The 281707-nt window shown below is 36.7% G+C and overlaps 31 protein-coding genes, 5 non-coding genes and 1 pseudogene across 53 annotated transcripts in view; 14 read left to right on the top strand and 23 right to left on the bottom strand.

Annotated features, from left to right (window-relative positions):
* The window catches only part of dlgap2a (discs, large (Drosophila) homolog-associated protein 2a), a 120927-nt gene extending 104485 nt beyond the window's left edge, over window positions 1-16442 (bottom strand). For all 4 annotated transcript variants that reach the window (XM_042742317.1, XM_042742310.1, XM_042742311.1 and 1 more), the window contains exons 1-2: window positions 16331-16442; window positions 7682-7736 (exon numbers count right to left, since the gene is read on the bottom strand). In XM_042742317.1, the coding sequence (XP_042598251.1) occupies window positions 7682-7736; window positions 16331-16348 (73 nt within the window). In that variant the 5' untranslated portion in view covers window positions 16349-16442. The remainder of the gene's footprint in view (window positions 1-7681; window positions 7737-16330) is intronic.
* Window positions 16443-16447: 5 nt separating this feature from the next.
* LOC109107972 (glutamate-rich protein 1) lies at window positions 16448-21008 on the top strand. 2 transcript variants are annotated; one of them, XM_042742308.1, is made up of 6 exons: window positions 16448-16509; window positions 16964-17104; window positions 17441-17580; window positions 19079-19444; window positions 19627-19818; window positions 20706-21008. In XM_042742308.1, exons 4-6 carry the CDS (start codon window positions 19279-19281, stop codon window positions 20783-20785), a joined length of 438 nt encoding a protein of 145 aa, XP_042598242.1. In that variant the 5' UTR covers window positions 16448-16509; window positions 16964-17104; window positions 17441-17580; window positions 19079-19278; the 3' UTR covers window positions 20786-21008. The 2 variants fall into 2 exon arrangements, with proteins under 2 accessions (XP_042598242.1, XP_018976702.2); XM_019121157.2 differs by lacking the exon at window positions 16448-16509 and adding an exon at window positions 16520-16816.
* Window positions 21009-22904: 1896 nt separating this feature from the next.
* On the top strand, window positions 22905-24727 carry zgc:193593 (uncharacterized protein LOC564090 homolog). The gene is made up of 2 exons (XM_042742307.1): window positions 22905-23081; window positions 23568-24727. The coding sequence occupies exons 1-2, from the start codon at window positions 23031-23033 to the stop codon at window positions 23883-23885; spliced, it is 369 nt and encodes a 122-aa protein (XP_042598241.1). The 5' UTR covers window positions 22905-23030; the 3' UTR covers window positions 23886-24727.
* A 320-nt stretch (window positions 24728-25047) lies between these two features.
* si:ch211-195o20.7 (cytospin-A) lies at window positions 25048-40567 on the top strand. Its single transcript, XM_042742306.1, has 12 exons — window positions 25048-25366; window positions 26553-26614; window positions 27947-28303; window positions 28994-29067; window positions 34412-34791; window positions 35696-35780; window positions 35906-35972; window positions 36103-36181; window positions 36286-36391; window positions 38812-38928; window positions 39011-39070; window positions 39549-40567. The coding sequence occupies exons 2-12, from the start codon at window positions 26575-26577 to the stop codon at window positions 39636-39638; spliced, it is 1455 nt and encodes a 484-aa protein (XP_042598240.1). The 5' UTR covers window positions 25048-25366; window positions 26553-26574; the 3' UTR covers window positions 39639-40567.
* A 738-nt stretch (window positions 40568-41305) lies between these two features.
* Window positions 41306-46171, top strand: LOC109107967 (UDP-glucose 4-epimerase-like). Of its 2 annotated transcripts, none has more exons than XM_042742305.1 (11): window positions 41306-41457; window positions 41865-41994; window positions 42395-42507; window positions 42674-42787; window positions 42986-43162; window positions 43232-43345; window positions 43482-43548; window positions 45122-45207; window positions 45299-45376; window positions 45567-45681; window positions 45789-46171. In XM_042742305.1, the coding sequence occupies exons 2-11, from the start codon at window positions 41874-41876 to the stop codon at window positions 45851-45853; spliced, it is 1050 nt and encodes a 349-aa protein (XP_042598239.1). In that variant the 5' UTR covers window positions 41306-41457; window positions 41865-41873; the 3' UTR covers window positions 45854-46171. The 2 variants fall into 2 exon arrangements, with proteins under 2 accessions (XP_042598239.1, XP_042598238.1); XM_042742304.1 differs by having other exon boundaries at window positions 42392-42507.
* A 335-nt stretch (window positions 46172-46506) lies between these two features.
* zbtb8a (zinc finger and BTB domain containing 8A) lies at window positions 46507-49772 on the top strand. Of its 2 annotated transcripts, none has more exons than XM_042742298.1 (3): window positions 46507-46742; window positions 47863-48698; window positions 49436-49770. In XM_042742298.1, exons 1-3 carry the CDS (start codon window positions 46678-46680, stop codon window positions 49711-49713), a joined length of 1179 nt encoding a protein of 392 aa, XP_042598232.1. In that variant the 5' UTR covers window positions 46507-46677; the 3' UTR covers window positions 49714-49770. The 2 variants fall into 2 exon arrangements, with proteins under 2 accessions (XP_042598232.1, XP_042598233.1); XM_042742299.1 differs by lacking the exon at window positions 46507-46742 and adding an exon at window positions 46749-47019 and having other exon boundaries at window positions 49436-49772.
* A 1229-nt stretch (window positions 49773-51001) lies between these two features.
* On the top strand, window positions 51002-55171 carry LOC122140161 (hydroxymethylglutaryl-CoA lyase, mitochondrial-like). The gene is made up of 8 exons (XM_042742300.1): window positions 51002-51178; window positions 51331-51420; window positions 51722-51829; window positions 51952-52047; window positions 52147-52295; window positions 52375-52627; window positions 52826-52951; window positions 53725-55171. Exons 1-8 carry the CDS (start codon window positions 51080-51082, stop codon window positions 53824-53826), a joined length of 1023 nt encoding a protein of 340 aa, XP_042598234.1. The 5' UTR covers window positions 51002-51079; the 3' UTR covers window positions 53827-55171.
* A 597-nt stretch (window positions 55172-55768) lies between these two features.
* gjb3 (gap junction protein beta 3) lies at window positions 55769-59602 on the bottom strand. 2 transcript variants are annotated; one of them, XM_042742303.1, is made up of 2 exons: window positions 59219-59602; window positions 55769-57951 (listed from the first exon to the last, which is right to left on the bottom strand). In XM_042742303.1, exon 2 carries the CDS (start codon window positions 57851-57853, stop codon window positions 56921-56923), a length of 933 nt encoding a protein of 310 aa, XP_042598237.1. In that variant the 5' UTR covers window positions 57854-57951; window positions 59219-59602; the 3' UTR covers window positions 55769-56920. The 2 variants fall into 2 exon arrangements, with proteins under 2 accessions (XP_042598237.1, XP_042598235.1); XM_042742301.1 differs by having other exon boundaries at window positions 55769-57934; window positions 59219-59599.
* Window positions 59603-62713: 3111 nt separating this feature from the next.
* On the bottom strand, window positions 62714-65106 carry gjb10 (gap junction protein beta 10). The gene is made up of 2 exons (XM_019114514.2): window positions 64960-65106; window positions 62714-64160 (listed from the first exon to the last, which is right to left on the bottom strand). Exon 2 carries the CDS (start codon window positions 64114-64116, stop codon window positions 63319-63321), a length of 798 nt encoding a protein of 265 aa, XP_018970059.1. The 5' UTR covers window positions 64117-64160; window positions 64960-65106; the 3' UTR covers window positions 62714-63318.
* Window positions 65107-65993: 887 nt separating this feature from the next.
* wdr43 (WD repeat domain 43) lies at window positions 65994-74088 on the bottom strand. The gene is made up of 18 exons (XM_042742297.1): window positions 73829-74088; window positions 72504-72638; window positions 72180-72301; window positions 71944-72064; window positions 71739-71857; window positions 70938-71040; window positions 70780-70844; window positions 70002-70164; window positions 69836-69922; window positions 68874-68999; window positions 68596-68739; window positions 68385-68471; window positions 67826-67857; window positions 67663-67726; window positions 67412-67525; window positions 67267-67336; window positions 66974-67032; window positions 65994-66898 (listed from the first exon to the last, which is right to left on the bottom strand). The coding sequence occupies exons 1-18, from the start codon at window positions 74042-74044 to the stop codon at window positions 66743-66745; spliced, it is 1983 nt and encodes a 660-aa protein (XP_042598231.1). The 5' UTR covers window positions 74045-74088; the 3' UTR covers window positions 65994-66742.
* A 1247-nt stretch (window positions 74089-75335) lies between these two features.
* On the top strand, window positions 75336-79105 carry trmt61b (tRNA methyltransferase 61B). The gene is made up of 7 exons (XM_019114510.2): window positions 75336-76424; window positions 77251-77353; window positions 77509-77699; window positions 77800-77891; window positions 78395-78594; window positions 78757-78840; window positions 78977-79105. Exons 1-7 carry the CDS (start codon window positions 75744-75746, stop codon window positions 79009-79011), a joined length of 1386 nt encoding a protein of 461 aa, XP_018970055.1. The 5' UTR covers window positions 75336-75743; the 3' UTR covers window positions 79012-79105.
* Window positions 79106-79401: 296 nt separating this feature from the next.
* On the bottom strand, window positions 79402-82177 carry spdya (speedy/RINGO cell cycle regulator family member A). Its single transcript, XM_042742296.1, has 7 exons — window positions 81926-82177; window positions 81411-81637; window positions 81166-81224; window positions 80958-81043; window positions 80168-80339; window positions 79769-80069; window positions 79402-79629 (listed from the first exon to the last, which is right to left on the bottom strand). Exons 2-7 carry the CDS (start codon window positions 81613-81615, stop codon window positions 79568-79570), a joined length of 885 nt encoding a protein of 294 aa, XP_042598230.1. The 5' UTR covers window positions 81616-81637; window positions 81926-82177; the 3' UTR covers window positions 79402-79567.
* A 14931-nt stretch (window positions 82178-97108) lies between these two features.
* Window positions 97109-99012, top strand: LOC109101087 (antimicrobial peptide NK-lysin). Its single transcript, XM_019114515.2, has 4 exons — window positions 97109-97215; window positions 98385-98488; window positions 98587-98658; window positions 98746-99012. Exons 1-4 carry the CDS (start codon window positions 97167-97169, stop codon window positions 98923-98925), a joined length of 405 nt encoding a protein of 134 aa, XP_018970060.2. The 5' UTR covers window positions 97109-97166; the 3' UTR covers window positions 98926-99012.
* A 3932-nt stretch (window positions 99013-102944) lies between these two features.
* On the bottom strand, window positions 102945-127732 carry LOC109094228 (SH3 and cysteine-rich domain-containing protein-like). Its single transcript, XM_042742294.1, has 9 exons — window positions 127360-127732; window positions 122703-123057; window positions 111808-111914; window positions 110746-110827; window positions 110037-110104; window positions 107757-107851; window positions 106394-106445; window positions 104669-104806; window positions 102945-104588 (listed from the first exon to the last, which is right to left on the bottom strand). Exons 1-9 carry the CDS (start codon window positions 127465-127467, stop codon window positions 104490-104492), a joined length of 1104 nt encoding a protein of 367 aa, XP_042598228.1. The 5' UTR covers window positions 127468-127732; the 3' UTR covers window positions 102945-104489.
* An 11301-nt stretch (window positions 127733-139033) lies between these two features.
* On the bottom strand, window positions 139034-145970 carry LOC109108484 (mitochondrial fission regulator 1-like). Of its 2 annotated transcripts, XM_042742292.1 has the most exons (8): window positions 145792-145969; window positions 142839-142961; window positions 142637-142744; window positions 142272-142381; window positions 141877-142088; window positions 141339-141699; window positions 140226-140371; window positions 139034-140089 (listed from the first exon to the last, which is right to left on the bottom strand). In XM_042742292.1, the coding sequence occupies exons 2-7, from the start codon at window positions 142851-142853 to the stop codon at window positions 140260-140262; spliced, it is 918 nt and encodes a 305-aa protein (XP_042598226.1). In that variant the 5' UTR covers window positions 142854-142961; window positions 145792-145969; the 3' UTR covers window positions 139034-140089; window positions 140226-140259. The 2 variants fall into 2 exon arrangements, with proteins under 2 accessions (XP_042598226.1, XP_042598227.1); XM_042742293.1 differs by having other exon boundaries at window positions 139034-140371; window positions 145792-145970.
* Window positions 145971-146218: 248 nt separating this feature from the next.
* si:ch211-15d5.11 (oxidation resistance protein 1) lies at window positions 146219-157494 on the top strand. Of its 5 annotated transcripts, XM_042742288.1 has the most exons (16): window positions 146668-146688; window positions 147091-147092; window positions 147244-147467; window positions 147566-147729; window positions 148234-148301; window positions 150125-150277; window positions 150446-150577; window positions 150680-150861; window positions 151111-151343; window positions 151426-151573; window positions 151668-151863; window positions 155433-155543; window positions 155655-155807; window positions 155994-156089; window positions 156195-156268; window positions 156380-157494. In XM_042742288.1, exons 3-16 carry the CDS (start codon window positions 147406-147408, stop codon window positions 156513-156515), a joined length of 1908 nt encoding a protein of 635 aa, XP_042598222.1. In that variant the 5' UTR covers window positions 146668-146688; window positions 147091-147092; window positions 147244-147405; the 3' UTR covers window positions 156516-157494. The 5 variants fall into 5 exon arrangements, with proteins under 5 accessions (XP_042598220.1, XP_042598223.1, XP_042598221.1 ...); XM_042742286.1 differs by lacking the exons at window positions 146668-146688; window positions 147091-147092 and adding an exon at window positions 146219-146518; XM_042742289.1 differs by lacking the exons at window positions 146668-146688; window positions 147091-147092 and adding an exon at window positions 146220-146518 and having other exon boundaries at window positions 151668-151845.
* On the top strand, window positions 151891-154626 carry LOC109108154. The gene is made up of 2 exons (XM_019121327.2): window positions 151891-153452; window positions 153947-154626. Exons 1-2 carry the CDS (start codon window positions 153057-153059, stop codon window positions 154463-154465), a joined length of 915 nt encoding a protein of 304 aa, XP_018976872.2. The 5' UTR covers window positions 151891-153056; the 3' UTR covers window positions 154466-154626.
* A 778-nt stretch (window positions 157495-158272) lies between the features above and the next one.
* On the bottom strand, window positions 158273-163894 carry selenon (selenoprotein N). Its single transcript, XM_019121324.2, has 12 exons — window positions 163503-163894; window positions 162599-162716; window positions 162288-162418; window positions 161972-162184; window positions 161626-161750; window positions 161309-161446; window positions 160795-160876; window positions 160432-160620; window positions 159918-160023; window positions 159604-159716; window positions 159387-159488; window positions 158273-159302 (listed from the first exon to the last, which is right to left on the bottom strand). Exons 1-12 carry the CDS (start codon window positions 163692-163694, stop codon window positions 159132-159134), a joined length of 1680 nt encoding a protein of 559 aa, XP_018976869.1. The 5' UTR covers window positions 163695-163894; the 3' UTR covers window positions 158273-159131.
* Window positions 163895-165411: 1517 nt separating this feature from the next.
* Window positions 165412-168048, bottom strand: znf593 (zinc finger protein 593). Of its 2 annotated transcripts, none has more exons than XM_019121341.2 (4): window positions 167962-168048; window positions 167296-167498; window positions 167119-167181; window positions 165412-165812 (listed from the first exon to the last, which is right to left on the bottom strand). In XM_019121341.2, exons 2-4 carry the CDS (start codon window positions 167493-167495, stop codon window positions 165686-165688), a joined length of 390 nt encoding a protein of 129 aa, XP_018976886.1. In that variant the 5' UTR covers window positions 167496-167498; window positions 167962-168048; the 3' UTR covers window positions 165412-165685. The 2 variants fall into 2 exon arrangements, with proteins under 2 accessions (XP_018976886.1, XP_018976887.1); XM_019121342.2 differs by having other exon boundaries at window positions 167967-168048.
* Window positions 168049-171373: 3325 nt separating this feature from the next.
* On the top strand, window positions 171374-173254 carry LOC109108165 (MORN repeat-containing protein 2-like). The gene is made up of 5 exons (XM_019121339.2): window positions 171374-171529; window positions 171695-171745; window positions 171832-171938; window positions 172213-172349; window positions 172449-173254. The coding sequence occupies exons 1-5, from the start codon at window positions 171523-171525 to the stop codon at window positions 172549-172551; spliced, it is 405 nt and encodes a 134-aa protein (XP_018976884.1). The 5' UTR covers window positions 171374-171522; the 3' UTR covers window positions 172552-173254.
* Window positions 173255-180059: 6805 nt separating this feature from the next.
* Window positions 180060-196473, bottom strand: map4k3b (mitogen-activated protein kinase kinase kinase kinase 3b). The gene is made up of 33 exons (XM_042742285.1): window positions 196216-196473; window positions 193719-193776; window positions 193359-193449; window positions 192645-192709; window positions 192492-192547; window positions 192349-192396; window positions 192038-192080; window positions 191893-191965; window positions 191656-191787; window positions 191393-191456; window positions 190343-190423; window positions 190128-190244; window positions 189672-189750; window positions 189495-189553; window positions 189370-189410; window positions 188766-188804; window positions 188510-188563; window positions 187246-187300; window positions 186985-187159; window positions 185886-185956; window positions 185723-185764; window positions 185458-185542; window positions 185263-185342; window positions 184909-184969; window positions 184683-184800; window positions 184480-184538; window positions 184201-184304; window positions 183942-184113; window positions 183777-183845; window positions 183130-183222; window positions 182976-183046; window positions 182686-182741; window positions 180060-182608 (listed from the first exon to the last, which is right to left on the bottom strand). The coding sequence occupies exons 1-33, from the start codon at window positions 196309-196311 to the stop codon at window positions 182521-182523; spliced, it is 2595 nt and encodes an 864-aa protein (XP_042598219.1). The 5' UTR covers window positions 196312-196473; the 3' UTR covers window positions 180060-182520.
* Window positions 196474-197418: 945 nt separating this feature from the next.
* thumpd2 (THUMP domain containing 2) lies at window positions 197419-201598 on the bottom strand. Its single transcript, XM_019121325.2, has 10 exons — window positions 201346-201598; window positions 200977-201109; window positions 200417-200634; window positions 200021-200098; window positions 199775-199827; window positions 199620-199707; window positions 199389-199463; window positions 199177-199291; window positions 197927-198047; window positions 197419-197832 (listed from the first exon to the last, which is right to left on the bottom strand). Exons 1-10 carry the CDS (start codon window positions 201520-201522, stop codon window positions 197511-197513), a joined length of 1380 nt encoding a protein of 459 aa, XP_018976870.2. The 5' UTR covers window positions 201523-201598; the 3' UTR covers window positions 197419-197510.
* A 486-nt stretch (window positions 201599-202084) lies between these two features.
* Window positions 202085-203913, bottom strand: commd9 (COMM domain containing 9). The gene is made up of 6 exons (XM_019121334.2): window positions 203755-203913; window positions 203523-203648; window positions 203065-203204; window positions 202947-202981; window positions 202706-202809; window positions 202085-202535 (listed from the first exon to the last, which is right to left on the bottom strand). The coding sequence occupies exons 1-6, from the start codon at window positions 203803-203805 to the stop codon at window positions 202398-202400; spliced, it is 594 nt and encodes a 197-aa protein (XP_018976879.1). The 5' UTR covers window positions 203806-203913; the 3' UTR covers window positions 202085-202397.
* A 525-nt stretch (window positions 203914-204438) lies between these two features.
* On the bottom strand, window positions 204439-206808 carry rpl13a (ribosomal protein L13a). The gene is made up of 7 exons (XM_042742284.1): window positions 206664-206808; window positions 205918-205990; window positions 205652-205717; window positions 205444-205545; window positions 205163-205248; window positions 204923-204982; window positions 204439-204690 (listed from the first exon to the last, which is right to left on the bottom strand). Exons 1-7 carry the CDS (start codon window positions 206682-206684, stop codon window positions 204481-204483), a joined length of 618 nt encoding a protein of 205 aa, XP_042598218.1. The 5' UTR covers window positions 206685-206808; the 3' UTR covers window positions 204439-204480.
* LOC122140296 lies at window positions 204800-204879 on the bottom strand. Its single transcript, XR_006156971.1, has one exon. It is a non-coding gene; the product is annotated as a small nucleolar RNA Z195/SNORD33/SNORD32 family (small nucleolar RNA).
* LOC122140298 lies at window positions 205321-205396 on the bottom strand. Its single transcript, XR_006156973.1, has one exon. It is a non-coding gene; the product is annotated as a small nucleolar RNA SNORD50 (small nucleolar RNA).
* LOC122140295 lies at window positions 206072-206159 on the bottom strand. The gene has a single exon (XR_006156970.1). It is a non-coding gene; the product is annotated as a small nucleolar RNA Z195/SNORD33/SNORD32 family (small nucleolar RNA).
* A 1384-nt stretch (window positions 206809-208192) lies between the features above and the next one.
* LOC109108172 (ATPase inhibitor B, mitochondrial-like) lies at window positions 208193-211427 on the bottom strand. The gene is made up of 3 exons (XM_042742282.1): window positions 211273-211427; window positions 210257-210369; window positions 208193-208568 (listed from the first exon to the last, which is right to left on the bottom strand). The coding sequence occupies exons 1-3, from the start codon at window positions 211339-211341 to the stop codon at window positions 208427-208429; spliced, it is 324 nt and encodes a 107-aa protein (XP_042598216.1). The 5' UTR covers window positions 211342-211427; the 3' UTR covers window positions 208193-208426.
* A 3867-nt stretch (window positions 211428-215294) lies between these two features.
* Window positions 215295-217299, bottom strand: LOC122140160 (annotated as a pseudogene).
* LOC122140297 lies at window positions 215840-215915 on the bottom strand. Its single transcript, XR_006156972.1, has one exon. It is a non-coding gene; the product is annotated as a small nucleolar RNA SNORD50 (small nucleolar RNA).
* Window positions 216622-216709, bottom strand: LOC122140294. The gene has a single exon (XR_006156969.1). It is a non-coding gene; the product is annotated as a small nucleolar RNA Z195/SNORD33/SNORD32 family (small nucleolar RNA).
* A 1421-nt stretch (window positions 217300-218720) lies between the features above and the next one.
* LOC109108170 (ATPase inhibitor B, mitochondrial-like) lies at window positions 218721-221432 on the bottom strand. Its single transcript, XM_042742281.1, has 3 exons — window positions 221278-221432; window positions 220253-220365; window positions 218721-219094 (listed from the first exon to the last, which is right to left on the bottom strand). The coding sequence occupies exons 1-3, from the start codon at window positions 221344-221346 to the stop codon at window positions 218953-218955; spliced, it is 324 nt and encodes a 107-aa protein (XP_042598215.1). The 5' UTR covers window positions 221347-221432; the 3' UTR covers window positions 218721-218952.
* A 1253-nt stretch (window positions 221433-222685) lies between these two features.
* On the bottom strand, window positions 222686-228284 carry LOC109108486 (CAAX prenyl protease 1 homolog). The gene is given in 11 exon segments (XM_042742280.1): window positions 222686-224165; window positions 224698-224811; window positions 224813-224842; window positions 225187-225291; window positions 225377-225555; window positions 225664-225805; window positions 225892-226044; window positions 226141-226261; window positions 227179-227261; window positions 227563-227709; window positions 227939-228284. Coding segments are annotated over 11 exon segments (1407 nt in total). The 5' UTR covers window positions 228047-228284; the 3' UTR covers window positions 222686-223940.
* Window positions 228285-228321: 37 nt separating this feature from the next.
* On the top strand, window positions 228322-230003 carry LOC109108168 (dynein light chain Tctex-type 1-like). 2 transcript variants are annotated; one of them, XM_019121344.2, is made up of 6 exons: window positions 228322-228393; window positions 228910-229065; window positions 229180-229221; window positions 229378-229501; window positions 229600-229677; window positions 229806-230003. In XM_019121344.2, the coding sequence occupies exons 2-6, from the start codon at window positions 229039-229041 to the stop codon at window positions 229874-229876; spliced, it is 342 nt and encodes a 113-aa protein (XP_018976889.2). In that variant the 5' UTR covers window positions 228322-228393; window positions 228910-229038; the 3' UTR covers window positions 229877-230003. The 2 variants fall into 2 exon arrangements, with proteins under 2 accessions (XP_018976889.2, XP_042598213.1); XM_042742279.1 differs by lacking the exon at window positions 228322-228393 and having other exon boundaries at window positions 228518-229065.
* A 129-nt stretch (window positions 230004-230132) lies between these two features.
* LOC109108173 (zinc finger protein Rlf-like) lies at window positions 230133-242199 on the bottom strand. The gene is made up of 8 exons (XM_042742278.1): window positions 241889-242199; window positions 237604-237758; window positions 237326-237407; window positions 236337-236472; window positions 235909-236111; window positions 235677-235813; window positions 235361-235502; window positions 230133-235269 (listed from the first exon to the last, which is right to left on the bottom strand). The coding sequence occupies exons 1-8, from the start codon at window positions 242102-242104 to the stop codon at window positions 230317-230319; spliced, it is 6024 nt and encodes a 2007-aa protein (XP_042598212.1). The 5' UTR covers window positions 242105-242199; the 3' UTR covers window positions 230133-230316.
* Window positions 242200-244702: 2503 nt separating this feature from the next.
* Window positions 244703-256595, top strand: LOC109108181 (aftiphilin-like). Of its 2 annotated transcripts, XM_019121352.2 has the most exons (10): window positions 244703-244870; window positions 245992-246026; window positions 249856-251284; window positions 251434-251594; window positions 251916-252036; window positions 252199-252255; window positions 252404-252502; window positions 252634-252664; window positions 255300-255423; window positions 255508-256595. In XM_019121352.2, the coding sequence occupies exons 3-10, from the start codon at window positions 249896-249898 to the stop codon at window positions 255638-255640; spliced, it is 2115 nt and encodes a 704-aa protein (XP_018976897.1). In that variant the 5' UTR covers window positions 244703-244870; window positions 245992-246026; window positions 249856-249895; the 3' UTR covers window positions 255641-256595. The 2 variants fall into 2 exon arrangements, with proteins under 2 accessions (XP_018976897.1, XP_018976896.1); XM_019121351.2 differs by lacking the exon at window positions 245992-246026 and having other exon boundaries at window positions 244704-244870.
* A 144-nt stretch (window positions 256596-256739) lies between these two features.
* Window positions 256740-279980, top strand: LOC109108488 (ABC transporter G family member 23-like). Of its 3 annotated transcripts, none has more exons than XM_042742274.1 (20): window positions 256740-257187; window positions 259975-260114; window positions 261319-261478; window positions 261600-261754; window positions 263474-263581; window positions 265315-265408; window positions 267145-267219; window positions 267317-267488; window positions 267680-267776; window positions 268063-268231; window positions 269062-269162; window positions 270162-270232; window positions 270566-270615; window positions 270703-270759; window positions 270971-271041; window positions 272468-272556; window positions 272990-273093; window positions 275599-275758; window positions 276315-276419; window positions 278213-279980. In XM_042742274.1, exons 1-20 carry the CDS (start codon window positions 257131-257133, stop codon window positions 278317-278319), a joined length of 2142 nt encoding a protein of 713 aa, XP_042598208.1. In that variant the 5' UTR covers window positions 256740-257130; the 3' UTR covers window positions 278320-279980. The 3 variants fall into 3 exon arrangements, with proteins under 3 accessions (XP_042598208.1, XP_042598210.1, XP_042598209.1); XM_042742275.1 differs by lacking the exon at window positions 256740-257187 and adding an exon at window positions 258387-258539; XM_042742276.1 differs by lacking the exons at window positions 272990-273093; window positions 276315-276419; window positions 278213-279980 and having other exon boundaries at window positions 275599-275742.
* The last annotated feature ends 1727 nt before the right edge of the window (window positions 279981-281707 follow it).

The following is a 281707-nucleotide window of genomic DNA, read 5'->3' as shown; positions in this document are numbered from 1 at the left end:
TAATCAATTGTGCAGCTCCGACCCAATTTACCTTCTGAATGTAAAGTGCATGTCATTGCACTACAACTACATAAAAGACAAATGAATAAATAATTGCACTTATAGTCTTAAATCTAAACATAATAACATTTAACTAAACTGAAACTACTTTTCTCTTTCATCTGATGTCATCCATTAAATGAAGTTTTTTATTTATTTATTTTTCTATTTTTTGGGTTGGATAGATTTTTAAATAAAATTTAAGGATCCTACAGTACTAACCCCTAACTTTTAACTGGTATTGAAACATCACATCATCAATGTTTTGTTTGTACGATTTTTAAATGTTTTTATTTTTTTTCTTTTTGAAGTCTCTATTTTTGGATGTTTTTATTTTTTCAAAATTAGTGTAAAAGAAGAAATACTGTGAAATGTTATTACAATTTAATACAACTATCTTCTATTTTAATCTATTTTAAAATGTAATGTTATGGCAATGCTAAATTTTCAGCAGCCATTACTCCAATCTCCAATGTCACATGATCCTTCAGAACTGATTCTCATATGCTAATTTAATGCTTTTTCTTGTTATTATCAATGTTGAAATTAATTAAGCTGCTTAATATTTTTAAACGGATAAAATATTTTTCAGGATTCTTTAATTAATAGAAATTTTAATTTTTTTTTTTCCAGAACAGCTCTGGTTTCTTTATAAAGAAAAAATATCTTAATTCTAAAAGAAAGAAGGCAAGTCATAATCAAACAGATGTTCATTGTATAGTAAGAATAAAAGCAGTTATATGTGTTTGTTTTTGTGCGTAGGTGTGTGTGTCTCTTTATGAAATCCTCCACAAACGTGTGTGCATCTGCTCGAATTTTGGCCACAGCTGAAGCAGGTGTGAGCAAAATCACACCATTCTATTTTCTAATGAGTTTGGGGTCTGTGGCCGGCAGTGACTGAAGTGAAATCCAGCACTCTCCAGGCCTTACACTCTCTAATAACAGCCATCTGTCTTCATGACTGTCTGCTCTACAGGCTCACGGGAAGAAGGAATACAGAAAATAAGAGATGGGTGGATACACTTTCAAAAATTATTTTCAACAAATAATTACAGCAATATTTTTTTCAATTCTTTTTTAGAATGATCAAAGTAGAGAAAGGGCAGAGATGCAGGATGTTTATAAATGATACAGACAGTTTTTATTAAACTCTCAACTGTGCAAGACTGAACAAAATGATTTCTTCTGCAGCTATTCAGATTTTGAGTTACTTTTACTTTCTCTATTCTAACTGGCTACAACACACACACACACACAACTATTTTATATCTATTTTACAACAATAAATAAATAATATTAAAACATTATTAATAGCATTTCCCTATATTATTCATATAAAATATAAAACACTGCAACAATTAAATTTTAAGCAATCATAGCTGCAAATAACTCGATGACTACAAATTCTTAGACAAATTTCAAGATTATGACGAATCATTCAAGGAATTTTGACATCCAAAGTTTTGGGTCAGTATACCTTTTTTTTATGAATACTCTTATTCAGCAAGGACACATTCAACTGATCAAAAATTATAGTAAAGACATGTCTGTCATGACAAATCTCGGAGGGATTGGTATGGAAATGTACATGACAATGTTAATGCGTTTGGTCTTTGCAAAATAGATCTGCTACACTGCTGTTGTTGCTGTGGCAGAGCAAATACAGAGACTTGCTACTGCCAATATATATGTAAGAAATACTGCTGCTGCACATATAACATATATGAAATAACCCACATATAGCATGAATCACCCTGTATCAGATCTATACAGGTGGAGCTGGGGAAGGTGGAGGGTTTCTGAAGCACGCTGCAACTGCTACAGCAAGCATTAGTAATATATTTGAATGTTGAGCAGCAAGCTTATTGGCTACGAATACTGGAGAGAACCAATCAGCTGTGCCATGTGATAATAATGTCATTATGTCAGATTGTGTTAGACCTACCAGACTGTGCCATCTAGAGTTTCATGCCAGAACTTTGTAATGTTACAAAAGATTTCTGTGATTTCAATTCAATTATTTTTATCTTTCTGTTCATCAAAGAAGGAATACAGAGACAATGTATCATGGTTTCCACAAAAATAATTAACAGCACAACCATTTTCAACAATATTATTTTTACTGTATTTATTTTTATGTTTTTTAAATGCAGCCTAGGTGAGCATAAGAAACTTTTTCAAAAACAGAAAATAAAAATGGCCCCTGGTTATCTTTACTATTGTGCCCTTTAAGTGCCATGAATAGATGCTGATTCATCTAACTTCTCACTGCAATCCCTAAACCTTCCAGACTGTCCCATTGTTCCTCTATTTACATGTCCAACCAACAAATAATCTGTGATCATTTTTGATATATTAGCAAACAAGCACAATGACGGTAGTTCCCGTCTCGTCAGTGAGCAGCTCTCAGGGGTCAGCAGTGTTGATGAGCTGTGTGATGGGGTCCTGTGCTCTCTCATCATGCTGTTCAAGGTCAGATAAGGTCAGAGCACTGACTCAGACAGGTCAAACACACAATCGAACCATGTCCGGCTCTCCGCTATCTAATTTCCTGTGCATCACAGTGAATTCATCCTCCTCTCACCTATCTTCACTGTGTAGGTGAGTGGTGCCACCCACATCCCCTCTTTGCATATGTATATTATGCATTGATTTCATTTACAAGAAGATGACACATGGACAGCAAGCTTAACATTTAAAGCAGTAGTTTCCCTGAAAATCAAAAATATGACTCGTTTTCCAATCACAAAAGGAATGAATAGGGAAAGTCGCCGACAAGTTTCAGAATGGAAAAAAAGCAGCTTAAAAAATCTTCTAAATATCTTCTTTTGTGCTTCGCAGGATAAAAAAAGAAGTCATTTTGAGTTGGGAAGGAATTATATGAGGGTCAGTAAGTGATGAAATTTCATTTTTGCACAAACTGTTCTAAAGACAAAAGACAAAATTCGGCAAGATTCTGCAATCTAGAGCCAAGCAAGTTAAATAGGCAATCACAAAGAGGAAAAGTGTGTGATGAAATAAAAAAAGAAGATAAGGGTGCAGAAAAGAGGTTACGTGCACAATCACTCAAACACACACACACACACAGTGTTGTTTGCTTTCATTTCCTGAGCACTGGCCACTCACTGCATATGGTGAGTGTCACTTCATGCACACCATTCTCTCTTCACCTCTTCACCTAAATATAATACTCTCATCCTCCCATCAAATCAGAGGAATCAACCACTCTGCAGGCAATGCACCTCTTCTTACCCTTCACTCTTTTCTTTCCCCCTCTCCTTTCATTTTATTTACTCTTTCTCAGAAGGCACTCAGACCAGCTTCTGTAAGTTGGCTGATCATTTCATACACTGAACAATACTCTGAATCAATTCTTGAGGCCATCTGCTACAACTGACAATTGACAAAACAAAATTTGATCACATATACATTTAAAATGTACAAGTTTACTTCCTGTAAATCAGTAAATCAGGCACTGCAGCTCACGTTTAGACAACTAAGACACAAACCTGTACAGAGAAGTACAAACACATTCATATTAAATGTAGAATTACATTTTACAATGTTAGGTTTAGATGTTGGGAATTTTTAAACTAAAATAGGCCTACTGTATTTAGCTGTAAATTTACAGCATTTTTTTTTTTTTTTTTTTTTTTTTTGCAAAAAAGATTTCAAAATATTTATTTATTAAACCATAGTACCAAAAAGAAACCTCCAACATATATTTTCACAAAATATGAAAAAGTTATTGAAATTTGTGTAATGGTGTGTAAAATTAATGTAAAAAATCATCAAACTTTACACAATGTTGCTTCATTTTTAAAGCTAGGAAGATCGCCATAAACACATTCAGTTTTATTGTTTAGCTGTACTTTGGATGCATTTCAAGAGTGCATTTTCTGGAAACCAAAAAAAATAAAAAATGACCTTGGTCATTATATACAGGACAGATTTTTCATTAGCCTACAGGACTCCCACTACATACTGATGAAACACTAACACTCCATACTGATGTCCTAAAATCTGAATAGCCACGACAGAGAGGGGACAGGGAGCAAGAGGAGGGTTTTCTCTGTCGACTGCAATCTTTATACCAGACAGAAAGAAAGAAAGAGAGAGAGTGCACACAATCCCTATAGGGGCTGAAAAATCGATTCAAACGCTCTTCTAAGAATGCAAAGCAGGGCCACATGAAAAGTTTTGTGGAACATCAGCAATTCCAAAAAACTTTGCACTTCTGCAGACTAATCAAAACATTAGCATTTATAAGAAAGTCATTCACAAGAACCAATAAAATAATTGTTATTGAAGAGCTTCTGTTGCTAAATAAAACATGAGACAGAGTAGTCTATAAATTATTTTTTAATTGCTCAATTGAGCTTAACTTTAAAGTTAAAGGTCATAAAGGGTTATTATAGTTAACTAAAACTAAAACAATAAAAAAGTCTTGTTGCTTATAAAATAAACTTTAACTGAAATAATATATATATATATATAAACTTACAATTTACTTACACTAGCAGCAATTATCATTTTGTATAGACATACAAAAAAAAATCAAACAGAAAAACTGAAAACATCAAAATATAAACTAATTCAAAATATTAATAAAACTTTAATAGCATTGCCATGATAGCAAAATAACCCTGATGTGTATAACCTTCATTTTACCTCTAGTGTTTATTGGGGATTATAAAAGAGCTACGATCCAAAGGGATAATGACTCTCAATAATTATAGGTGAACAAAAATTATTGGTAATAAATTAAATCTATGCTTGGAAATAGCGCGTCAAAATATTTTTGATTAAATACTATATGCATTTAATAATACTTATAAAAAATAAAAGCTATAATATTTAAAAGCTACATGTATTTAATTGTACATAATTTAAAAGAAATAGAATAAACTATATGAGAAGTTAATGTGAATTGATTTTAAATAATAGTACAGTATGTAAATGCAAACACACAAAAATATTCTGGTACTGGGTACTTGTTGAAAGTGTCAGGTAAATGGTGCGCCATAAGATTTTAACACAAAAATTATGTTAACATCAATGGAACTAAAATTTGAATTTACACTGAAAAAAAGAGGGCTTTGCCTCTTCAATTCAGAAGTCCATCACACACCACTGGTGTAAAGTGTTTATGTGTCACTCCTCATGACATGATACTGTAGCTGACTATCAAAACCATCCGCCGCTGTTGCAGAACCAGAAGAGCCGTGTGGGTGGTTGTTGTTAACTGTCACGCTCAGAGGAAAAAACCTTTCCGTGCTCCATTTTTTCTTCACTCTCAAAAGCTTTACATCACATTTATAACTCAATCTTACTCACTGAGTCTTGAATTAGTGTTATTTCTGAATTGTTAGCTCATTGCCAGAAGCAAGTGTTTTCTTGTCATCAAAAGCTGCTACATATAGCCAAACATCTGCCTCTCGCTTCATATCGCAGAGACGGAGAGCAGCCAGTGTCTTTGTACTCACAGATGCTGCTTTCTGCCTTACAACAGGTCTATACAAAGCTGAGAGAGAGGAAAATCAGTGACACCAATTTGCATAATGAGGGGAAGTTCTGTGGTGGCCACCTTCAATATCTGGAGTTTCAGCTCAGCTCCGAAGCAAAGGCCAATCCTGCAATTTAAAATGTAAATCGGCCGATGCCTGTGAATGCCTTAGATGCGTTAGGTGAAATGGCTTTCAGATGGATATAAAACGATGGTAGGCGTTCTTAGTGAACCTATACTGACATGATCTGCATTGTCTCCATAGAAACAGGATGAAACCATGGTCACAGCACTGGTGCAAATACTACCAATTCATTCAGACTCTGGGAATAAAAACTACCAGCTTCCAAACTTGGCACCACGGTTTAATACAAATGCCCAATGGATGGAGAACAGTCAGTAATTTCTGCATTTCAAAGACTCTTATAATGCAAAACTGATGTTCTACTGTCATGAAACATTTTTTTTAATCAATACAGCACCTGGCATCCTCTTCTTCAATTATCTAATTAAAACACGCACCTCTGGGTCAGTCTGTAAACTCATTCTGCCAATTTAGAGGTTGTGAAAGAGAAAGAGCAGAGAAATCCACTTGGCATATTATGTAAAAAATTATGCATGCTTGTTTATCAGGCTTTGTTTTGACAAATGCCCTTGCTGTCATAGTCATCTGCACACACAATACAGGAATGTGTAATGAGCAAAAGAACGTTTGTACAGTCTTTACGAGAATAACGATGGTAATGTGATCATCTGCAATGTGGATTATGATGAAGCTGTTTTAATGTATCTCGTGTCCTTGTCATGACTGTATTAGAGTAGGAGATTGTGATCCTCAGAGTTTAATCTAAGTGCTGGCCTGATGATTTTCTTCATTTTCTTCATTTCCATTGCATTTAAGAATGCTTGTGGAGCAACTGGGAATTCAGATTTTCATATACTTTACATACATACATTTATACAAACATACGTACTTATACAAATGTGTTTGTGTGTGTTTTAGCATATTTTCATCAATATGTTATAGACATACTATTATACTATTATTTTTGTTATATACATGTATTTTATATACAAATAAATATTAATAACATATATTTATTCATGCAACTTATAAACACTATAGATGTAAAACATACATAAACATTAAAAATTAACATAAAAAACATTCAACTTAAATATCACCCTTTTGGGAGAAAAAAGTCAAAAGCCTGAGTGTATATCTCACGTTTCTGACTTTTTTCTTAGAATTGTGGGTTTATGATTTGTAATTTTGAGTTTATATCTTGCAATTCTGAGATAAAAAGAATTGTGAGATATAAACCCAAAATTGTAAGATATAAACTCTGAAAAAAATCTGAATTGAGATAAAAAGTTGCAATAACATTTTATATAGATAGATAGATAGATAGATGAATTTATAATGTAAAATCTTAATTTATACTTTTATTTGGCGGAGGCAGGATTCCATAAAAAAGAAGAGAAAAAAAATAAAAATGTAAAAGAAAATTTATAGTTTTTTCTTTGTTCATTAAAAGAGTATGCAAATTGCATCACTGTTTTTGCTTCACTAAAAACACCAAGATAAAGAGATTGTAACAGTGTAAAGTAAGCAAATGCATTCCATTTTAGCTTTTAAAGTCCTCTAGTTCATCCGCTGTGCTGCCAAGTACATTCACAAATGCTGGGCTTAATTATCTAAAATGAGTGTAATTGGTTACCATTAAATGGAGGAAACTGTAAGTGCAAGAAGCTCAGGTACAATCCAAACACACTCAGTCATCAAATCCGTCCTTTCCCTACAGTAAACCTTTATTGAAAATCAATATTTGTTTTCCAGGATTTGCTCCAAATGTTGATTATTAATCCCAAAAGAAATATTTTGTTCTATTTTGAGCCCTAAGTGAAGCTGGATCTACATCAGAAGACCGATGATAGATGCACAGCAAGTACCTCAGTAAATCTACCTGCTCAATCAATCACGTTAGACCTAAAACAATGTATACAGGCCCGTCTAACACACACAAACTCAGATCAGCATCTGTTCCTGTAGACACACCATTTAAAAAAACGAAAAGGCTCGGGCTCCACACCTAAACACACTGTTGCATTTGAATGACAGGTGTGTGGTTTTACCTGTGTTCCTGTCTGGGAGGATACAGCAGCGTTGTTGCACTATGCTCAGCAGCACCTGTCAGGTAGGGAGAAAGATAGAGGCATCAGGGGAGGAGAAAGAAAAACATAGAAATAAAAAAGAAATGAGAACAAGCATGCATGAATGCACATGCAGTCTAAACAGCCATTAATTACAGGCAGGGGCTGTCAGGTTTAGAAAGCGTTAAGTGGCCCCCAGGTTTCCCTGCTGTGTGTATGAACGAGGCAGGAATGGCTGTGTGGGTGAATAATTTTATACTGAGAATCTCTTTACATGGGTGTTAGCAGAGAAAGAAGCCAAAACAGGAGATTAGAGCACAAATTTGTTCACTGAAAGAAAACAGAGACTTCTCTTCACACAAAATGCTCAAATCCGACACCATCGGCACGTACATGAGATCAGGAAAGTGTGCATTATAGTTGAGTACAGGGATAAATCTCTCATTCATGCTGAATCAGATATAACTCGACCATGCCTTTGTTCCATAATTCCTTCATAAATCCAGTCTTCTCTCCGACTTATATGTTTCTGGAAGTTCACATGGTAATTGCATGTCCTCAAGGCCACCTTAAAATAGTACTCAAGTAACAGTGTGCTATGTAATAATCATATGCAGATGAAGTATGAAAGTATCAATATAAAGCAAATAACATCATTTGATTTTGGTTGCTGATATACACTATATTGGCAAAAGTATTGGGACACCTCCTTCTAATGAACAGGTTTGACTACTTTAGTAATTTCCGTGAGTACAAATCTTAATGTTTAAGCATATAATGATATTCCAGGGAATTGTGTGCTTCTAGTTTTATAGCAACAGTTCGGACAGGACCCTTTGGCGATGGGTTTTTGGCTCAAGGTCTGCATTTAAAGTCAAAATTTTGCTCTCTAAACAGAAACAGTATACGACTTTGAAAAGTTCTGAAGATGAGATTTTATGTGCTATCCTTCACACTCTGAGCCTTTTGCATTGCTCATATTTTACAGTTATGCTGAATTGAACATATAAAGCCATTAATCAATCTCCATTTAACTGCATTTCACATCTGCAGTCAAGCAGAACAAATTTACCCTCCTAAAGCATATTAGAATGTCACTGCCATCTAGTGGCCGGGTGGTATCGGTACTACACTTCTCAGGAGAGAGGGTATCAGTGCAGCATTTTCACAATACAGCTTACAGCATGAAGTGGAAAACATTACTGATGAACTGATTATAATTTTCCACCCAGTCTTACTGATGTCTCCAAAACTATCACAAGTCATTCTCACAATTTTAACAAAACCAACAAAAGCATGTAGACAACTAGAGAATGTTAACATTAAATTATTTATTATTATCATTTAACACAGAATAGAATAGAATAGAATAGAATAGAATAGAATAGAATAGAATAGAATAGAATAGAATAGAATAGAATAGAATAGTCTTTGGTCATGCTGAGCATCTGATGATTCAAACTGGAGGATTCAGGTGCGCAGAGGCTCTACACAGCACACAAAAGCAGGAGTTATTAACCAATCAGCTGGAAAATTATCACTTGTGTGTTGGCAGAGATAAAATAAAGTAGACAGAGGACTATTGGGTTTAGTGTGAGAGAGATAGAGAGTGATGGAAAGAGAGAGAAAGAGAGTGAAATTAAGTGTGTGCAATGTAGATGAAAGAAAAGGGAAGAATGTGTCACAATCCCTCATTCCCAAAATAAATGGTTTCCCTCTTCCATGAATGTATTTAGCTCACTGGAGGAAGCTTACAAAAAAACAGATTAACATTTATGAAATAAGCTAAATGAGGAATCTGATTAGAACAGAGTCTAAACAATTCATATTAGCATTTGGCTGCATGAGTTGCAACAAACACAGTATTTACGCATCCTGAAGTCAGGAGTGAGGATGGCTGAATTTACTCCGTAAACTTACTGAGTAAATAAATGTACTAAGTTTACTAAATTTACTAAGTTGAATCTTAAACATAAACCACGGTTGAGACTTTCTTAGTTGAGATATTCTAAAAAAAAAAATGTAAAAAAAAAACTCTTCACATTGATTGTAAAGGACCATTCACACAAAGAACGATAACTATAAAGATAACTATGCTGATAAAGTTAATAATCATTCTAATTCTGTAAGAATGGCAAGTCCATACCACAGCTATACTGATAATGAACAATTTGTTTAAATGACTTTCAGATCAATATTCAAAAAATTTACAGCATATCAAGAAAGAGGTTAAGCATTTAAAGTGGCAGACAAAATGACTGCAGCATGCACTTACAATAAACTGAATGTTATTGTGCAAGGACGTTGGATAAAAATGTAGTTACTGTTGTAGTTATTATCTTTATAGTTATCTTTCTTGGTGTGAAGGACCAGGCCTTTAGTATCCATTTCAACAGACTATAATAAGCCCACGCTACGGTTTTGTCGCCTGTTCCTTTAAATGCTCAAGCACTTTAAAGTCATGTGGATTTTGGTTGGCTGTCAATGGTTTTATCATTCATCAGCTGGAAAAAAACGTTCTGAGAGTGATTCCATCAAGTTCCTCTGTGTCATTATTGTTGTGGTTGGGAGTTTTCCTTATTCTCACAGAATTAGAACAATTATTAAAACTTCATATGATCATTGTTTTTTGGTTTTTGTCTTTGGTGTGAATGGGCCTTAAGGGGCCATTACATATACAATGTGTGTTTGCATTTAAAAAATTGCAGGACACAGTGTAGAGGTATGAAAAAAAGGCAAGGTCTAAGTTTTTTTTAATCAGAACTTTTACCATGTTTTAAAAAGCAAAAGTACAGCTTTAGATTCAATAACATATTAAGTTAAATTAATAGTAAAAATAACAATGTGTTTAAAAAAAAAAAAGTTACAAGGAACAATGATCCTGATTTTAAAGGTCAGAATGCCCAATGTGTTTTAATCTGTTACGATCAATGCAAATCATTTTCACAAGGTCTACCAACTAACTAGCAACTAAATTAGGTTTATTAGATAAAATAATCCAGACATTTACTTAAGACTAAAAACATAAATGAAATAATCATTTTAGAGCTGCTTTAAAGCAGAACTGAATTATGTTTGTATCACTAATTCATAATTTTCCTGTTTAACACTGTAAATCTCCCTTGAAATGCTTTAAAATGCTTTATAAAAAAGGTGATTTGAATTATGTCATTAGTGTAGACTAATTATATAGTGCAATAAAACCATGTCACTCTTAAATGCATTGAAACAGAATCTCAGGTGCACTCGAATGAGTTCAGTATTTGCTCAAGACTTAATTTTAGAGCTGTACTGTAGCTCTCTGTCCAAAGTCTGCATCCTCAAGACTACATCCTCAGAATGCTAATCAAAGTGTGGAACCTGCGCTTACAATTCAGATGAGCCATCAGAGAGTGAGAGAGAGAGAGAACTGAAATTGAAATCAAGAGGTAAGGAAGGAGAGAGAGAGAAATTTCACGCAAGAGCAATTCCAAGGTTCCCCTGCACCGAACAGACATCATCACACACTGCATCCCGAACTAAAGCTCAAAAGTCAAATCAAACTCAAAACAGCCAATCAGAGAGAAACTGCTGACCAGTTTGTGCACAAGGACACACAGGAGTCCTGCTGATGTTGACCAACACGGCCTTGCACTGGTTCACATTTAAAGAGGAAAGACTCTAAAGCAGATCTGCTCAATTCTGCTGACTGAGTTACTCCTTCAAAAACATGTTTTACTGTTCTGTTTATTTATAACCATTCTAAATTTTTTATTTTCAATTATTCAAAAGTTTGGTATCAGATCTTTTATGTTTTTAAAAGAAGCCTCTCGTGCTCACCGAGGCTGAATTCATTTGATCAACAAATAGACAAATGAAGAGTTCAGATGCAAAAGCCTCTAAGTGCCATCTAAAATTTTCTTCTAAAATTAGTATTTTTCTCAGGCTCCTATGTTTATGTTTATGTAGGTTACTGAACCTACACATAGGAGCCTGATAAAATTGTTCATTTTAGAAGAAATTTTCAAACAGCACTTAAAGGCTTTTGCATCTGAGCCCTTTAAATTACAATTTAAAATGACTGTTTTGTATTTAAATATATTTTAGAAAGTTATTTATTCATGTGATGGCAAAGCTTAATTTACAGCAGCCATTACTGCAGTATTCAGTGTCACATGATCCTTTATAAATCATTCTAATATGCTGATGTTGTAAAATTACTTATTATTATCAATGTTAAAAACAGTGTTATATTATAATATTAATATCTGCTTAATATTTTTGTGAAAATGGTAATACTTTTTTCAGGATTCTTTGATGAATAGATTAACAGCAGCATAGAATATCATGCACTTTATAATGATTAACAGAACATTTTACAGTGTTAATTTTATGCATAACACTGAATCACAACGTGAGGTTTGAGAAAGAAATTGGTGTAAAAGAATATGAAAATTGAAAGGTTCAAGTTGGAGAACAAAACTATTAAATATATTGCAAATACACTGAAAATTCTCACCAGTCTGATGCATCAGTTCCTTAAATAAACCTGATTTCAACACCTCAGATAAAAACTGTGAGATTTGCTATTGCATTCCCACTGTACATCAGATCTGAAAATGTTTGAGATGGAGAATCTTTTTAAGTTTGAAAATCTTTAACTAACTTCATAAACACAGCAACCCAAGCTCTCACAGAAACAGCCAAGTAATAAAGAAATGAGCTTGGTGTCGTGCGGGTACCTGCACTGGCATCACACGGCACAAAATGAAATTGACTGTTTTCTTTAGAGTTAATGAACCTCCGCGCTCCCTAAGCTCCTGGTGCAGTAGAACTGACACAGAGGAGCTGGCAACCCAGAGCTCATTTTTCTGCCCAAACTAAAGTGCACTGTCACGTTCAATGTTCTGCTTAGTCGCTTGTGACGAGGATAAAGTGAGAAGAGTACAAAAAAAGAAAGAAAGCGGACTCATAAACCCAAGGGCTTCCCTCTCATCTCAGATAACGCATAGGAGCTCACCCAGCAAATACAAATAAAAAAGCCAATTAAAACTCATCTAACCACTTGAGACAGTCAACAGATTTCATTAGAAACATGCATGAGTGCAAGTCAGTCAGAAATTTTCTATTTTGGACTTTAAGAGTGAGTTTCACTAATATGGAGATAAAAGAACGCAAGTTCTTTTCTAATGATTTTTCAGTGATTCTTTTTATACTATATGAAATATATTGTGTGATGGAGAATCCGTCTGTACAATAATCATTGCCCTAGCTGACCCTCTTTCCACAGGACAGCAGCTGGCTCATGATAGAGTGTGTGTGAAATCTCTGTGTAATCAGTGTGTGTACACTCACGGTGTGCTTAATCAGTGTGTATATAATCAGTGTGTCTAATCGCAGCTCTCTAAATTACTAAATAGTTCCAACCGTCACAATCAAGGAAAAAGAAAAAACACTCGGGGGTTGCTCTGTGCGTGCATCTTAGGCTTCCAGAGCTCACGCTTTTTTAGGAACCTCTTAATTCCCAGTGTTAATTCCCAGTGTGGTTGTGGAAGGAGGAGGTACTAGTTAGAGTGTTTTATTGTGGTGTTTTTTGTGCTGTGGCAAAAAAAATACAGCAAGATTAACCTACAGTCAGAGATGATCAGGTCAGAAACCACAGAAAGGGTGAGAAGTTTTTACCTTGAATTTACTTTTTTTTTTTTTGTATCAGACTCCAATGATGTAAATGTAAAAATAATAATACTAATTTTGAAATTAACCTGTTTTCCCTTCATATTATTTTAAGAAGTCTATCTCTAACCTACTTAAAACCCAGCAGGCAGCAGTGTTATTTTTAGTATTATTTCTATACTTATTAATTAGCCTTTTCAATTTTCTTTTTAGTTTATTTTACTTATTCTGTGCTCTCGTCATTTTTATGAGATTCTATTTAGATTTAATGTCATTTTTAGTTAAAATTATTTTATTTCAGATAGTTACCAAGGCCAAGTTTTTTAAGTTTTATTTACAGATTCATTTAAAAATATTTTATTTAAATTAATGAAAAAGCACTGGTATTTCTATTCTAGGCCATATCAATAACCCAATTTTTTTATATTATGGTCGAAAAATGATAAATGGCCAGCAAAAATGTTTATACTATACTGTGCAAATAAATAAATAAAATGGATATTCATTCTGAGATATGCGAAAGATTACAATTTAACAATTACATTTTTAGGTTTTTAAATTATTAGAATATTTAAAGGTTAATTTTAAGTCAGTGTTAGTTGATGCACGAAATAATCTAAACATAAAAATAGAGGAAGTGAGCATGAACAATATTTGTTTTCTGTATCGACTGATGCAAATAAATACAAAAAATTCTCTAATATCAACCACTAACCAATATATTGCACATTCCATTCCAGTAATGTTAATCTGATATTTCAATGTTACTTTAAGCATTTTTTTCAAGATAACAATTTTGTGATCTCTGAGGCCCCAAAAATGAGGGTTATATACATTAAGTGAGGGTTTGTGGATGAAGACATTTAAGCAACCCACTGACATTGCCTCATTAATTAATTCATTTGTTCAGTTGTTCATTTTCATGTCATCCTTTCTATTTCCAACTTATCTTGCCGGGCAACAAAGCTTCCACAGAAGCACTAACACATGCCTGCATAATGAATGGGAGAAGCAACTACACAAAGCTTACAGACACACACACACACAGAAACACTAGCTGCCATTCAAACTGATGACACAAGCACACATGCGAAACACGAAAAGCATCTTGCGCCTCTATGTCCATGAGTTCTCCTGTCATAATGTGTTATGGTTCCAGATATGAGCTAAAAATAAAGGCAATCCCATAGAGTGTTTTATTCAAAAGGCTTCACTTCCAAGACAACTAGGGAAAGAACAATAGAGGAACCTGCATTATGAACCACATCATAGCCTGTAGTAGGAATGGACTATTAATGTTTGGTCAGATATGCAGTTTAGAGCTAATTAAAACAGAAAAAAAACTGACTGCAGAAATTGCAACTGACCAATTAAACCAACATTAAACTCTAATTACAATGCTGAAATTGCTAATACTAAATAATGGTGAAATGGTCAACAATAACTGAACAAATGCTAATATTGGCTCATCACTGATTGCATCCCAAGTAACTAGAACAGAATTTCACACCTGTGTTAAACCAATTTGAAGTCAAGTCACTGAACTGAATAAACAAATGTTTAAAGATATTTACAGGCAAGGCTGCTATAGTATAAGAAGCTTTAATAAACTCTCGGCATGGACCACAGAATTCTTCAGATGCCCAGGTGTACGTGCTGTCTATCAGCATAAGTGCAAGATACAGAGAAGGCTGAATCTGCCAGTCTGAGTTATTTCTGTAGAGCCAGTGTTTGAAACTGCAAATGAATGCTGCACCCTGCACTTACATTGACAGACAGCTGCATCTGGGAAGCTTTGTACTGCATCTGCTGCTGGCTTATGTAATATGTTTAAAATGGGCATCTTTAGAGTCATTTTAGAGAACAGCTTAGATAATGGATGCATATTTTGTCAAATTTGCTCTCTTGCAGTCACACACACACACACACACACACACACACACACATTTGCAGTATATGATAGGAAGCAATCTTGGAATCATTAAGCTTTTCCAGCAAAAGCTACACATACACACAGCCACAACCTTCCACTGTTAACCAAACAGCATCCATTACTTCTCAACTGGACTGAGGTTTGCATGGCATCTCAACAAATGTGAATGTTTCTTTACAACACTGATTGACTGTAATAGGTTAGTCCTGATACTGAATAATTATGTTATGGCCAATAACTCATAAATCATAAATTATAAAAAATGTACATACATTTTGGGATTTGCAAAAGATCACATTCAAAGTACTGTTTTCGAAGATTAACTTTGAGTTCAAACGTAATCTACATTAAATAATATTGGAAATCTGCATGCACAGTTAAATATCCAACATCATCTGATTCTGATAAATTAAGAATTGCATTTGAATTGTAATAATTATAGTTTTCCCAACACTGAGCAAGTCCAACATGAGGAATTTGTCACCCCTAAATTTTCAGATTTGTAGTTGATCAATTATTTTATATACAAATTATTGTTTCAATTATTAATTCTCAGAATATGACCTTTACCCCCGGATAGATATAACCTTATAGCCTACTGGATGACTATAAACTGTATCAGTACAGTTTGCATATGAGTCTACACTACAAAATGTTGTTTTAAATGTACATATTTAATCTTGTATGCATAATAAGAATGGATAATTAGCAGTCTTAAAAATTGCACTAGCCAGTTATAAACAAAGACGGTAAGAAGTCCTTTACAAGTCATGATCAATGTTCAAGAATGTTAAATACACTGTTAAATAAACTTAGATAAAAGTTGCATTTCTGTCAAACCTAGAAAAGCAAATGTTCGGAATTTTGGTTGAATCCATTTGAAATACGGCAGGTGAAAGTGTCACGCCTTCTCTCGGCAGGTGAGTGATGTAATGCCGAGCTCTGCATCCCGCGCGCCGCTGCACACAGGCTCAGTAGAGTAGAGTAGACTTTAGTTTTCTTCCGCACGTTTCAAGAAACAGGCATGCACAGTTTGCTGAACGTACCTTCTTCCACGCTGACATTCTAGGTTTTCCTTGAGCTCGCGGCTACATGGTGAGGATGGCAGCGAAGTTTTGAGAGTGCATGTGCTCAGCAGATGCGGTGTTCACTTCAGCTTTTATAGTGTCGGTCCTCGTTGATGTGTGGCGGAGTTCAGGACGCCGCGCGCTCAGCCGCCATCACGGTGAGGTCGGAAGTATGACAACGCTAAGCAGCAGCACGGAGGGATTTTCCTTGCAGTTTACGGCATATGTGTGCGATTTTCTTGCTCGTTTTCTTATATCCGCTACATTTTAAATCCTGGATCCATATTAGATGTTTAAAATAGTCATAAATTAAAGATGGAAACCTTGAGCTGCGTCGTACCATTCATTACTGTTTACGCCTGTTCGAAAAGTACATTGTAATTATAAGAATGGTGTGAAATTTTGTATACTCTTGAGGAAAAAGGTTATACATTTCTGCCGCTGATATGTCTGTCAGAAAAGAAGGTAAGCACTGAATAAAACTGTAAAATGTAATGTTTACAATGCTCACGTGTTACAGATCCTTGTAAGTTAACCCTGCACGTGCTTTTTGTTGACATCAGGGGCTTGACTATAAACTAAAGCTTATATATAAACGATGTTCGAAATTAGTATTCCAGTCCAAGGTCCTGCAAAGACTGTATCCTGCAGCCCAAGAGCAGAGTGTGCTGCAACCTGCTGCCCAGGACCGGAGCATACTCGCACCTGTGCCACCTGTAAAAAGACCTCAGTTCATCCCACCCAAGAAGTCAGGTCAGAGATCACCCAGAAAATTAAAATGAAAAAGATTTGGATACATAACATTACATCACGTTCTCACCAGTAGAGCCTCTGCAGTGATTACTTGATGTTTTGATGATTATTTGATGTTTTTGTCAGCTGTTTGAAATCTCATTCTGACGGCACCCATTCACTTCCATTGTTGAGCAAGTGATGCTAGATTAATCCAAATCTGTTCTAGAGAGGAAACAAACTCATCTACATCTTGGATGGCCTGAGGAGTGCAGCCAATTTTCTTTTTTAGGCAAAGTATTCCCCTGAAGTTTTGACAAAGGGATTTGACTGCTATTTCTTTCTCTCTCTCTTTAGGTAATGAGAAGAGTACAGCTGTACAAGGCAAAAAGATCTACACTGTTCTTCCTCCTCCTGAGGCTACCTCATTAATAGTGAGGAGGATTTGGTCACACCATCCAATCCAGATCCCACTGACTCAGAGGACAGCCCAGCCGGTGGGTTATTAACAACTCTCTTGTATCTGAATAAAACACTTTATCTCTTAGATGAGAAACATTCCCATCCCTCCTTTTATTTCTCTTTTAATCACACTCTCCAGCAGGAAATGGATATCAGTAATTGTGGTGAAGTGATCCAATGCCTGCAAATAATCCTGACATATTATTAGTCACTGCAGATAATATTAGACATTCTGCAGTTTTATATTGATATCCTGTTTTTTTATTTTACTTGTGAATTATTTTGATCAGTTGTGTTTTTAAAGTTTGGGCGAATATTTTTTTTTTTTTTTTTTTTTTTAATTGTGCATCTCTTGTTGTGGATCCAAATGATCAAATCATTTGATTCAGTGGAGCATATTATTAAGCCACTGTACCCAGAATAAAAACTCAGAATTAACAACCTTAGTCAAAAACAGTTTGGATTTCTCATTATGAAAAAGACTCAAAATTAGTCATTTGTAAATTTAAGTCACACAAACAAAAGGTAATCAGATTGAGATTATTTGAGATTTTTGATTTGTTTTGATCATTTGTGACATTTTATTTTGGGCAATTTGAGACTCTTTCCTGCTTCTCCTGTTGTATTGATATGGACAGGATGAGTTTACCAAAATGAGGGTCTGTTTAACATCCTTTGTAACATCCTTTGGAAATTTGCATTTGTCCTGTATGAAATTTAATTGTAATACCATTCAAAATATGACCGAATAAAGGACCTTCTTCATAGTAGGTGACATTTGTTATTACACATTACTCATCCCACAATTGCGAGTCTTTTAATTCAGATGCAGTGTTTGGCTTGGTGTCCATGTTTTAATATTTTCTTCTTTTACTGTCTTTTTGTTGCTATTGATGTGAATAGACCTCAGTAGACCTGCAGAGCGGCAATAACTTTGCTCACAACTGTCTCTCTCACACACACACACACACACATACTGTCCATATTATTGAGGCTTCACTAGTCCCTCCTTTATTACAAACCGGTCTCATTGTACGAGCTGTATGCTGATGAGCTGAATCTTTGCTTCCTGCGGTGTGTTGCTCAGATGTGCGGTCAGTTCCTCGTCTCTGAATACAGATGAAAAAAAAATCAATAGCTCAGCACATCTCAGTGTGTTTGTATAGTCCTGAGGAGCTTGAAAAGCCTGCAGAAAACTACTGAAAGGGCAAAGAGGTGTGTGTGTGTGTGTGTGTGTACTATCCACTCTGGTAATTGCTTCTTATAGTATGTGCACGTTTCTTGTAGGATGATTTTTATTTAAAAGAGTCTACAAGAGCATAAATGTAAATGTAATGAGGCTTTAACTGATGCCATTCAGTTGTTATACTGAATTTATTTAAAACTGTTCATGGCAAATCAGCCACTTTAAACCTCTTTCTCCAGAGAATGGAGCCTGATGCCTGTCGGATTTAAAAACCCTTTGTAATAATTCTAATGCTGTGAGAAAGTCCATAATCCTCCTCACCAATGAGCCATTTTTGGATTTTTCAGATGCTGATGACCATGAGTTACATAAGAAGAGGAAAAGGAGAAGAAAGAAAAAAGTGTTACCCAATACCACAGAGGAAGTGTCCACCCCTCCAGCAGAGGGCGCTATACTGGGCCAGACAGATGCTGCACATCCCAGTGATGAAGGGGACACTGGAAGCTCAGTCAGCACAGAGCAGCTCAGCAAGAACAGAAAGAGAAAGATGAAGAAAAGACGTCACAAAGAGAAGGTCCAAGCTCTTGGATTGATGCCTCGAGCAAGAGCTGTTGAATTCATGTACGCACAGAGAGGAGATGGGAATTCAGAGGAGGTGCTCGACTTCCTCCGTACCACACAGGAGATCTACCTCTCTGATCTCAAATACTCTGGTATATACACTTAATTTATTATATATATTTTTTCTGTATTAATTGCGGGTATAAATATACACTACCACTAATGCCACTATGTAATAGATATAATGCATCTTTGTTGGATAAATGTATTTATTCATATATATTTATATATAACAGAAATAAAATAAAGTATATAATGCTACTCTTCTCTTCAGGCTCCTGTGTAGAAAGCGGCCCCTCTCTTTCCCTCACTGCAGCCGAGGCTCTGTTCTCTCGTCTCTCAGGCAGGATGCTGCCCCCTGCTGAGATCTCTAGGCTGTGTGGACTTAGGGCTGTACTAGTGAAGAATGAAGGGCAGTTAAAATCACAGCTACAAGAATTCAGACACACAAGCACATTACCTGCAGGTGAGTGCGAGTGTTTGGACCTCCCACATCAAGCATATGTGTTTTTGATTCATAGTGATGGTTGCAAACAATAGAATACAACTCAAAGAAAAAAGAAATAGTAGCCACATTTTTTTGACATTTTTAAATGTCTGTACTCATTATTTGATCTTACTGCCAAAATATTTTTTTTATGCTAACTGTTCATTTTTACAACTAAAGTCCCCACAGATATACCATTGTTCAAAAGTTTGAGGTCAAACATTTTGAAAGAAGATAATAGCCTACTTTTATTCATGTATTGAAGTGAGGAATCCAAAAACAGATACCACTCAATTAAATTGGAGACTGGCTTTATAGACTTAACAGAATCTGCATTTACAAAGAATGTGTCCGTAGTGTTTTTGCATGACCTTTAATGTATGTATGCATGTATGTGTACGTGCGTTTGTGAAGTCAGATAAGACCTTAACAAGATGATCAGTGTTTTCCTGAGGAGCTACACGCACCCAGCAGATTCAGGACATTCCACACAGGTGTCCATGGTGACTCCTAAACATAGCCTCTGTCTCCACGACAACCACAGGAGGACATACCATTTATCATTTTTTTCACCCATACACCATTATTTCCACCAGCAGGTCATTGACCCTGTTACTCTGTTTCATGGTTTCCCTCAGACTTCCTAATAACAAAAATTTGTATGAAAATACAGGTGCCATGGTGCATTTCACTAAAGCAATTTTTATTATATAGCAGTTATTTGGTCCCATTGTGATTTTAATCTCTTTTACAAGTTATCAACCAAATTCCGGCATAAGAAACCATACGTAAATAAAACCTTAACAAAAACTTTAGAAAACACCCATTTGCTGCATGATCGTTTCTTACTCCTTCTTGTGTTACAGATGAGGTTTCAGTAGTCTGCACACTTATTGAGTATTGGCTGGCAGAGATTCTGCCCATGCAGAGACAGCAGAGGACATGACACCCCCAGATTCAGCGCCTGAGAGGAAAATGACTGAATAACCAGCAGGTCCCTGATTGTAATATCTCATTATGAAAGAGATCTTCAGTCATGCTGTTTTATAGTCAAGGATTTCAAGAAACTCGGGATCAATCAGCTTCAGCGACTATTTGGAATCATGTACTTTAGTTTATCTTGCCTTTACATTAATAACTACTTACGAAAAATATATTTTTTACACATTCTCTGCTACTCATTCTTTCTTCACACGGCACCAGTACACTCCCAGAGAAGTATATTACTGCAAGACAAACACTAAAGTATTGACCGTGACCGTGACTCTGGATCAACGGTCTTCCTCAGCTCATTATGAGGAGTCTGTGGTTTAGCCTCTTAGCGGCTAATTATCTTAACATCAGAACGTCAGCAGCTCCTTGCTGATCTCACAGCCTGTTTGGATCATGACATTTAAGCTTTTACACATTTGACTGCTCGTTAACATCATTTACCCAAACCAGTGCCTCATTTACATTTTCTTTTTCTGTTCAATGAGTTGCATTGGGCCATCAATGTGACAAGCCACTGTGACCATCAGTGTGACTAGAAAAATGTCTATAAAGATATTTATTAAAGTTTTAATCCAATTTGTGAAAGAAAAACAGATGTGTGCTTGTTTTCAGGGATTGTTTGATATACAGTACCTACCTGCAGTGCACTATTACTATGATCCATTTAAACTGATTCGATGGCTTATTTATGAGGTCAAGGAAGAATGACTTTATCTATACATTGTCTAGACTGTCTGCACCATATGTGTTTGTGCTAATCTGTGACACAAGGCAACTCACAACATAGACTTGGATGCCATTAGAGGATCACATGCATCTGGGTTGGCTCAGACAGAGAATCATTTTTTATTGCGTCCTATTATGTTACAGTGTTTGGAAATAATAACCCTGCCATTTCTCTCAGAATTATTTCCTTACACCAGCTGGAATATGGTGCGAAAGACACAGCAGGTGTGATGATGGTATTATACAGTAGCAGCTGAAAAGAACAAAAAAATAGCTAATCATCTTGTTTTAGCAGTAAACGCAGCATATCATCAGACTAAAGGCTCACTGCAGCTTTAATATCGCAGTTTATTGGTTTACGGTTTATGGATCAGGACTGAATATCCACTCAGAAGATGAGAAGCAATCCTGCAAAGAGGTGGAGCGAATATCTGCCAGTCAGAAGTGCTCGGAAAAGCAATTTAATTTAAACATACTAAATGATCTGCCACTGAGTGAGGCCTATTTATTTAACAGGTCCTCATAAAACACAAGATTTGTCAGTCCCCAGTGAGGCCCTGAACTCAGATAGATAAAACACTGCCGTTGAAGGGTCTACAGTACTGTGTTGGGAAAGACAATATTCTGCTGTCCCGTTTATTATGTTCTCTACCCTCAGGCAAAACTCCAGACAGGTTCATTTAGAAGTGTAGCAACAAACAGATATTTAACTAGGTGAGTAAGTGAGACAAAATTGTGGCAGAAACATCTGCAATAAACAGTTTTTGTTTCTAGAATCTTCACAAGCATCCATAAGCCTAGGGTCCGAAAAAAATATCCCTTTCCATTGCATTACATTAATGTTTGAGCTACAGTAAAGCCTCTTGTATAAATAAAAATATATTAACTGTTATCAACATTGATAATAATAAATGTTTCTTGAGTACCAAATCATTGTATTGGAATGATTTCTAAAGTATCATGTGACACTGAAGACTGAAGTAATGGCTGCAGAAAATTCAGCACTGTCATCACAGGAGTAAATTCAATTTTAAAACATATTCAAATAAATATATTCAAAATTATACTTTTTTTTAGTTTAGTTTGTAATTTTGTTTTTGTTCTGACAACTGGGTCACCTCTGACCTCTGTGACTAGACTTTATAGCCCTTTCCGGCTTTACAGTACACATGCCAGGCTATACAAGGATGTCATCCGTCACAACAACTTAACCCTGCGTCCCTCACAGTTGCCACTGTCGTCATAACTAGCATGTCCAAGTGCGTGCTAGCCTCATTTTGGTAATCTCATTGAGACCGAGACAGACAGACGGGGCCTCTCTCTCTATATAAGCTCTGATCTGAGCAAGACAGTGATAGACGTGCAGTCCTACCAGAGTGAGCACTATTCTCTGAGAAGCCTCCCTTCAGAAGGAGAGAAACAAGGAACCAGAGGAAGAGGTCCTGCTCACAAGGCCTAGGGACTAAATTGATATGTTTTTTGGTCTCTCGCGTCCTACTTTAGGACACATCCGCTGCTTGCAGGTGAGTAAAAGAATCTTATGAATAAAAAAAAAAATCAGAAACATACAGATAAACTGAAAGAATCATCTGCAGATGATTTAAAGTTTTGTATATGTATGTGTATTTACACCTACATTGGGGCAGAACTGCAGGGCTAAACTCATTAAGCTTCCTGGATGTTGATGTAATGGTGAATAATCTTTTTGTTCTATAATTCAAGAATTTTTACAACGTTCCACATGGTCTGATTTCAATCGCTATTATCTCAAATTAGGCCTTTAATTGACCATTATTGCATTAGAAAACTGTTGTAATTACAATCCATTTTAAGTTGTTGAATTATCATGATGATTTTCTTTAGTGAGATCTTTAATTATTTAACCATTTAATATTTCACAGCCAAACTAAATGAGTCATCAGTCAGACAGGTTAAGGTGTTTCTAATTGAACGTGACCTGAAGGTTAATGTTTTTCAGTTCATCATACAATATAACCACTCTCTTACAGACGTCCGCCGTACAGACTGTGACCCAAAGTGCTCACGATCTCGTAGTGCCGCGGGTGGCTGTTTTTCTGGGTGCATTGGGAATTGCGATGTCTGGATACAGCTCTCGCCAGCTCGCTGTTCACCACCGTCCTTCCACACGCATCCTGCACTGGATGTCCAAACCTGCCATTAATGTCGATAGCCCTGGTTCCCCAGGTCGAGCCCGTCTGGATTCAGCCAAGACTTCAATGGCATCCGTCAAAAAAGATGAACAGGATCAACCAATCAAAAGCACAGTTGACACCGAGCAACCTGTGAAGGCATCACCTGACATATGAAAACAAACAAAAAAAAAACCTTCAGCCATACAAGGGACTTGTGAGGTCTTACTGTGTAAGATGGAGCATAGTCAATAATTTAGTCTGTGGTTATTTGGAAGTGCCTTTGTACAAGAAAGCCAGTTTGCCCTGATTAGATTGTGTGTATTTATGAGGTTTTGCACAAATGATTCAGCAGATATGTGATAACGACCAACTGTCGGTTTGCTGATGAGTCATACATTAAGCTGACATCCTTGTAAAAAATCACCTGCATTTTTTAAAAATATGTCTAAATATACAGGCATATTGGTTTGATGATATCATGCTGGAGTGATATTCTGAAATCCACTGAATTTTAATATGCTGAATCAAGCCCACATACCAAGAATAATTTGCACGTTGGTCAATTGCGTCCTAATGACTGGCTCTTTACTTAGAAATGTATTTACAGTCACAATAACACCCACCGTGACAGGCATGTTTCCAAGCTAAACCACTTCCTGAAGATTAGTTTGCTGAATTTATTTACTAGGGCTTGTTAATGGGATATAAACATACAGGTAGGCTGTGAATGAGTCAGGAGCTGATTTATTGACTTGATTTTCAGGTCTTCCAGAGAGAATAGGGTGTGTTAAAAACAGTACTGTATACAGCACACAGAATGCAACTACATGCAGATATTTGGGATGCTTGTTCCGTTATGTTTTGTACTATGTATAATCTTTTTAAATGCTTATTTTAGCTGTTTTATATGGCTACAGTATTACAGCCCTAATATCGGTGTCTATCTTATAAAACAATACAAAAAAAAAATGCTGTGTATGAATTTACATGTTATGCAATAAAAATAAATATATATATATATGTATATATAAAAATCATTTCATAATCAAAAGTCATTTAGTTTCACGGTGTATGTTTTTGTTTATGTTTTTTTTTTTCACTTAAGTTTATTGCATTGTAGTCATTTAGGTCAGATAAGCTAAAAGCTAAATGACATTATCATAAACGTCTGTTGCTCCTCAAGGTAAGCCTTTAAATTAGGATTAGGGTCAGCATCAGGTCAGAAATGAAGGTTAGGGTGAACTGACAGTCTGCTTATAGAGTTCGTTAAGCTTTATAAATTATTCACCTGAACTAACATAACACATAATAATGATGATGTTTATGAGAAGACTGTACTCACACGTGACTCCTGATGGAAAGAGTGAATTAACGTTACACAGGCTGTTAAATGTGATTTGTCGCTCCTTCAAAAGCTGAGGACAATAAGATCATTTGAATGAAACTAGATCTAGTTCACGCCGTCTCCAGCAGTTGACTAACGTTACTCCTCAGTCCTCATGAGGGGGCAAAAGGACGGTTTTTAACCGGGCTTCATACCCACATCCTGCAGTCTGCTCATGCTCTGCTCTCGTCCCTTAAAGCGGTGCGACTCCACCAGCGACAACATGTAGAACTTGGAAGTCTGTCCCGGTGAATACAAGACCTTCGATTAGGTGTGTAAGCGACAAAACTATCCATTATTATTGTTTTCGCTATCGTATGGGTATATATATTAGTCATTTGTATAAGAATTATATGCGGTAAATTTTATCCTGTATTGTAATGCTGTCTGTTCGTGTAATCTTGTCAATTGCTTGTTTTTATTATCTTGCTTTAAAGTTGGTGTTGTTATTACGACTTCATTAACTTATTAAAAGTTCCTGGTTCACTGAAGTGGTATTATAAGTAATTTAGCTATAAAGTAGGCTAGTAGAGGCTGGAAATTAAGTGTTGTAACTGCTGTAAGTAAGTTTTAACTAATTAGAAATGGGGGGGGGGGTGTGAAGTGGTTAATTGTTGTTTTAATCCTGATCTGTTCTATTAGATTACAACAGTAGCCTATTAATTAATTAAACTGATTAGACTACAAAAATATTTTTACATACTAAGCAATAAAAACAATTAGCCTACGTTATTAAAACTGTTAGTAGTATTATCAGTATTAACAGTAATTCTTAAAATCGTCATGCTAGTTCTGTTGGGATCAAAATGATAGCAAATTTAATTCCTTGTTTGTTTTGTTTCTTTAAAAAAACAATCCTATACGTTGTACACTTTAGACTGAGTGTCTACTTATTATTATGCAAACAGTACAGTTTACTTTACCTGTTGAACATACAGTGATGTAAGTTAATGTCATTATTGTTGGGTTCTTTAGAAACCAATCAAATGGTGCCATTTATCAGTTGTCTTGATATTATGTTGACCAGCAAAAACTGTGAATATTAATAAGCCAAAGGGATTATTAGTATGTCTCTTCTGTAGCCTACAAGACCCAATTTTATATTCTATATGTTATTGATTTTGAATTGACATATAGAATATAATTTTACAACACTCCCTGGTCTCTCACAGCAATGTAAGTTTAGCACTGTCGATGGGCTTTTGCATTTTCATGCAAAGTTTACCTCAAACCTCATTCAAATTTCCCTGCCATTGGTGCAGAGCTTTCTGAATTTCTCAGAACTCAGTACGAGCAGAAATAGTAATACAAAATCTTATATATATATTACTTTACTGAGTTACTGATATGTAGATTTGGAAACACCACTCTGTTATTTGGATATTAGATCCAGAGTTGGACAAAGACCACGTGTGTGAATAAATTATGTGTATGATTTTTTTTGACTCATCCTCTAGAGTGAAACAAGCTGTTGGTAACATGGGGAATAACTCTGGAAGAGAGCGACATGGGTCTTCAGGTAACTTGCTCTTGACAACAAGTACACACACACACACACACACACACACACACATATTCTGTGTTTTATTGAGATACCCCCAAGGTGCAGGGACATACAAAATATTTTTTCAAAAGAGAAAAAATATCAACAGAGACAGAGAGATATATAAACATAAAAAATAAGGAAAGAAAAGAGTGCTGTGTGAAGCAGGTATGTGAATGTTGAATATTGAAAAAGAAAGAACTGCAGGAGAGTTATTAAATGTAAGAGAGAGAGAAAGAGTCATTATTGGAATACTGTATTGTACATTCTTCCCTGTTATTGGTGGTGTCCAGAGCCCTCAGACTCACTGACTCAGCAAACCTTTCCCACCAAGAGAGAAGACAAAGACTTCTTAATGAAGAACACCCACGCACACACTCACACGTGTTCAATCAAATCTGTTCCTGTTGGTTCTTATTCAAAAAAAGCAAATAGTGAAACCTGCCTTTTTTTAGAAATCTTTTTTCATAAATGATTAGTTTAACCAAAATTATTAATTTACTCATTCCAAACTCGTGTGATTTACTTTTGTACATGGTGCAAGTGTCATAAATTTAGTTTTTATGAAGCTATAAAATAGCTTTGTGCAAAGAACAGATAAAAATGTAAGTTGTTTTTTGCCAAAATTTACCAATGGAGTATGAAAAATAAATAGATTTTCTTTTTTATTGCAACATTACAATGGAAATTATATACAACATTGTTTGATGATGATGGATTTTACAGAGCTTAAGGGAATAGCAAAAAAAAAAAAAATTATAATACAAAATGCAAAGAGCTTCCATGGACTCTCAAAATAATGGAAAAATTCTGCTTAAAATCTAGTTATTATGTCCTTCATACAGAATTCTTACTAAGTTGACTGATCTGAGAAGGAAATGTAAGAAAAGAAATGCATGCAATTTATTTTTATTTATTTATTATTATTATTTAAAAATGCATTTTAAAATGCATTAAAAAAAATCTTGAGTCATTCTTTTAAAAGATGTTTAGATGTTTTGTATGTAAAAGGAAGAAAAGAAATGTGTTTGGTTAGGTAGTTTGTTTTATCTATATAAAGGGTAAAGAGACAAAAAAATCTGTATTAGATTTCATTTGGTAGTCACATAATTCTGTACCCAGACAGTGTCTTCTTGTCTCCTGAAACCATTTATATATTAACCACACTCTGAACATCCTATGAATAACAGAAATAAAATTTCATTTCTATGACAGACTAATCTACATACAGAAGTTATCATGTCAGGAAATGTTTTATTTTAATGGACATCTGTCAATTCTAAGAGCTCATCCTCTCTCTCACTATAGGCACTGCAGCGGAAACATATGAAACACCTCCCACCTCACCATATAGTGTTGTTACTACCTGCTCACCAACCACACAATTGGTGTCCATTTCCAACTGTACAAGCACAGCCACCCCTGAAACAGCTCAAGACGCTCTGAGCTCCACCAATCAGAATGACGAGCCATTGCTGGACTGCAGGACAGGGCCTGAAAAGGAGGCTGAGGAGGAACTTAAGATGACAGAATCACCTGGGCAGGTGTCTTATCCCTCAGATGCGTGTATGAATGGAGACACAGAAGTGGACCCAAACCTTCTACAGGAGTGTTTGAACACACTGCAGCTGAACAACATTGAAGAATCCACGCACATATTAAATGGTGAGATAGACAGTCACACTATTTCCATTCATTCATCAAATGAAGCATGTACATGTTTACATTAACTACATATACTCTTAAACATGTTGAATAAATGTTGTACACATAATAACATTCTCAGTGTATTACTGTACATACATTCAGGGGTCTCATCTGTTCTGATCATGGACAGCAGGAAGGAAAAAATGCTCAATGCAAATAATAAAATGCAGTTAACCAAATAAGCGTGCATATTTATATTTGGCTTGTCTTTTGTTGTTGAAATCGCTTTGCAGAAGATTTAGACATTTTCGAAAACCGTAAAAGGAAATACAACCCAGAGTACATCAAATATAACTTATTTATTTTATTTATTTTATTTTATTTTATTTATGCCACTTGATATCCAATATTAAATCTGGGTCCTGAAGAATAACCTTTTAAAAACCACTAATACCTTTATAGATTTTTATTCACAGCTGCTGTTTGCATAGTGTTTATTAAACAGTTGTATCACTTTTATCATATTCCTGTGGGTTTATAAAGGCAGTAAACCATTTGAGGTCATGCACTGCAATGGTTTTACTACTGTTGTAAACTTAAAGTAACACATTTCCTTTTGTGGTTTATTGCTTTATTATGTGCATAGCAAATACTAATATTATTTATAATGTGATTAATATTGAGAACCATTTTTTGTATGTTTTTCAGATTTGTTAAAATGTTTTCTGGTGGAGAGGGAGAAGATGAAGGAGGAACTGAGAAGTTGTAAGGAGAAGATTCAGGTGAATCACATTTGCTTCTTTTTGTAGCATCCATGTACTCTCAACTGACACATTGTGTCTCAGCTGCTCCAAATCCTGACATTCAGTTTGTGCTTGACACTTTGGTTTCTAAAATTCCCTCTTTTGAAGACATTGTTGACACATTGTTCACAGAAGTGCAGGTCAAGGATTGTCTGATAACAGCCTGTCAGCTTCAGCAAAGGCTTATAGGACATGCAATCCTACAAATGACTCCTTTCCTGTCTTAGCTGAGGAATGGACATTGTTTTTGTGAGCGTTTGTGTTTATGTTATGGTTCTCTAACATGGGCCTAATCTGATAGTCTCAAGGAATCAGATTTAAAAAAATCTATTTTTGACAGGAATGAGGAAGAGAGGGAGGATAAAGAAAGGGACAGCAAAGGAAATCATTATTCCTTGCATAGATTTCTGAATAGATAGATTTAGTATGAAAGAAAGAGAAAGTTTATTCAAATTAGTTAGAGCAACTTGTAAAACAACAAAACAGTTCTCTGGTCTTAAAGTACCTATACAGGCTGTCAGGCCTGCAGAAGTAGTAGGAGTAATTGAGACGCAGATGGAAACAGGGAGTGAACGGGAGATACTGAGGGGGATGTGGGAAATTCTGTTCAGCTCTTGCAAGAACAAAACTTTTTTGTTTGGCCACTGTGACAGCAGAAGTCAGCATGTAACGACTCACTGACCAAACAACAGAGTGAATGTGTGTTACTGCCCAGCCTTCTAACATATCTTTACAAATCAACTCAACCACTAATCACGCTTACATGAACTTAGTTGAACCAAATTAATAATAGGACAATCAAGTCTCCTTTATTTTATAGTGTTTTTTTACAATAGTGATTATTTCAAAGCAGCTTTACAGTATTAAACAGGAAATTAAAGACTCAATCATGCAAACTTCAAAAATTGGAAAAATTCTGAGGCAAGACAGTAGTGTTATTATTCAGCTCCAGTCAGTTCAGTGTTGGTTCAGTTCAGTTCAATAACTGTGTAAAGTTCAGACAGTAGTGCCATTATTCAGCTCAATTCAGTTCAAGTTTTGTTCTGATCCAATAGTGTCAGGGCAGTTATATTATTTTGCAACAGACATTGGGAGAAACCAGGCTCAGTTGGAGGACTAGTTATCCTCTGGCCAATTGATCTTTTCAATTTAAATTTAATTTTTTTATGAAATTGCAGTGTTTATTATAAATGATTTATCTGTGCATATAATAAAAAAAAACTCATGTGCCCTCATAATCTTTAATCAGAAAAAATTAACTTCCCCTCCCTCTCACAATCAATTTTTTGTGCACTGGTGCAAGAGCGGGACAATAATTAGCAAATGACAACAATCCAATAAATTCCCAAAACAGTCCTGCTGTACATACACCATTCAAGATGCCATTTAACTTGGATATATGTCAGAATACAAATGAAACTTCAGTCACTATTTCCACAAAATTTCATTAAAATGACCCTTTAATCTGTCTGAAATCAGAGTTTTGCAGAGTTTTCCCGATGTTTTTTTATTTTTTATTTTTTAAAGTCAGACTGACAAAGCCAAATAAATGCAATTGTAGCATGATTTCATCCAGCATGTGTCCAGCATGCGTACAACAGCAAGGCCAAAAGTAGACTACAATTGGCCTTGCTGTTGTGCGCTTTCTCCAGAAGACAGAGATGATGAACATGTATATGACAACTTTCATATTCACTCATAAGATTTAGAGTCACTCTCTGTGTAATATTCCCTGTTTCATTTTGACCTAAATCTCTCACGCAATGTCAACCATCTCTCTCGCTCTGCTGGACATTGCTAAAATGCTAAAACCCATGTGCTAACAATGACTATACTCACAAAGCACAAAATATGTTATGGGTGTGTGTGTGTGTTTGATGGGTGGTGGTGGGTCCCTTCATCTGCAGCTTTTGTTTCAATCTTACACACACACATTATGAACGTAAGAAGCTGACGGATCAGTTCCAGATGGACTGCGCTGAATGCAGGAGTCACACGCTGGCTTTGGGTTCGGCTGGAAAAAGCTTTCCAAAGTGTATTAGACCATTGTGTCAGACGCACTTGACTGTGGGTGCTTTTCTGTGTGTGTAGTCGAGTGTAGCAATTATGTAGTGTGTATGTGTGTGCGAGGGGTTGTCAAGTAGGGTGAGAGAGTCACACTCTATCCACCCCCACACACACTGTACGAAAACCCTAAAAAAAAAAAAAAAAAAGCTTCTTATCATCATGGGTGTGGTACTTCCTTAGAAATCCCACTGAGTCAATGAGCTGATGTCTAAAACATCACCACTGTCCAGAGAGAGAGAGCGAGAGTGAGAGGGAGGTGAGGTCATTTTCTGTCCTGTCTGGATGACTGGAAAGCTGTGAGTGTGAGCAGAGAAAGACAGAATTTAATGACTTAAAAAAGGTTGGATGATTGCCAACATGTGTTAATGTTGTTGCACTGCGTTCTTATTCATCAATAAAACTAAGTGTCTTTTCACAGCAAATGGTTCAGGAATTAAACCGGCTAATAGGAATAGAGTTATTTTGCATCATAAGGTAAAATGCTTGAAAATCCCTCCTGTGACAGACCGTTCTTATTATGAAGTCATTGAGGATGCGTTATATCACTAGTAATAATCACTGGTCTTTTCATTTCCTTAAAAAGCTGGAATACACTACAAAACTTTTGCCCTGAAGCTAGTTGCAGAAAGTCAAAGACAGCTTGCAGATTTTGGTCAGTCAGAGCAGAAAATGGCATAGTGTAAAATGGGCACAGACAGATTTTTTAGCTTCTGACTGATTGAGTCGCTCACTGATTCCAGTCGGAGGATATCAAATGTGTTTGATATTTTGAGCTGATTTTATAAAACATTGTTTTCATTTGGCATGCATCCCCTCGCAACGAGGCACATGTTTTTGCCTGAGTTTGTTGTTCCGATTTTGGAATAACTTGAAAGTCTGATTTTCAGTCATTTAGATTTTTTTTCTTGTTGTAGCCATTTACAAAGTCAGCAGATGTATGACGCCTAGTGTTTTAAAATCTGTTCAGATATGTGACCCTGGTCCACAAAACCAGTCATAAGGGTCGATTTTTTGAAATTGAGATTTGTGCACCATCTCAAAGATGAATACATAAGCTTTCCATTGATGTATTGTTTGTTATGATAGCACAATATTTGGCCGAGATACAACAATTTGAAAATCTGGAATCTGAGGGTGCAAAAAAAATCTAAATAGTGAGAAAATCACCTTTAAATTTGTCAAAATGAAGTTCTTAGCAATGCATATTACTAATCAAAAATTAAGTTTTGATATATTTACAGTAGGAAATTTTCAAAATATCTTTATGGAACTTGATCTTTACCTAATATCCTAATGATTTTTGGCATAAAAGAAAAATCTATAATTTTGACCCATACAGTGTATTTTTTGGCTATTGCTACAAATATACCACAGTGACTTAAGACTGGTTTTGTGGTCCAGGGTCACATATTATACAACATGTAGTGCATTCTTTAGTGTATTCCAGAAGCGAGATATTTAATACTGGTTTGAAATATTAATTGTAACATAAATAAGTTAAACTACAGATTATATAAAAAAAGAATAATTGTAGTGCATAAAATACTACAAAGTGTGTAGTCAACAATTTTACATTGTGCTTTGCCAAATATTTTAAAGGGTTTAAAATTTAAACACATTGCAGAAATACCTAAATACCCCCCAATGTCTGTGTTCCTATATTAGATAGACTCTTATGAGTGTGTCAGAGAAGGTGTAATGTTGTGTATTCTTGCTATAATCAGCTCCAGCTGGGTTCTGGAGGCCTCGGAGTGATGAAGAGGGTCCTGAGACTTTCCCTGCTCTCTCTCTCTCTCTCTCTCCTCCTACTCTGTTTCCATCCTCCTTCAGTGTTATTTGTTTAGACAAAGCTGGGGTCTTCAACCTTTTTCAGGCTAAGGTTCTAATGTCAAATTTATGAAAACAAGCATATAGTATCAATGTATACATACTTATGATGCTTTCGCTGTTATGATGCTTACATTGTAAATCCATTAAAATAAACATCACAGAAGTCAAGAACCATATAATTTTATAACTTTGGCTAAAGGTAACATACCAGTATTTTTGTTTAATGTAGATTTTTTCTTTGTTTCTCACAAAATAATAGCTCTATCTCATAGCAGTCTTCCAGTTGGTCTTATGTCTCAAAGTTTCTACATACAGTAGTTGTTCTCCACCCTTTCATCTTATTAACTTTTTCTTTTCTTTTTTTCTTATGAATTTCCCCTCGATTTTGGAATCTTTTGTCCTAAATGACTTTGCCTGCATATTGTCCTCACCTTTCTCTGTTTTATGTTATTGTAATTTGATTTTTCACAATAACGAGTCACTCACTTCGATAACTTTAGTAGTCAGTCATTTGTCTTTATATGAGTCAGTTTCTCTCTGGCTGAATCAGCACAGAGTTTCAGTCAGTTCTAATGAGAGAGAGACAAGAAATGAAATAGATGATGAAAGAGAGAGAAAGAAAGAATGATCAGTCATGATGTTTTTAAATTGTGATAAAATTAAATTTTGTGTTTACATGTGCTATTATTCTAGACAATCACTTGTATTTCTTGACATCTAACTACTGAGAAATCACTTTATTGTCAGGACATGCACAAGGCTGCAAGCAGAGAAGGATTCCTGAGTGTGTGTGTGTGTGTGTGTGTGTGTGAATATGAAATGGCCCTGGACCACTGCATGTAAATAGTACAGGATACGTTTCGTGTCTCTGAAAGAGCACTCATTACTGATCTTGCTGAGACGTGCAGAACAAGCTCAGATTTCTAAGAGTGAAGTTTAATGTAAGCATATTGTGTGTAAGTGTGTGTTTAGCAAACAGTAAGCGGTGGACATCAGCACAGTATGATCACCATAGCGGTGAGATTCACAACAAACCTTTTGACCTCATAGAATCACAGCTGAGTCACAACTCTATCCAAGAGGAAAACAATCATATCCTGGGTCTACTGCTCTGATCTCAAAGACCAGAGACCCACTTCCTCCTAGTAATACTGTCTGTTTTGGAATAGAGTAAAGACACCTTGAGAAACAGGTTTTTTTTTCTTTCTTTTTTTTCTTTTTTAGCATATGTGAACAGCAATGTTCCCATCAAATTGGTATATAGATTTGAATATATTGTATTTATTTTATTATAAAACATTTAATTAAAAGATTTATTTTTATTAGTTAGAATAATTTAATATTGTAGTTATTTAATTATATATACGTATAATATTTAAATTGATAACATACTAATTAATATGATTATTGTTATCTCATTCTGTAGGCAGAACGTGAGGAGTGGCAGCAATTCCAGGCTGACCTGAAGGTGGCGCTGGTGGTTTCAGACAGACTGAGGGCAGAAGCTGAGGAAGAGCTAAGTACTTTAAGAGCAGCAAGGCAGGACCTGGGCACACAGCTAGCCAATGCCTTGCAGAGTCGCCAGGAGGTCGAAAGTCAATTGGAGAGCCTCAGAATTGAGCTGGAGCAGAGCAAGCAGAAACTGAAGCAGGTCACAGGCAGCCACCAGGGGGCGCCGGCAATGAGGGGCCTAGAGAGACAAGTGGAGGGTTATGGGAAGAGAACCGGACCAGAAGATCAACTGTGGACTGATGAAATGAAGAGAAAAAGAGAAATGCGCATCTCTGGTACTTCAGAGAGGTCAAGGTGAGTGTTATCCAGTTATGTCAAACATTGCCAAAAAATAAATCCTATACATACAGTGGTGGCCAAAATTATTAGAACACTAGTATTTCACCAGCTAAAAACTAAATAAATAAATAAAGGTTTTAAGTCAGTTATTTCTATCTTTTGCTGTAGTGTGTCAATAGGAAATATCAGTTTACATTTCCAAACATTCAATTTGCCATTAATTGTATTTCTTTGTATTTTAAATTAGTGTTTGGATGGTGTTTCCGTTAATAACAGCTTTGATTTGGAATGAATCTGTTGAGTGAATGATAAAATAATTCAGTACTCTAAAGCCCCGTTCACAACCCCGGCGACACAGAGCGACATAATCCCATTCATTTTCAATGGAAAGCTGGCGACTTCCAGCGACACGAGCCACAGTGACCGTTGGCGATGGAATGTGGGCGTGTCAAGCGATGCGAGTCAATCGACAAAAGTTCCGAATTCTTCAACTTTATGCAAATTAGCAGCGAATTTCGCAAGCGCCAACCAATGGCAGAGAAGTCAGCGGAGAGCACGCGATTCATCTGCTGTAGTGGAGTGTTATGGGGTAACTAGGCGACCAGTAGTGAGAACGCCCACTAGTGACCTCAATTGCCAGCCACAAGCAACGAAAAAGTCGCTGATGGTGTGAACGGGGCTTAACAGATGCTCACTCATCACTACCTACTGATGTAATTATGAACACTCAAAGAATAAATAAGTTTCTTGTTGATCTGAATCAAAAGAGCACAGTTGATGCATGCCTTAGACATATCTGATTTGTCCGATAGACAACATTGTTTAGTGATTCTAAATGATTCATTGTGTACAGTCCACAGTCTGTCAAAGAGACAGTGTGGCCCATGTTACATTCATGGATCATTCCATCATTTTGCAGGAGCCTGTGCCGGATGCCCTCAGATTACCCTGATGTTGTTGTTAATGGTACTTCTCAACCTTCTGTTACTATGACAACAGTATGTGTGAGTAGAAAACCTAAAAAGATTTCCTTTTCTGCTATTTTCAGTCTTTCATTTTTGGATATTTATGATTATGTATCTAAAATATTTAACAGTAAATATTAGTAAACGGTGTCTAATAACTTCAGACTTCTCAGAGCAAGACTCAAGCAGTAAGTTCAGACAAACAGAACAACAAGACCAGCTCCAATAGAGGTGTGTAGGTTCCATTTACACAATATCCAGTTGACTGGATTTCACTGAATATTTGTTCCTTTGCTAGCATACCAAACTCATACGGACGCAAATGATTTATTTCGTGTGCATGTCTATGCATGTCCAACAGATAAGAAAGTGGAGAATTCACTCCTACAGACATGCAACTCTTCGGTTTTAGATGTGGCAAAACAGATCAACAGAACAAGGTGAATCAAACACTGTTATCTGTTTTTCCACCCTTTGTTCATGAGAAACATTATAGTAATTTGTCAGATAATAGAGAACTGACATGAATTGGCTTTCCCATCAGGACACAGGAGGATTTCCCATCAGGACTCAGGTCACTGAGGCTTCATGGCAGCTCCAGGCGGAACTCCCTGCTTTGCTGGTGTCAAGGCAGAACTCAGGGATACAAGGTACTCAATTCAACCAAACTAAACTAAATAGCTGACAGATCAAACTTGGCAGTCGGCCACACATCCCCTAGCCTCAGACAGTATAGACCACCCACAATCCTTTCACTGACTGTCTGATGCACATTGTACACACAACTGAAAAGCACTTTCTCAGTCTGGAAAGCTCTAGACTGACACACAGGGTATTTTTTTTTTACCAGTCTGCCTGCAAGAGGAAGCCTGGAAGTCATGTTTATAAGTTACTGGGTTGAAACAACAAACGCCTTTTTTAAAGATTGAAATAGTCACTGAATTTCCTAAAGGTCCGTTTTTTTTTTTTTTTTTTTTTTTTTTTTTTTTTGAGACATGTAATAGCAAGTAAGCTAGATTTACACTGCAATTTAAAACTTTAGGGTCAGTACAATTTTTTAAAAGTAATTTATTATGTAGCAGAATTAGTATATTTATATTGAAATGTATATATGCATTCAGCAAAAATGCATTAAATGAATGAAAATTGACAGTAAAGACACTTATAATGTTACAAAAAAAATCTATTTCAAATAAAAAGTTGTTCTATTAATAAAAGAATCGAGAGAAAAAAAAAAAAAAATATATATATATATATATATATATAATATATATATATATATATATATATATATTATATATCACTGTTTTTACTGTATTTTGATCAACATGCAGCCTTGGACATAAGAGACTGTATTGGTTATGTATATCCTGTTGTGTTTATCTGTAAAATAATAGGGACTTTTTTGCTTACCATGTAGAATATATATATATATATACAGGTCCTTCTCAAAAAATTAGCATATTGTGAAAAAGTTCATTATTTTCCATAATGTAATGATAAAAATTAAACTTTCATATATTTTAGATTCATTGCACACCAACTGAAATATTTCAGGTCTTTTATTGTTTTAATACTGATGAGTTTTGGCATACAGCTCATGAAAACCCAAAATTCCTATCTCAAAAAATTAGCATATTTCATCCGACCAATAAAAGAAAAGTGTTTTTAATACAAAAAAAGTCACCTTCAAATAATTATGTTCATTTATGCACTCAATACTTGGTCGGGAATCCTTTTGCAGAAATGACTGCTTCAATGCTGCGTGGCATGGAGGCAATCAGCCTGTGGCACTGCTGAGGTGTTATGGAGGCCCAGGATGCTTCGATAGCGGCCTTAAGCTCATCCAGAGTGTTGGGTCTTGCGTCTCTCAACTTTCTCTTCACAATATCCCACACAGATTTCTCTATGGGGTTCAGGTCAGGAGAGTTGGCAGGCCAATTGAGCACAGTAATACCACGGTCAGTAAACCATTTACCAGTGGTTTTGGCACTGTGGGCAGGTGCCAGGTCGTGCTGAAAAACGAAATCTTCATCTCCATAAAGCTTTTCAGCAGATGGAAGCATGAAGTGCTCCAAAATCTCCTGATAGCTAGCTGCATTGACCCTGCCCTTGATAAAACACAGTGGACCCACACCAGCAGCTGACATGGCACCCCAGACCATCACTGACTGTGGGTAATTGACACTGGACTTCAAGGCATTTTGGCATTTCCTTCTCCCCAGTCTTCCTCCAGACTCTGGCACCTTGATTTCCGAATGACATGCAAAATTTGCTTTCATCCGAAAAAAAGTACTTTGGACCACTGAGCAACAGTCCAGTGCTGCTTCTCTGTAGCCCAGGTCAGGCGCTTCTGCCGCTGTTTCTGGTTCAAAAGCACACGCCTGTGCACGGTGGCTCTGGATGTTTCTACTCCAGACTCAGTCCACTGCTTCCGCAGGTCCCCCAAGGTCTGGAATCGGTCCTTCTCCACAATCTTCCTCAGGGTCCGGTCACCTCTTCTCGTTGTGCAGCGTTTTTTGCCACACTTTTTCCTTCCCACAGACTTCCCACTAAGGTGCCTTGATACAGCACTCTGGGAACAGCCTATTCGTTCAGAAATTTCTTTCTGTGTCTTACCCTCTCGCTTGAGGGTGTCAATGATGGCCTTCTGGACAGCAGTCAGGTCGGCAGTCTTACCCATGATTGCGGTTTTGAGTAATGAACCAGGCTGGGAGTTTTTAAAAGCCTCAGGAATCTTTTGCAGGTGTTTAGAGTTAATTAGTTGATTCAGATGATTAGGTTAATAGCTCGTTTAGAGAACCTTTTCATGATATGCTAATTTTTTGAGATAGGAATTTTGGGTTTTCATGAGCTGTATGCCAAAATCATCAGTATTAAAACAATAAAAGACCTGAAATATTTCAGTTGGTGTGCAATGAATCTAAAATATATGAAAGTTTAATTTTTATCATTACATTATGGAAAATAATTAACTTTTTCACAATATGCTAATTTTTTGAGAGGGACCTGTATGTCTAGATATCTGCCTGTTTCTGTCTTATTTTGCTGCCCCCTGTCTTTCTTTCAGAATATTGAGATAACTAATTTCAGCAGTTGCTGGGTGGATGGTTTGGCCTTTTGTGCGATTTACCACAGTTACCTCCCCTCTCACATACCATATGACAAACTCAGTCCAGAGAATAAGGTAATACACACTTCATACACATGGCTTGCATGCAAACATATTAACATAAGGGTTATGATAATGGTGATGATTTTATCCACAGAAAGAGAATCTCGCTCTTGCATTCCAGACTGGAGAAGGTTTTGGAATCTCTGCATCACTGGTGGGTGAACTTGAGTTTTTTTCTGAACAGTTGTATTTAATTTCATAACTCAATCATGTGATTACTACACCCTGATTCCACTACCAAACGAATCAAGCAATGCACTATTAATTAGTTCCAGCTTGAATAAAAAAAAAAATCTTTCAGATATTGGTGCTGACTTCAGAAGAGAATAAGAAACTTGACAGGCAAGATGTGAATAGGACTCAATCGTGATTGAATAGTCATGTGAATAACTTAGATATGATTGGTTAGATATGTAATTGGCTCATAAATGATTGGCTAAACAGAGAATTACTCAGACATGACTGACCGGATATGTAAATGCCTGACATGATTGGCTGATATTATAATGACACAATCGTGATTCAAAAAATAACTCAAACATGATTCATGGAAATTATGCAAATATGACTATTAGTATGATTTCGTGTGGTTGTTCATTTCTGATATATTATCTTTCATTGTGGTTCCTCAGACGGTGGAGGAAATGCTAAAAGAAGAAGCACCGGACTGGCACAGAGTTCTGGAATATGTAGAGAGCATCTACCGCCACTTTGAGATGTGATACTGTGAATATATACACGTCCTGAGCCTTTATACCGTGATCACGAATGCTTTCAAAATTCCACCACAGTAACAGTATATTCTCATAGGGGACCACACGACTTCAAGCAACCTTAAAGTGGACCTGAAAGTTCATCTTTAGCTGTTGGTCCGCGATCAGATTTTTTAAAGTAACTAAGAGGTTTGTATTAGAGAAGGTTTTGCTGGTTAGCATGGCCTGCTAACACTGCCACATATTTTGACTTCTTGCAAGCAACAAATGAATTGCTTGTTTCATTATATTATACTGAAGAGCTGTCAAATGGACTTAATGGCTTTTTGTTTTTTCTTGTTGTGCCATTAACCAATCAGCATTTACAGCTGAGGTGATTAGCTCAAAAATGTTGTGCCAAGAACTGAAAGCCTGAATAGGAAGCAAGCAGGTTGCTTAATTCTGGGGACCCTGCACCAATTTTGCATTCACATCACTGAGATGAACTAGAATGCTATTGAATGGCTTGTCCTAGTATTATAGATCTCCTAAGAAAGGCTGGAGTGTCAGGGTAAAGAAGGGTTTTGAGTTGGATGAGTAGTCTCCATCAAAATGACTGTTTTGTTTGTTATTGCTGCTTTCTGCCCTCTGTTGGTTTTCATTTGGTATTGCAGTTTCAATTTGTCTGTTTGTCATTTTGCTCTTTTTTATTCAGATTCTTATACAGTAAGACCTGGATTACAGTATAAATCTCAAATCACACAAAGCATTACTCCTGTATGTGTGCCATGTTTTTTGCTGCGATCTGATTAAGGAACCGAGCTGTAATATCATCCTGTTTTGTTGTCTTTGAGCCCCCAAACCATCAGTGATACTCTGACACCAAAGTACCATTAGTGTGATGTAGATATTAAAGGAAAATAAGATTCCAAAGACAAGCATTAATAAATCAATGTTTTGTTTTTAATGTTTAGGTCTGTTTTTCTTAACGCGAATTCAGACATGCAGTTTTCCCCGACAAATTTGTGAGGCTTGGCAAGACTGTTTACGTGAGAATGTGTAGGAAAAATGTTGGACTAAAGAAAAATATTAGTGAATTAGATTCAACAACCTCGAATGTCACTGGTTGCGCAAAATTATTCTGGCACAAAAATGTACACACAAAATTGTTTCTCCATTCTCTCTGTCGCTGTTAGAAATGTATTCCTACTTATTTTTATATTCCTAATTTCAGTTTTAGACTAAAGACGTGGTCTTTGATATATGGAAGTTCCTGTTTTAAAATGACCGAATAAAGACCAGCTGACTGACATATGATTATTGGATTCAACCACTTAACCATGGGACAGACACGTCATAATGAAAGTTATGTGCGTAAGGGAAAATATTTCTCCTTTGTTGATGTAAAATTTCCATAATAAAAGTTTCTTGGAGAAGGCTTGATTAATCTAGGTCCTACTTAATGTTGGTACTGTACATAAATATATATTACTTAGTTAAATGTCTTCTAGTGCATTCTTTTTTCCCCCCTTGCTTATTTATATTGGCTTGCATTGGTCTTCATACCGGACACTGATCTCCTGCTAGTCGCTATTAAAAAAACATATTGTTGTAATAAATACATACATAATTGAACCGTATTTTACCAAAAGATGAGGGACTTTTTCTTTAAAAAGTGAATTACGCAGCACATGCGTTATTGGCTTCACACACTTCCACGTGTCCCTGAAACCAGGAAGAGAGAATGAATAAACCAACAGACTCAGTGAACTGTTCGCCTGTCACTGAACTGCCTGCTGTCACCCGCGGGTTTCCCAGTAACCCTCATTGATCCCCATTCATCAGCACGGTGAGTGTGAATACATCTGAATGTGAGCTGTTCTTGTGCTTATGTTGCATTGTTTGTTTTGTTCTGACAGCTAAGAGATCTTGCTTTTTTCCTCCAGTCAGGTGACTTTCAAAGTCTTACTGTGTTTTATATCAGTGTAGTCCATGTATACCAGTGTAGTCAGACTGAATTGAACTAAGCTCTTGAACGTTTGGGGATCTTGGTGACTTTTTAATGCTACGATGTGCTTTGCATTAATGAAAGAGCTCCATTCATATAAAGTGAAACAGGATGCTGCAGGTGAAGGTAAAGCCACGTAGTTCACATACAGCTTGAGTAAGAATAGAACACACCCACATACCTGTTAACAACGAGCCAGTAATTACAATAGCCTAATTCATGTGTCTATCTTTCAATCTGTGCTGAAGGCTCTCAACATGCGTCAGAAGATCTTGGTGACAGGAGGAGGTGGATACATTGGCAGCCACTGTGTTGTGGAGCTCATAGAGGCTGGTTATCACCCTGTGGTCATCGATAACTTCAGTAATGCTGTCAGAGGTAAACTGACTTCAGTAACTCACACATAGTGAAGAAGGGCTTTGGTGGTATTCTGAACACACAGGGACCCTTTTTAATAAAGAGCCTCAGAAATATCCTGCACACACAGTGAGCCCTTGTGGACTATATGTAGTATTTGCTAGGTGAAGCAATCCATAGTCTCAGTAACTAAACTTTTTTTAAATATGAAATTAAATATTTTATAAATAATATGCATTCATGTTGTAATATGAATATGCATTATTTTATATTTAATTTTATTTAAAAAAATGTTTTGCTTAAAATATATTGTAATATTGTTAACTTTGCTTTCAAATTTAGGATAAAACTTTTATATTTAAAATAATGTTTCCTGTTTTTTTATGTCTGTCAATCTGTGGATGTGTGTTTTGTTGAGGAGAGGGTAATGTTCCAGAGAGCTTGCTGAGAATAGAGAAGTTTCTGAATACTCAGATTGAGTTCCATGAGCTGGACCTTCTGGATAAACCTGGATTGGAGAAAATATTCAAAAAAGTAATAATAAATATACACTCTTTTTTTAATTTTTCTATATATTATATACAGTATAATCTTTTTTGTATCCATTACTTGCTTTGTATAATGAATCTAATTAATGTTCTACATTGAGCCACAACTTGTCTTCGGTTTTCTTCTCATTTGTTTCCTCTCTGTGTCCCAGCACTCCTTCTATGCAGTGATGCATTTTGCAGGACTGAAAGCTGTGGGTGAATCAGTAGAACAGCCTTTACGATACTACAGAGTCAATCTCACAGGAACCATCAATCTGCTGGAGGTAAGAAATGTGTCTAAATTGTTGGTATGTACAGTATTTGCATGAATGGCCTTATGCATCACTGTTATGCATGGAGTGTCCATACGAATCTTTGAACTGATTGTTACAGATTCAGTACAGTTTGGAGTCTGTGTGTTAGTGTGCATGTTAGTGCTTGAGGCATGCCTTACTGTCTGTGGCCCTGTGTGTCTGAATCAGGTGATGCAGTCTCATGGAGTGCGTAATCTGGTATTTAGCAGCTCCGCCACCGTCTATGGAGACCCCCAAAAACTCCCCATTGATGAGCAGCATCCAGTGGGTGGCTGCACAAACCCCTATGGCAAGACCAAGTACTTCATAGAGGAAATGATCAGGGACCAGTGCACAGCAGAGAAGGTAGCTGACCGCTCTCTCATGACACTTTTGACTGTGTTGTAGGTTTGTGACTGATAAAATGTCTTGCAGGACTGGAATGCTGTGTTGCTCAGGTACTTCAATCCCATTGGTGCTCACATCTCAGGACAGATTGGTGAAGATCCACAGGGAATCCCAAACAACCTTCTGCCTTATGTTGCCCAGGTAACCCGTTTGACCACCTAAGGTCTAGAAGAGCCGTGTGTGTGTGTGTGTGTGTGTGTGTGTGTGTGTGTGTGTGTGTGTGTGTGCGCCTATGTTTATTGTAACAGATGTTGTTCTTTCTCACTGTGTGCGGCAGGTGGCTATTGGCAGACGAAAACATCTGAATGTGTTTGGAAATGACTACAGCACACCTGATGGAACAGGTGATGAGAGATGGTTTTCAGCATGCTGTTTCTGCCATAACTCTCTGATTTACGTACTAGTTTTGGATTTGTACAGTAACACGTTTTTTAATTGTTTAAAATTTTTTTTTTTTTTTCTCAATCTGTTTTCATTTTTGTTCATTTTCTTTATTGTTAGTTTAAGTAGTTACTTTTAACTAAAACTATTAAACACTTTTTTTGGTTCAATTAAACAAAGTTGGAATAAATTATAAATATTACATGAAAAACTTAAAAAACAGAAACAAATGTAATGTTGCCTTGGCCACTAATTTAAATAAAATAAGTTGAAGTACTAAAATTACTAAGACTAAAACTGAAATAAAAACAAATTAAAGCTAAATAGAAATATTAGAGTATTATTATTGAATAACTAACAAAATTATATAGTTTTATATGCATTATACTAAAATAACACTGGTTTTTGTTGGTGGTGTGTTTTTGGTCAGAGTTTTCTAGTTTCAGTTTATTCCGTTTTTTATTTTAGTAGTTTATGTGCTATCATTAAAACAATTACCATTTCAAATATTAATGCTGTTAAATTTCTAAGCTACTGTATGTCTAATGTTTTTGCTATCCAGTGGCATTTTCATGATTAATGCAGGTGGGCTGTAAAGGTTTCAACTTTTATAATATACCTTTTAGTCTCTAAAACTAAAATTAATTTGTATTATTATAATTATTTTATTTTAGTTAATTTTGGAGTATTAAAATTTTTTTATTTTCAGTTTCTTCCTGTTTATGTTGCTTTTTATTTCAGTTAAAGGGATACTCCACCCCAAAATGAAAATTTTGTGATTAATCACTTACCCCCATGTCGTTCCAAACCTGTAAAAGCTCTGTTCATCTTCAGAACACGATTTAAGATATTTTGGATGAAAACTGGGAGGCCCATAGACTGCCAAGTAAATAGCACTGTCAAGGTCCATAAAAGGTATGAAAGTCATTGTCAGAATACTCCATCTGCCTTCAGACGTGCAATCTGGGTTATATGAAGCGACGGGAACACTTTTTGTAAGTGAAGAAAACAAAATAACTACTTTATTCAACAATTCCTTTTTCAACAGCCTCCTCTGTGTCGTTGTTTTCTTTCAAATCAAAGCTAAATACACTAGAAACAGCGCATCCTTGTGGTGCGGATGATACAGAAAAGCATACACAGCTTACGGTGATATGGAGAGACACAGAGGAGACTGTTGACATAGGAATTGTTGAATAAAGTGTTCCCCTCGCTTCATATAACCCAGATTGCACGTCTGATGGCAGATGGAGTATTGTGACGATGACTTTCATACCTTTTATGGACCTTGACACTGTTATTTACTTGGCAGTCTATGGGACAGTAACAGGCCTCCCGGTTTTCATCCAAAATATCTTAAATCGTGTTCCGAAGACGAACAGAGCTTTTACAGGTTTGGAACGACATGGGGGTAAGTGATTAATCACAAAATTTACATTTTGGGGTGGAGTATCCCTTTAATAGGAATGTTTCCATTTTCTTTTCATTTTAGTTTTCAGTAATGACAATTTCACTGATTCCTTTATTTCTGGGTAGGTGTGAGAGACTACATCCATGTTGTTGACTTGGCAAAGGGGCACATTGCTGCCGTCAAGAAACTGAAGGACAACTGTGGGTGTAAAGTATGACTTTTTTTTTTCTTCTTCTTTAATGTACTCCATTTTCACATCCTTTTTTTCTCAGTTTTACATTTCTGTGTTGGTCTCTGTGTAGGTCTATAATCTGGGCACAGGTACAGGCTACTCAGTGCTGCAGATGGTGAATGCCATGGAAAAAGCTTCAGGTCGAAAGGTGAGGCATAAACTTGCATTGGTCCAAAGCACATACATACATACATACATACATACACATATATACACACACACACACACACACACACACACACACATTTTGTTGAGCCTTAATGAAATCTCATTGTAATGTTTATACTGGCATACATCTGATATTCTCTTCAATGCTAGTATTTTTCTTCTGGTCCCAGATTGCCTATCAGACTGCACCTCGACGCAGCGGTGATGTGGCCTCATGCTATGCAGATCCAACTCTGGCAGAGAAAGAGCTGGGCTGGAAGGCAGAATACGGCCTGGAGAGGATGTGTAAGTGTGAATTGAAATCATTTTAATTCTGCAATGTGCGTAAGTAGATAAGAGTGTAATGAGGTGTGAAGTATGATTAATCAGACTTTTTTTTTCTAATCACACAGGTGAGGATTTGTGGCGCTGGCAATCCCAGAATCCCACAGGATTCAGTAATGGAACACAGTCTTAAAACTGGATGAATGCAGAATCTTTCTTATGGAAATAAGGGAATTGCACTCATGGCAAAAAACAAAACAAAGCCAAAGTGGGACCATGAAGTCTTTCATTTTGTAATAATTATATGTAAAATCATTATATTACAAGAAACTTGAAGCTAAACAAATGATTTTATCAAATTTAAAATCTGTCTCTTTTGTTTTCTAATGTCCTCCATTTTCGTGTAATCTCACTTTTATCAAAGTACACTGAATGGCTCATTTCTAATCTGGAATTATTTATACTTCCTTGTCAGTATGAAATAATAAAAATTATTTCACTTATTTAGAAATAACTTCTGTTCTCGTGGTTATAGTATATCCAACTGATTTTTTTCAGCGTTGTACCTATTGATCATTTAACAAATCTGTATAAATCATTGTTTTTTTTCTGTTTGTTTGTTTGTTTTTTACATGGTTTTTTGTCAACAGCTTCTTGTTCGACTCTGTTTCCTATTAGATGAAAAGGTCAACATAAGTGCTGAAAACGTTTAAAAAAAAAAAATATATATATATATATATATATATATATATATATATATATATATATATATATATACCTTTAGACCTTTTTTTTTTTTTTTTTGAATGCCAGAACCTGCTATATAAATGTATCGGGTTTGCTGTACGGAGCGCGTGTGCTTTAAGCGGTTCTCCAGTCCCGGGCGCACCGGACACCCACGTCAGCAAAACGTTTTTCCAGCACAAACGGGTTTCGGTCTTTCGGGCAAAGCAGGAAGTGAAAGCCGTTCGCCCTGAAAATAAAAACTGGAGAAATACATCCAAAGTAGGCTAGGAAATGGAGATGGTTTGTGAAAGTGGGACATGTCGACCGTACCGGAGTGCGGGTGACGCGGGGCATCTGTGAGTATTATGTTTAAGAGACTGGGGAAACGGTGCCCGGGTAAAGAGGGTGGGCGACGGGGACCAGCGCGAGGCTCAACGCCAACCCGCGGGTCGCCCGAGCTCAGGTGATCCGAAATATGAAAAGGCGACGAAGGTGTTTGTAAAGCCGGGCGTTTTGCGTTTTAAAATCCAGTCTGGAGCGTTTCCAGCTGAGTCGGTTCGGTGGGCGGCTCTCCGCGGACGACAGGGCTCCCGTCAGAAACCACCCCAGAGCTTCTTTCCCCTTGTCTGACAGGTTAAATTCCTAATGTTAGAAATGATATGCCTGGTTAATGTTTAAATGTCCTTTCAGTGAATCACAGGCGTGTTTGCGCGTTATCTCAGGTAGGCTATTACTTTCTTCGTCCGGCGGGCGTTTTTTTGCACATATTGGGTGCAGCGACTTTAATTTTATAACTGACTTTTCTAGCATTTTCTCTATTTCTGTGTTATTTATGTTTTTATGTTAATTGGGTTGGTTATTTATTTATTTATATACGTCTGGCACTGTAACCCAGTTTTTGTATTTGTGTGCGCTTGCTGTGAGGGGAACGAATAAGATATATAGCAGCAACAGCGTCGCCTACTTTTCTTTATTCTAATATTTTTCATGTTTTAAACGTGCGTTTCTCTTCTTCCCTCCATCTCTCTGTGTTTATTTCTCTTTTTCTCTCTCCCTGCTTCTCTCCCTCGTTACCCGATGCGCAAAGTCGGGTGTTGCCCCTTCCACAGCGAATGTACATGATTGACAGATGTGTCATCCAATCAGAGCGCAGTGGGCGGGGTTTAGCTGTCTCTTCGTGAAATAAAATCGCTGCCATTACATCACACAAAGCACAACACTGCACATACAAGCTAAGAATAATGTTAAACTGGATAATGAATAGAAGTTAATTACTCATTCTTTCATATATATATATATATATAAAATTATTATTATTATAATTATTATTGTTATCTATATATATATATATATATATATATATATATATATATATATATATATATATATATATTTAACTGGACTGAAGCATCTAATGTTTACTTGATTATATTAACTGGACTGATTTTTCTCAAGTTCTCCCACTTCTTTTTTCAGGCCTATTCACAAATGGACCAGTGCTGATATGTCAGCCATTCACCAGAGCTGTTTGCTAAAGCAGCTGGACCAGCAACGACAGCAGGAATTGTTCTGTGACTGCAACGTGCTGGTGGAGGGTCAGATTTTCAGTGCACACCGTAATGTCCTGTACGGCAGCAGTGGATATTTCAGGATGTTGCTGTCTCAAGGAGCTAAAGACACTCTAGAGTCTGTAAATGCTTCTTTTGATGTCTTCAGCCCTGAGATCTTTGCCATCATCCTGGACTTCATTTACTCTGGTCAGCTGGAGCTCAACAGCTCTAATGTAATAGAAGTGATGTCAGCCGCCAGCTACCTGCAGATGAATGACGTCATTTCCTACTGCAAGGCCTTCATTAAATCTTTCCTTGAGATCAGCACAAAAGAGGACGATGAGAGTCGGTATCTGTGTCTGTCAGACAGCAGTCCACTTCAGGACAGGCGTGAGAACGTCATCGAGCCGTCCAACATGTGTGACGTAAGCATGAGCTCTCAGACCAGACTCTGGGATCAGCCAGAGGAGGATCAGACGCAGGAGGACTTCAGAGGAACAAGCCCACAGCCGTCAGGCCTTCAGCAGAACTCTCCTCCACAGTCCAGTCTGGAGGCACACATGGATGAGGAGCAGTTCAGCTCGGTGCTCCCCGAACGCAGAAGAAGAGGAAGCAGGAAAAGAACTGCCACCAGTCGCTTGGTAACAGAAGACACTTCTCTCATTGACCTGCAGGGGGTGGTATCACACTGCTCTCAGATAGCAGACGAACTGTACGCCAATATTCCGTCTATTGTTGGGGTTGCTGGGGTGTTTAATAAAGGTGAGCACAAAACTGCAGATATTGTACATGTATAGTTTGGGGTCAGTAAGTTTTTATTTTTTAATGAATACTTATATTTAGTAAAATTATCAATAGTGACAGTAAAAACCTTTTCATTGTTACAAAAAATCAACTTCAAATAAATGCTGATTTTAACCTTTACATTAATTAATACATCATGAAAAAAGGCATCAAAAGTTTCCACAAAAAAAAAGTTAAGCAGCTCAAATCTTTTCAACAGTGATAATAAAAAAAATTCCAGACCTAATCAGTATATTAGAATGATTTATGAAGAATTTTGTGACACTGAAGACTGGAGTAATGATGCTGAAAAATTCACTTTTACAGGAATTTTTGAAATCACAGGAATATATATATATATTCAGTTATAATAATAATTTAAATTCAGTCCATATATATATATACTTGTATTTTTGATCATATAAATTCAGTAAAATCCTATATATATATTTTTCTATGTTCATATTGCACAAATCCAAATGCCATTTTGCAAATAAATAACCAATTCAAGGTCTTAAACAACAGTCAAGACTTGGACAGATGTTAATATTGCCTAACATTTCTCCTTTAAGCCTCCCCCCCCCCCCCAGACAGATTTTTTCTCTAACTCTGTGTTACTGTATGTCTCTAAGCTTTCAGAGTAAAGAAGATGTTTTGATTTTAAATGTGGTGATGCATGAAAGGAATCTAACAGTCAATGTCTGCCTCTGTCTCAGATTCCACTCCCTCTATGCGTTACAAATGTCCATTCTGCACGCACACAGTAAAGAGAAAGGCTGACTTGAAGCGTCATCTCCGCTGTCACACAGGGGAGCGTCCTTATCCCTGTCAGGCCTGCAGCAAACGTTTCACTCGCCTGGAACACCTGCGCAGCCATTTTGAGACGGTGAGAAACACACTCAGCTTCACACAGGTCTGGTCCATTAACACCCCCACAGGCTGTATATCCACATGCTACTGCTGTTCATTAATTCATACCTTGTACTGTGTGTGATCACATTAAGTCATGACTCATGACTGAATTAAGTTAAGTGTAATGGATGTAATTAAACATAATTACCTTTTTCTTCAGGCTGTCAAAAAAACAAACAATTATAGTGGTATCTTATAGATCCCCTGTGTTATGTAATTTGATGAAGTGATTATTTTTTTCAGTATGTTTGTGTGAAGGTTGTTGTGGTGTCTTGTTAATGATGTGTCTGGGCGAGTGGTAAGCGAGGGAACCCGCAAATACAGGCTGTGTGATGTTTGCATTCAAGAGAGCGGCTACAGTGAGTTGATCACTGATGGGACGGATGGAAATGAGGACAAGGAAGGCCTGTTGTTGGGTGTGGAAGAGGACATGAGTGAGAACAGGCAAATTGCATGGGTCATGGACGACGATGACCTCGCAGAAGATTCTGGAGCAGATCTCATAATCCAGGAAGTGGAGGACAGCGATGAGGAAGCCAGTGGAAAGTGATGATATGCTTTGGGTTGTGTGAAAGGGGGAATGGGCTAGAGCTGTCTTTCTGGTAGTTTATGGTCTGTTAAAAATTAATTAAGGAAATGATTGTGCATTTTTGTACAAATAAAAACACTTTGTCATTGAAAATCTAAAGTATTAAAATATAACTGCTTTTATAAAAGTACAAGTATATTTCTGTAATTTAAAATATATTTACTTTAATTCAAAAGGCATTTATGGGCAGAATGACAAAGTGGAAATGTAATTTAGATACAGGGCTGATACAATGGGACAGAATTTTCTGTAATTAAAAAACAGAAATCTGCAATAGTCAAGTTTTTCACAGCAGTTTTGTTTTCACATTAGCTAACTACAACTTTAGTTAATACCAAGGTTTACATATGTCATTTAATAAACTATGCTGCATGGAGTCCACGTGACCTACATCGTGTGATGTGTAACAGACTCATTTATTTATTTAAAACAAAACGAGTTATATTTGTTACCAGTCACAGACTCAACATAAACATTGTCTAAATAAAATATTGTATGTATGAATATATGTGTTTCTGTATCACTCTCGATATATCATCTTTGCCATTTGTCTTATTCTGACAGAAGATTATCTGTGTTTAAATTATTAGGTCTAAAGGACATAGATTGTTTACACATGCAGTTTATATCATTGGCATTTAACCAGAATTTTGAAAAGGGGGAATACATTAACTTATTCTACATGTATACCGACAGTGAACACAGCCTCTTGGATTTTTGTCACTTTTTGGGCAAACAAGAAAAGCAGCTGAGCCACGATGACAGATTGGTGCCGAGCCTCTCGAAATCTCCCGTGTTATCGCGAGATCTGAATCCAAATATGAGCTAATGACGTCAGCGCGAATGGGGCTGTGTGAAGATGGCGGCGCTCATTATGAGAATTGGTCCAGGTTCTTTCCCTTCTGCTCGGGTTCACAGACCCGCTCTGTGCTCCGCTGCCGCCGCAATACTCAGATCCGTAAGTTCACGCGCGCGCTGCTCTGAATGTGACGATGTTACGTGGTTTCTGTTTACCTAAATTAATTAAATTACGAATGACACAGACTTCGTGTTTATACTATGTTCTATCATTGTTTGTGTGTGTGTGTGTGTGTGTGTGTGATCTGACAGGTCAGTGTGTCTGCCACACAGTCAGTCTCATTCCCAGAGAGGGTTAAGATTGTAGAGGTTGGACCCCGAGATGGACTTCAGAATGAGAAGGTAAAGCGTTTTCTGTGTTTCTGAATTAACCTCATCAGCACCCAGCATGACAGCTCTGTGCTGTGTGATTAAACACTGTCAAACCCTGTTGACACATAGTGAATAGTAATTTGAGAAGGTTTGTCCTGGAAGTATCGTGAAATTTCAAAGGTGTGATTTCCAGGTCTGGATAATGGAAATGAGTAAAATAGTAAAAGTCATTGAAATGCGTCACAAATGATGATGGAAAAGTTCTGGAAACCATGTAAAGTGAAATACAAGAGCTGTATCATTTGTGTTAATCAAACTCTGCATCCATCAGACCGTCGTTCCCACAGAGGTGAAGATCCGTCTGATTGATATGCTCTCAGAGGCAGGACTTCCTGTCATTGAGGCCACAAGTTTTGTTTCCCCTAAATGGGTCCCTCAGGTGAGATGCAGCATACGCCACCAAAGCCTGCAAACATTTCATCAACAAACTCTCAAAACATAAAATAAAACACTATAAAGAGAGAGATTTATGAGAGATTGACTGCATTTGATGATTGGCAGATGGCCGATCAAGAGGAAGTGATGCGTGGCCTCCACAAGAAAGCTGGCGTGAACTACCCCGTTCTGACCCCTAATCTCAAGGGATTCCAGGCTGCTGTGAGTGAAATACAACGCAGACTGTTAAGTGCTATATGTTTATTTATATACTGCCATTCAAAAGTTTGGCATTAGTAAGAGATGTATTTATAATCTCAGATGAAGGCTGGTGCAAAAGAGGTGGCAATATTTGGTGCTGCATCAGAGCTCTTCAGTAAGAAGAACATAAACTGTTCAGTGGATGAAAGTCTTGTGCGCTTTGAGGAGGTGATGAGAGCAGCCAATCAAGAGGGGGTTCCTGTGAGAGGGTGAGACACCTACAGATTGCACATTTCAGTGTCTCAGTTATTTTTCCATAACCCAGTGTTCTTTCTCTGTTATTCCCAGCTATGTGTCATGTGTGCTGGGTTGTCCATATGAAGGGAAGGTATCGCCGAAAAAAGTGGCAGATGTTGCTAAGAGACTGTATTCCATGGGCTGCTATGAGATTTCACTTGGCGATACTATCGGAGTGGGCACTCCGGGTGGCATGACGGAGATGTTGAATGCCGTGAAGAAAGAGGTTCCTGTGGAGGCTTTAGCAGTTCACTGTCATGACACTTACGGACAAGCACTCGCTAACATACTCGTAGCATTACAGGTATGGAAGTGTGTGGAATGAATGCCTAGTACCTCACTGCCTGCCTGTCTTGATTTATATTTTTACTATATTCATATCGGTTTACTATCTGTCGAGACTTTAGTGACACAAATGCCTTGCGTGCATACTATCCATTCTCACCTTTACATTTTTCACATACAAATACAACACCGCTTTGTTTCATGTGTTCTTTTCTAGAATGGGGTAAGTGTCGTGGACTCCTCCGTTGCAGGGCTGGGCGGCTGCCCTTATGCACAAGGGGCTTCTGGAAATGTTGCAACTGAAGATGTGGTCTATATGCTGCACGGACTGGGAATCCATACTGTAAGTACAGGACTTCGTCCGTGTCACATTTAAATCTTAATCTCACAGTCAAATTTATCAGCAGTCTTTTAGAAAATTCTGATCTGTACGTGCATAATCTCACCAGCCTGACCTAAAACAACTTCCTTGAATAGGGAATGTCACACATAAATCATGACTGATTTTGCTGGATTATGGTGTAACTTCTCATAAGTTCACAGGGTTTCTATAAAGTATGCTACAGTGTACTATTCAAATTTTGGGATTGGTAAGAGTTTTTAAAAGAAAAAATGTTTTTAAAAGAAGTCTCTTTTTCTCACTAAGGCTGCACTGATCTGAATAAAAATGCTGCTCCACTAAGTAAGACACGTAATCCTTGCTGTTTTCAAGGCAGTAGTTTCTGAATCTACCCAAGACTGGAAGTCATATTAGTAATATTATTTAGTAATAGTGATATTATGAAATATTACTATATAAAATAACTGTTTTCTATTTTAATAAATTTGAAAATGTAATTGTAATAAAATGTAATTTCTGTGATGCCAAAGTTGAATTTTCAGCAGCCATTACTCCAGTCTTGAGTGTCATATGATTTGATTTGGTGCTCGAGAAACATGTGGGGTCAGAGAATGAATGGAAAGTGGTCATAAAATAATAATTATATTATACTTTAAAAATAAAAATAAAAATGTCACAGATACATTGCTGGGCCTCTGGGTATAAAACTAAATAATAATCATCATGTAAAAAAAACAGTTGTACCACACATTTAAGCTGTAGTTTCTTTGTTTCAGGGAGTGGACCTGCCCAAACTGTTGGACGCTGGATCATACATCTGTCATTCACTCAACAGAAGGACAAATTCAAAAGTAGCTCAGGCCTCCTGCAAGCTCTGAAGTCTTCTTTCTCTTTCTAGAGATTATAGTCTCTGGTATGATGACATTACTCTTTTGGAGCTCACACTACATTATCCCTTAGTACTCTCTTCATTTATAACATTTTTCAAATAAGTTTTTCTAAACACAGTGGAGCTGGACATTGGGGATCAGCGTATCCATTCTCTACTGTGAATGTGTGAATGAGTCTAGTGGTGAAAAGGGAGCTTGTGAGTTCATATCAACCAATATTCACAACCACAGACCCAAACTGTTCTCTTGTGCCTTGATTTCTGATGACAGGCAATCTTTATATATGTATATTTCTAATAAATTAATTAAATATTTTACATAGTGCTGAAGCAAGATCGTTTGATGCCTAACAGAATTAAATGCCAGAAGGGGACGTAATTTGACTTGACAAAATATTATGAATCTAGATGAAAATATTTTTCTGGTTACACTGCATCAGAATACTAATCGTGATTAGCGTCATTATCATTGTCTCTCAGAATGAGATGTCACAAATAGTTTTAAATATGACGTTCTCATACTTGTGTCTTGTGACTCATTTTGAAGATGGAAATATCTTTCATTCCAGACAAAAGCATTATGCTGGTAATCATGATAAAGCCATTATAATGAAAAGACTCACAGAACTTCAGATAACAGAGCAATGCACCATTATGACTACTGATTAATTTTGTTTCTCTCCAGGAAAAATTCATGTTTTTTTTCATGCTAAGGAAAATCTCTTACTCTGCAGGATTGTTGATGCCTGTAAATTACCTTTAATTTATTGTAGAGACATGTCTTGTGTGTGCAGCAACTTATCGTTTCTATTTGTATTGTTAACTGACATTATTGTATTTTTTTTTTTTTTTTTTTGCTTCAAACTTTATCTTTAGTGAGTATGATGTTTAATAGAGGATTATTAATTTTAATGATTAAAGACAAGATAAGGAGAAATGTGAATTTATGCATCCTTATGCAATATGCCAAACTTCTCTTTTAGGTATGCTTTTACCGGTTAGGCTGACAACTGAACTTTTTTATAATAGTAACAAACATACTGTACCTTTTTGCCAAAAGGAAAGTAACTATTTTAGTTACATAGAGTACTTCTGTTAGCGGTTGAAGGCTGATTAACTGGATAAACAAGTCTACACATTTACGCATTTTGACATCATACAACTATCCTCAAAAACATGTTTTACAAATGTATGCGTGACTGAGACAAAAATAGAGAGAGAGTTATTCAGAAGTGAATAATAGTTTTTGTACATTGATCAGGAAGTGACATCCTGTCTATGCATGTACATATTTGATTATTTAGAAAAAAAGTAGTATTTAGTAGTATTTTATATATTTTTTATATAAAAAAAGCAGTTCTCAGTATATTAATATCTTTTTATGAATAAAAAAAATTAAGTTTATATGTCCAAACTTTTTATGTAGCTGTACTGAGTAGGCATTATGATACATTCCAGAGATTTGTATCCATTCAGATGCTAAATGTAATAGCAGGTAAACTGTTTTAAATCAGTTAAAACAAACTAAATGGAAGCATTGATATTTCTATTCGATAAATGGAAAGCTTCTGAAATATTTTTGTATCAATATAAAAGTATTTACTGTCACTTTTGATCAATTTAATGCATTCTTGCTGAATAAAAGCATTAAAAATCTCAGTGACCCCAAACATTTGAATGGTTTTGCAAATCTGTGTAAATTGATCAGTATTACATACTTTGACAAAGGATAGTGAATAATGAATAAAAGTGAATAAAAATTTAAGGAAGTGGATAAACAAATTAATTTTGAGAACATGGAACATGAAAATCATGTTCCACATTCTCAAAGTTAATTTGTTTATCCACTTCCTTAAATCTGCTTCCTCTCTGATTTAAATCTGTTCATGATTTAATCTATTGCTTTTTCACATCAAAATAATCTTTAAAAATGTGACACAATGGCTAATTTGTACTTTATTTATACAGTATCAAAATGAGTAAACTTTTAAAACTTCTTAATTTACAAAATCGCAAAATAGTATATGTCATACAAAAGAAGAACTCCATTTGAGCAATTTTATGAAAAACATGAAAGAAATTCATCAGGTAATTTGTCAGTGTGTTGATGCACTTTTTATACAAAGGCAGGGTGTGCAGCGTAATGACAAATCTCAGCTAAAATATGTAACACAATCTTAACAGCAAGTCAGACTCTTGCAAATGCTTGCCAAGTGTAGATAGATGAGGTTAGTCTACAGTAAATTTACAACAAATAATGGAAGAAAAACTTTCCCTGATTGCCCATATTATGGACACTGTGTTATATTTTATATACCTCTCATTTTTCCAGCAAAAGAATTTAAGTTCAGAAAGAGTTCTGGTGTTTGCATATAAACATCCACTATGATCTCTGTGAAACTCAAAGGTGGAACAGCTTCAACTTTAAAACTTTGTTCTGAACTTTGTAACGAATACCAGGACATTGAGAAATGAGACACCGTAAACAATGACACCCATTAGGCATTTTCATTACGTCTTCTAACATACAATGAACTCCACTCTTCCTCCTATCTTTCAGTGTGCTTGTGAAGGTTGAAGTGGGTTTTGTATGCAAGGTGTGTTCTCCATGAATGCCTTCCTGGTTATTTGATAACTCTATAGCTTTTTCATGGCTTTTAACCTTTGTTCTTTTTAAGAAAAGAAGGAGAGGAATGAATCAGAGAGGAATGCATTCAGTCCCCATTAATTCTTAGGATCATGGCAGTTGTGCAGTACTTTGAGCTGGAGTTGAAGCCTGAAGGAACTAGGCTCTTAATCAAAAGACTCCAGGTTTGGACCCATGTTCCAGTCATATCACAATCCTGGCTGATCTCCACTGCTCCACTTAAAAAGACACAAATCCCTGCTGTTTCCAAGGCAAAAGTTTCTGAAAGCTGGCATATAGAATTTTACAAACCATCTGCCAAATAACAAACACCCAAGACTGGCAGTTTTATAGGTCTTGATGGACGACGAAAGACTTTGAAACTGTCCAGATATTCAAAGCTTGTTTTATGCCCCCCGATCACTCTGTGTATACTTGATGGAGAAGGAAACATTCTTTAAATTATATCAGACTGTATCTTGTACATAGGAGCTGAGAGGTTTGGAGCAGAAGCTCTCATGTCTACACTCAATCTGTAGGCTGGCATAAATGTTGGCTTGAGTTCAGATTTAAACTTTGGTTTAGACCCAGGTTTATAGTCAGGCTTAAAGTCTGGTTTAGACTCCGATTTAAACTCGGGTTTCCTGTCCAATTCATGCATAGGAATGGTGCAGTTGCTGTCCTCGTCTCGGTATCGTCCATTAAGTGGTGTGCTGCTTCTTTGGTGCCTGTTACACTTGTTGGCACATCGAATGACGCGTTTGGAGATCAGGTAGATGATCTCACAGACACTTAGCACTATGCAAAGAGCTGAAGCTCCCACCATGAAGTAGGTGAAGACTCTTTTCTCTGTGGGTCGTCCAATGTAACAGTCCACAACGTTGGGACATGGCTGGACCTCACACTTCACCAGCCGTGGCAGGTAGAAACTGTCATAAATGTGATGGAGGATGTACAGGAAGGTGATCTCGATGCCGGTCTTGACAAAAAGGCTGATCAGGTATGTCCACCACAGTCCACCGTGTTTCTTCCCCGTGTTGTCGTAGAGCTTGGCTTTTTCGCCGTGCTTCTCACGAAACTTGCGTTCGCGCTCATCACGGTACTTCACGTGCATGACCACCATCAGCGATGGACAGGTGACGAAGATGAGCTGCAGGGCCCACAGTCGGATGTGGGAAATGGGGAAGAAGTAGTCATAGCAGACATTTGCGCAGCCTGGCTGCTTGGTGTTGCAGTCAAAGTCTTTCTGCTCATCACCCCAAACTCTCTCAGCCGCTACAACGTAAACCATCACCCTGAACACAAAAACCACTGAGAGCCAGATCCGGCCAAATGCAGTGGAGTATTTATTCACCCCACTGAGCAGGGCTTGAAAAGTCTTCCAGTCCATGGCTCAGAGCGAGGCCAAGTCACACTTGGTGTCCTCTGATCCTCTTGAACACTGAATATGTATGATGAAGAATACAGCAACCTAAGGATGGAAAAAAACTGAAGAAGAAAAAACAAATCACAATGAGTGAACTCATTCAAAACTATTTCTTGTATTTAAAAGCAACATGGTGGGATAGTTCAACCATTTTCTCACCCTCATGTTATTCCAACATACTGAAAAGGGGATATTTTAAAGGCCAATATTATCCATATAAACGGATTATGGTGATTTTGGGAAAGAGGAATGGTTTTTTCATTAATTGAACTGATTCTTCTTGAATTCAAATCACATTCACAATTAGCAGATCATTTGAGGTGAGGATTAAAGTGAATAATTACTTAATTTTCAGTCTGTTAGTTACAGAATGCTATTGTATGACTTAAGAAGACTTCAAGTATATAGTCATATGGATCACTTTTATGATGCATTCGTGGTTTCTTTTATTTTATTTTGGAGCTTGATAAACAGGTTTAAATGGACATGAAGGTGTGTAAATGATGACAATTTTATTTAGTTAGTTGTGTGTGAACTATCCCTTTAAATGCTTTAGTATGTTGTATGCTCAAATCCTAAAATGCTACATGCAAGATAGGCCATCACGCCATTCACCATCATCATCATCATCACCATCATCATCAGAAAAGGCAACAAAAAAAATAATTGCTCTATATTGTATATATCAGTTTTAGTGCTTTACCTTTAATACATATCCTCCATATAATGTTTTCCTCGAATGGATGTGCCATCAGCTCTTTAACATTTGATTATATTTTAAGTACCTTTACATGTGTTTAATAAAGGGCTGAGTCCTGCTGTTTTGTGTTTACTATAATCGAAGTCAAACCCGCTCTCTTTCTCGCTACTTTGTGTCTTCAATTTCTTTGTCTATCAGCAGTTGTCGTTTTTAATTGCCAGTAGCAGTTAAGTTGTTCTCCAGCACTGTCAAAGGATCAAATATTTCAATGCTTTTCTTCTTTTGCAAACGCAGGCATATTTGTAATAATGTACCATATTAAACAGCACATAAAATCGCGATTAAATATAGATTTCACATTAAAAAAAAAATCGACCGACAACAATCTTACACGCAAGTTTAATTGCTACCTTAGGCTATACTTTTAAAAAAGTTCAACCACTTTGCCTTTAATTACTAATCAGAAAAATCGATTCGATCGAGTAGAAATGACAGGTTTAAAGTGAACGGAAACAACGATATTCTAATGTAAACATTTTTACATTTCTAACATTTTCCAGTTGACTTTTATTTGAACAATGTGAATCGCTTCTAAGATTAAAAAAAAAAAAAACCTGTTTATTACTTACTTTGGATGTGTCTTTTCTCTTGTAATTGAGCGGCTGTGAAACTCTTCTCTGAAGTTGGACTTCTCTGTGAATCTTGTTTGGTAACACGCCTCAGTGAGGGTGGAGTTCAGTCTCCAGACTAGAGGACAGCTTTGCCATAGTCTCTAACTTTAAGATAGCAAGCTAATTAAATACATACTTGTATGAAAAATGCTCTTTCAAAATCATCATGCCTTTCTGTGTATTGTATTAAATGTCCAGTGTAGGGAACAGAGGACTGTTCGGTTTATGAAGTTACAGTAAGTCTAAAATGACTGTAATATGACTCCATAAAAGGTTTTTTTAGTGTAATGTTAATATTATGGTACTGCATTGTCTTTTATGCAACGGCCTATGCAGCCTAATAACATTTTCCATCTTGTTGTACAATAAATAAGACTCCCTTTGTTTGGACAGCTCTGTCAAGTATACACTGCGTGTTAGTGGTTTGTGGTGTTGCCAACGTCTGCAGGCGGCTTCTCCATGTTCAAACTTGTCCATGAAATTCTGCTCTCCATAGTCACGTAAAGGACCACACCTCATCCTGACAGCTTTAGAAATGTTTTTGTTGCTTAGAAACTTGTTGTGGGTCTCTATACTGTAGCCTAAACATTCTGTAAGGCACCTTTTTAGTGTTGTGCCAAGAATCCAGTACTAATTATTTTGTGTAATTAAAGTTAATGTGTTCCAAGTAACTCATGGACTAGGTCTGTGATGCAGGAAATCCTTGTTGAAAGCTCTTTGGTGTGGTTATGAATCTTTCTGAGATTGATTCTCCTTATGTGCAACAGTTTTAGCTAGTTGTGGGAATCTAATGGTTAAGGATTTGTACTGGTAATACAAAAGAGTGTTGGTTTGATTTTAACCCAGAACTGGTTTTCCAAAAAAAAAAAAAAGTCTGTGGTTATTTTTCTTGAATCCGTGTGAAGCACTATGAACTCACTGCTAAAATCTCTGCAGGATGTTGATGATTCATTCTCTGAATCATGCAGGAAAAGAGCTGTAGTTTTATAATTTGCTCTCTATAATTTTGTCATGAGGATCGCCAGTCTTCCCCTCAGTGTGTTTTTAAAGTCAGGAACTCATGCCTGCTTTGAGTTATTCAGGCCATCTGTTCTGTCTGAACTTGTTTGTTCAGCCAGAAGAAACATTATGAAACATTGTAGAAGAAACACTGAACCAGATCAGGCAGGTCTGTTGCAAAGTTTTTTTTTTTTTTTTTAAAAACTGGTTTACACTTGTTTATGTGGGGGAATGGTTAACTTCAACTGGATCTGCATACTGAATTTGGACTTTTGTGATAGTTTTAACAACAAAAATATTAGTTAAACATGCACCATGTCTGCTAAGTACATATACAGTATGGTTACCAATTGAAGATGTTGATGTTTATGGATTAAAGCTATGTTGGCGATGATGAAAAGCGACACAGAGGAAGCCCAAGCACAATGAACAGGGTGTGGAATGTTGGTTGGTTTAAAAAGGAAAAGGACGCGTCAGATCAGTTTCCATGCCTTTTAGGAATGTAGATGTGACTCACAAAACCTGCTTCAACACGAATTAGCTACATCTACCCTGCCTTTATCTGCACAGAGGTTATGGACATATAACAAACAGAGAGAGACAGGCCAAACCATTGATCACGAAACAGGGAGGGACGGTTTTTGTTTTTGTTGTGCTTTGGGGCACTTTTGTTTACTGAAAAGAGTGAAGACTGAATGCTGTAGAAGGAATACAATCCAGACAAGAACCTGAAATACAATCCAGTTGCAAAACAGCCCAAGGGTTAACTTAAGAAAAGTGGTTAATTATTCCACAGTGCAACAGGAATCTGAAAATGTATAGACAGGATTAGCCTAATGCCCCAACATAACCATTGTTATGAATCATGAGTGTATTATATATATATATATATATATATATATATATATATATATATATATATATATATATATATATATATATATATATACACGTACACACATACATATGTGTATGTTAATTTTTTAACTGAAAGCATTCAAAAATTCATTAAGAACATTTGTTTTCTCATTTTATCTTGAAATTTTCAAACTTGGTGTGAATCCAAATGAAATGTCATGCCGACAAAGCACATCATGTTTATCTTTGCTGTTTTCATTCTTGACTTTTCTTGCTACACAATCACATGCAGATCAACTGGTTTCAAAAATACAAGTTTTCATCTGCATCCTGATTTTAACAGACATCACTGATTGAAACGAGCAGCAGATTGTACAAGAATAAAAAGCAGATTTTAATGTATCTCAAAATGTAAACAACTCTAAACACAGTAATTAGGAAAGAATGCTGAAAGGTTAACATACAAACAGAGGATTTCTATCCTTGGAGGATGTTTACTTTTCTGGATATGTTTATCAGTGAATGAAAAACTCTCTCATACACACACACAGGCAAAATGGCCTTATTTGAATTTGATCATCTGGCAGTGTTGAGCATTTATCAATAAATTCTTAATGTTTTAAATACAGCAAATTCTTGGAAGACATTAGATTGGAGCACCAAAGTTTAAGCACACATTAGCACACACACACACACACACACCAGCTAATATACAAAACATTAACTCACTAAAAAATGACAAAATATTGAATAGTAATAATAAAAATAAAATACAGTACAATCTGTTTTGTACAAATTTGTAAACAAACAAATTGAAATTTACATTCAAATTGAAGTATAAATTAGGGTTCACTATCTATGTGGATTTGGGGAGTCTGTTTGTAAAAATGTGTTGAGTTTAACAGCATGAACTTAAATATATGGAGAAGAAATGTAGACTCTATGTGATGTATCTATGCATGCTGTTCTCACATCCAAAGGAAAGATATCATTTTAAAAGCATAATTTATTTCCATCTATGGAAGCCTGTTTCCACCTCAGAGAGAAAAAAAAAAACATTTAACAGTTCACCAAGAAATAAAGCCAAATGAAATTTAGTCACATTGCAATGCTGTAGTTACAAAATATAAGTCACATTGCACCATATAAAGTCACATTGTGAGTGACAATTGTGAAAATTAAAGCGACAGTTTACCCAAAAATAAAAATTCTGTCATCATTTACTCACTCTAAGATCAGTGCAAACCTGTGAAAGTCCCCGCATACCATTAAACTCATCAGTGTTCAGTGGTGTTTTGCACCCCACTGACTTTCAATGTGTGGAAATTTTTTTTTAAACATTATTAAAAATAAGAAAATAAAGTTTTACAGGTTTGGAACGACATGAAGATGAGTAAATTATGACTATTTTTTAAGTCACATTGTGAGTTATGAAGTCACAATTACTCAGTGTTTTTACCCTGAATTAAAAACAGGCTTCTATAGATAATAGATTCTTCCGTCAATTAATTATTATTTTTGGTTTATTTTGTTAATTATGTGAAGTGATTTAGTGTTTTTTGATGTTTTGTTTTGATTTTTTGCTTTTTTATTATTTGTTTTTATTGTAATTACCTGGGCTTATACCATCTCTTTAGTATTTGCTTAGTTTAAAGAGTCCGTCAGTGTTGGTTTTCTGGATCTTGGCCTAACACAGTGGTTATCAAACCGGTTCTACAAGCACCCCTAGCACCTCACATTTTGTATGTCTCCCTATATCTGACACACCCATTTCAGGTCTTGCAGTCTCCACTAATGAGCTGATGAATTGAAACAGGTATGATAGATAAGGGAGACACAGAATATGTGCAATGTTGGGGGTGCTCGCAGTACCAGTTTGAAAAGCTCTGGCCTAACAGAAGCCACACCACACCCAAAACCCTGAAGAGACTTGCTTTAGTTAAACTAAAGACTGAATCATCCTGAATGTTGGCATTCTGACCCCCATGAACTTTTCAAATACACAATGTTGTTTATCAGGCCACAACTTTCCAGCAAAAAGATCCAGTGGATATAGGGTAAGCATACAAGCTGCTTCCTCTACTGTCAACCGTCCACCGAGTTAGTCATGTTTGAGTTCACATTGTGGTGAACATGAGGAACATTTTCCTCATTTTCAGAGTCCCACTCTGAGTAAAAGTATTTTCCAAGCCCATGTTTTTTTAGGATGAGATGACCACACTGTATGCTGGTGCTGGCTGGCTTGTGCTTGCCAGTTTCTTGCTGTTTGAATCTAAATGAGTATTTGAGCTCCTCATGTTAGCGATGGACCTTGCCTTGTTTATCTGCCATGAGCCCTGCATCCTGTGGATACATTCAAAGCAGCGTTTGCCCACCAGGTAGAGGGTTTCGCAAAGGGAGAGCAGGATGCACACCACACTTGTCACCACCATGAAGATAGTGAAGATGCGCTTCTCTGTGGGCCGAGAGATGAAGCAATCAACCACATTAGGGCAGGGTTCCTCAGAACACTTCACCAGGCTGGGGAAGTCATAGCCCTCATAGATGTGATACAGGAGATACACGAAGGTCACATCCACTCCCATTTTAAAAACCAGCGAGAGGACGTATGTCCACCAAAGACCACCGCGCTTCTTTCCGGTGTTGGCGTACAACCGCTGACAGCCCTCGCCGTGTTTGATGCGGTGCTTCCGCTCGCGTTCCTCACGATAGGCCACATGCAGCACCACCAGGAACGACGGACAGGTGACGAAGATGAGCTGCAGAGCCCACAGACGTATGTGGGACACTGGGAAGAAGTGGTCGTAGCAAACGTTATGGCAGCCAGGCTGAGCAGTGTTACACGCAAAGTCTTTCTGCTCGTCGCCCCATACTTTCTCCGCAGCTACGACGAAGACCATGACCCTGAAAAGGAAGACTACGGACAGCCAGACACGGCCGAATGCGGTGGAGTACTTGTTGACCCCACTCAGGAGACCCTGAAGAAAAGCCCAATTCATGGCACCCGTGAACGCTCAGGTTATCTCACCTGGATACCTCTCACCTGAAGGAAAGGAAAGGGAGGGGAGCAGAGAGAGACAAAAGAATCTTAACGTTACAGAAAAAATCACTTGGGTGGTTTCTGTTATACAGAGTTCAATTACACACTTCTGTGATGCTTCAAAGTTTTATTAATCTTTATCCCTTTAGAAAGATGGAGAAGGGACCACTGTTATATAATGTATACAATTTTAAATCAAGCTTATAACACAAAGTGCCTTATTAATATATTTACAAACATTATGTACAAAGTGTTTAAAAATTGCTAGTGATACACACATTCAAATACATATTATTTTACTGAATAGATTTCAATGAGGGATGTATAATGAAGCACTTTAGTTAAAGTTCACGTAACTTTACATATTTGATCATGATTTTATATCATGAAAGTATTTATGAACAAACTGTAATTAGGCCTAGATCAAAGAAGACAGTAATAAGGTGCGATTTAGAATCAAACATAAAAAAACACCCCTGTGTTAAAGTTTCCACATTCAGGCAAGTAGTAAATAATAAATATATAAATAATAAATCAAATTTTAAAAATCCACTTTTTTAGGAATGATGTTATACGGAATAAATATATTTAGAAGCAGTTTTTATATTATAACGATGTGTAACGTTACTGTATACAATTCCCGACCATTTGAAACTGTCTATTACATTATTCACAAACCTATCTAAAAACATTTCTGACTGTAAGCTTAAAAAAACTTACGGAAAGTGAAACATAATCTATACATTTATACCAAATGCATTCGTCGAACAAACAAACGTAAGATTGTTTACTGTATACTTACAGTCTGAGGAGTCGCAGTTGTCTACAGTGCAGTCGCGACGCCGTGATTGTCTCGTTTGTTGCAGTCTGGCGAACTGCGGGCGTTAAACACAACTGACACGTGTGATGCTCCGAACACAGCGACGCCACCTAGTGGACAACCTCATAAGAGGCGCTCCGACGCCACCTGGAGGAGAGCAGCAGTACTGCTATGAGCTGAACACTATAAATAAAAGTTGAGCCGATTAAATCAAAATAATTATTGACCCATTTAGTCCTTTTATTTATAATCAATACATTTACACAACCTTTGGTTAAGTATTTAGAAAATGACTTTACAGAAATGTCACTTACAAACAGCAATTTCTACTTGATTAAAAATATCATATAGTATATTATATAGTCAATATATTTGATTAAATTATTTAGAGTAAATTATTTAGTCAATCATCATATATATAGAGAGAGAGAGAGAGTGAGAGGTTTTGTTTTTTTTATGTTTTATTTTATTTTGGTAATGATAATACACACACACACACAAAAAAAAAAAAATCTGTAAAATATAGGGCACAATAAGCAGTAGTTTTCCACATGTATTTGTTTCCCAGGTGTTTTAATTGTATTTTGAATTTTGCACTGCATTGAGTTGTGTTTTAGGGTTAAAAGAAATGTTCATAATATTAATGGAAAATATCCTAACAGAAAATTCCCAGCACATTGTCCAGTTTTTGTTTGTATGTCATAAATATAAAGTATTTCCACATTCAGGCAAGTAGTTCTGTTAGAAAAATATATTTTAAAATAATCTTCAAATATACTTTCAATTAAATAAACTACTTTAAAAATTAAGCACGGAGAAGGGGTGATTTATGTTTTTTTAGTATCTAACTGTAGAAGCTACAAAATGTATTCAGCCAACACAGATTTTTGTTGTTTGCTGTGGCAGGTTTGCGTTGATCCTACACTTAGCACTGAGATCTATTTTGACATTTTACTTAATTTTCTGATATTTAGAGCCAGAAAAGAAAACATTCAAGTATGAATCCAAACAAGAGATGAGAACAAAACAGTATTTATTCATTTAAACTGTACAACAGTCGCTGATATATTGTTTGCATGAAAAGTTTTGGTTGCCGCTCACCGCAACCACTGTATAATTAAACATACGCCTCTGGACTGTGTTTTAAGATTCATGTTCTACTGGGAGAGGTTCACATTTTCTGTTCTCAAGACCGAGAACCGGGTCATGACTGTAGAGGGTGTGAAAAAAAAATACCCTCATCTGAAAATCACACACACAGGACACGGAATTCAAACATGAGAAATGACTGCGACAGAGAGTAATGACAACATAAATTAAAGTTGTGATCAGAGGACAGTGCTGAAGGGCATGGTCATGATATTGTCATATGCTCGGAGCTCAGGGATGTCGGACACCCGATTAAGGATGCAATCGGGCGGAGGGATGGAGGGGGATTTGGTTTTGGAATCAATCCCACAGAATCCTATAGGAGCTGGTCGACAAAAACAGAGGCAGTTTCAAGTCAAAGGAAAAGTGACTCGAATGGACCTTAAACGCGGGTGTGCGCTTTCCGCACGAGGAGCTGTCAGTCTGGGTCAAGGGTCACACACCCTTATGACCGTTCTGAGAAAGACAACCACAAGTCCAGGCCGCAAAGGTTATCGAAATTCTATAAAACATAAACTTTTGTTTTGTTACAATAAAATTCAACAAAATGAAAAATAAAATGAAATCATATATAAATGTAAGGGTCCTTTTTTGAATCCTGCGGCCAGATTGGGTATTATTCTTCCTCGCTCTCATTTTCAGGGTCCAGATCTGAATCACCATTCGCTTTTGACTCATCATTCATATCTTCCTCTTCATCGTCCTCCTCGTCATCTTTGTGGTTCTTTTTGTCTTCCGTCACCTCCATTGCTGCTTCATCCTCCTCCCAGTTCTGAAGAGACAACTCAACATGAGAACAATCCCATAACACCACACTGCATACACAAGAACTGAGAGCCTCTCTTACATCAGAGTCATCCTCAGGACGACCTTCATCTCCTGAGCCTTCCTCCTCATCTGAAGACTCTGTAGAAAAATGAAGAATTTATTCATTTATTTTTTTGCCATGTCAGCATTTAAGAGAATGAGGAAATTGAGAATCAGTTCAAAAACAGGTCAATTAATAAAAGACAAAGGTTAGACAAGATTATTTTTTAAGTTTAAATACAGAACAATAAAATGTTTAGTTCATTACATTTGTGTATTAGGCGGCAAAAATCGGTTCTGGTTATTAAAAAATATATTAAGACAGTGCTTTACCTTCTTCATAAACCAGCTGTGCTTTGTGAGAAATATTACCAACTTTCTCAGCGCTGTTGTTTGTCGCCACTGTAGAAAAAAAAAACATGGAAATGAGCACAATGGAAAATCAAAGCAGTGATTAACATCTGTTCTAGCAGCTCACCTGTGTCATGAGCAGGTACAATTTGCCATGGAGTCGGGTGAGCTGCTGATACAACTTCACCCTGCTCTCAATCATATGGTAGATTGAGCCCAACTGAGACACTAGATCTGGCAGCTGTGGGGAAACAAGAAGAGATCGAATGAGGAACCCTAAAAAATGATCTACTGTGGATTCGAGACTAAAGATGCACTGTCACAACATTAAGATCATGATTAAGTACATTTGTGTGACTAAGATGCACACAGACTTACTGAGGATAAGTATGATGTGTGTTGTGTAAGTACAGCCTTAAACCACTGAACTATAAGCAGAGCCCTGCACAGAGAAAAACAATCATGTTACAAAACGTTTAATGCCTTTAAAATATTTTAACTTTAAAAGTAACAAAAACCAACAGAAGTGAAAATTACTTACGCAAATGGATGCCCCTGCAGTCTTCTGGACAGCTACAAAAACAACCAAAAAATAATCAAATTTTTAATTAAAATTAAAATATACCATTCAAAGTTTTGGGGTCAGCAAGATCTTTTTTAAAGGTTTTAAAAGACTCACTAAGGCTGCATTAATTCAATTAAAAAACATGATAAAAGTAACATTGTAAAACATCATAAAATTGTAATCTTTATTAAAAAGTAATTAATTCCTTTAATGCAATGCTGAATTTCACTCTAGTCTTTTACTAAGTGTCTCAAATCATTCTAATATTGCTGATTTGGTGCTCAAGAAAAATTACTTGTAAATGTTGAAAACAGCATATAGTTAGAAACATAATAGAAGTATAAAGAACTGAACTTATATGAATCAGAAATACAGTGACATTATAATGTCTTTACAGTCACTTTTGGTCAATTTAATGCATTATTCATTTAAAAAAAAATATATATATATATATCTTACTGATCCTGAACTCTGAATGCTAATATACATACACAATACATAATACATATTTAACAATGTCAAAATGACAAAATACCTCTTCCAGCAATGGCAGGACAGCCGAAGGTGGTAACCGGGCAACAGTGTTCTTTATCAACATCTCTTTTTTGGTTTGAAATATTTTCTGTTCGAAATAATTAAATTACATTAGAATGTTAACAACATACATAGACAAAGACTAAATATCACAAACATCAAACATTCAACTGATCAGATTTCATAATTTTGTAGCAAGATGTGTAACTTACAGTAAGGATCCGCTCGTCTTTGCTCTCCAGTCCCTGCACAAGCAGTACAGCAAAACTGTCCGTCTGCAGAGAGGATGAGCCTTTACCAGCATCCCTGCCTTCGACACTCAACTCAATCTGCTCTAACCGCTCCTCGATAGAAATCTACAATAAGATGGAGAGGATTTTGCATGTATTAGATTGAAGAAATTCCTTGATTTAACTCTTGATGGGGAAAAAAATCATAGCATGATTTTACACAAATTTAATGAACTCAGTTGGGAAGTCTTGAGTCTTACCTCTGTGGTACTGTCCGTTTTTTTCCTCTTCTCTGCTTCATTGGGAGTTAATTTGATCGGTGCCTTGTGTCCCGGAAGTCCTGGTACTAAAACCTTGCTCTGTTTATTAACAACCGGTGTCTTCACCTAGATGATGATGTTTAAATTAATGCATTGAACTTATTTTTAACATCAACATTAGAGGTTAACTTTTTAATATACCCTATTCAAAAGTTTGTGGTCAATAACATTTTAGAAATGAATCATTTTTTTCCAAGAAGGCGGTAATTTAAACAAAAGTTCTAAAACATTTACATTGTTTCAAAAGATTTCTATTTTTAAAAAATGCTGTTGTTAAAAAGATTGTTAAAAAAATTACGGAGAACAGCCATTTACAACATTGAGAACACTAGAAAAAAAATGTTTCTTGAGCACTAAATCAACAAAACAGAATGATTTCTGAAGGATCATGACACTCTGAAGACTGAAATTTCAGCTTTACTGTCACAGGAATTACATTTTATAATATATTAAAATAGTAAACATTTTAAATTGAATTAAATTTCTACAATATTTACTGCATTTCTGAACAAATAATGCAGCATTGGTGAGCATAAGGAGACTATGTTTTTAAATCTTGCTGACCCCAAACTTTTGAACAGCAGTGCACACTTTATAAAAAATATATATATAACATTTAAATAAAGTGTATATCTTACATACTGTAACTGGTTACCATTTTTTCTACATATTTCTATTTTTTGCTTACTTAAATGGTCTTACAGTGTGACAAAGAAGTGTTGAAAGAACAGATATTCTAGGTAGTCACACAATTAGTGACATCAATAAAACTGCGCACAATTATACAAAATATACAAAAATAAGCAGCTTTTAATAGATGCTGCTTGAAACTAAATGTCAAATGCCTAATATTCAATAAATCAAAAAGGTAAAGTATATTAATGGTACAAATGAACTCTTACCTTGGAGACAGCCGTGTCTACAGAGAGAGAAAGAGTGCCATGTACATCTCTGACTAAGCATACGTGTCTCTCTGACGTGTTAAAAGGCTGTGGGAAGAGACGGCATGTCAGTATAACTGACCAACTGAATAACCCAGTAAAATCAATACGTTTCTACTGAACTTACAGTTTTCTCCATGACAGGCTGGAGGTGATGTCCGTATGCCAGCATCAGGTTCTGTCTGTCAGCACACAGAGCTGCTGCGAGCAGAGGCACAGGCACAGGTGAGTCTCCCTTCATAGTGGACACCTGCAGGGAACACACTGGAGACAGCGGCTTCTTACACGGCCTGAGAGAGAAAAATATCAACATGAGCTTCACTGAACTGTTTTAAAGAGCTATTTCACCCAAAAATGAAAATTCTGTCTTTAATTACTCACCCTCATGTCGTTCCAAACCTGCAAGACCTTCGTTCATCTTCAGAACACAAATTAAGATAATTTTTGATGAATTTCGAGAGCTCTCTGACCCTCCCATAGACAGCAAGGATCCTAACGCAATCAAGGTCCAGAAACATAGCAACGAGACGGTTTAAATAATCCTTCAACAGTAACTTTATGAATCTACAAGAATACTTTTTGTGCACAAAGAAACGAAAATAATGACTTTATTCAACAATTCATAAAATTACTGTTGAACCACTGATGTCACATGAATTATTTTAATGATGTCCTTACTATCTTTCTGGACACTGATCGTGATAGTATCCTTGCGGTCTATGGGAGGGTTTGAGAGCTCTCAGAATTCATCAAAAATATCTCAATTTGTGTTGTGAAGACGAACGAAGGTCTTACAGGTTTGGAACGACATGAGGGTGAGTAATTAATGACAATTTTCATTTTTGGGTGAACTATCCCTTTAAAGAATTCAACAAGTCGGATTAATACGAGATGGACAAACTCACCCATTGAGAAAGTGCTCAAAGAGATGAAGCTGACCGTCCTTACACACCACTGCTAACCTCACAGCCTGAGAAACACACACAGACAGGCGTCAGATTTCCATAAACCACAATGACTGATAATTACAGTAAAAGCACAACCCGGCTCAATAAATCCTGACCTCATCTTTGGAGTTGGATGTCTGAAGGTCTATGTGTTGGGGTTCATCTGTCAGAGTAAAAGACACCACAGAGTTCTTGTCTTTGCCATCAGACCGTACCTGCCTGATGAGCACAGGGGGAAGCAAATAAGATTTCAGTTATTAATCAATTCTCAGCTTTCTTTCTTTTTTTTTATCAATTCTAATTATGTTTCACAATTTAAACAGTTCAACATATTAGGCAAGGAAAAAGGAAACCTAAATTAATATAAACCTAAATTAATATAGATATATATATAAAAATATATAATATATATATATATATATATATATATATATATATATATAATACAAAGAAGACACACGCATATATAAACGGTATGCTCACAAAGACTGCATTTGAAATATACTTTAAAGTTAAGTGATAATTATAAAGATTTCAAACAACATTCATAACCTAATTAATTTTAACAAAATGATTTTAAAAAAAGTGTCTTTGTAAATTTGATATCAGAATACTTTATAAAATCATTAGCCAATATAATGGCAATAAATAGCAGATAGGTTCTACACAAACTTGCCAAAATGAAAACATTTTGCACAACACTGATTAAAAAAAAAAAATGCATAACACAAATAGTTTATTATTCATTAAAGCGGTCAGTAGAAATTGATATTGAAAAAGTGGAGAGACGCTTTGATCCTAATAATCTCAAAATGGACAAACTTTAGTACTGAACTGTACACCAAATATAAATAATCGTTATAGATTAATTTCTTTAAGCTAGTTACCTAAAAAAACAAAAAGACAATATAACATACCACACACTCAGGAGCCTGTCGTGAGCTGCCCCTGACAAGAAGTACATCCCATTACTGTCTGGGGGTCGTGTTGTAGCGAAGCATAGAGTCGTTACCATGGTAGAGTGACCTGTGAATTTCTACAAATTTGGGATATCCCATTGTTAAATCTGAAACTCTTCTGTTTTCATTTATCCAAGGCCAGAAACACAGAGTTCAGACTCACCCTGTACACTTCCTTAGTCTCCAGGTTCCACATCTTGATGGTCATTCCTGCCGAGAGCAGCAGCTTTCCATCTGGACTTATACACAGGCTGCTGACGGCCGATCTGTCTGCCTTCCATTTGCTGAAAACAGAATATGTCATGTTTGTAAATCACATAAAACAACTTCACTATGTTGAATAAAGTACGAGGAAATCCATATTTGCCAGAAATCCAACACACAGCTGCAGAGACTCACCAACGAACTTTTCCTGTCTGCAGGTCCCACTCAGCTATGTGTGTGTCATCTGAGCCGCTGTATAACACCGAGTCCTCTGGATGCCACTGAACGCTGTTCACCGGTCCACTGTGACCTCCCTCCTGACAGGTTAAGACATCATTAACAGTCCTAATTTCACCGGTATTACTGGAAGTCACTATAGAAGTGACTTGGTAACATGTGCCAGTTTGCTTGCCAATTTCAAGTAAACTGTTTTGCAACAAACTTACGCAACACCCCTTAAATTTTTGAATTACATCAGTCGAATATCATAAGGACCAGCTGTTGGTGATGAATTCTTACCAGAGTGCAATGCAGGTCTCCCTTCACTGTACTGTAGATGAGGACAGACCCAGCAGCAGTGCCCAGCGCCAACAGATCTGACTGCTCAGGTGTCGACCCGGCCTCACATTTCCTCCTCTTCCTCTGTGGCACCTCCTAAAGCACACAAAGAAAAATGTATCATTGTAAACCAACTCATGCTGCCTTTTAGTTTAAGTCCTACAGAAAGATTCATGAAAAATGATACATTTCTTATTCAATCAGTCAAACATTTTCAGTCATTTCCATTAATAAAACTTTAATGCAGATCACTTATTGATAGCTATTTTAAAACACTTAAAAACAGATAATAGTAAGTTTGAGGTAATAAATTATTATTTAATATTATAGTTTTTAAGCTTCACTTTTTAATTATTCATTGCATACTGGAAAACTTTTTGTTACTGGTGAAAAATTCTTGCCATTTATTACTGGGATCTGCAGTCTATAATAGTCCACTATTTTATCCGTTCAAGTACCAGACCAACGGGAAAACATATTAGTGCCAAGTGAAAGTTTGATATCGGCATCACAAACAGAAAATAATTCCAAGCCAAACATTTGCTATGTTACTAGTAACTATAGAAGAATGACTTGTCAAAGCGGTTTACGCACAACTTTCTCCAACACTATCCATAATCAACGACGCTCTGTATATATAATCTATATATATATATAATCAACCTGATCGAAAGTCTGTATCTTAATCTTTTAAAGACACTTTACTAAAGAGCAATAAGTTAAATTTGTGTAATGGTTGAGCAGCCATGATGTGACCATGTGTTTTCTAAAGTAGCGTTAAATAAAAATACAACACTGGTTTTTAATAAAACCACAAAAATTAGCATCATACTTAGACATGTTGACATGATTTTGGGTAAATTAAATAAATAAAAACTTAACAGAAATATCACTTCAGCCCACATCAACTTTATTCTGCCTAACTTATGTTATTAGCCACCGACAACCGACAGACGAATATAACAATGTTACCAAACCACAGAATGCTCATGCGGCCGCACTTTTGACATTAGTGTAGCGATTTTACAGGTTTTAATGATGAATTTCGTGTCGGATCTGCGGGTCTCGCGGCCTGTGTCTGAACATGTGCCACACGCAACATGTGCGTAGCGCGCTCCACGATCGCAGTTCTAAAGCACCCAAAATAGATGTTCCTAAACAATCCGTGTTTAGTTTTATGATCACACTCAGGATAAATACAAAGCCAAAAGCGACCCGAAGCCCCTACAGTGATGCACTGCGTTACCAGGCCGCATTCCCGACTGCCCCCGAACACTGTGCGCTACCTGAACAGCTCGGCACGGTCCCCATGTCACACAGGTACAGGCTGCGCTCAGATGCGCGGAAGGCACGTATTCCTGTTGCAGAGTTTTGCTGTCGGTGTTCCAGATGCGCAGTCGCCCGTCCTGGGCGCAGAGAGCCAGGAACCGCTGTGATTTCGGACTGAAGGAGCAGGGTAGCGTAGCTCGGCCTCCGTCCGCCGCCATCTTACCATTCCGCATGCGTCCGCCTGCTCCACGGGAAACACGTGTGAGAGAAAATTGGACAGCGCGCATGCGCAGCTGCACTGAAGCAGCGGAAGCGCTAATTGGCTGCGCTAGATTCAGAGGGCGTGCCATTATTGTTATTAACCAATCACTGACGGATGCGGAAGTTTTATGCTCGAATTTGTAATCTAGTGGAATTTGAAACGGAAAATTATCTGGCTGTGTATTGATAGTATCAGAGACTCTGTGAAAAAGAAAGCTGCAAGAAATGTAAAAGTTTGTGAACTTCACGATTTATTAATTTGATTATATATATACGTACGCGTGTATGTATGTATATCTTATATTTTTGTTTTGAAGTTTTATACTTTCCTCCCGCTGGTAACTGTTTTTGTTTGTTGTAATTTGTCTTTCTATGTTTTTTCTTTTTCTTTTCTTATTTTAATGTTGTTTTATTGATAACATATTGTGTGTCATTGTTCCTTGAATAAAAAAAATAAAAGATCGGAACTTCAAAACAAACAAATATATATGGCTGTTATCAAATGCATATCTGAAGTAAATACATAGTACCTAAACTAAATAGACTCCACTTTTAAGTGCCGTTTTATGCATCTCCTATCACAGTAAAACTTTAAATTAAAAATAAATGTAAAAACTCACAAAATGTTTATTCTGTAACATTTACTGGAAACAGGTGCACATTTTTTTGTACCTGTTATTTGTTCGAAAGACACTGTGGGTCATATCTTAATGTATATTTAAAACTTAAAAAAATTATACATCTCTTCATGTATATTTAAAAATAATTCAGTTATTGTTTTAACACTGGCTTTCTCAGAATTAATACAATTATTAATTGTATTATAAAAGTTAATGTCTATTAAACCTTGTTTAAATTATTTGGCACACCACAAGATGCTTCAAGACTCCCTCAATATTACTCTGATCCCTAATAACATATTTTCTTTTTAAAAAGCCTAAATTATTTGATTTAAATATAACAAATGTCTTTTAAAAGAGTTCAATCATTAGTTTGTTTTTGCAAAATATTTTAATTTTAATAAATTATTTTTTAATTATGTTTTAATATTGTATAATAAAATAATGCCCTAGACTAATCATTTAAGCCTCATAAATAACTATATTTTCTCCTTTAACGATATATACATCATAACGGAAACTGAATCAGGTAAATAACAGAAAAGTCAAGCTATTGGTCTGCTATTAGTCAAGTTTATTATTGTACTAATGAAAACAAAGAAAGAAGCCATCTACCGGTGACCAGGTAGTACTGCATCTGTCAGTGACGTCCTTTCCATCATGGCGGCGCCCAGCGAGAATCATGCTTGCACTGATAAATAGATTTTCTTCTAACATAATGGACTCAAGCTAAGTTGCCTCTTAAACTAGTATTTAGCCAGTAAATAATTATATATCGAATTACTTGGGTATCATGACAGGTTGTTTGAAATAATCTATTTACCACAAATTTGTTTGACTTTATATTTAACAAAGGTTGTTGAATAGAGGTGATTTGTAGTGAATTATATGCATGTTTTCTCTGTTTCTACTAATATGTATATTCTGGTCAGTGTAGAAGCACTCAAGTAGCTGCTGTGTGTGATGTTTCTGATCACTGTGTTGTGAGAAGAACCAAACCATCAAAGTCTCATCTGCATCCTTCCAGTCGTTCTCTGTTGAGTTAAAAACCATGACCATTCCTCTACATTTGGGTCTCTCATTCATGACTAGTAAATTTGTCAAAGCCTTCGTCATATGTTTGGAGAGACATAGTGTGGTTCGCAATAAACCATATCTCTGTGCTCTCAGAAACTTTGGGACTGGCCCAAATGATTCTGATGGAGAGGACAGTAGTGCAAATGCTCCTGCATCCACTTTCCCACAGTTCTCCCGAAGAGCTTCTTTGTTTGGAAGGCGTCGGTCTCTGTCCCCACTGGAGCGGGTCAGTCAGCTTCTGCCTGAAGACACATTAAGTCAAGAGGTTTGGGCTCTGCGGGACACTAGAAACACTGAGGTGGAACAGGACAGTCAGAGCCTGGGGAAGGAGCGAGAAGAAGCAACAGAAGAACCTCAAGGATCTTTTGCTCCACATCATGTGTGTGTGCCTGGGGAAAGGCCCCTATGTTTTGGAGAGACTCTGCTGGCCGAGTTCAGTCGAAAGAGACGTTTAGAGTTTCGGAAGATGTTCCAGCTAAAGGAAGGACTGAAGCTCCATAGCAACTGGGGATTAATAGCTCATACTGACATGGAGGGGCGACCTGCCGGAAGCATCATACGCACTTCAATGGGAATGCCGATTGTCATTCGTCGACCCAGCCTGGATGAGTTCACACTCTTCATGAAGAGAGGGCCAGCTATTGCATACCCTAAAGTAAGAAATAAACATCACAAAACAGCAGTCAGTCAGTCAGTCATCTACAAATCAATGAATCAGTAGTATCTGCACTCTTATCATGCAGGTCAATGATGAGATGCTTATTAAATCTGGTAATTTATTTGAAAATCCATTTAAAATGCAATTCATACATGCAATGACTTAAACACACCTTTTTCTATAATGAACATGCTTTCAGTTTCTATATTAAATTAATTTTGGTATTTGTTTGGTTTAGTTCCAGTTGTAAAATGTCACATGATGGGAAAGTCGTGAAATATTTTGATGGATATGAATTAATACTTCATGATATTAGTGAAATAACTTGGAAAATGTATTTCAAATCTTTTTAAAAATGATTACACATTTAGTATTTTTTTAAATAATTTTACTCACCAGTGATGATTAAAAGTGATAGTAAAGCATTTTAAATTGTTACAAAAATGTTAAATAAATGCTCTTTTGAACTTTCTATTAAAAATGCATCATGGTTTTAAGCAGCACAACTGTTTTCAACTTTGATAATAACAGTAAGAAATGTTACTTGAGCATCAAATCAGCATATTAGAATGATTTCTGAAGGATCATGTGACACTCAAGACTGGAGTAATGACTGCTGAAAATTCAGCTTATTCATACATAAAATAAATAACATTTTAAACGCATTGAAATAGAAGACAGTTCTATTAAATCGTATTTATATTTCATATTATGTGCATGCATTTAAGGTGTAGGGGAAAAAAGATTACTATTAATTGATGGTTACATTTTACTTGAAGTTTTATATAAACAGAGGAGTCTCTCGGATCTCGTTCCTCTGCAGGATGCTAGTGCGATGTTGACCATGATGGATGTGACTGAAGGAGACTGTGTTCTGGAATCAGGCTCTGGATCTGGGGCCATGAGCCTCTTCCTGTCCAGGGCAGGTGTGTGATTCTTCCACTGTCTTCTATGTATTCATAAACAGCAATACAATAATTAGTCACCTTATGAGGTTATGGGTGATATTGTCCTGCACAAGTATGTTACAGGTGTGCTACTGCGATAATAACTCTGCATTCATGTATGTCTATGTCATCAGTGGGTTATAAAGGAAGTGTTTTGAGTGTGGAGATAAGAGAGGACCATCACAGATGTGCTGTATTAAACTATCAGCGTTGGCGGTCCTCGTGGAGTCTTCGGCGAGGAGAGGAATGGCCTGATAATGTTCACTTTCACCATGGAGATCTCATATCTGCCGGACCTCTTCTGGCAGGGCGAGGTTTCAACTCGGTGAGGAGCCAAGTCCTCTGATGTTTTTTTATATTTTTATTATTATAATTATATCAGAATCATTTGCTTGTCTGTAAATGAAAGACGTTTTTTGTGTTAGGTTGCTCTGGATATGGTTAATCCACATTTGGCTTTACCTGCTGTGGTTCCTCACCTCCATCCTGGATCTGTGTGTGCTGTTTATCAAGCAAAGTAATGCAAAAATCTGTACATACACAAAACATCAGTCTAAACCTTATACATACACTACCATTTAAGTGTGGGGTCGATAGTTTTTTAATGTTTTTTTTAAAAAAAAAAGACGTTTCTTATGCTCAACAACATTGCATTTTTTTAATCAAAAATTAAGTAAAAACAATAACACTGTCAAAAATATTAATATATTTTGCAAAGTTGAATTTTCAGCATCATTGCTTCAAGTTAGTGTCACATGATCCTTCAAATCATTCTAATATGCTGATTTGGTGCTTAAGAAAAATCTCTTATTACTATCAATCTTGAAATCAATCTTTTATGTATAAAAGTTTAAAAGAAAAGCATTTATTTGAAATAGAAATCTTTTGTAGCACTGTAAATGTTTTTACTGTTCCTTTTGATCAATTTAATGCGCCCTTGCTGAATAAAAAAAAAAAATCTTACTAACCACAGCATTTGTGAAGGGTGAATTTTGAATGTTTTCCTGACTTTGTCACCAGTATCACACAGGTCATTGATCTGATGGAGGGTCTGCGATGCTCTGCCCTTCCTCTGGTGTGTGAACGCATTGTTGAGGTTCAGTACAGGGACTGGCTTGTTGGCCCGTCACTCAAAAAAGATGGTACATTTAACAAACGAAAAGCTCCTCATGAAGAGGATGACGATGTCGACGAAAGTGAACCAAATGAAGACACAAAAGGTGACTTCTTTCATAACTTGGTCATTCATCTAATGTTTACATTGTACTTAACTTTTGTTTTGCTTCATAAAAGAGAGATAGATAGAGTGTTGTTTATTACACAAAAATCCAAGCATCAGTGCAAATCATTCACAGTTAGATTTAAATCATGCTCTATTTAAGGGGATTTGAATTGTCAAGATCCGGTGCCGTTTGGAGATGTCCCATACATTGCACGTCCTCATCCGGAACAGACTGGCCATACAGGTGAGTCAGCTCATTTTTGTGTGTAGTTCAATGATAAACACCAGTAATCCTAAACCTTTTTAAGCACTTTGTGTGTAATTGTGCGCAAAGGTATTTTTAAGAATCCTATTAATGTCTGATTAATGTTTCTTTTCAGCCTTCCTCATAAAACTACGAAAGATCTTGAAATAGATGTTCCACATTTAATGTCTGTGCAAGAAGACAACAAAGCTACTGTGTCTTATACCAATAAACTTGTACAATAAAAAGACAATATTTTATTGCACATTTTCCTTTCATGCTCTTGAGTATTTAAGCCATCTGAATCTATCTGCTCCATTCATGGACTACATTTCATAGGTGTTTATTTATATAAGCCAAATGTTATTCTTATTTTAGACAGACTTAATCCTGCCATGTTTAACATCTAAACATTTAATTTACATTAACATGTAAGACATAAGAGAGTAACAAAATGCACACCAAAGAAATAGCAAAGTACTTTGTACAACAATAAGGAATAAATAGTAATGAGGATTATGATACAGTAAAATACATCACATAGTATTTTCTGACATATTCTTTACAACTTATATGAACAATGTACATGACTATTACCCTATTCACACCAATGCTGTACATTTCTCATAAGGTCAGTTTAGAGACACTCTGTTCTGGCCCTCAGACAAGTGAAGTGCATCTGATATGGTCAACAGGCATATGTGATGTGTTTAATTTTGTAATCAAGCTACTCCTCACTGATCCAGTCCATTGAATGATCTTGACATGCATCACTTCCTGTAAATGTACCTGTAAAAAAAAAAAGGGGGGGGGGGGGCAATGGTAAATATTTCTACAGATGCACTGGTATGGATCATATGAAACAATTTCAGCTGAGGCCAAAGTAAAATTTCTTTTAACACCACAAGAGGGCACCACACACATTCACCTGATTTAGTCATACAACTGCAGGAGTGCTGAGCTTTGGGCATCTTACTGGGCCTGTGTGAAGCTTGGGCCTTGTGTGCAGAGGCCTTCAGTGGCACATATGAAGAGCGGGTTCCAGTAGAGGATGGACGAGGCACAGGACGAGCAGAGGTCTTGGCACAGAGAAAACAAGGCTCTGGGGAAGCAGAGGGCCCGCGGGGAATGAGGATCTCCTCACGGTTTTGGTACAGTCTCTGAGCTCCACTGTGATGCTCTGCACGCTCACGCTGCCAGATGAAGTGAGATGGAACAATACCCATAACCTGAAATCATGCATCAAGCACAACTTGACTTACAGCTATTTTTTCAGAACCAGCCACCTATGAAATGCTTTATAGTGCATGTTTAGTGAACTGCGTACCTCCTCACAGCATCGTCTGCTGACAGCCGCTCTGTACTCTATGCGTGCCCACAACTGGTCTCTTTGCTTTAGGAATCGTGGGAAATGTTTCCTCCAGCTCTTTCCCAGAGCCCAGGGGAAGATCTCATATTTGGTTTCCTCCTCATCCTCTTCCATAGTGTTTGCCAAATAGCTAGAGTATGAAAAATTGAGCACTTGGACTGTAGGAATTAATAGGGCTTTTTTTCCTGTCACGCTCATAACATATTGCAGTTCAACTGAAGAACTTCAAAATCAACATCTCCAAAACCATGTGCAACCCCTAAACATTGTAAATATAGAAAAATACTGTAGAAATGCAACAGTAAAAACCTGCTCATTGGTTAAATCCAAGTTACTGCACCACATACAGTGAAAAATTGTAAATGGTTTAATACAACATTATATTTAATTGTAATGTAAATACTACCATATTAGTAAAGAATTATGAATTACCATAACATTTAGTGAAAAACTTCAAAAAGAATGTGTCCTTGCATGACACATCATTTACATATAATTATATTTTATATAAAAATATAGTTTTCATGTTTTTTTTTTTTTTTTAGCATTGTTTTAAGTGTCACATGTTACCCTGATGGTGTTTTTGTTTGTGTGTGAAGTTATAAAACATACAGACTGTCAGTAAAACTTGAAACACTGTTTTTTTACAGTGAATTTCTGGCAACCACAGCTGCCAGATTTTCACCATAAATGTAACTTTTTCTTTTCTTTTCTTTTTTTTTTTTTTTACACAGAATGATCAACTCACAGGGCAAGGAAGAAGTTCATTCTGCTATGTTCAGTGATACTGAAGCGAGCCCTCCTGAAGTACACGAATGTCATAGCCAACAAATACTATTTGAAATAAATACATAGAGAACAGAGTTTAGAGACACAGCTGCCTATATTAAAAATTCAAAACTGACCACAATCATAAAACCACTAAATATTAAATACACAAAAATATGTCTTGCTACCTTGTCTGTAAGTTTACAGCAGCAGTCCATCCACAGAAAGTCCTGTATCAGATCATCATCTGAGCCACACAACAAATCAAAAAGGTTTTATTCTACATAATTATATCTAGATATATATCTTGATCTTTCTGAATTAAGCTAGTTAATAAAAGTCGGTTTAAAAGTGATCTAGTTTACTGTTTTGTTATGGGATACATAAGGTGACATTTAGTTTGTAAGGCTGGCAGCTGTTCTGCTGAACCCACCGAACAGTCTGAAGAAGGCGGCCATCTCCTGCCTCTGGATCAGCAGGGTCGGCCCGGGGGTCTTTCTGCGCGGCTGCTGAGATGTGTCTGCCTGGTTCCGAGCCGCTGGGTTCGGCCTCGATCTCCGCTGACCCCGCCGGATCTGCAGACTGTGAGCAGGTCCAGACGGGGCGCTTTCTGCCCACGGGCGGCTCAGTTTAATCATATTTCAGTGATTAAATCAGCCACTGTGTACATATTATAATTAAATATTTTTTTATTTATTTGAGTATAAGAGACATGCGTATTTATATGTTATTCCTGTTTGTTTATAGTTAGATATATTCTACCAGATATATTCTAAATTCAATTTAACGGTGCGTCTTAAAATCTATCACCTAAATAACGATAAAAATGACTCCTAGCACTCCAATATAACGAAAATTTAAGCTTAAATGCTTATATGCTGAACTTAATGTGGTTATGATATTTTTTTAGCCCTATATGAGCGAGTTTTCACTGTAAACAAGATTTACCTCAGTTTAAACAACCGCGACTCGGTAATTATGACACGCGCATAATTCCACGCGCTCTCCCAGAGGTGTTTAGATCGACTGCTGGAGAATGTAAGATTTAAGTTTAGCTGATGTGTATAACATCAACGATAATTTTAAGGTGACTTAAAATCAAAACGTTAAATATTTCAAACGGGAAGTCACGTTATTCGCGCGAGCGCGCACGTGCCCTTCCTCTCCCTTGGGCAGCAGCGCGGGAATTCAGCAGTCACATGGTCAAATATACATCAATCAGAGGTCAGAACACTTATGAATATATACAGGTGCTGGTCATATAATTAGAATATCATCAAAAAGTTGATTTATTTCACTAATTCCATTCAAAAAGTGAAACTTGTATATTATATTCATTCATTACACACAGACTGATATATTTCAAATGTTTATTTCTTTTAATTTTGATGATTATAACTGACAACTAAGGAAAATCCCAAATTCAGTATCTCAGAAAATTAGAATATTACTTAAGACCAATACAAAGAAAGGATTTTTTAGAAATCTTGGCCAACTGAAAAGTATGAACATGAAAAGTATGAGCATGTACAGCACTCAATACTTAGTTGGGGCTTCTTTTGCTTGAATTACTGCAGCAATGCGGCATGGCATGGAGTCGATCAGTCTGTGGCACTGCTCAGGTGTTATGAAAGCCCAGGTTGCTCTGATAGTGGCCTTCAGCTCTTCTGCATTCGTGGGTCTGGCATATCGCATCTTCCTCTTCACAATAACCCATAGATTTTCTATGGGGTTAAGGTCAGGCGAGTTTGCTGGCCAATTAAGAACAGGGATACCATCGTCCTTAAACCAGGTACTGGTAGCTTTGGCACTGTGTGCAGGTGCCAAGTCCTGTTGGAAAATGAAATCTGCATCTCCATAAAGTTGGTCAGCAGCAGGAAGCATGAAGTGCTCTAAAACTTCCTGGTATACGGCTGCGTTGACCTTGGACCTCAGAAAACACAGTGGACCAACACCAGCAGATGACATGGCACCCCAAACCATCACTGACTGTGGAAACTTTACACAGACTCTGGGACCCTGATTTCCAAAGGAAATGCAAAATTTACTTTCATCAGAGAACATAACTTTGGACCACTCAGCAGCAGTCCAGTTCTTTTTGTCTTTAGACGCTTCTGACGCTGTGTGTTGTTCAACAGTGGCTTGACACAAGGAATGTGACAGCTGAAACCCATGTGTTGCATACGTCTTTGTGTAGTGGTTCTTGAAGCACTGACTCCAGCTGCTGTCCACTCTTTGTGAATCTCCCCCACATTTTTGAATGGGTTTTGTTACATAATCCTCTCCAGGGTGCGGTTATCCCTATTGCTTGTACACTTTTTTCTACCACATCTTTTCCTTCCCTTCGCCTCTCTATTAATGTTCTTGGACACAGAGCTCTGTGAACAGCCAGCCTCTTTGCAATGACCTTTTGTGTCGTGCCCTCCTTGTGCAAGGTTTCAATGGTCATCTTTTGGACAACTGTCAAGTCAGCAGTCTTCCCCATGATTGTGTAGCCTACAGAACTAGACTGAGAGACCATTTAAAGGCCTTTGCAGGTCTTTTGAGTTAATTAGCTGATTAGAGTGTGGTACCAGGTGTCTTCAATATTGAACCTTTTCACAATATTCTAATTTTCTGAGATATTGAATTTGGGATTTTCTTTAGTTGTCAGTTATAATCATCAAAATTAAAAGAAATAAACATTTGAAATATATCAGTCTGTGTGTAATGAATAAATATAATATACAAGTTTCACTTTTTGAAATAAATCAACTTTTTGATGATATTCTAATTATATGACCAGCACCTGTATAAAGCAGGGCCGCCACTGCACATTTGCCAAGGGGTATGCAAGATCAGTGTTGGTGCCAATCCCCCACCCCCCCAACCCAACATATTCCAGTAGACCCTAACACTACCTCCCGCAGAAATCTTTCTGCAAGTGAAATGAGCAAAAGCCCATTCACTTGGTTATGAAGATATGTCATACATGTCCTATTTAAAAAAAAAAAAAACGCTGTTTTACTGATAATTTTTTTTTTTTTTTAGCAAATGTAAATAAAACCAAAGTTTTATCATTCAAGTGGTTAGTGAACAAAATATGCACGTGAGAAGCAGTAAATAATCCAATAAACAGATTTATTGTATCTTTGGTGGTTATTAGATTTGGCTTATTCTTGTTTAGACAGCATATAATGCACACAATAAAAAGAACACTGCATTGACTGCGTTGATAAAATTGGCTATAGCAACATCAAACAGACCACAGGCTGATTTATTAAAAGTATGTTGAAAATAATTTGGTTCATCACAACAGGGCAATACATTTATTTACACATGCTCAAACTGTGACAGGTTTGTTTGCTATTACCAGGAAACAGTAGATGAAGTATAATTAATTGGTATTTGTAAGCATTGAGCTCGCAGATGTGTTTGAGAATTTTCATTGCTTTGCACACGGCCTGTATTTCCTGAAAGAAAAACATTTAATTAAAGATTGAGCAGGCCTTTTCAAGCAAAATATAGAAGAAAGAATTGTAGAGGAAAGAGTTTTAGTTCACCTTTTTAATCTCATGAAGAATCACACCCTTGATCTCATGAATTGACTTCTTGCAAACCCAACACATAATGGCATTCATCTCAGAGTTCTGGGGATAGTTAAAATGTGAGAAATGCAAGGGAAACTTTTATAATTAACTTTTAATTTATTGCATTACGTTGTGCATCAGTTTACCTCTATGTTCAATTCATGACTCATTTTGAATTCTTGGGGAAGGTTCAACTTTTTTTTTTCCAGCATGCTCTTCCATTGTTCCTTGTTAATGCTGCTACACCCAACAAGAACTGAACCACAAAAACAGAAAACACTTGTGAACAGAATTTGATGAATATGATTCTAATAAATGAGTAAGTTTGAATTCAATTAGTTCTGCAAACTCACCTGAGCATGCGATAAGCAGTCCAAAATGAACAACATGTGACATTTCTTCAAATCCTTTACTTAAAGACACTTAGATAAAACACATCTGCTTTCTTCAAGAGTTCAGCTGAAGTGATATTTTCAGTTACTTCTCACACTCTATATCTCTCTTGTGTTTGTCTGTGCTCCTCTTCATCACAGTTATGAAGAATGCTGAAGATAATAAATTGTCTACGCAAGTGTTTTGGAGTGCTGATGTTCAAGGCACCAAAGCCACTGTGGACCAAAGTGTCAAAGTGTTTTAATAAGAGCTCCTGTCAGCATTTTCTACACTGACTGTCTCTTCAGTTCACCTAACCATCAGTAATATTGTACCTGAATACTTGAATTGATTAATTGATTTTTGATGTATTGAATTAAGGCTGGTTTAGATTAAGTCACTAAATTACACAGTGTAAATGGCTAAATAACCATCATTAGACTTTGCATTTCAGACATCAGTTATTTGCTTCCCTTTCTCTTAATGTAAGTGTATTTTAGATGTATTTAAAAACAGAATGAATCACCTGCTCATGCTGCTTTTGCATTCAAATATTTATTAACTCATGCTTCTGCCAAAACAAAGAAGTGAGGAATCTTATCTAAAGAGCTGGTACTTTGACTCCACATTTTTTGCTTAATGCATGATAGGTGAGGGGATAGTCTTGCATGGGAAAAATCCTTTGAAAACCTTTTTTTTTCTTGGCAAGCAATTTACATGGTGCCCTGAGAAATTGGCACAGCATAAACCGTTTATTTTCTGAGTGAGGAACAACAGAAAAAGGTGGTTTTAATAAAGTAAACTTAAATAGTATAACTACATTATAAATGTTACATTCTGATAAAATGCAATCCTGGTTTAACATCCCACTAAAACTCAACATTTTTGACAATATCAAGTGAATATGTGCCAAACAAGTGCTAAAACATTTATATTATCTTACCAAAGAGAAATTATGAATAGTCCAAAAATACAAGCTAGATACATTGTAATTCCTTTTTTGTATTTATTTATTTCAAAGTGACAGTACACTTTAAACTTTTTTGTCTTTGGTTTTGCTGATGTGAGCACAGACAAAGCTGTTAAATGTAAGTGTGAAACAAAGTCAGTTAAACCCACATCTAACCCTGGACCAACACTCAACATGTTCTAATGATGTTACAAAAGTATTCAGATGCAGAACACTATTATTATATTAGCCTGTTTGCATTTTGAGTCAAATTTCTTGTAGTATAATGTTAAACCTAATTTGTCTGAAAACTGTAATCCTGTCTGTTTAGTGCTAAATTTCCAAGGTCAGAAACTTCAATAGTGTTCAAAATGTGTTTTAGAATAGTGTTCCCTAACAGTAAATTACAGTATATGATAATAATATAATTTTACTCAGTGGTGAACAATTCTTTTAAATAACTCAACATAAACTCCAGTGTTCAATGCCCAAAGTGGAACTGTGTGATTATAATTATATTATTTTGTTCAGTGGTGAACTATTCTTTTAAATAACTCAACAAAGAATTGCATAAAGTGCATAATTTTTTTATTTTTTTATGTACTGTAACCTCTTTATCAAACATTTGGCTACTATGGCATGAAATATTGGACATGCTCAAACATGATCTGTTTGGTATGAGAGACAACAACTTTTATGAACAAACAAAATGTCTTTTATTATTATCACAGAAAACAACCATAATGAGAAAATCACATTGATTTTATTTTTATTTGATGTAAAGTATTTGATTTTTAAAACTTAAATGTTACACATTAAACTGGCACCCATAAACCTCCAACACGATCTACAGTACAATAAACATCCATCTATTAAAACATTTTAAAGGCATTTCTGATTAACTGCATTTTTTGATCTTATAATTTCTGCGGTCACATAACCTCAGCACTCTGCAGGTGCCCATAATAGTACGTCCTGGAAAAAGCTGCCTCATTATTGCTTTTTTGTATCCGTTGGCTACAGAATAGCAGAGGGAACGTAAAAACCGTATCCATTTATTGCATGTTTCATTGATTTTCTGAAAAGCAGAAATAAAAACAGTAGACTCAACAGGGCATTCAAAGGGCTCATTTTAGGAAACATTAAGTCAATGAAAAAAAAATGTATATGCACACTCAAAATACACATGGCAATGGATTGAAATCAACTAACACATAAATATTTTTCTATTGTATTTTCTGCTTTGTTAATATAAAATGGGCTGGTAACAGTCAATGTAAATGTCTCCCTTCAACAGCCATTGTCACAGTTGTTACTAACATAACTTTATCTTTAAACATGTGCCCCTTGGACTGCCACCAGGGAAGAGCTTGTACAGTATGATGTCCCGATATCTCATTGCACGCTGAATGCAGATCTTTCGAAAAGCCTCTATGAATTTGTAACAGACATAGTTTATCTTCTGTAAAACAACAGGAAAAATGAACAGAATAAAACTTCAGGATTCAGAATTCAGAAATTAAGAAAACAGACTTAACATTTGTTCACCAATAACTATATTTCATCATGTTCTTTTCATTTTTATCATTATTTCTTACCTTTTAAAAAATCATTATGATATGTCTGTTTTATTAAACAATTGTCTTGAACATTGTCTTTCACAAATGTTATTAAAATGATGCCCTTTCGTGACGCAAGCTGTTGATAGAATACCTTCACACTGATGTTACTACTTCTCACTGTTATCTTATAACACTCATTTGCTGTAATGCTTAAAGTGGCTAAACACAAACTTTACATCAGATTAAGATTGAGCTTTTTCTCAATTATTGTAAAGTAAGGTTTGTATTGTTGTGAATCATTATTCTGACTCATCATTATAACTGTGTAAATGTCATGATGATCCTGCTTTATATTATAATAAACTGTCATTAGAGCCATTAGAAAGTAGTTAATAGTAGTTAGACAACTGAATGTTACCTGTGTCATCTTTTGAATGATCGCCGCCTTAGCCTGTTTTATAGCCTCTTGGCACACACAACAGAAGATGATGTTCGGCCGAACCTTCTGAATGTGTGGCATGGGGAATGAGGTCAATAAATCAGAAAAATTATATTTAGTGATTTGAATGACATCTTGTGAGGCTTATGCTAAATGGCCATATTAATGAATGAGTAAAATGGCACAGTGCTGTACATACCGGTAGGTCATTTCCATAGCCGTCCATCAAGCTATTTAAGCTTTCAGAATGTGAAGGCATCTCTGGATCCCACCAAACAGAAAGAGCTTCATTTTCACTCTTTGCTAGGGCTTTTCAAGAAACAAACATTTTAATTCACATAAACTGAATGATGATCAAGTTCTCATGACGACACATCATATAAATCAAAGACTTTACACAGACCTAATATTGTTAGGAACATTGCATTTGTATCTTACCTGAGCAAGAGATCAGAAAAAGAAAATATATTGGTAACATGGTTTCAGATACTTTTAAAATCATGAGGTACTGATTCTTTGTCACTTTCCTATTTGTTTTCTTTAGCTCACCAGCCTCTCTCTCCCTCTCCCTCTCTCTCTGTCTCTCTCAGTCTCTCTCTCTATCCCCTTCTCTAAGAAAAGCCACAAAAACCACCTGACCAGTGTCAAAGAGCTAAGTAAAACAGTGTGACACTGTTGTAACTGAGTACATGTCTTATGAAATTCATGAAATCATGCCTTTTAAGTCACTATAATGTAATTAGGATGAGAATTCTTGCATGTGTGACTGTTTAGGCCTATATCATAAAGATAATACAAGAAAACTTGCACTTAAAATATGCACTTTTTTTGATGACTGAAAATTTTGCTGTTCTTTTCACCTGGAAAGTTAAACTGCTTACTCGTGTCCTGTAAGGTGCTGACAAAAAAGTTAAGCAATCCCACAACACCACAGTGCTAAACGGCTGCATTTTTTGTTGCTCTGTTAGACAGGCAATTGTTTTTCTTTTAAGTCAAGTCAAGTCACCTTTATTTATATAGCATTTTATACAAAACAGATTGTGTCAAAGCAACTGAACAACATTAATTAGGAAAACAGTGTGCAAAATGACAGTTAAAGGCAGTTCATCATTGAATTCAGTGATGTCATCATGCAGCTCAATTCAGTGTAAATAGTATCTGTGCAATCATTTGCAATCAAGTCAACGATATCGCTGTAAATGAAGTGTCCCAAACTAAGCAAGCTAGAGGCGACAGCGGCAAGGAACCAAAACTCGGTGACAGAATGGAGAAAAAACCTTGGGAGAAACCAGGCTCAGTCGGGGGGCCAGTTCTCCTCTGACCAGACGAAACCAGCAGTTCAATTCCAGGCTGCAGCAAAGTCAGATTGTGCAGAAAAATCATCTGTTTCCTATGGTCTTGTCCCGGTGGTCGTCTGAGACAAGGTCTTTAGAGGGTATCTGGGGCTCATCTAGTTGTCCTGGTCTCCACTGTCTTTCAGGGCTGTAGAAGTCCCTTCTAGGTGCTGATCTACCATCTGGGCTGGATACGTACTGGATCCGGGTGACTGACCATCTGATCTGGATGGACCATACGTACTGGATCTGGTGGCTACGGTGACCTCGGAATAAGAGAGAAACAGACTAATATTAGCGTAGATGCCATCCTTCTAACAATGTAGCAAGTACATCGGGTTTTATGGGAAGTGTTCCTGGTTCCAGTTTACAGCCTAAAAATCCTTTAACGGATTTGGATATTAGAAGCGTATTAGTGTGTTATGTGTAAGCCAGGTTAAAGAGATAGGTCTTTAATCTAGATTTAAACTGTCTGCCTCCCAATCAATGTTAGGTAGGTTATTCCAGAGTTTAAGCGCTAAATAGGAAAAGGATCTGCCGCCCGCAGTTGACTTTGATATTCTAGGTATTATCAAATTGCCAGAGTTTTGAGAACACAGCGGACGTGGAGGACTATAATGTAACAAGAGCTTGTTCAAATACTGAGGTGCTAAACCGTTCAGGGCTTTATAAGTAATAAGCAAGATTTTAAAATCTATAGGATGTTTAATAGGTAGCCAGTGCAGTGTTGACAGAACCGGGCTAATATGGTCATACTTCCTGGCTCTAGTAAGAACTCTAGCTGCTGCATTTTTAACCAGCTTGGAGTTTGTTTATTAAGCGTGCAGAACAACCACCCAATAAAGCATTACAATAATCTAACCTTGAGGTTATAAACGCATGGATTAACATTTCTGCATTTGGACTTTGTTTATTTAGTGTTTTGGATATATTTATGAGATGGAAAAATGCAGTTTTACAAATGCTAGAAACGTGGCTTTCTAAGGAAAGATTGCTATCAAATAGCACACCTAGGTTCCTAACTGATGACGAAGAATTGACAGAGCAGCCATCAAGTCTTAGACAGCATTCTAGGTTATTACATGCAGAGTTTTTAGGTCCTATAATTAACACCTCTGTTTTTTCAGAACTTAGTAGTAAGAAATTACTCGTCAGCCAGTATTTTTATATCGACTATGCATTCTGTTAGTTTTTCAAATTGGTATGTTTCGCCGGGCCGCAAAGAAATATAAAGCTGAGTATCATCAGCATAACAGTGAAAGCTAACACCATGCTTCCTGATGATATCTCCCAAGGGTAACATGTAAAGCATGAAGAGTAACGGCCCTAGTACTGAGCCTTGAGGTACTCTATACTGCACTTGTGATCGATATGATATCTCTTCATTCACTGCTACAAATTGATGGCGGTCATATAGGTACGATTTAAACCATGCTAATGCACTTCCATTAATACCAACAAAGTTTTCTAGTCTATGCGAAAGAATGTTGTAGTCAATAGTGTCGAAAGCAGCGCTAAGATCCAATAGCACTAATAGAGAGAAATCCTCACAGATAACATTTTTTTCGAAGAAGGAATATAACTGTGAGAATACTACCTTTTCTAGTATCTTGGACAGAAAAGGGAGTTTCGAGATAGGTCTGTAATTAACTAGTTCTTTGGGGTCAAGTTGTGTTTTTTTGATGAGAGGCTTAATAACAGCAAGTTTTAAGTTTTTGGGGACATATCCTAATGACAATGAGGAATTAATAATAGTCAGAAGAGGATCTATGACTTCTGGAAGCACCTCTTTTAGGAGTTTAGATGGAATAGGGTCTAACATACGTGTTGCTGGTTTAGATGATTTAACGAGTTTATACAATTCTTCCTCTACTATAGTAGAGAATGAGTGGAACTGTTCCTCAGGGGATCTATAGTGCACTGTCTGATGCGATACTGTAGCTGACGGCTGCATAGTTACAATTTTATCTCTAATAGTATCAATCTTAGAAGTAAAGTAGTTCATAAAGTCATTACTGCTGATTAATTTTAGAATTACTGTATTTACTGTTTTTCTTTTAGCAAGCAATTAGCAAAAGAAAAATGCAGCAGAAGCAATGAATCCAATGGACAAAACAATAGAAGAAGTGCATCCACTGCAGTAACATATAAAACATTAATCTTTTTACATTTTAAATTCTAAAAGTTCTATCAATCATTAAGTGTTACACTACAGCTACAAAGAGCTGCTAACTTAACTTCTGTAACATTTCTTCTAGTGGAAAGTTGCGATAAGCGATAAGCTCAATGAGAATAGATCATTTTCCCTTTGGTGTGCAGTTGAGGTGGAAGTGACTAATGATTTATCATGTAGTTCCTAAACATTTGGTGACTTAGGATGAATGTTAAGGTTTCTTTCTAGAATTTGTTAATCTTTTATAATAATTTTAAAAGACTGGAATTCTGCGTATTTTTCAACATATTTCCTGAAATTTACATGTAGTGAACTGGTAGTGAAACGTAACGTTAACATATAGAGACAGAATACCAACCAAAAAATTCAGTGAAATAAGTATTTGATCCCCAAGTAAAACATGACTTAGTACTTGGTGCAGAAACCCTTGTTGGCAAGCACACAGGTAAGACATATTTTTTTAGTTGGTCACCAGGTTTGCACACATCTCAGGAGGGATTTTGGTCCACTCCTCTTTAAAGGTTTCTTGGCTGTCATTTGGCAACTCGAAGTTTCAGCTCCCTCCACAGATTTTCTATAGGATTGAGGTCTGGAGACTGGCTGGGCCACTCCATGACTTTAATTGTGCTTCTTCTTGAGCCACTCCTTTGTTGCCTTGGTGGTATATTTCGGGTCATTGTCATGCTGGAAGACCCATCCATGACCCATCTTCAGTGTTCTGGCTGAGGGAAGGAGGTTCTCGTCCAAGTACATGGCCCCGTCTATTTGCCCCTTAATGTGGTGAAGTCGTCCTGTACCCGTAGCAGAAAAACAGCCCTAAAGTATAATGTTTCCACCTCGGTTCTTGACTGTAGGGATGGTGTTCTTGGGGTCATAGTCAGCATTTATCCAAACACGGCGAGTCGAGTTAATGCCAAAGAGCTCAATTTTGGTCTCATCTGACCACAGCACTTTCTACCAAGAACAACAAGTTCCTCCTGTGTAGTTCTAGACTGATCCCTCACATTTTTCATGATCATTCTTACCCTATGAGGCAAGAGCTTGCACAGAGCTCCAGACCAAGGCTGATTGATGGTTGTTTTGTATGTCTTCCATTTCTGAATAATCGCACCAACAGTTGTCTCCTTTTCACTTGCTGATGGTCTTGAAGCCCATTCCAGCCTTGTGCAGATCTACAATCTTGACTGCATCCGAAAACTGAAAAATGCTGCTTTCAGAGGATGCATTCCAAGGTAGGAAGCCATCAAGGGATGTCCGAATTCAATGTTATCTTCAGTTCCTGTCTCCTGAGATGCCTTCATCTGGACGATTTTTGAAGGCAGCAAAGATGTATCCTTTGCTGCCTTTGATATCCCACAAACCTGTGCATTCCATTCTGTGACAGCTCATTCCAGCCTTGTGCAGATCTACAATCTTGGCTGCATCCGAAAACTGAAAAATGCTGCCTTCGGAGGACGCATTCCAAGGCACGTCCGAATTCAATGTTGGCTTCAGTTCCTGTCTCCTGAGATGCCTTCATCTGGCCGATTTTTGAAGGCAGCATAGATGTATCTTTCGTTGCCTTTGATATCCCACAAACCTGTGCATTCCATTCTGTGACAGTTAAGCTAACAATTATTTTGACCAATTATTTATATATTTTGCTGTAGATCATTTAACTGTTACTCTGCCTCAGAAGCATGTCCGAAATCAGTTTCATGAGGTGACTTCGTGCAAAAAAATAACGTTTTCGGTTGCATCGCTTGTCTCTGACATCCTTTGACAGCTCTTAGGTCTTGCCCATGGTGGTGGGAGAGGTTAGAATGGAAGATACAGATTGTGTGGACAGGCATCTTATACACCTAACAAGCTGACAATAGGAGTAACTTCTTAAAGTGACAGGACTAATCTGGGTTCCACATGTGCACATAACCAATCTGTGGGAGTCAGAATTCTTGCTGGTTGGTAGGGGATCAAATACTTATTTCACTCACTGAAATGCAAATCAATCTCTAGCCTTTATATAATGTGTTTTTGTTTTTTCTAGATTTTCTGGTTGGTATTCTGACTCTATCCTTTAAAATAATCCTACAATAAAAATTACAGACCCTTCATTTCTTTGTAAGTGGGCAAACTTACAAAATCAGTAGGGGATCAAATCAATATTTTCTCCACTGTATTTAATGATTGTGTTCACTGTATCAGTTACATATGCTAAAACACTCTATTTTAACACACACACACGCAAAGTTATAACAATAAAAACAACTGGTTTGATATTTGCTCCCAAAATCACCTGTAGAGGACACTCTTAGTTACCCCAAGAAAACTGAAAACAAACTCACTAGAACTGATTATTATTGAGCTTTAATTTTATTGTCATGTGTAACAAATTATAACATAAATGACAATGCAATTCTATATACTTGAAGCATTCACATTACTGTATAGTTTGCATGTCCATCTTTTTGCACAGTTTTAATTTGATACAGATGGTCCCTGCTTTGTCTCCAGAGATCAGACTATTGACCACTTTATTTTTATATTTCTGCAAAAAACTTTGACAACCACTTATTCTTATTTTTTTACAGATTCTATCAAGCTTCTGATTAATCTCCTCCTGTGAAAAGATGAGAACAAATCAAGAACAAGGGAAAACATTTAACTTATAGTATGCTCAACATGTGTACAAATATGTTTTACAAACCTTAGAAGCTGTTTTTCCAATAAATGCTATCACTTTTCTAAGGATGGTCTTACAAACATTACAAATTATGATCTGAGGGAGAGATAAAGGGAGAAAGTAGAATATTGATCATGAAAAGAAATTTGTATTTTGCATTTTTCCTCTGAGTAAGTGAAAACACTTTATTTAACCTGTTTGTTCTCCGTTGCTTTGTCATGATAACTGAACTCCATCTCCCTCACAGGATTCGGATGGTCAAAGTGCTGAGACATTCCCATCTGAACATTTGAAATGCCTGAACATCAGAATATGTTAAAAGTTTGGTACATAAAGGGAAGAATGACAATTACAGGAACACTAGATGAATTTTATAGGAATTGGTGTGTTAACAGTTCAGTTTATTTGCATATGCCATAAACATTCATCATGTTGTATAATACAATGTACATTGTTTGTCATCATTTTCTAAATATGAAAAGTTTATGTAAACTAATATTAAATAAGAATGAAATAACAACAACAATTAAAAGAACTGTGGGTAAATATTGCAAAAAAATGCAAAAAAAAAATCTCCTTTAGCAGTTACTCAAGTGAAAAGTTCATTAAAAACTTGATTCTAAAGTTTACCCTCATTAATTCTAATTTTAAAAAAATATCTGACTAGTATGGTTGAGATCAAGTTTTTTTTTTACATTTGTAATTCTGGGGGCGTATTACAGAAAGTTTCTTATCTTAGGTCTTAACTTAAGATGTGATAGGTTAAATTAGGATATTTCAGAAATTCGTATTACAGAAGCAAATCTTAACTTTATTTGGGATTCTTATCCTATCTCACAAAACTGTGTCTTATCTCTAATTAGGAAATCTTAAATTTCATTATCAAGCTGGACAATCCACTCTCAGGTCTGTTACCAAGCAACCAACACTGTGCTGGCTGCTGATGAGGTAAACAAAATAATAGAAGCTACTTCACTTTGAAAATCGCCTTTTGCAAAAAAAAAACCTGTAAGGCATTAGTCACTTGTACTTTTACCCGTAATGCTCCATGACACTTTGTTGGTCTGTGTAATGCTGGTTGCAGTTCCTGTGCTAACTGTAATATTATGTTGTGTGGCAGTCTGTAATTACTTATAAGTGTTTTGTCATCAAAATGTAACACATCTTCAATGTCCTCCAAGAGACTTTCTACCATTAAACATCTCCGCTCTTCATTTTCAATTATTAATAAATGTAATACCATTGTTGGACAGCACAATAGTAAGCAGTTATTCTGTTAGCTTTCAAATAATTTTGAAGTTAGGACAGCTGTGGGGTTGTCCTAAAGTTAAGACAGTTTTTAGGATTTTTTGTCAAGTCAGGAGGTTTCTGTAATACCCCCTTCCTTGTTAAGATCAGATAATACACTTTTAGCTTTTGCTTTTGTCCTAAATTTGTCCTAACTGAAATTACCATGGTTACCAAACAGATAAGATAAGATTTTAAAGTTAGGATCTTTCTGTAATATGCCTGGGTTTTAATTTGGTACTAGGTAAGTGTTAATTTTACACTCTGAATACAATATCGAATCTTATCTGAACAAAACAGAAGGGTCGCCAGAAGAAATTTTTTTTTTTTTTTTTACCCCTGTGCTTGCCAACTGTGCAAGTTCCACCTTCATGCTGTTCTTTCTTGACACTGGAATATACATTCTCCAGGGCATCTTTGGTCCAATTGTCTACAAACCAAGAAGAAAAAATGGATGGTGACAGAGATTGAAACATGATTAAAATCCCCGAAGGCAGTATTTGGGGTTTCTATGGAGAGAATCCACTAATATAAAAGTATTTTTGCTTTGTTTATGTGCAGATTACATATTATTCATGCTTTGAGGAGAATATTAACATACATAAACTAATGTTTCCTAGTGTTTAGGAGCCACATGGGTTTGCATATAACATCTCGCCTTTGAAAGCATAGACAAAATATGGTAACAACAAGTGAGTCTGTTCAATAGATACAGAACTAAATGACTTTAAATCATGCATGCATACTAATTTAATTTAATTAGCAATAGAATGTGGAATAGTGAGAATAAAGACTTACAGATTAGTCATATTTGTCACTCATAATATTTGATTAAGAGAGTTTAACAACTGCCATGCCATTTGAATGTTTATTTGATAACTGAATTAAGTGAATTATATGTATGTGATATGAAAAGAGGATGTTTGTAAATAACGATTATAGTAGTAAGTTTTAAAAAGCAAATACTATTTCAGTATTTCTACTTAAAAATGTCATGTTTAAATCAGTGTGTTACTTGTTTCCATCCTACATCATCTGCTGGAACAAAGTTAGCGGATGCTAGAGATTATGGTTTATAAAGTTTTAAATATGGATATTTTTCTTACACAAATGCATCAATTCACTTTAGAAGGCCTTTATTAACCCCTCAGAGTCTTGTGGAGAACTTTTTATGATGGATGAATGCACTTTATTTTGCTTACAAATCCTGACCACTATTCATTGCCATTATAAAGCTTGAAAGATTCAGGATTTTTATATATGTACTCAAATTTATATTATGTATTTGTCTGAAAGAAGAAAGTCATATACACCTAGGATGGCTTGAGGGTGAGTAGCCTAAATCATGGGGTAATTTTCATTTTTGGGTGAACTATCCCTAAGTGTAATATTGAAAAATACATTACAATTAAATTTATAATCAAGATTTTCACATTTGCTCTAGTGTGTTTTAAGAATATTAAAACAATTATTTAAAAGTTACTTTAAAACTTTTAATTTAAATTTTTAATATTTACAAAGTGCACTTTTTAAATATAGCCTACACAAAGAAACGGTCTTTAAGTGGTCTTTTTAAAAAATATCTAAATTACTTAAATAATAAATAATACTTTTAAGATATGAAATACACTACAATTGCACATTTGAAAAAAATAAAATAAAAATAAGCTCACTTTTTCCTAAGTGTTAAAACATGCTTTTATGTGAAATAAGCTGACAGCACTTTTATGATTAGCAGTCGGAACCTCCTCTCTATAACTTCCCTTATTTACCATATAAATATAGTATTCAGGCCTAACAGCAGGCAGTTGTCTATTGATTATTGAAGACTGTGACACAGAGATGACAAAATTACTTATTTTTCTTCTGGCGACCCTTCTGTTCTGTTCAGGTGAGATTCGCTCTTGTATTCAGAGTGTAAAATTAACACTTACCTAGTAACAAATTAAAACCCAGGCGTATTGCAGAAAGATCCTAACTTTAAAATCTTATCTTATCTGTTTGGTAACCATGGTAATTTCAGTTAGGACAAATTTAGGACAAAAGCTATTACAGAACAGCATTTCCTAAGTGTATTATCTGATCTGAACTAACTTACACATAGGAAGGGGGTATTACAGAAACCTCCTAACTTGACAAAAAAATCCTAAAAACTGTCTTAACTTTAGGACAACCCCACAGCTGTCCTAACTTCAAAATTATTTGAAAGCTAACAGAATAACTGCTTACTATTGTGCTGTCCAACAATGGTATTACATTTATTAATAATTGAAAATGAAGAGCGGAGATGTTTAATGGTAGAAAGTCTCTTGGAGGACCCTGAAGATGTGTTACATTTTGATGACAAAACATAATATTACGGTTAGCACAGGAACTGCAACCAGCATTACACAGACCAACAAAGTGTCAAGGTACAAGTGACTAATAACGCCTTGCGGGTTTTTTTTGTAAAAGGCGATTTTCAAAGTGAAGTAGCTTCTGTGTTGTTTCATTGTTGGTTGCTTGGTAACAGACCTGAGAGTGGATTGTCGAGCTTGATAATGCAATTTAAGATTTCCTAATTAGAGATAAGACACAGTTTTGTGAGATAGGATAAGAATCCCAAATCAAGTTAAGATTTGCTTCTGTAATACAAATTTCTGAATAATATTGAGTTATGTGATAAGATTTTAAGTTAAGGTTTAGGATAAGAAACTTTCTGTAATACGCCCCCAGAATTACAAATGTTAAAAAAAATATATCTCAACCATACTAGTCAGATATTTTTTAAAATTAGAATTAATGAGGGTAAACTTTAGAATCAAGTTTTTTATGAACTTTTAGTAACTTTAAATGTTGTTGTTATTTCATTCTTATTTAATATTAGTTTACATAAACTTTTCATATTTAGACAACAATTACAAACAATGTACACTGTATTATACAACATGATGATTTCTTATGGCATATGCAAATAAACTGCATTGTTGCCATGCCAATTCCTATAAAATTCATCTAGTGTTCCTGTAATTGTCATTCTTCCATTTATGTACCAAACTTTTAACATATTCTGATGTTCAGGCATTTCAAATGTTCAGATGGGAATGTCTCAGCACTTTGACCATCCGAATCCTGTGAGGGAGATGGAGTTCAGTTATCATGACAAAGCAATGGAGAACAAACAGGTTAAATAAAGTGTTTTCACTTACTCAGAGGAAAAATGCAAAATACAAATTTCTTTCCATGATCAAGATTCTACTTTCTCCCTTTATCTCTCCCTCAGATGATAATTTGTGGTGTTTGTAAGACCATCCTTAGAAAAGTGATAACATTTATTGGAAAAACAGCTTCTAAGGTTTGTAAAACATATTTGTACACATGTTAAGCATACTATAAGTTAAATGTTTTCCCTTGTTCTTGATTTGTTCTCATCTTTTCACAGGAGGAGATTAATCAGAAGCTTGATAGAATCTGTCAAAAAATAAGAATAAGTGGTTGTCAAAGTTTTTTGCAGAAATATAAAAATAAAGTGGTCAATAGTCTGCTCTCTGGAGACAAAGCAGGGACCATCTGTATCAAATTAAAACTGTGCAAAAAGATGGACATGCAAACTATACAGTAATGTGAATGCTTCAAGTATAGAATTGCATTGTCATTTATGTTATAATTTGTTACACATGACAATAAAATTAAAGCTCAATAATAATCAGTTCTAGTGAGTTTGTTTTCAGTTTTCTTGGGGTAACTAAGAGTGTCCTCTACAGGTGATTTTGGGAGCAAATATCAAACCAGTTGTTTTTATTGTTATAACTTTGCGTGTGTGTGTGTTAAAATAGAGTGTTTTAGCATATGTAACTGATACAGTGAACACAATCATTAAATACAGCGGGGAAAATATTTATTTGATCCCCTACTGATTTTGTAAGTTTGCCCACTTACAAAGAAATGAAGGGTCTGTAATTTTTATTGTAGGATTATTTTAAAGGATAGAGACAGAATACCAACCAAAAAAATCTAGAAAAAACAAAAACACATTATAAAAAGGTTAGAGATTGATTTGCATTTCAGTGAGTGAAATAAGTATTTGATCCCCTACCAACCAGCAAGAATTCTGACTCCCACAGATTGGTTATGTGCACATGTGGAACCCAGATTAGTCCTGTCACTTTAAGAAGTTACTCCTAATGTCAGTTCGTTAGGCGTGTAAGACACCTGTCCACACAATCTGTATTTTCCATTCTAACCTCTCCCACCTCCATGGGCAAGACCTTAGAGCTGTCAAAGTATGTCAGAGACAAGCGCTGCATCCGAAAACTTAGGCAGCTGACTTGGTGCCTCGCTGCTGTACGAGGCAACGACTTTGCAGGCAGCGCTTTTGCATGAAGTCACCTCATGAAACTGATTTCGGACAGGCCTCTGAGGTAGAGTAACGTTTAATGATCTACAGCAAAATATATAAATAATTGATCAAAATAATTGTTAGCTTAACTGTCACAGAATGGAATGCACAGGTTTGTGAGATATCAAAGGCAGCGAAGGATACATCTATGCTGCCTTCAAAAATCGGCCAGATGAAGGCATCTCAGGAGACAGGAACTGAAGCCAACATTGAATTCGGACGTGCCTTGAAATGCGTAGAACTACACAGGAGGAACTTGTTAATGATTTTAAGGCAGTTGGGACCACAGTCACCAAGCAAAACATTGGTAACACACTACGCCACAATGGACTGAAATCCTGCAGCTCCCGCAAGGCCCCCCTGCTCAAGAAGGCACATGTACAGGCCCGTTTAAAGTTTGCCAGAGAATATCTAAATGATTCAGAGAAGGCTTGGGAGAAAGTGCTGTGGTCAGATGAGACCAAAATTGAGCTCTTTGGCATTAACTTGACTCGCCGTGTTTGGAGTGAGAGAAATGCTGACTATGATCCCAAGAACACCATCCCTACAGTCAAGCACGGAGTGACCCAGCCAGTCTCCAGACCTCAATCCTATAGAAAATCTGTGGAGGGAGCTGAAACTTTGAGTTGCCAAATGACAACCAAGAAACCTTTAAAGAGGAGTGGACCAAAATCCCTCCGGAGATGTGTGCAAACCTGATGACCAACTACAAAAAAATGTCTTACCTCTGTGCTTGCCAACAAAGTTCTTGCCAACAGTGCATGTAAGCCTGGCAATGTTTTGAACAGCACCGGCGATCCCACGGAGACGTTCTACCAGTCTGTAATGAGCACTGTGTGTTAGCTGGATGAACAACAACAGCTCAGACCTTTCCAGGCATCTGCTCAAACTAATTAAGGAGGCCAACTCTATTACCAGATACACATCAGACTCGATGGCAGTGACAGAACAGGACGATGGCAAAACTGGAGTCAGTGATGAACAATGTCTCCACTCAGCTCATTTAGCCAATTCCACCTGCAGCCGTCAGACAGTAGGCTACAGCGCCTCCTTTTGTACTGATTGGTGTAATGATGCTGAAATTATTTTATCGAACACAGATTCTGCTCTGGTAGCCTACTACCTTAGGCACTCCTATGTTAAACAAACATTATTTTGATCAATCACAGCATTCACTTTGGTAAAATTTACCTCAAAGGATTCCAGTATTAATATTATTGTAAAATTGTTGTGTTTGTCTCATTGCTTGGCCAATTATTTTGTGCTTTGTATAGCAATGTAACAATTTGTTCTTAGCGGTAGCTTTAAGATAATATAATTATATAGGTATTTTAAATCAATGTTTCATATCTGTTTGTCTATTAAAGGGGTCATATGGTGCGATTTCAGTTTTTCCTTTCTCTTTGGATTGTTACAAGCTCTTGGTGCATAAAGAAGATCTGTAAAGTTGCAAAGACTAAAGTCTCAAACCCAAAGAGATATTCTTTATAAAAGTTAAGACTTGTCCACACCCCCCTGAAACGGCTCGTTCTAACACGCCCCCACATATCTATGTCAGTATGTGGGAAGATTTGCATAATGCCACCCAGATGTTCATGCAAAGAAAGAAGGAATACCTTTTATTCTCTTTGTAGTATTGTTGTTGCCACTGCCGCCATGTTGTATAGACGCTGTGTGTTTCACTGTGAAAGTGAAACTACTTTGCTTGGCCTTCCAAAAGAGGACGATATCCGCTTCATCATGCCTGGAGCTGATCCGCGCTGGTTGCTGAGGAAATACATCAACTTTACACTGTGTTTCGCCGGATCAGCTTTCACCGTGGACGAAGTGGAGTCCAGCCCGGGGTCATCTCATGCGGTTGCCGCAAGTCCAGGGTACGCTCCTTCATAGAATCCGCCGGCCGTGCCGTTCTCAAGCTGCCCGCCTCTGATCACTGAAGACCTCCAGCCTCCGCTCACTCAACCCGGCCTCCGCTAACTCAAGGCTGCAGTGTGTGATGCTGTTTCGTTGAGAAAGCAAAAATACTTTGTCTGGCCTTCCAAAAGAGAACACGACTAGAAATCATGTATATATAATGTTTATAATGGGTTTTATGTTTATGTCTCTCACTCCGCCGGACAAGGCATCACAGTTTGTTAAGGGGTGTAACATTTCCGTCACACGCTTGAGGCATTCGGCCAATCACAACACTCTGGATAGCTGGCCAATCACAGCACACCTTGTTTTCAGACTGATGAGCCTTGTAAAAATCAGCGCGTTTCAGATGGCGGGGCATAGAGGAGAAACAATAATGTACAGTATGTGGAAAATAATGTGTTTTTTTAACCTTAAACCGCATAAACACATTCCATTACACCAAATACACAAAATAATGTTCTTTTTAGCAACATCATATCACATTGCCAACCCTGGTCCTGGAGTCACCCCAACACTGCACGTTTTGCATTTCTCCTTAATCAGACACACCTGATTCAGGTCATCAGCTCATTTGTAGAGACTCCAAGACCTGAAATTGGTGTGTCAGATCTAGGAAAGGAGACATGCAAAATGTGCAGTGTTGGGGTGACTCCAAGAACAGGGTTGGGAACCACTGGTCTATTAAATGTGATGTAGACTTATTTTAATTGTTTGAAACCTACCTACAAAGCTACAGTACCGTTAAAAGTTTTAGGCACTTGTGTAAAAATCCTGTAAAATGAGGATGCTGTCAAAAATATTGTCATAAATTGATTTTCTTTATCAATTAACTTCTATTAACTAAATTAAATCAGCATCTGGTATGACAATTCTTTGCGTTTAAAGCAGCTTTTGACCTAGGTGCATAGTTTTTCAGGTAGCTTTGCAGGTAGGTCTCTTGAAGCATCTTGGAGACGTTGCCACAGTTCTTCTGGATTTAGTCGGTCTCAGTTTATTTGGTTTCTTCATGTCATTCCAGACAGACTGGATGATGATGAGATCAGATCTCTGTGTGGAGCACTGGCAGATAAAAATCTCACTGGATTATTACAATTAATGGCAAAATGAATGTTTGGGAATGCAAACTGATATTTCCTAATGACACACTACAGCAAAAGATAGAAATAACTGATTTAAAACCATTTTTAGCTTGTGAAAATACTAATGTTCTAATAATTTTGGCCACCACTGTACATCTTGAATGGCTTGTGGGTGAGCACATTTTCAGCATACATTTCTTTTTGGTTGAGCAATTCCTTAAATACACAAAGGCACAGAACAATAAATAGATCAATAAATAAACTTTAATTCTGTACGTAAAGTATATACACAGCAATATCATGATGCTGTACAATAAGCCAGCTTCATTGAGCTCAAATTAAAATATCAAAAGACCAGACAAGATGAGTTAAATGAGACATCTTATAAAGAGACAGAGATTATGTATCATATAAATGGACAAAACATGATGCCTATTCTTCCATGAGTAGACTCAAATAAATAATAATAACAATAATAATAATAAAAACAGTAATTTAAAAAATCTTTACTGTAACCATTTTCTTCAGTCATACCTGCTGTAATGGTGTAGCAATACATAAATCTCCTTTATTAGCTCCATTTAGCACTATGTTTCTTTTCCTAAATTAAAATGTCTTAATAATAAAAGATAATTAGAACAGATGACATGTAGCACATATATGTTTGAGAGACATCTTTTACACACTTGGACATTAAAGACAAAAAAGATCTGTTTGCTGAAACCCTTGTCCACATGCTTTTATCATGTAGCCCAGAGATTGTGTTTGATCAAGAAATGTGTATGTTCTACTTTGAATTAGAAGTAACATCTGAAAACACACAGCTGAGATCTGATCATTCCTGCTCTGTTCTCAGAAGCATGAGTGGAAAATACAATTTTGGGACTGCAAGTTAAATTAAAATAATTGTCAAATAACAAAATACACCTGCACATTTATTGGAAAGAATGGCTTAAAAAGGAACATATATTACATAGCATTAAACATGTATTGGATTTTATGGAAATATATGAAGCATTAAATATGTTGTCTTAACAATTAAGATATTTCAAAACAATGTGAGTTTTGATGCTATATTGAATAGATGATAGTGAGAAGTGCTGTGGTTGACGACCCCCTACACTAACATTCAATAAATTAAATACAGAAAACACAATTCTCTCAGATGAGAAGAAAACATGACACTGACCTTCAGCAGTTAATGAAACACACAAACAATAGCCCCAAGAAGTATTTGGACAATTAAGCTAGATGTGAAAATGATTAGATATCAAAATATCAAACCAAATAGCATTTATTTTAACCTAATATAAGTTTAGGTTTTAAATGATAACTATCTTTAAAAAAACCTAGAGGAAAACAGGCACTATGTTTGGATTCATCACCTCAACTTAGTAAGAAACAAGTATTGGATTTCATTCAGCAAGTATGATGGGCTAAAAAACTGGCTTAAAAAAAGTAGCGTTAGTTCTGAGAAAAGCTCTGGCAGCATTTTTTGCAGATGGTTTGGTTTTGTTAGTTAATGAAATTAAATGTATACATTTTTAGGTGCAACTTAGATGTCCAAATACTATTTGGAGTCATTGTACATTCTTCCTTTTGTCACTGAGGGAGACAGGGGTAAGAACAGGGCTGTTCTGATTTTCCTGACGAGCCCTCCAGCGTCTGGTCACACTTCAGGTGGATCCACAGATCATTCAAACAGTCACCGAGGCAGTGCTGGAAAGTCATTGCCCTGGGAAGTCTTTCCTTTTCGTTAAACGAACTATCTCTTCTCTCTGTTCTTTCACTTCATATATTCTCCAGGACATCACAGGGTACGAATCCTCTCTTTTTCCCACTGGCTACTCTGAGGAAGCCATTGTGTTCATCCTCACCGCTGACACAAATCTGAAAGTGTGTCGATACAGCAGCATTATCAAGCTGTCCGAGATGAGAATCCGAGTTGGAAATTATTAGAGGCTACTCACTTGTCCCTCCTTCAGGGTGATCTGCCCTTGCTCCTTACAGCCAATGAAGGTTCGGTTACATCTGAACACCCTGTCGCCCGGCCTCACCTGATGCGCAAAGGATGCTGGGAAATAACCTATTCTATCTTCAATCACACCCTGGAATTACACAAGAACAAAAATTTAAACCCACAGTCCCTCATCTTAAAATAAACTGTCAATTATTTAGACATAAATGTTAGTCTGTTTCTCACACAAAGCTTTAGACTGGAATATAGCACACATGTACCATAAAATACATATAGACTTAGTTTATTTTTTATGGTGCTTTTGTGTCCTTTTTAAGCTTGAAAGCTTCAGTCAAGAAGAGCACTGAAAATGGTTTTCACATTTTCTCCTTTTGACTAGTCCCTAAGAATTTCTATGTATTCAGTTTTGAGATATTTTAAAAGAATTGGTGGTGAACTCCATAATAAATAGTATTGTAGCTCTACTAAAATTGCATAATGTAGATTTATGTATTGCTTTTTATGTATTTGTGAGCTTTGCCCAGATTTCTTCTCTGATTTAGAAGTGCTGGTTGCTCAGAGCCAGTCTACAGATTTTCTAGTTTCAGATTATACTGTAGTCTTGTTCAGACTGTCAGTCCAAGTCCGATTTTTAAAAATCATATCCATTTGGAATCCGATCTTATTTAGCAAGTGTGAACACCAAAGAATAAAAATCAAGATCTGTTTCAGTCTGACCGCTCAGATCAGATTTTATGACTTTCTCGCGTCATGTAAAACATAAACACATCAGATGTTGTTTGTAGAAAACATGCTGAATGTCCTTGCAGAAATAAGGTTGTGCTGTTGGGAAGTGCAATTCAAGCGGAAAATGACAATATATTGCTGGTCTACACACCTCTTTGAGCTGACAGACAGCAGCATGGAATAAAGCCCATCATTCCAGAGGGCAGTTGCATAAACTTAGCCTCTATGTTAAGACAATGTCTTAAGAATGAGTTTGAGTTTTCAAGTTAGACTAATGTATGCTTTTATGTAACTGAATTTAAAAAATGATGACCAGTTTTAAAGAACAAAATTGATGACTAACTTGCAAGACTAGTCTAAACCTTTTATGCAACTGGCCCCAGCTTCCTACGTTTCTGCTGCTGCCTCATAAAACATAATATAATCCAATGCGATGGCATCATGTTGTCATTGTTGTTATTAGCATAGCCATACTAACACAACATCATTGCTATAGCAATAAATGCAAATACTAAAATGAAAGAGCACCACAGGATACACAAATCATATCTGAACAATTGCGATACAAAGTGTGGACAGTCGATCAATTAACTCGGATTCACATAAACAGGACATGGACTGACAGTCTGATCAAGGTTAAAAGATTCCATCCGGTCAGAGCATATCAAATATGTTATATATTTTTCAACCAGCACTTGTTTTTACAGAACATTCATTTTTGCACGAGTTTGTTGTGTTCTGAACAACTTTAAAGTCTGGTAATGTGTGATCCTCAGTCATTTAGTACTGTATATGATGCCCAGTTTTTATCTGTAACCATTTGCAAAGTCAGCAAGTGTATAATGCCTAGTAAAATCAGTTCAGATTTGAAAAGTCATTTAAAAGTTTCCAGCCTTTAGTGATGTCGAATGTCACATTATTGGAGACAATCAAGGTTTAACCATTTAAGTCTTTTTTCATCAAACATTCTGCAAATGTGTAATAATTGTACCTTCCACCAGTCATCATTGGAATCATCTGCCAGGATTATTCGATCTCCAGGTCTGTAGAGAGAAAGGAACGCATTAGGACAGACATAAAGACATAACATCCCCTCTCAATAGTCGGAAACGAATTTTGGAATTAATTTATTATCGAAAGCTTCGAGGAGGCTGTACTGAAATTTTGGAATAGCTTCATTCCATTACATAAGGCCGGAATGAAACTGCACATGTAAAGGGATTCAAAGACAACAGTCATCTGCAGTCTCAGCTTCCTGCTGAGGTTCTGAGAATCAGACCTGAACCAAAAAAAATAAAAGTGCTACTGTGTGTGAATGATTGTAAAGAGAAGTGTGTGTGCAATCAGAATCAGTCTCACAGCGTTCACAATCAAAGTACCAGACCAAGTTGTACAAACTCCATAAATTTAACCTCTGGGAGATCCACAGCTTTAAATGTTCATGGACTTTTAACTTTAGGGGACTTTTGGGGAAGTCGTGGCCTAGTGGTTAGAGAGTTTGACTCCTTACCCTAAGGTTGTGGGTTCGAGTCTCGAGCAATACCTTGACTGAGGTGCCCTTGAGCAAAGCACCGAACTCCCAACTGCTCCCCGGGCGCCGCAGCATAAATGGCTGCTCACTGCTCCGGCTGTGTGTTCACGGTGTGTGTGTGTTCACTGCTGTGTGTGTGCACTTTGGATGGGTTAAATGCATAGCAACAAATTCTGAGTATGGGTCACCATACTTGGCTGTTTGTCATGTCACTTTCACTTTTACATAATGCTATACGTTTATAGCACTGTATGTCTAAGTCCACATTCAGCCTGTTATGAAGAACCTAAACAGCCTGCATTTATTGCAAAGAGTTACATTGGTAATACTGTGCACCATTCACTTTCATTCATTTATCATTATTATCTGTTTATTACTAAAATAGAAACCCTGTTCTATTGCCATATTCGTAGCAAAAGCTGAAGCAAGTGTGACTGCACCTTAATCACAAGGTCAGCATCTAAACTTTAAAAACATTTTGCCATCAATATTCATGTTTATACAAGAGTGTGCTTGTCAGTGTAGGTAAGCACACAGTATGTGTTCTGCATATTAAGAAACCCTAAGCGAACCGTTATCATCAGGATATTGTCCAGCAGACAGCACTTTGCCATGACAACTAATTGGGCGGGAAAAGGGAAATGACCACATGAACAGGTGTGAAGACTCAAATCAGCCATTGTCTCTGAATAACTCCGTACTGCTCTAGTGTGTGTGTATTCATAATAGCTGTTACTAAATAAAATACTAGCATCTGCTGATGATACCACAAAATAAATATAGAAAAGGAATAAAACAGCAGCTAAAAATGTATTCTTCTCACCTCATTTCTAGGTCTTGGTTGTCTTGGGGGGTAAATTCAAACAAAGCCACATAAGTACTGAGCTGCAGAGGGTCCCTCTTCAGCTCTCTGTTTGACTACAGTTTAAACACACAGGGACATAAACAGGAAGAGACATCACAGATCAACAGAAATTATTCTGAAAATGAGTGCATGGGGAGAGCGGGGCTAATTACTCTCTTAACAGTGAATATATCTCAGTCTGATATAAATACAACCCTTTATGTAAAAAAAAAAAGAATTCAGAAACCAGGAATATATAGTTATAGTTAAAGATTGATTCCACAATCCAAACATTACTAGTATTTAAATATTGGCTAAGGTTGGGGTGTTACTTAAATTTGGACATTTTCCGCCAGCTCCTGGGAAATTTTGAGTGCAAGCAGGCGCACACACACTCAACTGGCCTAAGAATAGTTCAGATGTGATTAAATCCTGACTCAGAATCATGAGTGAATGAAGTGAAGCTAGCTGCCTCATATCAATGTCAGAAAGAATCGACACAACACAATTAAAATTCTGACTAAGCACTATTATAAAAAGCATCATTTTCCTCAGGCCTGAAATATGACCTCTGTCTCAAGCACTGGTGCTACACAGCAGAAATCTCCAAAAAAAAAAGTTTACTTTAAGAAGGAAACAAACGAGGGACACCAGGACTAGTTGTTAAGACTTCTGTCTAAAGCTCAGTAGCTGTAAGGTTTTTAGTTAGTAATATTATGAAAAATGATTCACATTTAAAAGAACTGTTTTCCATTTTAATATATTTTAAAATGCAATTTATTCCTTTGAAGGAAAAAAATATTTTTCTTACTTAACATTTCTGTTTACACTTAAAACAGTTATTCTGCTTAATAGTTTTGTTGAAACTGTGGCATTTTTTTCAGGATTCTTTGATAAGTTCAAAAGAACAACATTTATTTGAAATAGAAATCTTTTGTAATAATTAAAAAAAAAAAAACTTTATTGTAAATTTAATGTATCCTTACTTTACTAAATAATGTCTTCCTTTGTCTTTGGAGTGTTACAAGCTGTGTGTGAATATAGATAAGATCCGTAAAGTAGGGCTGGACGATATGGCCAGAATTTATATCATGATATATTTCTTAATTTTGGTATTTTCGATATCGATATGAACACTATTAAATTAATGCCTCATAAAACTGCCAAGAACACACACAACAGATGTCTGTACCTACAAACTTTGTAAAAAATTTGCCAAGTCTATGCAACTTCCTCCTATAAAACTATAAAAAAAAACAGCAAAAATAAATTAATGTTAACCTTTTATTTGTATTTAGCCTTCGTACAAACAAGAAATGTGAAATCACTATCAAATAAACATCTCAAACTCACCTTATTAATATTAATATCTTTAACTTTAAACTATAGGCTAACACACTACTCAAAAGTTTTTGAACTGTAAGATTTTTAATGTTTTTAAAGAAGTCTCTTCTGCTCACCAAGCCTGCGTTTATTTGATCCAAAATACAGCAAAAACAGTAACATTTTGAAATATTTTTACTATTTAAAATAACAGTTTTCTATTCGAAAATATTTTAACATGTAATTTATTCCTGTGATTTCAAAGCTGAGCTTTAGCATCATTACTCCAGTCACATGATCCTTCAGAAATCATTCTAATATTCTGATTTGCTGCTCCAAAATCATTTATTATTATGTTGAAAAGAGGTGAGTACAATGTCAAACGCCACAAATAAATCAATGTATGGAAAACACTGAAAATGTATATCGAAATATCGGAAATGTGTTTAAAAATCATATCACCGTAAGTGAAAAAAATTATATTGATATCAATATATATTGATATTGAATTATTGTCCAGCCCTACCGTAAAGTCGAAAAGATTAAAGTCTCAAACCCAAAGATATATACTTTCTAAAAGTTAAGACTCATCCACGCCTTCTTAAAATGCCTCATTCAAACAACATCTAACGTCAACATCATTTAGCAATGTCATATGACCCCTTTAATTTTATTTGACCATTAGTGCACCTCATAATAGTTTTACTGTTTAATTCTGCTAAGCTAACCAGATATACAGAAGTGTGACAACATGGCCGCCAAAACAGTGTGTGTTCAATTAACTATACCTTTTTTTCCTACAGAATAATAGTGCAATATTCAACAGCTTTGTGGTAGCAAAATTTTTAGGTGCCTACACTGACCCATAGACAATGGCTTAATAAACATTATGAATCTTATACAAAGTGTTTTAAAGAGAGATGTTATGATGCTTACAGGTGATTCCTCTGATTTCCTTTCAGCAATATGAAAATGTTCTGTTCCATTCTCCAGGGGCGCAAAAACTAAAACACACAACACAAGAAAAATCAATGAGTAAAAACTGTTGATCGTGACAGAATAGACCTTGCATGAGGTTAAATGAATGATGCTGTTGTAGTGGGTCATTGTTCAGAGTGGTGGACTGATTACCCAAAAATACCAGAGTTTCTCAGTCATGCTGGCACTTATGTGGCACCAGAGATTACATTTCTGTCTCTCTTCCCAGAGCACACAGTCATGGGCACATGAATTCACTGAAGCTGGGGTCAATCTGTGATGAACCAGAGACCACCCTGATCAAGGCCATTCATCTCCCTGATACTATCACAGGCCGTCCAGTACAGTGTGTTATGTTATATAAAGCACTAATGAGTTTTTTAAACAATGTGTCTGATCAGAAGCTAGCAGTTTGGAGTTAAAAGGAGGATTGTGGGATAGAAGATCAGATTCACATGAGCTGTTTCGGTTGGGTCAGTTTTATCATAGGTGGGATTATTTTAGTCATACTTTAACAATAAATAGTGCTTATAAATTAATATTAAATTTATTTGATTAGGAAATTGTAGAATTTAATTATTGAATATAATTATTGTACTATGAATCTTTTTTTTACATTTGTAATTTCTATCCTTATTTATTTTTATTTTTTTTCATAACATCTTACCGTTGTCACTGGGTTTCCTGGTGAGTTGAGCTCGACTGCTCTGGGCAGTCTTTTCTTCTGGCACCTGAGCCACGTCACTGGTCTGAACAAATGATAACAACACATGAATTCTCTCACATACACATGTCCTAAGAAATGTCTTTGTCTGATAAACATGAAAAGATTAATATTAACTGCTTATTATTCAGAGAGTTACATCTATTTAATGCCATACAAACTTATCGTACTTTTGCAAATAATTTGATTTATTTCATCCTGGCTTCATTCTGTCATGTTGTGTCCTCTGTCTTTTCTCTCTCTCTTTCATCTTATTCTCTCCCTTTTTTGGTAATATTTGCTTTAGAGAGGCATTATCTGAAGCTGACCATCACTTCCTTCCAGGGTGTGTGTGCCTGTGTTTGTTTCAAGCAGTAAAACATTACATCTGGGCCCCTTAGATTCCCTTACAACCGTAGTAACTGCATATTAGATGGTTTAAACAATCACATGCCCACACAGATAAAATAAATTTGAGTACAAAAAAAAAGTAAACTTTGTATTAACATACTACAATTGCGAATAATTGACAAGGACCGAATACATTGCTATAAATAACATAATGGTGACAACATTCTTGTTTTATAACAGAAACTGCATCCTTGTGATAATGCCTCTAATAGAAGAACAAAAAACATCTTGTGTAGAAAAGAAATAATGGACCTGAATTAAGACTTGAGCAGAGAGCAGCTCAAGAAGAATAAATTGAATTGGCTTGAGTGTTTTATTGAATAAATCATAATAATCATCACCATTTTTTCCACAAGCGCTTCACTCTCCGCACGAGCAGCCAAGCAGACACACATTTTAAAAATGCATTATCAATCTTTTTAAAAGCCTAAACTGAAGCAGATTGCCTGCAGGTAAATGATGGATGCATGCTTACTATGACCAGTCTCTCTCTCTCACACACACATACATCATACACATACACACACATCTACACTATTACATCTATTCAAACTGTCACACGCCCCATCAAATAAAATAGTATGTAACTTCCAAAAAATAACAAGCATTTCTTACAGAGTTTCTCTGTGGTGACTCCGATCCACTGGTCCGCTTGGTCTTTTGTGCCAGAGAGGTTCCAAATCTCAGAGCCTCATACACCGGGTCAACTTTACTGCCACAGGCTAGGACAAAAGACATGTCAAAATACTACAAAATATCAGTGAACAGGATATTCAAGCTGGTAATGCTATGGCATATTGTGCAGAAGTAAAATAATAAAGAATGTTGCATGTTGCTCACCAATAGGCATCACCTCCCTAATGCAGCCAAACTGTTCCTGAATCAGCAGAGGGGAGGGTGGTGTATTTTCTGAGGAATTTTTTGTGCTGTAATAAAAAAAGGAGGATCAGTGGATTTCATTGTTTTATTCATTTACTTTTTTATACCCAGTTGATTTTCACGGGCATGTTTGTAACCTCAATGGGAGCATGTAAAACATAAAACAGATAAAACACTATCTATTTATGCTAAATAAATAGAGTAAATTTAAAAACTTTAAATAAATTAAAAATACAAATTTAAATAAATATGAATAAAGACGAGTCTGCTTACAGACTGCTTACGAGTCTGCTTATAACCTACCTATTAAACAAGTAGGTTATATATTCAGCTAATGCTTCTCATAAACAATAAGTAAATATGCATTAGGGCTGCCCTTGACTAAAGATTTTTCGACTTATAGTCGTTCATTTTAAGCATTACTCGACTAATAGTAGCACTTTTATTGATAAACCATGTAAATCATAATAATGAGCCTTTAATTGCGCTCAAGCGCACGCAAAAAAGGCTTGCCACAGCGCACCGGCAAATATAATAATTGTGAATATGTTAGGAAAAAACACCAAGTACACTGCATTAATGTTTTAATAATTTATTGTTAAACTAGTGCTTTCTGTTTTTGGTTTAAGAGATGAAGTCGGCGACACTGACTTATCTCCGCAGTATGAACCTGTATGCATGTTTCATATGGATTACATAATCTGAGAATATTTGTTTTCTATTTGAATTGGTTCATTTAAAAGTTTCACTCTCTATAGATATATTTTTCATGTCTATAATAAGTCAAGCATACACAGAGCTCCGACCCTATTCCAAATTCAAAGCTGCTGAACAATTCCAAATCGTTTACGTTTCCATGAGGAAAATTATACATGGACCCCTCACGTCCATCTTTGAACTGTTGCCCTCTGGCCGGCGCTTACAGAGCATGATTTATAAACAGAATCCAAGAACAGTTTTTTTTTCACCTGCTATAACTGCACACTTTGTGAACAATTAAATTTTCATATTATACATCGTCCATCACAAACTGACATATTTATAACAGATATCCAAATTTATCTAAACAACTGCACCACTTTGTAAATTCCATATATACTTATAATTTATGCACAGGCACACTTATAACATATATGCACATTTATCTAAACAATTATTTTTTCCCCCTATACTTCTATTTCTGCATATAGTACATATTTATTTCTGTTTTTTTTTTCTTTTTTCTTTTTCTTATATTAGTGTTATAGGCCATTCCATCCCTACTGTGTTATTCTTATGTATGTCGGCACTATAATGTATGTCTGCACTATGTCTGTACTTTCTTCTACACTGGAAACTCCTGTCATCAAGTCAAATTCCTTGTGTGTGTAAACATACTTGGTAATAAAGCTCTTCTGATTCTGATTCTAAATAAGGGAATCAAATATTTAAAACATAAATTGTTCAGATTGTGAATAATTAAAGCTGTTTATTATCATGAAATAAATGAATGTGGTTTTTTGGCCATTGCAATTCATACTGAATGTGTCATTAGACTGTTTTGCCATTTTAACACTGTTAAAACAGAGATGATTAACTAATATGCCAGATTAATTTCAAACCGGCCGTTGCAGTTAATTGATTCAATAGTCTCATTTAACAATTCATTTGCATCATCACTCAAAAATGTCTGTGAACATCTCGGCATCTATTAAAGTGCTTTAGCAGTAATAGTACATAAATAGTTCCTAAATATTGCCGTTCATTATATATTGTCATTGGTGCATAATATAAATGGAAATTAATAAATATAACTCTTCATGTGTTAATTTAGTAAAGAACTGTGTGGAAAAACATGCTGTGATTATTATATGATGTTTTGGTTCCTATGAGCCATTTAATATCAAATACATATATATTGAATATGTATCAAATATCATCAAACAATTGAAAAATATTGAGGTATAATTTTACCTATACATTTCTCAGCCCTATACACTAGTATATACACAGATAATTGTGTATAGCTGTGTTCTCATGTAAGGTGTCCTGGTTTACTGCTGCGTTACTAGTGTATATTTAATTCATGTCTGGTAAAACTGCTGTCAAGACTTAAGAGGATAACAACACTATAATGATTAATACATTATCAGTCTGATAGCAGTCAATAAGTTCATATAAATGACTGGTAATGAGGCAAATGATTTTATACCTTTAAGATATATTACACTGGGATTCAGTGGTTCAGATCAATAAAAAAACAAGCTCCTATGGCTTAATTAGCATTCAGTAGCACACATACACACAACCCTAAGAAAGAAGCCCGGCTCAGTATTTCCTTATTTGTATTTGTTGTGCTGAGTCCAGGCATGGTGTCTATGCCATCAGCATCATAAATCTGCTTTAAAGTCTTCTTCGTTAGGTTTGGGACTAATTTAAGTACCACTCGAACCCAGAGAGAAGCTCTCTAGTGCTACTACAACACATTTCTCCAAGAGCTCACTGGGGAAGTGTGTAAAGAGGCATGTTCAGTGCTGAAGTAGATGCGCTACTAAATGCATTTGACAAGAGTGCACCATGTCTGCGACCGCCCTAAAATACCAAAGTGATTCAACTGAAAAACTTCCATGTGATTAATTTCCTTAACCAACTAAAAGAACAATAATTGCTACACCATGCGATGTTCACTTGAACATAATGGGAGTTGTAATGGTTGACTAACTATCAGGACTCAGCTCATGTCATACTGGTAGTAAAGCACTCTTTTCTGAAAAGCACTCGTAGCTCAATGGTTCTCACTGCTCAGACAAGCCAAGAGAAATAAGCAGAGTTTAAAAATAGCAACTTGTCCACTTTAGAGCAAAAGTGGAATTAGAGCCGAATCCTATGGGGAGTTGTTCTCTTTTTAATCCTGACCCCCCAGAGCTATATTTTCCATCTGTGAGAGCCCACTACATCATTGGGAGAGTTGTTGTCTCAACCCACCAAACGGTCTGAAGCACAAGCACAGCATTTTTTTCCACTTCCTGTGTTGATGATCTCATACTATAGTAGTAGAAACAAAAGTGCTGGGTTCTAAGAATAAAAAACGCTGGTCAAAGGCCATTCTACCCACAGCTCTGTTGTGTTTTTCTTTCAAAAATTTATAAAAAGATAGTAAAGACACTATAAGACACTATATTGTAAAAAGCACCATCCTTTGGATGAGACGCTAAAACCGAGGTCCTGACTCTCTGTGGTCATTAAAAATCCCAGGATGTCGTTTGAAAAAGAGTAGGGGTGTGACCTCGACATCATGGCCAAATTTGCCCATTGTTCTCTGACCATCATGGCCTCCTAATTATCCCCATACACTGATTAGCTTCATCACTCTGTCTCCTCTGCACCAATGAGCAACCGGGATTGTGTCAAGAGGATTAATCAGAGCATTTTGTTTTGTAAACCAGGCACAGTGTCATGGAGAGTTCACAAAGAAACATTTGTTGAAAGATGAAGTGGTACTAGATCTGACTGCACCTGCATCACAAACCACAAGTAAATGATTTCATAATGCATTTTCTGGAAACGACCATTTTATTTTGATCATGTTGTCAAAACACTCAAAAGCAAGGTAAAACAGGTCGTTTTAAACAGAGGGTCAGAATAAGGGTTGAAAATAATCATTTTTCCACATGTTTATTTGTTTTTTGTGCAATTTATTTTTTTAACATTATAAGTAAACCTCAAGGAACATATTAAAATAATAAAAAATCCATGTCATGGCCCCTTTAAAAGTTAAATTCGGCATATATATAAATATATCTTGATTTCATTATTAATCCAATCTCTTACTTTAGCAATACGACCACATCATTATGAGTTCTTTCTACATAAGAACAAGTTTTTGAGAAAGCTGAACTTGTTCTCAAGGTCACTCAGTCCTTCTCTGAGAAACCTGACTCACTCCGGTACTGCACTGAAGCCATGGGAAAAGCAATGGAAATTATAGCACTCTTTTCCCTTTTTGCCATTTTTTTCCCTGTGTGTGGGGGCGTGTGAACTTCCCAAAAGACTCTTGACTTGTGGGTCCCCTGAGTAAAGCACAGAGGTGTTTACATGATAGATGCATCTTGATATTCTGTATCAACTATCCCATCTTTCTTCTCTCTCACTTTCTCTAGTACACACCGGAGAATCATTAACATTCATACTCACACATAAATTCACGGAAGGAAAAGACAGACTGATGAATCACACCTTCAAATCACCAAAAATAACACTGTGAAGAGTATCATATCTTAATGCTCACACTAAAAATCCTCACCTACTGCCAAAGAGGAACACCAAGAAAGTGATATTGCAAATTATAAGTATGGACTTGGTTTCTCCATCAGTGGAGACTGGAGAAGTGTGCTTTCATTGCAGCACTATCTGTTATGTCATGTCTTAATAAGCCTCTTCATACGATAAACAAACATTGGCCAACCTGATTAACAAATGAACATAAACACTGAATACATGTTTAGTTCCACATTCAATTTCAAAGTGAGAAAGTAAAAAAAAATATCTCACCAATTTCCCCATGCATCTCTGCTGTCCAACTCGATCCAGGCACTTGTTGTGGATGCCCATCTTGCAGGCTTTGCACCGGAGGCCCAGCTTAGCATTGGTGCCTAGCAGTTGAGGTTAAATTCAGTTAATATCAGATTTAAATGTCTTCTGAGAGCAAACTTATTGAACATAAAGTTTTTTTGTACAAAGCAATGGTATATTACTGCTATACAACAGAAAGTGATCAATAAATACAGGTCAGAGTTGGGAATTTCCACATGTGCAGTTTTGTTGGGAAATTCTATTGTTAAGAGCAATAGTTTGTTTCTTATTCCAAATAATTCCATATAATTCTGTCAGAAGTTCTTATTGAAGGGTTAAAATATCAAACACTCTTAAAAATAAATGTTCCAAAAGTGCACTTTTTTTCTTAGTGTGAAGAACATTCGAGTTATCTAAAGAGTGTTTTCCCACTGAAAACAATGGAAAGGTTTAATGGATTTTGAAGGTTCTTCATGGAACCAAAGATGCCAATAAAGAACATTTATTTTTAAGAGTTTGGGGGAGCAATTCTGCAAGTGTTCAGGTTGCTGGTCATCATTCTTGTCTACATTACTTTTGTCTAAAATGAAGATTGCTTATAAGAAGATCATTAAATTATGGCTTCACAGTCCCGGAAACACTTGCAGAATGCACACTTATTGGTTGTACTGGAAACGGGAAAATGCAGGTGTTAATGCTAAGCTGAACAGAAACAGCTGAAGACAAACAAGAGCAAAGCGTAAAATTTGAGAACAAATGTACAAGAAACCATCCAATAAAACAACACTCTTATTCTCAAACAAAAATCCTACTCTTATATTTGCTCAGTTTCACAATTTGATATCCCCACACCTGATGCTCAGAACATGCATTCAGAGACACGGTTTTATTGATTTAGACACTTGGAGGAAGGAAGAATCGAAAGAGTAAGAACTACAGAAGGAAGCTATACATGTATGCTTTGCCTGATATCGATATCTGTGCATAACATTTGTGTTCACTTGAAAGCAGAGAATGTAGATCTCCGCCACAGAAGTCACAATGTGCAAGCTGTAAAAAGGTTCTGTCAATTAAACTGTAAACTAAATGTAAAAATAAATTCACTAAGAGCATGTTATATATAACATCCATTTTCTGCTGCTTCCCGTAACAACACTCTTGTGCCATAAAATAATAATAAAAACATTCTTTAATCTATAGATGCCTCTGACTCCTCCCAATATGATAACTCAGGGTGAACTCAGGGTAAAATTACGTTTATTACTTACAGAGAGAGCTGAATGTTTCATTAACCAATATAAACAGATTTTCCCATGGCAAATTATGCAACACTTTGATGCATGCTTCTTTGGATGATCTTTGGGTAATGGAGAATTAATCAGGCCTAATTGCTTTCAGAAATTAAAAAACTGCCTCTGTGCAGCAGCAGGATAAACATAAACAGATTTTGCTGTGGTGAGACAATAAATACTAATTATTGTGTGTTAAAGTCACCTTTCCAGCTGCTTCCCAAAAGCGAGCAGCACTTTATTGAGATTAAAGCCACCTACTGGTAAAAACCTCTGTATCTTCCACTATATCCAAGCACACAAAATAGATATTTTCATTAACTTTAAACCACCAGAGCAAAGTACACCATCATCTACAGTATATAACAACAGCATGCATAGCAAAGCTCTGGAAAACAGCACACACATATTCCTGTGACAGTAATGAGAAACAAAAAACAATCCCATCATAGAATAAGGGTATTGATATTGACCACTCTGGGGAAAAATTCTATTAAGCATTGGTCTGGAAAGCATATGAGGAGCCACTTCATCATATGCATTTCCTAATGGTTGCTGAACAAGTCATTATGAGCGCAGAAGCAGGAACAGGGTGGGTTGGGGTTGGAGGTGGGTGAATGGAGTGATCTATTTTCATTCGGTTTCTAAAGAGTTCAATTCATCATCAAACAGAACAGACTTACCGAACACCTTGCCTGCTCCCCCTTGGCAAGCTAAAAAAATTACAGGAGAGAATCTCTCTTGCATTACAATTATTTCTTGAAATTTAAAAAATGGCATTAGTTACATCTCATTCAAGGTTCCCAGATATTGATTTTTCAAAACATGTATCTCTGAACACTTCGATGTAATAGCCTTTGAAGGATTGTTCACCCTTTACACACCCAGGTCATTTCTAAGCTTAATGACTTTCTTCTGTGTAACACAGAAGAAGATATTTTGAAAAGTGTGTGGTTTTTTTGGCCATCCAATGAAAGTTAATGGGATCTAAATCTGACCTTTCATTATGGACAAAAAAAAAAAACACATATTTTGAGATGCTCTGCAGAAGAAAGAAAGAAATGAGTACATGATGACAGAATTTACATTTTGGGTGAAATATCCTTTTAACTACACAAGATCAAAGAATAGAAAATAATATATTTCCTCTTTTGGAGTGACTTTAAGATTTAAAACGATAAATTAAAATGTTGTTTTGAATAATAAAATATGAATGTGAAATGATTAATAGGATGAAAACATCAGGTCCCGCTGTTGTGTCACTGGGCTCATTTGCCCCTGTCTGCTACAACAAACTGCTTCCAGCCATCCATCGATTAATCAAAAATCACATGCTCGGTCCAGACTCTCTTATTCCTCCCTGTGCTGATCACTTCAGCCTTTGAAAAAAATCTTTAATGTGTTTAATGATTGAGTATTTATATGTTGAGTACTTTGTCTTGGGTTGAGAGGTGATGCAGGGCAGAACAATTATAATGAAAACAATATCGACTCAGATCTAGTTCAGGCCAAGTTTCAGTAAAATGCCTGAAAGTGATATTAGAATATTTGATCAAAGTCATAAAATGTTTGGTCTTCATTTTGGACTTGTGTGTCCTAAGGGAAAAAGAGGAAAATTATTTCATCATTCACCAACACTTGCAAAAGCTGCATGTTATGTTATGTGGACTTAATTTCAATGTTTTTAATGTCATCAGTTGCCCAATGGGATGAGAATCCACCCACACAGACAGCCAACCATATTCCCAATATGCTAAGCCTCCTTTTATACTTTGAAATACAGCATGGCTTCTGTGTCTTTAGAAATAGATGCCTCTGCTTTAGCCAAACATGAGAGAACATCAGCATGAAAAACGTGTTGCTCTCCGATCCAGAAAACGCTTTGTAAATTGCTGACTGACATTTTGAAATGAGCTGAATACGAAGTATTAATAATACAGAACACACTTGTTAAATTTTCATTCTGAATGGAATGCATCTTGCAAATATCTTTAAAGCTGCACAACTGACCATTAAAACATTTCTTAAATTCCTTTACCCACACAGCTAAGTGGGTGTTTAGTGGGAGTGTATTCAATTTTGGCCTTTTAGAAGAGACACATTTTACACAGACTCTCTACTTAATTTGTACACTAAAATTGTTCAACAGAGAAAAGACATGCAACCAAAAGAATGATGTCATTTTCGTAAAATACTTTTTTTTTCTTTTACAGGAAATGGTCACCAATAAGAAAAATATCCAGTAAGCAACTGACTTAGAAAGTTAACTTTAGTAAAACTAAAAACTACAATTGTTGGTTGTAGTGGTTGTGGTTGTGACTTTTTTTATTTATTTATTTTTTTTGTGTATGTATATAAAATATGTATAATTTCCACAAAATAAATACTGAAATGGTTTATGTTTATTTTACTCTGGGTAATAAAAGACTCTGGGTAATAAAAGTGGCCCACGTTGAAGCAAGCAAGTTAGTAAGTAAATAAGTAAGTAAATAAATACATCAACTTTTAACCACAGGAAAAAAAAAACTCTTCAACTCTGAACTGGAAACTAAACAACATAGCAACAGGTCAGGTATCTGTATCACCACACCACTATCACAAACAAGCATGGAAAACAAAGGCACGTGATGCTGAAACCCAGTTCATTCCGGTGTGCTGATATCCTGATATCTGATCCAAAGGCAGAGATTGGGGTCAACGGCACGTGGGCTCATATTTAATCAACCTGTGGAGATTTGGGTCACACACAGGTGTCCTGACATCCGATCCATATGCGGAGATTTCACGGTTTGTTATTTAGTAATGACCCATTAGTCACAGCAGGAAATTGAGACCCGACACACAAGCAGAAGAACTACAGCCTCAACTTGCTGTTTTTTCCAGACAACTGGTGAGATCTTGTAAAATTCACCTTCCTGCATGGCAGTAATCAGAATGCTGTGGGATAATGAGCCGACAGATCATTCCTCATCTAATGCTGCGTAAGCTCAGGTTTCTCCACATTTAGTACAAAGCTTTGAAATGCATGATTTGGCCTCTTGATGTCCTTTTCATAAGGATGTGCCAGGATGGGATCTGGAGCCCTGCCCTCATTAGTGTGCTCCTCTGAGGGAGTGTTAGTGAGGTAAAGAGGTGATGAGGCCTGACAGATCCATATGCCAGCCACAACCAGACCCACACTCTTCTTCTCTCTCACACACACTGTACATTCAAAACATAAAACACTATTCAGAATATATTACAGAATATTATATTACAGAATAAGGCACTAATATGTGCTTTAAGTAGCTAATATGCTAGTAATATGCATGTTAATAACCAACTAGTTAATAGTGAGAACTGGTCCCTAAACTAAAGTGTTGCCATACAATGTGTGTGTGTTCATCCTTGTGCTATGGGTCTCTCTTTTCAAACATCTGTCCGACTCACCACACACACAAATTGAAAGCTGAGCCACAACCTTGTTGCCTTCTAGGATAAACCCACAAATACACTAATGCAGGCTCAGCTGAGCACATATGCTTTTAAACACCACACGTACTGTAAGTAGAGCTCTTTATCTTAAAACCACCTCACTGTTTCAATTTGAAGAATTAACTCATGATTTACTAGATATAAAATCCAGTTTGGACAGATGACCCTCATGGGGGCATAAATATGGGGCATGAAACTTTCGATCGGCTGCAGTACACCTCAGTTTGATTTATTTCTGTCTGACTACCCTTTCCAACAATAAAAACACATTTTGGTGACAGACTTTAAAAAATGTTAAAACTCATTTAAAAACATTTTCAAAAAAATCAGGAAAGAGTTGGTCCCCATATGTCCTATTTTGATGCACCTGTATTGAAACAGGACTTGTACAGTAGGTGGGACTTGATCTTTTTGTATAAATATCCACAAACATATTTGATAAAATTTTATTATAACTCTGATAAAAACTTCTAAACAGCAGCATTCATACGGAGTCATCTATATTTTTGCAGCAATTTTCAAAGAATAAAAAACTTTATTTAATTTAATATTTCACAATATTACTATTTTTAATAGGGATGTAAGGATGTACACGAGCCAGTTGAAAATCGATACAAATATGTAACGATTCAAATCAGTTGAGAGGTTAAATGAATGGCGATACAGTTGGGGTGGGAGTTTATATGAATGTATCTCAGAGTTTGTTGCCTCTAATTTTAAATGGAAAAGAGCAAAACCTTGTTTTGCCTATATTAAGAGATTTCTTTTATGTTATTTATTTGTTTGATTCGTTACAACCCTAATTTTTACTGCATTTTTGAACAAATAAACACAGCCTTGGTGAGCGTAAGAGCATTCTTTTAAAAGCACTAAAAAATCTTACCGACCTCAAACCAGTGAACAGTAGTGTATATGTGCTACAAGTTTTATAAGCTTTTAGGAGTGCACTCACATATGACCTCAAATCTAATAGACATTGACTTACAGCCACAATCATTCGATTTTTTATCTCATGGAGTATTTAACTCATTACGTTGTGCCACTCTATCATTGTTCACCGCTCTCTAAATGCTCGAATCATTGTGTTTTGGCGTCGTCCACAGTAACAAAACATTAGTGTCTGGTGGCCGGACAACAGATGGGTAATAGAATATTTTAGATTATGCCTTCAGTCATCTAATCTATAATCATTATGTTAGAGATCAAAATAGCCTCCCCTGTCTAAACAAGCACAAACACAGCTTTGTTTGTGTGTTTTCTCTGTAATGAGATTGCAAAGCTGTGGTCAATCACATAAAGATAAAAACGTCCTCTTACCTACAATCATGTGGTTGCAGACGTCACAGAAATGGGGCTTTTTGAAGATGTGCTCTAGAAACGTGTGTGCGTTGGGGTCCGCTGGGCGCGGGGCACGGGATGGAGAACAGATTGTGATGGGCAGGTTGCCCGGGATGACGGTGGGCAGTGGAGGGGGTGGTGGAGGAAGGGACATCGCTGGGGATGCTGAGACGGACACACCGATGGTGCTCAGATGACCTGTGCTGCTGCTGACATCAGAGAGCAGTTCGGTTTGAAACTTCACATCCTCGATCGGCCGTTGGAAAAAATTATCTGCACTTTTGCTGCGAAGACTCTTGGTTTTGAAGGATAGTGATCGCTTTAGCTTCTGCAGCTGAAACAAACATAAAACATTAGCATCTGATTTAGACAAATGCTCAACCCCATATGACGTAAACAGCCCCCGGAGCATTAAACTCTGTGAGTGGGTGATTTTTGATGCTTGGCAGGTGTCAAATGAGGGCATTCTCACTGAAACAACCTCCAGATGATTATACGATCTCTCCAGCTATCATGTGTTAACCTAACTCAGCAAGGCTAAAATGACAGATTATTTATGCTCTCTTAATGAAAGAGAAAAGAGGAAACGAAGAGAAAGATGGGCTGTCATGTCTCTTGGTACGTGACATCTTTGTGCGGCGCACATTACCCATGATATCAGTCATACACTGACAGCCCTCTAAATTAGCTGACAACACCCACCAGGATCATCTTTGCCTGCTAAAAATGTCCTCTAGGCCACAGTAACCTGCACTACTTCCCAAAGTATTGTGCACAGAAATGCTATTCAAATCAGAATAAACTTGAAAAGTGCCCAACACTAAAGGTTAGACAAGGGGAGTCATGCAACTCAACAAACCAAATATTTAAGACTGGGAAGACGAAAAATAATAGTTTAAAAATCCTCATGTGTATATATATTGGCACACTTTATTTTAAGTTCCAATTCTCACTTTTAATAAACCATTAAATATGACTTTTGTCTCAAACAAATTTTCTGCTTATTAATAGTTAGTGAGGTAAATGTTAAGTTTAGGTATTAGGTAGGAATAGGAATGCAGAATAGTGCTCTATAAATACTAATAAACAGCCTAATAATAATAGGCATGCTAATATGCAACTAGTTAATAGTGAGTATTGGTCCCCATATGGCAGTGTTACCATATGTATATAGATAACTCCAAGACAGCTATGAATCATAAACACACTTTTGCTGAAAAACAATGACAAAAATTTCAATCCCTGCTATCTGTTTTAGTTTGCAAGACATTTACATACATGTTTAGTTTGCAAGACATTTACATAACATGTAAAAGAACAACAAATGTTAGGTTTCGTGACACTGCATTACTGGCCTGATCAAGCAAGTGATTGTTATATTAGCTGGCCTGAAAACTCTTACCATGGCCCTAGACCATCCTTATAGTGGGGCCCTATGTGTGTTTTTTTTGTGTTGTTGTTGTGTATATACTGTATGTGTGTGTTATATATATTGCCCATTTGGACAGTCCTCCCACATTATGTTTCCACCAATCAGAGTAGAGGATCAGTGCAGTGTGTTTAGTGCGCTTCATGCCTGTGTATGATGATGACCTATTGATCTCTGATGGCCAACAGAGAGTGATTGATCGATTAGTCCCTCCCTCACCGCTCCTGTCCATCAGTGCTCATAGTTCACTGTCAACTTACAGGCAAAGGCACTTACAAGCAGCTCTTCTGCCTGAAATCCCTGTAAATAACATCAAATGAGTTATTAAGGTGCAAATGCTGTTTGTTAAAAATTGGTTTTAAGTACTTACTGACATTTACAAGGCACTTACTTTGTGGCAGAATTAACTGTAAACAACCGGCTATCAAAAAAAAAAAAGCATTTCCTTAGTTCAAGTCTCACTATGCCAGACAGTTACAATAAAATGAATCAAATAGGAACACACACACACACAAAAAAATCAATACCTGAGACTAATGCTTGAAAATTCATGTCTAGGTTTTTATTTGGAGATTTTGAGGCTACATTCCTAACATATTAGAAATGAACCAATATAAATGTCAACAGATGTTCCCTTTTGCACCGATTAAATGGTTAATGAGAGACATTTGACTTAAATATGGTCATTATAAAAGACCAACTAGATAATTTAAAGAAATTTCACATAGGATATGAAGGTTTAAATTAGAAATGCACTGAAAGTACCTCTTCCAAAAATAATGGCCAGTTCTACCAGAAAATCACAAATCTTATACATCTATTAGAATTCAATTCTGCTGCTCTCAGCACCAAATGTGCGTCCTGCTCTACCCTGAAGGACGACTCTGGGATATGGAGCTGATTAAGGTGGAAGTCAGGTATTTTTCAGCACAAGATTGCTGTCTTTAGAGAAGGAGGGACACATTTTATTAGGCCCGCTTTACTCTATACACATTTTTATCTTATCAAACGCATATTAATACAAAGCAATCAGATACAGTGGAGACCAGAAACACTGACAGATTAAAAATTTGCTTTGGGTTTTAGTCAAAAAAAGGTGTTCCTGGATCAGTTCAAGGTGCCATGTGCTCATGAATATGTTAATTGGGACAGATATAGCCTGATCTTGGTTTAGCAATTTAGCTCTAAGATGGTTGATATAGAAAATAAAATCCCTGATAATGATGAAATTCTCTTATTATTGGGCCCAAGTTCTTCTCTAGAAGTAACATCTTCATTATTACTCTAGAAACAGGTTCAAACAAGAGATGTAAAACCCTGCAGGATAGTTTCACTTCTTAGTACTATGAGCCTATTGCTTCTTGGAAATCTGTGAAATGCAACCAGCACTGGAGATTAAATTTTGAATATATATTTATTTTGCATTAAAGTCTCCCATTAACAACTAACGAGTCATATTCTTTTTTTTAGCAGTCTATTACATCCTTATGTGGCATATTCTCAAGTGAATCCTGCAATGGACATCCAAAAGAACTGACATGAAAACTAGCCTTTGGTCATAAATCAAATATAATGTGGTTTCAGATTATTTCCATTTCAAAAGGAATTTTCCTTTTTCAAACAATACAGAATTTTCCTAACTTATGATCTGATTTAAAACATTTCCACAGGGCTCCAGTAAATAACATCAAATTGTAAGTGATCCCACTGCTTAAAGTAACAGCTCTCAATTACACACAAATCCCTCAAGACTCATCCAATGAGTGAAAGCAATATTTAACACCATAATGCCATGGATAATGTACAAATTTAAAACTTTCACACTCAGTGCACACAGTTTGACTGAAACAGCATTTAAGGGACAGAGGGGAATGACACAAAGTCAATTTAATTTAAATAATTAATCAGTTTCTGAATAACTACATAAATAAATAAAGCACTACTCACCGCCTTGCAGAACTTCATCTCTTCTGATTTAAAGACAATAAATATACAAAATTCCCAACTGGCATAGAGCTCTAAAAGCACAGTGACCGTCCAACATGTGAGGGCTGAATGTAGAACTACGGGCCACAGATGACCAAGAAAAACAGATGAGCTCAAACTCAGCACCGATGTGACAAAAAACCACCTGCTATTACCTCACACATGAGATCTTAAATCACACACAACAAATCACACATCAGGGTGGAACTGAAACTAAATAAAAATTTTAAAAAATTACTGCTGTATCACACATTTCCTTTTGCAAAGGTAACTTCAACTAGGTCTCATTTAAGCCCTATTGCAAATAAACAACATAATATAAATGATAATATTGCCAGTGTATGGGGTGGTTACTGAATTTATATTATTTTGGATATGTGCACAGTGTTATTGCTAGACATAAAGAAACACATGCATAATGACTAAATATTATCAAAGATCATCTGAATCAAATATTTCATTCTACTTTCACAGGATAGGTGAATACCTGACCAAGAACTGGACCGAGAGGTGTTGTTGTAATAACCTACATGGTGAGCTGTAAAAACCATGTATTAACCATAACCATTTAGAAATAAAATACAGGGGTGAACATGACTGTAGAAACTGACATCGCAAAAAAAAAAATAATAATAAAAAAATAAAGTACAATTTCACCTATGTCTTATATGTAAATGACAGAACTGGTCCATCTGTTGCTTTTGTTAGCCTGTGATTTTATATAGGCCCATTATATTTCTTTACAATCTGATTTTAATGTTACTTAGATTTGTTCACCATTATGAAATAAAATACTTTATATAAAACAAGGTTGAGCAAGGTGACGGGGTGACAATTATTTGAACAAGTAAATATGTTGAGCCTGCCATTAAGAAATGTACTAAACTAAATATAAAGCGCCCCTGTTTACGGTTACTGTTGTTAGCACACCTCTCAGTAGGCTAGTGTTACAAGATTTGTCACAACGACACTCTTTGTATTTGACGATCACACTTTACGCTTTTCACGACAGTAAGTGCTAGCCTCCAACTACTTCAGTTTACAGCAGACGAGCAAATTAACATCATATCAAAGTTTAAGACATATAGCGGCGAAATCAGACGCTGAAACATGTCACAACACTCCGCGGTCTCTGTATCAGTTAAAGTGGGGAAAGACGCGTAAACTGCGCACTGCATTAATCTCTGTGACTGATGTTTCATTGAGATGTGAGTTTCAAACCTTTGACTCCTGCTGGCTGATGGATGTGGGTGACTGGGGCTCACGGTCCTCCCGTTCGTTCTCCTTGCCCATCGTGTCCTCCTGGATCATGTTCGCTGGCGGAATCATGCTGATAACAGTTGGGCAGCACCAGTCTGTCGGGTAGGCTGTGTCTGGGTCCGCGCTCTACATGTTGAGCTGAGCTGAAGTTCTAACCTGACGATGCGCTGCGAATAAACGGTGTACTATACCGCACTCGCCTATCGACTTTCTATCAGTTTGTATATTGCATAGTAGAGACGCATTCCGCTCGAGAGGAACTCACTTCATTAGTCAGAATCGTCCAGCAGACTGACTGGATTTGACTGTCATGGTGTGGATCAGCCAATTAGAAACCGCTATAGGAGGAGTTCAGATCTGATTAATTCCCATCCTTTTTTTAAAATGGATCCAATTTAGATTTTTAGTGAGCAGGCGGGCTGCTGTCACCTCTGCTCTTGTCTTCACAATTATCCATTAATTGTGAATCTAAAAATAATACTGTTAATGGTTAGTGCTACTGTTTTTGTTCTATTTCTGGATTGTATCTAGAGTGCAATTTTTTAGGGGGTTTGGAGAGGATCTGCCTTTTTAAGAAAAGAAGAAATTCTCAACAAAATTTTGGGGGTGTAAAAAAGACGTAGATAGGCTATTCTTTTTACATATGTAGGATTTATAGTCAGTGGTGCTTCAAACAACATTCTGTACATGCTAAAATTAATGTGCATCCCAGTTTATGCACTGTTCTTTGTTGTTTTATAGTATAAATAGTGTGAGTAATGTGTTCGCATTGAAAATCCCAAAAAGAAAATGTGCACTTTAAATACCAAGATGATGGGTGAGCAGTGCACAAGTAGGCCTACATAGTGTATAGTGCATATTTGGGACGCAACTCTCGATTACAGGTTTATTCAGAGTAAGGTAAATGGAGAATCTGCTTTGCTCTATAAAGATAAAATAGAAATATTATGCATTAATAAAATGTCAATATTTTAAAAAACAAATATTTCACAACAAATGTTTAGAAAGTCTTTTAGACATTGACATTTGAGTGCCAAAAGTTCACTTTATGAATTTTAAAACATGAAATTAAAATATAATATTACAAAATCTGCTTGATTTTACTGTATGTAAATAGGACACAGAGCCTGCTCAGAGCAGCCTTAACTCATGTGTAAAGACACCAGATGCAGCTGTTTGGAGCATTCTGGAGTTTTGTACATTGTAAATATCTTTTAAAACACAACATTCTGTTTTGTCAAGGTTGTTAGTCTGATTAATTCCCATCAATATTTAATTAGTCTCAACATATGTGAGAGATTCTTACATCAATATCCCGTGAGCTGTTGGATCCAGGGTTCACAAACATTCTGCCGTTTTCATTCATTCTAGAAATCTCCTGTGTCAAATCCACTTAATCCCATCATTTATTTTCACAGATTTGGCAAAAAATAAGCAAGAATGACCAATGTAATGTGTTACAGTGACATCAGATGTAGAAAAAAAATATCCATCAGTTGTGATGGCAACAGATGGCATCTCATTTATATGAGAGAAAGAATAAGACAGCAGTGGAGGAGAAGGAGAAGGGCTGTAATTTTCACCCCCAGCTGCAGAAGACGAGTGAAGGCCATGGGGAAGGAAAGCCAGGGTCTTAATTATAGAGGACAGAAGGGTTTTACTCTATTAGTTAGTTCAAGATCTTGCACAGTGACACCAGTATTTACCAGCATCATCTTCTCCTGGAGATTTCAACTTTAATCTGTCGTAATCTGACTGCTGTTGAATCTCAAATATTTGAATAGGCCACATATGCCAGACACATTTCTATAAAATGATTTGTAATTCTCTAATAGTAACAGGGTTTCAAGTTTATCTCAGTTGAAAGGAGGGTTAAATTATCATTGTACTGTACTTACACATCATGGCTCAGACCCCCCCCCCCCCCATACTGACCATTACATAGTGAATATTTGTATTTGAGTAGCTATTTTTATGGGAGTTAATTAGGTGAGAGTCCTTCTTAGGTTAAGCCAATCAAAGCAAGGTCAGATCAATTCCAGAATAACAAGCCCATTTTAGACGAAGGAGGAAATCTAGCACTTCTTCAATCATTTCTCAATCAAACATTACTCAGGGAATCATGATGTACTTTTCAGACTAATGAATTACATCAGCTGTGAACACGCTTCAGTCTCTTTCAGCAAATTCCTCCTCGGTCTAAAATAAGCGCTTCATCTGTTGGTTACAATATGACATATGAAATCACTGCTCAAACATTTTCCCCAGTGCTGAGTCTATACCAACAAAGTGATCAGAGGCAGATTTGGCATTGCTTTGAAAATAAAATGGCTTCGAATCAATTAGATATCCAAGCATAAATAACTGTTTTTTGATCTATGCACTTCCTTCTGAGCTGTTACCTTAAAATAGTGTTGATCCGTCTCTAAATATAACTATGGCTAACGTTATATATGGATTCAACAATATCTTTTCTTGTCGTCTGTTTTACCTCTGATCCCTGCTAAGTTTAGCATCTGAATAATGGACTGAGGTAATTGCACTCGCTGCTTGTTTGTCAGATGACTCAACATAAACAGAGAGAGAGAGAGAGAGACAGACAGACCGACAGAAATCAACTACGACACTGAATATTTAATGGCATCCCACATAAGGTGTGACAGCAGCATCATAAAACAAGAGATGATCGGTACAGTATCTCAATAGTCTGATCAGTAGAGTATCTTCATGTTCTGTTATCCTAATGATCTGATCACACTCTTAAATATCCTACTTGATATTCTTCATCCTTAAAACAGTTTAATGCAACATACAAAATTATGGTCATTTCATGCCAGTTCAGTGCACAGCCTCATTGAACCGTCACTCTCTCCATCTACCACTGAAACAAAAACAGAGGGAAATCTTAAACTCTCAGTGTAAGAGTGTGATGAAACTGCTTTCCGGGTTTTCCATCTGTTCTGTTCAAAGCTCCACATGAATCATGGAGTCACAAACATTTGTTAAAATGCCTTCAAGGGAAAACACACACACACACACACCTCTGCCAGTAATGGCATTTTACTCTAATCGTTTTCACCAGGGCTGAGAGATGAAACGGGTCGCCATGCTTCTGCTCTAAACACTTCTGGATGAAACAAACTACATCAAAGCAGGGAGCAGAAAACAAGAACATTTTAAGGTAAACATACAAATATTAAATGAAACATGAATATCAAGAGAGAACATAAAATGCAAATTTTGTGTGATATAGTAGAGTAAAAATTAAAGAAAGCATATAATCTGAAGGTACAGTTAGAGTACACATTTAAAGAAGCTGAACACACAATACAACAACCCCAACACACCATATCCTCTAAAGCAGATGAAGGTCTGGCCTGTGTGTAGATGAGATCGTTAAATCTGAGAGACAGTTAGAAGACACAGCAGATATAACTGGCTCCACCAGAGCGCGCTATTCCTGTGGGCTCATTGACCCACAACAGTGCGTGCATGAGACGCAAAATAGTAAACAGGTTTGTTGGTCTGATGGAACATACACTGATTCCTTTCTCTAATTGTCAGAAATTATTTTGCATAAATTACTGTTTTAGGAGATTAACAAAATAATGACTTCACACATGTGTTTTACAAAGAGCATGAAATTAAACAGTTTAGATGTTAAGCTGAACTCGATAAGAACCCAAAACAAGACGCCCACACGGTGAACAGGGTCCTCTACTAGCCTACCACCAGAGAGTCGGAGCAGCAGGAATACTCTGGAATGTGCTAAATGGACTTCCTGAGAAGTTCTCCAAAGCATTAGTACCAATTAAACCGCCCCCTAATGAGGGATTTAAGCCTGCATCCCAGCAGGAAAGAGAGCAAGAGAACGGGAGGATCGGGGGCTGGGAGTCATGACTAACACTGTAATGATTCTTCAGGTAAAGTTCTTCGCTTTCAACGGCCATCTCTAAATCCTAATATGCTGGGGGTATTCTTTTCTTTTTAGGGCAGGTTAAAATATTTTCAGATTGCTTGCAGATACGTGTGGGCTTGTGATGTCCTATGGTTATCTGTGTCTGTCACTTACATACTGGAGCTAAAAATCCCATTCATCTCCTTTACACTACTTATATTTTATCAATATCTTTAAATTTAAATGTTATTATGTCATTCACAATGCTTCATATCATGATTGTAGTTCTTTCTCTTATGAAAGGCTTTGTCTTTTTTTTTTTTTTTTTTTGGCTTCAAATCACAATTTTTAATGCTGAATCAACCAGCATTAAAAATTGTGATTTGAAGACAAAAAAAAAAAAAAAGATTCATTACTGATGACCCTTAAAATTAAGACTTTTAAAATCACTGTGGAAAAAATTAATGAGAAAAATACTTCTGGAACCAAGGCAGCTGGAAAAGTGAGCAGACTCTATTTCAATTACATTTCTTTTATTGTTCATAATTTACCTCAAGCCTTCAAACTGTTACCTTAGTTTCTCAATTTTTATTGTAAAAATGAATCCATGACCTGCTGAACTTAGATAGTTCACATATGTTTGTCTCTCAACTATTTTGTTATTTGTATCATCAAAGCACCTTAATGAAGCACATCACTGAGTCAGGAAGTAAAGAATGATGTTTCCTCCTGTCTGGAGAGTATGAGCGGTACTCTGACGCAAAATGAACCCCTAAGACCGCTCTGCTTGTTCAGGCCATCGCTAATGAGACTGGAGCTAAAAACAGCACGCTGTGTGTCTACCAGAGGGACATCCTTTCTGTCACACATATGTTCTTGGCAGAGGCTTATTCACAAACTTGCATCCATGTACATTTGCAACAGCTTGGAACCACCTGTGCAGTGCGGGTTGCTTTTAACCCACAGTGCACTCTAGCCTTTAGAAACAAGCTACACTCAGATCCCAGATGAGCAACTTAGTGTATTCTGACTTGATGATACATTTATTTTGTGGATTTGTTATCTACAATGCTTTTAAAAGTCATGGGCTAATACATCAGAATCCAACTGGCCCCTATAGACTGACTGTAAGATCTTTTTGTTTTATTAGTGCAGATAAGAGCAAGACCCACAGTTGGCTTATTAATGGCACAGCATGACTAAACATTATGCATTCAGAATCAGACTGTAATTCCTGGTTGCATTTTGCTTCCTGTGAAATATTGTGCAGCTCTCAGGGTCTACAGATGAATAAAAAGCACAAAGGATGGATACGGTTGATCAGGAATGGTTCTTGTTTATTTATTAGAACTGGAATCTTTGATTCAGGTAGCCATAATCCATAATGCAGCAAACTTCCAATATTAAAATAATTTAATTCTAATCTATAATACAATGCAAAAAAAAAAAACAAAAAAAAAACATACACATAAAATCAAGAAATCTAATTTTGTCATTGATTGTAACTGTGTAAATCATTATTCCTTATCAAACAGCTAAAATCTGTTGGTCTCAGAAACACATTTCCATCTGATTTTCTTATTGATTTATCCACCCTTTCTCATAGATGTTTTCTGATTCTGTTTCAAGCGGTCTAATGGAAAGAGTCTCAGTTACACCATTACAATAATTATACTGTGTACTTCACATGTCACTTCTCAAAATGCATCATTTATTCGAATGAAATGTATCAGTTACGGTTGACGCAGCAGTTATTGGAAAACTTTATGCAGTCCTGATGCAGGCTAAACCAATACCATAACAGTGTTAATCATGTTTGAACTGTTGATCTGGACCAGTGGTTCCCAACCCTGGTCCTGGAGAACCCCCAACACTGCACATTTTAGATGGCTCCCTATTCAAACACACCTGATTCAACTCATCAGCTCATTAGTGAAGACTCCAAGACCTCAAATGTGTGTGTCAGATAAGAGAGACACCAAAAACATGCAGTGTTGGGGGTTCTCCAGGACCAGGATTGGGAACCACTGATCTGGACTGTCTGGCCTCAGAGCAAAAGCACTGCAACACAATGTTATGTTGCAGCTTAGCAGAACTTTAGGTTTTGTATTACTTGACATGCTTGTGAAATTTCTGATTCCGTAAGTCAGTTTGTATTTTAAAGCCTGGTTTACAGTACACATAATATTTCACGGGAGGATGCCATGTACTGAGAGTTTTCTAGAATGCACGTAGACGTGTAAATATTTCAAATGTTTTGCATATGTTTCATCACTGGTACATAAATGTAGCATAGAGTACTGCATATGCATGTGTGTACAGTATATGATGGAAGTGAGTGGGTGACTCTGGGCACAATTACATAATGATTATGACTACTGCTTGAATTTTTTTTTTTTTTATTGCATTTCCGTCTGATTTTTGTTTTTTTTTAGAACAAAGCACAGCTGTCAGCTCTAATGGAAAGACTGACTCACGAAACAGTCTGTGATTTTATAGCAGATTGGAAAATATATATCAGATGATGAAGTGTCATTTAAAATTAACTGCTTAAACAAATGAAACTGACTAAACACATTTTATTGCAGTTGTTGCCATCTTACAGAAGACCTAAAAGGCTATGGATTGTTATTACTTTTCTTGTTTTCTTGTGATCACGACTTCAGTTGTTTTTCATTATCATGACTCAATTTTCTTGTGATGTCAACATAACAAAGTTGTTTTCTTGACATGCCTGACCCATTATCCAACATCAGCACTAACTGTAGGCTAACAAAAAATAAAAATGAAAATTGAAAATGCACAAAAATCATTAAGTTTATGTATAAGTAAAGAAGTAGTTATTTCATCAAATCATGAGTCTGTTGAGAAAATTAGGTTGTAATAATGAGAAAACATTTTTTTTCAAGATCATGCTTCTGTAGAGGTTTGAATATAAACCTGCATTATGTTCCAATATTAAATCCAATCTCTCCCATTCCCTCCTTTGCTCTAGAAAAGCAAAAATACCCATTGTGAAATGATGCCAATATCTCTCACTCCGATACACTGAGAGAGGGAAGATAAATGTGACACTTTCAGTAGGCACTTGATGATGCTATCCAAAGATCAGATCAGCTTGAAGCTTCATGGCAAGCTTTGATCTTCTAGAGCTGTTTGTTATTTTCGAAACTTGATCACGAACAATAAAAATCTCGAAGCCAGTAATTCATAATAACATGCCAAGAAAATCACCTAGTTTGTTTTCACCCTCTCCGTCTGTCTCTCCTTCCTCCTTAGATGCATGGGTGGAGGCAGATGGCTGAATTCAAGGATGAAAGGAGGTTTAATCATGCAACTGACTACAAAAGGTGTGAGAGTCAAATTTAGACGTATGTATTTATAAGGCAAGAAAAAAACAGTATCAAGATCAGAACACTGTCCAATAAAACATAGACCTGTGAAACTAGGACATATAGTATGTTTTCTAAACACTGTCTGGGACTGTTGATGTCTCCTAATATAACACACACCTCCACATCAAACACATATCTGCTAACAACACACTTGGAATGCTTTGAAAGCCAAAGTGTTTATCGTTTCTATTTAGTGCACAAGACAAACCCATCTGAGACTGTTGATATCTCCCAATGTAACACACACCTCCGCATCAAACACATATCAGCTGAACAACACTTGGAATGCTTTGAAAGACAAAGAGTGTTTATTTTTGTATTTTTTTAAGGATTATAACCTCTTTATCCTTATGTCTAGTGATGCATCATGAGAAACAAATACATGACATTTGTGCATGGCAACAATTCTCCTCCAGTGTACAAAGAACGTGTTTGCACTGATTGTGTTGTTGATGCACCAGTGTCTACAAGGCCATTCACAGTCAGGGAGATAAAACATGTTGGATTCAAGCATGCAAGGATTAAACCTTGTGCAGCTATAAGGATGCAGGATTGACAAGTGTGTTTTGTGTGAATGTTAAAGACAATTGTTTGTGAAGGTTACTGTAATCTGACAGTGTATGGAAACACAAAGATTGATTCAGGGTAAAAAAAAATAATAATATAAAAAAGTGGGGTACAAAAGTATAAGATCACTAATAAAATGTATTCTGTATGCTTTTTTAATAGTTTATTTTTATTTACAATTTATAATATCAGCATAAAAGTTTGTGTGTAAAGTAAAAATAATATTGATAAAAAATGAAAAGTATAATAAAATTATATTTAAATAAAATAAATATTACAAAGAAAATTAAATAAAATTAATTTCAGAATGTCTTCTGGTTTGTTGATTTAATTACATTTGTACTCAAACTCCCAAAGTTTGTGTAAAAATTGTTAATAATGTTTCCAGCATGATTTGAGATGATCCAAAAAACATCTTGTTCATCAATGGAGGAAGTGCATCTGTTTTTACAAAGGAGTTTACAGTGTAAATAAATATATTGATTTGATTATAGACCTTGAAATAGTAAAGAATCTTAGATATTTGCACATAATCATTAAACATTCGGTTTATTTGCAGGTTTAAACTGGATTATAAATCAAAGATTTTCAATGTGGTCTCAGACTTTGGACCCATCTGTATAAAGTGAAAGTGACGAGACATACAGCCAAGCATGGTGACCCATACTTAGAATTCATGCTCTGCATTTAACCCATCCAAAGTGCACACACACAGCAGTGAACACACACCCGGAGCAGTGGGCAGCCATTTATGCTGCGGTGCCCGGGGAGCAGTTGGGGGTTCAGTGCCTTGCTCAAGGGCACCTCAGTCATGGAATTGCCGGCCCGAGACTGGAACCCACAACCTTAGGGTTAGGAGTTAAACTCTCTAACCACTAGGCCACGACTTCCCCACAAAGATGTATATGCAAACATTATATTTTCAAACTTATTTAATCTTCATCAGAAATCTTTTTGTAATTTCACAGACCATGAAAAATTAATCTGTGTATGATAAAAGCCTTTGAAAAAAGAAAAACTGGGTAAAAAAAAAAAAAAAAAAAAAAGATGAGGAGAGCATCACGGTCTCTTCCTCTGATCAAGGTCTTAATCAGGCCATGAATTCACACATATGAGCAAACACATGTGTTTCTCTAAGAAGAAACTCTTCCGCTCATGACGTCTTGCAATGTGCAGCCATAAAAGAGCCTTTCTGAACTGTTCAAAAATGCTAAATGTATTATTGATGACTTCTACATTTTTCATACAGAAGGCGCCTAGGAAATTATTGTGTCTTTTCTTCTGGGCCCATTACTGACGTAGGCCTCTATGCCACTACAGGCACATTTAAAAGCATAAAGCCAGCATTCAGACCCTGTTTTGTTACTAAGGAAATGGTTTTATTGGTTTATATTCTTGGAGCTCCAATTTAAACCATGGAGACTCTGTGCTTCAGCTATGTTTCAATAAAGGTACCTGCAGGTTGAATCACCAGCTCATTATGGGTGAAAACGACTCCATTGGCAACATGAGACCACTAACTACTCATCTGACACCAAAGACACGCTCTGGTCTTAAAACAGATCAAAAATGTGCCACTTGTGACTGAAGTAAAAAAAAAAAAAAGATGCTTTATTTGTTGTTCTCATCATAAACTGTTCAGTCTGACAGAGTTTTATTATATTGTACAGTAATTCATTTTCTTACTAGAATCTTTCGGGAGCTGTTCTGACAAATTCCCTCTTAGCGACATAACGACACCTGAACTTAATCGAATTTGACCAGTATGTTACAATGTAGATTTTGTTTCAACATGTAGATTTAGCAGCCAGGTAATGATCTGTGAAACTTCTGAGCAACAGGCTAAATTAGTGTGTCAATGTCACACAAAGGTCAATATTTATAGTCTCAAACAACGCCACTGTGTCACTGGACTCCATTAAACAAAATCTCCACAGACGTCTAAAAATCCTCTCCGATCTAAAATAGACAGAATCTGCTTTCCAGAGGTGAGGTGTAATAAAGTAGGCCAAGGACTGCCACAGAAAATAGACTGAACACTGAAACTGGCCTGGATCAAATCAGGTCTTTGAGAAAAAATTAAAAAAGGAGGTTAACTAGCATCTTCGAAGTCGGGTGTCCCTGGAGAGTAATGCGAGGCCCCACGTGCACTGATAAGTGCAGCAGATTCAGTAGTAGAGGTGGAGCGATCTCATCATTTCACCTGACAGAACTCCTAGCTGGCATATTTATCAGTGTCAGTATCACAGAAGAGAAACTGTTGGTCTTAACAACAGGAAATGTGATGTTTTAGTAACTGTGGTATTCAAAGAAGCTCTCGTGACATGAGAAATCATTAAAAATTCATTACAACCTTAAAAATAGCTGACTATACACCTTGTCTGTGAGCATTAGCCTACCATAAATAATGCAACTTACCATGAACAGCAGAACTACAAATACAGTATTGTGTCACATCTAAAATTCTTGGTTACGTTTTTATAAAAGCAGAAAAGATTTAATAAAAAATGCAAAATAAGTATTTGGCAGCAGGTTTGGCCCAGAGACATGATTTGTGTTGGTTTCTGCTGTGGTCTAGAATGTCACAGACAGAGCATCGGTTTTATTGTGCGCTCGCAGTGTTTTAAACTGTGAAGAGCAATGAGAACTAATGGCAAGAGCTTTTTAATAAATCTACGCTGGAAAATTAGCTGACTAGATAAAATAGGTCTTTTTAGATGTTTTTTAAAATAGTCTCTTATACTCAAGTATGCATTTGTTTGATCGAAAATACAGTAGGCCTATTAACAATCACATTATGAAAACGATTCTATTTTTAAATATGTATTCTATTCCAATATAATGTAATTTTAAATTTACTCTGTCTTCGGTGTCACATAATCCTTCAATGTCCTAAAAGAAATTGTAAAGAAATGATTTTGTACTCAGTCAACGTTGAAAACAGCTGTTCTGCTTAATATTTTTGTGTAAACTGTGATAAACTTTAACCTTGATTCTTTAATTAATAGAAAGTGCCTAAGAACAAAATTTATTTGAAATCTTTGGTTACATTATACCTCTTTATACTGTAATTTTTAATCCATTTAATGCATATTTGCTGAATACAAGTATTGAACTGTTGAATAAATGTTTTACTGTTAGACTGTAGAGAATGTCGCCCCCGTGTGGCTGATGATCGTCATTTGACAAAATACGTGATTTTTAATGCTTTTAAACCATTTATTTCCTCTTACGCATAAACAGGAGTCAATAGAATTCCCCTATTTGACAAAAAAGCAAACACACAAGTATACAAGTTTCTGTCTCCTAAAAAAAAACATGGCACTGCAAGACTGACCTGAATCAAAGCAAACTTGCAGTGTTTACTATGGTTAGAACTATAAATGAAACCCAGCAGTCAGAATGAAAGAGCAGCACGCACACATTTTACCTGTTACTGACAGGTACAGGAACATATGTTAGTATGTTCAGTGCATGATACATTACAGCTCTATTCACCCATTAACATTGATGGAAGCAAACTTGTTTATTAATGTAACTGATATAAAGCCATTTGTACTGTAAACTAGCATAAATAATTTTAGGTAGTCATAGCTTTTAATGATGTTATGAAGGTAACTATAAAAGCATTTCACTGCACTGGAGCATTGTGGAGTTTGAAAAAAAATGTTTTGGATTAAAAACACCAAACATCTCTTCTAATGCAACATGTCAGACAGATGGAAATAGGCTGCAGGCATGTCTAAACAAGAATGTCAAACAAATAAAAAACACATTTTGGGTTTGATTCCCACTTTAGTGAGCGACCGTGGCACAAAAGCAGTGTATGCATTAAAATAGCTTCTTGTTACACTTTGCAAAGCGGGAAAAAAAGCATCCTTCATCATCATATAAAACATGAGGCATCCTCAAAACTGGCTTACAGTCACACATGCTATTCAGATTTTACAGAAACATTTACAACCTGCCTGACACAATGTACTTCCTGAACATAAACCACACACATTATGAATTCAAACTTATGTTGCACTATTTGCTGAACCACATCAGTCTCCTGGCACAATATACACTTCAAAAGTCTGTAGGGTAGAAGGGAACATCACAGAGCGCTAATTACAAGTGAATGCAATCCAAAGTCTTCAGTGCACATGCACAAACACACTTTAAATAGAAGAACGTCTTTTTGTTTAGTCTAAATAGAGGCAAACGCATGTCAGTATTGAAACATCAGATCACGCATCAAAACAGCTTCAAGTATTACAGGGTTTGTATGAGGGAACGTGTAAGGCAAGAGAAACACTTCTACAGCTCCAAACTATACATCTACAAGACGATAAACTGGAACTGGGCTCCTCCAGGACTCTTCTGTGGTTTCATGGCTTGAATAATATAGTGTGAAATCGCATGTTTGTTGAAGGATCTGAAGATATTACTGTCCTATTAAAATTGACAAAACGATGATGGTGAAACAGGAAGTAGTGCTTGGATTTCACAAAATCTATGATGGAACAACAAAGGCTCAGTGATCACTGATCAAAGCTATGCTTATGGACCCTTATGTGCGCACGCACACACACACACACACACACACACACACACACACACACACACACATTACAAACTTGTTGGCTGCTCAGTGCAAGTTGGAGAGTGTGTGTGTGTGTGTGTGTGTGTGTGTGTGTGTGTGTGTGTGTGTGTGTGCTGACAACAACTGCTTCTTTTCCTTCCAGACGTGTCACAACAGCACAGCATTGTGGGAGCGCAGAATATGTCCATTGAGTTTATTCAGAGGCTTTATGGGGTTTCACGGCAACGGTCCACAGGCATGGGCCTATTGACCCAGTAGGAAAAAAAGATAAGATTCAAGGACATAAAAATTCACAGCCATGTTTTATTCTCTTGGTTTTGTATCTCAAATTTCCAACTTTAAACCAAAGAGAAAAGCTTTCCATGCAGTTTAGCCTTACATGGAGAGTATGCTGCGAGGGTTTGGATGATTGATTATTTCCTCACACTGATGTCATCATCCTTCAGAATGAATTTCTTTCTCAATGCTTCAGATATAAGAGAGGCAGAATTTTCCTCCCTCAGTGAGGTGCACCCACGGTTATATCTAAATAAAATACACAAAAACCAAATAACATTTATTATATTTATTCACAGCAAACAGCAACAATAAGTATTAATATGCTATGACTATACATTAAAATAATTATTAGTATTATTATATCAAATGTAATACATGCAATAACATTAGTTACTATATTAATAATATCAATCAATCATTACTAAAAAAATAATAGGCATTAATACACCATTATCATTATTAATACCATTATTTATACAACTACTAATAACAATAATAGACATTGATATACTACTAATGCCATAACAATACATACGAAGTCCATAGAAATATCAATATATCTTGTTATGAAATCACACAACACAATAACATAATTTACTATATTAAATTATAAATAAATAAAGATAATAAAGAATAACTAATAGATAATATATCATCACTATTCATTTATAATAATTATTATTACAATAAATGTAAAACTCAAAACCACAGTAACTTTATTTACTATATTAATCATTAATATCAAACAATCAAAAATAACAGGCATTAACACACCATTATCATTCATTTATATATATATATATATATATATATATATATATATATATATATATATATATATATATATATAGATAGATAGATAGATAGATATACATTAATATACAATGAATATGATAACTGATTTATATTTATTATAGCAACAATTATTATTTCGATCATTAATAATTATTATACATACAATACAATGTATCTGATAATTATTAATCACAAAAAAACTAGAACATGATTTACTATATTAATAAGTAAAGAATTTTTATAATAATAATAATATCATATATTAATATACCATAACTATTCACTTAATTAGTAGTAGTAAATGTAATATTAATAAAACTTCCCCTCTCAAGTATGCTATACAAGAATAGGCTTTTATAGAAACATGAACTTAAAAAAAAAAACAATTCTAACAAACAGCACAGAAAACTGCACTCACCTGTCCTTGCTCATCTTCATGCGGTTCATATCTTTCAGGATGTCCATGACATCAGCGAAGCTTGTTGATTTTGAAAGAGACACAGTATCCTCCTCTGGCTCTCGGAAGTCCATAGTAGGCCGATCGAGATCAAAAGTTGCAGATGCAGTCATGGAAACTGGTGGCATAGGATCAGGCACTAGCTCTGACACCTCCTCCTCCTCCTCCTCGTCCTCTTCCACTTCTTCCTCCTCTGTGACATCACTGATGACAAAGGAGGCTGTGGGGGCCGGCTGGTAAGCAGCTGTCTCAAAATGAGCCATGGAGAAGCCCACACTAGTGTCGTCAGGAGACAGCAGGTCAGGGGTAATGGGATTCGAATCTGAAACGGTTCAAACTTTTTATGAGGGACTACAAGACAAAACATTTACAAGCAAATTGACTACATTTCTATTGCCACAGACAAGTCTTAATTTTGAGCCTAAAGGCAAGTTCCAATTGAATACTAACTTGTTTTTTAAATGCTAGATAATAAATGAGCTTTAGTCAACTACTCAACCTGATTCTGCAGCGACAATCTTGGCGATTTGGGCTCGGAGTCGACTCAGCTCATCTTGTAAAGCTGTAGTGCGGTTTAAAGCGGTTACACCTGGTTTCCTCAGACCTTCGACTCGCCTGCCTTCTCGTCTGAAGTTTGGCACAGACGAGTTCCTGTGCATAACCAGCAGCGGCGTTGGCCTCCACTCATGCCTCAGGGGACGTGTGTCACTCCTGACAAATAGCACAATAGCACGACAGCATTGGTTTAAAATTAATTCTCATCTGAGGATCCAACACTTTCAATTCTGCTCTATATACTACATAAGACCATTAAAAAAAAAAAACAAAGAAAAAAAAAACTGTCAAATATAAATTCAGAGGAAACTAAATGCACCAGCACAACAGACCACTTACCTGACTCTGGCATATGTCTCCTGCTCATCATCTGCAATCCAGGCAATATCTGCCAATGTAGGCACCAAAGGACCATCCATAGAACGCATTGGCGGAAGCCCTGGGAGTTCCTGGAGAGCACATACAAGCTATTCTTGACCAATTTTATTACTGTTTTTGCTATAGAGAGTTGTTCAAAACTTAGCGTTATGTTTCATTAAAAAAATAATAATAATTGCACTTTTAATGTACAAGGTCAAGAAAGACCACAAACAGCCAATGTGTTTTGGAAAAGCTTATGATAACTAATTTACAACATTAACTGTTTTGAGTGGAATGCATGAAAGTATATGTGTGCTTATATGAACAATTTTTTATTTCCATACCTGGAAACAAGCCCTGGGACAGGGTTTAAGAGGCAGTGTCGAGCCGATTCGTCTCACCACACTACGAGTTGATCCATGTGGTTTATTTTGCCAAATAGGGATTACCTCCTGAAGAGCAAGCAAATGTAAATAAATATTCTAAAATATACAAAAACATTGACAAAACATGATTAAATGGCTCTTTAGATGTTTATCTACTTACAGCTTCCGTTTCCATTTTGCTGAGAGTGAAAGCACAGACGCCTTGGATTGTATAGTGGTGTTTTGATTATTATTTCTATTATAGGACACTGAACATGTTCATCTGGGATAAGAGTTCCTTTGCCTTGAAATACGAAAAAGAAAGAAAAATATAAATTAAAGCTGCAAGCAGCGATGAACGGGCCCTCGCACCCGGGCTCACCGCCAGCGGGTGGCTTTTGTAAAACAGTGAACGGCAAGATATATGCGTTTTATGCGGAAAATATTAGAGAAATATGTCAAAGTCATTTATATGTGCCAATCTTCCAGCTGCCAGCTGGTGGCGCTATGACTATAACTGGATTTCGGAATGTACATTTCTTCAGTCCAGCACTTTTATCAAGCATATGAAATTTAGTGCAGATTGAACATGGAATGTTTGAGGTTAGTATAAGGCATGAGGTGTCCTATTGACAACAGGTGGCGCTATGATTATAACTGAATATTGGCCTTTAGATATCTTCAGGCCATGACTCTTTCCAAATATTTGGAGTTTGGTGCAGATTGGACATTGCATGTTTAAGTTAGTGCAAAAAAAAGCCATTTCCTGTTGCCAGCAGGTGGCGCTATGATTATAGTGGAATAATGACCTTTAGATGTGTTCAGGCCAAGACTCTTTTCGAACATGTGAAGTTTGGGGAAGATCGGACATCTTATGCCTGAGTTACAACAAGTTCTATTCCCATGGCGAGACATCAAACTTTGTCACGGCGCCATGGCCACACCCTTTAATGAAACCTCAAGATGTTTATAATTTAACATCGCAAAGGCCTTTAGATTAGACTGACCAAAAAAAATTATAAAATGTCATAAAATATCTAGGGGTATTTGTTACGGCGTAAAAACATGTCACTTCCTGTTGCCAGCAGGTGGCGCTATAGCGATATCTGAATATTGGCATGTAGATATATTCAGGTCAGGAGTTCTTCTCAAACATGTGAAGTTTGGGGCAGATTGGGCATTGTATGTCTGATTTATAGCAACTTCCTTTCTCATGGCGAAACATCGAAATTTTTGTAAGGCCGCCACAGACACGCCCTTAACGAAAACCTCAAGATCTTCGCAATTTTAACATCGCAAAGGCCTTTAGAATACACAGACAAAGTTTGGTGTTGATCTGAATAAATCTCTAGGAGGAGTTCGTTAAAGTACAACCCCTGAAAATGGCAAAAACGACCACAAATTTTGCAGAGAAAATTCAAAATAACTGACTTCCTGTTGGGATTCGAATTTCGTACCAAGAGACTTTTTTGTAGGTATTGGTGTGTTACATGTGTGTACATGTTTTTGTACATGTACGTGAAACGTAGCTCGAGGCGCACTCTGTTGAAAATGTATAGGTGGCGCTATCGAGGCATTTTGCCACACCCGATGGAGTATTGGCCTTCAGATTTTTTCAGGCCAGGACTCTTATCGAACATGTGAAGTTTGGGCAAGATCGGACATTTTATGCCTGAGTTACAATAACTTTTATTCCCATGGCGAGACATCGAACTTTGTGACGGCGCCATGGACACGCCCTTTTACGAAAACTCAAGATCTTCACAATTTAACATCGCACAGGCCTTTCGAATAGTGTGACTGAAAAAAAAACATTTATGTCATAAAATTTCTCGGGGTAGTTTGTTACAGTGTAAAATATGTCACTTCCTGTTTCCAGTAGGTGGCACTATGACTATAACTGAATATGGGCATATCAATCTGTTCAGGTCAGGAGTCTTATCAAACATGTGAAGTTTGTGGCAGATTGGACATTGTATGTCTGAGTTTATAGCAACTTCATTTGCATGGCGAATCATCGAAATTCGTCAGGCCGCCACGGACACGCCCTTCAACGAAAACTCAAGATCTTCGCAATTTAACGTCGCAAAAGGCCTTTAGATTAGGCATACCAAAATTTGGTGTTGATCTGAAAAAAAATCTCTAGGAGGAGTTCGTTAAAATACAAGGCATGCAAATGACAAAAATGATGCAAAATTTGCTCATAAAATTAAAAATAACCGACTTCCTGTTGGGTTTCGGATATTGCTCCAAGAGTCTTTTTTGTAGGTACTGATGCTTTACATATGTGTGCCAATTTTCGTGCATGTACGTGAAACACAGCTCGAGGGCTGTTGATTTTTTTACGGTAGGTGGCGCTGTCGAGCCATTTTGCCACACCCTCTTCTGAAACCTATATCAGACGTAAATTTTCACCAGGTCTGACGCGTGTGCAAAGCTTCAGGACTTTTCGAGCATGTTTAGGCCCTCAAAAATGCGATTCATTTTGGAGAAGAAGAAGAAGAAGAAGAAGAAGAAGAATAATAATAATAATAATAAACGAAGCAGATACAAGAGGGTCCTCACACCATCGGTGCTCGGGCCCTAAATATTCTCTCTTGCATGTTCAAAACCACCGTGAATGCTGGTCAAGAAATCATGTAGGCCTACAGTATAAAAGACTAACGTTACAGTTAATGATGTTTTTGCAGCTGCTGCATACTGAGTGCACCCTTTATGGTACAGTTTGTAAATCAAGTGATTAAAGTAAATAAAATCTTAAGCACAGTGTAAGCACATGTGTTTTATGACGCTCAACCGCTCTATTATATAATTTGTCTATACAGGTAATCAAAACTATAAAACAAGAAGCAAATAATCAGATAAAGTAGACTGATACAATTATATATATATAAGAATAAACAAGAAAATGGGCAATTAAATGAACAGACATAATGCAATTATTGTACATATGGTATGAAAAAAATCAACAGTGCAAACTGGGAACATAAATACAATAAAACCTTTAAAGTAAACAGTGTAAATAGACCAAAGGCGTTTAGTGACCCTCATTCCTTCATTTAGCATAATAGCTAACAAACGACCTTTTATTGTGCAGCTTTTAATAATCCATTTAGAAGAAATATAAGACATACCGTTTGTGGTCAGATTATAGCAGGTTTTTTGTTTTTGTTTTTTGCAGATTACTCTAGTTCACTGTGTGTTGTGAATCGTCCGGGCTCCCTTTCTCCCTGCTCCGTTAGCTGATTAGCTGTTAGCTCAGTCAGCGCGCCCCCGGCGGAATGATTCGCAACGAGTGCATGAGTCGGAAGTGCGTAACATCGTCCTGTGATTGGTTCGAATTCTGCATTTATTACCTCACAGTCCAATAGAATTTGGTCGTTGTATTTAAATGCAAAATAAAAGTCAACTTGCACATGAAGTTCAAATGTACCGCTTTAAAACAAATGTGTTTATATAAATAAAAATAGATTTAAGATTTTATGCTTTTACATTTTTAAGACATACGAGTCTGGTTTATGTATTTATTGTTTTTTTAAATAAAATATATAAAAAATAATAAAATAAAAGTCACCCTGCAGATAAAGTTGATATAGCTGCTTAGCCATACTATACTGAAACAAATGTAGATATATAAATTCAAATATATATAGAGAGAGGGCTTTTCAGTCGGTGCATTTTACAACGACATTTCGATTAAAACTGTGAATTTAAGAGAAAGTTCGAGTTTAATCGTGCGGTCTTGTTCTGTTATCTAATGGCTGGTGACAGATTCACTGCAGCGGCATCAAAACACACGACAGAGCATCATGCGGAGCGTCCCGATCAGCTGGTCGTTATATCCGATCATTAAAGACCGAGGTAAAACAAATGCATGTATTTAATGAGTTTTCAGACCTTTATAACTCAAGTTTAGTGACAAGTTTAGAGGAACACATAAACGCTATTCCAATAAGTGGTCCATCATTAGGATTACTGCTGAAGAATTTTAATCAGGACGGACAGCAATGCTCTATCAAGGATTCAGCAAAGTGACAGTAGCGTGTGACATCGGATATTAAAGTGTTTATTATTAATGTATATATATATATATCTGTTAACGTGGCTGTTAGACACAGAAGTGCGACATTGATTGTGATGCAGCTCGGGCCTGCAGCAGCACATTAGACAATAACAACAATCCCCATCTTGTGCTATTTTTGGGCCTGATTATTGCTTCTGCTTTAAATGACTGAATCTGCTTTAAGCATCTGTTTTTAGAATCTTGTGTATCTTGGATGAACCACATAAATACTGGACCTGGTATTTGCTGTATATTGGGTTCAAGTAGGACAATTTGCCTAAATATGCCTACCTGTGCCTTTTGACAGACTGTGTGTATTTTCTGAATATTTAATGTCAGTATATGGATATAAAGAGAAAATGTCTTTCAGTTGTCAGTATATGGATATAAAGAGAAAATGTCTTTTATTTTACCAAATTATAATATATATATATATATATCAACTAAATAATAAAATAGTACATAAAATAAAAAAGGGGAAGTAAACCAAATATTAATTTCCCTTCTCCCTCTCATATTGCAGGTTTTCTGTAGAGTGAAGTGAATGCTGAAGAGGATGGTGAGAAGAAGGAGGAAGATTTCCAGATGCCGACACAGCAGTGGGCAGTCGTTCCATCACTGATTCTTGCACTGGAAGGGTAAACATTTTCGACTGGCCATTTTTCAGTCTCAGCAGTCAAACCTCATGGACCACAGAGCTCAGAGAAACAAGAGCAGAGCCAGCTACTTTGGAAATGTTAAGAACAGGTAAAGTTTGGCTTCGTCTAAAGGAATAGATGGAAAAAAGAAATCATCAATGTTTAGATCAAGCTCATAAAGAAACCCGTGTCATTATTTTTCTTTAGATTGGGATCAAAGCTGCCGGCTGGAATTTCGCAGCCTCCAGGCTTCATTACTGCTCAGTGTTCCATTGGCACTCAGGTTGCACTGGGAAAGAGTGTTGGGCAGGAGTGCGTCAAAGGACATCACCAAATCCGGAACCCCAAACTGAGACAGTACTATCTAAAGGGTATGTGAATGACCATTTACAATGATTGACAATTAACTGATTTGAAAGGCACCTAACCATATTATACTTTAATAGTGTTGATTTTAAAGTAACTTTTTTGATTATGGCAAACAGAGTTAGGATTAAGGAGTAAGGATTTGCATTACTGTTCAAAGTTTTGGGGTCAATAAGATTTGTTTTTAAAGAAATTAACACTTTTATTCAGAAACGTTGCATTAACTGATCAAAAGTAACAGTAAAGACATTTATAAGGTTACAAAATATTTCCATTTAATAAAAACATTACATTCAATGAATCCTGAAAAAATGCATCACAGATTCCACAAAAATATTAAGCAAACAAAAGCAACAAAAAATGTCAACATTGACAATAATTCAACTGTTACTGTCACACACAGGTTTAAAATTAGTTACTGCTTGCTGTGTGTCTTTAGCTTAAACGGCTGAAGAAACAAACACATCTGCTTTCACTCTAGTCGATGTTTTTGCATTTTATCTTCATAGAGGCTGCGTTTCCTGCTAAAGATCCAACAACGAAGACTTTGGAGTCATGCGGGAACAATGAACATGGAGTGAGTAAAGTTTTCAAGCTTATTCACACACTCCATCGCCTTCATAATCCTGTTGATAAATGATAGAAGTCCCCATAAATATAACAGCCAACATTATGTCATACATTACTGTCATCTACTGATAACTTTAGAACAAAGGTTACTGAAACACCCCACGCTGTCTAGTCAAGCTGTGAAATAACTCGAGTGAAACTGTCCGAATGGATATTTCAAGAAGAACATGGAAACATTACAACAAATATATTGGGAGAATATGGACTGCAAAGAATTTGGTAACTAATATTTCATTAATTAAAATGAATTAATAAACTTGGCTTAATCTGATGACCCAGCAAAATCTCTTCTCTTCTCTTCTCTTCTCTTCTCTTCTCTTCTCTTCTCTTCTCTTCTCTTCTCTCCTCTCGTCTCGTCTCGTCTCGTCTCGTCTCGTCTCGTCTCTTTCTCTCTTCTTCTCTTCCTCTTCTCGTCTCGTCTCTTCTCTTCTCTTCTCTTCTCTTCTCTTCTCTTCTCGTCTCTTCTCGTCTCTTCTCGTCTCTTATGTGCGAGATGAAATATTGTTTGAATAGCATTCCACAGAGACTCAATGTTTGAAAATGTAGTTTATTGTGTCCATGGTTATTGAAGCTCCACCAGATGAGATGTGTTGCAATACTCCTCAAATTAAAATTCACAGTTTAACTTTTTTCACCATTTGGAAATAAACTGCCTTATATTATGCTACGAAGTATGCTGGGTTTAAACAGTTTTAAGTCTAGAAATCATTGTCAAAGTGCTGAAAGTTGTGATGTAGGTTTAAAGTTAAAAATTTAAAGTTAAAGTTAAAACTATGCAAATCATTATACCAGTATAAGAACAACAGATGTTTGTGTGGATTTGTGATTTGCATGCTATCAACAATATTTTGCATGCCTGGATACAGTTGTCTGTAGCAAAGCAACAGCGACTGAAAAATGTGAGTTTGGGTGATCAGACATCATTACACTGTGCACAGAGTTCATTGATTTGTGTGACAAAGAACAAAAAGAACTCCACCTTTCAGTTTATGGAAAGAATAAAACCAGAAATAAAGGTCAGAATTGTTTTTGCAAAGGTTTTATTTAAGTTGTCCCTATTTATTTTTTGTTATTCATATTAAATCATATTTATTGTATTTACTTTTATACACTACTGTTCAAAGGTTTGGGGTCTGTGTTTTATTTATTTATTTATTTATTTATTTGGAAGAAGTTTCTTATTCGCATCAAGGTTGTGATTGTTTAATCAAAATACAGTAAAACTTTAAGATTATTAAATATTATTACATTTACTGTATTATTACTGTTTTTTATTGTAATACATTTAAAAATGAAATGTATTTCTGTAATGGCGAAGCTGAATTACTCCAGACTTTAGTGTCACAAGATCCTTCAGATATCTTTCTAATATGCTCTGTTTAGTAAGTCTCCACTCAACCTCACAGGCCCATAGGCTGTCTTTACGGTTCATGTTCTTTGAAAGAAAGTCACAGTTAAGCCCACATTCGTTTTGTGCTTTATGTATGAAATCTATCAGGACAGTTCTGCTATTTTCTTAAATACACAGGAAGACAGTAATCTAGGCCAGTAATCTATGACAGGAACTGTCAGCATCCTATGATCCCATTTGCATGAATTCTGCATCTGTGTGATTGGCTCACAGTTTCTGGCTGCTGTGACTCTGTCCAGTCATCTGATGTCAAAGGGCTATGAATAAGCAAATGAGGGGGTGCACAGCAGTGTGGAAGGAAGGGAAGTGAAACTGTTTTCAGTGTGACTATGTCTTTCCTTATGAACCACCTCAAACAGTTACCCAAGAACAAGGCCTCAACTTCTACGGAGACGGCTTCTGACCTGCGTTCTAGACAAGAGCATAGCCTCGATCCTGCGCTCGACGTTGGTGTTGTGGGAACCGCGACTCTTGTGTCTCCTTCCACAGATGCAGAATATGACAAGCTGACAGTAAGAGCGTACAAGTGTTAAGAAACTGTAAATGTTGTCAGTGCATAAGCGTGGTAAATCTCAATATAGCTGGTCTGTAGACATTTTAAGCTCTTTGTGATGCCATTGTGTAGTGGTTCACAATGGCTTTTTCTGCTGCGTTGTGTGATGTTTATTCATCTCTCTTAGGATGTGGAGGCGGTTCCTTTACCTGATGGAAATGTATGTCTATTGGCTCTCCCGTCTGAATGCTCTCAGGGAGAGGGGCCAGCTGGTTTGTCTTGCCTCAAACTATTCTCTCGTTACATCACAGACAGAAAGGTGAGAATGTTCTGTTCATGTTATGCTGTTCTGTATTCCCAGTACATTTCTTAAAATACAGCATACTCAACTTCTAACTCTCCATTCTGTTTGTCTCACTAGGGTGTGGTCGCTGGAATATTGCTGGTGACGTCCAATAAGATCTTCTTTGACCCTCAGAAGTCTCAACCACTTGTTCAGGAGAATGGCTGTGAAGAATATGTATTCTCCTGCTCTGTGGATGATCTTACCTCAGTGTCCTTCTACACGGACATCTCTCACATTCACTTCAACAAGACATACAGGTGCTTGCTGCTTTACTGCTGGGATGCAGTTTCCAAAATTAAATAATTGGCTTCCTGCCATTTTATTACAGCACTAAGTAGTACTTTTGTACTAGTTGTACTAACGTTTTAACATCACACACACACACACACACACACAGATATATTATATATAGCACCCCCCAGGCTACATTTTAAAATTCCACACCTTGATTGTTTTTTGCCTTCCCTTCACTGCACAAGCACATTAATCATCACTTTTTTTTTCAGATGTAACAGTTGTAAGCCATCAAAGAGCAAAAAAGAGCACAAGAAAACCCATCAGTCAGTATTAGAGGCCGTTCTTGCTCCCAAGTCCTCTGTTTCACATGATCCGACACCAACTCCAGCTGCAAATCCTGAGGAAGAGGATGAGGAAGGTGGAGAGGCAGGGGACATGGCCGAAACTGAGAGACAGCTGACTTTGGAGTCGGAGCAATCATATTTGGAAAGACAATTGTTAGGTAATCATTTTATAGTACAAATAAAAACAAGGATTATCTCTTTTTATCACTTAATATAGTTATAGCTCTTTTTACTCATCAGGTACTTGTGCTGCTACATCTAGTAGTGGTGTAAACGGATCTCTGATGTTTGTGAGAATTCGACAGAAGCTTCAGCATGCAAAGAAAAAGGCTTTCTCTAAACCTAAAATCCCCTCCAGGGATGCCTGGTTCACCATGCAGCAGGAAAGGTACTTAACACAGGCTGCCTGGTGAAATGAACACAAGCTGCTTCATCTCACTTTCTTGTTTCTTCTTTTTTCTGTCTGATGTTTTGTGCTGTAGGTCAGACGAGCTTCACGCTTACCTGAGCCAGCATCGGCCGGACCTGTGCATTCTGGAGGGAGGAGAAGGGGACGAAGCAGATGAAGAGGATTTTGTGCTTCTGGATGAGGAGGAGCAGGAGGAGCAGGAGGAGGAGGAGGGGTCTCCACGAGAAGGCCAGGCTGGGGAGGACTGGGAGGTCAGTCATTTACTAAATGTACGGATTGAACAAACAACTCATATTTCGCAAATTTGCAAATAATGTGTAAACGTCATAATTCACTGCTCAACCATGTTCGTGGACCTGTAGTGTTGCTTCTATGACAATGAAGTCACAAAAAAGCAGCCTTGGTGAGCTTAAGAGACTTAAAGAATACTAACAGTAGTTTAAGTCTTTATGTATGTAAATAATTTTAATAATTTTAGCTTTAACTATAATGTTTTAGATCTTGTGGTTATTAACCAGCCACCTTGAGGTAGCTCTTACATGCAAGCTAGACATTTATTTTTCAGGAATGTTAGTTAGAAATATTAATATGATAGGAATAAGGATTAAACATTTATACGTTCATCTGTAAAATCGCAGTTTTGAAATGTTTGTCTCTTCAGCTCACTTGTATTTATTAGAAACTTTGTGTTGTTTTGGTAGCTCTTCTTGTATAATGAACAGCTCTATTTTTCCACACAGACTCTGTACACTCGAAAATTCCATATTCGTTTCTTAATTTAGATTACAGGTGTAGTCTAGTCATATCAATCTTTTAAAGAAAAAGCTGTTTTATACTAAAGCGCCAACAGCCGTGAATGTCAAGCACTAAAATCTAAAGTACGATCTGATATTGTAAATGATATCTTGATGGTGTTTTTTAGAGTTGGGTTTGTTTGCAGCATCACTTTCTGCTGGGGAGATTGGGAATGAGCAGGCAGATTATATAGTGAAGGAGAGTTTAGGAAGAGAAATAGATATCCACGTATCCTTGAGGAGGGTGGAACTGAGGGAAAGACATTATTTTTAGACATTATTTTTCTATTCAACCTGAAGTTAGGAAAATATGTTTTTGTACTTGGGGCATTGTGGGTTAAATTTATTTTTGTATATTGTAGGAAAGAATATTTTTGGATTATGTGAATGTGGGAATATGGAAACGGTAGGGCAGTGTTTTCTTGGAATGTAGGAAGTATAATGTAGAAAGAAAAGCACTTTTTGATAAATTGGCAGAACTTGAAGTGTTTTCTGTTACTTCTTTGTTTGGACTCCGTGATGAGCATAAACTGATCTCTGAAGCAGTTCTTCAGTTCTTGCATAATAGAGGACTGTTTATATGAAATTTAGTTCAAACTTTGACCTGTGGAGGGAAGTAATACGCACAGTAGCGTCTACACTGCCGGAAACATATAAGAAGAAGAAGAATGTCAAGCACTGCATTGCGTTCGCGCGCAGCGGTGACGTCAGCGCCATATTGCGCGCGTGCATATATCTCAAAATTTCGCAACTTCATTAAAATGAATAACTTTGAGAGAATATTAGCGGAGCAAGTGCGTCGGCACAAGCACCTCTATGATCCGAATATGCGCGACCATAGTGACCTTCAGTTGACTCAGAAAGCGTGGAGCGATGTCGCTGCCTCCACGGGGAAAGACGAGGCAGAATGCCGTAAAGTCTGGAAGAACTTAAGAGACAAGTTTGTGAGGATCAAGAAGAGGGTCCACGCAAGAAGCAGTGATCCCAGTCCATACAAGCTCATGGCAGAGCTGGGATGGTTATCCCAATATGTTAAACACCGGGGAAAAGACCCAAATATGAAGGTAAGAAACAACTAACGTATGTTTTTAGATGGTAGCATCCTAGCTGGCTGGTCTCGTATTGATGAAAAAAAGTGTAACTTACAATGTTGTTTTCTACATATTTTTGATATTCTTGCATGATTGTTGCAATGCGGTTGCTAATAAAATAGATTTTTTTAAATACGTGCCGTGTTCAAACAGAGACAAAAACTTAACAACAGAAGAGACGCTCATGAACCTCATTCATTGAAACTGTAAATCCGTTTTACTTCACTCCTCATTTCTTTAACGTTGATTGATGTTACATCGTTTAATGCACACATTTTAAGTCATGCTGTTTACTGAAATTTAAGTTAAGTCCTGCCCTACCTTTTATTATCTTTCAGTAATCTTTCATTTCAATCGGATGTAGGTCGCAGTATGAAAGAAATGATCTCTAAAGTGTGTTTGCAACTTGTGCCTTTTATACCTGAATGTAATTAATGTGTTTTTCTTTTCTTTCTTTTTTTATCAAGGATATATGTAAAGTGGTCTCCCTTGAGGAACTACTGAAGTCAAACAGCTTCCCGGTCTCTCCGGCATCAGGAACATCAGAGACTGTGACTTCCGGAAGCCCTCTACCTCTGTCCCTCAGGCCATCATCATCGCCTCTTCCACCCGCCCCATCCACTCCCCTTCTACCCTGTCCGTCACCCAAACACAGCCCCTCGCCTTGTTCAGTTTCAGCCTTCCCTGACCCAAGCATCTCACCCTGTTCCAATGCATCATCTTCTGCCGAATTAATGCCTAAGAGGAAGTCTGCCACTGAAGACGCCCTGCTGAAGATACTGGAGCAGCTGGACTGGGAGAGGGAGAGGGCCATGCAGCAGGACAGTGAGGATTTCAGATTCGCTGCTGTCGTTGTAGACATGTTGGCAAAAATTGATGCTCAGGTGAAGTCTGAGGTTAAGTTCAAGATCTATCAAATACTGTATGAGGCTGGGCAAAAAAAAACACACGTAACAGATCATTGTAGCACTGACAATTGTTTATAGGAAAGAATATTTTCTTAAGCGTTTATTTTGCAAATATGTGTATATTTATGCAAATATGTAAATAAGAATTTTAAAGGATGTTTGGTGTTTTATATGTACATTTAAAAAAGTAGTTGTGTAGTACATTTTATTGTGTAATGAATAAAAACTTTGAAATTGAACTGGAGTTTATTTTTTATTTAATACACAAGTTTTTGTAATGCTTTTTATTGTTTAAATATACAATTTTTTTACTATTTAGTAGAAAATGTGAAGACACAAAATGAACCCACAGGTCAAAGAATATTTTGAAAATTTAGATTTATGTAATTTGGTGTAAACCTATCCTATATCACAAACATAAGAAAAGAAGCAAACAAACCGTATGAATCCACAGTAGTTGTAAAATTGCATTCATTCTTGGGTTTAAAGTCCAATACCACTGAGGATTATTAAGCCAGCAAAATGGAAATTTATTGAATGTGCTTTTAAGCATCAGCTGTTGTTGTTTCTTTCACACATGGCAATGTTAAAAGTGTGTATAAAGGTCATCTTCATAAGAGCAGCACATTTTTGTTCAGGATCCGCAAAAAAAGGGAAAGATTAAATTACAGTAAAATATTTGTGAAGTTTTCCATTTTAAAATGAATGTTTCTATAAATGTAATTAATTCCCAAAGCTGAATTTTCAGCAGCCATGACTCCAGTCTTCAGAGTCACATGATCCTTTAAAAATCATTCTAAGATGCTGATTTGGTGCTCAAGAAGAATTTCTTATTATTGGTTATTAATGTTTATTGTTGAATGGAAATATTGATACTTTTTCAGGAATCTTATCGCTTTGTTATTGATCAGATTAATGCATCATTACTGAATAAAAGTATTCATGTCTTTCAATAAATAAATAAAAAATAACAAAACTTATGACCCCAGACTATTAAACAGTGATGTATGAGTTGGTGAGTCATACACATGTTGTTCCTGTACAGATGGTGTCAGTGGAGGAGAGTGCACCGAAAGCGTCTGTCTCTACTGAACCAGAAGGTTTGAGTCACATTCTGAACCAGAGTGTCATCCTGGATGCCCAACAAGTCAGAGAGGTCAGTACGCACTAGCATATATGAACATTAATGTGTAGCCAAATTCATGCAGCATTGACCTGATTCTTGAGGCTCAGTGTGTTTAATTAGTAGTAAAATGTTTTCTCTCAGATCTCAAAAGAGCTGCCTCCACGTACAGTCGGACACACGTGGCAGCTGTCCTACAGCACGGACAAACACGGGGCCAGTCTCAAGACCCTTTACAGGAAACTCAGCACCACAGACTCGCCTGTGCTGATTCTCATCAAGGATCACAACCAGCAGGTCATACATTTTTCACAGCTCTAATCAGAATGGACATCTAAAGGTCAATGATCACTGTTCATGTGATGTTAATTCCCTACACTAAATTGATATATTGCATCCACTTGTAATTTTGACCTAAGACCGATGTTTTACTTTGGTAAGTCTGTTTTGGTTAGTTATTGAGTGGTTTTTACAACTTCTCAGGTTTTTGGGAGCTTCCTCTCACATCCGTTGCATCCTAGTGAAGCATTTTATGGTACTGGAGAGACCTTTCTGTTCCTGTCTCATCCACGTTTTAAGGTAAATTCCAATAAAGACACATTTGAGCATATTTATTGTCATTGAGGGAACAAATAGACTGGTTTACAATGACAATACCTTTAACTTTACATTTGTTTCCTTTAATGTTTCCGTTGGACTGGAGAAAACTCGTTTTTTATCAAAGGAGATTTGGACTCTTTTGCCATTGGAGGAGGAAGGTACATATTAGTACTCTGCAAAATGTTAAAGTGCAAATCTGAATGCAGAGCTGCTTACTACTTATTCTAAATTTTAGACTTATAAACTGAATTTGTTTCTTTTCATCCCAGTGGTCACTTTGGTTTGTGGGTGGACGAGAGGTTGTTCTTGGGCAGAAGCAGCCCCTGTTTCACCTTTAATAACTGCAGCCTGTCTGAGACCAACGACTTCACAATTCTGGAGTTGGAAGCCTGGACATTCGGCTGACACTACAAGCATTCAAAATAATCTAAAACATCATGATTTAGTGGAAATATGGCCATTAACAGATAAACCAATTCTCCAGTTTACTGACAACTGAAAATCAAAGGAAAGAGACACTGCAAACTCTGAACGCTGAATAATCTGCTTGAAGGGAATGAAAGCTCACCTAACATCTTTACCATCATGATGAAAAAAATCTGTTTCGTCTTGTGATTAAGATGCATTTGGGTCCAATTCATTATTTGAATGTGTGCACTTCATCGTACAAGAAATAATATCTTTAGGTGAGTTCTGGGACAAAATGGAGGACTCTGTCCAAATAACATTATCTGAGCAGTACGTGTTTGTACTGGTGAGGTTGTTTGTGGATCCTGCATTGTTACTGCAGCTCTGGTTACAGCTTGAATATTACTGTGATGAGGGATTTTTTTTTTTTATCTGTTACTTTAGGATTCAACAAAAATAAGCAACGCCCTGACTAAATAGCACTGATTAAAGCCTCGCCCGCTGTTATTTAGCACAGCATCAGCTATAAACACTGGTTTAGGCATTAGTTTAAACCCACAGCTGTACTTTTACACATGGAAAATGTTTCTCATCACTCAAGCCAATACAAAACCAAGACTGAAATGACTTTGGGTTGAATACCACACACATAAAACTTCACACAAACCCCTGAGTTGCATGTTTCAAGTCTTGAGAGGCTTTGGGTCCAACAAACCTTTCTTAGACATCCACAAAAAGTCCTAAGTACCTGTGTGGATGCATTCCTAGCCTGTAGGAAAACCTTCTTTCTGTAAATAACTCTTACATTGGTAATGACACCAGTTCACCAAGTTATCTGTACAAAAAATGATTCTAAAAATGTCAAAAATTATAGTCCAACAAAACAATGCAATATTTATATATGTGAAAATGCAGTCACTCGATGCTGAAAGTGTTCATTAACTCATTACCTAATAAAACATCAGATTAACAACAACACTGTTTTATTTATATAAAAAAAAATCATATTGTATTTATTTGACGCCAGTAGAGAATTGCATTTACATAAACCTGCAGTTATAGGGATGGTATTTCATGCACTACCATTCAAAAGTTTGGGGTCAGAACAATATTCAGCAAGGACACATTAAATTGATCATAAGTGACAGTAGAGACATTTATAACTTTACAAAAGATTTCTTTTGAACATTCTAGTCATCTATTTCACCCTTATAAAATGTATCACAGTGTCTACAACTATTTTCAACATTGATAAGGATGTTTTTTGAGCATCAAATCAGCATATAAGAATGATTTCTGTGGGATCATGTGACACTGAAGACTTTTGTGGTTATAATCAGCATATAAGAATGATTTCTGTGGAGCTCAAAATCCTGTGGATCCATGGTATAAGAATGATTTCTGTGGGATCATGTGACACTGAAGACTCTGCCCTCACAGGAAAATATAATTTTTATATTTAAAATATAAAAGATAGTTTCAATTGTAGTAATATTTTATACTACTACAGTATTTTAGATCAAATGAATTGTCAGGATAAGTGACTCATTTTAAAAACATTTAAACAAATCTCATAGATCCCAAACTTTTGAACAGTAGTGCAAAAGTTATCTGCTGGAAAGATTAACAACCTAATGCACAGTTTAAAGACAATGAACACCATGCCACCTTACATTTTAAATCTAGCATTCCTTCCTGTTTCTGCTCTGGTCTTCAGCTTAAATGTGGTAGAAAGAATCAGACATGAGTGCAAATGAGTTTTTTGCATTTTATTTAATTTATAAAAGACAAAAAATGTGTTGTTCCTAACTGACCATTACGTACCTCCACCCTTAGACAAAAGTGGATTTCAGGAGTGATATATTAGAGCCCATGGCAGCTTTCCTGCAGCTGTGCGGTTGAGCTGTAATCCAAAGCTTCACTTTGTGTGTGTTTTAGCATAGTGCCAGTATTCTGTTCAGACACAGAAAAGCAGACGTCGCTTCCACAGACTTAACAACAACATCAGGTCTGCTCTCACCCTGATTGGGATTTCAGACCAGACCATCACAAACTGCCTAATCCAGGAAGCCACAGCCTGCAAAGTTCTGTGTCCTACAGGACTATCTGGAATAACAAACTAAAATGATGCAGCAAAAACATAAGTTACTTTGTATGTATGACACAAAAGTATAAAAGTGGTTTTATCAGATCAATATACAACATAATGCCGTATCAGTTCATTAGTCTGAACAATGGATCTAAGACTAATGACATTCGTCACTCAGGAAAGTGTAAGGTTTGCACAAAATCGGCAAATTTTCTATATAAAAATATATGACTTAATTGAGATTATGTTGTTGTGTACAGTTAAACACTCTTTAGGTTTCACTGTGTGACATACCACACTCTTGTGACAACATGATGTTACTTTGTGCACTTTTACATGGACTGTGTCACTCCTAAGATGTGGCCACCAGCTCCCTCCTAAATGAAGAAATTGTGTCAGCTCCTCCACATTCCATTCCTAAAATCAGACACGTGGGAGCAGAGCTGATATCAGTGCTTCCTTTCTTTCTCCCTCATATACTCCCCTCATTTATCTCTAATGTGCACCAATGGAGAGAAACAATTTTATGATTCCAGGTAAGGTCTGGCCTTTTCGAGTCCTTCCTGTAGGAAGCGAATGTATGTGGAAGTTGAAGGATCCTCAAAACCTGCTGAGAAACTGATAGCAGGCCCCTCTTCCTCTTCTGGTTTCATGGATGTCTGGTCCAGGAAATTATTAGCATTGATGTGATGGACCTGGAGAAGTTAGAGTGACATTCATTGAAACAAGCATTTGGCACAGACTGACCCAGCTGGTTAAGAAAGCTAAAGAAGACTCACCACAGTGCCATTGGGCAGCGCCACCATCATCTCCACTGGAAAAGTATACTCTTCCAAATGTAAACGAGCCTTTTTACTCAAGTCCAGATTCTTCTTATCACCCTAAATTAGGTTAAACACAAAGGTTAAACACTTAATTAGTCTAAATAAGGACAACTTCCTAACCCTAACCCTTAGCTTAACAACATGTGACAGCTTAATGACTCAAACACCCCACCTGCAGATCCTCCAGCTCTTTGACTAGAGACCAGCTGCTGATGAAGCTCTGGTTGAGCAAGGCCAAAACGGGCGAACTCTCGAGGACCGTCTCTCGAAGAGTCCGCCCCGAACCTAACACAGATAAGGAGGAAGAGAAGTGCACAGAACGTAAATTAGAGAAACATCTAATGTAGCTGAAAGAATCCTAGAACTCTAGCTATAACACTGTCAGCAGACATCAAGATACAGATAAAGTCATGCTGACCACTGTGGCCAAACTTCACTGCTCCAGTTGTTCGTATTCTTTGTTATTCCCATTTTTGGGTGTCTTACCTCAGCATGACTGGTCATCCAGGGCGCCCCAGAGCAGGATGGAGTGAACCAGCTTCTTCTCTGCATCAGCTCTGCTAAAGGCCTCACTGAATGGTAAATATGGCACCTTCCAAAAAGAAAACCCACTGATGAGATTGATAATGACAACATTGCAAACATTTCTATTTATCTGTTAAACATCTATTCAACCAACATCACCAAAAAATGTGTATCTTGAAAGAACATCTGTTCACCCTGTTGAAAAATCCAGCATATGCTGGTTAGGTGTGTTTTGAAGCCTGGCTGCTGGTTTGAGCTGGTCCTAAGCAGGAGCTAGTTTCTTAGAACCAGCTTAGGACGAGCACATGACCAGGTTAAAGCAGCTCAAACCAGCAGCCATTCTTCAAAACATACCTAACCAGCATATTTAACAGGGCAGTGTTGCTGCAGACTCTTAACAACAAATTTTAAGATGTTTAAGTATGAATCTGTGATACAGAAAAAGAGTTTGTTGATTGAGAGTCGGGGGACTCACCTTTTTAAATGGGTACATTGTGACCTCCAGATGTCCGGATGCTTCTTCTCTGCTCAGCTCTGCACTCCAGACAATCTCCTCAAAGACAAACTGAATGGGCTCTCCTCCTTCCCCTCGGCTGTCAATCATGTTCCCCTGCTCGTCATAGATCACTGAGGGAGTGGAGGGACCCTCTGCCCTGAGCTCCATCTGTAAACATATACAGCATTTACTTTGTGTATTTAAGCTAATAATACAATGCATGGCTTTGACTGAAAAAACTGACTAAAAAGCATACAGCAATGTCAGGAGAAGCACTTTTGTATTATGCATACCACAAATCAAAACCCTCAGAAGATGTTCTGGATAAACATGAGCACAAACCTGAGGTAGGTATCCAATATCCACCTCCATGTTGCTGCTCTCACTGGCCCCATAAAGCCACTCCATGTCCACATTCAGAGACCTGCCACGTAAAACACACAATCAACTAGGGCTGCAGAATAATGGTTAAACTGATCAAATTATTTTGCGCAAAAAAGTTAACTGCAATTATTAAATCACAAATATTGATCAATTTCTTTTTACATTTAATCTGAATAATTATTGCCCTTTTACAAATGAAAAGAATGTCAAGTCACATTAGATTTGTTATATTATTTAACACAGTCTCTACATTATTAAGAACTAAAACTGTTATATTTCTAGTTATTATTCCAAATTATGTCAATGTTTTTTCTATCAATATGGAAGCATGTGGAACCAGAGGGTAAATATTGCAGGCAATTATGCTAAAATAATCTTGAGAAATAGAAATCATGATCACGAATAATTACGCAGCCCTACACTCAGCACCTTAAAAGTGTGTGCAGTTAGGAATAGTGGAGGGAAGACTGACTTGTCATTTGGGACGTAGAGGTGAAACTCTCGGACGTGAGAAGCATCTTTGGAGAGGATGATGTTACCAGCAAACTGCCCAGGAGTGAACCAGAATGGAAAGCCTGGAACATCATTTAGCTGGAACTCAGCATGGATTCTGTAATAGTAACGCAATAAGATAAGCTTCAGTCGGAGGCTCAAAACACTCAGATATTCAATCAGATATTCTTTAGGTGACATACAAAGTAAACTTCTACTTGATTTTAAGAAAATCCCATTTATTCTGGATGACAAAAACCTTATTCAAACATGACAGCATGTTTTATTTTAACTCACCTGAAAACAATGTCATAATAGAAATCACTAGCAGCCCTTATACAAGCCACAGCCCCCTGTGGAGCAAAGCGGGATTTCACAAAAGGCCGCGGGTGGAACATACTCAGCAGAGAGTGGATCAGTACCTGCAGAGAAATGAAATGATCACATCCTCTATCCACCAATTAAACAGAAACTGAATCAGTCTTCTTGATCAAATAGCTCTTGATAACCTCAGATCACTCATTTTTCAACAATGTGGTTAAACCAAAGTAATATTAAACGAAAAGGGTTTTGTTGATGTGATTCAGCTCAAGCATCTAAACTAATTTGAACTCATTTATAAAAATGAAAGGTGTATTTGTACCTCTTTGCCTCGTGGTGTGGGAGGATGATAGCGGTTGTTGGGTAGGTAGCCGGTGAAGATGTTCAGTTCGCTGGGAATGATCCACCAAGTGTCACCCAGGGCCGATTTACCACTGGGTGGCAGGAAGACCTTGAACTGACTGGCATAAAATGTGGATGAAGGAACAGCTGGATGTTTCCAAGATCTCAGCCCACTAAGAGAGCTGTGTGAAACCTGATGAGACAGATGCTGCTCTCAATTTACCTTATAAGCACATTTTGGGTATGCACCTTGTAACAGTTCAGATGAATTTATTAATGTTTAATGTTTAAATTACCCCTAGAAAGCCATCTTTGCTCTTAGTCATGCTTTCCAGCAGTAACGGCTGCATTTTAGCATGCAGGGTCAGCGTCTCTCCATTCGGATCGTGTGGTATCTCCTCTTCAAACTCTGGGGGAGGTGCCACACCCAGGCAACAGAGATGTACATCAGGCTTTGCAACAATGCTTTGAAACTCTCAGCTGGAATTCCACTTTTTACAGTGATGGAGAACATAATCTTGAAGCATCTTAATTCTGCTTCAATAGACAATATCTACTTGTGAAAAGGCGTTATGCTCTGCAAATGCACAGACACCAAGAATAATACCTGTGAGTTTTTCTGCAATCGGTTTGAATTCCTCTGGACTGAGATAGAGGTCATGATCGGTATCCAGGGATGAGAAGAAAAAGAGTCCGTCTGCTCCCAGCGCCTTCAATCCTGCCTCCTGCAACAGAAATCTGTTATCAGGCTGCTCCAGTGATGGAAAAACACAATCATTTTGCAATTAGCTCTTCTGAACAGTCTGTTACAAAGAACCGGTTCAGCAAACAATTTAGCAATTATTTTACAACAGGGTGTATTTGTTATCCTCTGTTCCCTGACATTGTGTCATTTTATTAAATATTAAAAATCTCAAATACATCATGGGGTAAAATAACCGCTTTAATAAAATGCTTTTTATTATGTTTTTTCGGCTCTGTGAACCAAATCAATTGATTGATTGAAAAGATTCGACTCAAAAGAACGAGTCGTACACTAGAAAGGACAGCAGAATACTTGCCCCAAGGCAACGGGACACAATGATGTCTACGTCTTTTTATTTTAAACTGAATTCCTGACATACTTTTTATGTTGTGTCTGGGTCTATTATCAGTCTGAGTAGGAGGGCAGCCTGGAGAATCTGGTTAATATAGGAAGCGACACAGAAGTAACACAGATATATGAGAAAGAGGGGGGTTGCTGTTCTAACAGTCTTGCCCAGCTGTGGCAATTATCCAACCCTAATAAAACAGCGGGCAGCTGGAGCACCAGATGTAAGTTTAATGTTCCCATATAACAAAAGAAGACGTGGCAAAGACAGTTCAAAAATTAATCTTAGAAAAGCAATGTTTAAATCTGCAAGGACTACATGTGGCTCGAACAGCTGCAGTATCTCTCATGGTTCTGAGAAGCATCTCTCCTTCACAGGTCAAACTGCAATGAAAATCTGACCAAACTGGTATTAACTTACATGTCGTTTCACAAGCTGGGTGTCCTGGTAATATTTAATGCAAAAGCCGAATAAAGGAACAGCAGCGATTAGAAATAAACTGGAGAGTTGCTTGAAACGTGAGCGAGCGCGTCTGCTGGATGGAGTCGCGCGATCTTCATCATGATCATCCTTGGGCTCTCCGGCAGGAGTTTTATCCACGTCTGCGGCCATCCTCTAATAAACGTCTCTATCTGCTCTGTAAATCACTACTGGGCCACAAAAATAGCCCAGGGTGATATAAAAACTCTTAAGGGAAGTCACCCTGTAGTCATGGGCTCGTCTCCGGTGCACAGTGAGCCGTCACATCGTAGCGGCGCAAGAGGAAATCACTCCTGCTTCTCCTGCTTGTGGATCACGTCCGTCGCTCTTAAAGGGCCAGCGCGCACATTCATGCCTTTGAACTCGATGGGCGTTTGTTCAAATCTAGTGAGCTGCCTGTCTATGCAACATTTGGAGCGGCACTAAGTTGGCCAAAATGCTGTCTAGCTAGGCAGCCAAGTAGGTTTTGAAACGACTTATAATGTACGACCGTAATTACACGTTTCGGGGCCAAAGAATGTACTGGATCTGTCTTTTTGTCCTTCGTGCTAATACAGTTAAATATGTGTTATGTCCACGAAAAGGACATTTCAACCACAGGCAGACAAGGCGTGTAGATTACAGTTGTACAATTATTTCTGTTAATATTAAGTGAGAACCGAAGAATTAAGTCAATAATAATATTATTAAAGATTAGGAAACGATGAATAAAGGACAAGGAAAAGGATCTGTAAATTACAACTGTTGTGATCCCAAGCATAAAACCATAATTGAGGGTCCCACAGTCTTTAATCAATACATTTTCATGTTTTTCCCATAACAGATTACTGGATTAGGTTTTATGCTTTTATATCATTAACGGTTTGCTAGCATTGACTTCATTTTAGAATATACACATACATGCTATTGTTCCAGAAGGGCACATGACAAATAAACTAAAAAAAAAAAAAAAAACCCAGCCACAGTTACAATACCGTTGGACATTAAAGAGACTTTCTACTGATTCGAAAAACACCAGAAGTTGCCCAGGGTCCCTGATCACCTGCATGAGGACTGCAGATGTGGCCAGAGCAATAAAGTGCATCTATGTCAATAGAGGCCTACAGCAGTTTGTCTCATTGTTGAACTTTTTATGTTTATGGGTCAAAGACATTAAGATGTCCGCATCAAAAGAAATTTACAAAAGTGATTTTATGTCCATAGAAAGCACATTAAATGTAAGTTAAGTGTCTGCTTTTAAGGTTTCAAATAAGTTTTTGGAGGATAAAATGTAAAAATTTGGTTGAAATAATGTAACATTGTCATTCAGTGTAACAATATTTATGTAAAAATTCAAACAACATGCTTATTCTGATGTGTACATTAAAATATATAAAAGAATAAGGGAGCATATTTAATTTTATTGTTTTAAATGAGTAAAAAATTCTTACTGACAAATGGCAAAACCTAGGATAGTGGCAAATTTTAAAAATGTAAAATTACAACTAATTAGTATTTGGGGAAAAAGTAATTAGTCTTTTAATATGTCATAAATAGATTTTTGTTGTAAATATGCCTGACGAGACTGTTACACTGAATGACATTTTAGTGGGTCTCTTCTGTAAATCAGGGAAAAATGTATGATATTTATTTTTTGCTCAGAAAAAAACAAAAACAAAATTGCAATTAAATTAAACAGAGAACTTTTTAATTTTGGTGGGGGGCAACAATTTAAAGCAGTATTATACTTATCATTTTTATGCTTAAACCCTTTTTTGTCTTTGACCCTCATACAAATATTTACACTAAGAAATTTGCTGGAATTAAAAGTAGTAAAAAAAAAAAAAAAAAAAAAAAAAAAGAGAGGACATTTGTCTTTTTGGTGAGTTTATATTCACATACATAATGAACTTTGTGAGGCTTTCAGTCCAAGATGGTTGCTTGTTGTTTACCAATTTAATTTCACAACAAGTACGTAACTGTAGCCAGCTGTTCCAGGACTTCTCCAAAATCAAACAAGTCTTAATTTACAGAGAATTGTCAATGAACAGTCATCAAAATAATATCAATTCATTTTATATTTTTCAAGAATATATTTTTTCAGAAGAGCAAGAGTCCACAGAGAGGCAGACCAAAGTCATCTTTCAGTCCATATCTTCCTCGACCTGCTGTGTGTGAACCTCTACAGTTTTGTGTGGGATGTAGGAGCCCATTCCTGCTGCCCGCTCTGCCTCGGCCTGTGTATATGGCTCTTCCCTCAGCAGCTTCAATCTAAAATACAAAAACAAAAAAGCTTTTAAAATGACAATAATTTTAAGTATACATGGGAAACCCCAATTTTTTTTTTTTAAATAATGTATATTATCTACACTTTTATGCAAAAGTTTGGGCACCCCTCTAAGGCTGGATAATAATTTGCTCTTTCTTTATAAGAAAAGATCGTAGTGATTTTCCATTCAGTTTCTAGAGAAAGCAGTATAATGTGATTTTTTTTCAGTCTTAAATTCTTAGTGTATCAGTATTGAGTTGTATGGAATAAAGATGAATGTAAAAAAAGGGCTGTGCAAAAGTTTCAGTTGTGTTAATTTAATACCTGTAGTCTCTTATTGCTGATTAATTACAACATGATATTGATTTGATTAGCTCAATGAACCTTAACACTGCAAACTCACGTGCAAACAATCATGAAAAATTGTTTAAGGTAGCTAATTGCTAGCTTTGCTTTTCTCCACTTAAAAGTAACATGGGAACCTCTAATGAACTAAAAACTAGGATAATTCATCAATTTGAATTAGAATTATACAAAAAAAAAAAAAAAAAAAAAAAAATCACAAAGGTTTAAAGTCTCTGCCTCCACAGTCAGAAATATAGATAGAAAATGAAAGGCAACAGGCACGGTACTGGAAACCTTGTCAGAGCTGAGGGTTGCTGATTCCACCCAGTATCAGCAGATTCTCAAGAATAATGTTCAAGAATCAGCCAAGAGGTTGAAGTTATGCCGGGGTTTGCAGGACAATGACTCAAAGCATTGTTCCAAATCTACCAAGCAGTTCATGCACAGACAGGGATGTGATTTTCTAGATTTGTTAGAAATCTACCAAGCAGTTCAAAATCTATGGAATGATTTTAAGCTGATCATCTGGCGGTTCATGCTCAGCAGCCATCAAACCTGACTGAACTAGTGATATTTTGCAAGGAAGAATGGTTCAAAATACCTGCAGTCAGACCTCAGGGTCTTATCAGTGGCTATAAGAAGTGTCTAAAGGCTGTTGTTTCGGCAAAAGGTGGCTCTACTAAACATTGATGCCTTTATTTCTTTGGGGTGCCCAAATTTTGCACCTGTGTGTTTTTGTTATAAATCATCTTGCATTGTTGTTGTTGATTCAAAAAAATTATTTCAGAACTGAAATGTTATTGTCTCCATAAGATATAAAATATATCCAAATGAAGTTTCTGCTTTGAAAGCCCAGCAGATTAGAAATTAAAATTATTATAATTATTAGGGGTCAGCAAACTTTGATCCAAAGATTCAACATTAAGAGAAAAGAGAAAAAGATTTAAAAATGTTCTGACTCACCGTTTTTTATGAGGTTTGGACTTGAAATGCTCCTTCAGGGTTTTCAAATCGACAAAATATCTCCTTTAGAAAAGAAAGATAAAAATTCAAATGAAAAGCAGAATATTTTAAAAGCTAAAAATACAAATAGTTTTTTAAAAAAGTGGTGTGTTGTTGGGGTGGTGAGGTGTGACTTACGCGCAGTGCAGACAGTAATTCTGAGCACATCCTGTAACATCATAATTTACATCTTGCTTTAGTAACTTGACAGCATTTGTGGGGATCATGTCTGCATGGATCTGGTCAAGGTCCTTCGTCCTGCGCTTAGTCTTCCATGTCTTGGAAATGTTCTTCTTCTTGCCTTTACTGTGCTTCCCGACCTGTTTGGACTTTCCCATGATCTAAAAACGAGAGGAGAAACTAGTTTTCACATATTTGAAGTGAGTTTGTTTACCTATTCTGAACTTAAATATAAATTAAGGTCTTCGACTTCCCCAAAAGTCACAATGCACTAAAAGATGCAATGACATCACAACTAAAATCTGCTGTCTGAACTCTCGCTTAATCTGTCAACAGAAAAGCTGTCAAATCGCACATTATAACATGTAATACCAGATAAAATTAAATCTGCGAAATGGGGTCTCTTTTAAAACGTCTGAAAGAGAAAATCAGTTACTATGACACTGGTGTGTGGCTCTAAAAGAACAGTAAACAGAAATCAATTATATTCAATAATAATAATAAAAAAAAAAACATCCTGTCAAAACATATTTAACATGAACACGCTTTTCATCTCGCAGTATGACGACTTTCGTCAAGTTGTAAAGTTTGTAAAGCGTAAAGGAAAACAAGTACATTTATTACCTTACCACGTTAGCGCGCAGCTACCTCGCCACACACACGTTGGGAACTGGAATAACTTCCGGGTCGCTAGCTCCGTGGCGCGTTCACCCAAGCGTGTCCGTCTGCAGACTGCAAGAAAGGGGCGTAACTTGAAAGAAACAAATTTTCTCGTAGGGTTTGTAATTTGGGGTTTTTTAGTTTTGAGGTTTTGATTTGTGATGTCTGAAAGATAAGTTGTTGGCAATATGGCCGCTTTCAATAGGGCACAGAGTAGAATATTGATTACGTTTTTTAAGGGAAGCAGAGGTTTTAGGCAGGATTTGATGCATAAGGTGTGTGTAGATATTAATGTTAGGGGACAATGTGAGTGATGTGTACGTTTAGTAGGAAAACCCTATTATCTGATCCACACTCCGGGACAGAAAGAGGGCGATGGCAGGACTTTTACTTTCTGACCCCTGGACTATCCACCTCTAAGAAGTTACAATGAGTTACAATGGTGAGAATATATTTTTTCACGAAATAATTATTTAAATTTAAGAGTACAAAGTTATTTCATACAGTGATTTTGGAGTTAAGAATCTATTAAAACTAAGGTGTAAAGTCAGCAACATATAACCAAAAGGTGTAAAGACGCTATCCTCCGGTTTCACAGACAAGACTAATTGAGCTATGGCCTGATCCTGGCTTAATCTAAACCCTGTTTGTTGCTTACATAATATAGCATATTTGTGATTGTGCTGTAAAAACACGTTTTATAATGAATAACTAACAGGGGAGCTCTATTAAGTACACGACTCAAAAGTGTATTTGCATAAAACATATATACATCTTGAAGACTATTAATAATTGTCTATTTATCATCTGACAGGATAGTCTTTGATAAGTATTGCAGATGAGCACATTTAACAGACATGAAACAGACATCTGAGTGATGTCTGTGTGCTATTATGTAGAATTCACCACAAACACTGCTTTAGATGAGTGTAAGTCATGTAAACAAACAAATCTACATACAGTAACTAAACACTAGTTATCTATTTATTTGTCCATTTGCATATTGATAATTTTAGGAAAATTTGTGTTGGATAAAAAAGTGAGTTACATCAGTTACTAACTCAACATGCAGATGCAGTATATCACAGATAAATCACAGAGGTTACTTGACTCTTGTCTGGATGTTACAGGAACAAGATTATGTTTATCTGCTGTAGAGTGATGATGAAGGAATGCTGCCATCAAAGCATTTGTGTAAGTACACTACAAAAAATAAAATAAAACATTTTAATTAGTGTAATTCAAAACAGTTATTACAGCACTTTCTTATTGTTGTTTTCTGTGCATTTGCTGCAGATCTTTTGTGGTGGAGCAGGACCTGCAAGGCTGCAGATCTTTTGTGGTGGAAACCTGAAAGCAAAAGAATAAAGTAATGACTTTTTGTATTGTGTGTGTGTATTTCTGTAGGTTATGAAAATGTCTGCAGACTGGGTGTGTGCACTGAGGATGGAGAAGTCCACTGCAGCCCGGAAATGGTCCAGAGACACGGATGAGACGCTCCATCACTCCAGCTCTTACTGTCTCATCAGGACCAGATGTGCTGTGGTCTCTTCATCATCAGTGACCCCAGAGCAACGAGAGCATCTTAGAGAAAGACCAAAAGACACTGATGATTTGATTTTGGTAAATTTTGTTCTGCTGTTTTCTGTTTATACAATGAAGGCTGACTTTCAGAAGCTTCAAGTGCATCATCATCAAAATGTGATGGAGCTTTTATCTGAAGTGATTGACAGTGCTCTTATTACAGGGGCCTACAATTTTGGGATCAAGCTGGAGAAAAGAGCCGTGCTCAAGCACAGTTAGTTTGAACCAGTTCAGGGGTTAGCACACTACAAAAGTAATAAATCAATGCATGTACTTGTAAACTCTGTGTAAATGTTTTACAGGTAGTGGTGCTCATGGAGAGCAGGCACACGATTGTTTGGAGCAGATGCAGCAGCAGTCAGATTGTCCTGCATGTGTTCTTCTGCTCTCGTTTCAAGGTTGTGTGGTGAGAGCCAACATCATGGTCTTCCTTACCTGTTGCTCAACGTTTACTCGTTGAGAAGAGTGAGATTGTGAAGCACAGCACAGTGCAAGAACTGACACAGCTGTGTTGAGATGATAGTAAGATGTGGGGTTCACCATCTGTAAATACATGATTGTTAGAACAGTAAGTTTGAATGAAGCCTTTGTTTCATGTGTTGTTGACTTGTACATGTATGCATTTATTGTGATGCCAACACTTATACATTCTTTTAATCATTTAGACATGTTTTCTTGTTGTCAGTAAATAAAATATAAACATTTTATCTATTCATGTATTAATTGCTTGACTGAAAACTGATGTATTCACATCAGCTGCATTAGTGTATATTCATGTATAGCTATGTCACGACAGAAAATACATTTTGCTTCTTTTACTAAAATGTAATTTTAAGGAAAAAAAATGTATATAATTATTGGTGGCATTTATTATTATTATTGCATGTAAGTGTTGGGGTGGGCAAAAGATGCAATTCATTATGGGGTAATGTTAATTTTTGAGTAGTAATACTTACATTTTTAGAGTATAAATCAACAATCTTCTCCAAAGGTGAGATCTTCGAGCAGCTGATCAACGTTTCGTTTGTGCAGATATTGCAGAGTCGCTGAGAGAAACTGTACTGGACTGTTGAGTTAGTGATGCTGTGAGGTGGTGGTGCACCTGTACCTCTTTTTTATTATTATTGCCAAACTTTTTACATAAAAGATCATGGTAAGATGGTGTATCTAACAATAACAATCATAACGCCATAAAACAGTAAATAAAAAATTAACGTGTTCATCATAGTATGAGATACTATACAAGAAAAAACATTCACATAAAATAATTGAAAAAATATTCTAGAGATAACGATTTTGGGTTTTCTAATTCTATTAAAAAAAAAAATAAAAATAAAAAAAAAATCACATTAGTGGAGTTAAAAATATAAAAACTTAAATTAACAGTATTGGCTATACTACAATCTTCATTATCAAGATACAAATACATTCATTAAACCTGTCACTCATATCTTTTAAGTTTTTACGCTCGTTTTAACTTTGTAGGTCACATGATCAACATAGCGGATGATGATATCCAAATCGCATTAATGCTTCATACACAAATACGCATTCAGGCTGTTGAGTATGTACTCTTTTATCGCTCGTTAAATTAGTTCTTATTGAAATTAAGTCCCTTATTAAAGGGTATGCGGTTTCGAACGCAGCCAGACAAAATCTCGTTTTGACATCTCGCGTGGTTCTGTGTGATTTGGACAACTTCAAGTTACGCCTCTTTCGTCAAGTTACGCCCACTTCAAGTTACGCCCCTGTCTTGCAGTCTGCAGACAGACCCTTCTCCGTTCACCAGATGGCAGTGCAGACAGCACATGACTCAAAAACAATCAGACGGCGCAGAGTCGTTGCGTCGTTGCTATGGAGATTCTATCGCTACGTTCCTGAATGACTTGATGTAAAGAGTTTTTAGTAAAGCCTTTACAATAACCAAATAAATACAGCATCATGTCTGGTAAATATGTTCATAACAATTATTTCTATAATTTAGAATATACATTCTAAATAGAAATACTCGTTACTTGTTGAACAACTTAAACTTATGTTTCTGTTCTCGTTTTGGCTGTCACTTCAAGATATAAACGCCTCCTTGATTTAACTTTGCTGCTCTTTGTTGCAGAGACTACAACTCTTAAAATCTCTTACATTTTTCCAAATGGAGACAAATACGGTGAGTTAGCTGACAGCTTTAAACGTGTCTGTGAAGATCTTTTCTTTTCTTTAAGCTCAGGTGTGTTCTTGTGTGTTTGTGTTTAGAGGGCGAGTGCTGTCGTCCTTCAGATGGTGAGGTGATGAGGAAAGGGTCTGGCACACACACATCAGCCTCTGGAGTTACATACACTGGAGAATGGGACAATGATAAGGTGTGTAGGATTTTTTTAATAACAAATAATAATAATTACAGTATTTAAGTAAGTTAAAACTGTAGTCACATGTGCACTGAAGCTGTCATCTGATCTCCTTTCATAGGCTAACGCTGAATTATTCATGCTTTTATCTCAGTTTTGAGTGCATTATGCAACAAATGAGATGAAATGTAAATTTAGGGATGTGACAACTACCTTGGATAAATATATTACTTCTCTTCATATGCTTTTAGTAATTGTGTCTTGGTTGCTGGTGTTATGTGGCCTGCAGATGAATGGCAGAGGAACTCTCACACACCCTTCAGGGGCGTTTTACAGCGGCCTGTTCAGAGACAACATGTATCATGGCAAAGGAACTTATCGATTTCCTAATGGGACAGAATACACAGGAACTTTTAACAACAACAGGTGATACAGTATAATCAGTCCTGCAAACATATGCAAAGCAGGAATTGGCAATACTCGTAAGGAAGGCTTAATTGTCAGAACATAAATTTGTTTTTGCAGATTTGAAGGTGAAGGGGTGTTCACAGATTCACGAGGACTTGTGTGGAGGGGGATGTTCCATAACAAAGCCGCACTGGGACTGAAGCTCAAAGTCAACGTGTGACTTGCACACAAACACACACCATTTAAATGTATACAGAAACACATTTTCTGTCCTTTTTCTTTATTAGATGGCATTCAGTAAGTGCTCTGTTGTTAAGTATCCAATCGCTAGACCAAACTGAACTGCATTTTATTAAGATTATGAAGCAAGCATCTGAGTCAACGTGAAGTTGAAAGAATAACCAGCCGTGAAACTATTGAAAGAGATCTTAGATACACAGTGATGCATTACCACAGCTAGCAGCCCTGAGGCACTGATGAGCTCCAATGAAATAACTTCAGTTCCAGCAGCATCCACTGAACATCAAGAGCACATGTTCCCACACACTGCACTTCTGAAAGAATCACTACTTTGTTTTAGTGCAAAGGGTGAGAGGAATGTGGTTCTCTATTTACGCTTCAGCCATTGGTGGATTGCATCTCCAAAATACATGAGCACGCACAGCAGCAGAGCTCATGACTGCGGTGAGAAGTCAGGAGTTTTGTAAGACCGTAAAGCTCAATTTCCTGTCCTCTGGAGTGAGAACGTGTTTACTGTGGATCAAGAGCTCCACTGGATATCTACCACCCTTCAGTTCACTTCTAAATCTGCTTTAAGTGAACCTGAAACTCCATTTGAAACTGAATAACTTCTTAAGGGTGTTTTATTTGTTTTCATTGTTATATCTCAATTAAATTGGGTATGACTCAATGTTCACTTTTGAGTTTATGACAATAATTTTGTGGGTGTTTCTGTTCATATGCCGAGTGGATCCTTTCCAGAGCTCATACAGAGTTCATTTTAAAATGGAAAATTGGTTTTAAAGGTTGAAGAGGAAATTTAATCGTCTGATTCTGAACCATAAAAATGCTAACAGACGTCTCTATCTTTCTCTCTCTCTCTCTTTCTTCATCCATCCACTTACTGTAAAACAAGGCCTCTTTTTGTCCTCGAATTCATCAGACTCACATGTTTCAAAGAGGAGGGGAAGAGATAGGTGGGACAGATGAGAGAGAGAGAAAGACAAGTGATAGAAAGACGAAGTCACAGAATCAGAGAGCTCTCCTGTCATTTCTAATCATATCATAACATAGAAGTGTGACATTTAATTGGCTTAATTAATCAGTTTGAGGAAAGAAACTCCATTAGAAAGGTTCCAAACCACAGAGGATCTGAAACGACAGTCCTGGATTTGGACCTGGAAGACCATCGGATCATGGAGAATGGCAAAATAGAGGGTAAACCATCTTTGATTTTCAATCTGCAAAAATTCTTAGATCTTCCGTAATGCTTTTTTATTTATATGATTAATTGGTCATTAACAGTGAAGTATACTTTAAATGAAGAGGGATTACTTTTTTGAAACTTTTATTTTTTTAGGTGCATGTTTCTGTCAAACTTTGTGTGAGAAAGTCTATATTTCTGCATGAAATTATATTTTTGTGTGTTTTTGCAGGTACAGGTAATGACATAGAGGCCATAGACCTTCAGGTAATCTAAATTGCCCTCTCTTTTACTCCCAGTTTGTGATAGCTTTCTCATGATTTTGTATACTTTGGTGTGTGTTTGCGACAAAATAGGTTTTCTGTTTTAAATTCACTGTTTCATTAATCTCTAATTCCAATCACACACTGCACAGATTACTGATGTTAAGAAAATAAAAGTCATTGAGACAATGAATTGCTAATAGGAAGAGTATGACAGAACTCAGGCCACATTTAGCTTGACCCTCCCTAATGCTATTGAGACTGATCTGAAGCTCCTGTCCTTCTGTTTAACCTTCATCTCTCTATCTGGGTTTGTCTCTTATTGAGTATTGTCACCTCTGACTTGTTGCTTCAGTTGCAGGCGATGTGGGTGGAACTAAAATCAGGAGTTGGAAGTGTGGTTGAAGATTTTGCCACCCTACGGCAAACCTACAGCCGACTGGAGGAGAGAGTCTCCACTTATCAACAAGAAACGAATGAAAAGATCCTGTCTCTCAGAAACACACTTAACACATTACAGGTTTTAACAGTTATATTATGAGATATAAAATGAGTGGATAAGAAATATAATTTAAATAATATACACAATCATTTAATAGTTTGGGGTCAGTAGGATTTAAATGACTGAAATTTCGATTCATAAAAGAATCATGAAAAAAGATCACAGTTTCCACAAATGTTTTCAAAATAGATAATAATATGAAATATTTCTTGAGCACCAAATCAGAATGATTTCTGAAAGATCATGTGACACTGGAGACTGGAGGAATGGCTGCTGAAAATTCAGCATCCACATCACGGCAATAAATTACATTTTAAAATATATTAAAATAGGGAACAGTTATTTTTAATTGCAACAATATTTCAAAATATCACTGTTTTTGCTGTCAAATAAATGCAGCATTTGTGTGCATAAAAGACCTATTTCAAAAACAATAAAAACATCTTATCAACCCAAAACTACTGAAAGGTATTGTATATTACATATAAATTCAATTAATAAATTATAATATATATAATAAAATATAATATTGCTGTTATTTTCTAGAATTCAGGTTTTTGAATTTGTATTTCATCTATTTTTTCCATGCATAGTCATTTTGAAATGTTGCTTATATTTTGATGACATTGTGTATTTTCCTTGTTTTCTATTGTGTATGCGTATGCAGGAAGACATAAGCACAGCTCTAGCGCAGCTCTCTGAGGTTAGGAGTGACCAAAAAGACCTGCAGAGGGACCTGGACCTCATGCAGAGCACACAACACAGGTGATACACTGTGACTACTAAATTTTTTTTTTTTTTTTTTTTTTTTTTTTTTTTTTTTTACAAAATAAGGTATAGTATATTAAACATAAGACCCAATTTAACACACTTGGGATTCAGTCTACACGTAACTTCTTTTGATTTTTTTTTCTTTTTCGTTTTCTTACTGCTTGTTTTCTTAAAAAAAAAAACCTAAAAAGATACACTAGCTTTCTCTATTCTTTCTTTTCTATTCTATCTACTTGTTTTCTTTTTATTTATTATATAAATAACAAAAAAACCTTGTTACATGTATTGCATAATTGATAGGAAAGGCTCAAGGGGTGAGGGATCAGTGGATGGCCATGCCTCTCTAAACAGCCAAACAGAGCTCAGTCTCATTCAGCATTACATAAGCAGCCTGTCAGCTAATCAGAGTGAGTATTACAATTTAGAGATTGTTTTGTACTATAAGCATAAGTGTGGAAATGATAGCGTGGTAGTGTATAAGATGACAATAGGTTGTGTTTTTGCGGTTAGACTCTTATCTTGAGCATGACGGTCAAAAGAAGTCTCCAGTGTGGAGAGAGAGAAAAAACAGCCGAGATTTGAAAGAACAAAATAACTCAACTATAAGTGAGTGATATGCAGCAGAATAAAAGTGAAAATGCCTTTATTTTTGATTTGTCATAATAATTTAAGTGAAAAGAACTGAAAAATGAATGACCAGTTTTAAAATCATGCCTTTTTTCAGCTCAGAGGCAGACTGCAGCTCTGGAGCTGTTGGAGTCTGAGAGAGCATATGTGTCATATCTCTCACTCCTGTTAAAGGCCAACATCAGTTTTAATGGCTCGGAAAACATCAACCTCAAAGACAAACGGTAACTATGTATCACTCTCACACTTATGTAGCATTGTCCCAATGTTAAATGTTATTTGGCCCCTACAGTAGCGCAGATCATCACACAGGCAAAAACAATAATTCATTCTCCCTGTCAGAAGTTCAGTGCTAAACAGAGACTGTGAATTGTATTAGTCTGCTGTGGAAAATACATAATATAAAGCATATTTTTCTTGTAGATCTTGTAGATTTTAGTAATTCTACATTTAAAGGAAGAAAATGTATTGTAAAACAGTGATTTGAGGTGCATGATGCTGTTTTTTATTCTCTTTTCTTACTCTCAGGCCTTTTCCTTCCTCTTTACGCTTCTTGATTCAGCAGCATCTGGAACTCCTTCACCTCCTTCAGGAGAGAGTTCTTAAGAGCCACTGGCAAGGAATCATGGGAGATGTATTTCTAAGGCTCACTAGCAAAGAAGTAAAATATTATAGAGTGAAAATGAGCTAAATTTACCATCCTACCATGCCCTAAAGTGCACTATGTAATCTCAAATGTGTGTTTTGCAGAGTGATTTTCTGGATCATTATGTATCATACCTACGGGACCTGCCAGAATGTTTGACAGTTGTTAGTCTGTTCTCCTCTTCAAAATCAGCCAGCTTTCTGGAGGTAGACATACACACATTTTATATTTAATAAATGCAAGATTAAAAACTTAATTTTGTTTAATATGCTGATATGCCAGAGAAATGATAGAGACGGTACATTATGTTTCTATGAATGACATTTCTATTTCATTTTCACCATATTAATAAATAATAATAATATAATATTTGTAATTTTTGTTATATCATAATAATAGAATATTGAAATCATATTTTTGAATAAACCCAGATCATTTAGTTGTCACATAAAACACAAGTTTAGGTTACCTTGGATAAATCTGAGATTTCTAATTTGTTGTATGTGTTCAAATCCAGAGTGACATCACAGGGGATGAGACACGTCCATCTCTGCATTCTCTGCTTCTACAACCTGTCCAACGTATCCCAGAATACCATACGCTCCTCCAGGTAGTCAAACACATCAGGCATGTTTATTAGTTGTGCATGTTTGATACTTGTGATGGTATCACCTTGGTCAAGCATTGCTATATAAAAGAAAATGCATATATTTATCCATTTGTATGTTGCTGTGTTTTACAGAGTCTTCTGCAGCAAACAGAGTCAGAGCATCCAGACTATTACCTGTTACTGGTGTCTGTGCAACAACTCCGATCTTTCATGACCCAGTACAGCCATCTGCTACAGCACAACCATGAGCTCCTCACACACAGTCATGCCCTGCGAGAACACACACACAACCTGTGCACACAACAGCAGGAGCGGCCCTCACACACCCGAAAAGAGCTTAGCAGGTAAGTTCAACTCAACAAATGTGTGTGTTTTTGTGTTGTACGATTTACTGGCTCTTGTTTTTAATATCAGGTCTACAGTGAGACAGCTGTATAAAGTCGACTATGAGAAAAATTACAGTAACACCAGCGCACAAAAGTGAGTGGATAGATACACCTACCAAATATATCACAAAGTTTCTACTTCAGGCACTATTATGTAATTTTAACCATGCCTTCATTATGCTCTTTATGGATTTAATTGTTTACCCTTTCCCCAGTCATCCATCATAAAAATATAACTTATATAAGTTATATAAAGTTATAAAATTATATTTATTGCATGTTTCACATTTTTGGTGTTATTATCCAACACACTGACAAATTTCCTCCTAAATAGTCGATTTAGTGAATAGTGTGTTTGAGATTAAATTTGAGATACAGACACCACCATGCAAAAGTAAAAAAAAAAAAAAAAAATGCATTTATTCAACAAGGATGCATTAATTAGACACTAAATACTTTTATAATGTAACAAGTGATGTCAATTTCAAATAAACTTTTTTTTTTTTTTACTTTCTATTCATCAAAGAATTTTGAAAATGTATTAGAGTTTCCAGAAAAATATTAAGCAGTTTTCAATAGTAATAATAATAAATGTTTCTTCAGCATCAAATCAGCATATTAAAATGATTTCTGAAGCATCACGTGACACTGAAGACTGGTGTAATGGCTGCTGAAAATTCAGTTTTGCCATCACAGGAATAAATTACACTTTAAAATACATTTAAAATTAAAAACAGTTATTCTAAATTTATCAAACAAATACAGTCTGGGTAAGCATAAGAGACTTTAATGTCTCTTCCAAAAACATTAAAAAGTGCCCAGAACTGAAGAAATACCCTTATACATTTTCTATGTCTTTTTTTATTTTAAGGATCCCTCTCGACGTAACAAACGCTACCCTGACTATGAAACGGCACCCTGTCACTACGACCCAGAAATCCCATCCCCTGTCTCCTTGCTGTCTGACTCTGACACTCGCCACAAAGCCGTCTCAGTTCCTCTGCGCAGCATTCCTGAGACAGAGGGAACGGGATCTGTCCTCTCTGATGCTCTGGGTGCGCTCTTTCCCTACGGAGCCGGAGGCTCTCGCTGCTCAAGCCCGTCTCATTCCTCTGACTCCAGCATTGATATTGCCTTTGTGCATTGTAGTCCTTCTCATAGTCCACCTCGACAGTCCCACAGTAGGGGGCGAAGCGCTGGGGGTATGGTTTATAGGTCCAACAGAGCCTGTGTGTCACCTGACTCAGCAGATATTGTGAGACCACGCCCTCTACAGGCAGTGCAGAGAAAGAGCAAATCACTGAACGGCCTGCAGATGGACAGTATTGATAGCCACGCCCACCAGTCGAAAACTCCCACCCACCCGAGGCTAGAGCGCCAGTCAAGTGGCAAATCAAGACTGAGACCCAGCAGTCCAAAGCACAGATATGAGACACACACTGACACAGAGGAGCAGCCACGACTAATACATCAAAAGGTACACACTCATGAACATTTACATACTCATGTATATAAACAGATCATTAGTGGCTATTAGCACCTTAGCAACTGTAGAGGCAGAAAATTTAAATTCCAGTAAATTTCCACACAAACTCACATTTAAATAAATGCATACTAAAACAATTTACCTTTTTACTAAAAGCTCATTGTGCTTGTTCCTCAGGATCCTAGAAGCCTGGTGTGGGAGGAGCTCAAATTGAGGGGTGTGTCTGATGATTATGACCACACCCCCTTGAGTGAACGCAGTAGGAAAGAAGGAAAAGGATTTAGGAACTCCTTCAAAAAGCTCTTTAAGAAGAAGTGAGTTAATAAGAGAAGAAACACGGCTACTTTGCACATACAAAATGTCCTCACATTTAAAGCTGTGATACTTTGTGTGTGTGTGTGTGTGTGTGTGTTAGGTCTAGCGGCGACGGAAAGGAGAAGACAACAGTGAAAGCTGAGTGTCAAAGCAGCGGAGAGCTGGAGTCCACCAAAGCCCCTCACATAGCAGACATTGACAGAGGAACTGCTGTTTAAAGTGGTTCTCTACTGGTTTTGCTTCAGGGAATGCACAGATGCTTGGTCTTTAGTGTTTGCTCTCTAAATAACTCTTGAATGTCAAGGGTTTCATGCTTTCGGACATATTTTACATGATAAATTAATTATATTATTAATATAATTTTGGGCAGAATTTTGAGAGCTTTTTGTTCTTGCATTGTTTATGCAAATATATACTGACACACATAAACAAACAGGCACACTTATCCATCTTTTGTCCAGTTTATGCTGAGCCGCTCTGACAGGATGCAAAACTATGTCTGATCTAATGTATAATGTTAATTACTCATAAAAAAAATGCATGCTGTATACTTTACAAATAAAAATGTAAATATATTTGAATGCAAATGTAAATTGTAACAATTGAAATAAAGCAATTATAAAGCAATGTTATTTTAAGGTACCTTTTTTTTGTGTATAAATGTGTGTATATATGACAAAAATAACAACACCATTCAGATCTATTTTATATTTTTCCACCTTGGTTTAATGTGTTAAATCTCATAAAAGAGTTTCACATTTGAAACAAAATATTGGCTTTATACAGTCTGTAAAACTCAAATTATTTTACACTATATACAAGACATATGCATCACATCACACAAGAAAACGCTGCTGTAGTGAACATGGAGTAGTTTGACACACGCTCTGTACTCAAAGTATCCAATAACACAGTTATGACTCTTTCAAACATATAGAGTAAATGTTACTGGAGATTAGGCTCAGACACGGTTTCATTTGGGTCTTGACAAAAAAACAGATCATAGATCATGTGGCAAGCCCAGGGTTTAAAATGCTGCTAGGGAGATACTTTATTTGCAGTAGGGTTTTAATGGCGTATGATCTTATGTAGAGTTTTTAAATGCATGTTAGAGGTAGACACGACATGCTAAATTTTCGCATTCAGCTGAACGAAACATGACTTTGCTATTTCGACACAAAAAGAACAGTTCGTATTCAGATATGTGATTCGAACTGATGAAAATGCTAGAAAGCTTCACAGATAGCTACATTCTAGACTTCCCATTTTATATTTACACATACTGCATCTGAATCCGTAAGACGTTATGTTATCTCTATTCAGTTTTCAGTGAGCCTGATAAATAGGATTTCTTTATCTGTTAAACTCTTACTATTGACATTACAGCCAGTAAGTGCAGAGTCATCCATTAACACACACACACACACAGCACACAGAGAAAAGCACACGTGAGCAAATGTATTCAATAACAGTGCTTGGTAATGAACTAAAACATGACACTTGGCCTTTCTGCATAAATAATGAAATAGAAAAACTCACTCCATTCCCATTAAGTGGCTCAAGATGTTGTTACAGTATCGGTATTATTGTGGTATTTTCACGATTTCTTGGTCATTGCACTATGTTAATACCATGGTATTGTTTAAAGCACCTAGAGTACCATGTAAATACCATGGTATGTGACTAGGGTAATCATTCAGAACCATGATATAGTGTATATGGTATTGCCATCTGATACCTCTATACCATGATACAGCCACAGTACTTTTTTAATAATGAAAAGGAGGATTTAAGGATATCACTACAGTATGCTTAATCCACTGGATGTGTTAACTAAATATCCTTCAGGATTTTAACTTCAGGAGTTTGAGTAACGAGTTGCCGAATAATGTCATGATAACATGGCGCCCCCTAGTGTATATTTAAACGAGCCAACAAAATTACTCTTGTATTTGGCAACTTAAAAGCAAAAATCATTAAACCTTAAAAATCATTAATAAGCAAAAAATTTTGTTCACAGAGAACATTTTTTTGTATTTCTCTCAGCTGCTTTTTCATTGTTTTGTATGTAAACATATGCTAGATTGCCCTTTACTCTTGCACCTCTCGTAGTGTCTTGCAAATGACATGCGGTTCTAAATGTGTCTTAAATGTGTCTCTTTTTTTCATTCCATTGTACTTGGTCACACATTTTTTAAATGCAAAATTGCATTCTGTGTGAATGGCCTATAAGCTCATTAACATTCATAATCTACAAAACAACAGAAACACCTGCACTAAGGTTTCACTGTCTGTTATTGTGCTGTTAATAAGGAAACATAAAACTTACTGAAGCCTTAAAGTGCAGTTACATTAACAGATATTTAGGAAATTTCTCATTTGGGTGTTAAAGATTTTCGCACAAAGATTTCACATCGGGGTAATATTAGTCACATTAATTTGCTGCCCTGACCAACAGAAAATTACTTGGTTTGAAAGTGACATTGAAATGACAATGGACTTTTTTTACCCGCAAAATTTCATAGAAATTTTACTAATACAACATCACCCTTATGATAAAAGCGGAGGCCAAAAGATGGAAATGTAGAGAAAAAGAAGCAGAAGAAAATACAGCTGAGATTGTTAGACGTACAGTTGGTTCACACGGAGCGTGTTTTTGCGTTCCATTCTACTAAATGTTTTTCTATGTAAACACATTCTTGTGTTCTTCTATTTTTAAATGCGAGAATGTGTTCGGTGTGAACTGTTATAAGCATGACAGAGAAGAGCTGTTTACAGTGCAGTACTGAAAGCTACAAAGCTGACAAGATGGTAAAACACCTGCATATCATGCCTGATATATAAAAAGCCATGATATTTTGTACTAGACTGTTGTGTTTTCACATTAGTTATCTCAGTCGCACAGAACTGATGGTTGTGTATCAAGCTCTCTGACACTGAAATGCATCTATAGTAAGTTCACGCAGTTTGGCAGTACCAAAAAAAATGACGTTAAACCTGTACGATACCAAAAGATATAATGTATTAACTTACTCGGTTTGCCGTTTTTTGTTTGTAGTGTTTTGTTCAGTAGCTTCATAAATGAACATGAGGCGTATAAGTCTCAGGAGCATGTACTTTGTAGCGTGCATTATGTAGTGTGTGTTAAGGCAGTGTGTTGTCAGTAGCTGTTCTCGTGGCCCGCGAGGATGTACAGATTACTTTGAGCTGTAGGGTCTTCCGTCGGTTTGCTTTCCAACACCACCACTCTGAGAAAGAGAGAAAAATGTTTGTAAGAACAGTGCTGACCCATGGAGGTACAATGTGTGTTCTGGTGAGCTCTCACCTGTCCGCACCCAGCAGCCTGTAGATTCGCGAGTTATCAGAGATCTCCTGAGTAATCTAAAGCAGTGAACATCAGTTAGCAGCAGTTGTTGACAATGGACCTTGACCTTGTTTTGCCCACAAAATTTGGCTAATATGACTGCACTTTAAAGCTGTGTTACGGGCTATGAATGTATAATCAGTGGTACGTCACGATGGAAGCATTAACCCAACAAAATTCAAGCTATTTTGATCACCCGTTTCCTAAAGCAAAGCAAGTTCAATTTAGAAAACCAAAGGCACAGCACACACCTCACTGTTTTTAAAGCTTCTTCCCTGCATTCCATGCTTCCAGAACGCTAAAACACTGTCCTGCAGACATACTGGAAAAAAGACAAATGCATTGTTATTAATCAAAGCGCACAATGAAATCCCCACTTCAATCTTGTATTCATTTAGTTCTTACCTATTGCCTCAATCTGGAAGTTAAAGGTGAGTTCAGTTGACAGCTTTCTGTTGGATTTTAACCTGCCCTGTAAATTCACCAACTTTATACACCCTGCAAAATACAGAAAGAAATGAGTAACGGCTTCCTAGAGCTGGAACTGCTGGATAAAGAAAATGCAAGAGCCTGTGCAGATGCTTGTTTAAACATGAATCTGCGCTGAAGGTAATGACAAATACCTACAAAAAAAGATTGTGTCAATTCCGAAACCTTTATAGCTTTATCAGGAGACAGGTTCATGAACATGTGATTTATCATATTGTAGCTAAAAATAGTTATAACTGTGGTTTTGTACATTTACGACAAGAATATTAAGTACAATTCATTTGTATTATATGCATTATTAATTGTTTATTCTTATTAAAAATAATGATAATAAAAAATGTCATTTATTTAACTTAACCTTTTGTAATATGTATGTATTTATGTTCATTATCTATATTTAGATGAATTGATTATACTATTATAATGATTATAACCAATTGTTAAGTGAATATTATTATTATTTAAACTGTTGTAATATTTAATATTGGCAGAGTATTATATTAAATATTAACATAACAATCATATTGTTATAGGATTTATTATAATAAAAAGAAATGACTTACGATCTAGACACACTAGGACGGTATCTCTCTCCAGCTGAGTCACATGTATGACACACGTTTGAGGTGTTTCTGGAAACACAAAACACAACAAAAGTTCCTACAAGTCCTGAGAGCAATGCTCTTTTTGGCAATCCAAACCAAGTCAAATTGTGAATTGATACTGACCGGGCTCTGTAAACGCTGGGTTGGGGGCATTGGGATCAACAGTGCCAAACGTGACCACCTGATCAGGGTGGCTTCCTTTACTGACTGCCACACAAACCAGTGGATAATGCTGCTCAGGAAGCACCAACATCTCAAAGACTTCTAATGGACACGGCAGGGTGAGGTCTATGCTCTGGACACACACAAATACACAGGATTGTCGTCTTGTGCATGGATGCACTTTGTGTTTTTCAGTGTGATTCCTCATTCTCTCACTCACCTTTATCAGCATGAAGCGCTGCATGGCTTCCACCCATTCAAACAGCATTACGCTGGACTGGAAAGCTCCACATAAGTACTTATGACCAGTGTATGGGTTTCGCACTATACATACACACACAGAAGCATGTTTCATTTTTGACTGCATTTATAATAAAAACAATGTATTATTTTATGTGAAAATCCTAAAAACTATGCAGTGTTCTGATCATACAATTTGGTAGGCATTTCGACACAAGACATAAGAATATCAAAAGCATGTGAATGCATTTGTACTGACCTACACAACATTTCTGACAACCCCTCGTATCTGGTATTTTATTGGACACAGTAAACTTCCTGAAAGAAAGGTGACAGGCATGACAAAATGCAAATGATATGATTTAATAGAATTTACAGAAAAAATATATATATTTGAAATTACAAATGACAACGGACTAAACAGCTACACAAAAATGTAGACAAGATTCGTCGGAATCATACCGTGGGATGATTTTGTCTGGGAGTTTATGTGTTGGTATGGCAACAGGTAACTTCTGCATTTGTCGAGCTTGCTCAAAAAGCATCGTCAGGTTGTAAGAGTACAGCTGAGATGCTTTACCTGTGGAAAACACCCATTTATGTGCATAGATTGCATTATGGGAAAGCTAAAACATTAAAATGTACTTCAAATGCATGGTAAATCTTTTCCTTATAGGTTTTATCTCACCTGATATTGAAAGCAGCCAGTTGTTCATTACATACACCCATGTGCACCTCCGTGGAACCAGCTGTATGTGATTTAATGAAATAAAAGATAACTAAAATTCAAATGATGGTTCATCAGATTCATTATCTTTCAGAGCAAATACATGATCATTGATTACACATATAAAATCAGTTTATATATATTTTTTATATCCATTATGCTATTTTCCCATATTTGTAGCTTTTTTAAATACAGATTTAAAATGCTAAAAATATGATTATATGATTTTTCATATCTATATTGCCAAGCCTGCTTAAATTTTTCTTAACTTTGAACCTCAACGCCAAAAGAAAACCATAACAAAAAGGGCCTGACCTGTTCCATTGTGCTCTCATGGATTTCATTCAGATTGAGGGTGTAAATTCCTTCCTCTGCACCAAAAATCAGATACTGATCTGAAAAAGAGTCATAAGGGAAGCTCATAAAGCTGAAAAACATAATTATTATAATTATGTAATTTAGGAGCATGTGATTTGAGAATGCATGAGCTCTACATGAACTGTTTCTTACCTCTGGTGTTTGGGTTTATCCAGGAACAGGCACAGTGAATCTTTAGGGGACAGCCGTTAAACACTTTAGAGAAACAAGCTCCCATCTGCAAAGCAGAAACTAAGATCAACATTGTGGCAGCAGAGCTGAGTTTGAACGGTCTAAATATAGTTGCTATGACAGTTGTCTTAATCTAGGTGTGCTGATACATCTTTCAATGTTTGTGTGTATGAAAGAGAAAAAGAAAAAAAAATGTGAAAGATGGAGAGATAAAGAGAAAACTCACATGTACTTTAGGGGTCGGTGGGAGGCCATTACTGAATGGAAACTACAAAAAGACAAACAGATCAAAGCTGTAATCAAACTATTTTTGTTTTCCCATTTAATCTGGGAATAGTAATCACAGGGCAATAATTGTACTATTTATATATATAAAGCATTAACCATACCATTAGATTAGGTGAAGGAAGGGAGGCAAGTTTTTCTTTCTCTCCATTCTCCTGGACAGAAACTCCATTACCTGCACATAAACACTCACATTATAGCATCTGTCCTTTGAAAACTGGAACCACAAAAAACGAAGACACACCTATGTAAATTAGGTTCTTTATATATGCCGCTATTTTTTTTTTTAAAAACATGCTATTTGCTTTATTATGTTTGCACTAATACTACCTGCAGAAAGCAAGCAGTACATAGCTGTTATTGAGGTAATTAAGTAACTGAGTAATTCAGGTGTCTAGAACTTGCAAGACTTCGGATTCATATGCTAAAAAAACAGTATGCACGTTTACGATAATAAATAAATTATATGATAATAAATATCATTTTGCAATTACTACCCAACTCAGAGCTGGTTGGCTGGTGTTCCAGCCTGGTCTCAGATGGTTTTGACAACTTTTTAGCCTGGGAGACCAGCTAAAACCAGATGAACACCAGCTTGGCCAAGCTGGTAGACCAGGCCATCTAAAACAGTTACTTCCAGCTTTAACCAGTATAGCCAACAAGCTTAATCTTTTTAAGCAGTTTTTTCAGTAGTGCAAGCACCATAACAGAGTTTTGTACAGCTAAAATAACTGGGGAAAAAAATAAAGTGGATATTCCCATGTATGTCAGATATAGGTAGTCTGCTGCATCCTAAATAACTATGCAATGAAAAAGACTTTTGCTGTGGAAAGTGTATTCTGCGCTTAATGTTGGGCCACGATCGTTACCTTATTTGCATAAAATATTACATGAATTAGGTTGTCAAACAACACCATCTTACTACTAAATCACAGACTCATCTACGAGGCTCTCAACTAACCTATGGTAAAGCTACAGCTGTCTGTGTTGGGTGACTGAACTAATGCCAATATTATTCAAAAGCACAAGGACTAGAGGAAGACTGGTGGGGCTGTCTACCAATCACAGAAGAGCACACGCTCCAGTGGGCGGTGCTTAGCTTACTTTGTTCTTCCTGTTGTTCAGCATGAAGCCATTCCCAGAACCTATAAATCCCATCATCCCCTGCTGGCTCTGTCTGATCGTGCTCAGATGGTTTGTTACCTAGACTACTACGCCTGTGTGGAGGCAGGCGAGGAGGTGGTGGTCTGGGGGGCACACAGGAAGCAGGCCGGACAGGAGGGGTGGAGCTTGCAGAAGCTGGGGAACGTTTAATGGTCCCTTCTCCGGTATTGTCCTCTGAGGCGGCACTGCTCTGACCGGGAGACAGAAGCTTCGGCTAGGAAGTGATTAAGGGAAAAAGAGAGATGTGAGTGTGAGTTACACAATATGTTTCGCATAAGAAAAAGTGTGTGTGAGTTTTACCTTGGGTGGCAGAGGAGGTGGCACTTTAGGCCTCATGGTTGAAGTGGAGTTACTGCTGTAGACACAGACACACAAAAATCATTGTAATGATTTATAATACTGCTAATCATGATGTGGTAACACAAAACCAGGATGCAAGGACCAACAGCACAGTTTCTTTGAAAGGTGGAAACACATACAGGGATACAATCAGATGAAGAAAGAGACCTCATATGCAATGTCAAACACAGTAAAGAAAGTAAGCAGTAAGAATGGTCATGTGGACACAAGACACACAAACTGAGTGCTAAATATGCTCACATACACATAATCAAGCTAATCCAGAGCAGAGCCTGGGAATATTTTAAACTTCTTAGAGTTTGAAGTTCCAGGAAACACAATTTGCAATTGCCCTCAGTTTGGACTTTGAGCTTCAAAGCTTCAAACTGACTGAAAATGAAAGTGTTACTGTCTATCTTGTGCTCATCACCAGGTTATTAAACAAACCAAAACAAATGTCGGCTCAAATTACTACAACATACACAAATTTTATACATTTCTGAAGAAAATGTGAGTGGTACATGTCCCTGCAAATATCATTAGCATAATGCTAGTGTGCTCTGGGTGGATGCTAATGCTATGTAGTTCTAGGGTGTTCTAAGTGATTGTGTACTGTTCCAAATCAAAAAAAAGCCAAGCCCTAAACCTCTACGATACTCGGCTCTCTAGATATAAACCAGGTTCCTCCTTTAAAGTTAATCTATGGGAAAATCTATGGGAATACTGTCTGGCAGACAAAAATTGTAAGTGTGATTTTATAAAAAAGTATTAAAGTTGAAGGCATGAAATGGAAATTGTGATAATCTTTTCTCCCCTATTGTGATGTATATTCGAGTCAAACTAGCAAACATGTAAGTTGGGACTTAAATTTGTCCATCAGGAATTGATTGGATCATTGTCAAGTTGCTGCAGAGAAAGCTTTATTGCCTTGCCTTATCGGCAAAACACACATTAGAGAAGATATTGTTTTTGCGAGGGTGATGGGAGGTTAAAGTTTTTGAATAAAGATTACAAGGGCACATGAATTCAAAAATAACGTTGTGCATTTCAACAACGATCATGCATTTGTGCACCAGCAAGCAACTACAAACCAGACACACTACAAAACAAAGCGAGCGCATCCTTCAGTCTCACATCTGGTTGACACTAACAGACAGGGAGCCACGGATGATCACAGGTGTTTTTGAATGATACACATCTCACATTACATCTTCCTCTCACTTACTGCAAATCATCACCTTCATCCTCCTCCTCATCCTCTAAATGTGTCACATGACCCCTGAGAGAGATGAAGAGGGTGAGGCTAAGAAGGTACAGCGGCCAGAGAAGAATGCAGAGCACACACACACACACACACACACACGCACGCACTCAGACGTAAGAGCTTCTCAGTACCAAGCAGAGGAGATGAGACTGCAGAAGCGATTAGATTGCATAGAGGTTTGGCTGACCAATCAAAGAGACAGTAGGAGGGGCTGTACCTTTGATTGAGCTCCTCAGCAACAGATTTTAATAGACTCCTACAAAAATAATGAATAAAAGACAGAACAGAACTTGTTTTACACATACATACAAAATACATAAACATATTTGTTGTGACACTAAAATATTAATCCAACTATATATATATATATATATATATATATATATACACACACACGTTAACGCGGGTGATTAATTTTTCCAGTTTAACGGCATGAAACATATTTAACTCAGTTAACGCAGGGGCGGAGCTAAACGTTGGCCAACCAACTCATAACTGCTGCCTCTTTTTTTTCTTGACAAGAATTGCATTTATTTAGACACAGAATGTCTTTACGACCGCATCAAACAGGAGACTTTTCAAACGCGTACTCCACCTCACCTTGGCACCAGGCGCTATGAGTCAAACGAGCATAGAAATGGTACAGGTGACGAGGAGCTTCAGTAGAATTTGTTATTTTAAACTAGGAATGGATTCAGACAGATCACTAATGACCTATTCATATATCAGCTAACTAGCTGATTAATGAGGTCAAGGCTTTTCCTTATTTTTTCATTCCTTATTTTGATAAACTTGCAAAGTAAAGCATAACACACACTCACTTGTTATTTCCCAGAATGCTTTGGGGCTCTAATGGTAGATCCTACATGAATCAAAAAGGCAGTCAGACATGTCATCCAAACAAACACACTAAATAACAATAAATCAATAGCATAATATCACAAACCATCTCAAGATGCGGTTCGGTTTCTTTTCTCAGAGGCGGGTCGAACTTCACCTTATCAACTAGGAGAGGGACACACACACACAGATTTCAGATTTCTCTCTGTGCTTTTATGTAGGCTGAGAATTCTTGTGCTTTTTTCGGTTCAGTGCGTCAAAGGCTAATTGTAACATGACTTACAGTTAATCTCAGACAGAGTCTTTCCATCTCGTGAGCTCCTGCTAGTTGAGCGGATCCTATGCGGAACAGACACGGGAGACTGCAAACACAAAGACCACGAGTAAAGTTTTTAAACTTGAAAGCTAACACGGCTTAGTAACATACAGTACATATACACATTTCCTGAATATCTGTTACAAGTCCCTAATCTTCCCTCAAGACAACACTGCAAGCCACTGCCGTTATGTGTTAAAACCAATAAACTCTCATGCATTCACGTACACACACAATCGCAAATGCACACTGCAGCATGGGTAACCGGACACACTTGTACCTGGCAGCTGGCAGAGCCAACTGTCTGGCCTTAGGATCTACATCTAAAGAAACAACCAATTAGAGATCAGTGCTTCAGTGTAAAGCCTAACATGGTTTCCCACTGGTTAAAAGATAAAGAAAGAGTCAGATATATGACATCACCTCTGGGTCAATGTCATCCTCCTCTGCATCACTGTGTGTGCTGTGGTCAGGGTTGTTGGCTTTGTCCAGTAGCTCAATGGCAAGAGTCCGGCTAAGCGGTTGGGTAACGAATGGGTGCTGCAAAAAGAGAGAAGTGATGCGATGAAAAATTACTGAATGATGGTGGATAACTGGAGCCAATCATAAATGTTCTCTACAGGGAGGGTGGATCTTACCTGCAGTAATCTGTAAGCCGTCGGTCTCTTCTTGGGGTTTTTGATCAAAGCCATTTTCACAAAGTGGTGGAAATTATTTGTTTCATGAGCCAAAACAAAACAGATGAGTGTGTTTTCCAATCATAAAGTGATATTCTTGGAAATATTCTTTACCACAAAAAAAAAAAAAAAAAAAAATATATATATATATATATATATATATATATTATATATTTTTTTTTTTTTTTTTTTTTTTTTTAACTAAAGCTTAAAATAAAAACAAAATTTGAAATTGGAAGGTTTTAAAGTGTGAAGTTAGAAATGTGATAAATTTTGTGAATTAGTAAAAACCTATTTATATTTGAAGCTATAAATCATCATTTTTAAGTGGGAATACTTTTGTAGTTGAATGCCATTCCGGTTATGAGTTTTATTGATATTTTATATTTTTATTGTATTTATTTATATTTATATTTTGTGGTAACTGACATTTTTCCACAGATTCTATCAATAGAGTTTAAGCTGCATTGAATCCATCCCACTCCTTTAATATACACAACCATTTAAAAGTTTAGGGTCAGTAGTTGTTTTTTTTTTTTTTTTTAAGAAATTAATACATTTATTCAGCAAGGAGGCATTACACTGATCACTGACAAAGACATTTATAATGTCAAAAAAAGATTTCTATTTCAAATGATGTTGCACCTTCTATTCACAAAATAATCCTGAAAAAAAATATCCCAATTACAGCAACTGTTTTCAGCATTAATAATGATGAGAAATGTTTCTTGAGCACCAAATCAGAATATATAAATAATTTCTGAAGGATCATGTGACATTAGGACTAGAGTAATGACTGCGGAAACTTCTGCTTTGCCATCAGAGGAATAAATTATATTTTAAAATGTATTAACATTTTAATAACATTGCACAGTATTACTGTATGTTTGAATAAATAAATGCACTCTTGGTATATGTAAGAGACCTCTTTAAAAACATCTACAAAAATCTTACCTTCCCCACACTTTTGAATAAACTGTCCTTTAAATTATATACATTTACAAATACTTACCACTTTACTTTGTCTTTCAGCTTAGGAGGTTGGAAACTGCTCTTGGTCATTAGGAAAAGTGCTCTGAGAGGGGCAAACCCAGCAGAATGGACAAAAAAAAAACAAATGTTGAAAAGCAGGAGAAGGCTAAAGTGTAAACATACTGAAGGTGTCCTGTGTGATATGTATTATTTACAAAATGTATTCATTTACATGTGCAGCAACAAACTACTCATGATGCAGCATAGTGACATTATGTCAGTACAAGGCATAGGACACACACCTCATGGGGTGCAAGTCGAACATTGGTGGCTCTAGCTCTGCCAGCTCAATAGCTGTGATGCCCACAGCCCAGATATCACACAGCTGATTGTATCCACCTTTCCGTTCAACTGCTGCCACCTCAGGTGCCATCCTGCAGAGAAAGACATAATGAGAAAGACATTCATACAGCCCAATGACTAGAATCAAACTATTAAAACAATCCTTTCACACAAGAGACAAAGGAGCACTGACATACCAATATGGAGTTCCAATGAAGGACTTTCTTTTTGCTAAAGTGGCTGATATCTGAGCTGAAACGCCAAAATCAGCTGGAGAGAGACAGACAGCAGCTGTGAGAGTGGAATTCTTATTAAATGCAAGCTCACAAAGTGTTTTCTTACCTAGCTTAACATAGCCATTGTCCGTCAACAGTATATTTGCACCCTATAAAGCAAGAGAAGAGCCACAGTGAGCAACTGTGAAAGATAAAAACAAATTACAACAGCTTTGAAACACTCCTGGTCTCAAGAATAGCATTTTCCAAAAGAAAAAAAAAATTAATCTATGTCAGACTTCAGAAGAAAAAAACAACAACAAAAAAACCTTTTGCATAATATTGTTCAAGCGGGACATGAGTGCTAATTATGTCAACACTGTGTGGAATGGCATCCTTCAAGTGAGATTTAATTGCGTTTTGACATCCAGTCTGTACCTTTATATCTCGGTGGATCTTGCCTTTGTTATGGAGATAGTAAACACCCTGAAATGAACACCAAAACCCATATTACCACTTGAATCAATTTAAACGGTCACATATCAGTATTTTTAAACATTAGTAAATGTGTATGTATATACCTGCAGGGTCTCCCGACATACATACGCAATTTGGGATTCTGACAATGGCCCAGTAACTATTAGAGATAGATATACAAGTATATGAGAGATACTGCTGAACAGTTCAACATGATAAATGCATTATCAACTCCTGTTTTCGGTGACAATAGTTACCATGGTAAATATCCTGGAGTGAGCCTCCACCACAGTATTCCATGCTGATCCATAATTTATCTCTCCTGAAAGAGGGATATTAAGACATCAATTATCAAGTCTTGTCAGACCAATTCTGGCCACAACAGCTTAAAAGCAGTGCTTGTATAAATTGGGTTGTGGAGTGTACTTCAACAAGTAGTAAAAAATATCAACAAAGTTGAACAGAGAGAAATCAAATATTCAAAAGTTTGGGGTCAGTAAGATATCTTAATATTTTTTGAAAGAAATCTCTTATGTTTGTCAAGGCTGCATTTATTTTGATTGAAAATACAGCAAAACAGTAATCGTGTGAACTATTATTACGATATAAAATGACTATTTTAAAATGTATTTCAGTGAAGGCAAAGCTGAATTTTCAGCAGCCATTACTCTAGTCCTCAGAGTCACATGATGCTTCAGAAATCATTGTAATATTTAATACTCAAGTAACATTTAAATTATTATAAATCCATTTTCAGGATGGATTCTTTGATGAATATAAAGATCAAAAGCACAGCATTTATGTTGAAATAGAAATCTTTTGTAAGATTATAAAATCTTTGCTTTGACTCCAAATTTTTGAACGGTGATATAGTGCTAAAAAACAATTGCTGAAATGTACAACCAAAAGCTTGTACTACATTATAAAATGTATAAAACATATTAAAAAAAACTGCATGTGTGTACATGTACCTGAGGTAACTGCCAAAATATGCAACAATGTTTGAATGTTTACAATCTTTCATCATAATAATCTCCTGCTGCACCACGTCAAAGTCCTCTCCTGCAAAAATCAATTGACAAAAAAAATTCAATAAAGAAATGTCAAGTGCAAATAGACCCAAACGTGGAAACTATGATTCTGCACTAAAAAGTGTGTGAACAACATGCTGCCTGTATTTAAAATGCATGCACAGCCAGACCATTACAATGCATGAACACACCACAGTAGTAATATTTAACTATTCAAGTATAGATTGACAGTGATAGGGCACTATCTAGAGGTAGTTAAGCAGCACAGTGTCCGTGTGCAGCAGCATTAGGATGGCTCACCTGGCTCTAGTTTGATGACTTTGATAGCAGCCAGTTCTCCAGTGTTGACATTACGAGCCTGGAAATGGAAAGCATTTGTGAGTCCATAAGCGCAAAAGTTGTACAAATAACATGATTATACTTGTTATATAGATCTGACTCACAACAAAGATGGATCTGCTCCTCTACTCATTAAAGCTAAGAGACATCAAACAAGTTTCCAAAAGCACTGTTTGGACATACAGACAGTCTCACCCTAAATGAACACCACTAGTTGGTTAATATTGACTGCAAAAACAATAAGCAATGTTGAAAGCAATGTTGTTTAGACTTTTTGGAAAAATGAACCCATGTGACATATATAGTGTTGTCTATGCACATTAAGCTGGTATTTGGAGAAAGTGTAACTACTGGCTGACCAATGTGGACTAATGCTTCAAATATCTACTGATCCAGTGGCTGACATACAAAATAAAATATAAAGACAGCAAATGAGAGGTTTAAATGAAATGAACACTTATTTTAGAAAATGTTGACTGACTCAAAGAACATAGAATAGACTAGTAGAAAGATAAGAAAGATGGCCAAATATATTTCCAGATTAAACCACCTGATAGACATACTAAATCTATCAATTTTAATTAAAAAAAAAAAGTGTTATATGTCTGTTATGCAAATACATGCACTACTGTTGAAAAGTTTGTAAGATTAAAGATCAGAAAAAAAGTTATCCATTAAAGATAAATTAAATGAATGAAAAGTTACAGTAATATAATGTTACAAACTATTTTTATTTCAAATAAATGCTGTTCTTTTAAATTTTTCACTGTTCTTGCACAGTTTCCACAAAATAAATAAATATTATGCAGCACAACTTTGGTGCTCAAGAAAGAAATGTTTCTTAAGCATCAAATCAGCATATTAAAATGATTTTTGAAGGATCATGTGACCCTGAAGACTAGAGTACTGGCTGCTGAAAATTCAGCTTTGCCATCGCAGGAATAAAATACATGTTTAAATATATTAAAATAGAAAACCCTTATATAAAAATATGTAATTTTTTACAAAGTTTTTAAATTAAAAAAAAAAAAAATCTTACTGACTCCAAACTTTTCAACAGTAGTGCGTTTTTCAGAAATTTCCAGAAACACACTCACACTATTTTGCATGTTCTCTCACAAGTTAAAGCACAAACACACTCACAAAGGCTTCATCTATAAGAGCGAACTGAGAGACATCTGTCTGCCAAACAGAAGTGAGGATGATGTCATCAGAGACACAAAAGAGAAAGAGAGAGATTTCCAACACGTTATCTCAGTTTTATACGGAATTCCATTCAGCATTCCAAGTAATACAGAACAGAAGCGGCTGGTGAAAAGTGTGTATTGATGTTCACAGCGCTGTGATGGCTGTCAAAACTAGGACAAGGAGAACATCAAATAAATTTCACATGCACACACACACTCTCTGATCGCAGTGAGGCATTTCACTGTCCTGTAATAAATAAGCTCAGGGCTGTTTCTACTTTATTAAAATTGCTAATTGATAAATCTAATCAGGAGGAACATATGTAAGCAATCAAAATTATATTGCAAGAATCAACCAGATTTTATAACTGACTACTCCGGGGGTAAACCTGGGCAAACGCTGAATTTGTGAAACCACATTTTCACACCTCTGGGTAGAGCTGAGGCCCAACTTCAGGTCTACTCTCAGTAGAGTTGGCAGAAAACTATTTTGATTGTTGGTTTAGTCATTAAGGTCCTTCATCTCAGACATGTCAAGATGAACCCATTCAATTCTCCACCTACACCAAGACTCTGACTGCGCGAACGTGTGTGAATTACATGGCATTCACCCAACACACACTCTCACCCACGCACACTGTAAAACCCCAGGAAGAGGGAACAATTACGAACAAACAGGATGGACAGCTGTGGGCAAACACTCTCACAGACACACTTGCAGTTTAAAGTTCAGCCACTTCCTGTCACCAAGGGAAGTAGGACACATTTAATGTTTCTTAAGACCATGATTGCAACTGTCCTCCCCCTTAGATGCTAAACACTTTGCAACAGCCCTCAGTAGTGACCATCTGCCACTGCACAAGCTCTCTGCAACATATTGGTCTATTCTTGCCTTTGTTTATGTCACATAAAGAGATGCAGGACTCTGAGTTTGACATCCCTGCACTGGCTCTCTCCTGCTAGGCCCTGTGTATTATGAAAACAAAGATCTCTACACTCTTTCAGGATATTACACCATACCCGAGTGGCAAAATCGCAGTAAAACACAGACACACTCGAGTTTAGAATAAATAAACATCTGTTGTCTCCCGCATTCACTGGCTACATCGGTCAGTTAAGAGGATGTGTCTTAATCCCTAGTGAGCTGTCTACCTAGACAGCATTTTTGGACACCATATGCGCATTCTGACCTTTCGAAAAGCTTATATGATGCCCAAAAATGCATTCTAGGTAGGTAGCTTGCTAGGTTCTGAGACCCAGTTGATCTTTACCTTGTACACATCCCCATAGGTTCCGCTCCCGATCCTCTGGATCAGCTCAAAGTCCTCCTGAGGGTTTCTGCGCGACAGATCCAGGCTTAAATTCATTGTGCGAGTCACCGTTTGCGTCCTCCGGTTTATTTACGTGTCCCCGATGTCAAAAACGGGAGGGGGGTGATGATCGCAGAGACATACAGTAACGGAGGGATATGACGGTCCAGTCCCACAGAACTACAACAACATGGCCTCCTGTGCGCATGCGCAATGCGACTCCCTGACAACAACAAACACACTGAGGATGGAGAAATCTAACGTTACACATAATAAAACAGAAACAGCTTGAAAACGAACAAGGTAGTAAAAGTAGGTACAAGCTTTATTTTCAGGCAAAACATTTAAAACAAAACAGTTTGAAATTATAATGAAATAGATTTAGCACATAGTTTAAAATTTGGACGAAAAGTTTGGAGTTATCAAGGTCAAGGACAGTTGTTATTTTTAACTAAATTATACATAAAAAACTGAGTAATAATATTTATTTAAATAAATCTAAATAAAATGTACAGTAAATATTACATGAAAATACCTTAGAAGTACTAAAATTACTAAAACTAAATTAGAAATTAAATAAACTTATATGGAAAATTACAAACTAAAAACTAAATCAAAAGCAAATTGATTTTAAAAAAGCATTTAAAAATTACTTGAAACTAAAGTTAAATATAAAATATTAAAGTAAAAGCTAATTTACAATAATTATAAATACTATAATAGTATATAAATAATGATAAAATAACACTGTTTATAAAGTCTACTTATATAAAGACTATTGATGCTACATTGATGTTGCAATATTATAAACTCAATGAAACAAGGATGAAATATAAACTTGCGAAAAATAATGATAATCATTAGCAGTGAAAAACAGACTTTTTGAATAACACATTGTGAAAGAGGTAACCAATGTACTACAACAATTGCGCGTGAAAGCTGCAGTGAAGGTGTTTAAAAAGGCACTGTTAACTCTTAGGGAACAACATTTTGGTTCATCTTCATCATCATCATCATCATCATAACCTCAAAGAAACTTCACTTGAATTAAGTACTGTGCGAACCAGACTCTCACATCTATACAAACCACAACTGTATTATAATCACTTAAACTTGTCATTTTTAGTAATAACAAAGTTATTTTAAATGAAAGACAATATTTGGATCTTTTAAATAGATTTTATTAGCACCTTGCTCATTGGTTGTAAATTCTCTGATTGTCCACAAAAGCACATCAGGGTGAGCTTATTTCAGCGTCAGAGTGTTTGAGTTTTTATTTTGGTGTAGGTGTGTATAAATGCGTCTGTGCTGCCCAGACTAACCTTGTGTGTCCTCTGTGCTTGTAATGAGCTAATTAATAACGGTGAATTTGACATTTCAGAGCTTGATTTGTGAAACATTAAGGGTTTTGGTGTGTCTGTGCTTTCATTGTGTGTGTTTGAGGGGTCAGTGTGAAGATTATTTGTGTCTAAGGAATTTACATTTTGATTGTGTTCGTGTGTGCAAATTGTCTTCTTAAGCTGTGCAGAAAGCTGCAAACTCAGTAACAGAACAAGATGTCCACCAACACGAAGTACCCTGAAGAAAGAAAAAAACACACTGACTATACATCTACAGCCCCAAAACACGGGTATTTGTAGAGAAGTTATAGACATATGATCATAAAACAGACCTCTCCATCTCTCTTAGTAAGCGTGGCAGTGCAGTTGGCATGTCAGAGCTGCAGCTGAACTTTCTGCCAAAAGGAACATCACACAGCACAGCATCAACTGCCCCATCAGCAAGAGGGATCTCTGAGGAACAGAAAAAGAGACAAGTCTCTTTTAATTTATATACTGTGTTACATGCACACATTGGTGTCCCAAAAATGCTGAAAATTCACCCTGAGGCCATACAAGATGTAAATAAGTTTGTTTTTTCATTGGAACAGATTTGGAGAAATTTAGCATTACATCACTTGCTCACCAATAGATCAGCTGCAGTGAATGGGTGCCGTCAGAATAAGAGTCCAAACACCTGATGAAAACATCACAATAATCCACAACTTGACTCCAGTCCATCAACTAATGTCTTGTGAAGTGAAAAGCAACATGTTTGTAATAAACAAATCCATCAAGATGTTTTACTGTAACTTCAAACCGGTTCTTTTGGCCAAACCAAGAGCCCTCTATCCAATAACATTGTTTTCTCCAGGGAAAAAGTCACATTGTCTAAATTAAGAGAGAAATACAGACCAAGCACTGTTCACAAGTAAAAAAACAAACAATACAGAACAGTTCTAAATGATTATGAAGGTGGATTTTGATGTGAGGGAACACCAAAGGGTGTATTTTCACTGGGGGAAGCATTACTGAGGATTATGGACTGGTGTTTCGGCTAAGGGAAGGGTTAAAATAATGCTCCTTGATGGATTTGTTTCTAAGAAATACAGTTTTTCACTTCACCAGACATAAACTGATGGACTAGAGTTGAGTGGATTATTGTGTTTTTATCAGCTGTTTGGTATCTTATTCTGACGGCACCCATTCACTGCAGAGGATGCATCAGTGAGCAAGTGATGTTATGCTTCATTTCTCCAAATCTGTTCTTATTAATAAAGAAACTTATATACATCTTGGATTGCCTGAGGGTGAGTAAATTTTCATCAAGTTATCCTTTTTGGATGAGGTACTCCTTTAAAGCCCTAGTTTTAGTGCAGCTAGGCAGTGCTTTGCTGTTATCCAGGTGGCATCAGGATGCAATAGCATGAACATTAACAATATGGTCACGCAAATTTCTGAATTGATCACAAAATGTTTTCAACCCTGTTTACAGCTGATTTTATTACTGTTCACAAGCACACAGAACACCCGAGAGCCGACACAAATTTAAGTAGGCTAAATGGGGTCAGAGATGATGAAAGGGGAGAGAATTTGTCCAAACCCATGGCAGAAGACTGAAGTAGCTGCACTCTTCCTTCCATTCCAGATGCTTTGATGTTCTCTGCAGCTTTCTGCAACTGCGACAAGTCTGTATCCATGCCTAGAAATACAGCATTCTGAAGCCACACACAATGTATACAGTTAGTCAGATGTGAATGATGTGTGTGAAAATTTGCATGTGGAGTTTAGAGTATGTGATATGTGTTTACGTACTGAATACTCCTGAGCTGCTTCTAACAACACAGCACCAACTCCACACATTGGGTCTAAAATCACACAATCATTCAGCTGTGGAGAGAGAGTGAGAGAGAAGTGCACAGAAACTATGAAAAGCTATAGTCTCATAGCTGTTATTCAGCAAATTGATTAAACGTGACAGTGAAGAGATATTCATAATGTGTGTATGTGTGCATTTGCCTATTAGAAGGTCATTCTAGACCTCACCTTTTTAGGGCAAAGAGAGCTCATGGCCCATGCTATTGTAGAACGTAACCCGTTGTGTTTCATATAAGATCGACTAGACAGAGGATGCCTGAAGAAAGCACACACTGCATTAGATCTTAAATTGATAGACAAATGTTATATGGAGAGATACTTACTTCAAGAGAGGGATGCCTACAATGCAATGGTCATCGCTTAAATACACATTCACCTATTTACACAAAGAGACAACCAAAACAGTAACATTTAAACATTCATAGCTAAACTGATTGTAATTGTAAACATATCAATGTGTATGTAGTATTTGTTTGCATGCATTTATGCATAAACATTTGAATGCCTGTGGTTCAGTATATGTTTATGCACTTATTGTCTTTTTTATTTTATTATTTGAGTGTGCATACCTCAAAAACAGGCTCTCTTAGGTCCACCTTCCACCCAAGATCTTCTTTGATGGCCATCCCAATAATACGACTCAGTCTCTAAACATACACACAAAAACAGAATAAGTCGGGTTTATGAATGGATTAATATTTTCATCAATATATAATGGTGTCCAAATTTGAGACCACTAATGAAAATGATTATTCTTAGCATTTTTTATTACATTTTTACATTCTACAATTGATATTACAATATTGATATTGATATTGCATAACAATTTGCATTTAAAAATATAAAAATGAGCTTAAATCCTTAACATGTCCGTTTATTACAAGGTTTAAATTAGTCTGCATTTTAGATTGCATTATACAGAGCACATTAAAACATACCATGAAAAAATATTACAAAATAAACACCTGAGAGGTATACGAGCGGGCAATGACTCCACTACATCGGCAGCTCACTCTGAAGGATGGTGTGTGCAAACTCTCCTCTTCATCCTCTCTCTTTCTCTTCTGTCCACGCTGCTGGCTGCACTGAAGCTCTTGCTGCAGGGCTGTCCAGGTTAGGAAGGTCTGCCTCCAAATGTCTGGATCTCCTACAACTCTCTGCTTTACAACAGCAGCTGCCTTTGCTATTAAAAGAAGAAAAGGGAAGACCAGTAAAATGGGCTGCATGTAAGTATAATGTAGTACACTGGTTCTGATCTCTTGAATACCTACAGTAAACAGACAAATGATGTACTGAAAGTTTCTCACAACCTGCTGACTGAAGTGTGATTTCCATTATGCAAATAAGACTTAATCGAAGGTTCGCAGTACATTCACTCAAACGTTCTCATGGCAGGATGGGCAGTGATTATTTGCACAAGCAGATTTCTGTACACTAAATAAAAGTTTTTCATTTTTTTTTTTTACTCTTTATGATGTCATGTGTTTTCAACCAATCAGAACAGTGAATTCTTGTTCATTCACACCTGGGTTGTTGGGAAGTGAAAGGGGTTCAGCTTTGCTCAGAAGGATAAACAGCCTCTCTGCAGACTTGAGTTGTGTCACGGTTTGTAGATCAGCATTGCTGCAGAAAAAAACTCTACCTGGAATCTGCTCCACCTGACACAAACAAAGCACATAACAAAAACAAATACCCATCATCATTAATGGGCAGATCTTTATTATTAGGACCTCTTATTTTACTTTTATGTTCGTAATCTCTTACATGCACTCTAGTGGCTGTCTGATGATTAGAAAAGGTTTGGCTAATGGCGTAAAATTTTCTATATTTACTTGTGCATAACATTCTTGGTGTGAAACAATGAATAACCTCAATAAAATGCCGTATAACTTACTTGAGTGGCGCAGAGTTTGTGCTGTACCTCCTCGGCCAGCAGCTCCTCCATCCCCGCGCCTGCAGTGCAGTACAGGGCTCTGATCATCACCGCCATAGCGTTACAGTCAGCTTCTTCTTCTTTTTCTTCTTTGGATTTTTTGGCGGGTTGCATGTTACAGTCAGTTTTTATGAACATACACAATAAATACAAGCGGCATGCGACTGTAAACACTAATTTGCTCTTCCGGGTTCACCCGCGTGTCAAAATTAAACCTCCTGCTCCTGACTTTCTAAATATAGATATAAAACTGTGACAAGCAATATTCTTACCACAAGCTAATTTTTCTATGTGTCTAAGTACTTACCCATATATGTTACCCTTTATTTTTTGTGCTCTAATTATTTCTTAGTTTGTTATTTTTCCCCTTGGTATTTTTTTTTATTTTTTATTTAATTTTTTTTTTTTTGTTAAAGATTTTGTAAATGTTTTTTTTTTATTGAAAATATTGTAAAAGGTTTTGTGATATTGCCCCTCTACACCATGTAGCTGAAACTTTTATTTTGTCATATTTCTCACTTGCAGGAAAGATATTAAGTTTACAGCGCCTCACATGAAACAAACAGTATTTAATGTACCTCAGTGGTAAACATGCTAAAAACACGCCAACCTTTCACGTATATGCGGACCAACTCTAGCTAACAGTATTTATTAGCCCCCAGCTGTATGTCATGCAAGAAAAGTAAAAGTACATAGCAGGTTCATTAAGTCAATTTATTACACATGGAAACATGATTAGCATTTTGTTCAGTTTATTGCTGTGAATATTTTCCATGACCATAAAAAGTAGTTCTGCAATGGAAAAATATCAAGCAGGGACAATTTTTATATAACAAAGTTTAATAAAAAAAAACAAAAAAAAAAAACAAATCAAAACAAGAGCAAACTCCATTTTACATTCTGAATCAGTTAACCTAGTATACAATTCTTTTTTTATTTAACGTCCATTGTTTTGTTTTGACATCCTTCCAATGTCCACAGACAGGTGTAGGGGCAACATCTTTTATTCAGATCTACTTCCTTGCCACTGCACTCAGCTGGTCCCTGATGCGGCCCAAACCGTCTATCATGGTGTCCAGTGTCTCTTTACTCAGCTCCATTGTAACTGTGGACTCACTTGGACCGCCGCTAATGCAAGGAGTGTCCTGGAGCTACAGCAACACATACACAGAGGTTATTAAAACATTACTTTAAATCTTGAATAGAATATTTACATCAGTTGAAAAGAGGTTTTAAACCAATAATTTATTCTTATAACATAAATATTTTTATACATATCTGATGAGCATAAATTACAGCACATAATATGCCTGTAGCTTACTTTCATTTGCAACAGACAAGTTGGCACAGCCATACGACTCAAGGAGTCTGAAGCCGTTTTCATGTCCACTCGCCACTCCAAATCCACCAGCTTTGGCAGTGAAACTATAAAAACACGTCATAACTTCACATCACCAAAATGCTTTCATTATGGATCACAAACATAGAACACAATGTCATCAACCATCTTGTGATACGATGAAAACCTGTATTATCATCTCATTTTGAGATATCATACTCACTTTGACTGGATAAAGCTTCATTTCTCCATGTGACACTAAAAATATTCACACCAAAAATAGGTTATATAGGGTAAATTACTCAAGCAGATTTCTGTAAGGATATGAGCGATACATCCACCTGTTTTCCAAAATAATTTTGGTGATCAGATTCTTCAGGTTTGAGTGGAATGATTCTGGGAAAATTGGCAAGATCTGTTCTGGAGAGGTTAAATTCTGGTACACAACATGATGCGAGAGCATGTGAAAAGCTGTCAGCAACTGTAGATGAATAAAAATAAAGGAAATATTAACACAACATTTAAATGATTTTGTATGTTTTATAGTGAACATAAATCTTTTATATCTGATCATAAGTATATTTATTTTAATAATATGTAATTTTTTTTTATGTAATGTTTTTTTGTGTTAGGTCACATTGATGACCAGTAAACATTTTGAATAATTTATTAATTGATTATTGACTTTCATACACGTACTTTTTTTAAAATAAAATAGATTAGTTTGATGTTAAAATAAAAAAAGATGTGTTGTTGCTGGAATATTTATAATCAAATAGATTGAATGGCACGAACCCACCTGCATCGCTTCACTGTTGGACACAGAAAGAGCATTAGCAGTTTTTTCTGCTATAGATTGAGACTTGGAGGCTCCGGCTGGGTAACTCTCTGTGCAGATCTGACGAACTGCATCTTTAGACGGAGCCTGAATTCATAATAAACAATGACAGAATACACTAAAACTCAGTCTAGTTAACGGGCTTGACACACTGCATATGAATAAGTGACTGATAATTTATTCTATTGCATACCTTTAAAAGCAGCTGCAAAGCAGTGAACTGATCCTCTGTAAGAAAAGCCATGTTTCAGTCCGAAAGTCGTTGTCACGTGAATTCAATTCACGACAGAATCCACTTTCAAAATAAAAGACCCCCTAAGCGGAAATATCTAGTACTTCGTTGACGCTAATGCCAGTAGTAATTTTAAACTAGATGTGGTTTATTTCGTATTAGATTTTTTTTCTGACAGGCTTATAAGATATCCTTTTATAGCTTTCTATTGTTCTCGAGGGGCACAAATGCTCCAGCAGTCTCATCCTGACTGAAAAGCTTTTAAAACAAAGTACTAGAGACATTGTGCAACTGTTCGTGACTGCATTAAAAAAAAAAATAACTCTTTAGTTACCATGCACGAAACACACACTTACATAGGTGATACTAGGAACTAGCAAACGCATCATAGGAATTAAATTAACCAATTATTCAACATGAATGTTGTATCAACTTTTAGAAGCATAAAATATTTTAGAGTGAACACTGAATCATTTTTAAACGAAGTTACAAAAAAAAAAAAAAAAAACCTAGTCAAATATATCCTATATATAGTAATGGAGACACAAATATTTAATCATGAAACCATGTTTACAACACCAATATGCCATTTGAAAAACAGCACTTATAGATTCTTAATCCAATGAAACAACCCACTCAAGACAATAGTTTCTATAAACATTTATTTTGACTGGCTGCATGGACAGCTCAAACAAGGACACCATACTGTTTAAGAACTTCAGTATATTTTGCGATCTTGCTCTCAACATTCTTCTCTGCCTGCTTGGTTAGCTTGAGCACGACTTTCTTCTTTGTGTAGCGCAGCTTGGCCTTCTCCTTTCTCTTCTCCTCCAGAGTGGCGGTGATGGCCTGGTACTTCCAACCAACTTCATGGGCCAAACGTCCAAGCACGGCGAACTACAATGAACGAGGGATCAGAAAAACATGGTTTTTAAACCAAAAACTAGAATTAAAAACACAGAAATCTACTGTTTTAAGCATTCTGGACTTCTGGAATCTGATGCTCTTTGTCTCAGCTGGTAGTGCATGAAGTGAACTCATGGTCGTTAAACTCATACTTAACTGTAGGAAAACATCACTGACAAAAAGCTGTTTCATATATTGAAGAAAGTTCCACAAAAAGACTCACTCTGCGTGTGGGCTTCAGACGCACAATCTTGAGAGCAGCTGGGACGACCATACGCTTTCTCTGTGGAACACAAATGCAGATGAGAAACCAGAAGAAAAAGGCCAAATTCTAACTTCAGAAGCAAAGAGGTCTCAGTTTTTAGTGGAATATGTTCTCAGTTGAGAGTCAAACAAGGCAGACGATAAATCATCATCGACAGTATTTATCTGTGAAATGAGGAGCAAAGTAAGAATAAGCCACCTTGTCATATGGAGGTGGGATGCCATCAAACACCTTCAGCCTCTCCAGAGCAGCCTGACCCCTCTTGGTTTTGTGTGGAAGCATACCTGTTCAAAAAAAAAGGTCAACATATTACCCATCGGCTGAAAGGGTTAAACTGATCACTGATGTGTCATTCAAACTCAGTAGTCAGATCCGTAGTTTGCTATCATCAAACTTGGCTCAGATTCGGGATAACGGTATTCATCATTGTTTGAACTGTCGCCACTGCAAAGTGTGTGAAACAGAGGAAAAGATCTCACCTCTTACTGTCCTCCAGAAGATTCTGCTGGGGGCTCTAAAGTGATATGGTCCACGGGAAGGGTTGGTGTTCATTCTCTTGCGGAGGAAAGCCAAGTACTTCACTGCACAAACAAAACATCCAATTTACCACCAATTTTCAATGGTTTCACATTCATAAAAGCAGTGCACGGAACACACAACATACTTACAGATGGTCAACAAACTTACGTTTGTTGCGGTAGAAGTTTCCAGAGATGTTGATACCCTCACACCTCACCACCACAATTTTGTGGCCTGTAAGGAGAACAAGATTTATTACAAAAAAAGGGGGTCAACTTGGTCACAATCCAATTCTTAAAATGACATTCCACCTAATGTTAACAAATATTCAGAACAATGAGGAAATAACTGTTCGTAATTATGCAACGTGGCTTTTAAAATAAAAAAAATAAATAAAAATACTAAACCACTAACATCTTAAAAAACAAACTTACCCAGCAGCACTTGCTTGGCCACAATAGCGGCAAGGCGACCGAGTAGATGGCCTCTGCCATCAAGGATCAGAACCTATGAAGAAAAGAAACCAGATTTCTCGTATTAGTACGGGGTAGATTCATAACTCCATATGCTTTCATCAAAACGTTGCTTTTTGTCTCAGATGGTAGTGCACGTGAAGTATTCTCATGGTCGTTAAACTCGAATACTGAACTGTGGTTGCGAGCTCATCACCGACAAGAAGCACATCTGACATGTGTTATCAAATAACCACGCCACCAATAATATTTCTACACATTTTGTGGTCATTTCGTGCTATAGAACAAGACGTGAGCTTTGCAACAGACAACGGTGTAATAATTCAGCCCACTGCTGTAAGACGCACGCGTCTATTGTTTTCGGCCTAAACGATTTCATGAATCCTTACTAACGTTACTCAGTTACATGTTCTGAGGACACAAGCAGTGTATTTTTAAGAGTACCTGAGCATGGACAGCAACTTTAGTCCGGTTTTTACAGAACCACGAGTGTTACGCTCACTACAGGCCTGACTTCCAGCAAGACAGCATGCGTGGTTACACACATTTCTCTCCCAAAAATAGACGCTCTACCGGGTATAACGGAACAACACTATAACGCAAATAGCGTCAGGTAAGGTTACCTACACGTTTAGCCCACAAATAATACATTCCTCGCTAAATAAAAGCGAGATATCTGAATGCTAAATCGCGCTACTCGAACACACCTTATTGAACCGGTCCGCCATGATGTGGGAAAAGAAAGACACGCGGGGCCGCCCGATGTAAAAGACAGGGGCGTGGGCGGGGCTTTACACATCATCGGAAATGACGTGACAGACTCGCTGTGCTTAGAGGACGTTTGTAATCTGATTATTTATTTCTACTGCCATCAGCTGGAGGGCAAATGTGCCACAAGGGCTCTACAAATGGCGGGAAATTAAAAAAAAGGCACAATAATACTGCATGTTTTAGATGTTCCTATAATTTAACACACCTGACTAAGCCTAACTGGCTCATTAGGATAAATATCTGGGGCAAGGTCAAGCTCAAACCGGTGCTACGGTTTCCGGTTTGACCGACATGTGTGCAACGGGGTTTGCGATACGTTTTCTTTCTCTTGTTTGGTGGGTGTGTCAAATATGCAAGCCCCATCAGCAGCAACATGTTTATAAACCATGCTGCATTAAAGAGACAGTTTGCACAATGTAATTAACATTAATAAATAATAAGAGTACAAGTATAGATCTGGAACTTCTTCAAGTCTGTGTAAATATCATTTAGTAATTGCAATGTCTTCTGGTCCACATCCTTTCCTTAGGAAGGTGTGCTAGACACTGATTAATGTAACATACAAATATTATACATATTTATATGTTTTGCTATTGTATTGTGGGATGACACTTTCATAAACTTTTCTATACTCCTCTTATTATATAACGATACATATTACAATAACATAGCACAACAACAGTGATCAGCAATAATGATAAGCCTAATAATCACAATAAAAATAATAAGGTCATATAGATCATAACATAGTCTTGGAGATAAGAAGTGGATTATCCTTCACCTGAAATGTTTATCTTTTCATCCTGAAATGTGAGGCAAATGTTGGCTCACAATAATTAGGAGCCACAGTTTCCAAAAATCCCTTCACTCGATTGGGATGTTTTCTTTTATTCTGGACAGCAAGAGCAGTGACTGTAACATCCAGTGTATTTTGCAGTATTAAACACGTATTTATACAGATTTCATCAAGCTCTGAAAATTCTTCAAAAAGAACACAAAGAATGGCCTTCTCAGCTGCCATAGTTGCACCTCTTGCGTCATCAGAACCGGGTGTTAAACACCACCTCCGATTCTGTTTAAAAAACATGTTGCACCGTTTTGTCAGGGCTGAATGCAGCCCTGATATGGGACTGTCAGCCAATACAAATATCTAAAACAGGGGTCACCAAACTCGGTCCAGGAGGACCGATGTCCTGCAGAGTTTAACTCAAACCCTAATCAAACACATCTGAACCAGCTAATCAAGGTCTTTCAAGGTACACTTGAATCTTCCAGGCAGGTGTGCTGAGGCAGGACCGAGTTTGGTGACCCTCTGATCTAAAATGTATGTTGCAGGAGATCTCCAGGAATAGGTTTGAACATTTTATTTGGTACAGTTAGCTCTAAATACTGTAACTATAAGTGGCTTATATTTATTTGTATATTTTATGTGGTTTATATTTTTGAACATCATACCAAAACACAATTTCATATTTGAGACACCATTTTATGGTTTATTGTCAAGAGGAGAAAGTGTACTGATTTAATACACATAAATATTTTCAGTGTTCCAGTCATATGTGTATTATAACATGCTTTAATAAGTGAGAGCAGAGATCACAAATGCTTAATAAAAATAAAGCATCTACAATTATTCAATCACATCTGAAACAAGTGTGGGTCATTTGTCTATGAAATGTAATGTCAAGATTTGACAGTCTCAGTCATCTTGTTTAAGTTTTCTGATTTTGCCCTCATGGCGACTGATTTCCTGTTGTAATCTCTCAATTTCCTTTTGGTGGTGGTCGATTTCTTCCTTGTGGTGTCTTCTTAGAGCAGCCAATTGTTCTTGCTCTTTTCTCCTGTGAAGGTGATAAGGGGGGAAATCAGACATGCAATAACCTTTTAAGGGGCTTCAAATTGTAAAAAAAAATCTCCAAATAAAACCTTCTAAAGTAGAACAGTGCATATAACACTGTGTGAGCTTTATAACTGCAGATAGTAGAATTTAATATTGAGAGAGGGATGATTTTGCTAATAGCAGTATAAGCAGTAGAGATCTAGTATGTACGGTGGCTGAGAAGTGCAAAACAGATTACAATTCTGAAAACAAAATAACAAATTACAAACGCAAATGCAAATCTGACAACAAAATAACAATTCAGAAAACACAACAACAATTCAGAAAACATTATAACAAGTCAGAAAACACAACGACAAATCCAACAAACCAGACGAGGTAGGTAAAGTTTGAGACAGTGCGATTGGTTTGGGATTACTCACTGCTGACTGGACGAGACATCTGTCAATCAAAGATACAGAAAGAACCAGCTGAAGAACAGAGTCATGGTAGAAGGTTTGTCTGAGTTTAAATGTATTGTATGAATTGCGCTTACTATGGAATGAAACATACAGAGTGCCTGTTTACACTTTGTGCAAAAAACCTGCCTGATTGGCAGTAACTCTGTTCTCCAACGTGTGTCAACACTTTAATAGCAGCTGTAATTAATCAGCTCTGGTGGCGCAGGTGGTTAGGCGTGTGTCCTTGACTTTTTGACATGACCGACCCGGGTTCGATCCCACCTTTTGCTGAACTTTTTTTCCTCCCTTTTCAAATCTTGTATCACATCGTAAAGGCATTTATTTTCAATAAAAATTAAGGAAATAATCAAAAAGGTGAAAATAAAATATAGGGTAGGGTTAGGGTAGGTGTAGGGAGGGCTCTATTGTACCAATAAGATGGCATCCATTTAATAATTTAAATTAAAATTATATTTTACACTCAATACGTTATTATTGCATACTGTTTTATAATGTACTACAATATTGAAGTGCAGATAATTGCCACTATTTGCAACAAGTAGTATACATAGCAGAAAATCCTGCTATTTTAACAGTGTAAATGGGTATTTACACTGTAAATAGCATATTGCTAAAAATACTGCTTTTTTCACGTAGTGTAAATAGAGTCCATTGCTAATACGAGATCTGAAAAGGGAGGAAAAAAAGTTCAGCAAAAGGCGGGATTGAACCCGGGTTGATCGCGTCAAAAAGCCAAGGGCACAAGCTTAACCATCTGCGCCAATCAGGCAGGTTATTTGCACAAGTGTAAATAGACACTCTGTATCTTTTATTCCATAGTAAGCGCAATTCATACAATACATTTAAACTGAGCCGAACTTTCTACCACGACTCTGTTCTTCAGCTGGTTCTTTCTGTATATGTTGATTGACAGATGTCTCTTCCAGACAGCGGTGAGTAATCCCAAACCAATCGCACTGTCTCAAACTATACCTACTTCTTCCGGTTTGTCTGATTTGTCGTTGTGTTTTCTGACTTGTTATTTTGTTTTCGAATTTGTCATTGTGTTTTATGACTTGTTATAATGTTTTCTGAATTGTTGTTGTGTTTTCCGAATCGTTATTTTGTTTTTTAGATTTGCATTTGCAATTTGTTATTTTGTTTTCAGAATTGTAATCTGTTTTGCACTTCTAGGCCACCGTAAGTATAAGCGATGAAATTCACAATGGGATCAAGCAAAACCACTCACTTGAAGTACATCTCCTCCTCAGCTGCCTGTTTCTTGCCAAACGCACCTCCTGCCTCCCTCACCGCACCTCCACCACCGCCTCCTTTCCCAGCACCTTTACCCAGTTCTCCTAGCTTTATCAAAAGAAGAGACAGATTGTACAAGACAGAATAATTTATTACTGTACCTGGAAATAGTAACTAGTCCATGGATTGACATGCACAATTAATCAATTCTTTGACCTGTGTGTGTATGTACAGGTATGTCCCAAAATGCAGATGAGCTGAAGGCCACTGTCAAAGAAACCTGGGCTTTCATACCACCTCAGAAGTGCCACAGACTGATCACCTCCATGCCACGCCGAATTGAGGCAGTAATTAAAGCAAAAGGAGCCCCTACCAAGTATTGAGTACATGTACAGTAAATGAACATACTTTCCAGAAGGCCAACAATTCACTAAAAATTTTTATTTTTTTATTTTTTTTATTGGTCTTATGAAGTATTCTAATTTGTTGAGATAGTGAATTGGGGGGTTTTTGTTAAATGTGAGTCAAAATCATCACAATTAAAAGAACCAAACACTTAAACTACTTCAGTCTGTGTGCACTGAATTTATTTAATACACGAGTTTCATAATTTGAGTTGAATTACTGAAATAAATAAACTTTTCCAGGACATTCTAATTTATTGAGATGCACCTGTAAATGAGTAAAGTATGTTCTGTACTGCTCCAGAAAGTTTGCAGTTGAAAGCTCAAAGAATGTATAATTATCCTGAATGTAAACACAGGGGTCAAAACACAAGGGCATATATACTGAAAGCGATCCAGGTGTGTTATTGCGTAAAAACGGTTGATAGCTACTTGTAATCAACGCTGTACGTTAAAACAACATATAACGTATTTAATAAATTTAATAAACAAACACGTGTGACGAAATACATGGTGACAGACTGACATTGCGTGCTACAGGTAAAATCGTTTTATTTTTTCTTTCGTAGGCTAAAGAAAGACAAAAATATGTTTTATACATATCTACCTGGTCGGACGACATCCTGAACTGTGTGGCCAGAAAAGTCCTTATATTACGGTTTAGAAACTTAGCCATTGTGTCTTCAGGCGATCATGCATGCAGTGACATGAGTGTGCACTCCTGTACAGAACAGGAACGTACCAATATTATAGCAAAATAGGTGACCGCTGGGGAAACACACACACATACACTGTTAATTTAGGGTAATTTATAAAGGTAGTTTATTCTTTTTATTTATATTTTTTTAAATTATTTAATTAAAATATTTTTACAGGCACTTACAATGGTACAGTCCATAACCGCTGTATGCGCGCTGACAGTGTACAATCTTTTCATACAGTGGTTCTCGAACTTTTTACAGTGCTGTACCCCCTGGGGGGCATTTAACATTCTTCTGCGTACACTCTCTCTTCCACTTAGACTGCAGTCACACATTTTCTATAAAAGGACATTATTTGCCCCCTTTAATTGATTTACAGGTGCATTTTTTACCTTTATAGAGGCAAATATGTCCTATTCTTATTAATTTTATGTCATGTTTTATGTCATATTCTTAACATTCCATTTAGTGTATTATTAATATAATAAATAAAGCAAAAAATGATGGCAAATCGAAGTGATACTTGTAGATTTAAAAATAAAACCGCCAATAGGTGGCGGCAAGTCGCTGTCTTAATGAGCCAGGCGTCGCGCATTCATTCATTCATACATTCAGTAACTATGCAACTTCGCAACCATGTACAGTTGCAATCAAAAATTTTCAAGCCTTTTGACCTGCAAGACATTCTGTTGCCGTGAAAAAAAAGAAAACAATTTCACCAAGACATCAGAGTACTGTATTAGGAAGTTTAATACCATTTGAGTGATTTGGAGTAAATAAAAATGTTCAAACATTTATGCACAAATGTATTCATTCCCCAAAAATTACATTTTGTATAGAATATTTTATTCTTGATAACCTACAATAAACCGTGCCTCCCACCAAATATTTTAATGAGATTTTAAGGTCTTAAGACCGAACAGCCGCTCAAAAACATTTACGACCAATTGACAATATCACTTTTAATATGCAACTACGCTGTTATAGATGCAATTAAAAAACTAAAAACTAAGATTTGTAAAATATTAGTCTCAGAGTTTAATGTTTTATTGCAGTTGTATGTATCCATCTATGCAGATTAATGAAGAGCAAATACATCTCTGTTGAAAAATGTACAAAAGTTTTTCTCTTTGGAGCATTTTGTACCCCTAAAAGATGTGAATAGAGCAATTAAAGAGTCTGCAGATAAAGAAAGAAAGAAAGAAAGAAAGATTAAATGGAAACATATACAAGCTTAAAGCAAAGCTGTTGTGATCTGTTTTATTCATTGTGACTCAAAAGTTTATCTTTCCAGTCCAAACATTCCAGATGTCACAAGACATATTCCTTGTGGATATAACTCTCTCTAAGGATTTGTTATGGTTTAGGGCATATTTTCAACAGGTGGGCATTCTATGGACTATTCAAGCCACTGCTACTCCTCATTAATCCATTTACATCTCAGTCACATTAAAAGCCTTGACAGTTCAACATTTTGACAAGATTGCATGCCAAATTTAACATTCTTAATGTGAAAACTCACAGAATCCTCAAATGCAGTTTCCACCAGCAGAACTCCGTTTCTATTAAGGGCTTCAATTCTCTGAGGAAATGGGAGAAATGTGACAGCATAATTTTTCTACACATATTCTCATAGCAACATCTTGCACACACAGGCACAGAGAGAAAATTAACTAAATGAAAACATTTCTAACCACTCATTAAATATTTTTAGTCAACCTGGCCTTTGTATGTTGCTTATATTTCACAAAAATTCATATATATACACACACACAAACGTTCAAACAACTTTAATTGGTAAAACAAAGAACAAAATTATTTCAAAAGGTTGAAAGAACTAAAATTGGAACAGAAATTTTAATTGGCCTAACTGAGCCAAACGAGTTCAGAATAGCAGTCTAATTGGGTAGTCCATAACATCTGTCATCTGATTCATTTCATTTCATCTCACTATACTGCAGACAGTCCTCATTCCAGTTTAAAAAAAAAAAAATAAAAAAAAAAAAAAAAAAAAAAAGGATGACATTATTTAAGTAAAAAAGATGGAAATGATTATTTAATCTCTTGGTAAGAATCTCTTGGTTTAATACATTGCTAAGAGCCCCTCTGAGCTGTTTTAACCTCCCCTCTCTCACGGTTCAAGTGGATGACACAAAATTAAAGTCAAAATGAATGGATCTAAACCGGAGGGGGCAATTCACAGTTAAAATGTACAGTATAAACAAATTTAAACAATCAAAACCATATCAAGAACAACATACTGAAAGCACAGACTCAAAAATCATGAACATCTCGTACACAGAGTTATCTGAAGCCATCTTAAATCAATTTAGACTTCTTTCCGGGGGACGATAACAAACAAATGTAAAAATCCAAACACTTAAGAGGAATGGAAATAAAAGAGTGAAAAGGAGAGAGAAATAGGCATTGATATCAGAGGGCCATTAGAGGCCGGCGGAGACCCTTTCTCGGGGGAGCGAGTGGTGAACGTGGCACCCCCTTGCAAAGCCGTCAGTCCTGCTTGGGTCCAGTGAGGGCTCTGAGCCTCTCTAGCAGGGGAGGATGGGAGTAATGCCACATAGAGAAGAGCCAATCTGCTACAGGGAAGCCTAGGTTGTCCTTATTGAGCTTGATGAGAGCAGAGTACAGCTCAGATGATCGGCCCATATTGCGCGCGAATGCATCTGCCTGAAACTCAAACCTTCGGCTCACACCGTCAAAAACAGAACGACAGCAGCTGAAGTGAGAAAAAGAAGGTGAATTGGATCAGACACATCTGAATACCCAGAAAAGGGTTGTATTTAGATTTCTTTACAGTTATTGCCATATCAATATTTACTTGGAGAAAAAAAAAAAAGACTTCATTTTATATATCCAACTTTATAAATGATTCTTTAAATGTACTTTAAAAATACTGTATAAGTTTTTTCTGGGCCCATTTTAGAAAATAAGTACTTCAAAAATTGTCTTTATAAAATTCATTGTCTCATGACAATAAAACATTTTTATTACTTTTAATAAATTCCAGTGTCCTAGAATTAATCTAGTATATCTATACGACACCTTGTATACACAACTTGATTACCCTAAACACTGACCGTGTCATTTGCAAACGTACTCTAATAACCTGCATGTAATTCTAAGCAAAATATTCACATAGAAGGTAGAATAAGCATAGTTAGCAAACAAATCCTCATGTATTTTTCAGAGAGACAGAAGAAAGGAAAGAAATGCAAGAGGTACCTCATTGTAAGGTGAGAAGATAAACTGAAAGATGATCATCAGCCCGATAAGAGTTGGTTGGGTGTCATGAAAACCAAATGCCATGAAGAGCTCTTTACGTCCAATCAGGACAGCAAAAAGGAAGAAACACAGGAAGGAGTTCATCTGTAAAGAAACAGGGAGTCGTTAACATCCTCAAATTTTGGTCCTCGGATCAAGCGCCCTTAAAATTCTGTGCCTTTGGTGTCTTTTGTTTTTTTGTCAGCTACTGTTCAACCTGATCAGATTCTACTTGAACAACATTGCAGAAATGTGCAGTGAAAAAACAACTGATATAGCAGCTGTGAGAAATACACAAGACAAGAACATACTTCCTTTGTTAAGACTGTGTTAATCTGATGGTTGACAGCTGTTAGTTAGAGAGGCAAAAATCAAAAAAAAAAATATATATATATATTTATCTATAACACTGGAGCTGTAAAGCACAGCTGCACAGACAGCAGCTCACCTGGCTGATGACAATGTTCTTGACTGTATGGCCTAGTTTCCAATGTCCCAGTTCATGTCCAAGAACGGCCAAAACCTCAGGGTTACTGCAGCCCTGTTTCTTGTTCTGAATACAGACAAAAATGTAAAAAAAAAAAAAAAAAACACCAGGAAACGCGTTTAATCTAATTTGTTAGTGTTCTGGCTCTGACCCTCTGACCTTCGGTTTGGGCTTGCTCTCATTGCCTGCTGCTTCGTTCTCCTCTCCCGTTCCTGGTTCTTTCTCTCCAGATTTATTTAAAGGGGAGTAATCCTCCAAAAGAGTGTCGAACAGCGCAATGCGCTTGTTTTTGAAGAAACCATAGAAGTACGCATTACTGTGGGAAGATCTCTTTGAACCTAGAACAGAGAGCACAGATATATTAAGAGAAGGGTGATTATATTCACTTACATTTATAGTGCCAAATTCTAACTTCAGAAGCAAAGAGGTCTCAGTTTTTAGTGGAATATGTTCTCAGTTGAGAGTCAAACAAGGCAGACGATAAATCATCATCGACAGTATTTATCTGTGAAATGAGGAGCAAAGTAAGAATAAGCCACCTTGTCATATGGAGGTGGGATGCCATCAAACACCTTCAGCCTCTCCAGAGCAGGCTGACCCCTCTTGGTTTTGTGTGGAAGCATACCTGTTCAAAAAAAAAAAAAAAAGGTCAACATATTACCCATCGGCTGAAAGGGTTAAACTGATCACTGATGTGTCATTCAAACTCAGTAGTCAGATCCGTAGTTTGCTATCATCAAACTTGGCTCAGATTCGGGATAACGGTATTCATCATTGTTTGAACTGTCGCCACTGCAAAGTGTGTGAAACAGAAGAAAAGATCTCACCTCTCACTGTCCTCCAGAAGATTCTGCTGGGGGCTCTAAAGTGATATGGTCCACGGGAAGGGTTGGTGTTCATCCTCTTGCGGAGGAAAGCCAAGTACTTCACTGCACAAACAAAACATCCAATTTACCACCAATTTTCAATGGTTTCACATTCATAAAAAGCAGTGCACGGAACACACAACATACTTACAGATGGTCAACAAACTTACGTTTGTTGCGGTAGAAGTTTTCCAGAGATGTTGATACCCTCACACCTCACCACCACAATTTTGTGGCCTGTAAGGAGAACAAGATTTATTACAAAAAAAAAAAAAAAAAAAAAAAAAAAAAAAAAAAGGGGGTCAACTTGGTCACAATCCAATTCTTAAAATGACATTCCACCTAATGTTAACAAATATTCAGAACAATGAGGAAATAACTGTTCGTAATTATGCAACGTGGCTTTTAAAATAAAAAAATAAATAAAAATACTAAACCACTAACATCTTAAAAAGCATAAACTTACCCAGCAGCACTTGCTTGGCCACAATAGCGGCAAGGCGACCGAGTAGATGGCCTCTGCCATCAAGGATCAGAACCTATGAAGAAAAGAAACCAGATTTCTCGTATTAGTACGGGGTAGATTCATAACTCCATATGCTTTCATCAAAACGTTGCTTTTTGTCTCAGATGGTAGTGCACGTGAAGTATTCTCATGGTCGTTAAACTCGAATACTTAACTGTGGTTGCGAGCTCATCACCGACAAGAAGCACATCTGACATGTGTTATCAAATTAACACGCCACCAATAATATTTCTACACATTTTGTGGTCATTTCGTGCTATAGAACAAGACGTGAGCTTTGCAACAGACAACGGTGTAATAATTCAGCCCACTGCTGTAAGACGCACGCGTCTATTGTTTTCGGCCTAAACGATTTTTCATGAATCCTTACTAACGTTACTCAGTTACATGTTCTGAGGACACAAGCAGTGTATTTTTAAGAGTACCTGAGCATGGACAGCAACTCTAGTCCGGTTTTTTTACAGAACCACGAGTGTTACGCTCACTACAGGCCTGACTTCCAGCAAGACAGCATGCGTAGTTACACACATTTCTCTCCCAAAAATAGACGCTCTACCGGGTATAACGGAACAACACTATAACGCAAATAGCGTCAGGTAAGGTTACCTACACGTTAGCCCACAAATAATACATTCCTCGCTAAATAAAAGCGAGATATCTGAATGTAAATCGCGCTACTCGAACACACCTTATTGAACCGGTCCGCCATGATGTGGGAAAAGAAAGACACGCGGGGCCGCCCGATGTAAAAGACATGGGCGTGGGCGGGGCTTTACACATCATCGGAAATGACGTGACAGACTCGCTGTGCTTATAGGACGTTTGTAATCTGATTATTTATTTCTACTGCCATCAGCTGGAGGGCAAATGTGCCACAAGGGCTCTACAAATGGCGGGAAATAAAAAAAAGCACAATAATACTGCATGTTTTAGATTTTCCTATAATTTAACACACCTGACTAAGCCTAACTGGCTCATTAGGATAAATATCTGGGGCAAGGTCAAGCTCAAACCGGTGCTACGGTTTCCGGTTTGACCGACATGTGTGCAACGGGGTTTGCGATACGTTTTCTCTTGTTTGGTGGGTGTGTCAAATATGCAAGCCCCATCAGCAGCAACATGTTTATAAACCATGCTGCATTAAAGAGACAGTTTGCACAATGTAATTAACATTAATAAATAATAAGAGTACAAGTATAGATCTGGAACTTCTTTAAGACTGTCTAAATATCATTTGGTAATTGCAATGTCTTCTGGTCCAAATCCTTTCCCTTGGAAGATGTGGTAGACACTGATTAATGTAACATAAAAATATTATACATATTTATATGTTTTGCTATTGTATTGTGGGATGACACTTTCATAAACTTTTCTATACTCCTCTTATTATATAATGATACATATTACAATAACATAGCACAACAACAGTGATCAGGAATAATGAAAAGCCTAATAATCACAATAAAAATAATAAGGTCATATAGATCATAACATAGTCTTGGAGATAAGAAGTGGATTATCCTTCACCTGAAATGTTTATCTTTTCATCCTGAAATGTGAGGCAAATGTTGGCTCACAATAATTAGGAGCCACAGTTTCCACAAATCCCTTCACTTGATTGGGATGTTCTCTTTTATTCTGGACAGCAAGAGCAGTGACTGTAACATCCAGCGTATTTTGCAGTATTAAACACTTATTTATACAGATTTCATCAGGCTCTGAAAATTCTTCAAAAAGAACACAAAGAATGGCCTTCTCAGCTGCCATAGTTGCACCTCTTGCGTCATCAGAACAGGGTGTTCAACACACCTCCGATTCTGTTTAAAAAACATGTTGCACCGTTTTGTCAGGGCTGAATGCAGCCCTGATATGGGACTGTCAGCCAATACAAATATCTAAAACAGGGGTCACCAAACTCGGTCCTGGAGGGCCGATGTCCTGCAGAGTTTAACTCAAACCCTAATCAAACACATCTGAACCAGCTAATCAAGGTCTTTCAAGGTACACTTGAATCTTCCAGGCAGGTGTGCTGAGCTAGGACTGAGTTTGGTGACCCTCTGATCTAAAATGTATGTTGCAGGAGATCTCCAGGAATAGATTTGAACATTATTTTATTTGGTACAGTTTGCTCTAAATACTGTAAATATAAGTAGCTTATATTATTTTATACATATTATTCATACCAAAACACAATTTCATATTTGAGACACCATTTTATGTTTATTGTCAAGAGGAGAAAGTGTACTGATTTAATACACATAATATTTTCAGTGTTCCAGTCATATGTGTATTATAACATGCTTTAATAAGTGAGAGCAGAGATCACAAATGCTTAATAAAAATAAAGCATCTACAATTATTCAATCACATCTGAAACAAGTGTGGGTCATTTGTCTATGAAATGTAATGTCAAGATTTGACAGTCTCAGTCATCTTGTTTAAGTTTTCTGATTTTGCCCTCATGGCGACTGATTTCCTGTTGTAATCTCTCAATTTCCTTTTGGTGGTGGTCGATTTCTTCCTTGTGGTGTCTTCTTAGAGCAGCCAATTGTTCTTGCTCTTTTCTCCTGTGAAGGTGATAAGGGGGGAAATCAGACATGCAATAACCGTTTAAGGGGCTTCAAATTGTAAAAAAAAAAATCTCCAAATAAAACCTTCTAAAGTAGAACAGTGCATATAACACTGTGTGAGCTTTATAACTGCAGATAGAAGAATTTAATATTGAGAGAGGGATGATTTTGCTAATAGCAGTATAAGCAGTAGAGATCTAGTATGTACGGTGGCTGAGAAGTGCAAAACAGATTACAATTCTGAAAACAAAATAACTAATTACAAACGCAAATGCAAATCTGAAAAACAAAATAATTCAGAAAACACAACAATTCAGAAAACATTATAACAAGTCAGAAAACACAACGACAAATCCAACAAACCAGACGAGGTAGGTAAAGTTTGAGACAGCACCATTGGTTTGGGATTACTCACCGCTGACTGGTCAAGACATCTGTCAATCAACATATACAGAAAGAACCAGCTGGAGAACATAGTCATGGTAGAAAGTTCGGCTCAGTTTAAATGTATTTTATGAATTGCGCTTACTATGGAATGAAACATACAGAGTGCCTGTTTACACTTTGTGCAAATAACCTGCCTTATTGGCAGTAACGTAGTGTAAATAGAATCCATTGCTAATACGAGATTTGAAAAGGGAGAAAAAAAAAGTTCAGCAAAAGGCGGGATTGAACCCTGGGTTGATCGCGTCAAAAAGCCAAGGGCACACACTTAACCATCTGCGCCAATAAGGCAGGTTATTTGCACAAAGTGCAAATAGACACTCCGTATGTTTTATTCCATAGTAAGCGCAATTCATACAATACATTTAAACTGAGCCGAACTTTCTACCACGACTCTGTTCTCCAGCTGGTTCTTTCTGTATACGTTGACTGACAGATGTCTCGTCCAGTCAGCGGTGAGTAATCCCAAACCAATGGTGCTGTCTCAAACAATACCTACTTCTTCCGGTTTGTCTGATTTGTCATTGTGTTTTCTGACTTGTTATAATGTTTTCTGAATTGTTGTTGTGTTTTCCGAATCATTATTTTGTTTTTTAGATTTGCATTTGCAATTTGTTATTTTGTTTTCAGAATTGTAATCTGTTTTGCACTTCTAGGCCACCGTAAGTATAACTGATGAAATTCACAATGGGATCAAGCAAAACCACTCACTTGAAGTACATCTCCTCCTCAGCTGCCTGTTTCTTGCCAAACGCACCTCCTGCCTCCCTCACCGCACCTCCACCCCCGCCTCCTTTCCCAGCACCTTTACCCAGTTCTCCTAGCTTTATCAAAAGGAGAGACAGATTGTACAAGACAGAATAGTTTATTACTGTACCTGGAAATAGTAACTAATCCATGGATTGACATGCACAAATTAATCAATTCTTTGAGCAGTGTGTGTATGTACAGGTATGTCCCAAAATGCAGATGAGCTGAAGGCCACTGTCAAAGAAACCTGGGCTTCCATACCACCTCAGCAGTGTCACAGACTGATCACCTCCATGCCACGCCAAATTGATGCATTAATTAAAGCAAAAGGAGCCCCTACCAAGTATTGAGTACATGTAAAGTAAATGAACATACTTTCCAGAAGGCCAACAATACACTAACATTCATTCAGGGCCTGAATTTTGTGTTTTTTTATTGGTCTTATGAAGTATTCTAATTTGTTTAGATTGTGAATTGGTGGGTTTTTGTTAAATGTGAGCCAAAGTCATCACAATTAAAAGAACCAAAGACTTAAACTACTTCAGTCTGTGTGCATTGAATTTATTTAATACACGAGTTTCACAATTTGAGTTGAATTACTGAAATAAATGAACTTTTCCACTACATACTAATTTATTGAGAAGCACCTGTATATGAGTAAAGTATGTGCTGTACTGCTCTAGAAAGTTTGCAGTTTAAAGCTCAAAGAATGGATAATTATCTTGAATGTAAACAAAGGGGTCAAAACACAAGGGCATATATACTGAAAGCGATCCAGGTGTGTTATTGCGTAAAAACGGTTGATAGTTACTAGTAATCAACGCTGTACGTTAAAACAACATATAACGTATTTAATAAATTTAATAAACAAACACGTGTGACGAAATACATGGTAACAGACTGACATTGCGTGCTACAGGTAAAATCGTTTTATTTTTTCTTTCGTAGGCTAAAGAAAGATAAAAATATGTTTTATACATATCTACCTGGTCGGACGACATCCTGAACTGTGTGGCCAGAAAAGTCCTTATATTACGGTTTAGAAACTTAGCCATTGTGTCTTCAGGCGATCATGCATGCAGTGACATGAGTGTGCACTCCTGTACAGAACAGGAACGTACCAATATTATAGCAAAATAGGTGACCGCTGGGGAAACTCACACACATACACTGTTAATTTAGGGTAATTTATAAAGGTAGTTTATTCTTTTTATTTATATTTTTAAAAATTGTACAAAACAAGCTTATCCAGGATATTTTTATAGGCACTTACAATGGTACAGTCCATAACCGCTGTATGCGCGCTGACAGTGTACAATCTTTTCATACAGTGGTTCTCGAACTTTTTACAGTGCTGTACCCCCTGGGGGGCATTTAACATTCTTCTGCGTACACTCTCTCTTCCACTTAGACTGCAGTCACACCTTTTCTATTGAAAGACATTATTTGCCCCCTTTAATTGATTTACAGGTGCATTTTTTTACCTTTATAGAGGCAAATATTTTCTATTCTTATTAATTTTATGTATATTTTCTATTCTAATTAATTTTATGTTTTATGTCATATTCTTAACATTCCATTTAGTGTATTATTAATATAATAAAGCAAAAAATGATGGCAAATCGAAGTGATACTTGTAGATTTAAAAATAAAACCGCCAATAGGTGGCGGCAAGTCTTAATGAGCCAGGCGTCGCGCATTCATTCATTCATTCATTCATTCATTCAATAACTATGCAACTTCGCAACCATGTACAGTTGCAATCACAAATTTTCAACCCTTTTGACCTGCAAGACATTCTGTTGCCGTGAAAAAAAAGAGAACAATTTCACCAAGGCATCAGAGAACTGTTTTAGGAAGTTTAATACCATTTGAGTGATTTGGAGTAAATAAAAATGTTCAAACATTTATGCACAAATGTATTCATTCCCCAAAAATTACATTTTGTATAGAATATTTTATTCTTGATAACCTACAATAAACCGTGCCTCCCACCAAATATTTTAATGAGATTTAAATCTCTGAAGACCGAACAGCCACTCTAAAACATTTACGACCAATTGACAATATCACTTTTAATATGCAACTACGCTGTTATAGATGCAATTAAAAAACTAAAAACTAAGATTTGTAAAATATTAGTCTCAGGGTTTAATGTTTTATTGCAGTTGTATGTATCCATCTATGCAGATTAATGAAGAGCAAATACATCTCTGTTGAAAAACAAAATTATTTAAATCAAAACTTCATTTTTGCAATGTAAATGTACAAATGTTTTTCTCTGTGATTATTTTGTACCCCTAAAAGATGTGAATAGAGCAATTAAAGAGTCTGCAGATAAAAAAAGAAAGAAAGAAAGATTAAATGGAAAAATATACAAGCTTAAAGCAAAGCTGTTGTGATCTGTTTTATTCATTGTGACTCAAAAGTTTATCTTTCCAGTCCAAACATTCCAGATGTCACAAGACATATTCCTTGTGGATATAACTCTCTCTAAGGATTTGTTATGGTTTAGGGCATATTTTCAACAGGTGGGCATTCTATGGACTATTCAAGCCACTGCTACTCCTCATTAATCCATTTACATCTCAGTCACATTAAAAGCCTTGACAGTTCAACATTTTGACAAGATTGCATGCCAAATTTAACATTCTTAATGTGAAAACTCACAGAATCCTCATAAATGCAGTTTCCACCAGCAGAACTCCGTTTCTATTAAGGGCTTCAATTCTCTGAGGAAATGGGAGAAATGTGACAGCATAATTTTTCTACACATATTCTCATAGCAACATCTTGCACACACAGGCACAGAGAGAAAATTAACTAAATGAAAACATTTCTAACCACTCATTAAATATTTTTAGTCAACCTGGCCTTTGTATGTTGCTTATATTTCACAAAAATTCATATATATATATATACACACACAAACGTTCAAACAACTTTAATTGGTAAAACAAAGAACAAAATTATTTCAAAAGGTTGAAAGAACTAAAATTGGAACAGACATTTTAATTGGCCTAACTGAGCCAAACGAGTTCAGAATAGCAGTCTAATTGGGTAGTCCATAACATCTGTCATCTGATTCATTTCATTTCATCTCACTATACTGCAGACAGTCCTCATTCCAGTTTAAAAAAAAAAAAAAAAAAGGATGACATTATTTAAGTACACCAGCTGGCACTCAGTATTAAATCTCTTGGTAAGAATCTCTTGGTTTAATACATTGCTAAGAGCCCCTCTGAGCTGTTTTAACCTCCCCTCTCTCACGGTTCAAGTGGATGACACAAAATTAAAGTCAAAATGAATGGATCTAAAGAACCGGAGGGGGCAATTCACAGTTAAAATGTACAGTATAAACAAATTTAAACAATCAAAACCATATCAAGAACAACATACTGAAAGCACAGACTCAAAAATCATGAACATCTCGTACACAGAGTTATCTGAAGCCATCTTAAATCAATTTAGACTTCTTTCCGGGGGACGATAACAAACAAATGTAAAAATCCAAACACTTAAGAGGAATGGAAATAAAAGAGTGAAAAGGAGAGAGAAATAGGCATTGATATCAGAGGGCCATTAGAGGCCGGCGGAGACCCTTTCTCGGGGGAGCGAGTGGTGAACGTGGCACCCCCTTGCAAAGCCGTCAGTCCTGCTTGGGTCCAGTGAGGGCTCTGAGCCTCTCTAGCAGGGGAGGATGGGAGTAATGCCACATAGAGAAGAGCCAATCTGCTACAGGGAAGCCTAGGTTGTCCTTATTGAGCTTGATGAGAGCAGAGTACAGCTCAGATGATCGGCCCATATTGCGCGCGAATGCATCTGCCTGAAACTCAAACCTTCGGCTCAACACCGTCAAACAGAACGACAGCAGCTGAAGTGAGAAAAAGAAGGTGAATTGGATCAGACACATCTGAATACCCAGAAAAGGGTTGTATTTAGATTTCTTTACAGTTATTGCCATATCAATATTTACTTGGAGAAAAAAAAAAAAAAGACTTCATTTTATATATCCAACTTTATAAATGATTCTTTAAATGTACTTGTGATAAATACTGTATAAGTTTTTTCTGGGCCCATTTTAGAAAATAAGTACTTCAAAAATTGTCTTGATAAAATTCATTGTCTCATGACAATAAAACCTTTTTATTAAAACATTTTGGTGGTTCTTCGTCTTTTAATAAATTCCAGTGTCCTAGAATTAATCTAGTATATCTATACGACACCTTGTATACACAACTTGATTACCCTAAACACTGACCGTGTCATTTGCAAACGTACTCTAATAACCTGCATGTAATTCTAAGCAAAATATTCACATAGAAGGTAGAATAAGCATAGTTAGCAAACAAATCCTCATGTATTTTTCAGAGAGACAGAAGAAAGGAAAGAAATGCAAGAGGTACCTCATTGTAAGGTGAGAAGATAAACTGAAAGATGATCATCAGCCCGATAAGAGTTGGTTGGGTGTCATGAAAACCAAATGCCATGAAGAGCTCTTTACGTCCAATCAGGACAGCCAAAAAGGAAGAAACACAGGAAGGAGTTCATCTGTAAAGAAACAGGGAGTCGTTAACATCCTCAAATTTTGGTCCTCGGATCAAGCGCCCTTAAAATTCTGTGCCTTTGGTGTCTTTTGTTTTTTTGTCAGCTACTGTTCAACCTGATCAGATTCTACTTGTGGAACATTGCAGAAATGTGCAGTGAAAAAACAACTGATATAGCAGCTGTGAGAAATACACAAGACAAGAACATACTTCCTTTGTTAAGACTGTGTTAATCTGATGGTTGACAGCTGTTAGTTAGAGAGGCAAAATCAAAAAAAAAAAAATATATATATATATTTATCTATAACACTGGAGCTGTAAAGCACAGCCGCACAGACAGCAGCTCACCTGGCTGATGACAATGTTCTTGACTGTATGGCCTAGTTTCCAATGTCCCAGTTCATGTCCAAGAACGGCCAAAACCTCAGGGTTACTGCAGCCCTGTTTCTTGTTCTGAATACAGACAAAAATGTAAAAAAAAAAAAAAATGAAACGCGTTTAATCTAATTTGTTAGTGTTCTGGCTCTGACCCTCTGACCTTCGGTTTGGGCTTGCTCTCATTGCCTGCTGCTTCGTTCTCCTCTCCCGTTCCTGGCTCTTTCTCTCCAGATTTATTTAAAGGGGAGTAATCCTCCAAAAGAGTGTCGAACAGCACAATGCGCTTGTTTTTGAAGAAACCATAGAAGTACGCATTACTGTGGGAAGATCTCTTTGAACCTAGAACAGAGAGCACAGATATATTAGGAGAAGGGTGATTATATTCACTTACATTTATAGATCTATAGAAAGTAATACAAATGAAAAGATGAGTACGGTTTGCTGTACCTTCCACTACATAGATCTTGGTGAGGGGGAAGTAGATGGACTTTGACATGCTCTCAATCTCACTCTTCAGCTCTCCATCTGGCAGCGGAGTGAATTTATCAAACAGAGGGGCGATGTAGTCTGCGTAGATAGTCACCAGAATCTGTAAAGCAAAATGGGAAGGACGGTTCAACTCATTTTTTCTTTTTCTCACAGACAACACATTCAGGAAAAGCAAGGAAGACTGACCAGTGAGACGATGAGTGTAAAGAGCCAGGCATAGATGAAGAAGTAATCACCACCGATCTTGATGATGTAGAGGAGCAATGATGTCACTGGCAACAAAATACACTGAGTCACAGCAAACTTCTTGAGAGCGTCTTTCAGGAAGAAACCCACTGTCTATAAAGAAGGGACGACAGAGACATTTCAGTACATCTTGCCATTAGTTTCATTCCTGCTTTGACAGGAAATAGATCCGAGCAAGCCTTTAACTACCTGCTGGTTGAATCCATGCTTCTCCTCAATAACAAAAGTGCTGTAGAGGCTCCAGGGAAGGCCAGTGAGAGCACTGAAGAGAGTCGCCAGCATCAGGAACACAAGAGACTGGGAGATCTGAAGCAAAGAAAACCATTTGAAATAATGCAGTACCTTTTGAAAATGTTCAGAATAGCATACTAGTATAATACTCCTGAAGTACAGTAAATAATCTCTTTTTTTGACTAATAATTTGATTGGACTGCCAAAAAGCAAGACATTCACACACTAAAACCTTAAAAATGAAAACAACCCCTTTTGTTTTCAAGATGTTAACAGGACACCATTCACAAGCTGCTTGATGAGGTCATCTGATAATAGGATAATAATACCTACTGCTTTACAGTGTATACTGCACACTATTCAGCATGTAGTGAGCTGGTGTTTCATTCCAAACATACATAACATGACTTTTACCTAGATTTGTGCAGTCTGGAGAAGTCAATGCTATTTGCTGAAAATCAGAGCAAGCCTGCAGATTTTGGCTAGACAGAAAACTGCGTATTGTATGGTGCGCACAGACTTTTTTTTTGTGCCAAATTATGATTCCATCCAGTTGGAGAGCATCAAACTTGTTTGGAGCCAGTTTAAGGACACATGTTATTTTCATTTGCTATACATCTGCTAGCAACAAGTCACATGTTTCTGCGTGAGTCTGTTGTGTTTGGAATGACTTGAAAGTCTGGTAGTGTGTGATGCCTAGATTTTTCTGTCACCATTTGCAAAGATGACAAGCGTAACATGCATAATATTTTTAAATTTTGTTCAAAAGTGGTGTAGTGTATTCCAGCCTTCAGCTTCACGGGAGTCTAATTCAGCTGAAGTTACATAAACATGAGTATATATTGACATTTGAGAACAAAATACCAGTTAGAACTAAGACATTGAACAGGAAAAATTTTGTTGGCCAAAATTCACACAAATTCTAGAAATATTATCTAAACACACACACAAAGAGTCTTTTCCACCAAAAGGTTTCCAGAGAATGTTTCTAGATAATATTCTTGACTAATACTATGGAGAGATGTGAGAATGAGTTGTGATTTCCAGAGGAACGGAATTCCTCCCAGGAGCAAAATCAGCTACAAAACAGAAATAAATTAAACATGGTTAAAGAGTAAAAAACAGACGCGAGAGGAAAAGAATCTTGAATGAAGTCCATTAAAAAGGAAAAAGAAAAGATTTGCAGTCCAGGATTAATTAGAACGAAACCATAAGGTGCATGTTTTTTCTCTCCCAGAGGACTTGTGAGAAACTGAAACCAACAGATGTAAAGATATCTGAACATAAAATACTAGCTAACAAGAAAAAGACTGCATCACACTTGGAAAAAAATATAAATACAGTTTTAATTTAAAACTTTGAAATTGACATGAAGCTCACCGTGCCCTCGGCCTCTGAGTAGAGTCCAGACCAGAAGCCAAAGTTGCTCTTGTCCAGCTGATAGAGGCGAGACTTTTCAAAGGTCTCTGAATCCATTATCTTGCCCAACTCAGTGGGCACATGCGTTGTAGTGCTGTAGATCTTCCTCTGTGAAAGGTAAAATAAGTCTTTGTTCATACAAGGTCTAGCGTAGTTCATCATTTCAGTACATTACTATGCATTTGCACAAAGCTCTAAGATGAAAAGGGTCTGGTATATGTATTTGGATTTTTCACAAAGTCTACAAATTAGAATAGAAAATAATAAATGCATAAAGTGTCCGCCTTTAAATGCTTTCCGCAAACACAACCAAGATAAACAATAACCATATGTTCACCTGTCTGTATGCGAGGTAGGCCTCCCAAATATACACCGTCCATGAGAAGACCAGGACAGCGTAAAAGATTTTGTCTTCAACTGGTAATGCAAGAATCTCCAGCAGCATTATTACGGCTTGGCAGTTATTTGTTGGCACCGTTAATTAGCTCACCAGTGATTCGGCTTTCTGATAGTCATTCAAGGCGACAGATAAACTTCGTACCTATTCTAACCCAATACGAGACTTGAACCTTACGAAAATGTGTATGTGTCAAGTCAATATATTGAAAAACGTTAAACAGCTATGCACAAATAATGATAACTCATGCTCTATCACTTCCTTTCCCATTCATGGGAAATAGGGTGTAACCAGAAATTGTGTTCGACCGAACACAACAGCAAAACGAAACGGGTTCCTGATAAACCCCCACCCCTAATGCACGGTTCAGAGATTTAAAATTCACTATTTATGAGGTAATAGTCATAGTGGTAAACTCGATTTATTTACACAATGAACTACAGATTAATCATACTAATGTTTATATACTTCACCTATTCTACTACAGTAAGATTGATAGTCATGGCTAAATAATAAATACAAAGAAATTATTGAGAGTAATCATAAAAAAAAAAAAAATGTCAGACACTTTCGAAATATAAATGCACGAGCGTGTTTCTTTATCTTTGGGCAGTTTTATGCAACCAGGTTTTTATACAGTACTAAATCAAACAAGCCATTTTCATTTTTTGAATCGTCAAAATGACACGTGATTTAAGAATACAGAGTATTTTTTTCTGCTTTAAGCACAATACTTTTATGCAGTTTGTATAAGTTATAGTATAGATACATGTACGAAAGCTAAATAAAAATATTTTCCACAGTTTTGCAGTGTGTTGCAAACGTCAAAGCGTAATAAAAAATCCCCTCTGCTGAATTTGCTGCCACGTCCTCGACAAAAACGTTAAACGTTATTGTCGTTGCTTTGTTAGACAAAAACAGACTAAACAATGAAGAACACGACCTTGTGAGCAGCGAGTCTGTGGCCGTGATTACTATCCAGGGAGTGACCCTGGTCTGTCTCCAAAGATACTACAAAACACTCCGGATAAAGTCGAGCAATGGACGAGGATCAGCCTGCTGAGGAGGTAACTGACACAAAAATTATAATAGCGACTTGTGATTCCTACTTCTAAATGCACGCAGTAGAGATGCTCAGTTTTTCTCAGACATACTGCGAACTTAATTATTTTCATTCACAGACTACATTTGTTGTGGACGAGATTACCACAGTTATCAAAGAAGTAAGAATCTACATCACCTCACTGTGTAGACATGGAGTCAGTCTTCGACAGTAAATTAAATCACTTTGATTGTAGGAGTAGCTACTTAGAAATGTAAATGATCAATATTTTACTTTGCAGTAATCACTAATGTTTTATGGGATCTTTTGACAACAGGCTGTTGAAAGCACCATTGGAAACAGCTCTTACCAGCACAGTCAAATCAACCAGTGGATGTCAAGCATCGTAGAGTCAAGTCTAAGCCAGCTAACTAAATTAGGAAAGCCTTTCAAGTACATAGGTATGGTAAGAGGCCGTTAAAAATACAATAATACTTATCTAAAGGTACAGTACCCGTAATTTCCCCCTGAATGCAATCTCTTATGTTTGTTCACCCAGTGACATGCATCATACTCCAAAAAAATGGGGCAGGTTTGCACACTGCCAGCTCATGTTTCTGGGACAACAGTACAGATGGTAAGACATATTGTAAGACTGGGCAAGCATTTCAGATTTCATTTTTTTTTTCTTTAATGCAAAACGGACCAAATCCAAGCATAATAGAGAAATAGCTTTTAATGAAACTGACTTTTGTTTTTCTACAGGGAGTTGCAAGGTACGATGGGAGAATAAAACCATATACTGCATAGTTAGTGTTTTCGGGTTTGCCATTTGAGCATGAATATCAACATGCAGGCCTGTCTCCTGTTCAATGGTTTCCAAACATTTTTGTAAGCCTCATAAACAAGCAGTGATGTCCCGGTTTAATTTGAATAAAACCTGAATAAATTTATTTGCAATTCTAATTCTGCATGTGTGTTTTCTTAGTGTATATAAAAAATAATGATAAATACGTAACATGGATCTTGTGGAGTCATTTACAGTGATTGGTCTGATGTGGATACAACACAATTAATAGAATAGGAATTTTCAAAATCATTTGTAATTTTTTATTTGACCTTATTTACAGATATAAACATTCACAACTTCACAATCAAGGTACCTAACCCTGGCATCAAAGAACCAAAATTGTATCATTGATATAAAAAATACTATGAAAGTCTCTCAAATAAAAAAAGTGGGCCAGTTTTAACTGCCTTGGCGCCGAGCAGAAGCTTATGCTTTAGTTTCAGAGGGTAAGAGGTCAAGAATGGAGGCAAAGGACTTTGGCCTCTCTAGAACCACCACAGGCTTCAGGAACTGAAGTTGTTTTATAGCTTGGTCCCCAAAGCCCCCTAAAGCTCTCTCCAAAATCAGACGGAGATTCTGGATAGAGGTACACTCTCCTTTAGAGATCAAGTGCCTCAGAGGGGATGAGCAAAACTTGTGGCTACGGGAGATTGGGGCTCCTCTCTGAGTATTCTCCTTAACCGAGCAGTTTCGTCTGAAACAATCACGGCGTCGAGGAGGATCAGGCTTAGTAAGTACTTCAGTCCACGGCTTTTCAATTTTGACCTCATCCTTCTCTTTAATGAACTTCAGGAATGAGGACTCAAAGCCCATAGGTTTGTAAGTTGCGATGTCAAAAGCTCGTGGGGCTAGACTGTGAGTTACAGGATCCTTTGAGATTGGTAAAAGAGGGAGTGGAGGTGGTGGTTCAGAGAGTTCATTCTTCCGTCTGAGGGGCTGCCGAGTTGGGGTGGGAACTGATATGGAAACAGTAGAAGGAATGTTAATAGATTTACTGTCTTTACCAGAGGGTTCAATTGAACTTTCATCAACAGCGATTCTGAGGGTGGATGGTGGAGAGAGGTCAAGCGGTGGAGGGCGAATAAGGGGAGGTGCGGTTAACTCCGACTCTGACCTGTCTTCGTGCCTTTGACTCCCCTCGGAAACAGACTCTTCGGGGTGCTCACTTGACTTCGGGGAGCCATAGAGCAAATCCTCAGCAGCAATAAGCAAACTTCTGTCAGGGAGTTGCTCCCCTGAAAACTCAATCACTTCCTGCCCATTTGATTCAGTTTTGATTGAATGGAGGCTCATTGGCAGTGATGGGCCACCTGGGGTCACAGGCTCGGACTGATACTCCATTTTAAGGACACCATTTGGAATTCTTGTTAAATCAGGGATAGCAGACACAGCAGATTTTTTTTGTATTATCTCCTCTAACTTTTCAGCTGTGTAACATAATTTGTCCTTATGTTCAGTCAGCTGTTTGCGTCTAAATTTGTGAACGCTAATATAATGTCGATTTAAACTATGCATGCTCATGACTACAGAGTCACAATTCTGTATCATGCAAGGGAAGGCCACAGGAAGACAGCGGTCCTGGCACATCTGCAAAGCCTCCTCATGCGTTCGGAAGACAATCCTGTCAAATCCTTTTTTTAGTTTGATTTTTGGTTTCTTAGGTACTTCTTCCAGCTCCTCCTCTGCGGTTTCTTCAATTGACTCAAAGTTCTTGTCAGAGTGAGAAATTTCCTGCTCTTTGAGGCAGCACCTCAAAGTCTGCTTAAGAGGCAGCTTTTGGGAATCTTTTGACGACTGGGAAGAAGGTGAGATGATTAACTTTGTTTGGCATCCACTATTTGACTCATCTTTTTTAGGTGTACTCTGGAGACGCACCACAAGGGAATCAGACGGATCACAGTGCCTATAGAAAACATGCTTTTTATAGTTTGATTTAAACTCGCTTTTCACAGATGTAGCAACTGGATTCAGGGGAGTCTGGTTCTGGTGAAACTGACTTGTGTGACGCAAGAGGCTGCTGTTGAGATGGTAGGACTCATTGCAGTTAGCATAGGTACACTTGAACCTTGGTATGGGCTCCTCTGATGAAGCCATTTGCCTTTTTGCTATATTCTTAGACTTGCAAGGCATTTTCGAAGTAAGTTTCTTGTTGTGCTCTCTACGGTAATGTTTAGTAAGACTAGACAAGTTGTTAAACTGCTTATCGCATCCTTTGTGTTCACATGGGAAGCACAACTGTGAGCGGTTATAATGATGCACCAACTGAAGGTGGCCAACAAGAGCATTCTGAGTATTGAAGGCAGCACTGCAGTTTTTATGCACGCAATGAAAGGGTTTATTGTATTTATTGAGGATGTAGCTCAGATTCCCTTTAGCAACCAAGCGGCGACTTCCCCTTACATCAACATTTGTGTGATTTACATGCGCATCAGTTTCAGAAGGGACTTGGCTCTTCTCTTCAGATTTAGCTTGTCCATTTTTTCTATGAAGCTTGCGCTTCCACAACCGATAATCTTGTTTTTGGCATTTTTGTTGCCACGGGTGTTTTTCTGGTCTTTGGGTTTTAACATCATCCCTCTTCAAAGACTGTGACTTCTTCCTGGTCCTCACCTTAGATGATGACACCACGTTAGCTTTTTCAACTAGCTTTCTTTTAAAAAAGCAGCTCATCTGTTCAACAACAGCTTTATTTATGTGATGCATATGTATATAGTGAATCCTCAATGCTTTTTTGTTTCTGTAGCTCTTGGAGCAGAGATGGCACTTGAAAGGCTTGAATTTTTGAGACTGAAACACCTCCATCTCTTTCACCTCTTCCTCAGAGTAAGCATGGACCTTAATATAGTGCTGCATTAAAGCATGACTAGTTACACTCTGGTAGCGGCAACTTTTAGCTTCGCAGGTGTAAGGTTTCTTTGTGGCCTGCACAAGGAACTCGCTGTGTGGTTGATCGTCCTCCAAGATAGAATTTTCAGTGCTGTCAAGCATTTTGGAAGGTTTTAATGTTTGAGACTGAAACACCTCCATCTGGTTAACTTTTTCCTCAGAGTAGCCGTGAATCTTAATGTAGTGCTGCATTAAAGCACTACTGGTAACGCTCTGGTAGTGGCAGCTTTTGGCTTCGCAGGTGTAAGGCTTGGTTGAGAGTTTGCTTTGCAGTTGCTCCTTCTCAGGATCTTTATTGTTGTCACGTGTTTGTGGTGATTCTGGCTTGCTTGGCAGCTTCTTTGAATCACTACTCGATACATGAGATCTCACCTCATTTTTGTTGTTAGATGCTTTGGCAGGTGACCTTGCTTTCAAGGTAGGCGTGCAAGTGCTCTGTGAATTACGGGTAGCATATCTGGGGCTGGGAGAATTAAGGCTTAGTTGACTCAATCCAAGCATGATCTCGCTTAGTGCTGCACCAAGTTCCATGCTTGAAAGGGTTATGTCACAGTCTATGGACTCAGGAGCAGGTGAGGGAGCTTTTTCGTGATTAGATTCCTCTGTTGATGACCTTCTTAGGGTGTTACCCTGACCACTTTTATGCAATTCATTGGCTTGAGTCTTAGAATGCTTTGCTTGTACTTTCTTCTTGCATAATTGCTCCTCCTCATTAAATTTATCTGGATGAGCAATTCTCAAGTGCTTCTGAAGTTCTCTTGCCGTAGTAAATGTCCTTCCACACCTTTTTAAGCCACACGTAAACTTCCTACCATCAAAGCAGACAGCAACACATGTCAACGTGACCTTAGATTCCCTGCTGGACATCAGCTGTGAAGAACCTGAACCTTTTTGGACACCATTCTCTACTTCGGCTTCTGACCCAGAGCTTTCCACAACTGGGAGCAAGAGTTTTCTTTTCGTTTTTCTCTGTGTCTCAAAGTCTTTCTCTGTAAAGGTGATGTCATGGGTTGCCAAGTGCTGAAGAAATTCTTTGCGAGAGTAGAAAAAGTTCTTGCACCCTGGACTGGTGCAAGTGTAAGCAGCATCGCGGAAGTGCTGTGCCTCATGGTGGTAGAGCTGCCCAAGGTCACAATAGGAGAAACTGCAGCCTTTCAGCTCACAGCCGTAGGACAAACGGAACCCATGACTATGCTTATGTGCTATGAGTCCATTGGTGGTGTCAAAACGGGCACCGCATCCTGTGACCACACACATATAGGGATGATCTCCATAATGGACCCAACGGTGCTGGCGATGGTGAAAGGCAGTCATGAAGGTCTTCCGACAGAAAGTGCACTTCTCCCGACGGTCTTTCATCTCCAGATAATGTTTCAGGTTGGGATCTTCACTATCATGTTCATTTTTGATGTGCACACCCAAATATTTGAAAAGTTTAAAATTTCTTGAGCAGTTACTGGCTGGACACTGGTAAACGTCACGATTCTGTAACGTATAGTGTGTTTTAATGTAGTCAAATGTAATATAGTCATCTTCTACTTGCTTATCAGGCACACTAGCGGCTTTCTCTAATATATGTTCTAATACAACAGGGTCATGGGTGGACTGATAGTACATGGCTAGAGAAGGATCTAAAGGAATTTGACCTGGCTCTAACTCATCAAAACTATCCTCCTTGAAATACTGTTTTGGGTCCACCTTCTTCTTCACTTTTTTCTTTTTCCAGTGACCCTCTGCAGGAATCTGAATGTGTGTTTTAGAGTGTGGCTCAAACTCCTTTTTACTTTTAAACCTTTGTAGACACACAGGGCATGTCCACACATCATCTTCCATGTGTTTTCTGGCATGGTGACAGATTCGTGTCTCAACCACTTCTTTATGGCATATTTGACAGACAAATTTATTCTTCTCTTGCTTGTCGGATCTCTTGGAAACATCCTCGGAGTCTTTTTTCTTTAAGACTTTTTGGCCCGTTTCGGTTTCTGTTTTTTCCACTGTCTGCTCTGTGCTGCTAAATACATTAATTTCACTTTCACCTTCTTCCTCCTTCCCAGCCTCTTCATTCAAAACTGCTCCAACATTACACAGCTCCTCTGGTACCACTTCATCTTCTACTTCTTCCTCCGGTTCCAGCCCCAGTAACTGACTGCAGTAGCGCTTCAATGTCTTCCAGTCCCAGAATTCAGGATCAAAGGGCCAATGTGCTTTCAGAGAAAGTAGCAGCTCGCAACGCAGGGAATTTGGTATAATGGCATTTTCCTCATCATATTTTTGATCAGGGCGTGTGTAGAGCTCCTCAAGGACATCAAAGGCTTCCTGAGCAGGACATAAGAGGAATTGTGTGAGCTGACAAGCCCGTATAACCTCAAGATCGTCAGGGAGGAGACAGGCAACAGCTTTGCAGACCATTGTTTTCGCATCTACATCTTGATTTTGAAGCCGAAGAGCCTTCACACACAGTTCAACTGAAACTGCTAGACCAAGCTGCACTGCCTGAAAAAATACAACAGACAAAGTCAGGAACAGCATAGCATACATTAAAAGGAATAACCAAGTAACAAGGGAGTAAAACAGGTCTATTCACCTCTGTCTGAATTACACGAATGAGGAATAGAAGATGGTAGATAGTCCTGGCAATGGCTCCAAACTGGAGGCACCGTTCAATAAATGATTCAAGGGACACATCAATTCTTCTCTGCAGTTTGCTCCAAAGCAGGGTTAACTCCCTGACAAACACCACGGGAATAAAGAAACTTCATTAGAAATGCCATTCACATGGAAATCCAGATCTCATATACACTTAGTATTAGCATTATCTCCTGTGATCCGTTCGCAAGTTAACAAAGCTAAATACATATACAAAGACAGTCCAGTGTATTTTGAATATAATAGGTCCTCACCAGGAACAGTCCAAGTTGTCTTGCTGTAGCTGCTGTGTAAAATACGTGGTGCACAGGATGAAAGCTGTGCTCTCTTCCCCTTCAGCATCCATGTTGCAAATAATGTCCAGGACATCTTTTGCATCTATTCTAGAAATCTAATAGACAAAGGTAGAGATAGTGAAATAATTTAGTTTATTATTAAAACATATAATGGTCAGAGTCAATCACTAGAGAAAACTGGGTACTTTACCTCTAAAATAGCTTCCTCGCTAGGTAGCAGCTGGCAAAGTTGGGTGACAAAGGTTTGGCGAAAAGTAGATTGGTTAGGCAGGAGGCTACAGTTAGCACAGGCTTTGTTGAGGATCAGCGCTTTCTCTACCTCCCCTACTTTCTCCAGGTGTTTGATGCGCATTTCCATGAAACCTTCTCCCTCCAAAGCAAGATAGGCATTCACTGTTCCAGAGGAAGACTATCATAAGTAAACAGCTGAATTCGTTTATCTGCACATATCAACTTTCTGACTTTAGATATCACATGTTTTCTGGCAAAACATAATATATAGCTGAATCAACCAACAACAAACTCTTCAACCACTCTCTACATGAAAGCAGTGAAATGCTGAGTTTGTTTACATTTATTGTGGGCATAATGGACAAAATTGTATTAATGTGGTGTTACCTTCTTCTTGATCTGTTGACTGGCCGGTAAGAAGTGAAACCAGGACAGAATTATTCCAAGCTCCACCTTCACCTGTAATGTTCAGCAGGGCATGCAAATCTGTACTGCCATACTGCAGCATGGCCTCATGGGCCGCCTGTACAAAGAGTCAAACCACACCATGAAAAATTATATGTACATAAAAAATCTTATATGTAAACCTGGACCACAAAACTAGTCATAAGTAGCATGGGCATATGTGTAGCAATAGCAAATAATGGGTCAAAATGATAAATTTTTCTATTATGCTAAAAATCATTAGGATATTAAGTAAAGATCATGTTCCATAAATATATTTTTTAATTTCCAATAACAAATCTATATAAAAAAAAATCTGATTAGTAATATGCATCCCTACAGACTTCATTTGGACAACTCTAAAGGTGATTTTCTCAATATTTTGTTTTTTTTTTTGCACCCTCAGATTCCAGATATTCATATATTTGTATCTCAGCCAAATATTGTCCTATCCTTACAAACCATATTTCAATGGAAAGCTTATTTATAAAATTGACCCTTATGACTGGTTTTGTGGTCCATGGTCACATATATAGATCACATCTGTATACTGCTTGCAGTTCATGTGAAGCAAACACACTGATTGTTAGGCAAAATGCCACTATACAGTATTTTCTGTATTGTTTAGGGTGATTGTAATTTGAATTTCACATTGGGAATCTATATTGCATGTCCCTCTTTCTGTTTAATACAACAAGAGTCCATGCCTCTCTAATGTCCTTGAACAACAGTACAGACTGTCCATCATCTGCGACAAGGGTCTTCAACAGAGGGCCTGGCAATTATGGTTTGACCCATAAAAAAAGGTTCCCCTAATCTTCACAATAAGAATTCTTTTAGGATCCAGAAAATGTAATTTTGCCTCTTTTGTTCAGTAAAAATTACACAATAAATTTAGCTTGGCACATAAAAACCCAATAATTTGATCTTACCTGAACTGAACCATGGAACTGCAGCCATGCTTCCAAAGGTATTTCATTCTGAGGCACTGATAACAGCAATTCAAGGCAACTCCTGCAGATGATCACGACATTTGGAAAAAATCAATATGGATTTAATGCTCTATGATCAGGTCAGCCAGCAAAAAACTGGACATGATTTCAATTGTTTCTAACTGTTTGTGAAAAGAATGAAATATTTGCAGACACAAATTAGAGGTATTATGTTATAGGCTACCTTTATATATTAGCATTCTAAAAGTTGCACTTACAATGCAAGTCTTTTGAGCACAAGGGCAACGTTGGGGGAGTCGCCCGTGAGATGTGGCCGGGCAGCAGCAAAACAATTGATTGACAGACAGTAGACCTCCAAAAGAGGTAATCCGTGTTCCACTGAATTCCTGCTCCCAGCGTAATGCATTAGAGCCTACAAGAATAAGTGAAATGAACAAGATCATTAAAAAAAAATACATTAAGCTATTTAAACACCACACAGATATGATTAAAGAGTCAAGTGCTCTTCAGATATCCAACATATAGGCCTGCTAAAATTCACTAATAACAATAAAAGTCTGTGTATCCTAATCCATTTTACAAATTATGTGCAGATAAACACAACCATTCAAAAGTTAAGGGTTAGTATAACTTTCTTTTTAGGGGGGAAAAAATTAATTCAAAAGGTTGTATTCAATTTAGGGCTGTGCAAAAAAATCGAATACGATTTTCATGCGCATCTCTTCAGTAAAGACGCTCCTGTGATTAGTAGTATATCTCCAGCACCAGGGTTGCCAGGTTTTCACAACAAATCCTGCCCAATTGCTTCTCAAAACTAGTCCAAAACTAGCCCAATCGCGTTTCCAGGAGGTTCCCCAATAAAAAATTGCATCCCGGGGTTAAAATATATGTGTTTTGGCATGGTTTCCCTGGTAATATTCACATTTTAGGGGCTAAATATCACGTTATTGGTATTGGGGTCGCTTCAACCCGCGGACATGAAAAACAGCCGCAGACTTGGCAACACTGGTTCAGGTGGAGCGGCATTTACTACACAGAGCCGTACTACTAATCACAGGAGCGTCTTTACTGAAGAGACGCGCATGAAAATCGTGTTCGATTTTTTGCACAGCCCTAATTCAATTATTCAAAAGTAAAAGTTAAAGGGAAAAAAATTCAAGTCCTCTTCTTTGAACTTTCTATTCATCATAGAATCATGAAAATGTATCTGAGTTTCCACAAAAATATTAAGCAGCAACTGTGTAAAATATCACTAAGAATTATTTCCTAAGCACCAAATCAGAATATTATGATTTCTGAAGGATCATGTGACGCTGTTGACTAGAGTTCAGCTTTGCCATCACAGCATCAATGTTACATTTTTACATATATATTTTAATAAAAAAAAAACAAAAAAAAACTTAAGTTGTATTAATATTCACAACATTACTGATTTACTGCATTTTTGATCAAATAGCCTAAATGCAGCTTTCGTGAGCATTAGAGACTTCTGTCAAAAACATTTTAAAAAATCTTCCCAACCCCTAAACTTCTGAGCGGTAGTGTATTATGATCAAGAAACAAGACGAAGGTAGAAGAGTTTTGACTTCTTCAGAGAGCCAACAAGGGTCTTTTGAGAGTGTGGCTCCAACACGCTGTCTCTACTGCAAACCTACACGTCCACACAAGGGAGGATGTGAGGAGAAACCCCTGATACAACCTTTCACAGCACTCCATCTGTGCTGAGGCGCTCTGATTGGACCTTAGGGATGGAAGCAGCTATAACTAGAGCACAGAGCAACTCCAGATACCTCCTTGTTCTTCATAGTTCATACACATTCAAACTCCCCTTTCACAAACCTCAAGCCTCTGGGATGTTAAATCCCAGCTGATATCTTATTATAGAGAATGAGTGAGGAAACATGCCATATTTAACCTATAAATCTAAGGTTAGGAGAGCTTCCTCTGGGTAACTGGGTATAGCCCTGTTAACCAGACTCACCCCAGACCAACTGGGTGCTTCCTTAAGAGACTTTTCATTATCTTTAGTATTGTGGTTACATATTTATTCTGGTATTGTCACAATATAGTCTAAATAGTAAAAGCACAACATAGGACATTACAATTTGCAGTTTCACAAGAATATACTTAGACCTCTTTGAGTTCAAACGAGTGTAATTGTTAACCATCTGCCTGCATTAAAACAAGCCTCTTCCAAAGGTTACAGAAGTGTATCTAACTGCAAAACAAAGATATATCCGTAGCAAGATTTAAGAGCAAGCAGCAATCTTGTTCCAACTTGTGTTCAACCAAAACATGGCTGCTCTGGTGAAAACATAGAACTTCCACCCGCTCCACAAAACATCTGCCCATGGGTTATGTATTCATTCATTCTAAGAGAAAGACCCATGACGCACATATATAAATTGGTTATGTTTTTTTTAATTATTTTTGAAAGACCCATGAAGTATATTTTTAGGAGTGAAGATGTTTTTTGGAATGTTTTTTATGTCAGGATTGAGCCTGGCTGGAGGCGTTGCCACAGCAACACTGATGCTGAGGAAAAAGGAGGAGAGCTGAGGTTTCAAATGTAGTCAGTTAAACCTAAATGGGGCCTTTAGGTTCCCAATGGGACACTGTTAATGTGCTCATATGACCATATTGATGTGTTGCTGTCACAAGTAACAGTTATTAATCTTCAACAATGACAAAAATCACACCAAACGGCACGTATGCAATCATTTTAACGAAGTTGCAATGCAAAACATTTCTACACAAACTGAAAAAAGGCCCCTTAAACCCTACTTTAAATTCTTAATTTTTTTTTTTTTTTTTTTTAAATAGGCCTAAATTCTTTTTAGAATTGATAGAGAGATCTTAAAGCTCCTAGACCAAATTATCTGTATTAAACAAAGTTTGTTTCCGGAGTCTGAAAGCAGTTCACATCAAATTGTGATATATACACAAAAAGTCCAAACTTTTAAAGACCACTTTAAAATGATTCAAACCAAGGCAAGGTCCAGGTGGTTGTATGGTTGGTTTATAACACAAATTGGAACACAGTGCACTCTCTCGGTTCGCTTAAGTTCTTATTTGCATTAAACCAAACCCTTCTGCTGTTACTGTACAACACTAATAATGAGACATGGTGGAGCTTCTATGAATATGACAGAACAAAGAGCATATAAACTACTACTAAAAAGTTTGGGGACACATTATTTTTAAGTCTTTTATGCTCACCAAAGCTGATCAAAAAACAATGAAATCGTAATATTGTGACAATTAAAAAATAAATAAATAAACTGTTTGCTATTTTAATATTTTTAACTGCAATTTACAAATGTAATGGCTAAGCTGAATTGTCAGTAGTCATTACTCCAGGCTTTAGTGTCGATTTGGTGCTCCGAAACATTTATCATCACTGAAGAGTACAGTTGTGCTGCTTACCACTTTTGCATTTTTTAAGAATACTTAATTGATAGAAAGTTCAAAAAATATTGCTTACTCCAAACTTTTAAACAGTAGTTTTAAAAGATACTATTGTACTACTACACTTCAATACTTAATTTAATGTGCTCCCTTAGCAGACAAAATGAAGGCTTGAGGGTTCAACAGAACTGTGTTGAAATACTCAATGAAAGTTAGCGTAGATTTTGTAGTAAAGAGCTTAACAATAACAGTGCTGAAATTTGTCTCTACAAATACCTAGTATGTGCAGTTGATGAATTAAATCAAGAATCTTTTAATGCCAACAATTTTACTGAACACTAACAAGTAGGCCTACTGTTCCCTGGCTGTTAACTTTTAAAATTAAAAACAGCTCTACTCACCATCAATAATACTATATAACAATTATATTCAAGTGGGCCGATTCCACAAAAACAAGGTGTGAATGGAAATTAAACCCAATCATAACTAAAAATAGATCTGAGTGGGAATGCAAAGAGAACTGGGTCTCTTAAAATGGGTCTGAGTTTGAACTCAAGTATGCAAACACTGCCAAGGTTGATTAGAAGTGACAAGTGACAGAGGGGCATCAAAGTTATTAGAGATCGAGTACATGCATGAGATAAACACAACCGAGCCCCACCCCACTATCGTGCTGGACCCCCCGTTCAAGATAGTTCCCATAACGCATGGAAATGCCGTTCCAAGCAGGCCGTATGAGCCAAATCTCAAATTAGTGATTTTACAGACCACATATACGCAATTTTAAACAAGCTTATATCCGCCGCAAATACCAAGGGAAAGGGGAAGTCTTATATGCAGTATCAGCTAGCTAACGTTACCACAACCAAATACAGCTTGCTACTTGAAATGACCAACTTAAAGCTTGTAACGCCTCTAAATTTGCTATTTTTTGGGCGTGCATGCCAACACAATTAGCTTATGGTAGTTTTGCGTTTGCATGGCTCACTAAACGGCCCACACGTTGAGATAGCATCCACGCATGGTTGGTTTCAGCCACAGCTTGCATCCTGGTCAGCTAACGCGAGCCACCACAGCTCTGAAACGTTGCATATAAACAATTCGCATGCATGCAACGTTTTCGGCAGCGCATACCTGGCAGAAGTTATTGCAATACTCCGTGGACGATTCTTCAGAAACGTCTTGCTGCCGAAGCTCGGCTTCGAGTTGCTGAAAGGTAGCTTGCAGGGCCTCCATAGCGAAAAATGTGTCCTCGTCGAGCAGCAGGCTCTGTCGGCCGCTCCAGTCGAGCTCCGCTTCTGCGTTCTCATCCGCCATGTTCACTGGCATCCACGGCGCGTACGCACACATGCAGTCATGTGATAGTGAAGGGCCTTCTGCTCCAGGTGGGATTGAGGAGAGGAACTCCCCCCTGCAAACGTGCACTCTCACACAACACGGTGACCCCGCTGCTTTCAATATTTATTTTGCACAAAAACAAGTGGATTTATACAAAAGGAGGTGTTTTTATATTTACTTTAAGACAAAGGACGGCATGCATAGACTAACTTCCTCAAGCACATTTTTCAGAGTAATTATGAATTTCTCAAAAATTAGCAAAATATAAACAATCTCTTAAAATGGTCATCAAAATAAAAACGGCTTGTGTTTTTGATGCTTTTTTGTAGTAAATTATTTTATATTATTATGAATGAGTAAATTTAGAAGGGGCTAGAAAGTTGGTGAAATGTGGTGAAGAAAAGTCTTCTCTGTCTTGCAAAAAAATATTTTATTGCACAAAACAGCAAAGGTGAGAAGACCGCAACCCCATATGAACTGTCCTTGTCCCTGACAAATGATTGTATAACTAATTTTTTGTAAATTTTACCTCTCATGCTTTCCACAATTAAATATCACTCACCTTTGTCTTTAGTTTAATTGTGGAGTTTCATCACTTTGTCTATTTAAAAAAAAAAAAAAAAAAAAAACCCTTTATTTTTAAACCTTTACTCAGAGTATTAGTAGACTCTCTGCTTAATATATGATAACTTTTTATTGTGATTGTCTCCCAACAGACATTCTACTGACTAGAAGTAATTTTGCAAGTACATAACTTATTCTAACAGTAACTCTACCAGTCTACTAATACTCTACTAACACTCTAATGAAAGTTATGTGCGGTGTTACTTATAGCTAAGAGAATGTGTTAAAGGGACCATCAAATTGAAAGTGAAACCAATTTTACTTTCAATATCCCCATCACCCATCTGTTGTTGTGTGGAAAGTGGAAATCACCTTAAATCACAGTTAGCTACTGTCATCTGGCTTTCATAATAATTACTTTTATAATTGTTTATTACACAGTCAGATCCGTATATATTTGGACACTGACACAATTTTTATAATTTCAGCTCTGTATGCCACCAGAACAGAACAATCAAGATTTAAATGTTTTTTTTTTTAAATAATAAATTACACAACAATATGCTTAGGAATTACAACCATTTTTATACACAGTCCCCAGTGTTTGTTTGTGGGTCCTTCTATGTCTTTTGTCTTTTTTGTCTTCAGGAAGGTTGTCTTCAGGAAGGAAAAATAATGCTCGTACCTAAACTCCTGGGTTTGTTTTGTTGTTTTTTTTTATAATCCTTTTTTGCTTTTTGTTTTTTTTTTTGGTTTTTATTCATTTTTTATTAGGAGGAACGGCCAATTAACTTTCTCCATTGGCATGCTTCATCTTCCATCACATCTCCTCCAGCATGTTTGCCACAGATGATGTTGTATGCACTCCTCCAGCATGTTTCACAGATGATGTTGTATGCTTTGGATCATGAGCTGTTTCAAGCCTTTTCTATACTTTTGTCTTCCCGTCATTCTGATACAAGTTGATCTTAATTTCAGCCATCCAAAGAATGCTATTCTAGAAGTGATCTTGCTTTTTTAGATGTTTTTTGGCAAAGTCTAATCTGGCCTTGTTTACACCTTGGGGTGAACCCTCTGTATTTGCTCTTGTGAAGTCTTCTCTGTACATTGAAAGTAACACATCTGCCTCCAGTAGAGTGTTCTTTACTTGGCTGGAGGTTGTGGAAAGGTTTTTCTTTACCAGGGAGAGATTTTTCCAGTCATCCACCACTGTTGTCCTCCGTGGACGTCCAGGCCTTTTTATGTTGCTGAGTTCACTAGTGCATTCTTTTTTCTCAGAATGAACCAAACGGTTGCTTTGGCCACTCTAGTGTTCTTGCTATCTTGCTTATAGATTTGTCCACAGCAACAGCTTCCAAATTCAAATAGCACACTTATTAGAATCAACTCCAGACTTTTACCTGCTTAATTGATGTAGAAATAACGAATTAATAGCCCACACCTGTCCATGAAACAGCTTTTGAGTCAACTGTCCAATTACTTATGGTCCCTTAAAAAAGGGAGGAGGTATATTATAGAGCTGTAATTCCCTAAACGATACTCCAAATTTTGATGAAAATACCCTCAAATGAATATATATGGACTTGACTGTATGTTAGTCAGTGATCTGCCATCATTAACACAAGGTTTACAATTTTGAGCAATAGGCTATAACTTTTTTTAAACATTGAATACTGAATATCATATTTGTGGTGATTAAAATTAGTTAAAATATGATTTTACTACAATAGCTGCATTTTTGACAGACAAAAAAATAAATATCCCCATGCATGCATGCATTAATGCACATGCATTAACTAGCCTAGTTAGTTAATCATGCTAAATTCATAATAATATATTTTTTTTATATGCGACACAAAAGTTCAGCGTATTCAGTGGATGTCTTTTGTACTCTTTGAGATCCAGCTATCAGCTATGATTTACATATACGATTCTGTATAAATCTATGATAATTTTTTTTTTCCGTACATCCGTTGTTGTCTCGTGTCGTATTGCACCTGCTCCGTACCGACAGGGGTCGGTAGATCTCTTTTTGATCTGGCAGAAAGATAATAAAGGTCTGGCTCTCCGGTTGCACGGAACTCCGGATGAACGTAGATACTGGCACCGAGAGCCGGTTTATCTCTAATTAGACAAGACAACACGAGACGGTGCTTGTCCTCTCGCAGAACAGATTCATTGGCCGTCATGATCATCTATAGCGGATAGGTGAAGGTAAGAATAATGTGCTGCACGCGCTGTTGTCAAACCACTTTGATCGCTGGACAAGAGCGTCTCATAAACGATTCTGAGACAACGTCGATGGTATAACTAACTTTATTATTACTCTTATAGCTTAGTCCTGATAAATGTCATTCTGAGGGATTGGGTGGATTAGAAACCACACCGGCTGATGACAGTCTCGTTTCATAATGCCAGAAGAGATGTGACAGCTCGCGCACAACACTTCCTCTAGTTGAAGTGCACGTTAAAGGAATATTTTATCTAAAAATTAAAGCTTTGTTATATTTTTTCGACACTTACATTGTTTTAAACCTGTATGACTTTCATGAAAAAATGAATGTCAAGAGAGGATGTCAGTCGCAGTCACCATTCACAGTCACTGAATGGAGAAGAGATGCAATGACTGTCAAGCTGTCATTTTTTTTTTTTAACTTTATTAACATTTTCCCAATCCGATGAATAGTTTATTTTGTGTTCCACAGAAGAAAAAAACACTCTTTATAAATCCGTATTTACCGTATATGTTTATTTCTCTATATTTAGAAATGAAACCGGAGGTCGAAAGACACCTGATTTGCATTATTATGGTATCTAGATGTCAGTTGTCTGCCCTGTAGCATTACTCAGGAGTCTTGTCATTGGCAGTATATTTATAAAAAGTCATTTATGCATTACCTAATGTGTCTTCTCCTCACATATTTCAGTTGAAACACTTCTTGGGTTACTCCCGTATGGAGAATTGTGTGTTTTTAATGTTGTTGCAACAGTTTTGAAGAGGGCCCTTTCTTATTCCAGCAAGACAGTGCCCCTGTCCACAAAGCGAAATCCATAAAGAAATGATTGTTTCATGTGGAAGAACTTAACTTCAGGCTGGAATTGACTACACAAGTTGACAAGTCGGCAAGTTTACAGGTTTCACAGATAGTGTAATATCGTAGTGTATGATGGAATTAAGTCCAGTTTGAGGATTTCAGACATGTTTGATATTTTGAGCTGATTTTTGAATACATATGTTTGTGAATGTCATGCATCTAGCAACAAGGTACATATTTCTATGAGAGTTTGTTGTGTTCTGAATGACTTGATAAGCCTGTTACTGTGTGTTTGTTTAGTGTTTGATGCCCAGATTTCATCTGTAACCAATTAAGTAAGTGTATAATGCTTGGTGTTTTAAAATTTGTTTATAATTGAAAAGTCATTTAGTGTATTCCAGCCATTACTGATGCTCTTAGAATTAAGGTCTGTTTTCACTGGAATTACTGTAACTCAATAAAGTAGAATTCATTTCTTATAGTCATGGACAACCTTGATTTCCAGGCCTGAATTAATTAATACTTAAACATTATTGAAATAGTCATAGTGATTGTAATTTTTTACTGTTTATGCAAGAAATTGTTTCTTGTGAGTGTATTACTTATAAAAGTGTTCTAAAAAAATATTTGAATGACTGAAAAAATCCTGGAAATTCATTGGTCAAAATAAGGTTTTGGGACCCTGTAATAGGTTCATACTTGACTTCATGACTTTTTTAACATCCTTATTTTTAGCATAAACATTTAAATGTTTCTGTTACAAACAAGCATAGACTGGTTAATCTCAGGTATGACCACTTCAGCAGTCTTTCATGGAGGTCAAAAAATACCTTCTAAACTGGTTTTGTGAGTTGTGCTGGACAATACCATTTTAACGGTTTTCAATTGAAAGTTGTTTTTAATGTTGGATTAAGATAAATCTTGGTTCTAAATGGTTGGAATTGGTTTTTGTTCCTCAGTGTTTGGTCTCTGGCTCTGAGTCTGTGCTGTTTGTCTGAGAGCACAAAGGAAGTGGATTGGGTTTCCTCATCAGTTTACACTCCCTTCAAAGAGGACATAGCAACATTTACACAGTGTGCATGTGTATATAAGCGTGTCTGTTTGCGTGAGGCAAACTAAATACTCTAGTACGTGGGCTAGTAGGCAAAATATTTCAAATCATAAATGCCCAAATTCACATCAGTGTATTGTGTGCTTGTGTAACTGACTGAAATTTGTAAACTGTGGGTTTCCAGAATCAAAGAGCATCTGTGGAATTTACTTTTAGGTATGAGTGAACAGAAAAACATGACATCTCTCACACACACACACACACACACACAAACACACACACAAAACCACAGTATATGCTACTGTTCAAAAGTTTGGGGTCAGTTAGGTTTATTAGTTTTTTTTTTGTTTATTGGAGAATAAATGAATACTTTCATTCAGCAAGGATTAATTAAATTAATCAAAAGTGATGGCAAAGACATCACAAAATATTTCTATTTCTATTTCAGACAATTGTTTCTATTTATCAAATAGTCCTAAAAAATGTATTAAGGTTTTCACAAAATATTAAGCAGAACAGGTGTTTTCAAAATTGATAATAGGAAATGTTTATTGAGCAACAAATCGGCATATTAGAATGATTTCTGAAGGATCATGTCACACTGAAGACTGGAGAAATGACTGCTGAAAAATCAGCTTTGCCAACACAGAAATAAATTGTTTTTTAAAATATATTAAAATAGAATACTAAATTGTAGGAATATTTCACAATTATTTCTGTTTTACTGTAATAAATGCATTCTCTGTGAGCATAAGAGACTTACAGACCTCAAATGTTTTAATGGTAGTGTACAGTATGTAGGTTACTGTGTGACCTAATTAAGTTTTTCCACAAGTCAGATTACTAACAGTGTCCTTTAGATCATCATGCCTTGTCCATGGGATGCTGACTTTAGAAGTTTTCGCTCACAGGCTTTTCTCGCTGGAAATGTAAAACAGGACAAAGGAAGGACAAAGGAGTTGCTGACCTCTCAGCACATGAATTGTTTGAAACACTAATCATGTTTGTCTGAGTGTTTCAGGGCTCACTCAATTGTAATCGAGGGCATTGCATTGTATACTGATAAATCATTAATATCAATGCTTGGTCTCTGTGAGGTTAATGTTTTACAAGTGTTATCTTGAGTTGAGTTATCACCTGTTTTGTTTAAACTAAGTGTAGATCAGCTAACCGTGTAAACTAGTGCCGATTTTTGCAATTTGACAAACTTGCAACTTGCTTTACTTTTACAATAGTGACTGTGTCAGAAACTTTCATAAACAAGGAAATATGAGCCTACTTGAAACTACTAAAAAGTGAATTTGCTTATGACCACTATTATTACATTTCCTCATCGCACCACCATTGTACTCTACACAAGGCTAATGAGTCTGCAGACAAACGGTTAAATATTAGTAGCTGTTGCTTCTTTAGCCATCATGTGAGACCTGTCAGACCTGTCATTATTGTAATTGCAAGTCATCTTACTGCTCGTGCACAAGCTAAAAAGTGTTGTTACTCTTTGCAGCTTTGTTTAAACTGTGCCCTAGATTTAGCCCATGAAAGAGGGGTCACCTCTAAAGTGCTGGTAAATAATGAATGGGCTGCTCTTTGATCTAGCAGTGCTGACTACTTTAGCCTGAAGCCTGTCACGTTTTTTACTTTTGTATTATTCCTGCTTTTAGTGCTCAGTCATGAACTATACTACAAGACCTAACTGCCAAGCAGTGTACTATTATATGTATTAAAGGGGCAATAGGTGATTGTCTTCAGAAACATTGTCTGTTATGCTGGTTGAAGGTCTCTTCACATCCCGATAGTAATCATTAAGTTAAAGGGATAGTTTACCCAAAAATTTTCATTTTATGTTTATCTGCTTACCCCCAGAGCATCCAAGATGTAGGTGACTTTGTTTCTTCAGTAGAGAAGAACAGAGTTTTAGAGTTTTAACACAAACTTTTGCAGTCTGTTAGTCATATAATGTAAGTGGATGGGAATCACAGCTTTGAGAGTCAAAAAAACACACAAACAAAACCAAATTAAACCTTGTGGCTCGTGACGATACATTGATGTGTAAAGACACAAAATGATCGATTTGTGCAAGAAACTGAACAGTATTTATATAGTTTTTTTTTTACCTCTGATTTTCACCGCAATGTCCGAACTGACCTGAGCGTGTTCTCAACAGCTGGCGCCTGACTCGTCTTCTTCTTTTTCTTGCTTTACTGCGGGTCGCAGACTTATAAGTGCATTACCGCCACCTGTCTCTCAAGTGGACCATTGACACTCCTAATTGAGATTGTAGATAGAATGTCAGTGGTCCATTTGAGAGATAGGTGGCGGTAATGCACTTATAACAACAGCACCAGCTGTTGAGAACGTGCTCAGGACAGTTCGGTCATTGCGGTGAAAATCAGAGGTAAAAAACGTGTGTTCGATGTGTGTGTTCGACATCTTCGATGCCCTGGGGGTAAGCAGATAAACATCAAAATTTCATTTTTGGGTGAACTAACTCTTTAAGTGGTCTAAATGTATTTATCTGTTTTTACATATTCTGTGGAAGGTGTAGGACCAAGAAATGTTTGTCCAGTCAAAACGTTTTAATTGGCCTGCCTGTCAATGTATATATTAGCGTATCTCTGCGCACGCTTTGCAGACAGAGTGAGAATAGCAGGCAAACATCAACAACCAGATCTTCCTTCCTGGTATTGTAGTACTTTTAAAGTTTCCCCCCTTGCATATTTTGTATCTCGCTTAGTTAACACACCCTAAGCAGGGGAAATCTGTTGAAGTTTACTTCACTTCGGAAAATGGGCTGGAATTGGGAACCGCTGATGTAGCCTATTGTAGTAATGTTGTCTCTGGTATTCTGGTCTGTGAGCATGTATGCGTTCAGGGGGCATGGCTTTGGACAGCGATTCCAGGGAGGGTGGGACGTTCGCTTTCAGTGCTATAAGGCTAAAGTTAGCATTTTCCAAGATCTCCTACTGCACCTTTAAATATGAAGTAAAGTGATGTAAAGAAATGTGATGCCAACTGAAGAGAGTTGATAGTTATAGTAATTTTAATTTTAAATTCATGTCTCATGCTTTGTGTATTTGTCTTTCTGACTTTTCTATTTTTTTATTCTCTAGGGGTGTGTGTGCATGTGGCCACAGTTGGTGCAAGAGGACCATGGAGCCCGATGTCATCCGTCTGTACTCTTCCTCTCCGCCTCCACTGGATGAGGCTGGAGAGGAAGAAGAGGAGGATGAATTTGGTGAGTTCGGGGGTTTCGATGGTGGAGGGGTGTCATCCAGTTTCAGCTTCTCAGAGCTCGACACACCCACAACATTCAACCAATCAAATGCACTGGAGGACTCCCCGCCTGACCTGTACATCAAATCCGTGCAGAATGTCACTGTTTCGAGGAGTGGATGGGATAATGATAAAAAAATGGTAGGAGAATCAATCTGCATTGTCGAGAAAACAGAGAAGGAATTGTCTGACATTCTCACAGATGGCGTGAAGTCCTCCGACCTACAGATGGAGCTCTCTGTCGAATATGGTCAGAACTCTCCCTCGATAATTCCCGATGTCCAAAACAGCAGTACGGGTGATGGACACAGCCTCAGTAATGGCTACAGTGAGTCTTGTGCAAATTCAGAGCAGGACAGTGCTCTTTCCACCTGCTTACAAAGTACAGACACTGAGGAACACTCTGGACTAGACGTAAACATAGCTGATGTGTTAGACAGAAAGCAGTTAATTAACCAAACGGACAACCTGCCAGACTCGAACAATCAGTCTTTGCATAAAGAAGAATCTGAACCTGGAGAGACGGAAATGAGACTGGAGTTATCTGGTGACTCCCAGTCATTTACTTCCAGTAGAGATGCACAGGAGTCTGAACGTGAGCAGGATCAAATGGAGAACTTTGTTGTTTGTGGTGACGCAGGCTGTCTAGACTGGTCGGCGGACTCTGTTGACATAGCCGAAACAGAGACGGACCCCTCAGTGGATGTGGATCTAATCTCTGACACACAGCTGAGCAGAGACACAAGGGAAATTCATGGATCATCTGTAAAGGCAGAGGTGGAAGTAAATGAGGAGGTTGAGACAAACATAGACCCCACGGCTGATGAGGATTTTGGAGATTTCAGAGATGCAACTCAGGGTTTTGCAGACTACAGCCGAACTGAATCTATAACCCAGGACGGATTTCCTGAATTTGTCACAGCGATGTCCAGGTGCTCCACGGATGATGAGTTTGGTGACACAGACAGCCTGAAGGACTTCAAGGATGACGATGAGCTGGCTGAGGAAACAGCGGTCGATGAAGTAGCTTTTTGTTCCGAGTTGCCTCCTAGTGACAGTTTTGCGGACTTTAGTTCAGCTCCGTTTGGAGGTGTGGCGGTGGGAGAGGAGGACAACTGGGCTGCATTTGGACCACCTGAAGTCACTGAGGAGGGTCAGGGTTCATGGGCCACATTTGGGGATGAACAGAGTACTTACCTGGGAAAAGAAGAACAACATGTTGAGACTTCAGTAGCACCCTCTAAGGACAACCTCCAAAGTAGCGCTGTGAGTTGTTAGATGTTAATCACAGTGACATGCTTTTGTTAAAATTAATTGCAGTACATTAATGAATTTTAGTCTGACTAAAATCAAACATTTAAAGTGTATGTAAGAAGTTTAGATGAACTCCAGCCTGTGTTTTGTGTCTCTCTCAGGCTGATTTCAGCAGCAAAACACAGCATCTCTTCAGAACCGCCTTCCCTTCAGACATCCCTCCTGAGGTCAACGGGGTCACTGAGGTCTTGCACCTCCACAAATTCCTACAGGCTCAGGATCCTCAGGAGCAAAGGGATCCAAGCAGCTCTTTTGCACAGGAGTAAGACTCTCATCTTGGCTACAAGCCTCTCAACAATCAAGATCCACAGGCTTAATTTGCTTTTAATTGCAATTGTAGTTCAATTCAATTGACTTTATATCTCAAAATTGTGACTTTGTTGTAATTGCAACTTCACATCTCACAGTGTGGATTTTCTTTCTTAATTTAAACGTTATTTCACAATTACCTGCTATATTTTTAACCTGAGGTGACTTCAATGAATAAGCTAATGTTTAAATACATCCTTTGTGTTTAGTTTGTCCATAGTTTCAGAGAAAGAACTCAGAGTATGAAGGTCTTGGTTCTCTTTTATTTGTGCAGGAATGCATTGGCCATGTGGCGCCACCTTCAGGACATCCACGGCACTCATGGCCTTAAGTACAAGTGGGCTGGTTCCCATAGCAACAGAATACTTCTGGATTGCCTAGGAATCAAGAATATTGTGAGTTCTTCAAAGTACATACCGCACAGACATGCGGTATTGTTAAGCCTGGAATACACTACACGATTTTCCCCTCGATTTAATATCGCAGGATATTAAACATGTTTGATTACTTTTTTTATTGATTTGACTTTTTTCACCATCTTCTGATTCCTCTCATAGTTGTTCACTGGAGATAAGAAGCAGCCAGTGATCGTGCCTATGTTTGCTGCTGGACTGGTGAGTAAATCCTAAACCCATCCCGTAAAAAACATACACCCCATTCAAAAGTTTGTGGGCAGGACTTTTTTTAAACAATAAATATATATATATATAATTATGTCTTGTTTTTTTTGTTTTTCACCAAACATCTGTCCCTTCTTCTTAGGGAATGCTGGAACCCACCAAAGAGTCTCAAAAATCTCCAGCCTCCCCTGCACTTTCCCTTTCTGCTCCCGTGGAGAGTGGAAATATTCTATGCACTCAGGTGAAAAGTGCAGAAATGCACATAGATATATGGATACCGATATATTAGTGATCTAACCTTTAGATTTTCTGTATTTTGTCGATTGAAATAGTACTTTGAATGCTTGCTAACTCCATGTGTTGTCCCAGCAGGTGGCGGCCTCTTTGGCCATTAGTACTGACGGTACGTCTTTTCGTCGTGCCTCCTTCTCTAGAGTTCAAGAAAAAGCTACTCGTCACTCACGTCAGAAATCCTACTCCTGATGCTGCCTCGCTTTCCCCTGTCTGAGCTCTTCCTTCCTCTCTCACAACACACTTTCCTTCTCTCCGTTTTTCAAACTTCCCGTTCCTTCAAAATTCACACACCACTTAGGAAACGTTCTGTCCTGGTAATTGTTTTATCAGTGTTGATTTAAAACAACACTAAACTAGCATAAGCAGAACAATTTGAGAAGTAGCCATCAAAATCTTGTTTATTATCCAAAGAATAGGAAACTTTTTCTTTTCCTCCGGTTTTTTGTCTTTCTTCTTGAAACACTATTTAGTCAGCAAAGATATAAATCCATTCATCTCAGTTTCCTTTTTAAATGTTCATTTATATCTTACCTCTCTCCCCTCTTGTTCACTGTTAAAGTCCAGGCTCATGCTGGCTACACACAGAGGCTGAAATATACTACCTCAGACTATAAGTATGCAGCTTCGACTGTGATTTATTACCTTGCCATTATATGCAAGACTTGAGATAAAGAGAACTATACCCATTATCAAGTATGTTCTTAGTTGTGTTGTAAAAAAAAAAATGCAACCAAATTGGTCCCTGTGTACCAGCTTCTGTCTCAGGTTTGACTAAAAAAGAGATTGCAGATCTTTTTTGGAATAGCTGACCTAATTGCTGGTGTTTACTTAAAGCCATTGTACAGCTTGGCTCAAATTAAAGGGGAAACCACCACATTTTACATATAGATGCCACAACACATTGAGATGCTAATTTAACATTTTGAAGGTTTAATTATGTGGTCATTTCTGTGACACAGTCTATGTAAATGTGTAATTCTGTTTTCATTCAGATAAAAGCAAAACTGTTTTTCCTTGCTGTCTCAAAACCCACTGTGACCAGCAGTGAAACATTTGTTAATGCACTTTTTTGACCAACTTAACTTGCATACTGTGATTTCCTGCTTTTGCTTGATCTTAAGCGAATGTTCTGGGTTCAATACAAGTTTAAACAACAAAATTTGCTTCATAATTTTGATTAACACAGAAAATAATTTTGACTTCTCTTCTTTTTCTTAGTTAATTTTTGCTAAAAAAAGTTTACACTTTGTTATGGCTGTATTTTTTTAAACATTATGTATTTTAAAACTTTCTCCCAGTACAATTGCCTTGATATTTTGCTTTTTTATTGAGGGATGAGTCAATTATTATTAGTGATAATCAGAATTATGCCACAAATTGCTGTCAAGATTAAATTAAGAAATCCAGAATATTCCTTTAACCAAAATTATCGACCTTAATCTCTTTTTCTGGATAGTATTTTTTTTCCAGTTTTGTTGCACCAAATTGTTATTAAACATGTCAATAAATATATTATAATACAGTATTCTGTTAATCACATGCTTTTCTGTCCTTTCTTATTATCTTTATTTTTTCTTGCCCTGTCACTCCTAATACAAATTCCCTGGTGCTGATCTGCCTTTTCTCTCCATGCTTCTTATACATATACACTACCATTTAAAAGTTTGGGGTCAGTAAGTTATATTATTATTATTATTATTATTTAAAGAAAATGCAGTTTCTATTTTAAAATGTAATTTATTTCTGTGGCAAAGCTGAATTTTCGGCAGCCATTACTCCAGTCTTCAGTGTCACATTTTCCTTCAGAAATCATTATATTATGCTGATTTGTTGTCCAACCATCCTTTCCTATTATTATCATCATTGCTTTAAACAGCTTCACATTTTTGTAGAAACCATGATAATTTTTTTTTTCAGGATACTTTAATAAATAGAAACTTCAATGGCATTTATTTAAAATAGAAATCCCTTGTAACAATGTATTAGTCTTCGATTTTGATCAATTTAATGCATCCTTGCTGAATAAAGGTAGAATTAATAAAAAATAAAAAATAAACTTACTGAAACTTTGAATGGTAGTGTATTTAATAGTGTTATTATATTGTGGGTATGTTTAACTACTAACAACATACTAACCCTCCATGTCCTGCTATCATTGCTGTGGCTCTCATGTGAAGCACAAGATGGGGGAATATCAGAGCTAAATTTGGACTATTTTGGCCCTGTGGATGAATGTAGCTCAGATAGTGAAACTGACACCCCGCTACCAGGTTAGAACAGAACGGGTTTATCTCAGAGATGTGAGTGGTTTGCTGTGAACCTTTGTTTCTTCCTTTTCCCTTGTGTCTGTGATTTCAAAATCAGGCTTTAGAGAAGCTTGTCATCTTTAGCATTTGTTTGTAGTCTTGTGTTCTGTCCCTGGTTTCCTCTCTCTGGACTTACTTACAGTATCTGCCTCTGTGAGTATCTTTTTCCTTCCTTTAATCTAATGCACTAGTGATTTGAGTGATTTGCTTCTATGTTTCTGGGAAATTATCCTAAAGTTTTACTAGGCAAGGGAGAGTCTTGCATGACCTTTATACTTCATTTAAGGTTTTTCTACAGTGTTTCTGAGATCCTGTTTACATAGTTTCACTCTCTTTACTGTCATCATGATGAAATGTAAGTTTTAAGCATGACAAAGAAATGAAAACAACGTGTCTGCATATTTGTGTCTCTTTTAATTTTTATTTCTGTTTATTTAGGTGTTGATCCAGAGATATATGAACTGACTACAGCTAAAATGGAGAACAACGCCACTGGTCGCTACATTGCAGATGCATTTACAAAACTCATGGAGTCTATGGAGAAAACGAAAACAACAGCCAGGTTAGACATGTGTGCACACACTTTTAACATGCTTTACTCTGCTGTTATTACTGAGAAAATGCTCATTCTTTCTGTGTTTGACAGGAAGCCAGAAAAAGAGGAAAAGATAAGCAAAGAAGCAGCAAAGGTGATCTCTCTTCTTCCAGACCTATCTTTCATGCAGGCCAGGGTTCTAATGTTCCCCTCCATCCTAACTCCAGCAGCCAATCACATATAACCGAACACGGCATCAGCCAATCACCTTCCAGCCTCATCACTCACTGGTTTTATAGACAGTTCCAAAAACAATTCAAGTCACCGTTTCTTCCATATTTAATATAACAATCTGCCTATTTCTTCACTTCCTCAGTTGTTAAATGTTTTTAACTGGATTAAATCATCAAGCTAATATGTGAAAGCATCCCTGATGATTTTTCTTTAGTAGTAAAGACATCCTATCTGGTATACACTCAGTATTAAGAACAGTATATTCACATTTTATGTCTGATACATGACTTATTTTTTATGGTTTTATTTTTGAGTGCTGTTTGTGAAAATCTAAGTTCTTTTAAATGCCACTTCTTGCTCAATGAGGTGAAATGCAGAATTGCACATTTTACTACTTGAAACCAGAGTCTGTAAATAAAAACTGACCCCTGGTTGCTATATAAATATATATGTATTAGTATGTGCTTTTCATTTTAATTCTCTGTGTTGTTTTAAATGTCATTCAGTTCGGTGCTTCCTTTAACTGATTTGTAACGACCTGTTTTTAGGCTGTTGTTCACCTTTATCTTCTAACCATCCTTTTCTCTTTACTTCCAATAGTTTTTTTATTTATTTGTTTTACCACAACTGACAAGCACACAACAAAAGACTATATTATAATGCAGTTTTGATAAGGGAGATTTTAATAAGGGAGCTGCATCTTTTTGCATGCCTGCTTTTTTACTTGTTTGTTGTTGGTTTTTTTTTTTGTATTAATGTGTCTTGTCACTGTATTATTTTAAGGTGAAGCTTTTGCACAATCAGATATACTATGAATATGACAGCAGTGCTATGACATCTTCAAGAAAAGATGGTTTGTAGCTACTGTTCCTGTGGGAAAAAAATGTATAAAGGATGTTGTGTCTTTGTCTTATGTTTTAAATTGTATTTGAGAGTTTAACAATAATAAAAATGCACAGAAATTAGTCGTATTTCTTTTTGGATGGTTTAGAGCATTTAAGATCTCCTCACATACTGTGTGTGTCTTCTGTTTGTGTCTGAAACGTCTAGCCTCTCTGGTGATTTGTTTATCAGGAGGGAGCTGCTGTTTATCTGTTTTCTGTTCTTTTCTCCTCATTGTTCACATTAGTGCTTCTAGCTAGGCTATATCAGTTTAATCTTAAAATATATGTCTTTTCTTTTCCCCGCTCTCCTATACGTGTTATGCGTATCTATTTTTCATTCAAATAAACATGTTTCTACTCCAGAGTGGTTTTCTCTCCCAGAGGGAATCTACCTAAGATTGTTGCGCAGATACACTATTCACAGAGACACTCCACTGGTGAAGAGACGCACAAGTGTTCAGAATGCTATGTAATGCTGTTTAAACGTGGCCCTTGAGCGTTTATAAGTTGCAGTTAAAATTTGATCTGGAGCAGAATGAGTTAAACGGCTCATCTGCGCGCACTGAGCCGAGCGCCGCTCCTCTCCGGCAGCATCTCGACCGCCGGCACGGGAATCATGTCCGGGAATGGAACCGAGGAAGCGCCTGGCGACAGCACGGAGATGGAGCAAAAAGTGAGCTATTGCGTTTATTCTTCATTTTTATGTTTACATGTTATTGTAATTGAGCCTGCATGAGTGGATACGACACGTCCCATGTGTAAACCATGTAATGTACGATATATTCTGATGCCGCGTCTTTTTGAGACTCGAATCCTATGGAAATCAATCATAAACTGATTTCTGACAGGCGTTCGTGCATGTTTGTTACGCTTATATAGATGCGGAGCATAGAAGACGGATTGGTCTGCTACTGCAGTGTCTAACCATGACGCAGAAGCGGAATGTAGATGACCGCGCGAATTGTTCTTTTGAGTCGGATCTTTTAATTGAATCGTCTGAACTAGTTTAAAAAGACGGTGAAATGAAAGCAGAAACGACAGCTTACCATGCAAATAAGAAACACCGTTATTATGATAACGAATACAAAATTAACCTACTTCAACGAGGAGGTGTAAATCAATTTTAATATAGCTTTATTTTAAATGCAAATTATATTAGGTTCTAACCGACATTATATTTCATGCGCTGAATCATGGCTGCAACAAATTGATCTGGAACACATGAAACTAAAGCAAACGCCCTTACAATTAAAAAGTAATAGACGGCTATTTGTGCCTATATATATTAAATATATCACCTATATATATATATATATATATATATATATATATATATATATATATATATGTGTGTGTGTGTGTGTGTGTGTGTGTGTGTGTGTGTGTAATTACTTGGGTAATTAAGAACGTGTAAATTTGCCACACGGTGGCGTAATTGCGGCAGGACGTAAAAGAATTTCTGAATCGGGTTTTGAGCCAGTTTTTTTAAACAGACTGTTCAAAAGAACCGACTCGCGAAAATGAATCAGACTCTCCATCACTGAGAAGAAGAGAACAATTTCAACAAACCGCTTAAATGAGAAAAACTATTTGTTGTAATTGTAAGTTGATAACACTCAGGGATTTCTGTCTTTAAGGTGTTTGTTGCATGTAATAATGCAGCACGCAGACATCGTTATTTTTCCCACCTGTATTTCGCTTACTCCTGCCCTTTGCTGTACCACTTTTGCTATGATTGCTATGGCTATCTGAGCGACTTCTCAACTGCCCAATCACAGTCTGCTTCGGTATAGCGTCTCGGAATCGGATTGGTTAGTGAGGGAGAAAGACCGCTCAGGAGGCGGGGCTTGTCGGTAAACCAGTAGAAGAGACAAATAACACGCTCAGCTACTGTCAGCCTGTGGCCGGTGATTATAAGCGCTGCGCATCGCTGCACCTGTCATGAAATAACGCTGCGACAACCGGACAGCTGGACTGTTCATTTAATCTACGTGATTTTCCTTCAAGGATTGTAAAGCCGCTTTGGTATAAAAACTATTTTTCTTTTAAAGTTTGTATGGATAGGTTTTTAACCGTTTAAACAGCTCATACCAAGGATATAGACGCTCATTTGAACTTGAATTATGAAACTTATTTCATCTTATGGTATCTTGTGCTTTGTAAACTGTTGTAATTTATCTTTAAAACTGAATTTATTGGATAAATTATTATCAGAGAATTGATGGTTGCATGTAAATAGCCAACTAAGTTAGTTAGAAAGTTTGTCTGAGGGACCCAAACAGCTCGTGAAGCTCCTGTCAGGTGCAGTGACAGGGAGGCGCTTCCTCCAAAACAATGAAGAAATAGAAAACCAAACCAGTTCAGCTGCTCAAAACTGCTGTTGAAACGAAACTGTCAGCTGATTTACACGTCGTCTCCATCCGACCGGTTCGTGTATAGACAGTTTTCTTTTCACATCAGGACCTTAAATCTCAAGAGTGCGTTTTAAAGTAGGCCTATACACGCATAGGTTGATGACAAATAAAAATGTCCAAAATGTTCTCAGAAATGTAATCTTTTAGACTAATTGCTAAATAAATAATTCTACTAATATTTAATTTATTGACCCTAAAATGTAAAGTATTAAGTACTACGAAACCTAATTGAAAACTTTACTTTTAAATTAAGTACACATTTTGGTTTTGTCGCACTGATGTTGATGTAGCTGACAAGATATTATAAAATATTATATATTTATATATTATATTATATTAATATAAAATATTAATAATATTTTAAATAAATAAACAATATATGACTTAAAACATTTTTGACTTAAAGCCAACAAAAAATATTTATTTTAATTTGGAAACTTGAAACATGTTTTTTTATATCAGTATATTCAAGTAATTTTAAAATGCATTTCTTGATGTATTATTGAATAATTTTATGATGATAATAAAACACCAATTAACATTGATTACTGATCAGATCTTCGTCATCAGTCTTCCTTTCTCCAGGATGGCCTTAACCCAAGAATTAGAGACCTTGATAGTGTTTTTTTTGTGTGTTTTATGATGAAACATTTAGGATTAAGTGTGCAGAGATTGAGTGAGAGAAAGAGATTCTGTGTAAAGAAGGCGAGATTACAGATTACAGTTCAGATGACCCAGTTTGCTCCATCGGTAAAGGGGGATACTCGGTTACAGAATCAGAGCTGTTGCTAAGAAACCAATATAAGGATCAGAAATGAGGCATCATATTTTGTTTCATGTTAACAATGCAAGTCATGTAGTGTATGATGTTGTTATAGACAACACAACAAAGACATTTCCTTTGCAGTATTTGTTTGTAGCTAATGTGAATGTCTTGGTTTCATTTTTGTTTCTTTACATTTTTAAATCTGATTCGGATGCTTGTATTTTTTTCGACATTGGTCGAAATATTTATTTTGAGCTAATTTCAGTTTCTTTATATGTAGAGCTTGGAGAGCGGTACAATGAAGACTGACTTGGAGGCTGGGAGTTGCAGCTCTGCAATCCACTGTCAAGATGTGTGTCGTTCATATGGGAAACTTAAAGTCCTCAACAACCTCAACCTGACAGTGCCTCAGGGCCAAATGTGAGTCCACGATTTTGGCTTTCTAAATATGTTTTGAATATGTTATCACCAATCTTTAATGCTCACTTTAAGCAAGAAAACATGCCCAGATGCTGACCTGATGTTCATGTGACATTTCAGGCACAAGCATGCATATATCTTTCCCACCTCATCCCTTGCTTCTGCACAAGTAGCACAACAAACCTCTAAATGTTGTGTTGCAACTGCAGTGCACAGTTCACTGACTTTTACATCAACTTAGGTCTGACTATCTGTCCTCTTATCACCTGTTTATGATCTGATAAGTCTTATCAGAACGATATTTTAAAATATTGTGCAAATGTCTTTTGTTTCTTTTTTCTAAAATAATGTTTAGTTCCTGGATGTGCAGAAGTGGATCAGATTATGTTTGTGAGACTGCAGTTTTCCTGAAAGTCTGTTCAAAGCATTGTGACCAGCTTTTCCTGACAGTCTTTGGAATAAGATTTTAGAGAAAAGATATATGTTTGAGCCACTTTTAATTGCATAACTGCTGTCTTATTTTGATGATGAGTGTATTGAAAAGCATTTAGTAACTCTATTGCTGTTCTCAGCTTAATATCTGTGTCTCACTTCCTATTTCTAATTCCTCTCACAGACATCTAGGTCACCCACATGTCATTTAATAATTTCTCATCGCATTTTAGTTGCTTGTTTAAAACTTTACACGTCAAAAGGTTTGGAGTCCGTAACATGTTTTTAAAAGATGTTTCTTGTGCTTACAAAGGCTGCATTTATTTAATCAAAAATACAATAAAATATAAACTCTAAAACAACCATTTTCTGTTTTAATATTTTTAAAGTGTAATTTATTCCTGTGATGGCAAAGCTGAATCTTCAGCAGTTATTACTCCAGTCTTCCAGTACTCCAGAAATTATTTTAATATGCTGATTTGATGCTCAAGAAATATATATATATTTTTAATATCCATATCAATGAGCTTCTGAAAATGTTTGTGAAAGCCGTGATACTTTTTCCAGGTTTTTTGAATAGTTAAAATGAACAGCATTTAGTTTGAATAGAAATATTTTTTTTTTATGTCTCTTTACTGTCACTTTTGATTAATTTGAATTTAAATATTAAAATTGAAATCCTGAATTTAAAAAGGATTTGAATTACTCATTGTACTAGATGGGCAGTGGAGGATTGACTGGATCTTTGATTATGTTTGTTTCCTGTCCTTAGTTATGGACTGCTAGGGCCAAGTGGCTGTGGGAAGACTACGTTGTTGAAATGCATTGTGGGAACTCTAAAGATCTCACATGGTCATATCACAGTGCTGGGGAAACCACCTGCTTTCCCAGGACATGAAGTGCCAGGAAGGATGGTGGGATACATGCCACAGGTGAGAGATTATTAGAGACCGGTGTTTACCCACAAAGCCTAGTGTGTAATTAATCCGATAAATGAATCCTCTTGAGTTTCATATATTTTGCTCTTTCTTTTTTCATTCTTTCTGCCTGCAGGATATAGCTCTGTACAATGAGTTCACTATCAGTAACACACTATGGTTTTACGGTCGAATTCATGGCCTTTCATCTAAAGAAACAGAAGCCAGGATGAATTTCCTCATTGACTTCCTTGACCTGCCACAAAAAAACAGCCTTGTGAGAAATCTCAGGTAGAATGACGTTTCATTTCATTTGTTTTTTTGTTTTGATTTTTTGAATTTAGTTTTTTTTTGTTTTTTTTAATTGTATTGTTTTTTTTGGAATGTATAGTTTTCTTTAATCATTTGTTCACCCTTACGCTGTTCAAGACCATGTGAGTATCCCAGAGTGTTACAATAGCTATTTGTGAGAAACAGACAGAAATTTAAGTTTTGTGTTTCACAGAAGAAAGGAAATCGTATTTTGGAGGTCTGGAACGAAAGGCATGAAACAAAATGAGGGTGAGTAAATGATGACAGAATTCTGAAAGAGACAGAGAGGAGGATAAAACAAAAGGAGGCATCATGTGTGACCCAGTTTTCTTTGTTGACAGCAGCATTCTCATCAGAGTTTCCCTAATGACATTATGCATTCTAAACATTTTGGAAAACCTGTGTCCGTTTATCTGGCCGCTCTGCTCTGAAACTTCTCACACTTCCTCTGTAGGGGCCTTAGGGGTCAAATGGTCATGTGACTTCAGTGGGTTTAATATGGATTGCTGAGGATCTGTTTAATGATTAATTGACAATGATCATTGGTATGATTTGTTTGCTACCTGACATAGAGGTCATATTGGCAGATGAAGTGAGAGATTCCCAAGTGCTATTTATGACTGTTGTGTGTGCACAGTTTGTAGGAAATAAGGTTTATTTTTATTATTATTATTATTTTATAATGAAGCAAAGTGCCTGTCTACACAGAGGAGATTGTCTTTCACTAAGGCCAAGGAATGTGAAGCATGAGACTTTTATTTCCGTATAGAAAGGCATCTTGTGTCCTGCCGTCCGGTAGGTGTAGTCTGTCTGGTTTTGTTTTTGCAGTGATGAGCTGGCTCTAGGCAGGGCTCCTTCATCTGAAAAGTAAGACAATGGCCCTGAAAGTCTTAAAGATCAAACTAGTTTGTTAAGGTCAATTTCTCTTTGACAGGTTGGGTTAGTTAAGTTAGGTTGGGCTAGTGGATTTGTGGTAAGTCTTGAGATACTTTGTGATTCTCTAATGATCATTTTATTCATTTAAATAACATTCTTTTTTTTTGTCTTTTAGTGTAATAGTTAGCTGCTCCGTTTTTTAGTAATTAGAAGCATTTCCTGTGCCAAATATTGTTTCTAAAAAAGTAAATTAAACTGATTTTGCTTTTAGAGTGAACACTATTGACAGTCCATTGCTCCACACATCAGTATTAGCTAAATAAAGTCCATAGAAAACTAGAAGACTTGGCATAAACTTAACATTTCTATTGCTTATATTTTATATTGCAACCTGTTATTTGCTTATCTATACTACTTCTTTTTTTATAGATTACCATTTTGAATGTATTTTTTGTGTTTACTTATTACTTACTTTTAATTAGTCTTTAATTTATTTAAAAATGTACTAAAAATTGAAGCTTGTAGAAAGATTCAAATTTCATTTCATCAGCAAATACAAGGGCCTATGAAAGCCTGATTCCACCACAGATGAAAAAAAAAAATCTTTTATTTTTTTTTTTAGAATTATTATTTTTTTTTTTGTTGTTATGGACCTTTTTTGTTCAGTGGTGAAAATGGGCTTCAACAGATCAACAGAATCTTGTTACACATTTGGCACAATTACACAAATAAAACATTGGGTTAATTTATGTATTTTTTAATTAATTCATTATGAAAGTTCATAACTGATTATTTCCATACATTTTTATTCACTTTGTTCAGTGGAGGCCAGCGGCGGCGTGTCTCACTCGGAGCTGCTCTGCTTCAGAACCCACAACTTCTGATCCTGGACGAGCCCACTGTAGGAGTGGACCCTGTTTTACGGGCCAAGTATGCACAACGTACCTCCATCTCCAGTATTTGTCTGTCTTTACCTTCCATCACGTCTGCCCATTACCTTTATTAACCTTCTAATGCACCCATACTACTACCAGCACTACCAGTCTGTCTCTACTGTATATGAGTTTGTGGATGAACTTTGTTCTGCATTTTAAAAGTATGAGTTTTTTTTTGTCCTGCACCACTCCTTTCTCTTATTCTTTCTTTCTTTCTCTCTCTCTTTCTCTCTCTCTCTCTCTCTCTCTCTCTCTCTCTCAGACATCTCAACTTAACATTTTAGCTTACATTCAAAACTGTGCAGTTACTTTCCTCTTAAGTTAAAGGCTTTCCTATTATCTTGTGTTTTCATCACACCTTGAAGTTCCTTTCATGAATTTATTCACTTGTTCGTTGTAAAAACTATAATTATTCAAGTGGCCTTTTCAAAGATTTGCCTCTGAAATTGGTAGTATGAAGATCTTTCACAATGCATAATGGGCAAGCAAATCCCAGTGGACTCTTTTGCATGCCTTTGTTTGATCTTACCACGTGAGTGCATCCTGAGTATGTGGCTTGCTGAAGATTATCCTGCCTTCTATAGACTCAAGATTCCAACTCATTATAAACTTTTCAAGAAAATAAGTTTTTTGCTGTAAATTCTCAGTGACAATCTTCATTTATTCTTGAGTTTGAGTAATTCATGAACAAAAGGAAGTAAAGAACATGTAGAAGGAGCAGTAGCCATGAAAGGAAGAAGAGTCTGTATGGGTATAAAGAGGGTCACTGTGTCACAGTTTTGCATATGATTGCATATGATGCAGCATTTACTAAGCAGAACATAGATCCAGGTATGTGAAAACTAGAAATATATTATTATTAACAACAGCCCTCTGTTATTGGTGGTTTTATTACTTCAGAATGTTTTATTGTTTAGAAAAGCTCATATCCAGAGAAACACATTTTCTGCATTTCTATATTTAATTTTTAGGTTAAATTAATTCATTTTTATGCTGGGATCACATAGGTTCCAGTCAGACCCTGCTGAACCCTGCTGAAATCCTCTTACATAACAGACTATGGGCCAAGCCTGTCTAAGCCTTGAACCATTTTGGAGTGCTTTGCTTTGTAAGATACTAACCTATGCATTGTGTACTATGCCAAGAATGTTAAATGACCAGACAACATACACACTACTGTTCTAAAGTTTGGGGTCAGTAAGATATGCTCACAAAGGCTACATTTATTTATCAAAAAGAAAGTAAAAACAGAAATATTGTGAAATATATATCAATTTGAAATAGCTTGTCTATCTTCAGTGTCACAAAAACCTTCAGAAATAATTCTTATACATGTATGCTGATTTGGTGCTCAGGAAACATTATTATAAATGTTGATAAAAGTTGTGCTGCTTAATAATTTTGTGGAAATATTATATATTTGTTCTAAATTCTTTGATGAATTGAAAGATAAAAAGAACAGCATTTATTTGAAACCGAATTTTTATTTTATTTCCTGATCACATTTCTCCCCCTCTCTGTCCTAACACTTTCCACTTTATAACAGTTTGTTTTATCCCATGCCACTTGTGATTCATAGGTTTAATTCCCAAGGAATGTTTGTACTTATAATAAATATATGCACTAAAGGTAGGTTGCATCAGCCAAATGCAAACGTGTAAATCTCATAAAGACAAATGTTACATAAAAAAGCACAGCACTCATGCAACAAACTCTCCACTTCTGCAGGATATGGCAGCACCTGGTAGACATTGTAAGAGGAGGAGAGGTTTCTGTCATTATTACCACGCATTACATTGAGGAAGCCAGACAAGCCAATACGGTAAGATACCTTCCTGTTCTGACCACAAACCTGTACCAGAATTCACTCCCACTCTTGTTAAAATATAAAGATGCTCAGTTTAAATGTAAAGCTACAGAACAGAACTGCATGATTTAATAGAGTCATTCTTAGATTTCTGGTGTGGGTGTGTGTTTCTTGAACAGGCGAAACCACTCGATGCATTACTCAGATTTGTTTCTGTAATCCGTTATTATAGTCGTGACTCATTTGCCAAATGTACTTTGTACTGTGGCCTATTACATAACTTTAAAACTAACTTTTGGCAAAAAAAGTACAGGTGAGCTTTTATTTTTGAATTAGCAGACATTTTCTTTAAAATAAATGCAGGAGTTTTAGAGTTTTGACTAGACTGTTTCATGGTATTGAGACCACTAACAAACTTATTTCATGCAATAATTAGGGTATATTACTGTATATTGTGTCAAAAAAGGCACTGGTATACATCAGACAAGAGGTTCCAGCTGTAGAATTGGAAAAGATTTAAGTCTACTGACTCTATTGTTTAATTTTATTTCTCTTCAAAGTGTTGTTTTACCAGTTGAGGGCATGATGTCTGTTGTGTTCAAAGTTGCGCATTATTTTGTCTGACTGTATAACGTCAAACAGACAGTTGATATATTACTCTTGGTTCACATGCACAAACGACACAGAGTGAAACCAAAGACACAATCACAACATGCTTATTTACAGTACACTCACCAACCCAGAACAGTGACGTGAATTTCTAAAAATGAGAAGTATTCTTTAAACAATAATACTACACACTCCTTTCTCTGTCTGCCATCATTCTCTATTTGTTGGTAATGAGATATCTGTTGTTTCTCTTAAACTTACTTTTGCTTCGGTTTTCAGCTTCTCTGATTTTTCTCCTGAAAAACAGACCTTGGTAATCTTTGGAGTTTCAAAAGACTGTTACAAACTGTGCTCACGTTTGCCAAGTCAGAGGTCGCAAAATGTACTCAAATATCTTTCATTAAATTTCTACAAGACCAGATCATGCGAGCCATGCTGTCCACATTAAATTATAGTTCTGCTCCTGCTTCAAGTCAACAATTATTTAATTTATTTCCGTTTTTATTTCTCCTTGAGGAAATTTTTTAAGTGACTCATCTTAGACTTATTTATACGTGAATGAATAACTAGCCCACCCAAAAATGAAAATTTGCTGAAAATGTCCTCACCCTCAGGCCATCCAAGATGTAAATGAGTTTTTTTTCCTTCATCAGAACAGATTTGGAGAAATGTAGCATTACATCGCTTGCTTACCGGTGTATTTTCTGTAGTGTATGGGTGCCGTCAAAATGACAGTTCAAAGACCTGATAAAAACATCACAATAATCCACAGCACAAATCCAATCCATCATGTTTTGGCCAGAAGTGACGGGGTTTAAAGTTAAACTGCCTTACTGATGGATTTGTTTCTTACAAACACACAGCTTTTCACTCCACAACATATAAATTGATGGACTGGTGACATGTAGACTATTTGTGGATTATTATGTTGTTTTTATCAGCTGTTTGGACTCTCATTCTGCCAGCACCCATATTTTTTTGTTGTTTTTATCAGCTGTTTGGACTCTCATTCTGCCAGCACCCATTCATGAACTATTGAAACCTTGGATGGCCTGAGGATGAGTACATTTTCATTTTTTGGGTGAACTATTCCTTTAAATCTTTATACCATTAGGTCTTCTAAGCTATTTTTGTCTCTTTAGGTGGGTTTGATGAGGAATGGTCAGTTGTTAGCTGAAGGTCCCCCGGATGCTGTTATGAAGCAACACAATGCAGCAGTAGGTGCACACAAACATGCACATATCTCATATGCATGTACTGTACATGCAAAATGGTTTGGTTAACCTTTCAAATCCATCTATGTGTGTACATTAGACATTAGAGAGTGCGTTCTTGCAACTTTGTGAGGACTCTGATCAGATGGGCTCCAAACAGAGTCCTCAGGGCCGTCCGCTGGACAGCAGCCCATCTCCAGACAGTATGGGAGATGAGAGCAGAGAGCCCATACTGAGAAAGAGCACACCAGAGGACATGTGCAAATATAAAGGTACAACAAAGAGGGAGAAATTCACTTGCTCTAAAATACTGCATGCAAAAAATGCAGAAATTCACTTTTTTATTGACATAAAATGACACTGGTTTCATAAATGTACCTAAAAATATGTATTTAGAATAACAGCTTTTGATCACCGTTGAGACTGTGATGCTTGCAGTTGAAATGTTCTTGTGTCTCTACAGCTGACTGGAAAGTGCGAGCCAGGCACATCATACCAAAATGGCGTAACATTGCAGCGCTGATGATCAAGACGATGGTTCGAATGAAGAGAATGCCAGGGTGATGATGTCTTGAAGTATTTATGGACCTTTTGGACACTGTGATTTTTACTGTGAAGTTTTGTCTTTTTCTTTTCTTTTTGTTTATATTATTTCGTATTATTAAGCAAACTGAATAAATGGATGACTGCAGTAATAATTAAATTAAACGTAATAACCACTTTCTTAAATGTACTATCTTACTGTTGTCCTTCACAAACAGTCTCTTGCACTGTGCAGATTTCTGATGATCAAAGCATTTTAACTAAAAACAAAGTTTTGTGTATGTTCCTCTTGTTTGTACTCAGGTCCCTTTGTTTCCAGTTCTTGTTGCCTGTAATTCAGATCTGTCTGATGTGCTTGTGTATTGGTGGAGACCCCAAAGGCATTGATGTGGCGGTGGTCAATAATGAAACCAGTCCCAGTGCCTATAGTAGATCACTGCTGTCCTTCCTCGACAACACAAGTGTATACCAGGTAAACGTGGAATTTACAAAAAACAGATCCTGTGTAAATAGTACTAATATTGTCTTTTGACAATACTGTTTTTCTTTTTTGTTCTTTAAAGGGGTGGTTGATCAGCTTTTTTCGGAAGCTTGATTGTGTTTACGGGGTGCAGTGTAACGTGTTCATGCTTAGTTTAAAAAAAAACATTATTTTCACATATTTCACCTTTATTCTACTCTGCTGTTTCTATCAGGATATTCCGCCATGATTCCGTTGCTGGTTGTGTGTGTATAATTGTTTAGAATTACGCATTGGGCTCTGATTGGTTAGCAGGCTCAGTGTGTTTGTGATTCGCTTACCCCCTAGTGCACGTTGTCCGGAAACGTCACACCCCCTTACCATTACAGGTAGTTGCATGTTCCCAGGGGCAGGGTTTGTGTAAACATCAGGGTAAGTGATGTCACAAACCCAGGAAGAAGCTCGTTGTAGTCCCTTCCAGCCATTTTTTGTAGTCCTTAAACAGCGATTTCTTTAAAAGAAAATATCTCTCTTTGCATTGAATTTTGAGCGACGTAACTTTGCAGACGCTGTTTCTACTCTAACAGCAGCATTACACACTAAAGTTCAAAAAGTGAAATCATAATCAACCACCCCTTTAAAAAAGAATATATGAAATAAAAAGAATACAGTAGAAACTACAGACAGACAGACTCTTATTCTCTCACTTCCTCTTTTCTTGATTTCACGTCAACAAATCAGAGAAAAAAAACAACTATTTTATAAATAGTCAAGAGAAAAAACTGTACATTTTCAGTGTTCATTTTTAGATGAAAATGCAGTTCCCTGTTTCCTTTCTGCAGGTGAGCTTGTCTCATTCTGAAGCTTTTGATGGTATCTATAATGGGGAATACTGGGGCGTCATAGAGTTTGGGGAGAATTTCACCAGCTATCTAACCAAAAGGTGAGCTCCGTTGTATAAAAAGTTTATGAAAACGACCTGAAAGAACATGTTTTGTTTTGATGTTGTGACCAAAGAATGTCAGCCAAGTTTCATAATCCTGATCAAAAAACTCACCTTGAGAAAGTCACTTATTTGTTCTGTCAAATAAGCTGTCATTTGATCGTGTATGCTTATAAAAACCTATTTGGACTATGCGACTTGTTTGGCCAGTTCATTTACAACTTCTATTTTAACCAATAAACTCTATTGTTAACCAACACGGCAAGTAGATCTATTTTTGTCCAGTCTCTTTTTATTCATTAGAGGGCGACTTCAAATGAACTCATGGTGATGATTTTTCTGCATCTTCTTAAGGTGTCATAGATGTTCTTAATGCAATTTTGGACCCATCCCTCGTATTAAGGGTTCACTTACATCAGCTAATCATTCACACTCAAATATCATACACATAACACAAACACCTGCCTCATAGTCAGAAACACTTGACTGCATCACTGCACACACCTACACACACCAGCCCTGTGTTCACACACACAAACACAAGTACATACCAATATAATAGGCAAAAAATTACTGCATGTGAATGTTTTTCAATCTGACATTAAACATTAGGCCTGATTACGTCATTAAATACCTGTATGAATACAGCCTAAAAATGTAAGCATTCGTGTAAACAACATAACATGTCAAGTAAGAATGACTGTAGGAGAGCGACTGATGGGGAGAGTGCTGGGAGAGGCTTCAGGAGTGAATCACAGTGTTTTTAAGGTGAAGAAAAGCAGGTCTGTCCTGCCTTTCTGTGTTAGTCTGTCCATATTTATCATGTTTTGTGCACCTCTGTCCTGACTGGAGCTTTTTGAATACCACACATATTTATATTTTTCTTATTTGGTTTAAACATGACCCATGTTAGATGTAACAGCTGTGGCTTTAAATAGTAAATGAGTAAAATTATGTTTAAATGTATGCTTATTTGTTTGTGTGCTTGTGTATGTGCAGGATGCTGCAGCCCAGAGTCTCCAGAGATGTGGTTGAAGGAGGATCAGTACATGTTTGGCTGGATCTGACCAGTGAGTTTTATTCACTTTTAGTCCAATCAATATCACTTAGCTTTTGATTTCACTTGACCTCATATTGCTGTCACAAGAGGGAGCCCTTTAAGTCTTGAGGGCCTTCATGGCTGTGGCTGAATTGAATCTCTGTTGAACTGATTTTCAGTGAATTTTGCATGAATCTTTGGAAATAAAGTGGGATTCAAATGTCTGAGACCATTAGTAGCTTCTATTTTACATGTTTATAATTAATCAATTTTAGATTTTTTTATTACATATGTGGTTAAACAATTTTGAGTTAAGCAGTTAAACACTATTTCGTTATAACATTTGTACTCATCAACATTTCAGACCGACAAATTGCCCTGATGCTGCAGAAAAAACTCCATGAGGCCTTTGAGGTTAGTTTTAAAGATGCACTTTTAAGTTTTTTCCCATCCTTTGAACTCAAGAAACTGTTTCTCCTTGTCTTATTCTGATCTTTCAAGGCGTTTATTGAGACAAAGCTGGGGAGTTTGTCATACATGGTGGCCGTCCCTATAAAAGTGAGTACAGAGTACTGATGTTCTCAATATGTTCTTAAAATGGGGAATTTCAAAGCTCGAATGATTCATACACCTTTTTATTTTATTGTCTTTTTCTATTTTATGTCATTTTTTAATGTCTTTTACAACTATCCTCTCATATATCTGTCTTCTTTTTTCTTTATATCTCACTTTATTATTCCTTTTTTTCTTGTTTAATGTGGTTTCATAGTTTGAAGAACCTATATATGGCAATAAGAACACAGATTTCACAACTTTTGTGACACCAGGAGCTGTTCTGAGGTAAACACACATGCAGTACATTCACATGTATGCCATTAATTATATCAATCACACAGTGTTGGGTAAGTTACTTTCAAAAAGTATTTAAATTACTTTACTAATTACTCTCTCTGAAAAGTAACTTAGTTACTCAGTAAGTAACTTAATTATTCAAATCGCTAATTAGGCATAAAATCCCTATAAACCTGAATAGAAATTAAACTCTTTATTCTTTCAATTTGAGTCAAACATAGAATTGTTTAGCCTTTTAGCTTTAAAACAACTGTAATACTTAAACATTTTTATAAAAAGAAAAAAATTTAACCTTCTTTGGTTAACAAATAGAAATACTCTGAATAATAACTTATCTGAATAACAAAAAAGCTTAAGAAAAGTTAAACAATACATTTCAGTTTGGCAAGATGTTCTGGGAAATGCCCAACTAGTAAAATCTGTACAGGTTTATGTAAAAACAGCACGTCAACTAATGTAGGTAAGTATAAATTACATAAATGATCTTCTCTGCTGATTAAAGCCGTGTCAGATCGCGCTGTTCTTCTGAAATAAATTCCTCATAGCAGAACCTCTTTCTAAAACTATAATAATTAGACAAATCTTTATTTATTGATTTATTTATTTATTTTAATCTATTTTTGTATCTAGATGAGGGTGTTTGCACGCAGGTGACTGCATATCAGATACGGGAAAGACTGTACATTGCTTTAGTTTCATACGGATTACATAATCAGAGAATATTTGTTTTCGATTTCAATTCGTTCATTTTAAAAGTAGACACTTCAAGCTTTCAGTTACGGGAAAGATTGTATCTCACTTTAGTTTCATACGGATTACATAATCAGAGAATATTCATTTTCGATTTGAATTCGTTCATTTAAATGTAGACACAAGCTTTCTATAGACATGTCTTCTCATGTCTCTGTGCCAAATATTTGCTGAGTTTGTGACATGAAGAAAGTTGCTCACGGAGACATAGACAGCAGAAATTGCACCCTGTTTGTTTTGTTTATTTTGCAAAAGCACAATGTTTTGTTGTTATTGTCGATGTACCCAAATAAAAGTAAGCCCTTTTTAGATTCGATTGATTTTACATTTCAAATTCAATATTGATTTTAGAACTGTTGAATTGATTTACTCTATGTAACGCAAATACTATATAAGTAACTGAAATTAAATTACCTAAAAATGAGCAGTAATTCCTTACTTTACTTTTTAGTGGATAAGTCATTTAATTACAGTAACGCGTTACACCCAACACTGCAATCACAGCATTAATACACACACACACACACACACACACACACACACACACACACACGCACACACATTCAGCCATTCAAATGTATTACTACACTGTCGGATAATACTACTGCATCATGATGGACCTCTTTCCAATATCATTTATCTTTTCTTTTCTTTCTCTTTTTAGCATCACATTTTACCTGGCAGTGGGGTTGACCGCTCTGTCCTTTGTGTTAGAGAGAAAGGAGGGGCTGCTGGACAGGTGCTGGGTGGCAGGTGAGACAGCTCACATCAACCAGATGGCCATCATTTGACTTCAGTAAAATTCAGTAAAGAATCGTGGCACTTTTGAATGCAGTATTTCAGCATAAAATCGTGTCTTGTTTCCTTACCACCCTCAAACCAGGTGAATAAGAGCTGTCTCGTTCACAACCCAAAACTTAGAACTGTCCTGCAGAGAAATTATGCCTATTTACACAAATGATGTTTAGCTCTAAACTTTTAGATTAGAATAAGTGGGCACATTTGTTGAATTCAACCCTTACTTTTCATCAAGATTTCATGAACAAGCAGTTTTAGAGATTTACCAATAGGGGGAGCTGATCACCCACAGCAGCTAAAAACATGAGCAGCATAGTTTTAAACACACCTGGTAAGCATTTCATAGATGTATGTGAATATATGTTTCTTTGTGTGTGTTTCTCTAAAGGCGTAAGTTCTCTGGAGACCATGCTGGCACACCTCTTCTCACAGCTGTTTGTTATCAGTGTTCAGATCATCCTTCTGCTGATCTTCATCCTGCTGGTCTTCAAAGTGAGTGTGTGTGTGTGTGTGTGTGTGTGTGTGTGTGTGTATGTGTGTGTGAGTGAAAGAGAGGGAGCTAGAGAGAGAGAGAGATGTATGTTTGTCAGCTGTGTATCTCATTAATACTTTACATATATGTTTCCATCCACACTAGCGTTTTCAAGCATTCTACACAAGTTTCTCATCCACAATGAAATGCCAGAAAACGTTACATTTTCTTTACTACACGATACAGAGGGAATAGACATGATGCGTTTTTGTGCAATTCTTCTGGCAGGATAATTTTATTTAGGAAAACACCTCACCATTCATTGACGCTTCCAGGTCGCATTCACTTACGATTGTATATCTGATCTAAAATGGAACTGCCTTCATGTTTTGCCACAAACAGCAATTGTGAGTAAATTTCTGTCATCTTTGCAGGACTGTGAAGAGTGTACAAAGTAACACATCTGTAGCAATAGTGTGAAGTGAATAGCACATTACAGGCACAATACCGGTATAAACATAGATACAATGCGAAAAAGACATTTTCAAATATATCCACTTTGGACAACATTTTCAAAAAGCTCAGTTTTCCTTGACAAAAACACCATCTCAGTGTGGACGGAAGGCCAAAGCGGTGAGAAAACGTATTAGTGTGGACAAGGCCTTAGTAGTCCACTGTGAAGTTTGTAGTGTAGTCCAGGACTGTACACAATATTTATATTTATTAGATTTACAATATTAATAATACCAAAAGCAATATAAAGCTAAATTTCAAGCGATCAGAATCCTCTCATCTGAGGTTTTAGAAGGATATTTAACCAGAATATCTTTTTCTTCTATTAACAAATAATTAGAAATTTGTGAAAAGGTGTATGTTTTTCAAAGTATCAGCTAGATATGTTGATACATTGTCATTCAAAAGTTTAGGTTTGTAAGTTTTTTATTTATTCATGTTTTTGAAAGACGTCTCTGAAGGCTGTATTTATTTGATCAAAAATACAAGGAAAAAAGTACTAACACAAAGTATTACAATTAGAAAACTGAAGAAAGAAATTCATACAGGTTTGGAACAACTTAAGGGTGAGTAAATGATGACAGACTTTTCATTTTAAAGTATCCCTTAAAGGGATATTCAAATTTTTTTGTGATTAATTACTTACCCTCATGTCGTTCCAAACCTGTAAGACCTCCGTTCATCTTTGGAACACAAATTAAGATATTTTTGATGAAATCTGAGAGCTTTCTGACCCTGCATAGACAGCAACACAACTGACATGTTCAAGGCCCAGAAACATAGTAAGGACAATGCAGTACCACAACGGATACATGTGATGCTGCTGACGCAGGAGCCAGCCTTGTTTACAAGCACAGGAATTCACACGCATGTGTCATGATACTATTGTGAATAAAGTTGTAATTTTTGTTTTCTTTGCACATAAAAAGTATTCTCGGAGCTTCATAAAATTACGGTTGAACCACTGATGTCACATGGACTATTTTAATAATGTCTAATTACTACCTTTCTGGGTCTTCGGTGTGGTAGTTGTGTTGCTGTCTATGCAGGGTCAGAAAGCTCTCAGATTTCATCAGAAATATCTTAATTTGTGTTTCAAAGATGTCTTACGAAGGTCTTGCATCTCATGGGTTTTAGGGTTTTTGAACAACACGAGGGTGAGTAATTAATCACAGAATTTTCATTTTTGGGTGAAAATTAAGTATGTCAAGACTGAGCAGGGCTGTTGTAGGGGAGGGATTAGGGTCTGTAAATTGTTCTGTGCTCTGTGAAATTTAGAAACAGCCCTGGGACAGAGCCATGTAAGTTAATTTATTCATAAATAATTCCTTGCTTTGTGTCTAGTGATTTCTGCTTGACTACCGTGGCAACAAAGGGATTGCTTTGGTAACAGACCCAGCTCTAGATAAGCGATTCTATTTCTGATGTGTAACTCTAGCAGTAAAAATGCTACACTGAATGTTCTGTGAGCTTCACACAAAATACTCTTCGCACTCGCTAATGATGTCTGTGTCATGCTGGTATGTATAGACTCTATAGGTTTGAATCACTGTTTAAAAACAACCTATTGTTAAATATTACACATATGTATTGTTTCTGCAACATAATGTTAAAATGGTATATTTGACACTTTATATCGGGTGCGATCTGAAGAACAGCACAGGGACTAAAATAGCACTTCACAGGAAGTGGAAAGGGAAAATTACCTAGTAGTCATTCTGTACTTCTTGAGTGTTTTTTTTCTCACATGTATTTTATTTAATTATACAGTAGTAAATTAACTGTACTTTTAAGAGTGCATATATAGTGTGATGAAAAAATATAGTACACGCACATGTATATGTAATGCACATAAAAACATTAAGCAGGATCACTTATACTACATTATTTCATATCTGAAAGTGTCATCATACCCTGTGTGATTCATATGGATGCTGTGAACTGGAATACAGCTCTTTCATCATATTTTTATCATTCTCACCATATTTTTCATGTCTCTTTCTCTATTGCAGATTCCTAATGAAGGATCTCTGGCTTTGGTGATCTCACTGATTGTGCTGCAGGGAGTGACCGGAATCTCCTTTGGATTGGTCATTTCCTCTGCTATCGATGACGAACAGTCGGCCAATCAGGCAGCTCTTGGAATCTTCTACCCCAACCTCATCATTAGCGGTACACTGTTTGATCTCACAGATGTTAAAAAAAATAAATTAAATAGGATAAATTTATGCTGTGGCTTATTATTATGCTATTATTTATATTTAAGTTTTTATTTTTAATTTACCCTTAAAATTGATTTGGTCCTGGATTTTATTTTTGTATTTCATTTCTCCCTTCACCCCAAAATGGTGCAGTCCAGAAAATATAATAAGAGCTATTAGGGCCATACTATCTGGGTGTGTCCAGTGGATTAATGGATGTGATTCCACAGTGAGTAAAATTGTGGATTGATAGTGGAGTGGAATAAACAGAGTGAATGATGATTGATGGATGAGATAAAAATGGAATGGAAATATAGATGATTATTGTAAAGAAATGGAAGGAAATTTTCCTTAGTGAAGCCTTGACACCACTTACCAGTCATAATTCACATTAGAACGCACCATTTGTCATTTATGGCCTGCTGAAGTAACACAAACACACTAGTAACAACTAAAAATATACATACGTAGATGATGTTACACATTAAAGTTTTACATTAATGAAATTAGTCATCTACTTCCTGTAGGTGTTATCTGGCCAGTTGAGTGTATCCCGTATCCTCTGCGTTATGTGAGTCTAGTCCTGCCCCAGACCTACGCATCTGAAGCCCTGCGCTGCATCATGTACAGAGGTAGAGTATGTGCACACATGCATGCACACACATTTAATATAGCACCGGTACCAATAAACTTATGATATAAATATATTATTTATAGTGTATTATAATAATAATAATAAATATTACAATTTATCATTTTGACATCCCTGTAGGAGACCGTATTAATCACAAACTCAAATGTGTACATAAAAACATGACAAATAGTGTGTTAGGCTGTAGTGGTTGTTGAGCTGCTTAGTACGGGTGGAGTCTTCTCACAGGAACGGAGTGTCTGAAGCATGTCTCTATCATCATCGCATCACACATTTCAAATGGACTGCCTACCCGCACCTCAGATATGTCACATCTCTTGTGTGATGTGTTTAGCCGAAACACACACAACAATTCTCATTGAAATCCCTCTCAGCTAACATTTTCCCTCTGATACAAACATCTTGAGTTTCAGCAGACTTCACGACACCTGACACTCTTCTCTCTCAATTATTCACGGAGCAGGAGGAGTGTCTGCCCTGTTGTTTACCTGCCAGCATTGCTCATGAACGGGAACCGGTTAGTTAGACAGTGAGAGGCTCAGATGATGACACCCAGTCAAAGTTCCAGTTCAAACATATTAGAGTTAATTGACTGCTGATTAGTGATGCATGGATGGCGGTTATATCTGCGGGCCCTACAGGTGATCCGCAGGTCGGGTAATAAAAAAATGCATTCTAATTAATTGCAGGTGAGTTGCGGATGGATGAGATTAGTGATGCAAATATTCTCTAAATTATGAACGTGTGTTAAATGCATTGTTTTCATCAGGCAAACAGACACAAATTTAATTTTGCAGTTGCAGTGACAGACGTTCCAGATAAAGTTTGAAGGGAGTAAAGCCTGTGTTTATGCTATTAAGAAAGTGTAGCCTATAATCTGGCAAAAGAATAACTTCAGCTGTTAAAAATGAACCATCCGGTCATCATATCATCATGTAAAACTAAGAATTAGAGAAAAATATAGGTGCGATGGATATTTTATTTGAAGCAGCGGATTCAGGTGACGTTTTAGCTCATCCACGCATCTCTACTGCTGATTCTGTACAGGCTAGAGCAGAGCTGAGACTGGTCATGTGACTGGAAATGTACAGACTGTACACAAACCTGGTTTTCCCCTTCATTAATCTACCGGAGCCCTTTGGGTTTTGATTATGACATCACAATGACATTGCTCTGGGGCGGCGTTATTGTTAACTAAACCTATTTCAAAAAATGTGTTAATTGATATGAAAGCTGAAATAAAATAGAAATGTTTGATGACTTAAACTTGCAAAATGTAAACGAAAATTAGAACTGTTGCCTTGACAACTAAGTGAAATAAAGTAGTAGTTAAAATGGAAGTACTAAAATTGCTAAAATTGGAAAAAAATTCAAGGTTACATAAAACATTTGACAACATATGTAACCTAGAAATGATAAAATGTAATGAAAACTGAAAATATAAAAATAAAAGCTAATTTAAAACATGAATAAATACTATAATAGTTTATGAATAATATTAAACTAACATTGCTCTGGGAGGAGTCTGTACATACTGTACAGAGTAATCATTGTCTTCCTAAATTTTTACTATCTACATACAGTAGGTTAACTCAACAGTAGTGTTGAAAAGTCTGATTCATTCTAATGAATTCGATTCAATCAGATGGTTCTTGAGGCTTTCATAAATTTTAGTGTTTAACATTTAACAGTTTCCTTAAATATACATCGATTTGTTTTCTGTCTTCATGTTCTGGTACTGATCCTCTTATGATTCTCTTATTTCAAATTCAGGTTGGGGTCTGTCCCATATGATGGTCTGGCGAGGTTTTGTAGTCACTCTGGGCTGGAACACATTCTTCCTTATGCTGGCAACGGTCATTCTCAAGCTGAGAATGTGAGAGGCTCTGCCAAGGAAAGGTGCTTCAGATTGGGTAAAGTGGTGTTCGGCGAGGCCAAAAGATGATTGACACATGGATTTGCCAATCTGAGACTCTCTCTCCTTTAATATGCCATTCACCCAAAACTGGCCTCCCAAGGACCATCAGTGTGAAACTCAGGGCATCCCTCAACCAGCTATGAGACCTGTTCAAGAACATTTTACTGACTTTTATGTGACACATAACACTCATCATGAGTTTCACATGGGCTTCAATTATTTAAAAGATCCATCAAAGAAGAAGAAAGCAAGTGTAGAAGCCAATTGTTGGAACTTTCCATACCCTCTTTCTCCCCGTGGTTTATGTAATGCATCCTGAATTCAAATTCACTGACTAGGTTTTTTAGTGCATGTTCCATATGCCTTGTCTGTATCAGTAAACCTTAGACTGTGTACAACCAGACACCTAAATTGCTTAAGAGAAACCTACAATGTTGCTCACCCTTGTACTCCCTCATCCTGAACAGAAAGAGCACTGCTTAGCAAGGATTCTTCACTGGGCACAATTCACCCTTGTATATGAGAGTTTTGTTTTCCAAACTGCTGCTTGTTCTTTTTTTATGATAAATGTTTCAGTCTGTGTGTTAATAATCCATCAAGTGCCATAAAGAAAATGAAGGAAGGACTGCAATGTTTACATTTGAGCACAAACTAAACCTGCAAGTTGAACTGAAAAGACAAGTATAGTCGTGTGTTTTAATATATATTGTATTTGAAAGACAGCAGCACAAACTGCATTACAGTGCAAGCCATATGCTGAGTTACTTGGTCTTGTGAAACTAGTTTGATGAATATTTTAGCATGCAATATTTGATGAGCAGAATGCATAAAGAATATTTTAAATAGATATTAGGAATTGCTTATTGGTTTGGGTTATAAATCGTATGTGTGTTTCACTGTCCTTCTTAAATGTCAACAAATTTATCATGCTTTCATAGTTTTCTTCTCTTTGAATCATGAAGTTCAACATTAGGATACTTGATTTCTACCTTTACCTTCACTGACCACCTCCAGGTTCTGGTTTAAATTCTCTGAAGCCTCTACACCACCGTCAGACTGAACAAATCTAGACCCTGCTTATCTCGGTCAAAAGACTTTGCATGTTACAAAGAAATAGTTAGTTTGTTTAAAACTACATTTAAATTTGGTTGACATTATATCCAATATCTGTACTTTGAACAGTTCGAAAAGTTCACAAACTAAACACTATTTTTTTTTCATGTAAATGATAAATTAAACAGGAAAATGCTGCTGTTTGAAAGTCCTGCAAATAGTTAAGAATTATGAAACAGGCTTTTCGCTGTAGTAATAATGACGCCCACACTGGAATTTCATGGTATGTTTTGATAGAACATAGGCTGACAGTTGATTTTAGGACTAGAGCTTTGTTGGTTCTAGTTTTTTTGTGTCTGGCTCCAGTTGAGGCTTAGAGACAAATGTTTGGTAAAGGTTTGTTAAGTACTGTGCCATTTTGAAAGGTCATCATGTCAACTTTATACACACACAAGACCATTATTTGCTACCTCTTGAATTGTTGCATATAAAGCCCTTATATATGTGCACATTGACATGCTCTTGGTGTAAAATGATCTTTTTTTTCAACAATAAACCTTTTTAATAAGATCTTCATATTTGTATATTGACAGTTTTTGTATTTTTTTAACAGTTTATCAAAATCCACTACCTGCTCTTTCAGCTCTTGTACATTTCTTCACCATCCTTATTCATTACCAGCCCATTATCACATTTCAATATCTGAATTTCAAATCTCTACTGGCTTCAAAAGCTTCTCAAGGTCACTCATGAATTTAAATGGATAGTTCACACAAAAATGAAAATTCTGTCATTAATTGCTCACTCTCATGTTGTTCCAAACACGTAAGGTCTTTGTTCAACTTCGGAACACAAATGAAGATTCTTTTGATGAAATCCAAGAGCTTTCGGGACATGAGGGTGAGTATTTAATAACAGTATTTTCATTTTTGAGTGAACTATCCCTTTAATAGGTTATTCCCAGAATATTACAGATATTTTCATCACAAATTTCCATTGTAAAAGTATTTATGTGAAAACACTTCCTGTTTTGATGAACTAGATGAAATGATTCATCTATGCATCATTCCATGAATGCTAGTCAGAGACAATATCAAGGTCAGCTACATCCAGCATGCAGGCAAAGCAATACACAAAGAAGCTTATTGAATCTGAGAGACTGCTGTTATTAATCATAGCTGATATACTGATGTGAATATCGCTGGCTTTGAAAGAAAGGTCAGGCAGTCAGATACATCACGTCAGTTTACTATCCATGCTGCTGATGTAATCTTAGCGTAGTTGTCCGAAGTGTTGAACATCACACTGTTTGTCAGCGTCAACTTCCATCTCTTATGCAACAGGTTCGGAAGATAGTGTTACCTGTTTGGATAACAAATGAGGATTGTTAATTTAATGTAAATTATATCAAGTAAATTAAGTGAAGTAAATGATGTTGTCAAATTGCTCATTTCTATTGAATTGTCTCATTCCACTGTCAGGAACCGAAGACACTTCTAAGCTAAAACTTTACTCTGTATACTTCAGTTCTGAATGACTGGAAAAATGCCAATCCTCCCGTATCAGGACACATTTATTAGGAAATCAAACACCACACCCAGGTTACATGATTAGGATTTATAGTTGCTCGAAAAATGCAGGCAATCCATTACTGGAAGACAGCTGATAAAATTTTTTTTAAAAAGTTAAAAATTTTATATCTAAGATAATATTATGGATTTTTTGTTTAAGAAAAGTTTTCTTGTTTGGATTTTCAGGTTTTAGAAAAGTTAAATCAATGTCTATAAATAGATTTTTTTTGCCAGTGTTAGGGCAGGTTTGAAGTAGAAAAAAAAAAAAAACCTCAAGGAAGAAATTACTTCTGAGAGAGAATCTACTGCAGCTCATCATTCTGTTAAATATATCTGAGAATGGGCTAGATATTTATTTGCACTTTATGTTGATTTTAAGTACATTTATGCTGCCATTTTGAAATACAGCTGAATGCAGGTGATCTTGAACATTAAATAGTATCTTGACTCTTGTGCACATGATTGTTCAGGTTTGTTTCTCCATGTTGTAAACATTCTGAAAATATATTTTCATACATAGTTACAGTCACCATAACAGCTGGGACAACAATCTGAACACCAGCCCCCAAAGTGGGGGAAGTTGGTAGGCTATGTAATATTTGGTGAAGCCCCAGTGTTGTGATTTTATCACATGCTGCTGTCACACTGTCATGTTTCTCCTCAGCTCACTTCACAACACAGCTCTTATGTTTTGAATCTTATTAGGGCAACACTTAAAATAGGCAC

This window comes from Cyprinus carpio, chromosome B17 (genome assembly GCF_018340385.1).
Source record: "Cyprinus carpio isolate SPL01 chromosome B17, ASM1834038v1, whole genome shotgun sequence".
NCBI lineage: Eukaryota > Metazoa > Chordata > Actinopteri > Cypriniformes > Cyprinidae > Cyprinus > Cyprinus carpio.
This window is presented reverse-complemented; position numbering and strand designations above follow the sequence as displayed.

Coding starts and splice junctions, on each gene's coding strand:
- LOC109107972 (XM_042742308.1), top strand. CDS start 19,279: ATGAAGAAAAGACGTCACAAAGAGAAGGTCCAAGCTCTTGGATTGATG. Junction 19,445..19,626: donor CTCTGATCTCAAATACTCTG/GTATATACACTT, acceptor TCTTCTCTTCAG/GCTCCTGTGTAGAAAGCGGC. Junction 19,819..20,705: donor CACAAGCACATTACCTGCAG/GTGAGTGCGAGT, acceptor CTTGTGTTACAG/ATGAGGTTTCAGTAGTCTGC.
- zgc:193593 (XM_042742307.1), top strand. CDS start 23,031: ATGTTTTTTGGTCTCTCGCGTCCTACTTTAGGACACATCCGCTGCTTG. Junction 23,082..23,567: donor GACACATCCGCTGCTTGCAG/GTGAGTAAAAGA, acceptor ACTCTCTTACAG/ACGTCCGCCGTACAGACTGT.
- si:ch211-195o20.7 (XM_042742306.1), top strand. CDS start 26,575: ATGGGGAATAACTCTGGAAGAGAGCGACATGGGTCTTCAG. Junction 26,615..27,946: donor AGAGCGACATGGGTCTTCAG/GTAACTTGCTCT, acceptor CTCTCACTATAG/GCACTGCAGCGGAAACATAT. Junction 34,792..35,695: donor GGTACTTCAGAGAGGTCAAG/GTGAGTGTTATC, acceptor ATCATTTTGCAG/GAGCCTGTGCCGGATGCCCT.
- LOC109107967 (XM_042742304.1), top strand. CDS start 41,874: ATGCGTCAGAAGATCTTGGTGACAGGAGGAGGTGGATACATTGGCAGC. Junction 43,163..43,231: donor ACCAGTGCACAGCAGAGAAG/GTAGCTGACCGC, acceptor AATGTCTTGCAG/GACTGGAATGCTGTGTTGCT. Junction 45,377..45,566: donor AAAAAGCTTCAGGTCGAAAG/GTGAGGCATAAA, acceptor TTCTGGTCCCAG/ATTGCCTATCAGACTGCACC.
- zbtb8a (XM_042742298.1), top strand. CDS start 46,678: ATGGAGATGGTTTGTGAAAGTGGGACATGTCGACCGTACCGGAGTGCG. Junction 46,743..47,862: donor GCGGGTGACGCGGGGCATCT/GTGAGTATTATG, acceptor TTCTTTTTTCAG/GCCTATTCACAAATGGACCA. Junction 48,699..49,435: donor TGCTGGGGTGTTTAATAAAG/GTGAGCACAAAA, acceptor CCTCTGTCTCAG/ATTCCACTCCCTCTATGCGT.
- LOC122140161 (XM_042742300.1), top strand. CDS start 51,080: ATGGCGGCGCTCATTATGAGAATTGGTCCAGGTTCTTTCCCTTCTGCT. Junction 51,830..51,951: donor CCCCTAAATGGGTCCCTCAG/GTGAGATGCAGC, acceptor GATGATTGGCAG/ATGGCCGATCAAGAGGAAGT. Junction 52,296..52,374: donor GAGGGGGTTCCTGTGAGAGG/GTGAGACACCTA, acceptor TGTTATTCCCAG/CTATGTGTCATGTGTGCTGG.
- gjb3 (XM_042742303.1), bottom strand. CDS start 57,853: ATGGACTGGAAGACTTTTCAAGCCCTGCTCAGTGGGGTGAATAAATAC.
- gjb10 (XM_019114514.2), bottom strand. CDS start 64,116: ATGAATTGGGCTTTTCTTCAGGGTCTCCTGAGTGGGGTCAACAAGTAC.
- wdr43 (XM_042742297.1), bottom strand. CDS start 74,044: ATGCGGAATGGTAAGATGGCGGCGGACGGAGGCCGAGCTACGCTACCC. Junction 70,845..70,937: donor CATCCAACTCCAAAGATGAG/GTCAGGATTTAT, acceptor TGTGTTTCTCAG/GCTGTGAGGTTAGCAGTGGT. Junction 67,858..68,384: donor TCCTGCCATTGCTGGAAGAG/GTATTTTGTCAT, acceptor TTGTTTTTGTAG/CTGTCCAGAAGACTGCAGGG.
- trmt61b (XM_019114510.2), top strand. CDS start 75,744: ATGACCATTCCTCTACATTTGGGTCTCTCATTCATGACTAGTAAATTT. Junction 77,700..77,799: donor CAGGGCGAGGTTTCAACTCG/GTGAGGAGCCAA, acceptor TTTTTGTGTTAG/GTTGCTCTGGATATGGTTAA. Junction 77,892..78,394: donor TGTGCTGTTTATCAAGCAAA/GTAATGCAAAAA, acceptor CTTTGTCACCAG/TATCACACAGGTCATTGATC.
- spdya (XM_042742296.1), bottom strand. CDS start 81,615: ATGATTAAACTGAGCCGCCCGTGGGCAGAAAGCGCCCCGTCTGGACCT. Junction 81,225..81,410: donor CGCCTTCTTCAGACTGTTCG/GTGGGTTCAGCA, acceptor TGTGTGGCTCAG/ATGATGATCTGATACAGGAC. Junction 79,630..79,768: donor CAGTTGTATGACTAAATCAG/GTGAATGTGTGT, acceptor TTTTTTTTACAG/GTACATTTACAGGAAGTGAT.
- LOC109101087 (XM_019114515.2), top strand. CDS start 97,167: ATGACAAAATTACTTATTTTTCTTCTGGCGACCCTTCTGTTCTGTTCA. Junction 98,489..98,586: donor AAGCAATGGAGAACAAACAG/GTTAAATAAAGT, acceptor TCTCTCCCTCAG/ATGATAATTTGTGGTGTTTG. Junction 98,659..98,745: donor TTGGAAAAACAGCTTCTAAG/GTTTGTAAAACA, acceptor ATCTTTTCACAG/GAGGAGATTAATCAGAAGCT.
- LOC109094228 (XM_042742294.1), bottom strand. CDS start 127,467: ATGATTCCGCCAGCGAACATGATCCAGGAGGACACGATGGGCAAGGAG. Junction 110,828..111,807: donor AGTCACCACAGAGAAACTCT/GTAAGAAATGCT, acceptor TCATTTGTTCAG/ACCAGTGACGTGGCTCAGGT. Junction 104,589..104,668: donor TCACCCTGAAGGAGGGACAA/GTGAGTAGCCTC, acceptor ACACACTTTCAG/ATTTGTGTCAGCGGTGAGGA.
- LOC109108484 (XM_042742293.1), bottom strand. Junction 142,382..142,636: donor GTCCCAGGGCTTGTTTCCAG/GTATGGAAATAA, acceptor TGTGCTCTCCAG/GAACTCCCAGGGCTTCCGCC. Junction 140,372..141,338: donor ATGAAGATGAGCAAGGACAG/GTGAGTGCAGTT, acceptor TATTTTATTTAG/ATATAACCGTGGGTGCACCT.
- si:ch211-15d5.11 (XM_042742286.1), top strand. CDS start 147,406: ATGGACCACAGAGCTCAGAGAAACAAGAGCAGAGCCAGCTACTTTGGA. Junction 150,862..151,110: donor CACTTCAACAAGACATACAG/GTGCTTGCTGCT, acceptor TTTTTTTTTCAG/ATGTAACAGTTGTAAGCCAT. Junction 151,344..151,425: donor TTTGGAAAGACAATTGTTAG/GTAATCATTTTA, acceptor TTTACTCATCAG/GTACTTGTGCTGCTACATCT.
- LOC109108154 (XM_019121327.2), top strand. CDS start 153,057: ATGTCAAGCACTGCATTGCGTTCGCGCGCAGCGGTGACGTCAGCGCCA. Junction 153,453..153,946: donor GAAAAGACCCAAATATGAAG/GTAAGAAACAAC, acceptor TTTTTTATCAAG/GATATATGTAAAGTGGTCTC.
- znf593 (XM_019121341.2), bottom strand. CDS start 167,495: ATGGGAAAGTCCAAACAGGTCGGGAAGCACAGTAAAGGCAAGAAGAAG. Junction 167,182..167,295: donor AATTACTGTCTGCACTGCGC/GTAAGTCACACC, acceptor TCTTTTCTAAAG/GAGATATTTTGTCGATTTGA. Junction 165,813..167,118: donor TCCAAACCTCATAAAAAACG/GTGAGTCAGAAC, acceptor TTTGTATTTTAG/ATTGAAGCTGCTGAGGGAAG.
- LOC109108165 (XM_019121339.2), top strand. Junction 171,746..171,831: donor TCCAAATGGAGACAAATACG/GTGAGTTAGCTG, acceptor GTTTGTGTTTAG/AGGGCGAGTGCTGTCGTCCT. Junction 171,939..172,212: donor GAGAATGGGACAATGATAAG/GTGTGTAGGATT, acceptor TGTGGCCTGCAG/ATGAATGGCAGAGGAACTCT.
- map4k3b (XM_042742285.1), bottom strand. CDS start 196,311: ATGAATTTAAGCCTGGATCTGTCGCGCAGAAACCCTCAGGAGGACTTT. Junction 190,424..191,392: donor TGAAAGACAAAGTAAAGTGG/TAAGTATTTGTA, acceptor TTGGCTCATGAA/ACAAATAATTTCCACCACTT. Junction 190,245..190,342: donor CGGCTTACAGATTACTGCAG/GTAAGATCCACC, acceptor CTCTTTTTGCAG/CACCCATTCGTTACCCAACC.
- thumpd2 (XM_019121325.2), bottom strand. CDS start 201,522: ATGTTCATAAAAACTGACTGTAACATGCAACCCGCCAAAAAATCCAAA. Junction 200,635..200,976: donor TTCACTTCCCAACAACCCAG/GTGTGAATGAAC, acceptor TTCTTTTAATAG/CAAAGGCAGCTGCTGTTGTA. Junction 199,828..200,020: donor TAAGAGAGCCTGTTTTTGAG/GTATGCACACTC, acceptor TTGTGTAAATAG/GTGAATGTGTATTTAAGCGA.
- commd9 (XM_019121334.2), bottom strand. CDS start 203,805: ATGGCTTTTCTTACAGAGGATCAGTTCACTGCTTTGCAGCTGCTTTTA. Junction 203,205..203,522: donor CCAACAGTGAAGCGATGCAG/GTGGGTTCGTGC, acceptor ATTCATCTACAG/TTGCTGACAGCTTTTCACAT. Junction 202,810..202,946: donor TGAAGCTTTATCCAGTCAAA/GTGAGTATGATA, acceptor GTGTTTTTATAG/TTTCACTGCCAAAGCTGGTG.
- rpl13a (XM_042742284.1), bottom strand. CDS start 206,684: ATGGCGGACCGGTTCAATAAG. Junction 205,718..205,917: donor GGCCAAGCAAGTGCTGCTGG/GTAAGTTTGTTT, acceptor TTCTCCTTACAG/GCCACAAAATTGTGGTGGTG. Junction 204,691..204,922: donor GTCTGAAGCCCACACGCAGA/GTGAGTCTTTTT, acceptor CGTTCATTGTAG/TTCGCCGTGCTTGGACGTTT.
- LOC109108172 (XM_042742282.1), bottom strand. CDS start 211,341: ATGGCTAAGTTTCTAAACCGTAATATAAGGACTTTTCTGGCCACACAG. Junction 210,370..211,272: donor TCAGGATGTCGTCCGACCAG/GTAGATATGTAT, acceptor CTTTTGATAAAG/CTAGGAGAACTGGGTAAAGG. Junction 208,569..210,256: donor GAGGAGGAGATGTACTTCAA/GTGAGTGGTTTT, acceptor TCACCTTCACAG/GAGAAAAGAGCAAGAACAAT.
- LOC109108170 (XM_042742281.1), bottom strand. CDS start 221,346: ATGGCTAAGTTTCTAAACCGTAATATAAGGACTTTTCTGGCCACACAG. Junction 220,366..221,277: donor TCAGGATGTCGTCCGACCAG/GTAGATATGTAT, acceptor CTTTTGATAAAG/CTAGGAGAACTGGGTAAAGG. Junction 219,095..220,252: donor GAGGAGGAGATGTACTTCAA/GTGAGTGGTTTT, acceptor TCACCTTCACAG/GAGAAAAGAGCAAGAACAAT.
- LOC109108168 (XM_019121344.2), top strand. CDS start 229,039: ATGGACGAGGATCAGCCTGCTGAGGAG. Junction 229,222..229,377: donor TTACCACAGTTATCAAAGAA/GTAAGAATCTAC, acceptor TTTTGACAACAG/GCTGTTGAAAGCACCATTGG. Junction 229,678..229,805: donor CTGGGACAACAGTACAGATG/GTAAGACATATT, acceptor GTTTTTCTACAG/GGAGTTGCAAGGTACGATGG.
- LOC109108173 (XM_042742278.1), bottom strand. CDS start 242,104: ATGTGTGCGTACGCGCCGTGGATGCCAGTGAACATGGCGGATGAGAAC. Junction 237,408..237,603: donor GTGCTCAAAAGACTTGCATT/GTAAGTGCAACT, acceptor GATCATCTGCAG/GAGTTGCCTTGAATTGCTGT. Junction 235,814..235,908: donor GCGAGGAAGCTATTTTAGAG/GTAAAGTACCCA, acceptor TTTGTCTATTAG/ATTTCTAGAATAGATGCAAA.
- LOC109108181 (XM_019121352.2), top strand. CDS start 249,896: ATGGAGCCCGATGTCATCCGTCTGTACTCTTCCTCTCCGCCTCCACTG. Junction 251,285..251,433: donor ACAACCTCCAAAGTAGCGCT/GTGAGTTGTTAG, acceptor TGTCTCTCTCAG/GCTGATTTCAGCAGCAAAAC. Junction 252,256..252,403: donor CTATGTTTGCTGCTGGACTG/GTGAGTAAATCC, acceptor CCTTCTTCTTAG/GGAATGCTGGAACCCACCAA.
- LOC109108488 (XM_042742274.1), top strand. CDS start 257,131: ATGTCCGGGAATGGAACCGAGGAAGCGCCTGGCGACAGCACGGAGATG. Junction 261,755..263,473: donor AGCCTTGTGAGAAATCTCAG/GTAGAATGACGT, acceptor CACTTTGTTCAG/TGGAGGCCAGCGGCGGCGTG. Junction 270,760..270,970: donor TGGTGGCCGTCCCTATAAAA/GTGAGTACAGAG, acceptor GTGGTTTCATAG/TTTGAAGAACCTATATATGG.